Source organism: Phallusia mammillata, chromosome 5, assembly GCF_965637545.1.
Source record: "Phallusia mammillata chromosome 5, kaPhaMamm4.hap1.1, whole genome shotgun sequence".
NCBI lineage: Eukaryota > Metazoa > Chordata > Ascidiacea > Phlebobranchia > Ascidiidae > Phallusia > Phallusia mammillata.
Window position 1 is genome coordinate 13,546,222 of NC_137256.1, and position 259,507 is coordinate 13,805,728.

Genomic DNA, 259,507 nt, shown 5'->3' on the forward strand with positions numbered 1-259,507 from the left:
CAGTCAAACAATAAATTTAATGATAGCAAAATAATTATTTAACTGCACTCACTGTCGAACTTAAAAACACAGTACACGGGTTTGGCTTTGGAGCTCACTGACGCGAAGCAGACAACACAACCAGCGCTACGTCAAGGGAGGGGCTGCGCGAGCCACAGCCCCCTCTCGCCTATTTCGCCCGGCATGTAGCTTTTCCAAGTGCGCATGCGCACAACTGAAAACGTCACGAAACTGGAGCTGCAGCTCCGCCATAGATAACTTATTATTATTATTATTATTTTTTTTTTAAATTTCTTTTAAATAATACAAAATTTTTATTAATTTTATTTTAATAAAAGGCCGATTAATGCCATAAAAGTTATTCTTAGTATACACTGATCAAACATAAAAACTATATGTAAAGATTGTTTTGTATAACAACTTGGAATAGGAATGTCAAGTAAAAATACTGGGGGTGCTGCAGCTCCGCAGCCCCCTCGCACGAGCCGCCCCTGCTTTTGACTATACGTTTTCGCTGCCAACAAAGATTCGTTGTTTTGCTGCTTACGAACAATGCGCGCAGTGTTCTTTGTTACGTCAAATATAAACTAGTTACAACCTTCCAATGTTTTGCCATCGAGCAAATAAAAACTGCTATTTTAAGCGACTATGTACCTCTATGGTTTGATTGAAACGTTTACCGAGTATTTGTACTTCAAAAGACCTTCGTCGAACTCCTGATTCAGCGTTGTCGAACCCCTGGGGTTCGTTCGAATCCAGGTTAATGACCACTGTTCTAGCCACATGATAAGATGCTTATTACACCGTTTGTTTGAATGTATGCAATCGCTGGTACCAGAACCACAGTCTGGTCCGCAGGTGTTGCTGCAGGCCAATACATGTGTTGCAATCCCCTAATAAACACAAAAACCACCGAAGTCTTACACTGTCGTGTACGTGACTTCTGATATAATCCGTATTGTTACGTTCTAGCGACATGATAAGATGCTTATTGCAAAATGTTTTTGCTTGCCAGCACCCGTTCGTTAAATACCAACCCGTTTAAACCTCCAAATGTAGCTCGAACCTTACATACCCAAATTTGCATAACCAATCCATAAACTCATTGAGAAAAAATATCACTTACTTGTTAAAAAGTAAAAAATATTACTTCCTTAAAAAAACCTAATTACCCCCCAAAAATAAAAAAAATGTGAAATTTGGCCTGTAATAAATATATGGACGTTCACAAAGCATCGATTAACTTTATAGAAACGTCCAAATTAGCCATCATTAGTTGGTTAACAGCATTGATAAAATACAACTACTGCAGAAATTATCATCATACAAAATGTAATAATTATAGATGTCCAAAATAATTTAAATATGCACGTTGTCTATCAATCCCCCTAACCGCTGCCTATATTATACTTCGACTATGTGTGAAATGCTTCGACTAGCATTGTCTTTTTTCTTACATGGACTGCTGCAGACATTTAAAATTAGCACGTTTTTGTAATGGCGACTTAAACGTTATTAATCATGTATCGTTAGGAAGTACAACAAGAGACAAACTAAAAATAAGGCTAATACCCGCAAATGCGTACAACATTTAACAGTACAGAGATAGCATTTGGATAAAAGCAGAAATGGTTTCCCGGATCTTGCCAATAGCGTTAGTAAATCCAAAATTGAATGATCACAAATCACATATTGACGGACTGTCGACGTTTATACCCGGCACTTTACCAACAACACAAAATACATTTTTGACTTTCAATTACGCATTGTTCGCAAACAAGATTTTCACATGTTCCGATGACGAAAAACAAGTTTCTTTTCAAGCTTCAAAACAAAATCTCTAGGTTTTGATCAAAGTTTATCAAGTAATATTCCTTTGTTAGCATTATATCATCCTTTATAACCTGCAATTTCCTTCCGCTTATCTTTAGACTAAAATTATCTTCGCTTAATATCGGATTATCCAACTTGATTACCAATATCCTCGACACTTTTTTCCGCTTTTACTCGTATATATACTGGGCCTGTCGTACAGTACTTCACTCACAACATTTGTTGTATCATCGATCGATTGTCTTCTGATTACTTTGCTTTGTCTTTCGTTATACCAGCACCACTGTGAAGAATGGAATTCTCTACATGTGACAACCTTCAACAATGCGGTGTTCCTTGCATTGAAAGTTTGTTTGCTAACGATCCCCAACTGCGAAGTTACGAAAAGGATATTCGACTGAGGTTGGTACGAAGATGATATTTGAATGTCACTTATTGCTTTTCAGCAACCTTAAAAAATGAGTTAACTGAGTTGTGATATTAGTATCTCTACCCTAATAAATACACTCGTTACAAGCTCTGTTTGCTTGATATTGATGTCCTATTAATTAAAGGTATGGTTTGTTCGAAAAAACTTTGATGGCAATTGAACGCGAGGAAGGGTTTGATCGATTCAGTCGCAGTTACGAAAATTACGGTGTTGTACTTACCCATGATGAAGGGGTGAAGTGCAGGGAATGGATTCCAAATGCACGGGCTGTCTACCTCAAAGGAGATTTTAGTGAGTTTTTGTACAGCTTGTTAGTACAGCTGAAACACAAACGTTGAAATTCACTCCATGATATATTCAGGCAATTGGGAGAGAGTGAATTACAAAGAAGTTGGATACGGACAATGGGAGATTTACATTCCACCAAATCACGATGGAAGTTGTCCAATCCCACATCTTTCCGAGCTTAAAGTAATATTACTGTTGTTAATCGTTTCATGACATATGTTGTATTTTTGTACATTCGTTTTACTTAGATCCAAACACATGACAAGTATTTGCAAATATTTATTTTTGTTCAGATTGAGATCGAGGCAAGAGACAACCAAGTGTTGGAGAGAATTTCTCCTTGGGCAAATTACGTCACACAATGGGAATCGTCATTTAAGTGGATTTTCTGGAATCCACAATCGAACGAGATTTGCAAACGAGTGAGTTAAATTCGTTTTAATCAGATTGGTTTGGATCCAATTGATACACAACGATCATAACTTTGTACGAAATGATTTATTTCGCAGTTTGTCGCAAATCGACTTCCCAAACCAGATCGTCTGCGTATTTATGAAGCTCACATCGGGATCAGCTCCGATCGATGTCAGGTTTCTTCTTATCGCCATTTTTCGTCTGAGGTTCTTCCACGAATCAGAGACTTAGGATACAACTGCGTCCTATTGATGGCAATTATGGAACATCCTTGTTACTCAAGCGTTGGTTGCCAAGTTACCAATTTCTTTGCCCCATCCAGGTGAATATATCTTCCATTGCAATAAACAAACAAACAAAAACATCAAGTTATGGCCATTTTTTGTGTTTGCAGTCGGTACGGGACACCAGAAGACCTCAGAGAGTTGATCAGCGTTGCGCATGAAATGGGCATTTACGTCATAATGGATGTCATGCACAGTGAAGCATCGAGAAATTCTTCGGAAGGTTTAAACCGATTCGATGGCACCGATGATTGCTTCTTTCGATCTGATAGACGTGATTGTCATGCAACTGATACAAGAAAGTTTGATTTTACAAAGTATATCTTGTTTTGGTTTCATGTTTGACTCTCAACAGAAAACTAGCAACATTTTTTAATTTTTAGATGGGAAGTGCTTCGGTTTCTTCTTTCCAATTTACGTCATTATGTGGACAACTTTGATTTCGATGGCTTTCGCTTCAGAGATGTGACGTCGATGATCTACCACGATCAAAGTTCGGGTTGGTATTAAAGCAATCTACCACATCAGAAACTTATGATATAATTTATTCCTAACTTTTATAGATCGTCGATATGCCTCCGACTACCAACAATATTTCGGAATGCACATGGACATTGAAGCGATAGCTTATTTGATGCTTGCCAATAAGATGCTGCATCAGTTCTATCCACAAATCATCACAATAGCCGAGGTCAGTTAACAACAATTATTTATAAAACTTGTAAGGACCATACTTGAAGAATGTTGAAATAAAACAAATCAATTAATAACATTGTAATATCATACATAGGAACATTCTGAATATCCTGGTTTGACACAATTGGTGCGTGAGGGTGGTTTTGGTTTCGACTACAGACTATCAATGCACATTCCAAGCAAATGGATGCAGGTGATTCATGAGTCAATGTTAGGGTGATATTTTGATTTTGATTTGTGTGAAGTTTATTATGTATGATTAGTTGCTAAACGAGCGGAGAGACGAAGATTGGAATATGAACGATATTTGTGAAATGTTTTTGGAATGTCGAAGAGGTGAAAAATACATCACTTATCCCGAAAATTATGAGCAGGTAAGTTTTTTATCTTTTATTTAATCGTGTTTTTGTATTTAACAAGCATTTTTTTGTTGCAGAACACTGATGACCAGTGGACGATAGCAAGACAACTGATGGGTGACGAATGTATGCTGGATGGACAAGAAATGTCTCTGAAGTTGGATAGAGGAATAAGTCTTTATAAAATGGTCAGATTGTTCACCAGTGCTTTCAGTGGACAAGCTTTTCTAAACTTTATGGGTAAGAAGTCAAACAGTAAGTAATGGTATTGGACATTGTGTATATTTAATGCTATAATATTTTTGCAAGCAGGTAATGAATTCGGTCATCCTGATTTGGTGGAGTTTCCATCAATGCAAAATTTTGACAACTATCATTTGGCGAGACGACAATTTCAGCTGGCAGACAACCCACAACTGAGATACAAATTTCTCAATAACTTCGATATGGAAATGAATCGGTTGGAAGAACGGTTCGCGTGGCTCAACTCATCAACAGTATGTGTTTTACCGACAACGCTTTCCAAGAGTTTGAAAAAGAAAACACAACATTTATTTCATAAAATAAAAACTGTCAAAAAGGGAAACGACTTTAATCAGTGTAATACGTAGCGAGGATGGATTTAGAGTTTAGACAAACAAAAACATTACATGTGTTTTGATAAGAAATAAAACATATTTTTTTGTTTAAAGGCTTTTCTTACTCGCCAACATAACGATGACAAAGTAATCATCTTCGAACGTGCTGGTCTTCTTTTCATGTTCAACTTTCATCCAACAAGAAGCTATCCCGATTATCGAATCGGTGTGCGAACGCCAGGGAAGTAAGTAGAGTCCTAGAATGGTAATGGAAATATAACTATATTTGTTTACATTTTTTATAATTAAGGTACAACATCGTGCTGGACAGTGACGACAAAATGTTTGGAGGTCATGGAAGGAATCAAGCTTCAACTGATTTTTACACCCAACAACAAGCTTGTGACAACATGAAATGCTCTCTGATGGTAAATTATAAGTTATATTATAAATTAAATTAGAAAAGGCATTATTTTATAAATTAGAAAGGCTTATGTTTTCATACAACGCATTAATTGCATTCTGATTTAGGTTTACTTACCATCGCGATGCGTTGTCGTCATGGCAAACGAAACTATTTATTCCAAACAAAACTGGATAAACGCCAACCGCGTTTATAACGAGTATGGGAATTGTGGCGAGCGTGGTCGAAACTTTAATGATGTCAGACGTGGATCGGAATGGCGTCGACTCCGAAGTCACAGTCGAGGTCGTCAAGGTTTTCGACAAACTTCTCCTGGATTTGAAACACGTTTTAGTGGAATGTGTGTCACTGAACCGAGTTACCGAAGAGAAGCAAGTCCTTATCAAGGCAGAAGTATCAACCGAAGTCAAAACCGTAGTGATTGCCGTGATGGTCCGGATTACAACAGTCGTATGTATCGTGGTGAAAATATGAGCAAGCAGATGAAAAGTGATGTTGGACGCAGCAGCCGAAGTCCTGTTCGAAGCAGATCTATTGGCTTTAAAAAATCAGTCAGTCCGACCCGATATTAGAATTAGATAATATTGTTGTGAATTTATGTGTTTCGTTGTTTGTTAAATATGTTATGTGCTGAATGTATTTACATACAACATTTTTTAGCTGTCGTATATTATTGGTGTTGTGAGTATATTCCAATGTGAATAAAATCTATGTATTTAAAACATACATCGTGTGTGATAAGTAGCTAAAAACAAAACTTGCAAATTGTTTGTAATTGTAAACATCATGTTATTTTAATGTATGTAATCACGAATGTTAAAAAGTTTTGAAAAAGATTGAACACATATGGTAAGCTTATAACGGCCCGAGAACGCGCACTGGTTATAAGCCCGGAACGTCATAAGAGAGGAAATTGAAACGCGCTTCAACAAACTGTGCACACAGATTGGTGTAATGTAGATTTCGCTGAGTGAACACATCAATTGCGGAATAAAAGGAGACAGGTTCTAAGCAAAAGCATTGCGTTGCATACTCCGCTGATATTAGGCCTACCATACGTCCTCTTTTTGGAGGACATGTCCTCCTTTTTAACAGAAACCAAGTTGTCCGCCGAGGATAACTTAAAGTGCCCAAATGTCCTCCTTATTAAAGAATTTCTGATTTATCAAATACATCTGTGACAATTACGCTTTTGAAACCAACCAAATAAACATGTTCAGCTTTTTTTTGCAGAATGCACGTGAATATTACATTTTTGAAATACAACCTTATTTTAGTGTTGTGATGTGATAAACGTTAAACATTATCCAAACTATTCTATACTGTCTAATTTCGTAGGCTTTTATTTTTTTGGGGCCCTTCACGTATTTTTTCTTGTTCGTTTCAAAAATGTGTCCTCCATTTTGGGAATGGAAATATGCTAGGCCTAGCTTATATGAAGAAATAGAACACAAATCTTACCAACCGTTGTGGTAACCGGAAGAAATAAACAACACAGGTACTCGACTCGCATGTAATTACTGACACACACCCTAGCATACAATAAAGTATAAGACAACAAAACGACAGTTCAAGAATATAATTAAGTCACGATTCATGTGAAGGTGTATTCGACACAGGAACACTGCGTGAACAAAGAAATAAAAAAAAATAGACACGACTTTCCCATACAACCAACGTAAGCGTTGTGCTGCACGAAAGTCAGTAACGAAATAACTTACCCAAGTTGCGTTATCACACAAAACTGGCAGTTAATTGTATTAGATTACAACACAAGTTGTTGTGAGAGAGAGCGGGAATCAATAGAATCAGCGATCACTGGCAAATACAGCGTAACACATGGAAAACAGCAGTTTAGTCATTATTATTTCTAACCTAATTTTTCGTGTGGGGAGAACTGGTGTTTGATGTGAAAACAAGGTAAAATCACATATTGCACATTTGGATTCTCGTCACCAAACAAATGTTTCAACACGTGTTCGTTTTCTAATGCATATTTTTTTCTTGATTACATGCGTGGTTCGCAGAAGTACAAATACCTATTTTTATGTGATCACTAGTACAATTATTTTTTGACCTAAAAACGAAAAATTTTGACCTAAAAATTGAAAATTTTGACAAACTTTGACATTAAAAAACTTTTTTGACAAAATTTTGACGTATGAAGAACTCAAGTACTTAAATTACGCATTACTGTACAAAAAGTTAAAATATGGCTGTAGGCTAATCTAACTAAAGCGAAAGAATGTGCAAAAGTTTAACAGCCAAAACTGCAGCTAAAATACAACAAAAATTGTTCCATGCATTTGTTTAAAGTAAACGAAAGATACATGAAGAATCTAAAGCAAAACTCAAGCAAGAGCTGCACCTAACCTACAGCTGCCGTAAAATGACTTGGACCTTCCAAAATTGTACACGTTTGGCGTATGTTGAGAATCACATCTTATCAACCTAATTATTTCACTTAATGGTTTATGATTCACAATAAGTAGACTATGGCTATTTACAACTGTATAAAGTATGCTACAAGGTGTAAAATGAAAAGGGCACTGACAGTCCAAACTTTACAACACCACGCAATGCAGTTTGTAAAAAAAATTGACTTTGTAAAAAATGTTGACAATTTTTGACCTATTATAAAAAAATTGAAATTTTTTGACTTTTTTGACAAGTTTGCTCTAGTGATCACTGAATTAGTTACTATTAAAGTTTAATAATTAAACAACCTGTGAAAAAATGCTTTCATTACGTCTGCTACCAGATACAACCCTTACCGTTATGCAAAAGTTGGATATTGTCTAAGTCTAAAATTAATTATCACGCCAAGTTGTCTTGAAATTATTTTGGGACAACGATTTGAAGCACTTTGTTACATCATAGACAAAATAATATTACGATTATGAGCAAACAATACTCTTCTTTTGTTGAAATAAATGGTGGAGGAGAATCCTATACATTCAACATCAAATTACACTACATTTACCAAATTAAATGATACAAATACTTGGCAGTATGGAGAGCGCTTATAGGCCTATAGGAAGTGTGAAAGCGAAACAAGTTTAAGGGAAAGCTCGTTACCGTTGTATTAAAAAAGTATGGCCGTTGAAGAAACCCTGATTTAAAGCTTTGGGGAAAATAACGCTAAGAAACAAAGCCAACGAGTTAATCCTCTTATTGCTACAAAAACAGGCAACAGAATTTTCAGGCGACCTATAGGTAGGGAAACACAGCGTTCGATTATATCCGATATCAAATTAGGTTATTGGTATTTAATTGGCGATTAAGCCTCAGTACATTGCTCATTACAATATATTCATTCTAATCATAACGACCAACACATTCGGCGAGCAATAAAGGTATTATAACAATCAAATAAAATAATTTCGTTATCCTTTTTGCATGAGAAAAATATTTAGAATTGTTCGACTTAACAATCAACCAAAAATAAATTAGTATTTAAGAAAAAAAACATTTATTTTTTTAATCTAAATATTACTTCTAAAATCTAGATGCTTTCTCTACATCTCCTGCTATTCAATTTCTTTTAACATTCAAACTTTGTAAATGAATTAAACAAAACTGCTGTGATGTTCAAAAATAAACTTATTTCCATGATCTAAATTATATCAAGTAAAATTCAATTTGATCATATTAATACGCTCTGTAACCTGCAATTTCCTTCCGCTCATCTTTCAACCGAAATAATCTTCAACTTATAACGGATAATCCGTTTTGATTACCAATATTCTCGACACTTTTTTCCGCTTTTACTCGTATATATACTGGGCGTGTAATACAGTACTTTACTCAAAACATTTGTTGTATCATCGATCGATTGTCTTCTGATTACTTTGCTTTGTATTTCGTTATACCAGCACCACTGTGAGAATGGATTTCTCTACATGTGACAACCTTCAACAATGCGATGTTACTTGCATTGAAAGTTTGTTTGCTAACGATCCCCAACTGAGAAGTTACGAAAAGGATATTCGACTGAGGTTGGTACGACATAAATGGTATTTAAATATTTTGCTTTGTACCTATTTGAAAGGATATTTCTGTATGAATGATGGCGCTTTTATTTGATCAACAAGTAAATTAATAAGTGAGCTATTTGCGTCACCTATCGGTAAAAAGCAAATTCATGCCTGAATTGAGTTGTGATATTAGCAGCCCCAACCTACATTAATAAATACGCTCGTTGCGAACTATGTTTACTTGATATTGATGTCCTATTAATTAAAGGTATGGTTTGTTCGAAAAAACTTTGATGGCAATTGAACGCGAGGAAGGGTTTGATCGATTCAGTCGCAGTTACGAAAATTACGGTGTTGTACTTACCCATGATGGAGGGGTGAAGTGCAGGGAATGGATTCCAAATGCACGGGCTGTCTACCTCAAAGGAGATTTTAGTGAGTTTTTGCACAGCTGGTTAGTACAGCTGAAACACAAACGTTGAAATTCACTCCATGATATATTCAGGCAATTGGGAGAGAGTGAATTACAAAGAAGTTGGATACGGACAATGGGAGATTTACATTCCACCAAATCACGATGGAAGTTGTCCAATCCCACATCTTTCCGAGCTTAAAGTAATATTATTAATCTTAATCGTTCAAAGACATATGTTGTATTTTTGTACATTCGTTTCACTTAGATCCAAACACATGACAAGTATTGCAGATATTTATTTTTATTTAGATTGAGATCGAGACAAGAGACAACCAAGTGTTGGAGAGAATTTCTCCTTGGGCAAATTACGTCACACAATGGGAATCGTCATTTAAGTGGATTTTCTGGAATCCACAATCAAACGAGATTTGCAAACGAGTAAGTTAGATGGTTTCAAATAGTTTGCTTTGGATTCAATTGCTACACAACGATCATAACATTGTGATACGAAAATGATTTCTTTCACAGTTTGTCGCAAATCGACTTCCCAAACCAGATCGTCTGCGTATTTATGAAGCTCACATCGGGATCAGCTCCGATCGATGTCAGGTTTCTTCTTATCGCCATTTTACGTCTGAGGTTCTTCCACGAATCAGAGACTTAGGATACAACTGCGTCCTATTGATGGCAATTATGGAACATCCTTGTTACTCAAGCGTTGGTTGCCAAGTTACCAATTTCTTTGCTCCATCCAGGTGAATATATCTTCCCTTGCAATAAACAAAAAAGAGACAAAGATCAAGTTATGGCCATTTTTTGTGTTTGCAGTCGGTACGGGACACCAGAAGACTTCAGAGAGTTGATCAGCGTTGCGCATGAAATGGGCATTTACGTCATGATGGATGTCATGCACAGTGAAGCATCGAGAAATTCTTCGGAAGGTTTAAACCGATTCGATGGCACCGATGATTGCTTCTTTCGATCTGATAGACGTGATTGTCATGCAACTGATACAAGAAAGTTTGATTTTACAAAGTATATCTTGTTTTGGTTTTCATGTTTGACTCTCAACAGAAAACTAGCAACATTTTTTTAATTTTTAGATGGGAAGTGCTTCGGTTTCTTCTTTCCAATTTACGTCATTATGTGGACAACTTTGATTTCGATGGCTTTCGCTTCAGAGATGTGACGTCGATGATCTACCACGATCAAAGTTCGGGTTGGTATTAAAGCAATCTACCACATCAGAAACTTATGATATAATTTATTCCTAACTTTTATAGATCGTCGATATGCCTCCGACTACCAACAATATTTCGGAATGCACATGGACATTGAAGCGATAGCTTATTTGATGCTTGCCAATAAGATGCTGCATCAGTTCTATCCACAAATCATCACAATAGCCGAGGTTAGTTAACAACAATTATTTATAAAACTTGTAAGGACCATACTTGAAGAATGTTGAAATAAAACAAATCAATTAATAACATTGTAATATCATACATAGGAACATTCTGAATATCCTGGTTTGACACATTTGGTGCGTGAGGGTGGTTTTGGTTTCGACTACAGACTATCAATGCACATTCCAAGCAAATGGATGCAGGTGATTCATGAATCAACGTTAGGCTGATATATTGATTTGGCTTTGTGCGAAGTATTTTGTTTGTGATTAGTTGCTAAACGAGCGGAGAGATGAAGATTGGAATATGAACGATATTTGTGAAATGTTTTTGGAATGTCGAAGAGGTGAAAAATACATCACCTTTCCGGAAAATTATGAGCAGGTAAGTTTTGTTATCTTTTATTTAATCGTGTTTGTATTTAACAAGCATTTTTTGTTGTAGAACACTGATGACCAGTGGACGATAGCAAGACAACTGATGGGTGACGAATGTATGTTGGATGGACAAGAAATGTCTCTGAAGTTGGATAGAGGAATAAGTCTTTATAAAATGGTCAGATTGTTCACCAGTGCTTTCAGTGGACAAGCTTTTCTAAACTTTATGGGTAAGAAGTCAAACAGTAAAGTTTTGCATACGATGAAAATTTAATACATTGATATTTTGCAAGCAGGTAATGAATTTGGTCATCCTGATTGGGTGGAGTTTCCATCAGTGCAAAACTTTGACAACTATCAATTGGCCAGACGACAATGTCAGCTGGCCGACAACCCACAACTGAGATACAAATTTCTCAATAACTTCGAGATGGAAATGAATCGGTTGGAAGAACGGTTCGCGTGGCTCAACTCATCACCAGTATGTGTTTTACCAATAATGCTTTCCAAGATCTTGGAAAAAAACAGTTATTTGATGAAATAAAATAAAAACTGTCTCAAGAGGGAAACGACTTTAATCAGTGTAATATGTAGCGGATGAATTTAGCGCTTAGACAAACAAAATTATTACATGTGTTTTGATAACAAATATTTTTTCTTTTGTTTAAAGGCTTTTCTTACTCGCCAACATAATGATGACAAAGTAATCATCTTCGAACGTGCTGGTCTTCTTTTCATGTTCAACTTTCATCCAACAAGAAGCTATCCCGACTATCGAATCGGTGTGCGAACGCCAGGGAAGTAAGTAGAGTCCTAGAATGGTAGTGAAAATATAACTATTGTTGTTTACATTTTTTAAAATTCATTAAAGGTACAACATCGTGCTGTGACGACAAAATGTTTGGAGGTCATGGAAGGAATCAAGCTTCAACTGATTTTTGTACCCAACAACAAGCTTGTGACAATATGAAATGCTCTCTGATGGTAAATTATAAGTTATATTATAAATTAAATTAGAAAAGGCGTTATTTTATAAATTAGAAAGTGATTATTTGTTTAAACAACGCATTAATTGTATTTTGTTTTAGGTCTACTTGCCATCTCGATGTGTTATCGTCATGGCAAACGAAACGATTTATTCCAAACAAAACTGGATAAACGCCAACCGCGTTTATAACGAGTATGGGAATTGTGGCGAGCGTGGTCGAAACTTTAATGACGTCAGACGTGGATCGGAATGGCATCGACACCGAAGTCACAGTCGAGGTCGTCAAGGTTTTCGACAAACTTCTCCTGGATTTGAAGCACGTTTTAGTGGAATGTGTGTCACTGAACCGAGTTACCGAAGAGAAACAAGTCCTTATAAAGGCAGAAGTTTAAATCGAAGTCAAAACCGTAGTGATTGCCGTGATGGTTCGGATTACAGCAGTCGTATGTATCGTGGTGAAAATATGGGCAAGCAGATGAAAAGTGATTTTGGACGCAGCAGCCGAAGTCCTGTTCGAAGCAGATCTATTGGCTTTAAAAAATCAGTCAGCCCGACCCGGTATTAAATATTGTTGGTGTGAATTGATGTGTTTCGTTGTTTGAGAAATATGTTATGTGCTGAATGTATTTACATACAACATTTTTAGCTGTCGTGTATTATTTTAGCAGGTGTTGTAAATGTATTCCAGTGTAAATAAAATATATGTATTTGAAACATACATCGTGTGTGATAAGTAGCCAGAAACAGAACTTGCAAATTAGTTGTAATTGTAAACACCATGACATTTTAAAATGTAATCACGATTGTTAAAAGTTTTGAACAAATATGGTATGTTCAAAAAATTGAACAAATATGGCAAGCTTATAACGACCCGTGAACGCTCACTGGTTATAAGTCCGGAACGTCACAAGAGAGGAGATTGAAACGCGCTTCCTAAAGACCTGCAATAAACTGTCCACGCAGAAATGCGTTTTGTAGATTTTGTTGAGTGAAAACATCAATTGCGGTGGGAAAGGAGACGGTTTCTACGCAAAGGCATTGCGTTACTTATTCTGCTTTATATGAAGAAATACAACACAAATCTTACCAACTGTTGTGGTAACCGGAAAAAATAAACAACACGGGTATTCGTAATTACTGACACACACCCTCACATTCAATGAAGTATAAGACCACAATGCGACGTCAAACACAGTCCAGCTATTTTAGGCGACAGAGTAGAATTAAGTTACGATTCATGTGAAGATGTATTCGGCACCGGAACAAACACATATTTGCAAATCGATTCATTAATAATAACAATCTTTTACAGTACACGATAAAAACACGACCTTCCAATACAACATCGTGCTGCACGAAAGTCAGTGACGAACAAACTTATCCAAGTTGCGTTATCATACAAAACTGGCAGTTAATGGTACGTCACACAACTCAATAGATTACAACACAAGTTGTTGTGAGAGAGAGCGGGAATCAATAGAATCAGAAATTACTGGCAAACAAAGTGTAACACCTGGAAAACGCAGTTTAATCATTATTATTTCCAACCTTATTTTTCGTGTTGGGAAATCTGGTGTTTGATGTGCAAGCAAGATAAAATCACATTTTGCGCATTTGGATTCTTCTCACCAAACAAATGGTTTAACACGCCTTTGATTTGTTCGTTTTCTAATGCATATTTTGTCTTGATTACATGCGTTGTTGACAGAAGTACAAATGCCTATTCTTATGTGATCACTGAATTACTTACTATTAAACAACCTGTGAATAAATGCCTTTGTAACGTATGCTACTAGATACAACCATTCGTCATTGAACCAATATGAAATCAACAACAAAAGCTCAAAATTTCGCCATACAAAAGGTGGATATACTCCTACAACTCCCACTATAAAGTGCTTAGTTTATATCATGTCAAAAAAGTTGGTCTAAATGGCACTCAAAGAGAAAAATCTGTATTGTTGGATAAAGCAAAGCATTTTCATTATCTGATTGTACCAAATCGTTATCAAGTCTTGAATGTAGTGCTAAGAAAGAAACTATATTAATTAAGTTACATATAAGTCAACATCTAAGACTCTAAAGCTGGATGAAACAAGTTGTCCACATAGATTCTGTCATCACAAATGACAGTAAAATAACTTGTCTCTTTTCTATGATTACAACTGCAAAAGACCTGACCGCGTGCCGGCAGTCGACTGCTGACGTAACGATCCATGTACCCTTACAACAGTTGAGTCGCACTGCAATACACACAAATATAATACGCAACGACAAGTGAAAATCTATAAAGACACATTTACATTGCAGCAACGACGCCATTCCGGTCGGATTGTGTGATTTTCAACCCTACTCATCCAATTTTTGGTATTGTCATTCCCAAAATTTCTCCGATAAAACCTTTATTTTTCAACCTTTGAGAAGCTCTCATTTTACTCGAAAATCGATTGAAAGAAATTGTGATTCAGAAGTCAAGCCCTTCATTCATACAAAGTTTATTGCAAATTGAGAAATCGGGTTTTGTGATCTGTTAAAACATAAGCAAGACAAAACATTTGAAACATGATGAACAATTTTACTTTAATGGTGGTTGTTAGAAAATGATTGAAAAAACAGTGTGGTGATTCCATTCGGGTAAAAGAGGAAATAATGTCTCGGTTTGAAGCAATTACGTTAGATTATATAATTATATAAAAATTATATAAAAAAGATTGTATAATTAGATTATAAACAGATAATTATCTGATATCAAATTAGGGTTATTGGTATTTGGACATTAAGCCTAAGTATATTGCTCATTACAATACATTACATTCTAATCATAACGATCAACACATTTTGGCGAGCACTCTAAGTATTACAACAATTAAATCAAATAATCTCGTTACCGTTTTTGCATCAGAAAAAATATTCAAAATTGTTCGACTTAAATTATTATTTAGGAAAGAAAAACTTTTATTTCCAAATAGTATTTCTAGATACTTTCTCTACATCTTTTACTACTTAAGTTTAATGGTGAAAATAACGGCCCAAATAGACGTAAAAAGCGACATGCTTTATTGTTCAAACGTTTCGGCAAATGCTCATGCCATCATCAGTGATATGAAGGCCACATCAGTTACACCCGTTTACATACACTTTAGTCGCATGAAGGAATGATAAAAAGGTGCGAAACAAGCGTCGCATAAAAACGATAGATAAAAAGGTGCGCAGAAGCGAGGTGTAAGCTACCTGCGAGTATGCGTCTGACGAAACAGGTGCAGAGCAACTACGACATACAATATATTTACAAGCAAAGAAACAATAGTAGGACAGCACGTCACATTAAAAATACGCAATAAGTTAATTAGGTATTAAGCAAATACAAAGGAACCGACTTAGAATCAACGTTTAATTCCGGTTTATAGCGTTGAATGAAAATTGATTCCAGTAACATTAGTCGATAGCGGTCCCTTGCTGTTCCAAGCACTTCCGGGTTTTTAAAGTCCACTACATGGTCTTTGTTGGCCTGAAAGTGTTGACACACCTCGGACGTTTCGCTTCGTTGGTGTTCATAAACTCGCGTTCCAAGGTTTCGCCTGGTTTCCCCAATGTAGGTTTTTCCACAAGAACATTTCAGTCTGTAAACAACCGAAGATCGGTTGAGCAATCCCTGCATGTCTTTATGCCCAAACGCCTTTACAAGCCTCTGTGCTTGGTGGAAAAGACGTACACGGACCTTTCCGTATGTGGCTTTTGAGGATAAAACTGAAGAGTTCTTTCTGTATGCGGTGGTTGATGTCGCCAAGGTATGGCAGTCTGATACAACTGAATTTGGTGCTGGAATCCAAATCTGTGGACTTAGTTACATGGAGGTAGCGTCTGTTTAACACCGACCTAATACACCTGGATACGAACTTGGCCGGATACCCGTTTTGAAGTAAAAATCCTTTGATGCGCATAAATTCCCTATGCATGTTATTATAGTTACCCTCAATCTTGTATGCTCTATTCAGCAGCGAACAGGCAAGGTTGACGGCCTGTGCACGTTATTTTCACGATTAAACTTATGAACAGATCCGTATATAGTGTTCCAAATTTTACTACTTAATTTTAGGCTTAATTTTTTTAACATTGAAACTTTGTAAATGAATTAAACAAAACTGCTGTTAGGTTTAAAAATAAGCTTATTTCGTGATGTAAATTATATCGAGTAAAATTCAATTCGATCATATTAATACGCTCTGTAACCTGCAATTTCCTTGCTCATCTTTCAACCGAAATAATCTTCAACTTATAACGGATAATCCGTTTTGATTACCAATATCCTCGACACTTTTTCCGCTTTTACTCGTATATATACTGTGCGTGCAATACAGTACTTCACTCACAACATTTGTTGTATCATCGATCGATTGTCTTCTGATTACTTTGCTTTGTATTTCTTTATACCAGCACCACTGTGAAGAATGGATTTCTCTACATGTGACAACCTTCAACACTGCGATGTTCCTTGCATTGAAAGTTTGTTTGCTAACGATCCCCAACTGAGAAGTTACGAAAAGGATATTCGACTGAGGTTGGTACGACCTAAATGGTATTTAAATATTTTGCTTTGTACCTATTTGAAAGGACATTTCTGTATGAATGATGGCGCTTTTATTTGGTTCACAAGGTAAATTAATAAGTGAGCTATTTGCGTCACCTATGGTAAAAAGCAAATTCATGCCTCAATTGAGTTGTGATATTAGCAGCCCCAACATACATTAATAAATACGCTCGTTACAAACTGTGTTTACTTGATATTGATGTCCAATTAAAGGTATGGTTTGTTCGAAAAAACTTTGATGGCAATTGAACGCGAGGAAGGGTTTGATCGATTCAGTCGCAGTTACGAAAATTACGGTGTTGTACTTACCCATGATGGAGGGGTGAAGTGCAGGGAATGGATTCCAAATGCACGGGCTGTCTACCTCAAGGGGGATTTTAGTGAGTTTTATGTACAGCTGGTTACTTTAGCTGAAACACAAACGTTGTAATTCACTCCATGATATATTCAGATAATTGGGAGAGAGTGAATTACAAAGAAGTTGGATACGGACAATGGGAGATTTACATTCCACCAAATCACGATGGAAGTTGTCCAATCCCACATCTTTCCGAGCTTAAAGTAATATTACTGCTGATAATCGTTTAATGACATGTGTTGTATTTTTGTACATTCGTTTCACTTTTAAAGTAGACCAAACACATAACAAATATTTTGCATTTTTATTTACGTTTAGATTGAGATCGAAACAAGAGACAACCAAGTGTTGGAGAGAATTTCTCCTTGGGCAAATTACGTCACACAATGGGAATCTTTATTTAAGTGGCTTTTCTGGAATCCACAATCGAACGAGATTTGCAAACGAGTAAGTTAGATGGTTTCAAATAGTTTGGTTTGGTCCCAATTGATACACAACGATCATAACATTGTGATACGAAAATGATTTCGTTCGCAGTTTGTCGCAAATCGACTTCCCAAACCAGATCGTCTGCGTATCTATGAAGCTCACATCGGGATCAGCTCCGATCGATGTCAAGTTTCTTCTTTTCGCCATTTTACGTCTGAGGTTCTTCCACGAATCAGAGACTTAGGATACAACTGCGTCCTATTGATGGCAATTATGGAACATCCTTGTTACCCAAGCGTTGGTTGCCAAGTTACCAATTTCTTTGCTCCATCCAGGTGATTATATCTTCCATTGCAATAAACAAAAAAAGATAAACAACAAGTTATGGCCATTTTTTGTGTTTGCAGTCGGTACGGGACACCAGAAGACCTCAGAGAGTTGATCAGCGTTGCGCATGAAATGGGCATTTACGTCATGATGGACGTCATGCACAGTGAAGCATCGAGAAATTCTTCGGAAGGTTTAAACCGATTCGATGGCACAGATGAATGCTTCTTTCGATCTGATAGGGGTGATTGTCATGCTCATGCAAATGATACAAGAAAGTTTGATTTTACAAAGTATATCTTGTTTTGTTTTCATGTTTGACTCTCAACAGAAAACTAGCAACATTTTTTTAATTTTTAGATGGGAAGTGCTTCGGTTTCTTCTTTCCAATTTACGTCATTATGTGGACAACTTTGATTTCGATGGCTTTCGCTTTAGAGATGTGACGTCGATGATCTACCACGATCAAAGTTCGGGTTGGTATTAAAGCATCTGCCACATCAGAAACATATAATATAATTTATTTCTAACTTTTATAGATCGTCGATATGCCTCCGGCTACAAACAATATTTCGGAATGCACATGGACATTGAGGCGATGGCTTATTTGATGCTTGCCAATAAGATGCTGCATCAGTTCTATCCACAAATCATCACAATAGCCGAGGTCAGTTAACTTCGTGAGGACCATACTTGAAGAATGTTGAAATAAAACAAATCAATTAATAACATTATAATATCATACATAGGAACATTCTGAATATCCTGGTTTGACACATTTGGTGCGTGAGGGTGGTTTTGGTTTCGACTACAGACTATCAATGCACATTCCAAGCAAATGGATGCAGGTGATTCATGAATCAATGTTGGGCTGATATATTGATTTGGCTTTGTGCGAAGTATTTTGTTTGTGATTAGTTGCTAAACGAGCGGAGAGACGAAGATTGGAATATGAACGATATTTGTGAAATGTTTTTGGAATGTCGAAGAGGAGAAAAATACATCACTTTTTCGGAAAATTATGAGCAAGTAAGTTTTGTTATCTTTTATTTAATCGTGTTTGTATTTAACAAGCATTTTTTTTTGCAGAACACTGATGACCAGTGGACAATAGCAAGACAACTGATGGGTGACGAAAGTATGTTGGATGGACAAGAAATGTCTCTGAAGTTGGATAGAGGAATAAGTCTTTATAAAATGATCAGATTGTTCACCAGTGCTTTCAGTGGACAAGCTTTTCTAAACTTTATGGGTAAGAAGTCAAACAGTAAAAGTTTTGCATACGATGAAAATTTAATGCATTGATATTTTGCAAGCAGCTAATGAATTTGGTCATCCTGATTGGGTGGAGTTTCCATCAGTGCAAAATTTTGACAACTATCATTTGGCCCGACGACAATTTCAGCTGGCCGACAACCCACAACTGAGATTCAAATTTCTCAATAACTTCGATATGGAAATGAATCGGTTGGAAGAACGGTTCGCGTGGCTCAACTCATCACCAGTATGTGTTTTACCGATAATGCTTTCCAAGATCTTGGAAAAAACAGTTATTTGATGAAATAAAATAAAAACTGTCTCAAGAGGGAAACGACTTTAACCAGAGTAATATGTAGCGGATGGATTTAGCGTTTAGACAAACAAAATTATTACATGTGTTTTGGTAACAAATGTTTTTTCTTTTGTTTAAAGGCTTTTCTTACTCGCCAACATAATGATGACAAAGTAATCATCTTCGAACGTGCTGGTCTTCTTTTCATGTTCAACTTTCATCCAACAAGAAGCTATCCCGACTATCGAATCGGTGTGCGAACGCCAGGGAAGTAAGTAGAGTCCTAGAATGGTAGTGAAAATATAACTATTGTTGTTTACATTTTTTAAAATTCATTAAAGGTACAACATCGTGCTGGACAGTGACGACAAAATGTTTGGAGGTCATGGAAGGAATCAAGCTTCAACTGATTTTTGTACCCAACAACAAGCTTGTGACAACATGAAATGCTCTCTGATGGTAAATTATAAGTTATATTATAAATTAAATTAGAAAAGGCGTTATTTTATAAATTAGAAAGTGATTATTTGTTTAAACAACGCATTAATTGCATTTTGTTTTAGGTCTACTTACCATCTCGATGTGTTGTCGTCATGGCAAACGAAACGATTTATTCCAAACAAAACTGGTTAAACGCCAACCGCGTTTATAACGAATATGGGAATTGTGGCGAGCGTGGTCGAAACTTTAATGATGCCAGACGTGGATCGGAATGGCATCGACACCGAAGTCACAGTCGAGGTCGTCAAGGTTTTCGACAAACTTCTCCTGGATTTGAAGCACGTTTTAGTGGAATGTGTGTCACTGAACCGAGTTACCGAAGAGAAACAAGTCCTTATAAAGGCAGAAGTATCAACCGAAGTCAAAATCGTAGTGATTACCGTGATGGTCCGGATTACAACAGTCGTATGTATCGTGATGAAAATATGGGCAAGGAGATGAAAAGTGATTTTGGACGCAGCAGCCGAAGTCCTGTTCGAAGCAGATCTATTGGCTTTAAAAAATCAGTCAGCCCGACCCGGTATTAGATAATGTTGGTGTGAATTGATGTGTTTCGTTGTTTGAGAAATATGTTATGTGCTGAATGTATTTACATACAACATTTTTAGCTGTCGTGTATTATTTTAGCAGGTGTTGTAAATGTATTACAATGTGAATAAAATATATGTATTTGAAACATACATCGTGTGTGATAAGTAGCCAGAAACAGAACTTGCAAATTAGTTGTAATTGTAAACACCATGACATTTTAAAATGTAATCACGATTGTTAAAAGTTTTGAACAAAAATGGTATGTTCAAAAAATTGAACAGATATGGTAAGCTTATAACGACCCGTGAACGCTCACTGGTTATAAGTCCGGAACGTCACAAGAGAAGAGATTGAAGCGACCTCCAACAAACTGTCCACGCAGAAATGTGTTTTGTAGATTTTGTTGAGTGAACACATCAATTGCAGTGGGAAAGGAGATGGTTTCTACGGAAAGGCATTGCGTTACTTATTCTGCTTTTTATGAAGAAATACAACACAAATCTTACCAACTGTTGTGGTAACCGGAAAAAATAAACAACACGCAGTAATTACTGTCACACACCCTCACATTCAATGAAGTATAAGACCACAATGCGACGTCAAACACAGTCCAGCTATTTTAGGCGACAGTTCTAGAGTAGAATTAAGTCACGATTCATGTGAAGACGTATTCGGCACCGGAACAAACACATATTTGCAAATCGACTCATTAATAATAACAATCTTTTACAGTACACGATAAAAACACGACCTTCCAATACAACATCGTGCTGCACAAAAGTCAGTGACGAAAAAACTTATCCAAGTTGCGTTATCACACAAAACTGGCAGTTAATGGTACGTCACACAACTCAATAGATTACAACACAAGTTGTTGTGAGAGAGAGCGGGAATCAATAGAATCAGAAATTACTGGCAAACAAAGTGTAACACCTGGAAAACGCAGTTTAATCATTATTATTTCCAACCTTATTTTTCGTGTTGGGAAAACTGGTGTTTGATGTGCAAGCAAGATAAAATCACATTTTGCACATTTGGATTCTTCTCACCAAACAAATGGTTTAACACGCCTTTGATTTGTTCGTTTTCTTATGCATATTTTGTCTTGATTACATGCGTTGTTGACAGAAGTACAAATGCCTATTCTTATGTGATCACTGAATTACTTACTATTAAACAACCTGTGAATAAATGCCTTTGTAACGTATGCTACTAGATACAACCATTCGTCATTGAACTAATATGAAACCAACAACTAAAGCTCAAAATTTCGTCATACAAAAGGTAGATATACTCCTACAACTCCCACTGTAAAGTGCTTAGTTTATATCTTGTCAATAAAATTTGTCTAAATGGCACTCAATTTGAAAAGCATTTTCATTGTCTGATTGTACCAAATCGTTATCAAGTCTTGAATGTAGTGCTAAGAAAGAAACTATATTAACTAAGTTACATATAAGTCAACATCTAGGACTCTAAAGCTGGATGAAACATGTTGTCCACATAGATTCTGGCATCAAAAATGAAAGTAAAATAACTTGTCTCTTCTCTATGATTACAACTGCAAAAAAGACCTGACCGCGTGCCGGCAGTCGACTGCTGACGTACCGATCCATGTACCCTTATCACAGTCGAGTCGCACTGCAATACACACAAATAAGTTATAATACGCAACGACAAGTGAAAATCTATAAAGACACACTTACATTGCGCATCAACGACGCCATTCCGGTCGAAATGTGTGACTTTCAACCCTACTTATCCAATTTTTGGTATTGTCATTCCCAAAATTTCTCAAAAAAACCTTTATTTTTCAGCCTTTGAGAAGCTCTCATTTTACTCGACAATCGATTGAAAGAAATTGTAATTCAGAAGCCAACTCCTTCATTCATACAAAGTTTATTGCAAATTGAGAAATCGGGTTTTGTGATCTGTTAAAACATATAAGCAAGACAAAACATTCAAAAAGTGATGAACAATATTACTTTAATGATGGTTGTTAGAAACTGATTGACAAAACAGTGAGGTGATTCCATTCGGGTAAAAGAGGAAATAATGTCTCGGTTTGAAGCAATTACGTTAGATCAGGGGTCACCAAACTACGGCCCGCGGGCCGGATCCGGCCCTCGAGGTCATTTCATCCGGCCCGCGACCACATTTTTTGGTTTGCCAAATCGTGTTGATAACTTTGTAACATTCAAAAATTAATCCACTCCTTACGAAAGTTTTCCTGTCGCGATATGTAGAATTGATATTACCTAGTTTCATAGGATTACAACGCTCAAGATTGATCCAAAGCCGGTTTGTTACGTCACAAATTGGACTACAAGTGTTAATTGTGTGCAAACAATTGCCTTATTTTGTTAGTTGTGACGTAATATACAAGCATTGCTCGTATGATGAGACCAGCTGTGCAGTTTAACAGTCGCATTACCAGATTTTGAATGGGATTGTGGAAAGACCATCTCTTGGCGCCCCTATAAAAATCGCTGGGGCATGTAAACTATGCGGCCCGTGCGAATCATTTTTAAACTTATCCGGCCCGCAGTGTAAAAAGTTTGGTGACCCCTGCGTTAGATTATCTGATATAAAATTAGGGTTATTGGTATTTGGACATTAGGCCTAAGTATATTGCTCATTACAATACATTACATTCTAATCATAACGATCAACACACTTTGGCGAGCAATAAAAGTATCATAACAATCAAATCAAATAATCTCGTCATCCCTTTTGCATAGGAAGAAATATTCAAAATTGTTCGACCTAACAATCAACCAAAAATAAATTATTATTTAAGAAAGAAAAACATTTATTTCCAAATAGTATTTCTAGATACTTTCTCTACATCTCCTACTCATAGGCGCCGATTTTTACAAAAATGCAAGGTGGCGGACGTAAATTAGACGTCACATAAAGTGACATCACCAATGTGTACAACCACACGAACTCCAACTGGAAAATAGAATGCAACGTTGGTCAATTTTTTTGAAATAATATTCATTTGAATCAACGTTATTATTGGTTTAGCAACGTTTAGAAACGTTTCGTCAAGTTGTTGCTCTCGTATCACCAAAATAACTATTTATTACAGTACAATCGCATTGTACACAATAATAGCCCTACATTCAATGCCAACAATTGTGTGTCTCACGTCATAAACAAGACACTGACCAAAACAGGTTGCAGTTTCGGCACGTTTTGTTGCTATTTCGCCACCACGCTTGTTTAAAAGCAAAATGTTCCCAGATTTTACGATGTTTCGTACGATACCGCAACAAACAAATCAAAACATCCACGGTGGCCGGCACCGCGCTTTACAAACCCAAGGTGGCGGCGCCATCCCGCCACCGCCCACTCGGCGCCTATGTCCTACTATTTAATTTTAAGCTTAATTTTTTTAATATTGAAACTTTGCAAATGAATTAAACAAAACTGCTGTTAGGTTCAAAAATAAACTTATTTCGTGATGCAAATTATATCGAGAAAAATTCAATTCGATCATGTTAATACGCTCGGTAACCTGCAATTTCCTTCCGCTTATCTTTCAACCGAAATAATCTTCAACTTATAACGGATAATCCGTTTTGATTACCAATATCCTCGACACTTTTTTCCGCTTTTACTCGTATATATACTGGGTCTGTCATGCAGTACTTCACTCACAACATTTGTTGTATCATCGATCGATTGTCTTCTGATTACTTTGCTTTGTATTTCGTTATACCAGCACCACTGTGAACAATGGATTTCTCTACATGTGACAACCTTCAACAATGCGATGTTCCTTGCATTGAAAGTTTGTTTGCTAACGATCCCCAACTGCGAAGTTACGAAAAGGATATTCGACTGAGGTTGGTACGACCTAAATGGTATTTGAATATATTGCTTTGTACCTATTTGAAAGGATATATCTGTATGAATAATGACGGTTTTATTTGGTCCACAAGGTAAATTAATAAGTGAGCTATTTGCGTCACCTATCGGTAAAAAGCAAATTCATGGCTTAGTTGAGTTGTGATATTAGCAGCCCCAACATACATTAATAAATACGCTCGTTACAAACTGTGTTTACTTGATATTGATGTCCAATTAAAGGTATGGTTTGTTCGAAAAAACTTTGATGGCAATTGAACGCGAGGAAGGGTTTGATCGATTCAGTCGCAGTTACGAAGATTACGGTGTTGTACTTACCCATGATGGAGGGGTGAAGTGCAGGGAATGGATTCCAAATGCACGGGCTGTCTACCTCAAGGGGGATTTTAGTGAGTTTTATGTACAGCTGGTTACTTTAGCTGAAACACAAACGTTGTAATTCACTCCATGATATATTCAGGTAATTGGGAGAGAGTGAATTACAAAGAAGTTGGATACGGACAATGGGAGATTTACATTCCACCAAATCACGATGGAAGTTGTCCAATCCCACATCTTTCCGAGCTTAAAGTAATATTACTGTTGTTAATCATTGAATGACATGTGTTGTATTTTTGTACATTCGTTTCACTTTTAAAGTAGACCAAACACATAACAAATATTTTGCATTTTTATTTACGTTTAGATTGAGATCGAAACAAGAGACAACCAAGTGTTGGAGAGAATTTCTCCTTGGGCAAATTACGTCACACAATGGGAATTTTCATTTAAGTGGCTTTTCTGGAATCCACAATCGAACGAGATTTGCAAACGAGTAAGTTAGATGGTTTCAAATAGTTTGGTTTGGTCCCAATTGATACACAACGATCATAACATTGTGATACGAAAATGATTTCGTTCGCAGTTTGTCGCAAATCGACTTCCCAAACCAGATCGTCTGCGTATCTATGAAGCTCACATCGGGATCAGCTCCGATCGATGTCAAGTTTCTTCTTTTCGCCATTTTACGTCTGAGGTTCTTCCACGAATCAGAGACTTAGGATACAACTGCGTCCTATTGATGGCAATTATGGAACATCCTTGTTACTCAAGCGTTGGTTGCCAAGTTACCAATTTCTTTGCTCCATCCAGGTGATTATATCTTCCATTGCAATAAACAAAAAAAGATAAACAACAAGTTATGGCCATTTTTTGTGTTTGCAGTCGGTACGGGACACCAGAAGACCTCAGAGAGTTGATCAGCGTTGCGCATGAAATGGGCATTTACGTCATGATGGACGTCATGCACAGTGAAGCATCGAGAAATTCTTCGGAAGGTTTAAACCGATTCGATGGCACCGATGATTGCTTCTTTCGATCTGATAGGAGTGATTGTCATGCAAATGATACAAGAAAGTTTGATTTTACAAAGTATATCTTGTTTTGTTTTCATGTTTGACCCTCAACAGAAAACTAGCAACATTTTTTTAATTTTTAGATGGGAAGTGCTTCGGTTTCTTCTTTCCAATTTACGTCATTATGTGGACAACTTTGATTTCGATGGCTTTCGCTTTAGAGATGTGACGTCGATGATCTACCACGATCAAAGTTCGGGTTGGTATTAAAGCATCTGCCACATCAGAAACATATAATATAATTTATTTCTAACTTTTATAGATCGTCGATATGCCTCCGGCTACAAACAATATTTCGGAATGCACATGGACATTGAGGCGATGGCTTATTTGATGCTTGCCAATAAGATGCTGCATCAGTTCTATCCACAAATCATCACAATAGCCGAGGTCAGTTAACTTCGTGAGGACCATACTTGAAGAATGCTGAAATAGAACAAATCAATTAATAACATTATAATATCATACATAGGAACATTCTGAATATCCTGGTTTGACACATTTGGTGCGTGAGGGTGGTTTTGGTTTCGACTACAGACTATCAATGCACATTCCAAGCAAATGGATGCAGGTGATTCATGAATCAATGTTGGGCTGATATTTTGATTTGGCTTTGTGCGAAGTTTTTTGTTTGTGATTAGTTGCTAAACGAGCGGAGAGACGAAGATTGGAATATGAACGATATTTGTGAAATGTTTTTGGAATGTCGAAGAGGAGAAAAATACATCACTTTTTCGGAAAATTATGAGCAAGTAAGTTTTGTTATCTTTTATTTAATCGTGTTTGTATTTGACAAGCATTTTTTGTTGCAGAACACTGATGACCAGTGGACAATAGCAAGACAACTGATGGGTGACGAATGTATGTTGGATGGACAAGAAATGTCTCTGAAGTTGGATAGAGGAATAAGTCTTTATAAAATGGTCAGATTGTTCACCAGTGCTTTCAGTGGACAAGCTTTTCTAAACTTTATGGGTAAGAAGTCAAACAGTAAAAGTTTTGCATACGATGAAAATTTAATGCATTGATATTTTGCAAGCAGGTAATGAATTTGGTCATCCTGATTGGGTGGAGTTTCCATCAGTGCAAAATTTTGACAACTATCATTTGGCCAGACGACAATTTCAGCTGGCCGACAACCCACAACTGAGATTCAAATTTCTCAATAACTTCGATATGGAAATGAATCGGTTGGAAGAACGGTTCGCGTGGCTCAACTCATCACCAGTATGTGTTTTACCGATAATGCTTTCCAAGATCTTGGAAAAAACAGTTATTTGATGAAATAAAATAAAAACTGTCTCAAGAGGGAAACGACTTTAACCAGAGTAATATGTAGCGGATGGATTTAGCGTTTAGACAAACAAAATTATTACATGTGTTTTGATAACAAATATTTTTTCTTTTGTTTAAAGGCTTTTCTTACTCGCCAACATAATGATGACAAAGTAATCATCTTCGAACGTGCTGGTCTTCTTTTCATGTTCAACTTTCATCCAACAAGAAGCTATCCCGACTATCGAATCGGTGTGCGAACGCCAGGGAAGTAAGTAGAGTCCTAGAATGGTAGTGAAAATATAACTATTGTTGTTTACATTTTTTAAAATTCATTAAAGGTACAACATCGTGCTGGACAGTGACGACAAAATGTTTGGAGGTCATGGAAGGAATCAAGCTTCAACTGATTTTTGTACCCAACAACAAGCTTGTGACAACATGAAATGTTCTCTGATGGTAAATTATAAGTTATATTATAAATTAAATTAGAAAAGGCGTTATTTTATAAATTAGAAAGTGATTATTTGTTTAAACAACGCATTAATTGCATTTTGTTTTAGGTCTACTTGCCATCTCGATGTGTTGTCGTCATGGCAAACGAAACGATTTATTCCAAACAAAACTGGTTAAACGCCAACCGCGTTTATAACGAATATGGGAATTGTGGCGAGCGTGGTCGAAACTTTAATGATGCCAGACGTGGATCGGAATGGCATCGACACCGAAGTCACAGTCGAGGTCGTCAAGGTTTTCGACAAACTTCTCCTGGATTTGAAGCACGTTTTAGTGGAATGTGTGTCACTGAACCGAGTTACCGAAGAGAAACAAGTCCTTATAAAGGCAGAAGTTTAAATCGAAGTCAAAATCGTAGTGATTACCGTGATGGTTCGGATTACAGCAGTCGTATGTATCGTGGTGAAAATATGGGCAAGCAGATGAAAAGTGATTTTGGACGCAGCAGCCGAAGTCCTGTTCGAAGCAGATCTATTGGCTTTAAAAAATCAGTCAGCCCGACCCGGTATTAGATAATGTTGGTGTGAATTGATGTGTTTCGTTGTTTGAGAAATATGTTATGTGCTGAATGTATTTACATACAACATTTTTAGCTGTCGTGTATTATTTTAGCAGGTGTTGTAAATGTATTACAATGTGAATAAAATATATGTATTTGAAACATACATCGTGTGTGATAAGTAGCCAGAAACAAAACTTGCAAATTAGTTGTAATTGTAAACACCATGACATTTTAAAATGTAATCACGATTGTTAAAAGTTTTGAACAAAAATGGTATGTTCAAAAAATTGAACAGATATGGTAAGCTTATAACGACCCGTGAACGCTCACTGGTTATAAGTCCGGAACGTCACAAGAGAAGAGATTGAAGCGACCTCCAACAAACTGTCCACGCAGAAATGTGTTTTGTAGATTTTGTTGAGTGAACACATCAATTGCAGTGGGAAAGGAGATGGTTTCTACGGAAAGGCATTGCGTTACTTATTCTGCTTTTTATGAAGAAATACAACACAAATCTTACCAACTGTTGTGGTAACCGGAAAAAATAAACAACACGCAGTAATTACTGTCACACACCCCAACATTCAATGAAGTATAAGACCACAATGCGACGTCAAACACAGTCCAGCTATTTTAGGCGACAGTTCTAGAGTAGAATTAAGTCACGATTCATGTGAAGACGTATTCGGCACCGGAACAAACACATATTTGCAAATCGACTCATTAATAATAACAATCTTTTACAGTACACGATAAAAACACGACCTTCCAATACAACGACCTTCCAATCGTGCTGCACAAAAGTCAGTGACGAAAAAACTTATCCAAGTTGCGTTATCACACAAAACTGGCAGTTAATGGTACGTCACACAACTCAATAGATTACAACACAAGTTGTTGTGAGAGAGAGCGGGAATCAATAGAATCAGAAATTACTGGCAAACAAAGTGTAACACATGGAAAACGCAGTTTAATCATTATTATTTCCAACCTTATTTTTCGTGTTGGGAAAACTGGTGTTTGATGTGCAAGCAAGATAAAATCACATTTTGCACATTTGGATTCTTCTCACCAAACAAATGGTTTAACACGCCTTTGATTTGTTCGTTTTCTAATGCATATTTTGTCTTGATTACATGCGTTGTTGACAGAAGTACAAATGCCTATTCTTATGTGATCACTGAATTACTTACTATTAAACAACCTGTGAATAAATGCCTTTGTAACGTATGCTACTAGATACAACCATTCGTCATTGAACTAATATGAAACCAACAACTAAAGCTCAAAATTTCGTCATACAAAAGGTAGATATACTCCTACAACTCCCACTGTAAAGTGCTTAGTTTATATCTTGTCAATAAAATTTGTCTAAATGGCACTCAATTTGAAAAGCATTTTCATTGTCTGATTGTACCAAATCGTTATCAAGTCTTGAATGTAGTGCTAAGAAAGAAACTATATTAACTAAGTTACATATAAGTCAACATCTAGGACTCTAAAGCTGGATGAAACATGTTGTCCACATAGATTCTGGCATCAAAAATGAAAGTAAAATAACTTGTCTCTTCTCTATGATTACAACTGCAAAAAAGACCTGACCGCGTGCCGGCAGTCGACTGCTGACGTACCGATCCATGTACCCTTATCACAGTCGAGTCGCACTGCAATACACACAAATAAGTTATAATACGCAACGACAAGTGAAAATCTATGAAGACACACTTACATTGCGCATCAACGACGCCATTCCGGTCGAAATGTGTGACTTTCAACCCTACTTATCCAATTTTTGGTATTGTCATTCCCAAAATTTCTCAAAAAAACCTTTATTTTTCAGCCTTTGAGAAGCTCTCATTTTACTCGACAATCGATTGAAAGAAATTGTAATTCAGAAGCCAACTCCTTCATTCATACAAAGTTTATTGCAAATTGAGAAATCGGGTTTTGTGATCTGTTAAAACATATAAGCAAGACAAAACATTCAAAAAGTGATGAACAATATTACTTTAATGATGGTTGTTAGAAACTGATTGACAAAACAGTGAGGTGATTCCATTCGGGTAAAAGAGGAAATAATGTCTCGGTTTGAAGCAATTACGTTAGATCAGGGGTCACCAAACTACGGCCCGCGGGCCGGATCCGGCCCTCGAGGTCATTTCATCCGGCCCGCGACCACATTTTTTGGTTTGCCAAATCGTGTTGATAACTTTGTAACATTCAAAAATTAATCCACTCCTTACGAAAGTTTTCCTGTCGCGATATGTAGAATTGATATTACCTAGTTTCATAGGATTACAACGCTCAAGATTGATCCAAAGCCGGTTTGTTACGTCACAAATTGGACTACAAGTGTTAATTGTGTGCAAACAATTGCCTTATTTTGTTAGTTGTGACGTAATATACAAGCATTGCTCGTATGATGAGACCAGCTGTACAGTTTAACAGTCGCATTACCAGATTTTGAATGGGATTGTGGAAAGACCATCTCTTGGCGCCCCTATAAAAATCGCTGGGGCATGTAAACTATGCGGCCCGTGCGAATCATTTTTAAACTTATCCGGCCCGCAGTGTAAAAAGTTTGGTGACGCCTGCGTTAGATTATCTGATATAAAATTAGGGTTATTGGTATTTGGACATTAGGCCTAAGTATATTGCTCATTACAATACATTACATTCTAATCATAACGATCAACACACTTTGGCGAGCAATAAAAGTATTATAACAATCAAATCAAATAATCTCGTCATCCCTTTTGCATAGGAAGAAATATTCAAAATTGTTCGACCTAACAATCAACCAAAAATAAATTATTATTTAAGAAAGAAAAACATTTATTTCCAAATAGTATTTCTAGATACTTTCTCTACATCTCCTACTCATAGGCGCCGATTTTTACAAAAATGCAAGGTGGCGGACGTAAATTATGACGTCACATAAAGTGACATCACCAATGTGTACAACCACACGAACTCCAACTGGAAAATAGAATGCAACGTTGGTCAATTTTTTTGAAATAATATTCATTTGAATCAACGTTATTATTGGTTTAGCAACGTTTAGAAACGTTTCGTCAAGTTGTTGCTCTCGTATCACCAAAATAACTATTTATTACAGTACAATCGCATTGTACACAATAATAGCCCTACATTCAATGCCAACAATTGTGTGTCTCACGTCATAAACAAGACACTGACCAAAACAGGTTGCAGTTTCGGCACGTTTTGTTGCTATTTCGCCACCACGCTTGTTTAAAAGCAAAATGTTCCCAGATTTTACGATGTTTCGTACGATACCGCAACAAACAAATCAAAACATCCACGGTGGCCGGCACCGCGCTTTACAAACCCAAGGTGGCGGCGCCATCCCGCCACCGCCCACTCGGCGCCTATGTCCTACTATTTAATTTTAAGCTTAATTTTTTTAATATTGAAACTTTGCAAATGAATTAAACAAAACTGCTGTTAGGTTCAAAAATAAACTTATTTCGTGATGCAAATTATATCGAGAAAAATTCAATTCGATCATGTTAATACGCTCGGTAACCTGCAATTTCCTTCCGCTTATCTTTCAACCGAAATAATCTTCAACTTATAACGGATAATCCGTTTTGATTACCAATATCCTCGACACTTTTTTCCGCTTTTACTCGTATATATACTGGGTCTGTCATGCAGTACTTCACTCACAACATTTGTTGTATCATCGATCGATTGTCTTCTGATTACTTTGCTTTGTATTTCGTTATACCAGCACCACTGTGAAGAATGGAATTCTCTACATGTGACAACCTTCAACAATGCGATGTTCCTTGCATTGAAAGTTTGTTTGCTAACGATCCCCAACTGCGAAGTTACGAAAAGGATATTCGACTGAGGTTGGTACGACCTAAATAGTATTTGAATATATTGCTTTGTACCTATTTGAAAGGATATATCTGTATGAATAATGACGGTTTTATTTGGTCCACAAGGTAAATTAATAAGTGAGCTATTTGCGTCACCTATCGGTAAAAAGCAAATTCATGGCTTAGTTGAGTTGTGATATTAGCAGCCCCAACATACATTAATAAATACGCTCGTTACAAACTGCTGTGTTTACTTGATATTGATGTCCAATTAAAGGTATGGTTTGTTCGAAAAAACTTTGATGGCAATTGAACGCGAGGAAGGGTTTGATCGATTCAGTCGCAGTTACGAAAATTACGGTGTTGTACTTACCCATGATGGAGGGGTGAAGTGCAGGGAATGGATTCCAAATGCACGGGCTGTCTACCTCAAGGGGGATTTTAGTGAGTTTTATGTACAGCTGGTTACTTTAGCTGAAACACAAACGTTGTAATTCACTCCATGATATATTCAGGTAATTGGGAGAGAGTGAATTACAAAGAAGTTGGATACGGACAATGGGAGATTTACATTCCACCAAATCACGATGGAAGTTGTCCAATCCCACATCTTTCCGAGCTTAAAGTAATATTACTGCTGATAATCGTTTAATGGCATATGTTGTATTTTTGTACATTCGTTTCACTTTTAAAGTAGACCAAACACATAACAAATATTTTGCATTTTTATTTACGTTTAGATTGAGATCGAAACAAGAGACAACCAAGTGTTGGAGAGAATTTCTCCTTGGGCAAATTACGTCACACAATGGGAATCTTCATTTAAGTGGCTTTTCTGGAATCCACAATCGAACGAGATTTGCAAACGAGTAAGTTAGATGGTTTCAAATAGTTTGGTTTGGTCCCAATTGATACACAACGATCATAACATTGTGATACGAAAATGATTTCGTTCGCAGTTTGTCGCAAATCGACTTCCCAAACCAGATCGTCTGCGTATCTATGAAGCTCACATCGGGATCAGCTCCGATCGATGTCAAGTTTCTTCTTTTCGCCATTTTACGTCTGAGGTTCTTCCACGAATCAGAGACTTAGGATACAACTGCGTCCTATTGATGGCAATTATGGAACATCCTTGTTACTCAAGCGTTGGTTGCCAAGTTACCAATTTCTTTGCTCCATCCAGGTGATTATATCTTCCATTGCAATAAACAAAAAAAGATAAACAACAAGTTATGGCCATTTTTTGTGTTTGCAGTCGGTACGGGACACCAGAAGACCTCAGAGAGTTGATCAGCGTTGCGCATGAAATGGGCATTTACGTCATGATGGACGTCATGCACAGTGAAGCATCGAGAAATTCTTCGGAAGGTTTAAACCGATTCGATGGCACCGATGATTGCTTCTTTCGATCTGATAGGAGTGATTGTCATGCTCATGCAAATGATACAAGAAAGTTTGATTTTACAAAGTATATCTTGTTTTGTTTTCATGTTTGACCCTCAACAGAAAACTAGCAACATTTTTTTAATTTTTAGATGGGAAGTGCTTCGGTTTCTTCTTTCCAATTTACGTCATTATGTGGACAACTTTGATTTCGATGGCTTTCGCTTTAGAGATGTGACGTCGATGATCTACCACGATCAAAGTTCGGGTTGGTATTAAAGCATCTGCCACATCAGAAACATATAATATAATTTATTTCTAACTTTTATAGATCGTCGATATGCCTCCGGCTACAAACAATATTTCGGAATGCACATGGACATTGAGGCGATGGCTTATTTGATGCTTGCCAATAAGATGCTGCATCAGTTCTATCCACAAATCATCACAATAGCCGAGGTCAGTTAACTTCGTGAGGACCATACTTGAAGAATGCTGAAATAGAACAAATCAATTAATAACATTATAATATCATACATAGGAACATTCTGAATATCCTGGTTTGACACATTTGGTGCGTGAGGGTGGTTTTGGTTTCGACTACAGACTATCAATGCACATTCCAAGCAAATGGATGCAGGTGATTCATGAATCAATGTTGGGCTGATATTTTGATTTGGCTTTGTGCGAAGTTTTTTGTTTGTGATTAGTTGCTAAACGAGCGTAGAGACGAAGATTGGAATATGAACGATATTTGTGAAATGTTTTTGGAATGTCGAAGAGGAGAAAAATACATCACTTTTTCGGAAAATTATGAGCAGGTAAGTTTTGTTATCTTTTATTTAATCGTGTTTGTATTTGACAAGCATTTTTTGTTGCAGAACACTGATGACCAGTGGACAATAGCAAGACAACTGATGGGTGACGAATGTATGTTGGATGGACAAGAAATGTCTCTGAAGTTGGATAGAGGAATAAGTCTTTATAAAATGGTCAGATTGTTCACCAGTGCTTTCAGTGGACAAGCTTTTCTAAACTTTATGGGTAAGAAGTCAAACAGTAAAAGTTTTGCATACGATGAAAATTTAATGCATTGATATTTTGCAAGCAGGTAATGAATTTGGTCATCCTGATTGGGTGGAGTTTCCATCAGTGCAAAATTTTGACAACTATCATTTGGCCCGACGACAATTTCAGCTGGCCGACAACCCACAACTGAGATACAAATTTCTCAATAACTTCGATATGGAAATGAATCGGTTGGAAGAACGGTTCGCGTGGCTCAACTCATCACCAGTATGTGTTTTACCGATAATGCTTTCCAAGATCTTGGAAAAAACAGTTATTTGATGAAATAAAATAAAAACTGTCTCAAGAGGGAAACGACTTTAATCAGTGTAATATGTAGCGGATGAATTTAGCGTTTAGACAAACAAAATTATTACATGTGTTTTGATAACAAATATTTTTTCTTTTGTTTAAAGGCTTTTCTTACTCGCCAACATAATGATGACAAAGTAATCATCTTCGAACGTGCTGGTCTTCTTTTCATGTTCAACTTTCATCCAACAAGAAGCTATCCCGATTATCGAATCGGTGTGCGAACGCCAGGGAAGTAAGTAGAGTCCTAGAATGGTAGTGAAAATATAACTATTGTTGTTTGCATTTTTTAAAATTCATTAAAGGTACAACATCGTGCTGGACAGTGACGACAAAATGTTTGGAGGTCATGGAAGGAATCAAGCTTCAACTGATTTTTGTACCCAACAACAAGCTTGTGACAACATGAAATGCTCTCTGATGGTAAATTATAAGTTATATTATGAATTAAATTAGAAAAGGCGTTATTTTATAAATTAGAAAGTGATTATTTGTTTAAACAACGCATTAATTGCATTTTGTTTTAGGTCTACTTGCCATCTCGATGTGTTGTCGTCATGGCAAACGAAACGATTTATTCCAAACAAAACTGGTTAAACGCCAACCGCGTTTATAACGAATATGGGAATTGTGGCGAGCGTGGTCGAAACTTTAATGATGCCAGACGTGGATCGGAATGGCATCGACACCGAAGTCACAGTCGAGGTCGTCAAGGTTTTCGACAAACTTCTCCTGGATTTGAAGCACGTTTTAGTGGAATGTGTGTCACTGAACCGAGTTACCGAAGAGAAACAAGTCCTTATAAAGGCAGAAGTATCAACCGAAGTCAAAATCGTAGTGATTACCGTGATGGTCCGGATTACAACAGTCGTATGTATCGTGATGAAAATATGGGCAAGGAGATGAAAAGTGATTTTGGACGCAGCAGCCGAAGTCCTGTTCGAAGCAGATCTATTGGCTTTGAAAAATCAGTCAGCCCGACCCGGTATTAGATAATGTTGTTGTGAATTTATGTGGTTCGTTGTTTGTTAAATATGTTATGTGCCGAATGTATTTACATACAACATTTTTAGCTGTCATGTATTATTTTAGCAGGTGTTGTAAATATATTCCAATGTGAATAAAATATATGTATTTGAAACATACATCGTGTGTGATAAGTAGCCAGAAACAGAACTTGCAAATTAGTTGTAATTGTAAACACCATGATATTTTAAAACGTAATCACGATTGTTAATAGTTTTGAACATGGTATGTTCAAAAAATTGAGCAAATATGGTAAGCTTATAACGACCCGTGAACGCTCACTGGTTATAAGTCCGGAACGTCACAAGAGAGGGGATTGAAACGCGCTTCCTAAAGACCTCCAACAAACTGTCCACGCAGAAATGTGTTTTGTAGATTTTGTTGAGTGAACACATCAATTGCGGTGGGAAAGGAGACGGTTTCTACGCAAAGGCATTGCGTTACTTATTCTGCTTTATATGAAGAAATACAACACAAATCTTACCAACTGTTGAGGTAACCGGAAAAAATAAACAACACGCAGTAATTACTGTCACACACCCCAACATTCAATGAAGTATAAGACCACAATGCGACGTCAAGCACAGTCCAGCTATTTTAGGCGACAGTTCTAGAGTAGAATTAAGTCACGACAAACACATATTTGCAAATCGACTCATTAATAAAAAATACCTTTTACAGTTTACACGGTAAAAACACGACTTTCCAATACAACATCGTGCTGCACGAAAGTCAGTGACGAAAAAACTTATCCAAGTTGCGTTATCACACAAAACTGGCAGTTAGTTGTACGTCACACAACTCAATAGATTACAACACAAGTTGTTGTGAGAGAGAGCGAGAATCAATAGAATCAGCAATTACTGGCAAACAAAGTGTAACACATGGAAAACAGCAGTTTAATCATTATTATTTCAAACCTTATTTTTCGTGTTGGGAAAACTGGTGTTTGATGTGCAAACAAGATAAAATAACATTTTGCACATTTGGATTCTTCTCACCAAACAAATGTTTTAACACCGTCAAGTTGGCCGAGTGGTTAGCGCAACCGCTTAGTGATTACACGGTCAGTGGTTCTAATACTATCTCGGTCGCTTGTGTTTCCTTGAGCAAGAAACTTATGCGGCATTGCTCCAAACCAGTGGTTCCCTATGGGTTGAACTAAATTGAAGTCACCAACGGCCAAAAACCGAAAAAATCAAATAAAAAATGATCAACGGACAATAAAACAGGCAGCTCGACGGCGGACTCATTGTGAGCATAACGCATTCAGGCGTTGCCCGCCCACCGAGGATAAAAATGAAACAAAATGAAAAAATAAAAATGAAAAAAAAACGCTTTTGATTTGTTCGTTTTCTAATGAATATTTTGTCTTGATTACATGCGTTGTTGACAGAAGTACAAATACCTATTCTTATGTGATCACTGAATTACTTGCTATTAAACAACCTGCGAATAAATGCCTTTGTAACGTATGCTACTAGATACAACCATTCGTCATTAAACCAATATAAAACCAACAACATAAGGTCAAAATTTCGTCATACAAAAGGTGGATATACACCTACAACTCTTACGATGAAGTGCTTAATTTATATCATGTCAAAAAAGTTTTGCTAAATGGCACTCAATGTAAACAATCCGTATTGTTGGATAAAGCAAAGTATTTTCGTTGTATGATTGTAGCAAATCTTGTCCAGTCTTGAATATAGTGCTAAGAAAGAAACTATATTAACTAAGTTACATATAAGTCAACATCTAGGACTCTAAAGCTGGATGAAACATGTTGTCCACATAGATTCTGGCAAATGAAAGTAAAATAACTTGTATCTTTTCTATGATTACAACTGCAAAAGACCTGACCGCGTGCCGGCAGTCGACTGCTGATGTCCGATCCATGTACCCTTACAACAGTTGAGTCGCACTGCAATACACACTAAATATCAATTATATGCAAAGACAAGTGAAAATCTATAAAGTCTCACTTACATTGCAGTAACGACGCCATTCCGGTGTGTTTGTGTGATTTTTAAAACCCCACTCATCTTATTTTTGGTATTGTCATTCCCAAAATTTCTCCGATAAAACCTTTATTTTTCAGCCATTGAGAAGCTCTCATTTTACTCGACAATCGATTGAAAGAAATTGTAATTGTAATTCAGAAGCCAAGTCCTTCATTCATACAAAGTTTATTGCAAATTGAGAAATCGGGTTTTGTGATCTGTTAAAACAGTGGTCGGCAACCGCCGGTCCACGGCCCGGTACCGGTCCGCGAGGAGTTCGTTACCGGGCCGTATAACTTTTCCTGTGGAACGGTTTAAAAAACATTTTGCCCATGTATCCCGGGAATGATAAACTAATTTAGGTGTTTTTATTGCTAAATATTTGTAGTTTTTTGAAGACCGGTCCGCGATAAAATTTCACTTTCAAAAACGGTCCGCGGTGCAATAAAGGTTGCCGACCCCTGCGTTAAAACATAAGCAAGACAAAACATTCACAAAAATAATGAACAATATTCTACTTTAATGGTGCTTGTTAAGTGTTAGAAACTGATTGAAAAAACAGTGAGATGATTCCATTCGGGTAAAAGATGAAATTATGTCTCGGTTTGAAGCAATTACGTTAGTTAGATTATCTGATATCAAATTGGGGTCATTTGGTATTTCGCGATTAAGCCTAAGTATATTGCTCATTACAATACATTACATTCTAACCATAACGATCAACACACTTTGGCGAGCAATAAAAGTATTATAACAATCAAATCAAATAATCTCGTTATCCCTTTTGCATAGGAAAAAATATTCAAAATTGTTCGACTTAACGATCAACCAAAAATAAATTATTATTTAAGAAAGGAAAACACATCTCCCAATATTTAATTTTAAGCTTAATTTTTTTAACATTGAAACTTTGTAAATGAATCGCACAAAGCCAAATCAATATATCAGCCTATCATGTTAATACGCTCGGTAACCTGCAATTTCCTTCCGCTTATCTTTCAACCGAAATAATCTTATACTTATAACGGATAATCCGTTTTGATTACCAATATCCTCGACACTTTTTTCCGCTTTTACTCGTATATATACTGGGTCTGTCATGCAGTACTTCACTCACAACATTTGTTGTATCATCGATCGATTGTCTTCTGATTACTTTGCTTTGTATTTCGTTATACCAGCACTACTGTGAAGAATGGATTTCTCTACATGTGACAACCTTCAACAATGCGATGTTCCTTGCATTGAAAGTTTGTTTGCTAACGATCCCCAACTGCGAAGTTACGAAAAGGATATTCGACTTAGGTTGGTACGGCCTAAATGGTATTTGAATATATTGCTTTGTACCTATTTGAAAGGATATTTCTGTATAAATAATGACGGTTTTATTTGGTCCACAAGGAAAATTAATAAGTGAGCTATTTGCGTCACCTATCGGTAAAAAGCAAATTCATGGCTGAGTTGAGTTGTGATATTAGCAGCTCCAACATACATTAATAAATACACTCGTTACAAACTGTGTTTACTTGATATTGATGTCCAATTAATTAAAGGTATGGTTTGTTCGAAAAAACTTTGATGGCAATTGAACGCGAGGAAGGGTTTGATCGATTCAGTCGCAGTTACGAAAATTACGGTGTTGTACTTACCCATGATGGAGGAGTGAAGTGCAGGGAATGGATTCCAAATGCACGGACTGTCTACCTCAAGGGGGATTTTAGTGAGTTTTATGTACAGCTTGTTAGTACAGCTGAAACACAAACGTTGTAATTCACTCAATGATATATTCAGGCAATTGGGAGAGAGTGAATTACAAAGAAGTTGGATACGGACAATGGGAGATTTACATTCCACCAAATCACGATGGAAGTTGTCCAATCCCACATCTTTCCGAGCTTAAAGTAATATTACTGCTGATAATCGTTTAATGACATATGTTGTATTATTGTACAATCGTTTCACTTTTAAAGTGTACCAAACATATAACAAGTATTTGCAAAGATATTTATTTTTATTTAGATTGAGATCGAGACAAGAGACAACCAAGTGTTGGAGAGAATTTCTCCTTGGGCAAATTACGTCACACAATGGGAATCGTCATTTAAGTGGCTTTTCTGGAATCCAAAATCGAACGAGATTTCCAAACGAGTAAGTTAGATGGTTTCAAATAGTTTGGTTTGGACCCAATTGCTATACAACGATCATAACATTATAATAGGAAAATGATTTCTTTCGCAGTTTGTCGCAAATCGACTTCCCAAACCAGATCGTCTGCGTATTTATGAAGCTCACATCGGGATCAGCTCCGATCGATGTCAGGTTTCTTCTTTTCGCCATTTTACGTCTGAGGTTCTTCCACGAATCAGAGGCTTAGGATACAACTGTGTCCTATTGATGGCAATTATGGAACATCCTTGTTACTCAAGCGTTGATTGCCAAGTTACCAATTTCTTTGCTCCATCCAGGTGATTATATCTTCCCTTGCAATAAACAAAAAAGAGACAAAGATCAAGTTATGGCCATTTTTTGTGTTTGCAGTCGGTACGGGACACCAGAAGACCTCAGAGAGTTGATCAGCGTTGCGCATGAAATGGGCATTTACGTCATGATGGACGTCATGCACAGTGAAGCATCGAGAAATTCTTCGGAAGGTTTAAACCGATTCGATGGCACCGATGATTGCTTCTTTCGATCTGATAGACGTGATCGTCATGCAACTGATACAAGAAAGTTTGATTTTACAAAGTATATCTTGTTTTGTTTTCATGTTTGACTCCTAACTGAAAATTAGCAACATTTTTTAAATTTTTAGATGGGAAGTGCTTCGGTTTCTTCTTTCCAATTTACGTCATTATGTGGACAACTTTGATTTCGATGGTTTTCGCTTTAGAGATGTGACGTCGATGATCTACCACGATCAAAGTTCGGGTTGGTATTAAAGCAATCTGCCACATTAGAAACTTATATAATTTATTCCTAACTTTATAGATCGTCGATATGCCTCCGACTACCAACAATATTTCGGAATGCACATGGACATTGAAGCGATAGCTTATTTGATGCTTGCCAATAAGATGCTGCATCAGTTCTATCCACAAATCATCACAATAGCCGAGGTCAGTTAACAACAATTATTTATAAAACTCGTAAGGACCATACTTGAAGAATGTTGAAATAAAACAAATCAATTAATAACATTATAATATCATACATAGGAACATTCTGAATATCCTGGTTTGACACATTTGGTGCGTGAGGGTGGTTTTGGTTTCGACTACAGACTATCAATGCACATTCCAAGCAAATGGATGCAGGTGATTCATGAATCGATGTTAGGCCGATATATTGATTTGGCTTTGTGTGAAGTTTATTGTTTGTGATTAGTTGCTAAACGAGCGTAGAGATGAAGATTGGAATATGAACGATATTTGTGAAATGTTTTTGGAATGTCGAAGAGGAGAAAAATACATCACCTTTCCGGAAAATTATGAGCAGGTAAGTTTTGTTATCTTTTATTTAATCGTGTTTGTATTTAACAAGCATTTTTTGTTGTAGAACACTGATGACCAGTGGACGATAGCAAGACAACTGATGGGTGACGAATGTATGTTGGATGGACAAGAAATGTCTCTGAAGTTGGATAGAGGAATAAGTCTTTATAAAATGATCAGATTGTTTACCAGTGCTTTCAGTGGACAAGCTTTTCTAAACTTTATGGGTAAGAAGTCAAACAGTAAAGTTTTGCATATGGTAAAAATTTAATACATTGATATTTTGCAAGCAGGTAATGAATTTGGTCAACCTGATTGGGTGGAGTTTCCATCAGTGCAAAACTTTGACAACTATCATTTGGCCAGACGACAATTTCAGCTGGCCGACAACCCACAACTGAGATACAAATTTCTCAATAACTTCGATATGGAAATGAATCGGTTGGAAGAACGGTTCGCGTGGCTCAACTCATCACCAGTACGTGTTTTACCGACAATGCTTTCCAAGATCTTAAAAAAACAGTTATTTGATGAAATGAAATAAAAACTGTCACAGAAGGGAAACGACTTTAATCAGTGTAATATGTAGCGAGGATGGATTTAGAGTTTAGACAAACAAAATTATTACATGTGTTTTGATAACAAATATTTTTTCTTTTGTTTCAAGGCTTTTCTTACTCGCCAACATAATGATGACAAAGTAATCATCTTCGAACGTGCTGGTCTTCTTTTCATGTTCAACTTTCATCCAACAAGAAGCTATCCCGACTATCGAATCGGTGTGCGAACGCCAGGGAAGTAAGTAGAGTCCTAGAATGGTAGTGAAAATATAACTATTGTTGTTTACATTTTTCAAAATTCATTAAAGGTACAACATCGTGCTGGACAGTGACGACAAAATGTTTGGAGGTCATGGAAGGAATCAAGCTTCAACTGATTTTTATACCCAACAACAAGCTTGTGACAACATGAAATGTTCTCTGATGGTAAGAGTTTCAGTATGGAAGGTTTTCTTTATTTTTTAGCGGCATAAGTTCAAATTATTTATAAATTATATCATAAATTAAATTAGAAAAGGCATTATTTTATGAATTAAAAAGGGATTAAGTTTTCAAACAACGCATTAATTGCATTTTGTTTTAGGTCTACTTACCATCACGAAGTGTTGTCGTCATGGCAAACGAAACGATTTATTCCAAACAAAACTGGATAAACGCCAACCGCGTTTATAACGAGTATGGGAATTGTGGCGAGCGTGGTCGAAACTTTAATGATGCCAGACGTGGATCGGAATGGCATCGACACCGAAGTCACAGTCGAGGTCGTCAAGGTTTTCGACAAACTTCTCCTGGATTTGAAACACGTTTTAGTGGAATGTGTGTCACTGAACCGAGTTACCAAAGAGAAACAAGTCCTTATAAAGGCAGAAGTTTCAATCGAAGTCAAAATCGTATTGATTACCGTGATGGTCCGGATTACAACAGTCGTATGTATCGTGGTGAAAATATGGGCAAGGAGATGAAAAGTGATTTTGGACGCAGCAGCCGAAGTCCTGTTCGAAGCAGATCTATTGGCTTTAAAAAATCACATAGCCCGACCCGATATTAGATGTTGTATTGTTGTAATAATTGTTGTCTGTTGTTGCTTGTTTGATGTTATTTGTGTTGGTATGTTTAAGTAAAGTATCATTTCCTTGCAAACAATGTATTCCTATTGTCTTTGAAATTTATTTCTAATGTAAACAAACATATGTGTTTGGTGGTTGTAACAGTAATGTCGAATGTAAATACAAAAATTGAACTAAATCTCTAGTGTACTTATTTGCTCTGAAAAGAAAAGTATAGGTGTGTGTTCTTATCTTTCACACTCTTTGGGCATGGTGAAGACCTGCAGTCATGAGTAGTTATACAGTTATAACCTTTGATAAAAGGTATAAAGCATTACAACCCAAAATCGAAGCCTCGTCTAACCGTCACTACCACAACACGGGACTACCACGACAAACAATTTGGTGATTTACCAATGTTATTAATTCGTTTGCTACATGTCCAAACAATTACACGTATGGTTGGTTCAACGTTAAATTAAAGTTTTTATTTGCATATTGCAACGGAAAGCTGGAGTCAATTGCTAGGATCCAACATGCAAAAAAGGACAAAAAGGATCATGCAGGAATTCACGCCTTGTCAGTGGCGGTATTAAAAATCGTCTCTGCGCTGAGCAGTTTGATTTGTGAAAACAGAGTAAATACAACTATGAGGTTTTGTCCTGAGCAGTCATCTGAAACTCGAGTTAATTAGTAACAAGCCAGTTCTTAACACTAGAAAGTGGGGTTCGACTTCGTCAAGACTTTTTTGCAAGGGTCAACGCAGTTTAACCAAAACAAACAATCAGGAATTCAGACAAAAGGAAATATTCTATACTCGTTTGTTGAAAAAAATAATCTTTTTCGTTACTTTGAATTCTCATGCTCGCGATGTGAGAAAACCCAAATATTACCAAAACAATAACAATACGCCGGACCAAATAGAGGCGTCATATCGAATTAAGCTAAACACACTGAATGTGAGAAAACGCAAACACTACCAAGGTTTAATTGAAATAAAACGTAATAGTCACACTGCCACAGCATTTGGAACAGGATATAGGGACACGGCAAATTTTGTTAATCGTCCAACGTAAGCAATTGGGTAACATTTTTTGTACATTGATAATAAAATCCGAAGTTTGCAACCGGATTAGTCTCTGAGCCTGAAACTTAATCGATTTTTTCTGATAAGGGAGGTTGAAATCAACAAGTTGCTCAGGAGACGGGACAAAAAAAGTTTGAAAAACACTAATGTAGAAGTGTTATCAACTATACGTCACTTCACTTTGTGCTTAATGACATAAATTTCAGGGTGATTATTAAAGTGTTCCTTGCTGATGGAATGTCATTTGCGTCACTGATTTGTATCTGCAAATCTTTATCAAATAACTTTTAGTTACAACGCCCACATCCTGAGGCAAATCGAACTTTGTACTGTGAATCGATGAATGAATTGAGTGACTGTGTATCCAGGAATATTTCGGAAATGGAGGTGACGAACCAACAAGAAAACGTGACCAGAAGAAGTTGAACAGGAACAAAGTTTCTATTTTCACTACAGGCATTGAACGGCGCGTGTCGGGAAAGAGGCGTTGACTATTTGACAATAAGGTTACTGCAAACACACCTGCACTCATATATTAATGAAAAAGATTGAAAATCAGTATCGCACTTTATTAACGTGATTGACGCATGAACACGTTTGCTATTAAGGACATCAACACAAGGTTGCACATTTGCAGTTGTATCACAGACGACTTAGGAAAGGGATTTGCGAATATGAAGTTTTTCTTCGCAACATTATCGCTTTTAGCTATAATAATTTCTGTTGATTGCAAAAGGTTGTATGAAGACTCTGAGTTTTTTGGAGATGATACGACATGGAAAACATCTTTGAAACATTCGGTTCGTATGTTAAAAACGTATTTTTAAAGTGTGCATTAATCTTAAATAAGATGTTTCCCAAACCTAAAAAGTTATCTCAGCCACAAAACAGATAGTCAAGCTAACCTCTCAATTCTCAACGGTGAAAAGGAACACGCTTTTTTACAGGTCAAGTTTACACCCGAGGCCCGACAACTCATTCGGCAAGCAAGTTGGGAAGCCATCAAATATCTTTGTCATAGGTTTGAGGTAGATCCCCAAATCAAACGCACAATTTGTAAAAAAGCTTCTCATTTTTGGGCTAATGTTCAACTACCAGGTGAAGTATTTAAGTTGTTTTGTCTGAAATTAAGATGAGGATTGACATACTTTGTTCAATTTTAGATCCACAACAAAAAGAACCTTGTATCGACTGCGGAATTGCTGACCCTGTCTGTTGGAATACTTGTCCGATATAGTAACAACGAAATTATTTTTGTTCTTGTAGTGACATGTAAATACAAGCTTTCATTGCGTAAATAAATTGTGACATAGCCAGCAAGTGCTGTGAATCCGTATAAAGTAGTAAATGTTGGAGTTTTAAACAGAGTTAGACAAACACTAGATTTGGACAAATTTTTGATTGCAACCGCTACAAAGAGTTTATGATCTTATTGGGCAAGGCTTATATAACACTGTAGACTACCGTACACTTTCTGTACGTAGGTATTTCTCCCTACGGACATGACTAGCAAGAGCTTGTTTTTGCAGTAATTTAGTTCGGCCAAATTTGGAGTTGTGATGAAGTAGCAAGTTAATTTGTGTTCAAATAAAGACACTGCCTCATAAGTTATTCAGTTGGCTAAATTTCTTCTAACCTGAGCTGAAAAACAATATTTAAATCATGTCTACACAACTGTTTCAATTAAAATCTAAAAGGTTGAATTGACATAAGACTGATATTAATATACACCGGTACGTATAACTATGACACAAAATTTATTTAATTTAGGTAAAGGAATTAATTTTTACAATTATAGAGAAAAACTAAAACACTCAGACAAAGACGGTGATTTGCAAAACAATGTTGACAGGCGAAATCAATCAAACAAAGCAAATAATTAAATACAAGTAAGGAGTGGTTCCCTCAAAGTGAAACTTCCGGTTTTACTTCTTAATTTTCACTTTATAGAGGGCAGGAATCCCAACATACAGGGTCCGCAATTGTGCAATCCAAACAGCTGTTAAGTGGTTCTTCTGTCGGAACATGCAAAAAATGTTTAAATGGATAATAAAAAAATCGATATACTCGGTGGTAAATGTCAAAAATGAATAATGAAGGATTTTTGTGAAAACGTACTTTCATTATAAGTGACAGGTTGCACACGGTACATTTGGCTCAGTGCCCGACTGCAAATACTGCTTTTGATTTCCGGCAGGGTTTTATCGTCCAAGCAGAGGTAGGAAATCGCCCGAAAACTTGCCTCACGAATCTGCATTTTTGCCTCATCCGAAAACAAAGCTGCCTGTAGAGAAAAGGTAGTCAAAGGTTTCAACTGCAGAAAAGCGTATATTTTAGTATCGGTCTATAAGTTAAATCACGCACATGTAAATAGTTTTTTAAGCGCTAGGTTTTGAACTACCTTTCTTTCCTGATCATTTGCTTGGTCTGTGGGCAAATTTGCAGCAAGGGTTATAGTCACAAAACACATGAAGATTATACTGGTTACAGTCTTCATCTTGGTCTCTTACGATGATGTTTCCGAGTAGTATGGCGATTTTTGTGGACCAACAAGCCACAAGAACTCTTATATATACAAATATTGGCGAGATAAGACTTATCGGTCAACACTACGTGACCAAATACCCGAAAAGTGACAGATTGTCGCTCAAGTCGCGCTGTCGTTAAAATCTATTTAATTACTGATTCTGGACCTTCCGGACGTCACAGCACTACAGTTATTGCAGTCATGAATTTTGGATGTCAAAATTTTAATGACTAGATGTTTACCTGCAAATGATCAAGCTGGGATACTTTTGTAAGCGTCAAACGGTTAAAAATACCTCACGAACTGAGTGGAACAGATGGGACATTATTAATATGTCGCGTGTCGTCGGTGATGTGCGCAATGAAAGGGAAATTTAATGTAACACCGTTTTAGGTCGATTCGGACTACAAAGGTTTTGTTGCCAAGCAACAACTGTTTTAAGGTTTGTCGCTCCATTTTTGCAACAGATGCAACTAATGATGTATACAGTATGTTCTGGCTCACGGAAAATGTGTCATATTTTTCCCATTCTCTAAAAAGTGTACAACTTTTGTACAACTTCTGTCATTATTTTCATACTTGTCAGTCTAACTTGTGTTCAAATACAACACAAAGCGTACCACCCAGTTGATCAAATACTTGTAGACACCCGAAACGACCCTTTGCTAAACAAACTACATCATATTGTCGTGATACCACTCAGCAAAGGGCGTAATTTTTCTTATCGTAGCTCGCATTTTTGTTTGCATACGAAAAGAATGTGAAAACCGTTCTGACCTCCCGTCCTATTCGTTCTCTATCGCCGTTTAGTGATAAGACTTTCTGACCTTCGATCAAATGTATATGGGATTCAGATAAAATTGCATGACGATAAATAGCAAACTTCCAAGACATACTAGTATTGTAGCGTCTCATTCACGCTTTTCGGGATTAAACCAGATTTATTAATGTTGCTGTCCAATACGCAACACACCATCAGAACACGCTAGGTTCATGCAACAGACGACACGAGATGGTAACCGGTACATTATAAAACACTTCAAGTATGATTTTAAAACGCATAGAAAAAGCACATGTTTGTGTAGCCCACTAATAAGTCGCAAACGGCACAAATATCCATTAAAAACGGAATATCTCTAAAAATGCGGACAATTAGGGATATTTAAGTTGGGGTAAGGTCACGTATCGCAATTTGCGCCTCGTTTCGAAATTTAGATAGATGTGGGTCTGCTTCATGGTATGGCGTTAGTAGCTCTACCCATTTGTTTTCGTTTTCGTTTTCCCAACAGCTTGGATATTTTTTATCGATTACAGACAAAGGTATTTTTTTTTTAAAATATTAAATTTTAGTGTTTAATTTTACTACTAGCTTTAAACTTCTTAATAAATCGAAAGTACAAATGTGTGATTCGTAAGTGAGGCCGCTTGTACCTAAAAACGAACAGAATTCTGTTGTATAGCATTATTCAGCACATTAATGCAACAAATAAAGGCAGTACTACATCCACAAGGGCAGATTACAAACCAAACATGAGAGCAGCTGCCAAGTTATTACTTTCGTGGCCACAAACTAATTTATTTGAATTTCATGTACATTCTAACACTATTATAAAGAATGAGGTGTTTAGGATCCAGCCCTAAAGCTAAACATACAGTTTTTGCACCGACGACGCCTGTTTCTAGTATTTAGATATGCGTTACAATTTCCACTCGTTGAATGTTTCAAAAACTATAAGCGGTCAGTGTTTAGGCCTAATATACCTATTACTTTTTCCCAGTAACTGTACATAGCACTATATGTCAATAGCAGATGTTGCCGTTCAGAAAACGTCAACGTTCCAATATTTATCATTTGCGACAACGGATTTCGGTAACAATTGCAAATAATGTGCCATTGTTAGGATAATGAGAACCGCGTATAGTTTAATAAAGAATTGTTATTTATTACCTATATTAAGTCTCAAAACCATTATTGTTTTTTAAACTCCATCATATGCTTATCTTGAAGAGTAATCATTAACCGTTACGAGCGCCAACAAATATTATTTGACATCTGTTTTTTGAGTGTCAATTTCCACCTACTCTTGTCGAGCAAAAGTGCGTTTTAATAATTGAAAATTTTTTAAAGAATTATAAAAGACTGACACGTAACATGATCCACATTTTCTTTGTTTCTGTGATACGAGTTGAATCGCATATTAAACCAGAATGAAGCTGATTGTGTTGATTGCATGCGTTTGCGCAGCGTCTGCAAGTTCTCTTTCCATTTCTCCTGGAGATCAACAAACGATGGAATTGGAAGCACCGGTAAATTTTATTTGCTTATAATCAGCATCACTGAGTGGTGGTTGCTTTTAAAAAATAACTATGATCAATGAAACCGGTTTTCGGTGCCAGCGACAATTACCTGTGACTGCAGGTTTTACGGATATTTAATCATCTATTTGCTGCTTTTAGGTCAACAGAATTAAATTTTCGGAACATTCAAAAACACAACTGAGAGAAGCTGCAATTTTGGCAATTAAGGAGCTTTGTCTTAACGAGAATTGTGACCCTCTCATCCTCACCACTATTTGTCAAAAAGCACTTACCCGACAATTTAAAGAAACAACAAGTAAAAAATGCTTTCTTGCTACTTCTAGATTTAAATGTGTTAAATGTGTTATTCGCCATATTACTTTAATTAGTTAACACTTAAAATTACAATCAGCGATAGAAGAAACACAGTTTAGTTTCTTTATCGATCGTCTTCATTATTTTCAAGATTATAACTTTAAATTGCCTTACACAACGATATTTTTGCAGGTGGATATTCTACAGCATCTCTTTACGCGTGCATGGACTGCGAAGTAGCGGACCCAGTCTGCTACGATTCCTGCCCACAGTAATCGACCAACTTCGATTTTTCCCCCGACTTGTAATTTCGTTTGTTGAATAATAAAAATGATGTCATCGTGAATCGGACTTGTGTGGTATGAAAATTTATTTCAAAACAAACGCAGTAAACACACCAATTACCGCTAGATGTCACTATACGACAAAAACAGACATCAAAAGCAAAATTCTAATTTCTACCACAGAAACCTAAACAAACCTGTCTATATGCACCGACAATAGTGAATCATGGCTCCATAAACCAATGCTATCACATAAAATGTATTGACACAATTCAAAACAGCGTCGTTTCTTTAAGACAAACGACACACACGAGCTTTTTATTCTTTAGCACAGGGGTCACCAAACTTTTTTCACTGCGGGCCGGATAAGTTTAATAATGATTCGCGCGGGCCGCATAACTATAGTTTTTGCCGTCTTTCCTTGGGACGCCAAGATATGGTCTTTCTACAATCCGATTTGCGCACAATTAACGCTTTCAGTCTTGTCTGTGACGTAGTTAATATTGATTATACATGTCGTCGCAGAAAAAAATATTTAGGTGTAGATTACTTTTTAAACGTCACAAAGTTATCGATACGATTCGGCAAAGCAAAAAGTGTGGTCGCGGGCCGGATGAAATGACCTCGAGGCCTGGATCCGGCCCGCGGGCCGTAGTTTGGTGACGCCTGCTTTAGCACCTTGTCTGGTAACGGTTCGAAAACTATGAAAAAGTTTGACAAAGATCAACCATATCGGTGAAAATGTGTTTTTTTCTGAATGGTAACTTGATGCAAATGTTTTATGATATAATAAACATTTATTGACTGTTCCGAGCAGACTTCAAGTTTGACACTAACCAGATTAATCGCTAAATCATAGCAACAACAGTGTAGTATTACAATACAACATGTATAAAGTACGTAATAAAGTACGCTGTAACTTGCTGGAAAATATAATTACGGCAAACAATTGAACACAAACATAACCGCAGAACGTTGTCATAAAGTACATTTGAGCATAAACATGGTAGAGTTAAACAACAGAAGGATACTTTGCGGCTTAGGACGATTAACGAAATGACACCAAAGCCGCCAATCAGATCCAACGGGAATATAAAACCACTTTAAGGGTTTGAAATAATGATAAGCCAAACCAACCTTTTATCATTTACGCCAAACGGACTACTTTCGCAAAAAAGACATTCCTAAACCCCTCGTATAAGATGCACAAATCACAAACCGTTGTCGGCAACCGCCGGTCCGCGGCCCGGTACCGGTCCGCGAGGAGTTCGTTACCGGGCCGTATACTTTTTCATGTTAAATGCTATAAAACTTTTTGCCCATGTATCCCAGGCATAATAAACTAATTTAAGCGTTTTTATAGCTATATATTTGTAGTTTTTTGAAGACCGGTCCGCGATGAAATTTTAGTTTCAAAACCGGTCCGCAGTGCAAAAAAGGTTGCCGACCCCTGGTTTAACAGACGTGACTGGTGTCTAGTAGGGAAAATGATACATGGCATTTAGTTGGTCGGTTGTTATTCTTAATCAAGTAAGTTAATTGACCATGTACAATTAAAACGTTCAATTTCAAATCGAATCGGAAAAGTTCAGGCCAAAACCAAAACTATTTATTTGGCTAAAATGTTTCGGCCAAACGAAACTTCGGTGCATTACTAGACTCAAAATATTTACTTTACAGCAAGCACACTACGAATAGTAGTACAGAGAAACCAATTTTCCAGTTCCAATATTTTGTAGTGGATTTGGGGTTATTTAATTGGTGCAACGGGAAAAACGATTTGCAGCAGATCAATTCCGAAAACAATGTTATTTCCAATAAAGCACAAGTGGATATAATACTTATGAGTTCTATATATGCGGTATTGCGGTACATGTTGATAAAGTTCAACAGATAATAACTAATTACATTAATTTATGGGGTGATCTGATGTTTGTTATCTCAGCAGCAGCACTAAAATATGGCAAAAATGCATTTACGATATACACACAACATTTATCTGTTTCATAATGTTATACACATACAAAAATTGACATGTCACAACATTGCGCAAACATTTATCGACACTTGCCAATTGTTATTCAAAATAATAATGATAACAATTCTTATGCATACAGACCTGAGAAACCACTTTTTAATTTAGCTTATAATTGAACATTATTGATTTCGTACAAGCATGACGACACAGCTTCATAAAAGTAAATACAAAATTGCCACATTGCGTGATAGAAGTAAGATTAGTTCGTTCCAAACAAATATATATTGCGTACACTGTACATGTATTACCCGCTTTCTATTTGAACGGCCTAATTCAATAAGTTTGATTCACATCTTGTTTGCTATTTGTTATCCGTAATATGAGTGGATTAGTAATATCCACCTTATCTACGACTCACAACGTAAGCGGACTTAATAAATTTGTTGTTTACCATCAGAATTTTAGCACTGTATATATATATGCTTAAACATTTAGTTCTTTCAAACGATATTTTCTAGCATAAAAAGGGTTTCATTGTTCGATACTGCGTAATAACCTTAAAAATGTACAGTTCAACAAAAATCGCTTTTGTGTTTGCGCTCTGTGCAATTGTGGTGAGCGGATATTCGATTCCTGATGATTACTACGAACAACTGCAGGCGTTAAAAGAAAGTTCGAAGGTAAGTTTCAAATCTTTACAAAATTAAGTTTCAAAAGTGCCACTATATGACATGTTCGATGAAACAAAGGCCACTTTCTGTCGCTAGACACAAACTCTACAAGATATCGCATCGAATCAGTTTTTCTTCTCTTCCTAGAACATTACGAAATTCGTCACGTTTATGCTTATAGTTAGCGTGAAATGTTGAGAAAGCCTAGCTCTTTTCTCGTTTGTACCGTAGTTTTCAGGAGTGGAGTTTTCTGAAGCTGCCAAGATACAACTGCGTGAAGCGGCGAAGAAGGCCATTTCTTACGTATGTTTGCTGGACGATGTAGATCAACAGATTGTCGACACTGTGTGTGCAAGAGCCCTTCTCACTGGTGTTGGGGAACGTACTACCTGTAAGTTGCATGTAACATGTGTCACAACGAAAAATATTCAATGTCAATAGGAATAGTTGCAGTCACAATAGACAATTCCGCAAAATCGGACCTATCGAAAAACTATAGCTTCATCAACTTATCTAAATTTGAACTTACATGTTAAATCAATTTTGGTTATCCAATTTCATTGATTTGAAATGCAGTTTGTTGAAGAAATAATGGAACGATCATGTGGTTTTGAACAAATTTTTGAAACGACTTATTTTAATGATTGCAGATGCGACTCCGAAAACATGCTTTGATTGCGAAGTGGCAGACCCCGTGTGTTACAACGGTTGTCCACAGTAAATGCACAACACAACTTTACCAATAACGACGGACCTATTTTTCCTTTTTATTTGATTTTTTAACATTTAATTGAAAATAAAAGTTTGGGGGAATTATATAAAATGAAAAATAGTGTTATTGTATGATGTCAGAGAATAAAAAGAAAAACAACAAATTACATCAAACGAACTCTAAATGGTTAAAAAAGCTTCCAATATACTTATATTCCATACCACTTTGATAAAGTGACATCAAACACAAACATAATCAAAATACTTGCCAAAAGCAGGCAACACCAAATTACATTATTGTCTTAATCACTTAAAACAATCATCACCTTATTTTGGTTGTTCCGTATTCTACCCTTTACAGCTCAAAGCGACATGCAAAGGTTGCTTAAAAATCACAAATCATTTAATTGTTTGACACATAAGCACTTTTGAGGACAGTGACTCACAGGCGTTGCTTTTTGCTGCATTTGGTAACAGCAGTCAGGGAACCTATACTGTAACTTACTGGACCTATACTGTATTCCTGTAGTTTGCTATCATTTCCTTTTTATTCCGCCGGTATGTCATAATAAGTTAATACCCTATAAGTTCTGCAATCAAACGGTTTACCGTTTTTTAATTTAAAAGCTTATTACTTTGGAGCAGCTTCGCACAAACGTATATCAAATAAGGGACAGCTGGACTGCAAAACATTGCAAAGTTCGACAGCATGTACTCAGACTTTACAACCATATTTACAATCAGCCTACTATTGATTTAAATGCTAATCCCTAATCGGTCATGTCACCTATAATGACGTTGTCCTTCCGAAGGTATAATTTATTCATTTGTGTATTTGGCACAATTTTGAACACAACTGCGTAATTCACAATAATGCCTAAAAGCCCACTAAAGTGACGTGCGTATACGAAAGCCCCGAAAAAGGCGCCCATCTGCCAACAAAAAGTGATATTTAAAAGGGTTTGAAATTGCAACTCCGGTATAGTATACAGTTGTATTGTTCAACTCGGACACGCGCGTTCTATCGCGTACTGCGGGATACGGTGAAATCAATTGACTACCAAATACACGACTAATCTTAAAAGTAAGAGTAAATACAGGAAGTCAAATAAATTATCTCAGTTTTGCAGTGTTTGCTGCTAATGTATAAGGATTGAAAAATGACCATAGTACAAGCGTTTAGATAAAGATGAAGCATAATTTTAGACAGTTGAGTTCTCAGGATGCTCAGAATAACGATTTATCGATGGAGTTTGGTTTCTACAACATGGTAGTAAACAAGGGAAACGTTTTTTATTCGCCTCCACAGTTTGTCAAGTCGCGATAAAATTTATTGTGAACCTCCGTTGTTAGGCCAACAACCTTGCGACGGTACATACTGGATGACGTATTTACGAGTTAGTGCAGGAAGTGTAGGGAGGAGCCCCCGCTATTTACAGCAGGGTCGCAACTTTTAATCTGTAATTTAAAGTTTAATTGGGTCTTGGGGAATTTGGAGGTAACGGCAGGTGTTGATCATCCGGTAAAAAATAGGAAATCACGTGCCGGAAAAGCATTTTGTGGCTGTGAAAGTCCGTTGTGTGTGATCGCGATTTATTGTCTAGGCAAACAATTGGGCGTAGTCGCGGCATTATAATAGACACCGACGTAGAGAGCAACCAACACAACTTTTCCAACGAGCAACGAATCGAAAAACGGGAAGAAGCAAAAGATGCTGAAGCAAATCATTCTTCTGTTTTGTGCCTGTGCACTTGTAAGCGCTGCTTACGTCAACAAGAAAGAGGAAGAATTTGGCGAATGGGAGGTAATACCTAAATTAAAATTAATTTTACTGATACGTGCACGTTTTAACAGATGATTTATGCAATTTATGTGTTTCACGCATCAAAATATTTTCTTTGTATATATCTGTTGCCAAATCAACCTCCAGAACCTCGTTCAAAACTTTTTGTCAAGAGCAAGTCAATTTGGAAATAATAAGTTTTTCAACAGCAAGTAATAGATATGTCAAAAAACAACCGTTTTTATCACGTTTAGAATTGCGGTTAAAATATGTACACCTGCTCTATAGTGCAAAAAGGCACCCATTTGGGTTTCATGTTGGAAAGGTATATGTCACTGTCCGAATTAATCCCTGAACAAATTGCAGTAATGTTTGCTGATCGATAAAAAATGTCTGAAGCTACTGACTAAAATGTTCGACCTCCCCATTTTTAAAACAACCTATTTATTACGAGTCCCCAGGTTTGGTTTTGTTCTATATTTTTCCAATTATGTCGAAGTGCTGGTAGATAAGACTCTATTTGTTACAATACCTAATTTTGTAAACGTATGTTTATAGCCAGCTCCGTACCAATACTCTGAGGCGGCAAAGGCCCGACTGCGAGAGGCAGCCGTGAAGGCCGTCTCCCATCTATGTTTGGGAGAAGACCTTGACGAACAAATAATGAACAGGATTTGTCGCCGAGCAATTATGACCGAGATGGGACAAAGATCTGGCCCAGGTGAGATCTACACATTTACTACTATTCCTGACTGTCACAAAACGCAATTTGTCTTCTTATCACTTATGTTGGGCACAGTTACTCCATTAGGATTTAATCTTATTTTGATTCAAATAGTTTATCGATTGACGGCCAGCATCGCCAAAGTTGGTATTTTCACACAGCCTACAGCCTTAATTGAATTATCCCCACTTTACAATGCCGTTTTTCTGTGTTGTATTCATCAATATGTGCACAAACAAGAGATAAATTATTCATAGATAAATATATCCATAAGAACACTGATAGAAAACTGTCGAACGACATTTAATATTCCAACATGTTTTGTCACTAGTCCAAAGAAGAAGCTGTTTCGATTGCTCAATTAGTGATCCAATTTGTTTCAACATCTGCCCACAACGTTGACGGTTGAAAATCTGAAACCAACCATGCTTCCGAACGCAACATAGCAATTTGCTTTATATTCGAATGTAACTGATAATAATTGCTGTACTTCTTTATCTTCTTCACAGTTCATTGTGTGCAGTATGTTTTACGTTGTTTGGATATAATTGTGTTCATTATCGTCATTAAAATATCGAACCTAATATATTCGAGATCAGTAACTGACGCCCAATATTGTTACCATGGCAATATGTCAGTCGTAACTATAAACCAGTAGCACCTGTGCGTTATGGATGCGCTTGGGTCCATTATTTCGGACACGCTCAAGCGACAGGCTCATTGACAAAAGATGTGTCCAAATCACGTTCAGTCAATACAGGATGGCTTAACCGGGCAGTGTAGTTCACAACAGTAGTGAAAGAGAATTTAAGCATCCCCAAATATCACGGTAAAATGCATTTGGGATACGCCCTTATGCCTCGTTAACCGTCGACTAAGACTTTGGTCAAACATAGCGGTTTTTTCTTCAATTCCACCTTTGTTGCCGGGTAACGTTTTACGACTGTCTGACAAGAAATATATTGCTCATTGTACAAGATTCATAAAAGTTTCAATGTCAAGAAAAGTTTGAAGGTGGCAATAAAATGGGTTGTAACTCTTGTTTAACCACAGTACTTCGCAGTACATCTTTCTCTTGTTAACACTAATATTTCATAACGTTAGTTTGTTCCCGTGGTCTAAACTCTAACAGAGTTAATATGATGCAACAGGGGATAATTTGATTATACTTTAATTTATGCAATAAGCAAATAAAAATTGATTGATAAATGTTACCCTTTGCCCAATGGTACAGCAAGAACAAGTTTATTATATATTTCCAATACACCGACCGGTTACACTTTAAATGGCAAAGAGGTTAATACGTCGACCAACGGCATCGTAAAATTTAATCGTTTTATAATGTATTGACATAATACCGGGATCTAAAGATTTTTTGAAGTACATTCTCCTACTGACGTTACAAAACACACAGATTTTATCAATATTTTATTGGTTTACATGGTGTATTGGATGTTTATCTTGTAGGAAACCAAAACCCATCCTCCATGCTGAGATTTTCCTCCAGTTGGCTGAACTAATGGTAAACCCTGAGTTTGAGAGTTTTTACAGCAGAACCCATCATGTTTCTAGCGTAGCACTTGTAAAAGCCATTATCAGAGGTCTTTGCTCTGTTTATCACCAATGTTCCAGAATCCAGAAGAACAACTTTCGGTTTTGAATGGTGGCTGCTCAGCATAGCCTGAACAAAAGAACACGAAAACTTAACTGGAAAAATTGTTTGGCAAGACGGGTAAATTTAATGTTTCAAGACAAACATATTTCAAAACCAAGTTATTTTCATTTCGTTTTTTTATACTACTTTTGATGTGTTATTTTAACAGTTTTGCTCAAAGATCTGCGGGAATTTTGGCGTAATAAAGTATTGAACAAAAAGTAAACCAAACCTTGTTTTGGATCATCTTCATGCCATTTGGCAAAATCCAATAAAAAGATGCTTTTGGTACAGCGAGAGCACTACATTCCATTCGAGCAGTATGGCCAACCTTTGCATATCGCATTCTAGAACGACTGCGTTTAATTCTTGGGGCAAACGGTGGCACCTAAATTGAATGGGAATTTATTTATTTCTGTTTATTAAAATGTAAACTATACAAACTAATTGTAAGTTAAGTATGAAATAATCGGTCATATCAATGCAAACTCGCACTGTGTGTACTGTACCTTGAAGTTAACAATCCGTGTAGCGTTGCCTGCAACGTTGGATGCCACACACCGCCACCTACCGGCAAATGAGAGAGCCATGCTTCGGATAACGAGCCTTCCATTTGGTTTTACGTAAAACCTGCAATTGTGTGAACCTTTACTGAATAGTTTCTAGGAGTAAAAATTTATAAATTCAAGAGCCTGTATATCTCAAGTAACTTTATGACCTAACAGAGTCTCTTACAGTTCGAACCAAGATTCGTGTTTTCGTAATAAACTTTTATTATAAAATGAAACTAACAAACAAATTACCCGTTTCCCCACGAGCCAGACGAGTAAGCCCGACCGCTAGGTGTCTCCCAATGAACCCGTGGCTTCGGTTTTCCAGCCCTCGTTGAACAATCTGCCCCAGTCAATCTGTTCCGGGAGACCGTCAATGACTGTGATAGCCGTTGCCTAATCATAGGAGCTTCAACTTTCACAGATAAAGTCACCACTGTGCGCACAAGTCTGAAAAGGTAGTCAATAGTAAGAAAAATTTTCTACACGTTAATTGATGCATACATTTACAACTAATTTCTAGCAGTTAAGAAAATATAAGAAAAATAGTTCTGACCCGTTTTTGTTGCTGGCCACGCACAAATAAGTTCCATTGTCATCGATCTGCAATTTTCGAATTCTTAAGGTTCCGTTGTAAAGCGGATTGTGTCTCCAACTTGGAATTGGAAGAGGGAACGCAGCTCTTTCTCCATCTGGAAGGCGCCATTCCAAAGACCCGGAGAAGCGCGACCATTTGTTTCGCGATTTTTGCGCATCTGGTGGAGTTCGACAATTAAGGATCGCTGTTTCACCCACTTTACCCCGCACGGTATACCTGCTCGAAAAAAACAAACAGATGGTCTGTTTTAAATGAAATAAAATATGATTGCAAACGAATATATGATTCCGTTTTCAACAGACATTTTTAAAGCCCAACGTGCATTTTTAAGCAACCATTAGTTAAAATCATGACATGTTATAAACAAAATGTCACTTACCTTTATCAGAGACCGAATAAATTAAAAAAAAACTGTTCTGATGCGTTTGTAACTTATCGTAAAAATTATCCATACCTATAAATATCCTCATTCAGAAAAATCGTCTTAGAACCAGAACTTGATGTCACTACAGCTGGAGATCTGGTCGTCTTCGCTATTGCTACGTGCATAAGAAATACAAGCATTACTATGCAGACAATTTTCATCAAATATTTTTCCATTGAAAGCATCGCTCTCGATCAATCGTAATCAAATAAGGACGTTTGACGCAAGCTATCGATTCTACTAAGTGTCATGAAAATGTTTCGGCTTTTACGTACAATCCAGAAAGGTTGAGACAGAAGAATATTCGAGAAAAAATACATTTAGATAAAGCTGCATTGTCGTGTTGGGACCGTTTTGTAGTAACCCAATATGCTAGTGCAGATAACAAATGTCAAGCATAAGCTAGTTCCCAACACGACGAGATACAAAGCCGAAAAAATGCGTTTAAGTATAGGTTTAAGATGGGTAACACTGCAATGTTGTAAAACATAAATATTTTGCGGATTGAGGAAAGCTGAACCAATATGATCAAACGAAAAATAGTACGTACAACCTCCTTCGTCGTCTGGATCTTTTGCTCTCACTCTTAACCTAATTTGTGTCGTACTTTCACCAGCAACGTTTCTGCCTACACAGAGGTAGCGACCTAAAAACCCAAAAACCCAAAGTAATCCACGATGTCTTAATGCAAACCAAGGATCAATTGCATACCGTTAGATCTTCGAGAGATGTTCTGAAACACGAGACTGTCATTTTGAAGGATCAAGATTCCCTCATCCCCGTAATAGTTTCTCGTGAGCTGACGATCATCAGGCAAAATCCATAACATTCTTTAAAAATTAAAAGTATTTATTGGTTATCAACAGTCTAAATTTTGCGTCGGAAAAATGACTACATCACAAAGTTCTTTGGCCAACCAACTTTTACGTCATCATTTGTGGCTTAACATTGAAACCTAAAGTTTGAAACTTACAACAGAACCCAATTAAGTTGCAAATTTTACTACGTTTTAGCAATATGCGTTACATAAGCGTGTAAACTGCTTGCAAATTTTACCTGGGAGGTGGGACGCCTGAAGCTGCGCAGTTCAACATTAAGTCCTCATTTTCATAGACAGTAATAACTCTGTGAGATTTGGCCGATTGTACCGGTTGCGTCGTCCGAACGTCTACATGTAATTCGTGTAGTGTGTGACCCACAGCATTGGAGGCACCGCACAAAAACATAACACCAACGTTCTGAGTTGCCTGCAATAGTATAACAATGCTAAACCGGTCTTTGGTAATTTATCTAAGCAGCCGTTTCGACAACTTTACGAGTTAAAACTTGATCTGCTTGTAACCGTAAGAATAGGAAATGTAAAATAGAATAGGTACTACTGTGTTGCAAGTGAATTAAACAGTTGAATGACTTGAAAAAAAAAACACTTTTGAACTTTATAATGATACTCTTCCGCAACAAAATTTTTATATAGTGTTATTTTTAGTAATCCTCAGAATTTTTTTGATGTTTGCCGGTGCAGTTTAAGTTTACAAAATATTTACTTGTTTACATTTTCTATGTGCAGAACATTGTCAGGTCTTGTGTATACATTTGCGGTTGCCGTTTTAACGCTTGCTTCAGCTTCAGTCTTTGTCGCAACACTTTCTGGCCAAGACCATCTCACTTCGGGCTTCGGTATGCCTGGATGGGTAAAATTCACGATTGAAATCAAACAAAACTTATTAAGACGCCCCCTAGGGAGCAAATTAAGATACATATAGGATGGAGTTACATTAAAAAAGTTTTTTTGCATTAAATTATTTTCTTAAGGTTTGGTTAAATATGCCCAGGGAGAATGAATATCACACGCTTCCAACGTTTGACCTAAAATTTGGTATCTGAAGTGATATAGAATATAGTTTAAACATATAGTTTTGCACAGAGCAAAGATCTCTTAATGCAGGAAATCTAACACCACCACTATGCTGATGTTGACGATAACCCGACTTAAGTGAGACGTAGAAAACAGATACAGTGTAGAACTACCGCATACCTTCCGCCTCGCAAGTGATTTTTACTGAAGCCCCGAAGTCGACTGACAATCTTCGAACTGTTGGGTTGATAATAATTGGGGGTTCGGTGTGGATCAAGATTTTTGTCTGGTGGACGAAATTCCGGGACCGATTGTTAAACTGACAAGAAAATGTTCCGTTGTGCATCATACCAACTCTGAAACGCACAAACACATCGAAATAACTTTTAGACCACCTTGTTTTAGTTGACGTTCTCATTTATTTGACTTAAACAGATATATTTTTTAGAGGAAACGTTTATTGATTGCAATAAAGGCAAACACGTGTAAAAACAAATTAGTTTTAGGAACAGGGGAATGTTACAAAACCTATCTACTTTAATACCTTTAAGTATTGAAAATGTATTTACGTAAACAGTGAAAACTTTGTACTTTGAAATGAAAAGACTTGAAGTGTCCCGTTTCACTGTTGCGATCGAAGCAATGTCGTCTTTAAAGATACCGTCGTTTGTCACGTGATGTTCGAAAGACCACGTCACTACCCTTTCGCCGTCGCCGGAAAATGGACATTGGATTTCCAAGGAATCTCCATAGTTTACAGTCAACTCATCTGGATGGTATTGTACAGTCTCTTTGCGGCTTTAAAATTTTGCGTGTTTGACTGTTATGAATTAAAACGAAAGTAAACACTTACCTTTGATGCTCGATTTTGTTTTCGAAATCTTTGGTATATTTCTGTGTACCGTCTATCAAAATTTACAAATTTTGGTTTGTATTTGTGTGGCAATGTGACTCAATAGACGAGGGTGTTTAAACAAAGTAAAAGAAGTTGGATTACGTACCCTTATTATTGCCGCTAGAAGTATTTTTTTCTTCAACTGCGTTGATCTTCCTGCATAGTTCGAGGACGTAAAACATAAAATAATTATGTTTAAAAACATTTTAGATATAACAAGAAGCAATTTACCCAATTCCTTTTACAGCTTTTATTTCTTCATAGATATTATGATTCGGTAGTTGAGGTTCTGGTGCTTCGCGAACGATTTTGCTGATGTTTTTGCTAGGAGCAACGATTGGTGGGCGGACGAAGTCGGGGGAGTAATCCGAATCCAGCTCGTGTGAGAAAACGCCTTCCGTCCCAGAATCGTGATTGCTTGTGATGTTGCCGGAGTCACGTTCAATTTCGGTCTCCCCGTTTAAAGCCGACGCGCTTTGTTCAATTATCCCTGGCTTGATAAATATTTCATCAGCGCCATCATGCTGCCTCTCGCTCGGCATCTGAGGCGAACCTGCGCCCGACGCTTGAGAGCTAGAAAGTCCCGAAGCTTGTGTTGCGTTTTCCTCCCTGTCGGACCTTATCGAATTTAATTGCGTTTTTGGGCGGGATGTCGAGGGTCGTTCGGTTCCAAGAAATCCATCCAGCAATGGAATTTCACCGCTATGTGCTCCTTCAGCGGTGTTATATTCAGTCACGTTTTCCACGGATATGCTGGGAGAACTTCTGCTTGGTACTGTTATCGCAATGGGCATTTTTATTGACTGAGTGCTTTGATCCAACAAAATGTTATTTGATTGGTTTGTTTCGTTTGAAATTAAAAGAACTTTCCCAATATCAAACATGTCTGTTGTAGATGTTACATTTATACGCGACCCCAGATTTGAATTTGAGGTTGGTTCTACATTTGAAACAACGCTGAAGGTCATTTCACTAACCATGGTTAAGTTTGCCTTTTTAGCCGTTACCATACTCGTGGTTTCGTATGAAGCTGATGTAGGTTTGAGATTACGAACTTGTGGATGCATAATAACTGATAGATCTGAAGAAGGAGCAGGATCGATTGTAGCGTGTTTGATGTCCGATATTTTGTCGGATATTTGAGCAGGTAACTCGATGGCTTTAGTAAAATTAGTATAGGTAGTGGGTAGGGAATAATCGACCACACTGGGTTTTATTGAAGCGTTTGCAGGTGCATTGCTGATCGACGGAAACATAGGTAGTGTTACTGGCACCGATGGTGTCATCGTCGTGGTTTTGGTTTCTGTCATTTCTTCTGACGTCGTTGTGGGACTTGTTAAAACCAATTTATTAGTTTGTTCTTTTAAACCGATTGTTTTGATTTTTGAAACGTCGGGATGCTCTTCGTTTAATGGATTCTTCGTTTGATCGTTAGTTGTTGTGAGATCGATCGTTTCTGTTGTTGATGCCGTAATTGTCGTGGAAATGTTTCTTACGGTTGCCATCGCAAAAATGGTAGTTTTGTGTGGTGAAGCTGTGACCATGTTTGAAATTCCAACAGTTACTGGCAATATCTGTGATGTCGATGGAAAAATATCACTTTCTGTAACTGACTTTAAAACTGTAGTGTTTGTATGTGTTGTTTTTAGATGTTTAGAAGTTGTTGTAGAAACTGGGGTTGTGGTAGTAGTGGCAGTTTTTATTGAAATCAATGTTGATGTAGATAGGGCGGAATTTACGGTTTCCGGTTGCTGAGTTGGTTCCACCACTTTTGCTGTCGACGTGTCCATCACTTCGTCTGTTGTTGATTTTGGTAATAGAGCTCTTGAAGAAGCAGAAATTGTATTTTTAGTTGTTGGAGTTGTAAATATCGGTTGAGTCGATTTGCTGGCTGGGACAACATCGACCATATCTGGTGTCACCACAAAATCTAGTTGAAGATCGTCGAAAACGTAATAATCGTCGTCATCGTCTGAGCACAGAAAACATACGAAATTATAACTGTAAATATCTTGCACGAACGAACTTACCGATTGTATTTTCTTCAATCACTTGGTTTTCCATGGCATCAAGATAGATCGGTAAGGTTACGGCACCCATCCGGTTCGCTGCAATGCAACTGTGAAAAAGAACAAACAATAGTTTCGTTTCTATGAAAAATCAGATGTCTTAAATGGGGCTTAATGCGCTTTTGACAGACCATGAAGTTTGCTCCAAATTGTATATTTGGCGAAAAAGTAGAATCTGAACAACTTTAACGAAATAAAAATTCAACCTGTACATTCCAATATGGTTTGTTTTAATCTCCCTGATCATAATTGAGTTGTTTTCAACAATTGTGTCGCCATTGGGGCTCGACGAATTGTTGATCAAGAGACGCTCCGTTGGTGTTTTCCATGCTATCGTGGCATCTGGCACCGCCTGTAACATGACAGTGATATTTACGCAACAAGCAACTTGAAAGCAACCACAAATTCAATCAGCGACAACCATCTCCCCGAACTGAAGTCAGCCCACGTTCTAAATGACATTTACATGCATGAAAGGAGGTAGTGTAAGCGTTTGAAACGCCCAACGTGGCTTTCGAAATGCGTGACACTTTTGACTCTAAACATATTTTGCGGCTGAAAGTCAGGTTTTCCACCTGGTCTGGTTTGCTCTGCAATGTTACCGAGCGACGTGTTTACATCATATGTATCCTAATGGTTTTCTAGAAGAGACCTTTACGTGCACTGAATACTTATGTCCTTTTACACAGGCCCTGACACCGTAATGGAATACAAAATGCAAAGTATACCGCAATTCTTTCAACCCGATGCTAAAATATTTAAAAACAGGTCAATGTATTTATGCACTTCGAAAAAAGTTAATAAAACTGACTTTAAAAATTTAAAGAATGATCGATTTGCCGCAATTGCACACTTGGTCCCAAATAATACTCAACCGAGTTTAATTGTACGGAAGAAAACTCCCTATGCCATCAACCTAAGAGTCTTGCAAATTCACTTACATTAACCACGCAGTCTGCTTTCCAGCTTTTCCCGATAACCGCACTGTCCTGGCGGGATCGTTCGATCGAAGTGTCAGATGCTGGGACGACGAACAGTCTGACAGGGGCTATGTCCTCTGCCACTTCAGACTTTGTGGCCGATTGCGACATGCAATAATAAACTCCGGCGTCATCCAACTTAGTTCTCCTAACAACTAAACGACCACCACCAGTTACACGAAACCGCCCAGTCCTCTGTCCCGCACGGATAACTCGTTCATTCGGCATCACCTTCGTCAATTAAAGCAAAACATTTACCTTAGGCTGCGAATTTGAAAGTACAATACGTATTGATACGTGTGGTATAATAATGAAACGAGCGGTTCGTTTTCTACAAAACTTCTATAAGGATTTTAAGGCATCTGTGTTTCATACACTCCGAAGGCAGGTTGTTGCAGCAATATTGAATTATATGTCAAAACAAATGAGAGTGTTTAAAAATTGGTGACAAAATTACATCGCAACAAAGCCCAAACTAAGTTGTTTATTTGTTTCGTGGTTCATCGATAAGTTCACAATTAAGTGCATGGTAGGTGGTCCTGTGGAATTTAGTAAAAAAACAAGAAGAACAAGCTTACCCAGGATAACGTGGGTCTTGGGGAGCCCATAGCTCGACATCTCAACACAACCGTACGTCTTTCCATCGCTATTCGTGTTTCTTGTTGAGATGGATAAGGATCTATAAGCATCGTCCATGGATGACCTTTGGAGTTTTCGATTTTGCTGGGTAAAATGTTGACCCGATTGCGAAACAAAAGAACAAGTTTTCTGTTCTGAAAACAAAGCGGTTTAATATAAAAAACAAGTTTTCTATTCCAATTCACTACTTTACATTTTTTTAACACAATATTTTTAGATATAAAATACTAAGAAACACATCAAAAACTGTAAGCCACCTCGGGACGAAACCTGTTTGAAGCAATGGTGATGGTGAAGGATGATGATTTAATAGTTTCCGAGGCTTCCAAGACCGAAGCAGCAATGATCCGGAGGCCGGAACCACGAGGATTTAATGCTGCCGTTGGATCACCTTGTATCTGTTTTTGCGATATAGACCATTACAGTTGCCAAATTTATTATAATTGGGGTCCCTAATCATTGCATGGTGTCAAATATTTAGATACAAAGGTTAAACCTTTTAGGTCTTTCACACAAACTTGAACTTTTTAAAGAAAAGTTATTTGACAAATGAATGACAGAGCGTAAAAACCGGAAAGCTGTCGATTAGTCGACCGCCTTACTTTGACTTTATAATCAGTGTGCTCTCCGAAGCTAGTGCTGCTTGGCGAACGAGAGGAAAAATTTAGTGCTGCGTTGAGATATGGCCGCAAAATGTCATCAAGACGAGTTGCATCGACAGGATAATCTATGGAACATGTCATCATCAGCTCAATCTCGGCAAGGTAGGTGAGGTTGGCGGTTGTCTCGATGTTGGTGTCCGTCTCAGGCTCGCGTGACGCGTTGCAATGCATCAGTAGCAGGGAGCTGATCGGGCTGTCTAACCGCATTGTCATGCTTTCCTTTGACCTGGCCCCGTGTCTGAAAAGCGTGGCCTCTGCACCGAAAATAAAAGTACATTTTCCAGCTGTGTAGACGCTGATTGAAGACTCAATTTGCTATGGGGATTGGGTTTCTCGTTGACGACGTACAACTAGCACGCTGTGGTTAATCGTGGGTGTTAACTTAAAAGTTCGTTTTTGGTATGGAGTCAAGCACTAAAAAATGGCCCTTTGTTTATTCATAAAAGAGATGAACGGATCAGTCAACATTTGCTGAAACCCAGTTGATAAAATCTAACCGGCGCAAAGTCAACCATATCATGAAAAAAAATCATACGACTCAATCGCACATATTCCAACATATCAAGTCGAACACGAAGAGATAAAAGATGAATGACAGTTAGCTGCTACACCGAATTCGGTTCCTAAAACAATAATGTTATAAATATCCAACCAGCATTTTTAATCTGTAAATATGCATGTGGGATTAGGTTCATAAGCGCTACTATAGTGGCACATCACAACATTCTGTCATCATGTGTTAAAACTTGAAAGAATTTCACCTATCGCAAGGTTGGGTACAATGCTCTCACCATTTTGAAGTTCCATGTGTGAAGGGTCATCTGGGAACGTTTCAGTAACTGCCCCTTTTTGATGTTTGTCGCTTTTAGGAGGAGTGCAAGTGATATTGTCAAAAGGAACTTGCAAAATTTTTCTTCCTTGCAGATGAACAGGCGAAGCGCATATTGCACATTCAGGTTCAGTATCATGTCGAAAAATACTTCGTTTGCATCTGCAGCATAATTTTGTAGTTATAATCATAGAAATCGGTTTTATGTTTGCTTGTTATTGCTTCTAGCAAATAATAGCGTTTTATCAGGGCATTGACTACAGATTACAAACATTGAAGGCAAAATCATTGTTGTTATTTTTTCTGAAATATTGTCACTTGCACAACTTGTATGTTGATTCTGGTCAAATGGGCCTGGATTCTTCCTGAACACTTCTTTCTGTGCGTGCATGTTGCCAAGCAACACGTATTGAGAAATCGCAAACAGGTTTAACGGAAGGTTGCAAACTACAATGATTCACCATTGACCTTTAAAATTACCAAGTATTGTTTGCCTTGAACGGACTCTGGTAATTTATTGCAATTCCCGATAGGGTTTAGTCATAAACACGGTTGTGGTGCAACCGAGGGCAGTGTCGATAATATTCTAGGCTTATATTCAGACCTAATTGAATTGTACAGGGATTGGTGGCACAACCGCAGCGATTCTTACCTATACTTGTTGCTCTCACGCATCCATTGATGTAACCACTGCAGTTGGCACGAGCATTCCCATGGGTTTCCATGCAAATAAACTTGCTGCAAACTTGTTATGCCTGGCAGGAGCGCTTGCGGCAAAACCTCCAAATCGTTGTGCGACAAATAAAGGTATTGGATGTGCGAGAAACTGTGCAACAAAACCAAAGGGTAAATGTAACGCAATAAAAACCAACACCTAACAATTAACAGTTTAACATCAGTTCAGTCACGTTTTGAACGTTGTTATAACAACGGTGCATACACCACGTTACGAAACAGGTGTAAACACTTAAACTTTGCAATTCTGATACTATATTTTTTGAGTTGTAAATGGGACGAAAATGACAGCCCGTCTAAGTCACAAACAAATGACAGATGTAGTCGACCTGATATTAAGGATAAGTCGGATTTGGCACACACCTAAAATAGTTGTTAAAACGGACAGTGGCAAAGTTGTCTGCGTGAAGTTTAGACAACTTGTTCCCCTCCAATTGCACCAAGTTAAGATTGGTCAAGCCGATGAAGGCCTCCGGGTGGATAAAGGTTATTTTGTTGTGGTCGAGGTGTAAGCGTGACAGGGATGTCAGGTTGTCGAAAGATAACTTGAAAACGCCGGAAATCTCGTTCCAACTTAGTCGAAGCACTTCGAGTTCCCTCAAAGAACCGAACTCACCACCGTGAATTGATCGGATTTCATTGCTTTGCAAAAACAGAAAACGTAGAGTAGAACCTGCTTCAGCGAGCGCCGTCGTGGGAATGCGTTTGATCTTGTTGTAGGCCAGGTTGATTTTCACAACTTTCAGCGGCAATTCTGCAGGGATTTCCGTCAGGAGACGAAACGTGCAGTGAATCTCGCGATTTCCGTAGCACTTACACCCATTTGCACAGCGTTCGTTGTTCAGGCGCTGTGAGCCGCTCGGTGGAAAAACTCTACCAACAGAACCAAGAGTTTGACGCCTGTGTCGTTTTTCCCAATGTTCGATGTTTCTTGTGTTAACGTAAGTGACGAAACATATACAGGCTAACAAAATCACTGCGGTGTTCAGTTTGTTTGACATAGCGGAACTTTGAACACGGAATGCTTGTATTCTTTCGTAACAAAACTTACTTCGGCGTTGGTTGACACATTATGTTAAAACGCACGTAATAATGTTAGTAGCCTTTAGCGCACAGCTTTACATACCATATGTTAGTTACTGAGTCACGAAACCTGCAAGTATGTTACTTAAATTTTATTTTCAAAAACCACTCTCTCTTAATGCACTTTCTGTAGAAATTTTAATTAAAACTTAATAAACCAATGTTTAGTTTGTTCCATTATTAAGTTGCCCGGTAACTCTAGGTGCTCCCAATATTTACATTGAGATTACCGACATACGCTCTGGCTCAGCAATCAATACAACACTTGACACAACTGACAGCGGGCGCGGGACAAAACTCCAAGTGGATAGCGGCACTTGCCTCTGTGTGCCCATCACAGAAAGAATTTAACAAGCTCTAATGAAGTGGAATGCCCAAGGAATCGAAATACTTTCCTTACCCGGGCGAAAAAGGCAGCTGTGGTTGTCACGCGGTATATGCACTCCAAGTAAACGTTATTTAGTGCTAAACCGCCATGATAAATCGGTCTTTTCAATTTCAAGACCACCGCGGTGGATCAGCAATATGTGACATTCCTTTCTCATCTGGCCTAGATAAATAATTTCCTGCCTATAGGACACGTTTATCTTGTACAATAAAGCAATATAAAGCTGTCTATAGGCATTGATCTTGTCTGTCAACTTTCGCCCTTTATCTGAAAGGGGAATAATGGGAAAATAATTTTACTGCATTTCAGTTTAACAAGACACGGCCCATTTCGCCTCCCGCTCTTGCTTTGGCGATGTGTGTGGCGCAAATAGAAGCGTCAGATTACTTTACATACAACTTTTAACCTGTCTAAACACCAAACAATGCGGCACCTTTCGAAACTACTCATGCAGAAGTTAGATGCAATAGAATCCGCAACTCTACAATTTGCACCTGCTTTAAAATCCCGCTACTTTGACCATAGCACTCCATTTCAAAGTTAGTTTGCAAATTTCACTCAAAGTTAAGTCAAGTTCTAGTTCGACAGTTGCAGCCATACTACATTTAGCTATAATCCTTAATGGCTTTAACACCTGTTGGTGAAATACTCGTCCTTTTTAAGGAACGCTGGAGTTCACCTGTTCCGACAGTTTGATTTATTGCTTCGTACCGCAAGCGAGCAATTCGGTCATGAGTTTCTCCATTGCTTTGTTGCTATCTATAATCCTCCTGCTGATGCCGTCAATGTCCTCAAATATTTGCACTATGTCTCGAAATGTTCGACACAATGCCCAAATTATAACAGTGAATAAGCTTCGTTTTTGGAATGTAACTTGCTATTTGCTTTCACGCATTGTTAAAATGGTGATAAAAGCGCATAGGGTACGTCACGTTACAGCTCACTTTTACTGTCTTAACCACTAATGGCTTTCCTAAATCTAAACAAGACCTGTAGAAAGACCACGTCCATTAGAAACTGCACCGCAAAGCTCCTATTACTGCATTAAATGTCTTTACAAAAATGACAAGTTAATGAGAGACTGAGTGAACATCTTGTGAGACCTAATTTTAAACCGGCAAAACATTTTAAGGCATAGAACAGACTGCACCAATGCGGTTCATTATCAGATAAGCAATTCACCAATGTAGCCTTACGTCATACCACCGATTGGCAGACAAACAAAGTCAAGAGCGACTTACAAGGCCTTACTCAAATGTTGTGTACACCGAAACGACCTTGCTGCGTGACGTAGACGCCCGTACTATTATGATATCACATGGAAATCAGAACGGGACAATTGTGTTGTTTACAGGTGCGATCTCGCTAGTACGCCAAAATCGGTGGTCAACAAATTTGAAAGTGACTTCTTCGGGCGCCCACCACTTGGAAGTGCTACAGTTCATGAATATAGCCATTGTTGTTTATCGACGGCTCAGGTGAACCGCAAACACCCTTTGTGCGCATAAACCGAACTCCGGAACCATCCACTTAAAAGCATGAAAGATGACAGCTGGAACATCCTAAACTTGAACAAATTTTAAAGATTCTTATAAAGCGTTTTTGCCTAATTATTTCTAAAATCCAATTACGTTTCGAAAATGAATTGAACAAACACTGGCAATCCTTCCCTCAGCATTGACCGCGCCATGGAATTTTACAAGATACCAGGTATTATTGAGTACTTTATATGATTCTGTAATACTGTCATTATAGTCAAAAATGCAGATTGCGCCGAATTGTGTCCGCACCATAAACTATACTTTGAACGTCCGCTTCCAGACAGGCAGCTAATAGTAGGGGCAAGAAACAAGCCACACGCAGAAATGGAATCGACTCGCGAACTGAGGAGTTTACGTATTGGGAGGATCGTCTGTTAAGCATGTTTGCACTGTCAAGAACATAAGTCATTGGTAACGACCGCAATTTTTTACTTTCCTTGCAACATTGCGTTAGTCGCCAACGGCCAGCTGGCAAACATGGGGGGGGGATAAACTGACATGTTGAAAGCATTTTTTTCATGGTTGAACTTTGATTGAACTATTACGACATAAAATTAAGCTCTACCTCGCTAGGACGTCAGCATGCAGCAACATTATTATCATCAGACCTCCCTTAGCATATTGCTTTCCTGTAAATAAAAAACTTTTGGCATACTTTGACAAACTTTTCCATCAAATTTTTACTTCCAGGGGTTATTTTGTACTAGCTAACGCATTTTCCAAATTCTAAAATTTGCATACAGAGTAAACTATCATGCGATTTAAGATATTGATTAGAGTTATTGACCTGCCGGTTTAGACGCGAAAAACCACAGCAAAGTAGCTTGTCAAAGCTCGTTCTGCTTCCCTTTTTATGATGGCAGCCTCAACAAGAGGCGAGCGGTCTTACATCAACATGATTTGCTCGGCACCTTTGTGACCAAAATCAACACCACTTCAAAATATCCCTATTCTTTTGCGGTGAATAATAGTTCGGTATAGATCTTTTTATGTGGTAAGTTTTTGTGAAACTTCTGTGCCCACGGAGGCAACTCCTATTATATAATTATAGACGAGTGTATAAAGCAGTGGTTCCCAGCCTTGGGTTCGCGGACCCCCAAGGGGCCCGTGAGATGGTTTCAGGGGGTCCGTGGAGGCAAACACTTGTAGTAGCATTAACAACAGTACAATATTTTTAAGTTCCCAAACCGTTTTTACAATCCTGTATATAACTGCAAACTGTTTATCAAACCCTTGGATTAGGAAGTGATTGTTACCTCCATTGTGACATCACAACACACATTAACAATAGAATTCTTAGTGCTTTGTTTTAAGTATTGTACACTAGAAAATTTATCCCTTTTAGTGCATTGACTGCTACACTACAGTAACTTTATTGAGATTAAAGGACTTTGAAGGTTGAATAAAATTCTGCCCCCAAAAAACGTATAATAACGTAAAATGCAGGAAACCAAAATAGACTAAATTACGTTGGGGGTCCGCGGACCGATAAAGTTTATAAAAGGGGTCCGTGACTACGAAAAGGTCGGGAACCACTGGTATAAAGCGTATAATTTCACCCAAAACCAAGGTTGAAACATAAATGTATATGAAAGATTTGGCAAAATAGCAGAATGCAGTTGAACAAACTATTGGATTATGAAGGCGCCGGATTTTAACCTATCCATTGTCGCACTATTTGTGGAGCAACGTATTATCCAAAGATTTGTCACGTAATCGGACAACACAATTCCGCGGTATATATAATACTTGCACTTTGAAGTGCGAGCATCGCCACGACCCACTGGGGCAAGTGCCAAAAATGTAAGCACAAAACGAGGAAATTGGAGATGATTAAGGGTTTTACGACAAACTTCTCCCATAAATCCGTCTTTTATGTGACGCAGTAAACTGGTTTGTCGCGTGCGAATAACAATGTCGTTGTTTCACTCCTGTAACCATTTTTTCATATGCTCTAGTTTGTTTAATATAAATCTTACTAAAGTACATAGCCTACTTACTTTTGATAAAAGTGGAATTGTGTTATTACCAGTAAGGTAAGAACAACAAACTTACTTTTTTACACCCTATGCAAAAGACTGTGTACAATAGGTTATTACTGCGGGATCAAGACATGGCAAAACGTTTGTTGCAAAAGTCAAATGGTGCCAATTTTGGTAAAATCCCATCACAAATTAAAAATTTCTGATTTGCAGTTTTGAGAGTCTGAAACATTACTTGGACCTAAAGAAAAGAAAAGTCAGCAAAAATGTAAATAGTTGCACGACGTTAATCGTTTATTGTTTCCGGGTGAGATTTCAGACATAAATTTCCTGACCTTTTTATTGACATTGCAAATGGTTTCTGTATGCAGGCAAATATCACTGACTCCACCTGCAAGACAGGAATTCTTTAGTGAAGTTGATTGGCAGATGAATTACTACAGGACCTTAAATCAAAAACTCATAAGTTTTTAAAAGTCCCACTTATTACGCTAATTCAAATTGTTCTCTTGCTGTACGAGTATATATGAGGAAAAAGTCAAATGTGGCACGTTTCCGACGTTGAAAGGTGATGGTAATGTTAATGAATTCCAAATGTTTAATATTCAAACAATAAACAATATTAAAATAATCGGCTACGTATAGGCGTGCTGACGCCTTGGCGATTTAAGTTTTTTAAATAAATTATTTCGGGCAAAATGTGAAACTATCATTAAAAATGTCCGGACTTCTTTTAACAAGTAAAATACGCAAACAAATTCCTAATAGGTTAGCCTACAAAAAGCGGTGTTTATATTTGTGAAGAAAAACAAAACAACAGTCAAAATTAAAAAAGTTTGGCGGTTGAGATGTTGTTATTTTGAGTGGCATGGTTTGTCGATAGAGCAATTGAATTAAGTAAGTTATTAGTGCTATTTGGTTTGTCCAACAGTGTTTGGTTAGCGCAACCTATCTGTTTTAGAGTTAGACCACTTTTGTTCCATGCAGCATGTGGCAAATGCCAAACCTGGAGCTGCAGATGGTCATATTTAGCACTTGTTGTAGTAGTTTAGGATAGATGGGCCCAGCCAGGGCCCGACCCGAAAAACACCAGCATGTAGCGGCCTCTCTCACTACCGTTATCGTGTGCTTTCATACTACAGCGAACCGGACAGATTGCCTTCTTTCTTTGGCTCTCGTCTTATGCGGCGTATTCGCACATTGTGTTATCCAGATGTGGCCAACACGTCGATCGCGATCGACTGGTCGATCGTCTGCTTTTGACTGGTCGATCGCACTAAATTCTCCATTACTAATCAAAAGCTTATTAATTGAAAAACAAATTTAATAATGTAAAACAGCACTTCTGACATTTTGACACAACGCACAAATGTGCAATGAGACAATAATAATGTACATGTCACTTTCTTTGTTGCATAACAATTTTGGCAACAAATTATGTCGTAACAACTACAATGTTTGTCGTCACAACTTGAGTGTTTGCGTTAACGAAGTAGTTGCAATTGATTGGGGATATTTAAAAGTTTGAAAAATATGAACATATACGACGTTTTATTGTAGTAAGAACTAGGTGATGCTTGACAACAAAACTCATGACTATAAATATGTTGTAATTGTCGAACAAATCCCATGCGGAAATTTGCGTTATTGCTTTGTGTCAGTGGCAAATTATTACTGATCAGTCGATAGTGTACAATTAAGAAAATTTTCGTCGATCTTAACGACTAACAAGTTGGCCACCCCTGGTTATTCTTTTAAGATGTACCTCGAATAAACACCTCGCTACAGTACTTGGTTCAAGTTAAAAATATATGTTTTTGCGACCCAACAAAGTACCATGAAGCTTTGGTTCGATGACTTGTAATTAATATCGTGTGCACTGTACACTGTATAAATTGATTTAATTCCACTAAGATAGCAGAACATAAACAAACAAACTTGTTAGCAACAAGAAAATTTTAAATTTTAAAATGATCTAAACTAGGCCATTTAAAAAAAAGTGGGAAACACTCAAGGTACATCCCCCAAAACGTCAGTAAAGGCAAAGTGTCGTTCTGTAATCTGCCAGTAACAACACTCAACAGGCGGTTCGTATTCAACTACAAAGCGAGGTAAATAGTTTATAATTTTAAAAAATGCATTAAATATATTTGATTTAACTATTTCATAAATGTTTAAAATGTTTGTAACAAAGCACATAGGGACAAGGGCGAAAGGGTTCAGCTGGCCAATAAATTGTTTTAGATGCTTCTGATTCTACGTGTGTACTGAAAATGAACAGAAGGTATAAAAAGCTTTAATTTACTGGAATGTTATCAGAAATGAAGGTTGGGTAAGTGCTTGCCTTTCGCTTTTGTTTCCATATATTACATCTTCATTTAATAAAAAAATGCTTCATATGTATTTGCTATTTATGTGTAATATTTCAGCTATCCAGTTATCATACTTGAGTACGTACATTGTGTACCAATTTTAAAGAGCTCTTCTGGCAAATGTAATTTTATTCCGACGTTACATTGTGTACAACTAATAACAGCCTTAATACTCTTGATATTTGGTAATTTGTGGCTGCTTTACAATAGATATATTATAATATTCTTTGACTTAAATTTGCAATTTGTAAAGATCTAAAATGAATTTGTCACACAATGTTTATTTCACTAATAACTTGAATATATATACTGTAGCAATGAAGTCATAAAATTTTTGTTTTATTTGTCTGTTTCATGTTTTTTTGGTTATTTGTAGGTTTGCAGGAAAATAAACAAATGTGTCTGCCATCACCACAAGATTAATACAATGTTGAACAAAATTGCCCTTTTTTCCCTGATGTTATTGTTAATTCAGGCTGCAACCTGTCATGTAATCAAAGATATGCCTGGAAGGCAGATAAATAAAAAACAGGTATGTGTCAGTTAGGGATTGTTTCAAAACCCCTAGACATGTCCTAAGGTATTTTTAGAAAAAGCAGAAAGTAGGTCGTATATAATTTGTTTCTAGTGTCATGCTTTATTAGGTTAAGGGCAAGCTGAATACAACTCATTTTGTGTAAACCAGTGGTTCTTAACCAGGGGGGCGCCAGACATTTCCAAGGGGGGGCATGAGCGAAAAGTTAAATAAACAAATTTATTTACCTTTGGACTCACCTCCACCTAAAATTAATTTTGCAAGTGTAGTGTATTGTTTGCGAGCACAATCATTTTTCAAAAAAGAAATGAATGTTATGATGCAAAACACAATTTTTGAATAACGACATACGGGGCCCTGTGACGCAGCCTTTCCCAAACTGGCACTCACGAGGCGAATTTGACAAGACAGCCGAGGGTTCCTTACCAAGATCTTGTTTGTATTCAGATTGTGCCGCTGTTTAATTGTAAAATTATGAAAAATATAAAAGTGTCGCATACCACTAATGCTTGTTTATTCTACCACAAAGAACTAAAAAAAGGCAATTGTTTGCACACAATTACTATTCTTTGCTTTTGTCTGTGACGTAACAAACTGCTTTTGGATGATACTTATGCCTTATAATCCTGTTAGACCAGATAAAGTTATTACTAAAATTCATTATGCATGTTTGCACAATCTTTAACACCGTAATTAGGTGATCCTTGGTTTACAACATAGGCAACGGAAACTTCTGGTAGTTCCATTGCTGCATGTGTTAAGTCGTTTTTTGCCTGTTTCAGGGGGAGGGAGGGGGGGCGTGATGTGCCCGACAAACACCTTAGGGGGGCGTGGACAAAAAAAGGGTTAAGAACCGCTGGTGTAAACTAAGTAAGCTTTGTAAAAGTATCAAGCCAAAAAATGATAAGCTGCAGACAGTGTTCCAATGTATAAGGTCTCATCATTGCAATTTGTGACCGAAAATAGGCCATATTGACTACGGATGCAGCCATGAGACAACATAAGTTGAAACAATGTGCACTGTCTGCAGCTTAATTAAGCTTTGATCAAAACTTTGGAATGGTTTAATGCCTAGATCAGAAACAATAGATCTCTGCTGCTGATGAAGTATATCATAAATAAACCTATCTATAAAGGCAAAAATCCTGAAAAATGTTACATAATACATGGTACTCAGCCCAATAGCATATTAGCACCAACTTTATTTACAATCAGTCATTTGAAATAGCAAGGGCTCAAACACTCAGCCACAACCTAATTGAGATCCAAATTTTTTGTGTGGAAAAACTTGAAATATCATTTAGTTTGAGCATTTTAAAAGTGTTGTAGGTAATTAGTGAGGCTCTCATGTTACTTTGAAGATTGTTTCTGGTCCGTAAAAAATTAAGTTGGGGACAATTAATGTATCTTGTACATTTAATATTATTAACTTGTACATTTAATATTATTAACACAATCGTTGTATTTTGCTCAGAATAATCAGAATGTGAAGCAAAATGTTCAAGAGATTATCAGAAATTTGCCACAGGATTCAAGCAAATCCAAACAAAGTATGTTGCAGAAAAATCTTTTTTGAATTGCCATCTTTTTTGCCCTCCGCTACTCCTATTTAGTTTCTGTTTACTTTGTTTTTCCAGATTATTTAATTGCTTATTAGTTTCCGTTCACTTTATTTTTCCACTTTGTTTACTTGGATTACTCCGTTTTTGGACATTTGTAGCCTGCCATCTTTTTTGCCATTGTCACCTTCTCGTGTAAGGGGTGGCTGACAGGATGACCATGAGGTTTTTTCCCAGCATGCACAATCTTTGTGTTACAACCTATTTTTGTTTAATTTAAGTGCAAATAAACTAAACTTGAACTTAAATATTGCTATAATATGTCGCATAATTTATGTAAAGTTTTTTTATTTTTAAAGAAGATTTAGGTAGTCTCCCTCTTCGTGGTTTATCAAACATGAAAGTCAGAATGGAAGACAAAGTGAAACAAGCGCAGGCCAAGGTAAGAATGTTGTGGTGTTTACCATATGTTTTGCTATGCAGTGGTGTTATTTGTCCCAAGGTAAACCAAACCAAACACCTATCCGAAAATGAGAAAATTCTCAAACTGCATGTTTTGGAAATGTACATGGAGGAGTTGCAAGAAAATGAAAGAGATATGATAGAAGCAGAACAAGGTGTTTGGGCAGTTATATTGTATCTAAACATTTATTGAAGAATAAAAATTGATTAAGAAACAAACAAACCTTTTCGTTCAATTTTTAGCTTTACGGAAATCATTGGCAATGGATTTTAGAAATTCAACCACATTAAAAGCAAATCGAAAAAAGAGACTTGATGCTTTAAGAATGGCAACTTTAAAAGAAGAGAGAAGCTTAAACAGGTTTTGTATAAATCTTTCAAAGTTTTTGTTTGTTGAAATATTTAAGGCATCTGCAGTATTCAAAAAAAATTGTGTCACTTTTTCAGGATGAATGAATTTGAGATTGAAATGAAAAAGTATATGGATGTGACAAATGATAGTTCTTGGATGAGTGAACTTCTCAAGGAAATTTCTCATGCTGCAGATCAGCTGCAAGACAGTGTTGCAGAAGATATGATGTCTGATAATGAAATGCAGGTGAGCAAAAGCACTGATGTATAAAACATGTGTATGATGGTATGTTTTCACCATCAAAGAACAAAAAAAGTTAAAAACTGTAAAAATGTCTTTATGTTGAATCGATAATATCATTGTTAACCCACGATATTTCAATGGAAAAAAACACAAGTTCAAGTTGACATTTTAAAAACTTTTGTAATGCTTTCATGGTATTTAATAAAAGCAACACCAAAAAAGTGTTAGAAATTTGACTTTTTAATGTGACCAAACTGTTGTACCATTTCTTACTGACATACACAATTTTTAGCGAAATGGGGCACACATTGAAGCTGTCGTACATGTGATGGAGAAAAATGAAGACAACCTTTATCCAGAATTTGAAGATGCTAACATGGCTGAAAGTGAGGATGAAAGATTGGATATGTTGATTGATTCAAAAAACAACAAGTATATTTTAACCAGGTACAATGATACACACAGCGATGTATGAAACATCTGTTTCTCATGTGAAAAAGTGTAGTTTTAATGTCTGATGCTGCTTTGAATCCATTATTTTTAACCACTGAAAACCTTGTCATATGTTTATAATTATGGGTCCCCTTCCCTGAAGGGGACACATATTGATTTTACTCGAATTGTTTTTCTTTTTTTTTCTTCCTATTTTTTTTCTTCCCAAAGTTTGTCCGACTCGTTTTTCCATCAAATGTTTGATGGATTTGGCTGAAATTTACACAGATGGTAGATATAGTTATGTAGATGTGCATCCCACTTTGTTTTTGTTGATAACCACAGTATTTACCCCGCTAGCCCCCTAAAATGGGTATTTTTCCCCAAAAGTTTGTCCGACTCGTTTTTCCATCAAATGTTTGATGGATTTAGCTGAAATTTACACAGATGGTAGATATATTCATGTAGATGTGCATCCCACTTTGTTTTTGTTGATAACCCCAGTATTTACCCCGCTCGCCCCCTAAAATGGGTGTGTTTACCCAAAGTTTGTCCGACTCGTTTTTCCATTAAATGTTTGATGGATTTAGCTGAAATGTACACAGATGGTAGATATATTCATGTAAATGTGCATCCCACTTTGTTTTTGTTAATAACCCCAGTATTTACCCCGCTAGCCCCCTAAAATGGGTGAGTTTTCAAACAGTGTCAGAATTGGCTGAAATTTGGATTTCTTGTATAGTATGCCATTTATAGGTGTCGATTGTTGTGTTCAACCCTGTAGTCCTAACATTTACCCCACAAGCCCCTAAAGTGTAAAACGTATTTGTATGTTACTGGGCACCACAAACGAAAGATTTCTTTGGAGCAATAGTGTTACAAGGGCAACCAGTTGTATGTTGCTCGTTGGTGGGTTGCTTGGTGGTCGTTTTTGCGCCATGGCAGTTAGTGGCTTGTTGACAGCCCTATGACGTCAGAAACAATAACGGTTGTTGCTCAAAACACCTCTAGTGGTCGAAATTTTAAACATTGGCGGATTGGGCTGAAATTTTGCAGTACTATTGATTGAGTCATTGTGGTTTTTATATATTTTTTTGTTTGTGTGTCGAACCCAATTAGTTGCCCTACTAGCCCCCTAAAATGGGTCAGTTTTTTGAAACATTAAATAGGACATACTTCAAACAATATCTGGGGTGAATCTAATTTTATACTTTGTATTCTACATAGTATTATTATTTGAGCCCAGTGCCGATCACTGTGTTTTACCTTACAACACCCGACTTTCTCATGGTTATCTCTTGAATTGCATTATTTTCAACTTTGCATGTGTGGGGACCCATGAGTTTTTGCCTGCAGAAACGACTAAAGTTATAAAAGAGCATGGCTAATATGGGACCCAATACAAAATAAGCATAGGAAATATATTTATGTTTTAAAATAGGTTATAGTGTATATGCAAGGGCAATATGTGCTAAGCCACCCTTCTAGTTGCCTTTCTCAGTTTTGGACACTTTTTTATTCTGTGATATTTAAGCAGAAGAATGTCAAGCTGTGCAACTACGCTGTACACAGAAGTCCATTTTGCAGTGCCATTAAACCACATTCCTTTTAAGAGATTTACCTCCTTATGCAAATGGGTTTTGTCCTACCTACTACATGACATCCGTAACCTGTTTACAGACAGAAAGATGCCACATCACCGTTTATCGACCACGTTCTAGTCGTCGAAATTATCTTACTGCTGCTTTTGTCAGTTCCTTTGGGCTTCATGTGTCAACTTATCGGCGTTCCTTCCCTATTCGGATACATTCTCACCGGAGTTATATTGGGACCATCGGGACTGAATGTCATTCAAGAAATGGTTTGTAATTTACTGCTTTCAATTACGTTCCGATGGGCGTTGTCACCTGTTAAATAAACATTCCTCTCTTTATTTTATGGTCTGCTGATGCACTAACCAATATACAAAAAAATGTTGTAACGATTAATAACTGTTACTCAACCTTGATAAAAACGGAGATACTTACCTATTTTTAAGTATAATTTGAAAAAGACGACGCGTATTATTCGCCGAAAGATGCAAAATCTTTCGCATGACGAAAACATCGCCCTGGGATTCCAGTCTTTTTGAAATTTAGGTTTTGTTAAAATCCCTAAATCGTCTCTCTGTGTGACAGATGAAGTATAGTAAGCTAAATGATTTTTTACTACATGACTTAAGTACTAATAATTAATCGACGCAAAACTTCATCTCACCTTGCTGTTGTAAATATACGCAGTTATTATGAAACACAATTTTTCATGTTTTTTCTGTAGATTCAAATTGAAACTATAGGGGAGTTGGGAGTTTTCATGATTATGTTTTGCGCTGGAATGGAATTTTCATATGAGCGTGTAGCAAAAGTATGGAAAGTTGCCGTCCAAGTTCCGCTGCTCACAACCTTGTTTATGATACTTGCAGGTACGAAATATATTTAACTTCACAAGGTGAAAACAGATCGTTGAGTTATAAAGTGTTTAAGCAACGTGGTTTTATTTCGGAAATGAGTTCAACATAAAATTAGTCCTAAAGCCATAAAACATTTTAAACAAACGTGTCGCCTAGGCCAAAGATACTTATATTGTAAGAATGAATACCATTGCAAGAAATACCAAACCTGAAAACATTGTGGAAGTTTCTCGCAAAAGACATAATTAAAGTTAGCATTTCTTAGCTCTATTGTTGACTTTATAGTATTGGTTTGAAACCGTTTCATCAAAAAACCTGTGTGACAAGCTAAATACGAGTTTAAAGTGCGAGATTGAAATGTCTCACAACCTCTTAATTTAACACGTTGTTTTTGACAGGAATCGTGATAGGATCGGTTATCATGCAAAACACTCCGATGAGAGAAAGCGCGTTTGTATCTGCCTGCCTTTCTCTCTCCAGTACCCCACTTGTAACAAGATTTCTGCAGAGTAAGCAAATCTTATCGTACCTGACTAAACTAAAGTGCTTTATATTGCTGTTTGCTTATACTTTTTGCCTTGGACGATACTGGATAATGCAAGTCATAAACATGTTTTAAATAACTATGTTGTAGTTAAAATGTTTGTGGATATGCTGTAATTATATTTTTGTACGTATTTAACACAGCTAGATTCCAGACACTTGCCAATTTGGAGAGTCGAAGCTAGACTTCATAATGCTCTTTGTCATTTTGTAAAACGTCTTGTATTTTTTGCAACGCTGCTTTAAAGTTAAAAAATATTTGCAGGCAGCAGTAAGGACACTTTTGGCAACGAATATTCGGCTCTACTTCTCGGAATGTTGGTTGTACAAGACGTACAGTTGGGTTTTATTATCGCTATCCTTCCGGGTTTTGCTTCAACAAAGCAACTGGGCAGGTAAAAAATTTCTTATTATGCCTCCATCTATCTCCATGACCAAAACTTTTTCCAAAACGATAAATATTCAGTTTTGTGATGTGACTAGCAAAGGATGAACATGTTGCATTTTCAAAGTCGCCTTGATTCTAATTGACAATGTAATCACAAAAAACATTTCATTGGTATTTGGTATGAAGTTACCGTTGCTTGGTTGTGTTTCGCGTTGCTTGTTTTGTGTCCCATAACATTTATTTTTTGCGTGTTCAACTGTTTTGACTGAATAGGATAATATTTTTGCAGCTTTGGTGACGTGTTTCTTCATGTTTCCTTTATCGTCGTCAAAACACTCTGCTCACTAGGTGTCGTTGTAGTTGCGATGTTCGTCATCATCAGATACGTTATGCCTCACTACTCACGCCTTATTGTTCAGCAGACGCGCGAACTTCAACTACTTGGAGCAGTAAGTCGTTTGGATAAAGTGTTGAACAGTAATATATGTTGGGGAAACTAAACTAACTACAGATTGTGGGAAACTGTAAAAGTGAGCGGTCGTTCAGTTAAAAACATGCTGTGATAAAAAAAATGTTTTCAAACTTTTTTGGCGGTTTATCATACATCCTAAGCAGAACATGCAAATTACAGCCTGCTTTCAAAATGTGATTAATCTTAACATAATATGGGGCGATTAAGTCATCAGCAAACAGCAAACTGCTGGCACGAAATATTGTGATCACATAACTTTACTTTATGTTTCAGCTCTTTGTCATGTACCTTAGTCAAATAACAACCAGCTTTATTGGTATTTCGATGGAACTGGGTTGTTTTGTTGCTGGAACCATAATTGCTCACTCGTCCCACCTAGCGGTAAGTATTCTTCATTTTCGCAAAGTAGTATGTTCAGTGGTTTTGAAGTGGCCACGAAGATGCCTCAAACCCTCAAATATTCAATGGCTTGCAATGTCGTAATCCAAGTAGTGTGTCACTTACCCTATTACTGTACCACTACGTTTGCGTTTTACACCTAACATATTAGTCAACTTGTCGGAAGCTAAAACACAATGTCACGATTTGATCCTTCATTATATTCTGGTACATGTTCATATCGACAGCTAAATCGTTGGCCCATTTCATGAGTCTCGACCAATTGTTCCTTGTTCCTTGTTTTGTGAACAATCCCACAATCATCTGCGTGGCATCTCTATTGTGACTCAACATGACTCGATTGAGTTTATGATAAACTGTCAGTTTCTTATTTACTTGCAGCAAATTGATCTGTGATAGTAACTGAAAGGCCTTAAGCTCATCGGGTGGAGGTCGCAGTACGCCTGTTTACATAAACTTTTGCCCTTGTAGACATGTTTGATTTTGTTTACTTTGCCAAATTGATTCGTCGCAACTGTTAAGAAAACAAACACATCGGAGCAAATATGTTTATGTTGTTTTGACATCCAAAAATTTTTTTTTGCTCTGATTGCATTTTGTCCCTAACGTGTGTTTGAAATGCAAAGTTTAATATGTGTTACAACTATGACGATATTTTCATCATTATTCGAGTTAAAGTAACTTGAGCAGTTAGTTAAGAAACTAGTTAAGTAAGGTAGACCTAAATTCCATAATGCCAATCATATCACCAATGATGGCATGAGCATTTGCCGAATCGTTTGAACAATAAAGCGTGTCGCTTTTTATGTCTATTTGGGCCGTTATTTTCATTATTAAATTTATGAACAGATTATAGTTTTTCAATAGAACTAAATAACCATTTTTAGACCTTTGTGTATGTAACCATATTGTAATTATTACCTTGCACAGGTGATCGAGCAAAAAGTCTTGGCAGTTCACGATCTTCTCAGCGTCATATTCTTCGCCACCATCGGCTTCCACGTCTTTCCAACCTTCGTGTTTCTCGAGTTGACTCTGCTCCTCTCTCTCACTCTTATCATCGTGGCAGGTATTTTCTCCCCTCCTGTTAGATTCCTGTGCGGCCAGCTCCAGTTTCGTCGTTCTTCGGTGTTCCCTTTATCATCCCGTTCCGTACCACCGCCAACCTTTTCTTGGCGAGCAGTTGTCAGCGTTGACCTTTATTTTACACGCACACGCAAGTTATGAACTTTGCCTCAGCTATTTTGGGCTTAGATAACGTTAGGCTTTAGAACACCACATATCCATAATCGGGCGTATTATACTCGTTACCTAAGTAACATATTTAATCGATGTTATGTATTTTACAGCACTTTAAAAGGACAAGGTAGTTTAACAATTTATCGAACCTTTAAAAGCAATATAATCAGGTATTCCCTTTGAAACCTAATTACGGCCGAAATGTGAACACAACCCGTGGTATATTGTATAATGGCGCTACCCTGACTACATGGTCGCCATTAGTTGCAACTTAGTGAGCCGGTGCATTTGTTTTAGTTTGTAACGTATTGGATAACATACTTGATCTGCGCAACGACTAGATGGATCCAGCTTTTATATGTCGGATATAAAGCATTGCCAAATGAATGCAAACAAACTTCCGGTAAAAATCGTGGGTAGTTTAAAAAACAAAATAACTTGGCATAGGTTGCACCAGAAACTCAAACAGCCGTCTTTTGCAGGGAAGTATTTCATCTGCTTGTTGGTTCTTCGTTTTGTCCTGCCGGTTCAAAACCGTAAGTTGAAGTGGATTGTGTCATCGGGACTCGCGCAAGTCTCCGAATTCTCGTTTGTTCTCGGAAGTCGAGCTCGTCACCTGAAAATTATCTCCAGAGAGGTTTGTTGTAGACAAGAAAAATATATTCTGGTTTCGGCAACTAATCCCAGATTACGGGCGACTTCAGTGGCAGGGATCCACGAATTTTCCTCTTGTTTTATTGTACAAACAGTTCGATGATTCATACGCTTAAACCAGGGTAACGAGGCGTACAGAAACCTGAAGGCCTTTTACTGTTTTAGCATACTAGTAGTGTTTTTTTGTTAACATTTTTGTGTTTTCCAGTAAGGGACATAAATTATACATTTTCCAATGTATAAATAATATTTTATTGCTCACCACCTACTAATGCTTGTACATCAATTACCACCTACTAAGCTCATCCTACTTGTTGTATAAACACCCTATACGAGTAACACAAAAAATGCAAATTTATCAACCTTTTTCTGTCACCAAAAGTGTTGTCAAAACTTATGGAATACTGATTCCAATGTGGGTTTTGTATTCTTTTGAGTAAACTATTTATCCACAATACGCTTTACGCAACATAGTTTTACTGCGGGATTTCCAATTTCGTTGTCAGCATGTATAGTGTATTTATGTTTACTGTCTCCAAGCGTGAAAGATCCGCTCAAATTTGGTGCATTCCAAAACCACCGATTCTCTTTTGTAGCTCAACACTTTCTTTTCGCCTTATTAGATCGTGTTGTTGCTAGGGCGGCTGTTTATGCCTTCTTTGGGCGTTCCTGTCGACTGCCTGATCTCCCAAAAATGTGTACACTGTAAACAATATACTAAGCTTTCAGTCGCCGTATATGTATGAATTAGTGAAGTCGTTGTACTAATATTATCAGTCGTGTGTGTGCCCAGAATTGTTAGCGTTAACACTTTAAGGCTTTGAAAACTGATGACATCATCCATGTCACACCGTCTATGGTTAAACATTGGCGGTTAAAAACATTTATTACATTGACATTGAAAGCTTTTTTGCTTTAATATATGCAAAGAAAACACATTAGTGCTTATTTACTACTTCAAAGGTTTGTTTTGTTCATATCCAGGTTTTTCTGCTTATCCTCAGTGTGACCACCTTGAGCTTGTTGTTGGCTCCCGTCATTTGGAAGTTGTCCCTCTGGAGCTACAGAGCTCATCACGCTTCGATGCACATCAGATGACTGGCGCGCGAGCCAAAGATTGCTTAGCGGGTTTTACTGGTACTAATTTTCTATTTATTTCTAATACGCTCATCACAAGCATATACGCTGAGATGAGCATATATGGCTACGGACTGCACTGAAAAATATACTAAGGTATGTTTGTTGAAGTCTGCTTTCAAATCGACATCACTTTTTGGATAAATTTCATGCAAACTTGCCGAAAACAAGCTTATGCTACACAGCAAAAATAATGTTTACAACTCCGTTTTACTATGTAGCCATTTCAGCAGTAATATTTATGTTTATGTGCACAAAACAGCAGTGTTTTTATGCCTAGTTTTTTTCTGATCAACAATCCCCATGTAATGCAGTTTAAATGTCTAGGGTTTGTCCGCTTTGGAAACTTTACACTACTTAACATGTAGAAAATGCAGTTCAAGTCTTTTTTATGTAGCATGTTTTATCGTTTTCACAGAGTCTATACTTTGTCAAACTGTGACATATTTCGTCGTCATTGCGTGCCGTGAGGTTTCGCTTCATTACTTTAGTTCGTGCTCCGTCAACATTCTGTAGCACTCAATTAATCCCCTGTACAACTCTGAAAATATTTGTTTTTGCACTTCATAGCTGTTTGTCCCCGGGCACGTAGGAAACTTAACAAACTGTATTGCTAGCACTTTATCTGCCACAGACACCTAATTCACACTTGTTATACTCGCACTATTTAACACAAATTCCTTATTGTTGCTGCTGATAGTATTGCATTGTAAACATTTTTTGTTGAATTTATAAAGTATTGTCGTTAAATATCAGTTTTTACTAGCAAATTATTTTAACTTTTTGTTTTGTAATGCCACAAACTCAATAACCTAGAAAATTGGTCAATTGAGTATCGCACTTTTGCTTTGCTGATTTTTACGTTTAAAAAAGTTCCAAACTGATCCGTTTAAACTGAGTAACAATCTATACATACCACTATACCAACTGTCTGATTCGGTGCTTTTGGAAATTTTGTTAATGATTATTTTAAATTTACTGTGAATTTACATTATTATTTGTAATTTCGTACTAAGCTTAGGTGTACACTGTCGTCGTACGGGAACTGTACAAGATCTGTAACAGTTTTGCAATTGTTTCTGTTTTCCGCAGTTTTTTGTGTAAACCGTCACTTTATCTTTTAAACTCAGTATTTTATATCAGATATTTAATAAAAAATAAACGTGTTTTCGAGTGATTTTTCGGGACACTGTTTGGACCTTCAGGCAGTTTCGGTACAACTTTAATTGACCAATCTTTACTTAACTATATTCTGGCTTTTTTGCACATATTTGCCCTAAGGGCAAGATGTCTGGATTTTTGAAAGTGCAGTTTACACTGTGGTAAACACTATTTTTAAGTAGACCTGTAGGTAGATAAACAGACCTATGTCCGTAAACAGTTGGTGTTATGTTAAATAACTCAGTCAAAATTTTTCTGATAATATTTTTCTTTCCAGTCAACTCTCTCTAGAACAGGGGTGCGAGAACTGTTCCTAGGGGGTGCGGGGATGCTGAATCACATATAAATACAAAAAGAGGTGCAGCAAGGAAAAAGGTTAAGAACCACTGCTCTAGAATCTTTGGTAGTTACGATTTTGCTGATTCAACCAACATTTTCCCCTGGACTTTCCTGTTAAAAGGAAAACAAATTTAGTAAAACAGCTTTAGTAGAGTTTATTATTTTGAACATTTCATTACAATGTGAAAAATGTGTTTACCTAAAACAAATCCCTAAACCTCCGCTATTTAGTATAAAATATACTTGGAAGTTGCAGAACGGGATGCAGATGTTTCTCTGGCGCCACCAGCTGAGATGTAAAAGTTTGGCGAACCTTGGCCATGAACCGTGACAAGTCGTTCCACTTGAGCACGCAACAACAGATGGAGCTGACTGGGTTTACTTAGCGCGTGCCGCGCAGGACGAGACGGCTGGCTGTGATCTGGTCATAACCATGTCTCTCAGACGGCCAACTGCTGTACTTATACAGTAGCTAAAATTCAGTGGTCAACTGGTTAAAGTTTAGGTGTGTTTTGTGGTGCATAGGTCAGTACTAGAGAGAGGCTTTGGAATTAATCATGCAGTTCATATTGTTTGACTTACTTTACGTTCATTGTTGGCAAAGAGGTTTACATCTTGCAAGGTGCACACTGCACATATCGCACGTGCTATGTTTACTTTGGATGTCTACTAGTAGAAACTACTTAAAAAAGAACCTTTAAAGTTACAGTATATTAAAAAAATACCTAATGGCTTCACATCATAAAGTGAAGTTTAATATTGTTTGTCTAATGCTTCAAAAACTAAAATTTCATTTAATATTTCTATCAGAAGTTATTTGCATTCCAATTTTGTTTGCAAGTTGATTTCTAGATGTACTTTTTGAATCATTTATTGGCTCTATATGCTTTTACTTTTTGAATGTTTTTAAACTTGCTTTCGTGTATTGACACTGCCAGGCTTCTCATGTTACCTAAGTATTGTTCAAGCTTTACCTGAAATTCGATACCCTAGTGACAGGCCCTTGGAATAAGAAAGCTGTTGGCCGAAATAATTACATGATTTAGAAAAAAAAGTATAATCTATCAATCAATACACTTTATTGGATTGGTTTGTTTGTTTGTTTGTTTGTTGTTGTTTTCAGGAAATTGACTTTCAACTGTAAAATCACTTTTCCTACTCACAAGTATTAAAGTCTATGAACTGTTACCAACCCCTTTTGTCATGTTTGTTTTATGTTTATTTTAAATGGTTTGTAATGTGAAGTTTTTATAAGTGGTTGTTCAAAACTCAAAGTTTCAATTCGGAAGCTAATTTTCTTTTTTGTTTGCAATGAAGAATAAATATTTAATAAGGTTAGGCCTAGTAATATTGGCTCAATATCTTCTCTATGGAACTCATTACCTGTGGGACTGCAGAAAATTGGCATTTTTCATGTTTAAACAAACACAATCAATAAATAGTCATTTTTTCAAAAAAGTGTTTATCCTAGGAACATGTGCCATGTGATGTTTACTAAAAGAAGTTCAAAGCAACTTGAATAAATGTGTCTGTGGATTAGGCAATGTTTTAAACCGATTTATGATTAGTGCCTGGTACTATTTTGCTCTTACGGGATAGATTTTGATATGAGGTTTGCGTAGTTATGACGAGTGAAGAAATTTCCCTTTTTCTGTTAAATTTGCGCTAAAACGGGTTCAGGCGATTTTTGCCGAATTCTCGAAACGGATGCATAAGCTGCCTCGTTTATCTGTCGATGTGTATCAAGTCGCTTTCAAGCTGCACATATATTGTTATAGCTTGCGCAGCGATCGTGTATTGTGCAGTTTGCCGTAACGCCACACGCGGACATGGAGACTTCTGCACCATTTCAAGAGTATCTAATCGACTCCAGCGCTTTGCAACACTACGGTAAGCTAAGTGTGCTAGGCTGTACTTGACAACTGTCTCTTTCGTTTTGGAAAGGTATGTTTATTCTTTATGTGAGAGTTGTAACGGCTGTTTTTTCGCCAAAACATCGACGAAACAACAGGGCTGAGAATAAGTATCAGTGCATGGTGATTAGTTTGTTTATTTGTTAAACAACTAGCACCCCAAAACTGTTTTTTCAATGTTACTTCTTATACAAGCAACTTGCGAAATAAAGGAGAACAGGTGGTCTTTGTTTTGTTTGAACCTTTACGATTATTTTTAAGTAAAATCAGCCAACGTTTTTCTTTTTTACTTAAACTGCACCAATGTCCGCCATTTTGTTGTTTGCAAATTTAAAAATATTAAGTCTAAATTCAGCAATTTGATAAGAAATTAAAATTTACTGGTAGTATCATGTCATGTAATATACACAAAACTAAAACCGACGCGCCTCTGTGTTTTATTTGCGGAAATCGTTCATTTTTAGAGCGGATGAATTTAGCATGTGACGGAAACGACGATGCGTTCAGCCCCTCGTTAAAACAATTTAATGTTTTTATTGCAAGAAACTTGTTTTGTGGAATTTCATTTGACGAACTGTGTTTTAACACTACATTATGATACAGTTCTGCTTAAAAATTACGTGTGTATGGTGTAATGTATACGTTTGAAGATATGAGATGAAGATCAGGACAAGTGTGTTATGAATCACTTGTGTTTTTTTTGCAATACTTATAGTGACATCCTAACACCCATGTTTATCACTTGCCAAACCCTACCATGGTTTCAGCAAAAGCATGCAGAAATTCTTTTGTGCGCTGGTAAAAACGAAATCATTATAACCAAGTATATATTATTTAACATTTTTAAATATTCTTTGGTTGTCGATTTTAATAGGTTTCGGTTCGGTGGCTCTGTTCGCGACCTTACGCAACTGCTATGCCTTCCCAGTTCGTTCTGTACATAACAGACTTTATTGCAAAGCGCGCAAATGGGGGCAAGAAATGTAGAAACCCCAAATAAGATTGACATAAATAAATATATGAAGTAAATTTTCGGATAATAGTTGGCAAATTATCTCCTAGCAACGGTATTTTCTTTTCATTTCGTGTGCCAGTAATGCGGTTTGCCCGTGCGTGAAGCGCGTTGATTAGCAGCTCAAAGCGATTCATATCGTCTACCTTTAGAACAAACTTCTTTACGATTGACTGCCTTTAAATCAGCTTACGAAATTTGTGCACGAGCACAAGCCACAAACCGGACAAAAACCTGCGTGGATTAGCCACGAATTGAGAAGGTGATTTCGAAAAACAGTGTCAGGCAACTTGCGGATACCTGCCAGGCTTTATATGGTACGGAGTCGGATGTTTAAGGCTGGACTCATTGCGGCGTGTTGACTGTTGCAACGAGAATTCGTTTTTTTTTTTTCTGACTAACACCATTAATAGAGTAGAATCTTTGCCAGTGTAGGTTGTTCGTATTTTCTACAAGTTATTAAACCTGACGTTCAGATTACCGCACATGCAAAGTAAAGTCGAGAATAGCATATCGTGTTAATGTGTGGCTCGAGATCGATGTTCGCAATTAAGCATAAAAAATTAGTAAGGTGAAACAGTAAATATAAAATGATTTGCGACGTGTCACCAGTAAAAGTGAGCAAACAGTATCTAGTACATCGTAATATTTGTACAGTACAGACTGTTCACATTTGTCGTCCCGTACAGTTAAAGCTTTTTCTGGTCACAGCTACAATAGACAGTCAAAATATAATGTGGAGGTTTTTGGGTGTTGCTGAAAATGTTTGTATTGTCGTTTTTAAGACTTTCGTGTACCTTGATTCGATGGGAACACTGTTATAATACACAGAAAATACTACTTTGTTTTTTTATATTGGGAGCAAAAAAGGTGTAAAGGTTCAAACGTTTATTAAATAGATTGTTGCCTGGTGACACCTGACCAAAGGCGGCAACCACACGAGCTGTTGTTGTTATTGGCAACGGAAATTCTGAGGTGTCTACTTTTTCAGTGGTGTATCTCTTATTAATGCTTGAAAGTTCTTGCCAATATCTTATGTGAATTAATGCTATTGTGTAATATTAAGTGTACTAAATACGAAATTTAAAACAGAGATAACGAGCAAGATTACGAGGTCAAAAGCAACTATGTTCGAATCCAGACAGTACAAAACACATTCGCCGAGCTGCTACATATAGCGCAGCGTGGTAGTTTGTTGTCACCTGCATATCATGGTCAACTGATACGAGACAGACCCTTTAACTGGAGAAAGTGCATCTCATTCTCGTAGTCACGTGAGAAGCGCGAAGAGGCACGTTTCTATAGCGCTTGAAATTTCGTAGACGCTTGACATCATCGGCCCGCTCTTAGCTTTTTAGCGTCGCCCCCTTTTTCCCGGTTGACCGCAGAGTCACGTCTGTCCTGTCATTCTTCTGATACGCGGAACCGCTTGATGCCGCTTGCCTGCCTTGGTTCCTGGGACCTTTCAGGCCATGTAAAATTGCGCGAACTTGTCCCTCCACCGATTTGGGCCACGTTCAACATGGCGCGAATTTGCGTTTGCTTTTGTCCTATTCCATTCTACAGCAAGCTTTTGTCGCAGACGCGAGGTTAAGTAAAGCCCTGAACAAACAGTGATGTCATTATAGCATGTACTTCGTAACCGTCAAGTGGCCGTGATTTGCCAGTTGATCAACACGGTTTGTCGAACTGGCTAGGCCGCCGTGTCACAATACCAATTCTTAGGGAGAAAAATCGCAATTGTTGTACTTTATGGGTTTTTTGTGCTCTAGCCCCCTTAAAATTTATATTAGTTTGTGTGTGTATTCAGTAGGCAGAAAGGACAGTATACGTTTGTTTGTTTTTTTGTCACGCCACGTTTAAAGTGCGACAAATTGTCAACAGTTGCTGAAACAAAGTTTTTGTATCGTGGTTGAAGGCATTGACACCATTATAAAGACAACTAGAATTGGCCGAAAGGAGCAAGGTTTTGGTTAAAGTCTACCTAGTATGAGAACATGGACCGCATGGTTCATATTACCCACCCATTCTTGTGCAAACACCGGGCAGACTTGACTCTCCTCCAGACTTTCGTCTCTTCGGTATTGGTCTGTTTTATGATGGGGCGGTTCAGGCTGGTACACGTTTGTTAGCGCTTTGTTCTCGAACCCCAATACGTTGAAGCTAAAGCTGGCATTAGAAACCCGCCAACGCGTGAGTGGCAAATTTAGTAGAGTGGCAAGCACAAAAGACCTGCGATGCGGATTGCTTTGTTTACTTTTGCTTGGCTAGACGAGGACGCGCGTCGACATTGTAGCTCGCTTTCACGCTTCGTTGCGCAAAACAGAAGGTATTTTTAGTTGTGGTGATTAGACTTTAATGGATGTACAAACTTTTGAGATGATCTGTAATATACTGTTGTTTGTTTCATCCTGGTTATATGGTTGGCATTGGCGTAGGGGTGACATTGCACCGTGACTAAAGCAATTTTTTCTTATTTGCCCACCGCCTGCGTTGTACTGATGTTTGCTATTCTACTTAAATTACTTAATTTTTTGTGTTATTTGGTGTCATAGAAAACTTAGTCGAAGTCACTTGATTTTATAGCAAGCAAGTTACACGGTGTGTCTATTTTTTGTGTGCAAAGACCGAGGATCCTGAAATTTTTTGAATATATACTTGTTTTTTTGCGAAAGTCTCTCAAATATAGAAGCGATAACGCCTCTAAACTTTAAATAACTGATACTGGTATGTGAAACTTGTTGATGGTAAATGATTCTTACTTATAAACTTTGTTATTTCGTCATTTCAATTTTTTCGCATACCTTGACTTGCGCTATTAAAACTAAAATTACAAAAAAATTCAGCAAAACGTAGATACCAGTGGACATAACATTCGTTGTATTGAAATCATCCAATTCAATTACCATTTTGTGGCCGTTTATTTAAAACAAAGTAACCTTACAAACTGGCTTAACCTGATTCTTTTGATTCGTGGAAAGAACAAAAGGTAAATAAGGTGTTCGATTACGGAGCGGCTGTAAAGCACCCGGCAACGCCACCTTGTTTGTGTTGAGGATTACTGACCGTTGCTTGTTACATTCCCAGCATAACGTAAAAGCAAATATATAATACAGAAGAGCCATACCTCGTTTTGCAGTGTCTGTTTCGTGAACACCCTGATCGATAGCAGTTCTTCCATATCACCAAATTCTGCACCTATGAGATACCGTTTTGCTGCAAATTCTGCGCAAATACAATTGCGGTTTTTAAATGTTTTAGTTTTACCAGTGTATAAATTTGCAATGTTGGCTGTTTTACATATTTTGCTGTGCACGTTTTATCAAATTTCATTTTTGTAACCAGTTTTTTCCACGTTGTCGAACGCGGACAGTCACGGTTTAAATAAACCAGAAATAATTCATTTGCAATACATTCACCGAAAACAAAGTGACTGTTGGGTTTAACGTGAATTTCAAAAATTTAACGATTTTTTTACGTTTTAGAAATTGTAATCCTAATGGCGCTTTAACATTTTTGCAATGCCCATCTAACTTGTATGTCATAAGACACGGGAGTCTAAGTAAAATAGCTGTTGAGACATAACTTCACTTGTGTGTATAGTGTATAGTGTTTAAAAAACATATGTGGACGAGTAAGTTGTACGCCCGCGGTATCTCGCGGATAGTTTATGCCTCTAAGCGCTGCCTAAAACTTTAATTGATCGCCTTTTTATCTGATCTATGAAACCAATCGTCCGTCTGCAGAAAACCTCCTGACAAATTTTCGCGTTACCACGGTAAATGGCAATACACACTGTTCGCGTTCTGTATGGTTTATCTACTTAAAAGTGATCACATCAGACAGATTTAAGGCAAGCGCAGTCGGTTGAGTGTTTTGTTTAATAACAGCGCAATGCAGCCGATGTTAATCGTGCCCTTGGGCAGTGAAAGGCAAAGGTCCCAGACTGGCTTGTTTAGGATTTAACACGCAATGTGGTTTAGCGAACTGCTTCTGGGAGCGTGAATTTAAAAAAATAAGTCTCGCTGGAAAACGGATTAGGCGGCAGCTGCCACAGGTCGCAACTGTGTTACCATGTGGAACGGCAAGTTCAGCTAAGCGGGTTTCGACACATTGCTTTGCGTTTTGAAGTTTTGGGCATTGTTATTTTTAGCCCAGAAAGGTGGCCAACATTGTTAAAGTGCAGTGAAAACGCCAGTTCGGCTTCATCATTTGTGAAACCATGCACTTGACATGAAAAGAAAGGAAACGTGTTTGAAAATCGAATTGTGATGGATCGCTTTTATTGACGTGAAGCTGTCCGCTTGTCGTCGGCACTTGCCCCTTGTCAATTGCTTGCTTATTTTAAAGGTTAAGTTACAACTAGGCACAAGAAATGATGTATGTGTTTTTCTGCTTTAAACTTTAATCGTTGCCAAAAATCATTTGATTTTGACATTTATTTGACGTGAGGTGTTTGCTTGGGCCCAGGCACAAACCGATGTAGCTATAAATATCATGTGCACCTTTATGTTGTTCACATGTCAGAACTCCAACAACCGTCTTTGTTACAAGGTCATAACAGCTGTGTAGTTGCGGTAAGAAGTGGCCGGATAGCTTTCAAGCAAGAGTATAGCTTAGTTGTAGCTGCCTCAAGTAGTGACAGCGTTTGTTTGTATTCCCACGACGATCAAGAGAGTAGCCATCGAGGAACATTTAACGTTACATTTGCCTCTTGAAACAGAGTTGCCGCTGTAGTTGGTCGCCGCCTAGTCGTGATTTAACTTGCTATAGGGCTGTGTGGGTGAACCACCATCGATCGACGACGGGTCAGCTTCGCACACGTGGCCATTGCTTTGGAATGACGTAAAACCGTTGGAGCAGCTATAAACCAATATCGCATGTGGTGACGACAACTATCTGATTGGGGCACCCCGGCAAGCAGGCTGTGTATTGATCCCCGTCTGATTTCAGTCGTTCAAAAACGCATCTTGTCTTAACTTGAATCTCAACATAAGTTGCTGTTAAAGTAAACAACACCTCCAAGTGATATTGCAAGGACTCCATTAACTGCCACCAGGAACACCAAGTCGTTGCAGTGGCGTTTCTTGGCCTTGTGGGTGACTCTTGCGGTGAACCTTGGACCCCGTCACAACTTACTGTTGCCCAAGAACGTAAGCGTGCGCCAGTGGCTGCTTCGCAAACGTGCTAACCTGTCTTTTACCCCTCTTACACCTCGCCCTTGACACCTACACACACACATACCTGTACACACTGCCCTATTTCCAGAGACCCAAACATACACAAGCTTTTACCTTGGAACTTTTCATACTGCTCTTTACTCTGGTTTCTTCGCCTTGCTACTTCTTTATTCCAAAACAAGGCAACTTGAAACAAGTACATTTGTCATTGCCCCTGCAACCATTGATCACTTGGCCGTGTTCCCTGTGACTGCTGCTGCGTTTCAACCTTGCACTGCTGCGCTTTGCCTTCATAAATGGAGTGTATGTATTTGTCATTGTACTTAATGTACAGTTTTTGTGCTTTTGTGCCAATTTTTTTGAGGTTTGTCAAGTGTGTTTAATGTCGTGTGTGTAGTAATACCTTGTTGTAATACCTATATGCCACTGTTACGACACCCTAATTCTATAAAGTCATAAGCATATTTAAACATCATATAGTTTTGGAGGCATTTGCACCTATAAAACAATATAGATTTGAAGCACATTCAGAAAAACATAAAAATGCAGAATAAGGTTACATAGAAAATGTGACTTATACACCTTCAGGTTGCTCTTGTTATATTTGCAGCTCACGGCGTCGGTTGCGTCACCCCGGTATCAGCCAATGTTCCCTCACTCTCATCTGCGCAATTGGCGGTTGGCCAGTTACCCAGCATGCAACAGTTGCCGCAGATTCGAGATCCCGAGTGGTTAAAAGTTGAGGTAAGTGCTGGATTGACATCACCATCCATCTTTGTCTTTTAACATCTGTAAAGAGCTTCAAGGTATGACAGCAACGTGGTTTCTTGGTCCACGATTTGCTGCAAATTTCTGTAGTTTCCAAACTGTGTTACCCACATTTAGCTTTCTAACAGTCGCAGTGGGCTTATCAGTTTAACTTCGTCGAGGTTTGACATCAAAACCAACCCAGACAGATGAAAGCAACCAAAAAGTGCGATTTGCAACTTTGCACACCGCAATACACAGACTTGATTGCACAGACCTCCCGCGTAGTTGGTCGATAAGTTGAGTCTTACACACGTGGCAATCGGAAACACCTCGCTACTGTCGTGTGAATGCAATTCAGTGCGAGATTGAACTTACATAGCTTCTCTTACCCACTTGAGCATGACGCTAATCAACAGTTATTCGCGCCGATCCGGTAAGAAGGCAAAACGAAAATCGGGCCCTCGTGCGCTGAATGAAAGGCCGTGGGTAGTGTTTAATTCCTTTGTGTGGAATGCGGTGAGGCGGCAACCTGATGACTTGTGCGTTGAACTTGCATTGCGCCCGACTGTGGTTTATACCACTGTGAATATTTGACTCTTCCGAGAAAACGTTTTTTAACTTCGAAATTGCGTGTATTATACTTAAGTTATACTGAGAAAATAACGTAATTGTTTGCGTACGTGAACTGTACTTGGTAAAATGCTGTCCTTGAAGTTTTTTTTGAAATTTCGAATCTCAAAACAGATTTTTTTGTTAATGGTTTTGGGTACCACTATCATTCATAAAAAACCTCACTTTTTAGCATTTTAGATTTTGACAGTAAACATGTGTGCTGTTTAACAGGTTTGTCGGGAGTTCCAAAGAGGCGCATGCAAGAGGTCAGCAGACGAATGCAGATATGCCCATCCAGGTAAAAACATCCAGATTGCTCCAGACGGGAAAGTTATCGCCTGCTTCGATGCACTTAAGGTATTTATAAAGTTAAGGAAAATAAAAAAAGTAAAGTTTCATATTTTCCACTACTTAATTCATGATTTGCTTAAACTACGTTGGATGTAAAGTATTATGCTTTTTGTGACCCATATTCATCTTCGAGTTTATTTGAGAAACCGGTTTAAACAACACCAGGTGTTTTTTAATTAATCGTCTTAATACGTTTTTTTGCCAGTCACTATTAATAATTTATTGTTCGTTGCTGTAACCATGGTGACTTGTTCACGACGTGCATGCAGCAAATTTGTCGGCTACCAATTTGTAGTTTAATATCCGCGGCTTATCCGAATTTTAGACCATCAACCTAGCCATTATGTAAAGGTAAGTCGGCCAAATGAACGTCAAAAGGTACTTGATGACTAGATGCGCTGTACACACGTCAGCCGTATATTAAGGTTGGCTGATTTTCCTCGAACAGACACGCTTTACCTGAAAATATTCATCCAAAGAACTAGCGATAAAACTTAAACGGTTACATTTGTTGGTAGTTTTGACAAATGTTTTACGGATCGGGTTACCACTAAGCTTTTATTATATTTCCCAACTAATACTTACAGTGAATGGAAATTTTCACAAGCTGAAAATAACGTGCAATTTGTAACTACTTCGATACACATAGTTGTGGTTGCAACGCGTGACAAGTCAAGCGTGAAACAACGCTGCAGGCGCCACGTGACTGACCATGAAAGGTTGACGTCGGTACAGCGGACGAAAAGTTTCGAGCGATGGTTACCTGAACTCTACTCAGTGACGTACATGGCCTACCCGTGCCACGTCGGTATAAAGCGACCTAGACTAAACAAAACTATTCAGGCGTGACCAGTCTGCTCGGCACAAAAGCGGCGTTGGCAAAAACCTGTCCCGTCTTTGTAATTTTAATTCGACGGAACCTGAGCTCGTTAATCTCGCTAACTGATGACCTCGTGTTCAAATATTTGTCCGATTTGGCCGTAAGGCGGCGGACCTTGCTTGTTGGCGAAAAGAGTCTCGTGGGTTCCTCAGCCACCTCAACGTAAATCGCATGTATCAAGATACTTTAAGTTGTCTTGTTTTAAAACTCGCGACAAGTGTCCTGTATTTTTTTCTTGCCAGCATGGCATGTGTGTCTGAACAAGACCGTTTATGTGGAACTAAAACAACTATAGCAAGCTAGCAACCTTATGTGCAATAAAACAAGCGATACGACTATTATGCGGTTGGTAATACGCTCGATTACCTACTTTGAAGTTTACTACTTGACCTAGTGAAACACGTGGTGTGATTTTAACCAATCGCTACTGACCGTTCGCGTGAGTCGAGGTCCATGGCTTTTCCCAGCATTTCTTATCGCGGTAGCTCTCTGTCAAGATTACTTTATCTGCGACAAAATTGCCTCGTCTAAAAGGCAACAACCCGCGTGATTTTTCCTCAGCAAATTTGTTTTCTTAAACTGTTTTTTGATTTCAAAAAGCGGCCTTTTCCATGTTCTACATCTAACAACTTTTTTGAAACTATTTTCCCTTTATTTATTTACACGTGTTGAACGACACCTATGTGATGTACGTTGCTATGTTCATACACCATTGCGAATTCAGCAGTGTGTTAGAAGAAATATTGTTCACCTTGCTGTTCACTCACGTGTACCCTCGTTCATTTTTCGTTTCTAATAATTAAATTACATGATCTAAAAACACATGGCATTTGTTCACAAATATTTTCCATATCACATTGCGTTTTGTCACAGGAAGATTTCTTGTGTTATCTGTTGGTTGAAGATGGTTACGTGACGCTCACAAGCTCAAAATAGAAACTGTTAAGGCTACATCCGGATGCCGTTGTTTTATCAATCGCATATAAATTTTACGGCTCCTGTCCACATACGATAATCCCAAAATAGAACGAGTGTAAAGGCTTTTGTGAAACACTTTAGTCTCAAATCTATTAACTTTAAACTCTTTTAAGCGAAATGTAGGTGACAATGTGCAAGAAACTTGTTGTCATGTCGAAATTTCCAAAACTCGTAGGTCTTTATGGTTTTCGAAAGTTTCGTGCTCCCCGGCCCCACGCAAACAACGTGTCGGAATTATGCTATGACACAAACCAACCAGAACTGTCCAAAAACTTAGACGGGAATTTCCGTGAAGTAAAAAAGAACTCGAGCACAATGACGTGTCTAGGTAAACTTAAGAGTTTTCAACTTTGTTCTCCGCTTGAGCACGTCTCGACCACACAGCTTTCGACTACTTGGGCTAAAGTTCCCTGTTAATATTTTAAAACTACTAACACATGTATGCCTCTATTTAATTATCCTTGACTATCGTTGAGGCTTTTTTGTGGCAGTATTCGAAGTTTGCTGTGTAGATCAATTCCGAGGAAGTCGTTTGCACTTAACTATTACCTATTCAGGAAGTAATTTGGACAAAGTAATTTCCCTATTTGTTCGTTTGATGGCGTCTTTGACTGACGTCTTAAAAAACTTGCTTTCATTTTGTGGCTGTTGGTAAAACTATGCACAACACCCAATTTCGACAAAATCAACGATCTTGACTCAAATGTTCGCATTTTTTATTTCGTTAATCAGTTTTCAGTTTTACAAATTCAAAAAACTTTATTCAAATTTTCAAGAACAAACTTCCGTCATGTTTTCTCCGCAAACCCAACAGGTGTTTGTGAGTGAGAATGGATCCAGCTGTCCGTCATTAATCTCCAATTACATCTCACTGTGACACTTGGATGTCATGTACAAGCGGTTAGCCCATTTTGCCGTGTCCGTTCAGGTTAAACATAATGTTGGAGAAATTCTAAAAAGGGTGATATGTTTATGACTGCAGTGATATAAAAGTGTTGGTCATTAGATGCAAAGTTTTGTGTCAATAATCGCAATAGCAAATGACTTGATATGTTTGTTGAGTTGCTGGATTTTGCCTGGTTTTGCGGAATAACAAATCCTTTGGCTTGTTTACACTTTGTATTTCAACATATCAAATACATAAAGTGGAATGCATCACGTTTACAAGGGGCGCTTAATATGGACACATGCTTCTGATTTTGTTGAGTGGAGAATGTGGTCAAGCATCTGTCTTGTGACATTTCCGAAATATTGATTCCATTTGCACTTCCATTCAAATTTGAGAGGCAGCGTATAAGTTGCTGATGGGTCGAAGGGCGACATTGCCAATCGCCGAAGTTGGCACGACATGATTCTCTTTGTGTCGCTTTTAACAAGCAATTTGCCGCGATCATAAGGGCACTCGGCGCCGACAGATGTTTTTGCAAGAGGACTCCAGTTAAAACTAGGTTTGGAGCTGCACCGTAGGATTGCGTAAGTCCGTGTATCGTCCGCCATATACGTAACACGAGTCTGCCATTCCCTGATCTGACTTCTGCCCGTTTACTTTCTTCTGGGAACGAATTCCCCCATGGCCTGGTGAAGTTGGGATGTGCTTCGGTGCTTTGATATCCACTGTATGTTAACCTGGTGGCCTGGGCCTACGTCATGTCACGTAATTCGCCGTGTCGTCTGGTTGGAGCGAGCCAGGCTTATTTCAAGGACCTTTTGAGAACATTTAACTAGTCCTAAATCTCTTTTTGGGTTTTGCTCCAGGGTGACCTATCGCCAACTTTACATCAAACTTTCATTCTTAATATTACATAAAACTTGTTGAAAACGCACTGTTCCATATTGTAATCATTTTTTGATGAGACCTTATAGGTCGAAACAGTGTGCACTGTCTGCAGGTAATCATTTTAGATTTTGAATTTGCTTTTTTAAAAGGTTTTGAATTCTTTTTTTGTTCTTGATCAAGTTTTTTTGGTAATACATTAGAGGTTGCGAAACTAAGGCTGCCGTTCAGTAAGGGTAGTTTATTCGATTTCAACCACAATTTGAAAACAACAACATATTAAAGAAATTTTTAAGAATTATTTAAAAATTTGACAATGCTGACATCAACATGTTCTCGGTTTGGTATTTTTTGGTTCGCCAATACAATGCGCAGAGAGCAGACCAGTTAATGCATAAGCAGGCTGGTTACAGGTAGAGTGTATTGAACTACCCTCGTATACCAGCTAAGAAAAAATATGTTTGTTGGATTTAATTGTTTGCAATAGCACTGTAATAAATCTTCGGCACACAATTGTAATTCCTCACAATTTTCTGCGTTTAGAAGAAACGGTTGGTGACCCTAGTATCGTATATTACATACTGGTATCGACATTTGTTGCATAACCTCCCTAACACGGCATTTAAAGCAGTTTTTGGGCGGCGAATTCACAAACAGCCTAGGTTCATTTCAAAGGCCAAATTGCTATTCCCAGTAGATTTGAATTTAAAATCCGCAGCGATTGCCAGGCTTAACCGAAAAATTTGAATCCTGTTACGCGACTGGATTTCGTAAACAAAAGTCGCCTTTGTACATTTTAAGGTGAAGTGCAAGCTTAAAGTCGCTGTTTCAAAAAGCTGTCTGATATCTTACACATTATGTTAAATGAAAAGCGGTCTTGTGAAAAACAATAATTTACCAAACTGTCACTGCAAAATTTGAAACTATTTTCACAGCTTTTCCTTTAAAAATATGACTAAACATTGATTAAAAACGAAAAGTTTCACATAGTTATATCTCTGTGGGTCGACAAAAATGGCTCAGTCAACCATCGTTGGCAGTTTTAAAACTGAAACCAGTTCATTGTAATTCGACTTTTCATTTGAGGTTATTCAGTCATTGTTGTTTTGGAACAATTCAAATCAGAGTTGAGTGCTATTTTTTGTTTTTAAACTTGGCGTCTAGACACCCAGGGTAGGTTGTGTCACTCCGACTGAAATAACCCGCATTTTCAAACATTATCCGGTCATAACAAGGGCTTAAGTGTCCCCCCAGGCATTTGGCGTGCTTGGACCCGCTCTTTATAGACGACAATAGACCATAGAACTTTGCTGCTGACCCAATCTATCTGTTGCCTATAGCAGGATTAGATTTTTCCCTGTTGTTGTATAAAATATTAAACGTGTTTATCTTGGAGGTAATATTTAAATTAGCTGCACATTTTCCTTCGTCTTTGTTCGTGTTGCGCTGTTTACACCAAAGCTCGTAGATTTGCATGATAAGCTTCAAGTTGTTTAGACAGAAATGCAACATGTTCTTGTAAATAATTGAATTGTAGCATTTCACCTTCCAATTATGTCCAGCCTGCCTTTATTCAAATGTAACTATCGTCATAGCAAGAATGCAAAATAATTTACCATAACCGGACTAAAAGAGATACATGTATGCATAAATATTGTAAAAAATGATACTAAATACCAGTTAATGTCGTTGGGGTTTTTCATTTCCGCTTTCCTCCTAATTGGCTTTTGTAGAAACTTTCTTTTTGTTTTCGGTATTACACGAAAAAAGGTTTACTTTTGTTCTATTTCGTGTGCCTACCAGGTCGTATCTTTCCATTATATTGTTGAAAGTCATTTCGTTGGTTGCAACCCACACAATCACGTGTTCGAACTTGCCTGTTATTGGGTTTCACTCAATGTTTACCAGGCACGGAATTTACTGACACCTCGCATCCGGCCTTGTTTAACCGATGGAAAGATTAGAAGTTAACTGCTTCTATTTTGACAGCTGCCACAATAACGTATTTGCTGCATGGTCACTCAAGTAATGCACATTCGCATTCTGAAACTGTGTTTGCCCAGACAGCATCATCTTGCTGTTAATTTTTTTAGCAGTCTTAAGGTTTAATGGCACCTCCCTCCGGCTTGTATGAGCCAATAACACGTCAGTTGGCATTGTTAAGGACAATGTACCGAGTCGAGGCAGTAGAACGGCGCGCCCAACAGCAAACTTTCGGCACGTACGACCTTCAAACAATTGTCGAAGCGAGATATACGCAGGCAGGTGGCAACTGTGGATTACGCGCCATGTGCTCTGTTCTACCCCAAACCGGTCGTTATGTAGTTGTCATCGTGTGAGGGCCCGGCTGCGATTCTGTACTGAAGCTATTGTGGGGACTTAGTCGGTCGCTTTTCGTCATTCCTCTAATCTAGGATGAAACAGTGAACAAAGCTATTTTTCTCATGTTCGATTTTCGTTTGCATTTGTAAAGAATCAATGCCATCAAAATTTAGTGTCTAATCAACTACAAAAAAAAACTTAAAAAAGCACCCCATTAAATCAATTAGTGTCATCGTTGTATCCTACAATCTTTGCAATACTGATTGAAATTCAAAATGCATACAGCTTTTATCCACTCATCCGGTATTGACAACCAGGATTTCCCGTCTTCAAATATAGTTTTATTTAAAAAGTCGTTGCAAATGAAATAGAGTAATAGTATTACTGCAAGTTTTACTTATTTGTTGCATTGCTGTTTTTGACGCTAAACTTGTTCTTTTCTGCTTTCTGTCGAAAATGCACCGGGGAATTATTGTCCGTTAGGTGTCACTGAAGGGTAGTTTTACTGATTTATTGGCTGGCTTTGGTAGTTCCGAATTTGGTGATCAATTTCTGTTCAAAAACTTTGGGTTTGGCGAAAAAATGCCTTATGGGAGAAGCAACCTTCTTTAATGAAGCAGTTAACCACCGGATTATATGACCTTTGCGCTTATCTCTTTGATAAAAAGATAAAATATCGTGTTTCAGGTGTGGCAAAACAACAACCTGGTATTGTTAAAATAATCGATTCTTGTATTTTCTCAAATGGCTGCGAACAGTCTGTTAATTGTCTCCCTCGATCGGCTTTCAGCAAACAGACGCAAACGATGAAATCATGATCTTGGCAATACATCCAAACAACCCTGTTATTTGTTTGCTTGGAGAGCTTTTATGAACCCCGCATACCGCAGAACGTCAAGACCGAACTTTTACCCGTTTTACAAAAGCACTTCTGTTAAAAAAATTCGTCTATAATATGGAACCTAAATGCATCAAGTGGAGGCCATTGTGTCCATAAACAGGCTTTTGTGACGCAGTGTACCCACTGTGGTTTTAGCTAACCTTGAAGTTTGAGTTAATGTGTGTCGGGACTGGCGGATAAAAGCGCCGTGTCAGCCAGGATACAGAGAATTCCTTTGCCGGATACAACCCTACTGTTGTTCCTGAATTGAACTATTTGTGGTTTTATAAATACTTCATTGAATATTCGGGCGTGTCTGCATTCTACTGGTATTTTACCTTCAGGATTGCTTTTGAACATTCAAATATTTCTTTAGGTTGTATTTGACAAATTATTATCATTTTTTTTATCATTTTCATTTTATTTTTCTCGTATGGGACCAATTCTCGTATGCAGTCATGATATTGTGTAGCCCTTTGCGTTTGGTGGTCAATGGCGCAGCCCAACTACCAACAAACACGATTTAACCCTACGGCTATCTTTTCATACCGCAAATATCAAGACGTGATGGGCGAATATATTTTTAAATGCACCAACTAACGAATGTATTTCCAAAAAATATTTGTGTCACCTTTTATGGTTTAAGTCTATGGTATTTTCAACGCTGTAGTTATAAGTTGATACAATACAATCACCCATCGATAAATGGTGATGTAATGTTATAAACTATTTATGTAATGATGTCAAATTGGGTAGAAAAGAGCTCCGATCTTTCAAATTTGTTCAAACAAAAGTTTTGTGTATATTCATTTTTTCATTGAGCCTATACTTGCGCAATCTGAAAGAATACAAAATTTGGCAAAAAACGGAATATCTGAACGTTACCAAATTTGCATTCAACACCTGCTTTATTGGAATACACAGGTACAACTTGTTCGCGGTGCAGTACTCGGGGTCTATTTATTTGTATGCGGTGTTGTCGCGCCGCTCAATGCGCAACAGACGCGTCATCGCAGGTTAAACAAGCTCTCGATGCCTGTTGGCCCGTGCTATGCCTGATCGTTCATCCGCCAATTCAGGCTAATGCGCTAAACGTAGGAATTACGTCTAATGGCTGCAGCTCACCGCAGCAGGAAACACCAATAACGGGAATTTATTCAATGGAGTCAGGCTCTTTGAATGTACACAGGCGCCTTCCCTATTGAATTGCGCTGCAACATCCGACATGTGAACAAGACATGTTGACGTGAATCGGTTGCTAAGTTTGTTGAAAGAAATGGAGTTCGGCTATTGAATTGCTTGTCGCGCAAATTCAATATAACAGTTGTAGCGACATTTCAAGAGAAAAGTTACAGAATAATTTGTGATTCAGCTGTGCTATCTAGTCGTCGTTAAGTCCGATAGTCCTGTACTTTTCACGCTTAAAAGTTTAGCAATGCGTGCTAAAAATTTTAAATAGGTCTTCTATGTTTTGCAAAGTGCAGTGTTTCAGTATTTTGACGTGTGTGTGTGTTTCCTGTTAGCTGGATATCAAATTCGTTTGTGCGAATATGCCAACTTAGCCAATATCACTCGAATAGTTTCGCCTCCTTGTCGACAGCGAAACTTTCGTTCGGGACCAACACAGTGGGAGCGAGTCAGACAGGTCTTGACGTTAATCAGTAGAGGTCGAACCTTGCGAGTCGGTCACGTCTGACGAGAGAGGCCTTTCCTTCGTCTTTCGTTAAGCGATCGCTTTTAGCGGCGCTATAAACGTTTTTTGCTGCCCAGGATCGCGGCGCGAGTATCGTCATGCGCATATTTGGCAAAGCTTAGGCTCGGCACACGTCATGGTCGACTAGCTACCGACGTCGCTCTTCAACTGCAAACTACCGCACTTTTTTGACTTGTTTTTTCGTTCAACCCTTGTTGCGGTCTTGGCTGTAGGTATAAGCTTGGAGGATTTTAAAGGTTGCGTTTTTTCGCCGCGGCTACCGTGTGTCATAATGGTTTGTCCGCCGACTGATGCGCTGGCAAAATTAATAAATAACAGTCCGACCACTTCGGCTGGCCAGCAGTATGTGTCAACGCTGACACAACTATTGTTCAGTGTATTGTAGCTTGAGAACCACATCCGGTTCATAGCGAATATTGGACGTTGACTCTGCGATTCGTTTTCCGCGTTGACCGCGGTTTTAGCGATTCGTAACCATTGTTGAACATGTGAACAGTTTTGTTGAGTTGCAAGCATATGGTGGTAGTCAGTAGTCACACAAACGTATGATTGATAAAAGATGTAGATTGAGTTAAGAAAGAGCAACCGACATATTTGCGTACAGACGATCTGCTTTCATTGCAATATGCAAACTGTAGGTTGTAGCAAGATGGATTAGTCAGGCCAATTTTGGTGGATTCTTCGAGTTATATTTCAATCAGTATACATTTAGGGTCAAAGCGCTATTATGTTATAGCTAAAAATAATTAACAAATTTGGGCGAATGAATTCTTCTAATTTAAACGCCTGGACTTGTTGTGCGTTACATGTTAATCGAGCTCGGTTTTATATTCACGTCTTAGTAAATCGAAAACGAATATAAAACGTTTTTAAATTGTTCGTTTGCTATTTGGTGAATGTTTAAAAGTTGTGTGAGTGAAATCACGAAAACCTTGCGGTGACTTGCGGTTGCGGGATTAGACATCGCGTCAGCAGTCCGCGCTTCGTTGTTTTACTGCGAGGTAACAATCTGCATTTTGTTTAGTCGACGTGAGGTGACCCCCATTCGCGCCACGTCATTTTATGTACCGACATCACGTCACCATCGTATATCTTGTCTAATGTCTGCACAAACACCATCACAACGTCACATCGTGTTTTCAAATTTTATCATTTTAGAAATTACACTAAATTTCATGCACGGTAAATTGGGCTTGCCAACATGTTTTGTGTAGCCCATCATAACAAAATGGGGTTACTACTGTTTGTAAGTCCTAAATCGCCTTTGAAGGTAAACTAAAAGATTTGCACCTGTTTTGTCGACAGTTACTATACCGTGATCCTGTCGATAATGTCTTACGGCTTGCAGTATGTTGCAACAACCCGGTTATTACCACAAGTCAACACTAAAGCTGGCACTTGAGTTACGTTGTTCATAAATTCAGCGCTAAGTTTGCAATTTCGCTGGGCCACGATGTTTGCTTTAAACTTCCAATTAAGGCAAGTTAGTTCGACATCCACGTTATGTGTACACGCTCGTTTATGGCTCCTCACACCGGTATCGCCCTATGTTTGCTGTCGGCCACTGTGGCAGTCTGTGCTCGCTTGTAAATCATTGTTTGATAAATGGTTGCAACCCTTCTGTATTGTCTGGAACTGCGTTTGGTGCACTTTATTTAAGCTGAACGCAAACCGTGTTTGTTGGGTCCGCAAGTAACCCCGATTTGCATTTACCACAGCAAAGCGTGCGTGACCAATTTAACAAGATGTAAAATGTTAATGGGGCATGTACTTTATTTTAATTCATAAAATAAATATATTCCACCCGTAAACATGTTTCAGTTATAGTTGCCAACATCGCCATCAAATGCCTTGTTTGGAGACGAGCCACATAAAAAGCCCTACTTGCAATTACGTGATCATTACGCCATTCATTTAGCTTCAAGGAAGTAATTATTGAATTTATAACCCTTAATGCTCTAAAGGTGTTCGCCCGTTTTGCGCCATCAACTTCCCCATCTGTCCTCGTGCTTTAACTCATCGCTCTATCAGTGCAACAATCGGTTCAGTCAGCACATATCATGTGCGAGGCTTTACTCGTCGTTATATCTCATCCATTGATTGTTGTTCGGGAATTTATCATAGCGCAGGAGGTAGGACCCGGTAGTCGATAGAAGGTCGCCTGTCGTGGGTGGTCCTTCTGGTCATTTCCACATTCTCACACCGATCCCTGGTGCGATCGATCATCATTTCGACCCCTTCGTCTGGATTTTATGCCTTTGACCTATCGGGCCCAAAAAGCGCCACGGAGGCACGTCGCCTGTCTGCGCTTGTTTAAGCTCACGGTTTCGCATAATCGGCCAGACAACATAAAAGCTGGTGCAGCTTGTTCAACTAAGGCTAGCTCGATGCTGTTGGTCTATCCGGGCGAACTTTGCACCTCGGTATTACATCATTTTCAGACAGAAGTGTTTGTTCAACATAGTGCAGTACAGCCTAAAGCTGCATGCATACAGTTTCCCAGCAGTGTGATCGCCAAATTCGGTAGTTTGGTAATCTCTACCTCCTTCATTACTGGTTGCCTTTAGTAGATACTTGCCATGTTGATTTAGTTCAGTTTTGCAGTACGCAGTCCGACAAGGCGCAGTTGTACAGTATGATCTATTGTTCTAAGCAAGGGTAATTAGATAGCCAACCCACGTCACACGGATAAGCTGGGGTTTAACGTTTGTTGTGAGAAAAGGAACTTCTTCCTGCATGAACTACTGCGCTTTCTATTTAAAGGAACTTATGTTTATAGCCTTTCTGCTGCTTTCGCGTAACTTAATACGTACTGGGCATTTAGGCAATACAGGTCTCTCCCTCAGTTTATTCAGCTGCCAGACTTTCGTGTTTGTTATAAGATTATAGTTAATTTAATAATTTATCAACCACTACGGCTTGATTATGTTGTTGCTACCAAACTTCGCGTTGTATACTTCCACATTCAGATCCTTCTTCCGTAACTAGCTTCAGACTTTGACAAAGAAGCGAGCTGAGGAAGAAGCTACTGATTGCAGTTTCAATGCTTTTCCAACACTAAAAACTCACGAACTGTCTTATCGGTATACAGCGGTGCTTAAAGCTGTTTGGGGCCTAATGCCCTGCACAAAACCTGTGTTGTACATGTTGCTCTTTCTTGATTTGTCGCGACTTGTCGTTAATGAGCTAGTATTATTTTAACGTCTTACTTCAAGTGATTTATATCCATTGTTGTATTGCCATTGATTGAAAAATCTTTTAGCACCGACCTGCCACATTCTGGATTCGCCGCCTAAAAGTCCAAATGAGTTTTGTGAAACAAGTTGCCAAACTAGACCTTTGTAACATCTTGTTGAAAGGCCGTTATTCGTTGGAAGTTTGATTTAACGATACCGCGTTTTTATGTTTGCATATTTGATCTTACAAGGAACCTGAACCTAAAAGCTGTGGCCTCCCTGTCAAAGTCAATAGTAACTGCTTACGTGTCATCTTGACTTTCTTGGTTTGGTAACAGCACAGGTACTTAACCGTACACCGTACATTTTGGAAAACTGCACCTAAACACCACACAAGAAAATGGCCTTAACTCTGTTTCTGGCTTCTCCTAATGCATCTCGCTAACAACTATTTTAAACTGGCGCTTAGAACTGTACAAGGCAATGTGAATATAAAAGCAACGGATCATTGAATTCGCTTCGTTCGTTGTTGGGTTAGGGAATCTCGCTGGGTTTTTGTTTGAACGGACAATTTGACTCTCACTGCGCAGTGAGGACTCTTGAACGCGCTTCTTCGACGCCACTTTCACTGGGAGTGCACTGAAACCCGAACTACTCCAAACGTGATGAGCTCACAAGCGATCCACTGCTCATCGCTTTTCTATTAAGTTACCATGGTGACAAACTTGACAAATGCCATTTTACTGACAATTAATAAAAGGTGACATCTTTGGTCATTTCAAAGTTGGATGTTTGCTGAAATCTTGCTAGGTAATTTTATTGTAATCTTTCTGTTACTAAACGAACTCAGGTACCAATGGTTTTTAAACGTCGTGCTAATTATAAATTCTTGACCAAGTAAAGCGGCATCGCAGACACAAGTGAAAATAAATGAACCTTGAAGGTTGGAAAAAAGTTATGTTTAAGTGATAATCCGTAGACAACAACATTTTCCTATATTTTGAGATGCCAATCGAAAGTCGTTTTAGCCAGTTTAAACAAACGGTTCCGTTTGCACGCCCTCTTGGGGTTCACTGGTCTGAGGTATGGTAATTGCTTGGTCACACCTAACGCTAATGGTTTTTGCACAGACCCATTACAAGTCAACACCACAGTGCAAATTAGTTAAAGCACGCCTGCTCTAAAGCTCTTACATCGTGTTTCCACTCTATTTGGAACCAAATTTTATTGCATACCGAAATGTAGTTTGGTGGTCTCAAATTTATATCAGAGGTTGACATGATTTTGTTTTTTGAGTACCACGTCTTTCAATCTGAGGTTATACTGTCACAGACAGGGTTGTTTATTGTTTTGTCATTTTGGTAAATGTGTTTAAGAGATCAAAAGTTATTTGGTGTGATTGTTACTTGCGAAGGACAATGCTTGCTCTAGGAATTTGTGCAGAAAAGTGATTTGAAGTTAATCCGGAGTAAATTGATCGTTTAGCTATTTTTAGTCTGGCCATTTTGTATGCATCAAACTTGTTTCAATACGAACAGTACATGGCCTTTCTGCAAAATTTATTGGTATTTGAATATTTCTTAAAGCAGCAACATTTCATTTATTTGTTTTCAGTTGACACCCAACTGCTAGACATAGGCTTTCGCTCACATCGCGCAATAATATAATCTCGCTGATCGTATCATTAATTGACCGCTCTCCAAAGCTCGATTTTGCGACTCAATCTTGGATTGGTGCTGTTCATACAGGGTCGCTGCAACCGCGAGTCCTGCAAGTATCTGCATCCCACCTATCAACTGAAACAACAGCTCGAGATCACCGGGCGTCAAACTCTTCTGCAGAACCGAGCCATGCTCCAGCAAATGTTGCCTTTACAACCCAGCGTTATGCCTGCTATTCCCCAAGGAGGACTTATCGGATACGAGGTAAGACTACTTTTTATAAATTTGATTATGCGTGGTTGATATTGTGCATAAAAGTGTAGTTCGGCTAAGTATCCATGAGCAATAAAATGGACTTGGTTGTATTGTAAGTCAACTATCTTCAAGAATATAACTTAGTTCGTTTTTTACATAACATGGTGCTTGATCTAATTTGTTTTGTATTTTATGTTTTCCCCGTACATATATGCAATTCAAATTGTAATTTTGATTAAGAAGCTGGCAAAAATCCACGTAAAAAAACGTTAGGATCCTTACGCTTAATCCAATGCTTTGTTGCACCCGGCAAATTAATAAGCTGTATACTGGTAATTGACATAATCATCAGTATTACGTGACTTTCGACTTTCCATGCGCTAGGCGATGACGTCAATAGCCGACCATAAATTTTACGTTCAAACATGGGCGTTTCTACAGTTCACTGTCAAGCCATTGTTTGCCGCTAATTTTGTTGACTTACAATCAACGGTTTTCGCTCCCAACTTACCCATTCTGTTTGCTACATTCCCTTGTGGCTCAGACTTAGTCATTAGTTAATTTTTAACCTGATATGTGAGTTTTGAGTAGGGTTCTACCACCTTTTAATGCGCTCATTATATGTGTTTCGTTAATTGCAAAAATTAAAATTTATGAGCGATATATAAAAGTTGGCTGCACGCAGTCGACCATGTTTTTTTTACAACAACCAAAAAAACTATAAATATTTTTCTTGGAGTTTTTGACCAAAAAGGTTAGTTTTTGGTACTTCTTTTGGTCTGTAAAAGTATCTGTTGTTTAAAATGATAAAAAATGTGTGCGCAGTTGTTTGTATGAAGCGGTATAAAACTAATTCGTAACATGTGATTTTTTATTTGCGAAGCAATATCGCATTTTAACCGCCACTGATATATTGCGCAGACAATATAATTACATCAGAAATACAATTTGCATCCCACGCTTGCTTAAAATCTTTGAAGTCGCTCCTAAAACAGCGGAGAAGTGATTTATCGAAGCTTCATGATTTCGCTGCTGTTGACATATGGTGCATATAAATACGTCAGACCGTATCGCACTTAGCTGCCAACAAACGCATTTTCCATGCGCTGGAAAACCGCAGGCTTTATGTTCCATTATATAGGCCTCAGCCAACCAGCTCATACGCTTTGCTGTGTGCAGCTGCTCAACACCAACAGCGGGATACGAAATTAATTTGCTCCAGTTTCTTTCGTTTGTACTGATCTGCGCCTAACCGACATTTTGTTGATTTTGCTGTCGGAGAAATATGTGTGTGTTTGTGTGACAAAACATCATGTTTTTACGCACCATCCGAAATCCTAACCCACTCCTTGTGTCCGCTCGCTAACCTGCCTTGCTTAACGACTTTCACCCCTCAGCCCTAATTTGACCCCGTGTTTATTGATGTGCGCAGCAACTTACCGGCGGCAACGCTCAGCAAATGGTCAGCAGCCTGCATACGAATCCGTTGTATAGCCCTAACGTCGCTGCATCCGCTGGCACAGCTGCTTACAGTGTGTTGCCTTCAGGTATTGTGTTTATCATCTGCTGCAAACAGCTACACTTAATTTTGTTTGTTGTGCTTTAAACGGTAAATGTGTAAAAAATACTCTGATAAAGGTGCTAAATTTACACGTTCCTTTGTAAACGTTTCATGAGTTTCAGTAGTTTAGAAATTCCCCCGTTTTAAAGGCATATTTTGCACGTTCATCCAATAAGTTGTATTGCTTTATAATTGTTTTTTCCGACACTGATGCGTCGAAACTGTCTTCATCCAACTATAAAAACATTATTTACCAGACTTGGCGTCCATCAACCAGCATTACATGACGTATTATCCCATCGCAGCATCACCTGGCCACCAGTTGGCCCTCGCGCAGCACCCTGTATCGCCTCAAGTGGCCGCTATGATTCCAGCCTCTGGAGCTTTACGTGCTGACAAACTTGAGGTAAGAAACAGCGGAGTAATATTTGAGATTAGGTGATCTTATGTCTTGTTCATTGATAATAAAATTAAACACATTTATATACGGGTCAATCTTTGAAATATACTATTTGCCAAAACAACAAATTATTTCCAGTTGTGGTAACTGTGTTTATGGCCTTAGAACTAAGATTTGCCCTAAATTTCTGATGGGGGTGAAGGGTGTATTGCTGTCTTTATTTGAGTTTTCGTTATGGTGGAAATGAGTCGAACGTGATAATAACCTTAGCGCATGACTCAACCAAAACAATTCAGTTTGAATCCATCAGCTTGACAGTGCAAAGCGTGATTGGGTTTCCTGTTGTCTACCACTCTGTGAAGTACTCTCCCTAGTCGGTTAGTTTTGGCCGCGGCGATTTCGGGCGCAAACCCAACCTCAAGGTGATTTGCTTTCGCCAGCCGCCGCATTCCTAAACACCATGATGTTTTCGCTTCACCTCCCGTCGCCTTTTAAAGCGTCTCTAGTTTCCAGTTCCTCGGTAGTTTCTCGTTAAGGGCGGTGGTGGGTTTAGACCCGGTCTGTTGCGCTTACCTCGACTAACGTGCCAACATCGGTCATCACGCTGCACGCCCTAATGCTTGTGACAAGCGAGATTCTTGCCCCGAGTTGGCGGCAACACCTGAACTATCTCACCCCGTCACGGCAAGTTTCCGTTGTACAGGCGACACCCAACTTGTTCCATTTTCGACGCACGTTTATCAATAAAAACTGTGCGCAATTTTTATTGATTTCACAGCGCTTACCGCCTCATTTTAATATTACCTCAAAACATAACTTTTATTTTCAACGCAGGAGGTACGTAATCTTGGGGAACGCTTGTACACTGAAAAACACCATAGATTGCAGTTTTAGCAAAGTATATCGCATGATATTTAAATACAACTGCTAATAAAAAAATACAATCAATCTAATTGACAAATAAGCCTTGTCCATATATTGCGTTGAGATCTATTGTCCTATAATTCACAGACAAATGTGATGAGGTTGCTATCAGTTCTTATTCGTAGTTTAAAAAGTTAGGGGATGTAGTGTGTAATAAGTAGGACATTGAATTTTTTGCCCCACTTGATATTGTCGTGTATTTAATGCATCAAACAATTGCTTGCTTAAAAAGACAATGTTTATTATTTCTCAGGTTTGTCGCGACTTCCAGCGTGGTAACTGCACTCGTGGCGAATTTGAGTGTCGCTACTGCCACCCACCGGACAGATCGATGATTGACGTCACAGACAATACAGTGACGGTTTGTATGGATTACATAAAGGGGCGTTGTACCAGAGAGAAGTGCAAGTACTTTCACCCACCAGCTCACTTACAGGTTTGTAGTGTAAAATCGTTTTGAAAAATGCGTTTGTTTTGGTTTGAAAAATAACCGGTTGTGGCACGTTTTCATGTTTGTTGAAACTGCTTTTAGCCAAAACACATAAAACGCTTTTGTTTGACTGTATTCTCACGAAAATTTTGCACCGAAAGGCAGTTGGTTTATTGGCACAATGTTGCCAAACAAAGGCAAATAAGAAAAAAACGGTAAACAGTATTACAGTCTTGATTTAATCGGTCATGCATTTACGATTTGCCTTGATCCAGTTGTTTCATATTCTCAATACCTTTTCAGGCGCTAATTTCAAATATCTTTATCATCACTTTTGTATGTAATTTTTGCGACAATTTTAACACGGTGGACGTAAAATCATGTTTAGCGATCACCTACGATTTTTCTCAAAATCAACAATGAACTCGTAAGGTTAAGTTGTAAATCTGCAATCAATTTAACAATTACTTATATCACCTGGATTAATCAGTACACCCCTTGATTGGCCGACCAGTCGATTTATTCCTGCTCTAATTACTTGCAGGCCAAAATCCGGGCAGCACAGAATCCGGCAGCAGCGTTTCTGCCACCGCTTTCACACGGCACTCTCGCTACTTCTGCTCAACCCGCTGTCATGGTAGGTTTCGCCCACCCTGCCACACCTGCCACCATTACTGCACAATTGTATATTGCATGTTCTGTATCATGATATCGAAAAATGAGTCGTGTGAACTATTAATTTGAAGTTTTTGCATTCTACTACATTACTAACATAGACGTGTAAATCATTTAGTCTTTGCTTGAACATGTAAAATGTCATAATTTATACACCTGTAATTTGGTGAATGTCTAAGCAACGGTGGTAGGAGAATTTTTAACATGCATGGTGTTTTTAAAGTTGTGGGTTTGTGGCATGGTGTCCAGGTTGACATGAAGAAATAAGCTATGTCCAAATCGCCGTTTATTTAATTGTCCAATGATGTTTTTCAATTCCATGAAGTTTGAGAATCGGTATCAAAAACCATTTCTTTACTACCATGCCCAGTAACGAGTGTTTGGTTAAAACGAACACATTAGATGTCACCTTGCATTTTTTGTAATTTCTTAACATGAAATTAGTTTCTGTTGGTTGCATTGCTTGAATGAATGGTGTTTTGCTTTCCAGCCTATACACGCTTTACTAGCTTCCCACCCTAGTGCAAGATTGTGTGAGCAATCGTAACCTGAACCCTATCTGTAATCTATTTTTGTGAAGTTTTATGTTTAGTTTTTCTGGCGATTAATTGCGATTTTTTGTGTTATTTCCCTTTCCCCTCTGTTTTGCCCCAATTCTTTGTACTTTCTCTTGCTCCCTTTGACCCTACACCCAACCCTGCTTGCTGATTGCCTGCCCCGCTATGCGATCCCCATCCGCAATGACCACAGGCCCCAAAAAGAGTTTTAACCTTGGAAGACGTGGTAATCTTCTTTTTTTCATCGAATAAAACGTTTTTTATTAATTAATAAACATATTGTTATAGGTCATAGACAAAATGTTAGTTATCGCCATATATATTAGGGCTTTTCTTTCGGCTTGATTTTTTGCTCGATTTCCCCCCATTTGCATGGCTCCTCGTACTTGTTCCTCTAACAATGCATGGCCAAATACTATTCGGATGAATGATTTCATCACATCACGTGGTGATCGTGGTAGCATGCTCAGACATTAGAAAGTGACTAACTGCCCCGCGTCGCTGCCTGGTGGTTTAGCGAAATCTAAATATTGTGTATTGTCGATTGATCGTTGTTGGGAGGGTTGGTTCGTAAAACAAATGAAGTTTTCGGATGACCGGTAGGACGGGGCTTTGTACAAGTCATCCACCCACCTTGTACCTTTTTTCCGAAATATCCCATTCCCGCTTGCAGATGACCAATGGATCAGCTCTGGGTCAGCCTCCGTTGAAGAGACATGCGCTCGAGTCATCCATTATCACTTCGTCGGCATCGGGACTTGGCTCATCTCCTGGTTTGGCTCCGTCTCCGAGCGGTTCACAGAGTGCCGCAACTCTTGCCGCGCTTTACAGCTACAATAACGCTGCCTTGCAGGGTCTTGTCACTCTTCCACATCAAACCCTGCCCGCTGCGAACCCGACTGCATATTACCAACAGGGTACGTATATATTTGCTAAATAGCGTATAAATTTATGTATGTCAGTCTATGGGGCGTATATTTCATAACTAACTGTTTAAGCTAAATATGGGTCCCCTTCCGTGAAGGGGGCACATATTGTTTTTGTCCGTATTTCTTTTTTCTGTCCAACCCTGGTTTGTAACGCTCGTTTGGTCAAGAAAGAGTGCTTCAAATTTGGACAGATGTTAGTTATTAATCGGAATTTGATCCTCCTGAAGTTTAACCCCGATTGACCCAGCGGTTCACCCACAGGCCCCCAAAACATATTTTTTTAAACACTGGATTGTAACGCTCGTTTGGTCCAGAAAGAGTGCTATAAATTTACACAAATGTTAGCAATTGATCCAAATTTAATCCTCCTGAAGTTTGACTCCAAATGACCCAGTGGTTCACCCACAGCCTCCCAAAACGTAAATTTTTAAATCGGCTTTACTGAGTAAAGTACATAATCTAGGGGTTTCATGCTGTGTTGGTTGGGGCAGTGTAAGGTATTCTAAAGAATTTTCCAACTTTTTATTGGATTCACCCCTAAAACCCCAAAATGATCGGTTTTAGTTTTAGGCCAGAAATACAAGCCCTAGTGTGCTGAAATGTTTAACATTGGGTTACTCGTTTGTTATTTAAAATATCAGCCAAATCTATCAAGTGGTTATCCGTAGGTCTACACCCCCAAATTTGTGTTAAAACGTTCACTAAATCTTCTGATGGAGTTTAACACTATATCACTCTGGTCCCAGTGGAGTTATTCACTGATTTGCGGGTAATACGCACAGCGATAGCTTCGCTTTTGTTTCGCCCCATGTTTACAATGGAGATAGTGATTACGCTGACGGAAACGAAACCGTGAAATTGCGGAATTTTTTTTGTGTGTTTTGCGCTTTGTTTTCACCCGATAAAGATTTTGTCGTTTATAACCTGCGATGGGATACGGTGTAGTCGATTGATACATTTTATACACAAGCTTGCTTGAGTAGTTGATATGCAATGGCAAAAAATAGCAAAAAGTGCAGATTTTCTTAGAATCTAAGCATAACCGGAACATTTGTTTACCGTTTGTGGGGACCCATTCGTTTTTGCTTGCACAAACAATCATATGTGTAGATCAAATTATGTGTATAGTAAATTGGTAAATATGATATACGTAAAATATATATTATGGAAGTATATTAGAAAGCCACTTTCTAGTTTTTTTCATAGCTTGCAATAAAGTTTTCGACAAAAAAAAGAAAAATTGTGACAGTGGGAATTACAGAGTGTAGTTGTGCCATACCACTACAATCAGTTTTCTAATTTGCTAAGTTCGATTTTTAGCTGCCGGCGTTCCCATGCTTCAGCTTTATGGCAATACAGGAGGAACACTTGGTCCAGGAAGTGCAGCAGCCGCCGCGCAAAGCGCCCAGCTCGCCGCTTTTAACCTTCCTTCCACAAGTGCAAGCACCCCCAGCGCCTCCGCAACTTCTTATGCTTTCCTTAATGGACAGAGCAGCCAGGTATATTAATTTTTATTTTTAATTAAAATAATGGTTTCTGTACTGTGTTTGTGTTGTTTTTTGTGGTTGTGTCTTGTTTTATCAATGCTTGTTTGTTTTTTTCGTTGTTGAATTAAATCATGTTTCTTGTTTGTACATGTTACTCAAACAGTGCAGTTTGTACAATCCGAAACATTTAAAACATTGTTTCTTTTCACCTTCAATGATAATATCTGCGCCCAACTTGACGTTTTTTCGTATGATAGACATGGTTTGTTTTTCTCTCCGTCTCGTTGAAATATCGTCATGTATAAGGGATTGCAGTCTAAATCGTAAAAGCTGCACTGTTTGCTGTATTCTTGATTCCAACTTTTGCTTGCCGGCACTTGACCGACTAACCCAACACTCACGCTTCAACGCTTTCCATGTTTTGCCCGCATCCGTATAGTTTTGCTCCGAATTCTCGGTGAAAACAGCCTCGTCGTCCCAGCAACCATCTCAACAACAGCAACAACACCAGACTTCCAGTGGCCTCACCACGATGACTGTTTGCAGAGATTTTCAATCGGGGAAATGCGTGCGGCCGTACTGCCGCTTCGTGCATGTGCGGGAAGGTACAGCTGCCATCGAATGCAAGCGGCCAACTGTGTGCGACATAAACCACCGGCGGCATTGGCACATACAGTGTTTTCTAATTGCGCATTTCTTAATTAGGCGAGTGGTTGTGGTGTGACGTACGCGTGTTGTGCGCATGATCAGCGCAATAAGCAATCTCAGCAGTGGCGTATGTTTTTTGACAATTCATGGTGCAGAATTGTCCACCAGGTGGCTACTATTTAACATAAAGCATCAAAAATCATAAAGCAAACATACCCTGCTGGTCTGTTTATGTATGTTATTGTGAAATTCATGCACTCATAATTTGCGTCTGTCATTGCGATCATCTGTGTTAAAACATTTACTACATTCTATCATTGCAGGTTTTACTATCGTTCTTCAGTAATTCGTGTGCTCTTTGTAATTCTATGCACGGCGCGAATGCGAATTGCGTTTGCGAGCAATGTTTGAAATTGGTGATTTTAAAAAAACAATCACAAAACTTTCCTCCACAGGTTGAAATACGACAACGCACATTTTGCTCCACATTTTTTATAGCGCTGATTTTTGGCTGAAACAAAGCCATTGACATACGAAACTGCCGATTGTTAATTGTTTCCACGTTTTTCAGATTATGTTGAAATAAAAGACGACAAAGTAACGGTGTGCCGCAACGCTTTGCAAGGTGAGTTATATTGACAAAATGTTTTTCCTGTGAAACTATTACTTTGTATACAGCTGTGTTAAACGTGTAATATTCAATTATGCCCCGCAGGTCGCTGTGCACGACTCCAATGCAAGTTTTATCACTTGCCAGGCTCACCTTCTTCCCCGTCTGACGGTTCACTTCTCGACGCTCAACCCTTAGCTGCATTTGCCCCGCTTGACACCAGCGCGTCATCTATCAACGGTCTCGGGCATCCCGGTCTGATGCTTTCTGGTGGAATTCTTCCAACGATTCAACACTCCTATCCTTCAACACTCACCGACGCTCAAGGCGTCTGAAATGACCGACCTGATACGAGTTCCAAGTTGTTTTTGTTTGATTTTCCGCGCATGATTGAAGCCGTGTTTAAGTTCCTTTCTCATCTGGCGATTTAGCCACTGTTTGTTGCACTATGTAGCTGAATATATCAAACACAGGCCTTCTAAGTATCTTCTGTGTTGTGTGTTTTTGATTCATGTGAAAGCATTGGAAGTGCAAAGCGACCGCAAATTTTCTGACCTTCACCGGGTGCCCATTTTCGTGTCCAGTTTCTATTCCAAACAATCCAGTGTGCTATTTTTGGTTTTGTGATAACGACACTGTCTGCATCAGATAAAGCGACGGTTAAGGTTACATTCATTCAGCCGCTCCTTGTGGCGAATTCAAACCTTTAGCCCCAGCGGGCATGTTTAGCATTTTGCTGTATCTGCATTTCTGAGGTCCATGAGGCCAAAAACGCACAGTTTGCTGCGTTTTTCTAGGTTACCTATACACATCGTGTTTTACCGAGTTTATGTCCACGCTATTTTAACGAAAAACATTTTATCGTGTTAGCGTTGAGGTATAACCACTTTCTTTATCTTCGCTTATACTCTTTGTACTGTGACCCCTATTCTGTTGTGTACAGCGGCCTTGTGTAGTTAGTATCGGCCTGTGTGCAGTTCCATAACTTGTATATATCCTGATTTGTTTCGTGTGACCGCTTATATGCGATCGTGATGTTCCACCGCCTTACTGATACGTAATCCAACAGCTCTTCAATGGCGGCTCGGAAGACCGAACGTCAACTCGCAAAGTTCCATGATTTTAAAATGTTCATTGATCAAGTCCTTGTTTTTGGCGCTTTTGGTTCCATGACTTCATGTTTTCTTTTTTTTTTCTTTTCGGCAAGGCGTTACGACATCCTGAATTTGCATTGTGCCTGCAAGGTTATGTGCTCCTGTTTATTTGAACGTAGTGAACAACCTACGTTTAATCTGGTTAATATTTCAGACCTATATAATAATGTACAATCTTACGGCTCTAATAGTACCTTGTGCGATGGTTTCTTTTATTATGGTGTATATGACAGTATCTTGTGTTTTCGTTACTTTTCGCATTGTTTGCAGGATTTTAAATTTTGCAGCCCTAGCGTTTGGGGCATGGACTTAGTGCATTATATCACAATAGTTGCGTTGACATTTTCCGCGTTCCCCGTGGCAACAAACAAACCAGTCTTGTCGAATATTTGTTCGCCAGTGTTATATCGCCAGCACATAGCGCCCTAGGCAGCAGCTGCAGCAGCAATACTCGCGGAATCCTTATTTATTTTCGCTTGATTCCATTGTGGAAGTAACCATACCGTTTTTTTTCCACGCTAACAAATCCAGTAAAAGTGCAACACTAAATCTAATTTTCAACGTTTGGTGCGCCTACGACGTGCTGGTCCAACGTCTGTTGTCGCATGATACTGTAAAATATGAAAAAAACTTGTCCCAGTTTAGTGCCCGTTTCATGGTTTTTAGTCGGATGCCCCCGCATACGGTCATTCGCTTTTCGCTCGAGATACCAAGTATCTCCGCACGCTGCTGCCCGAAAGCTTACCCCGTCGTGCCTTACATGTAGGCTCGTTTAATATCAAAAACAACCAGCGTATATTCCTAATCACCGCCATGTTGCTCTCACGCCTTTGCCCGTTTTAACGGCTCGGCTCATTTGTACATAAATGCAGAATTGGTGTTTGTATTTTCCTAACCCGCGTACAATGTTTTGTCGCTACCGGCGAAGTTTCTTCTTTCCCCTGTTTGGATACCAGTAGCAAAATTCGTTTATTAGGTTTGTCCAACCCTACAGCAGGACCATCTTCAGCGACGAAATACCGAACCACTAAACGTATTTTTTCGGAAAAAATAAGTCTTGTTAATACCTTCGTCAAAGGTTTTTTCGTTTTTAATTAAACTTTAAGATGGTCCTGTAATTTACGCACCGAATCAATGTAGTTGAGTAACTCTGCACTCCCATCATTTCTGCGCGCTACAAAATCATGCTTAAACACGGCCTAGTCGTGTAGCACGATAACGTAGAGCTCCGCAAAACTTAGTTGAAGCACGTCCGTGTTTCCTATTGCTTCGCGCGATCCCCCACACTGAGGGTCTGAAAGACGACAAACTTAGCTAATTGTTGCAAACTTGTGATTGCACCCTTGTACAGTAGCAATATCTGGACATAAATCGTTCAACGATGTGAGTCTAGAATTTAAGTCATTTGTTCTTCTTCGATTTTAAGGGCTTTTAACGTTTTAAGGCAGGATTTTTAATCTTTACCCGGTTTTAACTTCCTGTTTCCATTGTGTACGTTACTGTTTAAAGTTTTACAAGTTTATCTCTGTCGGATGTTTTATGAGAAGACGTTTGGTTCTAATTTTTCCATGCTAGCTTGTAATTTCTAATTTGTGAACAATTAACACTTTTAAAGTTAAACATTATTCTATTCTTTTTATTGGACACGTTTTGAATCATTGTAATTGTGTTGGGTAATTCTTGTTTTGTTTCGCACATACCAATACTGTTACCATTACATTACTATTACAAGAAATGATTAACTTCCGTGATTTGTACAGATAGCTAATACTAAAGTACCATGGCCATTTTGACAGTTCGTTTCATGAAACAGATCAATGTTTGATTATATGTAAACTTTTTAGCAGGAAAAGGAAACAAAAACACAAATGCCTATTATCAGTTTCTTATTACTTTCTAAGACCGTTGTTAATATTCCATCACTTGACAGAAGTTTATTATAATATCGAAAACAAAATAGTGACTGTGTGTCATGGTCATGCCAGGTTACAAAATAAACAACACAATAAATATGCTGATGTTTCTAAGGAAATTGTATAATGGACTCTGATCCGTTTCTTCGATCTGCAAACACAGGAAGTATGTGCGCAAAGTAATTTGAACTTTCCTCAACATCTGATATTTTCCAGTACGGTACGGCCTAAAAAATCGTATAGGTGGTTGCTTTAGAACAATTTGGTTAGAACGGATTTTGACAATAATTTATGTGGCCGAAGTTATTTGCAAAAACTTATCAAACTCTTCACCGTTCACTAAATTTAGTGATGCACCTGATATTTATTATCCCTGTTTAAAATACGTCTTACGGGTACGGGTAGTTTTTTTGGGGGGGAGGTTCTAACGCTTAAATCCTCATCAGTTTTGTTCTGATTGTCAAAACAAAAATGCCAGAGAAAAAAATTTCCTTGTTTAAATAACAGCAACACATTCTTACTTTGACGGGAATAGTTGTCCAAGTAATGTTTGTTTCCTTTTTTCCTACGGTGTAATAAACAAAATACCCCAGTAGTTGTTGATTAGTAGCAATCTCGGCAAACTCGGGATTCTTCCAACTTAATAAAGTTGACGATGAGGACTTGAGTTGAGTTTGTCCAACTTTCCGAGGTTTGCTTGAAACTTTTCCTGGAGCAAAAGAATAGTATTAAGTTTTGCAACCACAAATATAGTATGTTATAAAACTGGCCATAATTCATTTACTTCATTGTCCGGTTGAAAGTAACATGACGCACACGTTAAAAAGTACACTAGGCCTGTAAGAAGCGTGATACCAAATTAAGCTGGTCTCCCGAGCATCTTCATGCGGCATTACGTAAGTTAGAAAAAGCCGTATATTTAGCAAACCTTTGAGAGGTGTAGGTGGCGCAAACAGCACGAACTCCTATTTAAAACGAAATATGTCTAAAATGCTGACGGGTAGGGCTATTTGGGTTGGAGTAAGGTAAAATTATTAAAAGTTAATAAAACTTGAAAACTTTGTTTCTAATGCACTTTTTTTAAAAACTTACTTTTCAACCTATTTTAGCTGCTCAAGTGATAATGATATTTAGCTCTTTGCGCCTTTGTCAAAATTTAGCTAAAGGTGCGGCTGACAGTAGCTCTACCAAGAATTTTCTTTCAAACAAAAAGATTGCACACGACATATCATTTACCCACCTATTTGACACGAGTCATTTTGTGTTATAGCGAGTATTGGCTCGAGTACGCCACAAGTTGGAGTAGCAAATGACACAACAGATCTTCCAGACCATTGGTTGCGCAGTGAACCATACCAGGCTTCCACCGATATTTTATATCTACATCCCATTTGCAGATCACTTAACAAAAATCGAACATTCTGTGGACAAAAGGTGCGTTACGAAACAAATATAATACATATAGCGAACCTGTTTCACATAAGTTACGAAAACCATGAATACATTTTGCTCTGTGTGTTCTGTACAATCATAAGATATATTATATTGAAAAACGTTTGACCATGATATCACTGGTTTATGACTATTTGGAAAGAAAGTTTATCACACCAATCACTTAACAGCTCATCTTTTAACACATATAATAAGCTTGAATGCCATGGACAACGAAGGGTTGAACTACATTGAGGTCAAGTCAGACTTATTGTGAGCATTACGCTTTCAGACGTTACCTGTCCATTTGAGACAAAAATTAAACAAACCTAACAAATACAAATTTGAAATGAAAAACAAACACGAGCGTAATGGGATTGTCGCTTGTAACTACGTTAAAAAGCTTGCGCGAGATTAATTGCTTTATACCGTGATATATTGGGTATTTCAGTGGGTATTTCTAAGTAAATTCACTTACACTTGTGAGGTCTTGCTCTGTGGTCTTAGCAACTGAGCCATCCAGACACGACCGACGCTCCCACTCGACCATAAATCGGACTATGCTCTCTGGCGCCTCTACACAAGTAAGTTGTATGACTTTCAGCGTTCAGTTGAGTTACAGGGGCAATTCCATAATATGGTTGCACCTTTTTTCAAATATCACTGCTGAAATAAACCTTGTCAATATAAAAAGGTTACCTGTGAATCTGAAATGCCAGGAAACATTTACATCAACCACGTTTTCGCGAATAACAAACGGCGTTTCTATTTTCAAGTTGATAATTTCTTCACTTGGTCTTAAATGTGGAAATGTCACTAAAACAGATCATTTTTATTTTTGCTTTGTTCCCATACTTAATAAACGTTCGTACCTGTTATGACTGTTGCAGTGCTAAACAAGGTACCATTATTCCAGCCGCTAGATGCCACTACAGAGACGCTGTAACGGGCAAAAAGTCGCAATTTCTTAATCCACAAAGTCCATTGAGTGCTCTTGTATATTCGCATTTTTGGAGCAATTTTGTAGAAACTTCTCTTTACTGAGTGACGAATGTGGTTTCCGTTTTTGCCAATCTGATGCCATGTCACATGAAATCCTGTAAAAATTTCACAACAGCTTGTTTATCTAAGCTTGTAGAATGATGGTATGCTTGGATTTCAATCCGTGACAAACGTCGAATAGCACGAACGCTCAACAAAATTTGCTGAACTGTTATTTCCCGCATATATTAAAATAAATCTCCATTAGCTTAAAAAGCTCTGCTGGATTAGAAATTTCTCAGCTTAAAAACTTTTGCAACTTGAAAGAAGCCGAGTTTTTTAATGAATAATAAATGCATATCGAATGTGTACGACTGTCATTTTTTTCTAACTTAAAGTTTAAATGATGCTGAGCAACCCCTGCTGTGTGGGCTGAATGAAGAAAATCACTCAGACAGGTAATCGTTAAGTGTTGGACATTGACTTCCTGCTTGGCGGCGATCACGGCGCATCTGCTGCCTTACAAGCAGCGAAAATGAATAGAATAACTTGCGTCGACGGATCATGCAGGAATTTCTGAGCGTCACGGTTGACATTTACGAATGAATGAGGTTAGTGATAGATCGTTGTTGAAACTGGTGCAACGCCAATCAAGCAAATACTTCCACTGAAATATGTGTCCAAGGGCGAAGTTTAACCCACTTTTACGTCACCTGCGACTGACTTTTGAAAAAGTCTTCATGTAATGATATGAAAACACAAGCCTTGGCGAATGTATAATCGTCTATCACCGGAACTACATACATATAAAAGCTATAACTTTGCACATATTACCTCTGATAGGCAAATCGCTGTCCGCGTAATTAGGTAGTTTCCATCGAAGTTGCAGATTATATTTTGCACCACTTAAAATCCGAATGCTTACTTGTTCAAGATCACTGGGCCCAGGAGGTCGACGAGGTGCTGGAAGGCACAATAAATTTTATTACATGCAGTTGTAATAAAGCATTTAAAAAGAGTGTCCAACTTATTTTTGTCAAACAAATGTTCTGCTATCTGTAATGATCCAATGTTACCGTACAGCGTTACAAAGAAGGACGCCGTCAAAACTTTTGTAGCTAATTTTTCTTGACCCTCTTAGTTTTTAAATCAAACCGCGCTTTGATTCCAACCGTTTGAAAGCAAAGTGCACGATTCGTCGGTGTAACTGTAATTGAATGCAGCACTTGCCCGCTGACAGTTTGAATGGTTGTTGGAGGACCGAAAAGCCTTTGGTGCCGTTAACGTTGACTGCTGCGACACGAAATTTGTACCAATACCCACGACGTAGATGGACAAGAGTCAACCTCTTGTCTGCAGTCTGCAAAATAGAAATAAAACTTCGGGCCACGAGTATTTTAGTTAGTGCATGAGTAGAAATTATCAGCATGTATACACAAGTTATATTAGTGCCAACAGTTGTACCGACCGGATTGTACCTACCGGGTTTCTATTGCTAGAGGTGTTGTAATTTGTAATCAAAAACAAACACAAGAAAAACATGATTTTCTATATGTACCTGAATAATTGTTTGCCATTTTCTAAACCGTTCAGGGATTCCTTTCGACAACTGCGATTGTTGTTGAACCAAAAACATTGTCCATGGTGGATAAATCTGTCATTATTTTACAACTATTTTATTTTTATTTTTAGCGCATGTTAACACTGCAAACAGATCGTACGTGTGCATTTTTCTGATGCCAATACAAAACAGCTGTCTGCTGGTCGGGGCGTTCTCGTATTCGAACGCAGTCTCGTTCCAATCTCTTTGGGAGCCACGATTTTCTTACCATTGGTCGTTGACAGGTTTGCTGACAGTCCATCACACAACACTTAAAAAACAAAAATACATATATTCGGACGACATATGGCAAATAACATAAGTTACTAACTTTTCTATTGCTTTTGCAATCGTAATCCCCTCCACATGATGAAGTGCACGAGGATTGACCAATCGACGTATTTTCGTGTCCAAACGATTGTGACACCAAAGTATCTGCTGGCATTATCACAGCAGGAGCAGAACAGTAACCCATTTTCATCCCGCTTATGTCATTAAAATATGCGCAACTGAAAGGGAAAAGTCTTATAATGTGGCAACTGAAAAATATTCAATTTTATCGATGCGTTATATTTTTTTGTTCAGTACTTGACGATAAAACTATTTTAAAGCCAATTGCTGCCCAGAAAATCTTTTTTTAAATCGTATTGTTTGTCACCTGTACATACACTCTAAGTTCCCATCACAATACTGCATGCACATCGGTAGTGTTCCGAAATGGCGCGTACAGGGTTGTATACAGGAAGCACACTTAGACGAAGATGCAAAAACGCAAGATCTGTACGAGTTCAACTGCACACAAAAAATATGATTAGGATTGACACAAAAACAAACGTAGCCTATGTTCTTTTACCTTAGTTGAGTTGTTAGAATGCAAACTTACTGCAGATATTTCGTCAGCGTAGTTTTGCAGACAACTAGAGAAAAAACTAATTATTATTCTGTTCATTAAACTGAATCAATTTCAAATATATTTTTACAAATAAATTTACCGAGAAATACATCTGGTTCCTTGCAAAATGAGATGATCCGCGTTTTTCATACAGTTGGAAACTACAAGTGTTGCAAATCCAATTGCAATAAATAAGAACCATCTACCGATAAACATATTTCCAAAGTTTTTATTCGGCTCACAGGTTTTGAATTCACTAAAGACTACTGATTTTAAAGCTGCCAAGTGTGTTAGAAGCTTCGAAATAAAAACATGAAAGTTTTACGATCGAACGATCGATTGCCTTTATGGAATCCTCAAAGGAATAAGTTAATCTCGTTATCCATGGCGCTTGTCTCTTATGGAGGGCAATTAGGCAGATCAATTAATGAAAGCGGGACCCAATAATCAAAAGAGTTGTAAATCAATGCCACCCAGATAGAGGCAAGGAAAAGAAGTTCTGTACATAAATTTGTCTTCAGTATTAGTTGCTTTCATACACTTAACTTTCGTGAAAAACAGTTTGTGATTGTTTGTAAAATATATTATCCTAAATTTCCTCTTATTATCCTAAAAATATCGTAGCTCTTCTCTCAAATCACCACTTACTAGACATTGGAATCCATTACTCAAACTGTAAAATTTATTTACGAAACTCCGATGCTGCATCGTGTAGTAGTGGTAGAGTTCAAGGCGACATTTAAACACACCAAACTGTTGGCCACAGACAAAACAAAAGCAAGCAAGACTGATGCAAAGCGAAAAACACATATGCTGCAGAAGATATTTCATTAACTACAAAAAATCGCAACTACTACTTCAATGAAAAGCAGCCGGGCCGGGTTAGTAGGGGAATATACGTAGAATAATAATAATGTGGAATTTGTACAGAGGGCTACCACATAGAGGCTTTGATCGCTGCACTCGCGTGGCGTAATAATACTGCAAAGTCCGTAATGATGAAAACGGCTGGTCAGATGTGTTTACTGTATCATGACAACAGCCCCGAATGGTTGTTAGTCGCGTGAGGCGTTAGTGTGGTGAGAATACATGCATGCATGCGGATTGGTTATAGAGGGGGTGGACGATTGCATAAAAGGCAACACTGCTTCTTGAAAACAAAGGGACCAAGAACTTTAAGTCTGCGCAAATGTTGGGACACGGAGTTAAGGAAGCTGAAGCAAGGTTATTGGTTAGTTCTATTTTCTACAAAAATGTTAGGGGGTAAAGCGGATCGCACTATGGTGATGTGAAATTATAAACTGGTGTGAAAGGCAAAAATTATTCATTTATTGTTTGAAACGGTGTGACGTTAACAGAAACAAATGCTAACACCGTAACCCTGGTACTTCTGCATCAACCAACCAGTCTATTTTATCGAAATCGCAAACCTTACACGGGTTAATTTAGTGTTAGCAACAAAAAACGTAATTCTAAACAGAAAAGCGAAAGAGAGAAGAGGGTAACACACAAAGGAAGGTGCCAAAAGAGAAGCATGTAGATGTACCAACTAAATGCTTTAAAATACAAAAAGTGCGCCAGATGGTATAAGTTCTAGTGCGTAGCATAGAATTTTTCTCCTGTGCATTTAGCTCGTTACCCAAAAAAGTTTGCAGAAACGTTATTCGTTATGCTGATGCACAAAACAAAAGGCTTGGTGAGGGACGCAAGAAAGCAAATGACACAAACCACACATAACAAATATAATGCACTGCTAACAAACTGCAATTGGCATTCATTATAGTAATACACGCGTAACGGATAAAGACCCTTAAAACGAACGAACAACATCAAAACAATGGTTAATGGCAGGTCATCTCGCTTCGCCACATAAAACACTTTAAATAACAAACAAACATAGACAAAAGGTAGCAACCCGATCCTGGGCAGGTTTCTAGGAGCCACTTAACGTTTAAAAGCACTGTAAGGGTAAAATGAAAGCGCAGTGTCGGCGAAATTTAATCGTCCTAAGCTTGTCACACATTGCTGTCAGTTGTGCGGCCCCACAGACGTGACTTTATGCTGGAAGATAAGTTCAACCCTGACTTGCGACGTCAGCCCGTGCGTGGTGCCGACGAGAAGAGCGACTGTGATGACGTGCATCCGCCGATCGGCGCCGGTTCAGTGAGTTTGTGTCAAAGCTCCCTGTTGCGTCATCATCGTTACGCATGCATACCTGGCATCTACTGATGCGTTGCCGTAAAGTTCCAGCCTTCAGTGTCTCTGAAAGTGGTTGGCTGCAACGAAAAAGTTGCCAGTTACAGAGAGAGATTTAAGTTTTATCAAATTAACTGTGCTTATTTAGCATTTACACATTTTTTTTATTTCATGTCGAATTTCTGCAATATATTCTAAACGAAATACTGCTATGTTAATTAGTGTTATTTCAACACTTTTTGCAATGTTGTTGTTTTTTCTGCCCCTTTACAGCCCACATAATCGTACAAAATCATCAATTGAAAACTTACGCAAACTGATTGTCGACGCCAATAGTGGCGAGCCAGAAACTGTATCCATTGGCATACTGGTTGCATGTTCCACGACCGTGACACTCAAGGAAGGGACCAGCACGGAAATCTTCCAAGCAAGAACCTGGCGACTGCAATGACTGTCCACTGCCCTCGGCACCGGCACCAGTGTGCTGTAGAAAATGAAGACATTGTTAAAAGATGTCGTGACTGAGTGAAATAACCGTAATAGCTTTTCTATGGATTAGCAAACGACTTGAAGAAAAAAAACTCGAAAATGATGCCATGCTTGTGAATATTTAAGGGTTTAGGCACTTTGTAGGAAGCCAAATGACTGCAATCACATAAAAAGAAACACACCTTTTCATAATCCCATATTTTTCTACATTTACGTTAAGCGCAATTACTTGATGCTCTTTCACCCATCCAAATTTTGCGTTTTTTATTACCTATCTCTTATCAAGCGAAGCTATAAATTCAGAAGGTGGACAAACGTTTCTTACCATGACAAAACTGTATCCTATCCAAAGGCTGACCCAACTGTCAGGGCAGTTGGGAATGATGTCAGATTGTGAATGGACAGCGATTGTGAGGGAAGGAGTTTCACAAACAGAACAACGGCTGATGTATGGTTCAATGTCGCTACCTGCAGCAAACATAAACATTGATTGTTGACATGGTCGCGTTGTCGAAGTTCATAAGTTCACACAGCTGCGTGGGTACGTTGCTCGTATTTACAGGTTCAAAGTGTTCAATCTATTTTAAATCTTTACAGACTTGGTGTAAACGATATTCTACTAACTGGGTTACGTAAATTTGCCAGCCACTTCAGACAGATCAAGTACCCGCTGATTATTTTATCAACCAGTAAGTTCTGTTGACAGCATCACAACTTACCAGTAACAGCTTCCATTGACATTGGGAAGGGCTTGGGAGTGGCAAGCCAGTAAGAATAATCGTTTCTCGATGCGACCCGACAGTTGTTGTTCACATTGCAGAAGAGGAAAGGCATTGTGCTGAAGCGTCGCAGACACGAACCAGCCGTTCCTGAGCCAAAGTGCGGTTTTATGGTTTCGAACAGGTCTCTTAAGTGCATATTTTACCTCCGGCTAAATTAAAGCTCATATTGGTTTGCTATAAGTTTTTTTTTGCTTTATAATCAATGCAACTTGCTATTTGTAAGTTTGCAGCAAACTGTTGGCTTACCACCAGCGTTTTTATAGACTAGATAGAAAACAAGTGAAAAGCCAGATACTGTTTTCTATCATACTATTTAACAAAATAACACATAATTATTCCCATACCCAAATCCTGGCCGTGTCCCCGTTCGTTTCCTTGCATAAACAACAACGAGTAACCGTTCCACAACCGTCTCATTCCGAAAGGACATTCAGGTACATCGGCCGTTTGACTGTGGCGGGTGACGAAATATCCGTGAAAGAGGGCAGACACGCCAGGTTCACCAGGTGAACCGTCACGTCCAGGGCGACCGTCATTACCAGCCGGACCACGGTTACCTGTATAGACACAGGTGAACAATCGAAGTCAGACACAATGGACAAGTTAGACACAAACTTTGCTTGGATTTTCAAAAGCTGTTACTCGTAACGTTGGATTTACTCCACAAAACGTTTGTGTGTTTTCAAACTTTAAAATAAAACCGAACATATACTTCTTATTTTTTGTCAAATTACAACCGCTCATTTGAAAGAAATGTATTTACTAAACGTTTTACTAACGCTATTGTCCATCATCCCGTTTACAATACGGTTGCCTACAGAGTTTTTTTTTTAAATAACAGTTACTTTTGTCACCAATAGGTGCTAAGTAACCAGTAATTGGTGCAATACACTCGTTAACAAACTACCACCCACCCAAAGGTCCTTGTGGCCCAGGTGATCCAACATCGCCTGACAGACCGGGAAGTCCAGGAATACCGTTCTGTCCAGGCTCGCCAGATTCACCGACTTGTCCTACAAATCCTTGTGGTCCAGGTTGTCCGGGTCTGCCGCGGGGTCCCTGTGGTCCGGTGTCACCCCTTCCCCCCTTTTGTCCTTGGGTTACAATCGGAAGTGCATCAGCACCAGCAATACCAGTAGCACCTATAAATAACGCAGGTTACACATGAAGAATATTGAGAAAATGCTTTGTTAGAAATTTGTCAAACACGAATTCCTTAACAACACGATTTTCGTTGTTGTAATGGACAACAGAGGTGGCTTATCGAGAAAATGTAAATGAACCTTTTTGTCCTTTGGATCCAACCAATCCATCTTCACCAGGTCTTCCAATATCTCCAGGTGGACCGATCGGGCCTGGTAAACCTGTCAAACCAGCTTCACCAACATCGCCAGGTTCGCCAGGAAGACCGTCAAACCCATCTCTTCCCTGCAATTATACAAAGTTGGGGATTACAGTGGACATTGCCTTCCAAGGTGACCAACAACTGTTAAAATGCATACCGCGTTGCCGGGATTTCCCTTCAGACCGTTAAATCCGTCACGACCCGGAGAACCTTGTTCGCCTTTTTCGCCATCCTCGCCCTGTATACCAGTCAGTCCAGGTGGGCCGGCAAGCCCGGGTAATCCAATAGAACCTAAATGTGACACAAATAGGTGAGGTTGTGCAAATAACCACTCTTGTCTGTTACGTAAACAGCTTATAATGTACGTCCATCAACAATATGTTACCAATCGTCTGCTAAAAAGTAACATTCCTTGCTTTTACAAAGCAAACTTTCAAGGCGGTAAGCAAATGTTTGATGCCAAAAAAGCAACCGATTAAACAGCAATGTATTGTGAACACATACCTGTTTCGCCAGACAGACCCGGTAAACCACGTTCACCCTTCATTCCCTTCACTGAGAGTCCTCGCGGCCCGGGTGAGCCCTTTTGTCCAGGTTCGCCCTGTAAGCCTTGTGGACCAGTTTCTCCCGTTTCTCCGATTAGACCAGGAAGTCCCTGGTAATGCGTAAAAAAACAATTGGCGTTTGTATGAAGTGAAAAATTGTTTAAATTGAAAGACAAACCTCTTGTCCTGGTGGACCAGGTTCTCCAGGTTCGCCAGTAAATCCCAAACTTCCAGGACGACCTGGGGGTCCAGCAACAGACTCACCAGAAAATCCTCTAGGTCCTGGTTGACCAGGAAGACCATCAACACCAGCTTCACCCTGTCTGCCAGATGTCCCGGTTTCTCCAGGTAAACCATTCAGACCTAAAATAAATTCTGCCTGTTAGGGAAATTCAATGACTTTTACCCGACCCGCCAGGAATTAAAAAATCTTACCTGACTCGCCAGGAGGTCCGGCTGCTCCAGGCGATCCAGCGTCTCCGCGCTCACCGGTTGCACCTTTCATTCCACGAAGTCCGAAAGCACCTGTTGGCCCCGGGCTTCCTTTGTCACCTTTAACACCTGGCTCTCCGTTAAAACCCGGTTGCCCTGGAAGTCCGTCATCACCCTGTAAGCCTGGCTGACCATCTAAGCCATCTCGACCCTGTTGGAAAGAAACACGTATTTATTTATTTTTTGGCTTTAGAAAACCCAGCGCTTATGAGTTATGCGCATTTTTCGCACTGACCGCATCAAAATATAACCAAGTTTTTTGTGCATAAATGGTCACAGAAAAAAACATGTTTTAAAACTGAAAAGAAAAAAGCTAGTAAACTTACAGATAGTCCCGGTCGCCCAGGTTGACCTGGAACTTGACTTGCTTCTCCCTTTTCACCGATAGGACCAATTGGTCCAAGTCCACCAGGTCGACCGCTGGTTCCCCTCTCACCCCGTGCACCATCCCTTCCAGCAACACCAGGCATCCCAATTTCTCCTTTTACTCCCTTTTCACCTAAACAAATAAAGGATACATAATGTGCAAGTACTTTATATGGAATTACTGCCAGACAGTTGTACTTCACTAACCTGAGAATCCATCATTGCCCTGCAATCCATCAAGTCCAGGTTGTCCAGGAACACCTTGAACCCCTTTCTCTCCACTCAAACCCCTGGCTCCTTTTAATCCAGGAAGACCCTCCAAACCGTCGTCACCAGAAAAACCAGGCAATCCAGGCTCACCTTTAACAAGTTAAAGTTTAAGCTTATCAAATCACTTGAACATGTTTCCAAATCAACTGTACCTTTTTGTCCCTTTGTTCCGTTGGAAACCAAGTTAGCAGCAATCTCTGCCGGCTCACCCTTCTGTCCAAGCGCACCTGGGAACCCGATCAAACCTCTTGTACCTGGAAGCCCTTGAGGTCCCGGAAGTCCATCTTTACCATGATTACCTGGCGCCCCCGTTTCGCCATTCAACCCGGGAAGACCTTAAAAACAGAAACCGGATTTTAAGACTTCTTAGGAACAAAAATCTTCTAGGATGGTTTGCAATCGAACATACCATTTCGGCCGCGGATTCCAGGGGTTCCCTTGTCCCCTGTCATGCCCTTTTCACCAGGCAAACCATCGTTGCCGTCAACCCCATCTACACCAGGAAATCCCGGAGCACCCATTTCACCCCTGATTCCGACAGGTCCTTCTCTACCAGTCTCACCTTGTTCACCTTTCATTCCCTGAATGTCATCACCGGGAGGTCCAGGTTCGCCCTGGAAGCCAGGCTGACCAGGTTTACCTGAGAAAAAAGATATCTGAAAGCTTGATCTTGGCTAGCAGATAAAACTACTCTATGTTGAAGGAAAGTAAAATAAATTAATACCGATCTCTCCAATGAAACCTCTTGGTCCTGGAGTTCCTTGTGGTCCAAGCAACGCATCGCCGGGTTCTCCCTTCTGTCCAGTTATACCAGTACGTCCGATGGGTCCATCGTCGCCTACATATTTTATATTATTTAAATAACTTTTTGTTTTTTTTTCAAAAAAAAACAATGAAATAGCTAACAAATAGACATACCGTCTTGTCCAGATTTGCCAGGTGGTCCAATGGGTCCTTGTGGTCCTTGTCGTCCGGTTCGGCCGCGTTCTCCTTGTTGCCCTACAGGGCCCGGTTCTCCATTTTCTCCGATGCGTCCGTTGGCCCCAGGATAACCAACTCCAGTGTCGCCCTAAAACATGCAATCAAACATATTTTATGCAACAACATTGCAAACATATTTCAATCAAAGGTTACGAATATTGTACCTTTTCGCCCGGCAATCCATCCATACCATTTATACCATCCTGGCCAGGTGGTCCTTGATCACCCGGAAAACCAGGACTGCCTTGTGGACCCGGAAGTCCCTTAGCACCAGTCATGCCACGGACACTTCGGCCCATCGGACCAGGGAGACCGGGAACACCCTTTTCACCAGCAAAGCCAGATTCTCCAGGATAGCCAATAGCACCTGCAGCATTATCAGAAATATACCATTAACTTACGCAAATAGAGCTACTGTTTTTGTTGAAAGTACATACCGTCGTCACCGCGCTCTCCAGGGGTCCCAGGGAGACCAATATTACCCTGAGCACCTTTTTCGCCCTTGTCCCCGGCGATCGTGATAGCCAAAGTGGGCTCTCCCTTTTGCCCTGCACAAAACCAAAACTTTTTAGACAAATTAGTTTGTGCGGCAATTGTTTTACAAGCCTTGCAGTGTAATACCAAAACCTAGTGAAAACAAAAGTTAAAACCAGACAAATTACCTCGCTGTCCAGGAAATCCAATATCACCGGCTTCTCCTGGTTCGCCACGAATTCCCGGCTCTCCCGTTTCGCCAGGTAAGTCTCGACCATTCAGACCGGGAGCTCCACTTGGACCAGTGTTACCAGTTTCACCAGGAGGACCTTGTAAACCGGGCCCACCGATTTCTCCTTTCTGTCCTTTCTGGCCAAATTCCCCATCAATTCCACTTCTAAAATCGAGGTTTAGAAAAGAAAATGTAAATAAGAACTTATCACAACAAGTGCAACATTAAGCAGCCAAAACACAGTCCAAAAAACGAATGTTATACCTTCCAGGAGGACCATTGAAACCGGGGCTCCCAGGTGGACCAGTAGGACCAGTTAGACCTCGTGCACCTTTGCTCCTAATGATTGTTAGTTCTCCCACTTCTCCTTTAGGTCCAGGAGCGCCAATCATGCCTTGCAGTCCAGGTCGTCCCTAAGCACAGTATTAAACAAAAATATTTACTTTTACCACCAAAGTTAACTTTTGTAGCATCATTGCCATCACTTCACCCAGTAATTTGTTACAGTATATTCGCCGTTACTTCTTTGTTCTGTTTACCTGTTCGCCAGTAAGTCCAGCAAAACCGGCAAATCCCTTTTGACCCTTTTCGCCTGGAGTTCCTTGTATACCCATTTCACCATGTCTTCCAGGCTCTCCTGTCTGCCCGATTTCGCCCCGTTCGCCCGGTGGTCCCTGTTCACAAAGTCCGCATTCTTCACCTTTTATACCCTTTAGTCCTTGCTCGCCTAAAAAGTAGAAAAGGTTAACATTTTATTACTTCCTTTTTGTAATATTAACACAAAGCTAAGACGCCATGTGGCCAACTTAAACATACCGATCGTTCCAGGTTGCCCTGGTGAACCTGGCGTTCCTCGGGGTCCAGGTAAACCGGTATCTCCTGGAGTGACCATTTCCTTCATGTCGTCACTTGTGATAAAGGCATCAAGTCCTGGTTCTCCTTTTGGTCCTTCTGGGCCTGGTTCACCAGGCCGTCCATTTTGTCCAGATCGGCCGTCTTCTCCTGGTGGACCTGTGACAGTTGCTCCTTGACTACCCTTTTCTCCGGCTGGTCCCGGTGGACCTTGAAAGCCATGACGACCAGGCAAGCCTAAAACGCGAATATTTAGGTGTGGAAAATACAATTTCTTTCGTTTAATGTTTACCTGGCTTTCCAGATGGTCCAGGCTCCCCAGGCTGGCCGTCAAGCCCAAAGCCTGGCTGACCTGGTGGTCCTTGTTCACCCTGGGGACCTGGCAAACCAGCTTCACCCTTGATTCCATTGAGACCATTCATACCAGGAAAGCCCATCCCACCCTTAGGGCCAGGGCGGCCACGTTCACCAGGAGGACCTGTTTCACCAGAGCGCCCATTTTCACCCTGCAACAAAACAGATTTAAGTGGTTAAATCCTATTTTTGCAATGGCATAGGATATAGTCAAACAACAAGCTACCGTCAACCCTGGTGGTCCAGGAGGTCCACTAATTCCTAACTCTCCTTTGGTTCCCTTTCCACCATTTGATCCTGGATAGCCTTGAAAACCTCTGGAACCTTTTTCACCCTAAAAAGTATTGTAAAGTGGCATTACATTACAATCACAAATTTTTCTACAAAAAAAACACAGACTAACAGGCAATCCATTGGTTCCTGGAGTACCCGGTTTTCCGACTTTTGTACTCTGCAAAAATTGACAGTTTTAACAAAATGATTGTGTGTTTTTCAGCTTTAGTTTTATATGGTAACAAACCTGAGGCCCAACAGGCCCACGCTCTCCTTTGCCACCTTTTTGCCCCTTAATGCCGGTTGCACCCTTTACAAAAGTAAGTGGTTACATACTTTCAGGTGGTAAATATTATTTCAAGAGAAACCAAAAATGTAGATTACTTACAGGGTCGCCAGTTTCTCCTCGGTAACCCTTTTCGCCAACTTCTCCCTTTTCACCCTTCAAAAGCATTAATTTAGATATCACCAAATTTAACTCCAAGTTATGGTTTAAGAATCACTTACGGGTCGGCCATCTGGACCTGGTGGACCCTGAAAATGAATCACATAAAGTTAGAGCAATTATAATTTCTGCTTTAAAACACAGCTCTTGTCTCTGTTTAATCTTAAAGAGTACTTTATTTTAGTTTTATGGATTTTTTTATTGATTTAATCTTTTATACTACAAACAAAATCAAAACATGATACAAACAAACCCCAAAGTTTGCCAAGAAAAATTAGAAAAAAAAGTTTTATTGTTCTTTTGAAACAACTAGTTGACTAGTTGTTCCCTTCCTCATATTTACCTGTCATGAAATTCATTTTTGCCCACTTACTTGTGGTTGGGTAATTTCACCCTGTGGAGGTCCACTACTTTCTTCAATACCTCCTGGGGGTCCAGGAATACCAGAATCTCCCTATTTGTTCGCACATAACATCAATGACCAAAGCAAATGTGCAAACAACAGAAACACAATTACTGACACTCTTGCCACAAAACATTTGTGGTACATTTTGCATGTAAATATTTGTAATTCAAAAATTTCTTTCAGACAGACAGAAAAAAATAATAATAATAATTTGTAAGAAAAAATTAGAGTGTCAGCATAGAAAGGTGTGTTTCTGTATGTTTTTACCCACAGCAGAAACTGATCAATTTGGAATGAATAAGCCATCAAAATGAACCAATTACTGCTGTGGTTTAAAAAATACAAACCAGGTTGTCATTTCATCTTTTCCATCTATTAGGTCTGTTTATAAGTTTGTCTTTGGGGTTTGTTTGCACATGCATATTAAGCTAGCATACAAAAGCCAGTTCACAGTTCACCCACAATGAAATTTTCAATCCGGCCAGTTTGTGCATCTAGTTCTCCTGATCCTCCAGAGCTGCCTGCCAGACCTTGTTCGCCCTTCATTTTAAGCCATGCACAGAAGCAGCAGTATTTGCAGAAGCACAGGCAAACAAGGAAAGAAAACAACAACAAAGCCAATTAAACATGTTTTACTGTAAACTTACTGAATAATAAAAAGATATTTCATTTAAATCATAAACAGTAATGGCGGAAAAGAACCAACAGACAAATTAAACAAAATGATTTTCATTTGCATAAAATTGTTTTGCAATACAAAGCAATAAATCAGATGAATTAAAGCATTGCTGTGAATGAAAGAATGTAGTGTATTATTGCCCATGATTAAGGAAAATATTTTTCACAGTATTGTTATTTATTAGGCACCATTTAACACATGCAATAACATTCAATAAAATTTATTTAAGATGCATCTCTATACAATGAGGATAATGTGAAAATAGTTCAGCCAAAACAAACCCCAAATACCATACATCTTAAGAAAAGTAATGACAATCTGTTTTGTTCACATCATATGTACAAAAATTAAAAAATGGGCTATTGGTAATAGATGTATATTATTAATAATAAAAAAAACATACCTTTTCTCCTTTTGCTCCTTGATATCCAACACCCATTTGACCCTGAAGGAACATATTTTATGAGGGATGTTCTCAATAAAATTAGGAACATTAATAGTATATTTTCTATTTTATTTAAGATTAAAGCCAATAATTAGATTTCTATGGCATTAATGCCATATTTCTGCAGGCAGACAAACATACCCACTAAGAAATTTTGTTTTATTAAACATACCCAAAGCCAAAAAAATGTTATATTTCACAATAATTCTAGAACTTGACAACTTATATAGTGACATATAGTGAGCAATCATTATGGCTGATGCATTTACTACTTTTATAAACAAACAATGTAATACTTTGGTCAAGTTGTGGAAAAAAATAAAAATAAAACAATCCCCCCAGAAAATTGATCAAAACTAATAAAAAGAATGTTGTCAAAAATAAACTTACCTTTTCTCCAGACATGCCACGGGGACCAGGTTGACCCTAAAAACAAAGCATTTTTTAGCAAAAAATGTACAGAATTTAATCAAAAGTAATCAAGAATACATACAGGTGGTCCAGGTCTTCCATAGGGACCTTGTGGCCCAGGCAGCCCCATTTCACCCTGCAGACCCTACCAAAAACAATAAAAAAACATGAAAGCTTCTCTGTCTACTAAAACGAAAAAAATAAAATACAGGAAAACTATACCTGTGGACCAGGCTTTCCGTCTTGGCCTGGTTCGCCTTTCTTGCCAGGCACGAGATTAATAACCTCACCAGGCTCACCCTGTCAACAAACAAGCCCAAAACATTTAACTCAAAAATACATATTAAAAAAATTACTTACCTTCATTCCTCGACCACCAGCTTTTCCAGGTCGACCACCAGCACCTTCGATTCCTGCAGGCCCAATTGGTCCCTTTTCACCCTGCAAACACAAAAGTTTAATTCACCCCTTTAGTTGTAAACATTATATGATAAAGTATTTTACCTTTGTACCGTTACATCCAGGGATACCTTGTTCTCCAGGTGGTCCCATTTGACCAGGTATACCCTAAAAGGTACAATAGATTATTTTACTGTCCAACAGATAATTATGTTGTTGCTTTTTATTTAACATATTTACAAAAATATTTAACAAAAAAAAGAAAACAAATGCAAATTAACTTACTGGGATTCCAGGTGTTCCAGGATAGCCATGGGAGCCTTGAGAACCCTAAAGTAAAGTTATTTTAAGCAGGCTAAATGTGAAAAAAGTGTTTCTAATATCACTACTTACCCTTTCTCCTTTCATGCCTTGTTCCCCATCTTGACCAGTTTCACCCTAAAAGAAACATAAATATAAAATGAAACAACACTGACAGTAATTGTTTATCATAAAACTGCTTACCACTGGCCCTCTGGGTCCAGGTGGACCCTCGGGTCCAGGAAATCCAGGAAGACCAGGTGGTCCATCCATTCCAGGATGTCCTCTAACTCCCTAAAATATACACTGGCTTTAGATAAGAGATTTTGTTTTCAGGCAAAAGGAACATACCCTATCTCCTTTGGAAGCATTGCAATATACTTTAGGTCCACCACAACCTCCATAACCTCCATACTTCGCAGACTAAAAAATAATAATGTTAAAAATTAAACTAAAAAAATGAATCTTATCAAAAGCAATAAGTTGTTTCAAAAGACCTTTCAAACAGACTTCCGACACAGGGAAATACCCTAATGTGTAAAACAATCTGTAAACAAAGATTTATTTCTGAACAAGTCACCTGCTTAACATAAAAATCATTAAAATGTTTTATCTTCTTGAAAGTTTAACTGAATTAATTTGTCTTGAGTTTTGTTATCGATTACTTTACAATATAAAAAAAAACTTCGATGTTTTTTAATTGGTTTTAAATATATTTTTAGTGCCATTGCAATGATAAGTGTGCCCACTTTTGCTAAACATATTCTAACAGGTGACGCAATTGCCATTTATACATCTTTGAATGGTTTGTGACTTTTACGGTGCAGGCATCCGCATGTAACTACAAATTACCCTCAACTAGACCCAGATTTTACAAGCATCCTCAAACGTCACGACTAAAGTAGCCATTATTTATCGATAATCATGTTTAATTGACCGGGTGTGGTGCTTATTCACACATGTAAATGTCAGCTAATCAACAACTTGTTTCCTGGCTATCTGTCGAACAGTCGCGTCTGGCGATTGCAACACAAAGGAGACATTGAACTTTCTCCTTCGGATTCGCACGAATCTATCTAACCGCCGACGTCTGGTTGGGCGTCCACCCAAATTAAACAAACGACAACCTACAATCAAAGTGTGGGTAAGGCCAACGTAGCTATTTCCTGATGATATGAGAAATACAATATGGCGATAACCAAGCTGTCGCCAAATGTAGCGCATAAAAATGGAAAACTAATAACAGCATTGGTGAACTATAATTGTGGAACAATTTCCACCATTTAAAGTGTAATTAATGACATTAGTGTTGTCGCACAAATAGATGCGAATCCGAGTTTCCTGCAACAATCATGTCAACTCGTGGGAGGTCATCGGTGCAACGGTGGAAAAAAAGTAGACGAAGTGCCCTTCGGCGCAACACATTCTATGCGCCTACCATGGAATAAATTGTACATAGGAATGTCATTAAAATCGGTCAACAAATCAGTTTGATAAGGAGAAGTCAGATTTTGAAAAAAGTTCAAACCAATGGCACAGAAAACATAAAGCAGCAAAAATTACACCAAACTGCTACCGTTTAATTACCACCCTTTAAATTCGACACCCAACCGTTAGACGGGCGTAAGATAACAGCTAACAATTAAGTGACTTATAACTTTGTTATGGTTAAGAGGAGCCACGTTTTTGTAATCTTTGGTTAAGTGGCGAGTTAACAATTTTAAAAGAGCTTAACCGACAGGACATGTTTTATGTACACATATATATACACTTAGACAGGACTGTCTTTACCAACAAAAGCTTTTTTTCTTCAAAAGGCTAACGTTAAATCGTAAACCAATTGTGTCCATTTGCTAAATCTATCCCCAGTAAAAGTCGGTGTGGGTCAATAACTTCTACTCGCTACTCGTTATTCACTAAGGCCATAAACCTATTATTGGGTCGTTGACATTTCTATGATAACTTTACGATGGACCTTTCACAGGTCAATCCATACGAAAACGGCGATTAGTGACTGTCGTGGTCGCGAAGTGTTAACTGCAACCTCGATTACATACCTGACACCAATGCAGATCGTATAAGCGCTCGTAACTCAGCTGTCCGAGGCACGCGCAACAACGTAGGGCCATAAATCGAGGGGATGCAATCGCACCACGACACATATAACGTCATAAATAAATAAATCGCATTCCGAGGAGCTGTAAAGTCGTGAAAAGATTGGGTGCGATGCTAATAAGGGGAAATTGACAATACAGGGGATTACGTGTTGACGACATGAGAACATTTGTTCCGCTTCCCACTGTGCGTAGCACCGTACTCGCGCATGTTAGAAGGCTGGTTAATACTTCGCGTACAGTGTGTCGACTCCTTCTGGTAGTAGGCAGACATGTGTGTTGGTGCGAAATTTCGATTCATTTTAAAAACATGCAATGTGGGTATGGCCCAAACAAGTCACTATTTGTCCCAATTTCGTCGCTGAAAATGAGGCTGTAAAGCTTACTGATATCAACACACTTTTCGCTCTGAGCAACGCTGTTTTTAGCACTAACACATACGTATTTTTGTAAACATGTCTATTGTGTTTATACTCAATCGCGCCATAAATGTGGAAGTTGTCGCATATGAACTGACATAGATTTTACTGCCTATAAATTGCTCAAACACATATGTTATGTTAAAAACTGTACTGAATATTTATACTAGCATTAAACAAGTTCGTTAGGAGCATCTGCAACTTAAAAAATAACACAACCCAATTACTTACTTTTGCTGTTGTTGTACTTGACATGCAGATCAAAAGACATACCGTCACAACAGCCAAGGTTGCCAGACCGCCTTTTCCTGCCTCCATGGCGAAAGATGTTTAACCACGCCAAAATTCAATCACACTGTCAATTCCTAACTTTGCCAATCTGACGCTTATCCAGTTAAAATTACTAAAACCAGATAAATTGAAGAATCCACAAGATGTCCGGTCAAGACTTGCAAATTCGCCCGACAAGATCGAGGCAACTGAATCGTATTCGCGGCAGCACGCTAACTCCGCACTCGCCAAGGCAGATACAATATTGGTCGTGCCGATCAGCTATCTCGCTCTGTCTCAGCGAAAGAAAGCGAAGGAGCAGAGGCGAAAAGCGAAGGTCACGGCTCGTTGAGCAGAGAGAGAGGAGTGGAAAACGCTTTTTCTCAATAAAAAGAGAATAAAAATAGCGCTGCTGGCAAATATGCAACCTCTCCCATCTCTCTTAATGAATTACAGCGAAGTGGTGACAAAAAACGAATGGTATTTATTAAAGAGAGAAAACACGGTCATAATACTCGTGATCTGATTTAATACGTTGTATCGGCGTCTTGGTGAAGTAATAAACAAAAAGTCAATTTATTTATTGCACTTGAACGTTACAACTCGCACCTTTTAAAACCTGCGTGGTATTCTCAGCTGTATAACAAAACCGTCTAAAACAAACATAAATCTTTGCAAACAGATAACCTACACAAAAATGCCACGGTATTTTATTGCTTGCATTTTCATGAGTCCTACAAATCAGAATGGCAGCTGCCATAAATAAGAAATGAGCAAACTTATGCCCTAGTTTCCAATTTTGGTAGTGGTCTGTGTCAACACCCAACTTTATGATGTTTGATAAGAAGCGTGCCCGCCTGGCATATTGAAAGAAACCGGAGGACAAGAACGGTGAGAGGAAAGGTACGAAACCATCCATGATATTTAGATTTCAAGCCGGCGCACTAAGCCGGAAACCAACCCAGGCTGGTTACTTTGGCTTTTACGCTGAAACTTGCTGCTCAATCAATTGCAAGAAGCTTTAACTAGACTTGGCAACCAGCAGGTTGATGCATCGTTTCGTGATTCGGCGTTCATGTGCCAGATGAAGTTTTTTTTTTACACACCGTGGGCTGTAAATCATTTTCAAACCATTTTAGGCGCGATACACGGAAACGTAGAGTCTGTGAACAGCTGCATCAGCGAATAAGTTTAATAAAATAAAGACTCTCGTGTGACGTCACCTGTGACTGGTGGTGTGCGAGAACATGTCAAACAATTCTTGTTGGAGCATAAAACAAGATTCGGGTACTAGAGCGTTGTTCCATGGCTTGTTCGCCAACCTGTCTTGTCTGCTAAAACCAAGGTCGTCGCCCCCGCACCCACCAATTACGTCACCGCAAAACGGCGTGTATTATCGGGCAACAAGCGTCCCGAGCGCAAGAAGCCAAGGATGTTGGTTAGACGAGTTTCCTGGCGGCGATCTACGTTCTTTGTGGCCGGAGTTGCGCCTCATGACTCAAGTACACCAGGTGAAAATAGTTCCAGACGGTTGAAAACAACAAAAAACACAGCAAGCAAACAAGTTACATCCCAACACCTTAACTGAGGCAATGGCGTCAACCAGCCCTAAAAATATTGCCCCTAAACGCCCCAATAGCCTTTAGTTTTGAGCTACGAGACTTAAATATTGACAAAATATCTCTTTGCGGAAAGTAGGCTTACGTGGGATGATGGAGAGTTCGTTTCTCACACGATCAGTATTTAAATGTTTCGTAGGTCAAGTATGATCGACCTTCGTCGCCAGACCAGAAACGGAAAAACGTCACAACTCCGTGTATAACTACGTCACAGAAATAAGACCGTAATTTCCTGGGACCTTACATAATTTGTCACAGTCGCACAACTTGCATTCATACCCAGGCTTTACAATTTAACTGATTTTGAAAAGAGTTTACTATTCATCCACAATTTTCGTGGCGCGACCAGATCTTTTCTAAATGGAGCAGAGTTGCAGACGCCTGGCCACAACGTCGCAATGGTTTAACGTTTCAGACAGAAATTGCGGCAATATGTGGTATTGTGCCTAGTCCGGAGGTAAATGTTGTCTTATCGGCGTAAAAGACACGCACAAAGCAAACACTACAAACTGGTTGGTCGTTGAGAAGTAATGATCCCACAAACTATGAAGCAATGAAATGTTTGCACTTAGATTTTCATATACACAGGTGTAGCAAGGTTTCTTTGCATTGCTTTCTGTTGAAAGAGTGCGCCGCAGTCACGAGCTCACTCTGAAACCTCTTCCGCCAAAAAATATTTCTCTGCGACGCACGACACGCCGGCACCGGAAACCGTGCTCCAGCTCCTTGCCGTTCGGTTACATCAAAACCGATTTTACATGCCCAGGTACAGCAGGACCGAAAAGCGACAGAAAGCAATTACAAAGGGCGCGTTACACGTCTACACGTAAAGTCGGTTAGTGATAAATCAAAACCAGGAGCGGCTAAATTCCGTGTAAGACATTGGCGCCCAACTGTTTACGCCCACCGACGGCCTTAAACTGTGTTTCCCACCTTGCATTTACATAATGGTCTATTTTTGGCGAGTTTGCAGCAACGCGCCTTATCGCAACCAAGAACGCGCGAAATGCGCTTGGCTGTTGCGCCTAGAGAACTGTTTAGCTTGATTTGGGAGTTGAGTGTGGTCGTGTCGACATTTCACGGAAGTATTGATACTTAAACTCGGTCGGCCAAGTTACCACTCACTCAGCTTTGACCGCGTACCAACGTTGTACCAATGCCCTCCCTGGTGTATCAATGACATCTGAATCATTTCCCCAATCCCATGTGAACATTTTGCGCGTAATTAAACCGCTCTTTTTGAATTTTGCAACTTTTGATTTTAGCGCTTTGGTGGCCTATTTTAGTTTGTCAACACATCAACCGAAAATCGTGGTTTACCAAAAAACTGGGGCAACAAGGTGTTCTTACCACAGTGGTAATATGTGATGGGCACAAAAGCAGTGACAGTGGATTACAGCTTTTCAACACCTCTTCTGCCTGTAGACCAGGTGGTAACCATCGAAGAGAACAACCGGTCGCTTACTTCTGAGCAATTTGTCACGTTCGTTGGAAAAGATGTTTTATTGTTGTGATGCAAACCACTTCACGCGACAATTGCTGTCAGACAACTTGTGACTGTGTTATCGATTTGCGATGGAAGGGAAACGTGCGTGAACAGAGTTTTGTGATGACAGACCCAGGTGATCAATTGGGTCAATTGAAAAACCGGTTTCAAAAACGATTGACCTTCATTCGGTCTGATGTTAACGAGGGTCGACGTTAAATTCACACGATAGGGCTGCAATATTACGTGTGTGCTCAAGCGGGTTTGGGAATAAATTTGCAGAGCGGGAGTCAATTGTTGACCACGTGACACAGTTCTACGTAAGCGTCTCTTTTCGTTGCGTTACAAATTCGCCGAACATCACAGGGTTTCCGATTCATTCAACTAAGGAATAATAGGAAAAGCGCCAATTGCTTTCTTACGAGCGTCGTACTTTCAATAGATGGAATAATGGGCATCATCAAAGTAGTATCCCGTCCGGCTTGCAGGGAAAACCGGCGCTGGCCAAATGATGGAGGCTACAAAATTATATCATGACTATTAAAGGTGAATCAAGTTACAGCGGTGGGCTTTAATCTGGAATAAAACTAGAAGAGTGGCTTTCTGATATACTTCCATTTTATATATTCTATACGATATTTACCAATTTACTATACACATCATTTGATATACACATATGATTGTTTTTGTAAACAAAAACAAATGGGTCCCCACACGCGCGTTTGTGCGGATTTACAGTAAACAAATGTTGCGGTGAATTTTAGATTCTTAAGGACAAATTTTTAGAAAGCATTAACCCAACAATAAAAAAAATTTTCGTATTCTTTTGCACTATTATTGTCATATAATTACAAAAACATTAAAAAACGTAACAAATACTTTAATTTAATCTCTTGCTTTGACCCAGATATTGTCGGCCAAGGTCGGGTTTTGAACACATTATTTTTTGGAAAGCTGTAACAGTTGTGTTACAGACACTTTAAATTAAAAAACAATTTGCTACAAGTGTATACATAACAAATTGTTTTTCATTTAACTTTGTTTCGCAAAATGAGTACCATTGACCTGTAGTAACCTCTCAGGGTGCACACGCCAAACGACTGTTTGACCTTTTGACACCGTTTTCAATAGCACGCCGTCATTCGTGTTCAACAATACTGTTAAGCCTAATTTATACATGCCTTGAGTATTGACTCCTAAATTGATTGTTAAAAAAACGCTACGTTATGAAGAAAGTTCTGAGCTGTGTTTGTAATACCGACAAGTTGACCTTAAGTAACCCGTGATCATGCGGCGGCCAACCTGACAGCGAGCATTTAAAAAAACATTTATTTGGCAAAAAAGTCAAGTTAATTTTTTCATCTTAACTTTTATTAACAAAGTTTTTCTTGACATATACAAAACCGAAGCACGGTTATTAGGCTTAAATCACGTCATAGGTGTAAAACCTTCGCCAAAACTAAAAATGTGAGTGATAACTTAATAAAACGACATAGCATTGCTGTGCAAAACAGCTGATTTCTAATCACTGAAACGATGTCTCGTAAAACGTCTGTCCGACGTCAAGCTGAGCCCTCCCGCTATCGTAAACCAGTGAGTTACTCTCTTGGTACTTCTGCCTACAGTGTCTTTCTTGACCAAACGAGCGTTAGACACATTTACGTTTCGGGGGCCTGTGGGTGAATCTCTGGGTCATACGGGGTCAAAATTCACATGGACCATCTTTAGACCAATATCTGTAATGTGTGCAAAATTGAAAAAGTTTGAACCATTCTTTCTTGACCAAAACGTGGGAACAATAGCCGCGCTAAAAATTTCACGTTTTGGGGTGCTATGGGTGAACCGAGGGATCAAACGGGGTCAAAATTCACATGGACCATCTTTAGACCAATACCTATTATGTGTGTCAATTTGAAAAACTTTGAACCATTCTTTCTTGACCAAAACGTGGGAACAAATCCGCGCTAAAAATTTCACGTTTTGGGGGGCTGTGGGTGAACCGAGGGATCAAACGGGGTCAAAATTCACATGGACCATCTTTAGACCAATATCTGTAATGTGTGTAAATTTGAAAAAGTTTGAACCATTCTTTGTTGACCAAAACGTGGGAACAAATCTGCGTTAGAAAGAAAAAAAGAAAAAAAGAAAAAAGAAAAAAGAAAAAAGAAAAAAAGAAAAAAAGAAAAAAAAAATATAGACAAAAACAATATGTGTCCCCTTCATGGAAGGGGACCCATAATAAACCGGATTGTGATACAATTTTACCAGGTACTCCAATTGTAGTTTTCGATATCGCGTGTTTTTAATATTTGCCTTCACAAATCGTTTGTCGATGTACGGGACTTCCATCAGCTAGCGTTGGTCTAAAACTACTTCGCCAATCTATTGGGGGTCAACTTTGATCTTCTATTGAAAGAAAGCGAAAAACGAATCGAAGGGCCCTTTCTAGGTTTCCTCTCGTTGGTGCTCATCGCAGCGTGATGTCTTTGTTGCCATAACCTGGAAGCATGAGACTCTCCAACTGCTCGCGCTATTTATCAGTTGGGTGTGACACTTTGAAATAACATTCGAGATGCTTCGCTGGGGCCACCGAGAAGTCACACTGCTTGTTTCGAAAAGCAAACCAAACTAATTTTCATTAGATTGAGGGTCCGATAGGGTCATTATGGTGGTCTCACGCAATGTAATCAACCAATAAAACGGCGTTGTCTGACCTATTCAAGCAGCGAATTTCGATGAAAAACATCCCGTAATTTACCTAGGAAATTGCTATTAGCTACATCCTACGGCGACTAGTGAGTCAGAATATTTTTTGACAATTAATCTTGACAATTAGAAATGGGAACATCAGGAAGCGCTTCAACACCTCAACAAAGAGTTCTATAAAACGTGAAAGAGTTTGTGGCGGTAAATACAAAGAGATCATAGGATAAAATCGTTTAAATAGCACGTAACGATCAGCAAACAATTCCACCGAAATATGTTTGCGTACTTTCGTGCTATCAATAACTCGGAAGATCTAAATATAGAATATGCAAACAGCGCGCCAATCAAAATTTCTCTCGACTAATACACGAAGTAAAAAGGTATTTTTTGAAAAAAATCTAACGACTTAAAACTTTTATGTAGTCATACATTATTTTGACAAGGCATGTTTAAGATGCACAACTACTGTTTTTGAAAAGACAGGCTTTTAATAGGTTGGTTTGTGTCATCCACTGGTGTCGGTATTTAATTTTGCATGCAGAAACTTGCAGGAGAAGAAAGGAGCAGAAATGCGAGGCGACACGCAACAGTAACCGAGCCCCAGGCGTTGACTCTCTCGCGGTGATCGTCAGCGAATCAGCAACCAAAGAACGCGTTCACGGGTGAGAGCGTCCACTTGGATAAAGAAACAAACAGCAGCGCCGTGTAGGTCGGGAGAGAGAAAGCAGCCAAACTTTTTCCGATTCAGGAGAGCGGAGAGCGATGGTTGGTCGCTGAACGAGTTTGGCGCTTCAAGGCAGCAAGCTCTTGTTCGAGTCTTTTGCCTGTGATTCTAGCTAATTTTTTTGGTGTTTTATGCAGGGGCAAATTGAAGTTTACGGGCCCTGCTAGTTAACAATCGGGCCCAGGTACATGTTGAAGTTTAGATTAAAGGAATAAGGTTAACATTGAACGCAATTAGTTATTTAACGCTGGTCGAAGGTTGCGGAATAGGAGGCCGGAAAAAATTGACGAGCTTTGCCGGATCGGCGGTGTCTAGTTGCGGCCAAAGTAAGTCGGATTTTGTCACCTATAAAAAGTTCAATGATATATTCAACTGTAATTAATATTGTGACATGAGTTATATTTATAAGTGAAATAAAATGTTGCATACATAGTGTTTTAGGAGCCTGTGTGTATATTTACCAACAGGGTGGTTGTGTTTGATGATCATGACTCGGAAGAACACGATATCCTGGCACTGCATGTGAGTATAATTATATCTTTAAAATGAGATCTTTTGAATATAATATTGAACGTAGATTGACTAGTATAGCGCAGAGATATACTTTGCGCGACTTGCGTTTTATCTGTTGTACGTCCCTGTTTTTTCTAGTCACACAGAACAGACAATGTTATTTCAGCTCCAGGGCAATCTTTAACATTGATTTTACCATATTCTTCTTTAATAGAAATTTAATTTTTTTATCTTATTTGGCACGTTAACTATGCTTTTTAAATGACAAACAAACATTAGATTATTAAAACTTTCGATTAACGGATTTTTGATCTAATTAATCATGCTTTCAGCTGTCTTCAAATATTCTTTGTTTAAATCACGTCAAATTATGTGACGTCAAGGTATACCGTCACGCTATGGTTAAATAATGCACGATTAACAACAATTCATTTCGTTCCTTTACAATGCCGCGTGTTGTCTCCCAAGTTTGCTTGTTATCGCACAACATGTTTGCTGTAGTAAAGCTGCAAAACAAATTGGTTTATATTTATGTTCAAATCGTCATGCAGAGTTTATCAAACTGTAATAACGTTAATTTATATGTTACAAGTATGAGTCGGTTGTGAAATAATGATATTCGTTCAGATATATAGGCAGTGTTACCAACTTACCATGTTCTCGCTGTAGTAATTGCATTTGGCCTCCTCTGTAGCGCTGTACGGTGCTTTGAGCCTGGAATTGACAGTTGTAAATTATGTCAAGCGTTTTACTCCCGACTTGTCGGTCACTCTAACCCACATCTTTTGTGTCGTACAGATGCGTTCTAATCCTGTGTTCCACATACTTGCTGCAAGTTGAAGCGGACGTAAGTTGACGGCTGCTTTGTTATTAGTTTCATGAAACAAGCTTTTACAAAACAAAATGCGTTCTGATTAAACTTTAACGCTAAGACTAAGACCTAAGACCTTCTCAAAGATATTTTGGACCGCTGACAACTGTTTGCGTAGGTTAGTGGATAAAACGCACTGCTAATTAACAGATTGAGACCACAATTACAACGCTTATATAAGTTTAATTGTCGACACATTCGGTTATGGCTTAGAATGTTTTACTGCTGGAACATTTTCGGCGAGGGTCTGGCTATTGGTTTTGTATGCTAATTTCAATGTTTACGCAGGATTTTGAGGAGAAACTTATGTTATATTTGACGTACACATATTTAAACCTTTTCACGTTAAAAAGGGCCATCCAATCTAGATTGGTTTCTTTATTATTGGAAATTTCACTTAGAAATTAAACCGAGAATATTTTTTTTACAAACATAAGCTTTTACAGTGTCGCCAACTTCAATTGTGCCGCTACTTTATACGTTCTGATAGTTTAGTTTCTGCTACTCACCATTCAAAACCTGTTTAAATTGCACGGTTTCCTGTTGGTAATAAAAACACACAAAAATCAAAGAACCGCGCCAAATCTGACCCCATAAAATTGGAGCTAAGCGAAAGCGGAGCCCTGAAACCGAAATTATTTACGACGACTTTCTGTCAAGCAGTGACCCCTTGACAGGATGAGGAACGTGGCTCGCCGGGGTCACGCAAAATTGTCGCAACTGACCACCGTGCTTATCTGTTGCTCTTTCAACGTAACCTAACACTTGCGTTAAATTTGACCTCTAATTTAGTCACTAAATAATAATGTTTGACTGTTTTACTCACTTTGCTAAACAACAATGTCGCATCAAGTGATTTTGCCTGGCGTTAGGAAGAAATTTATTCATGATTTTGTTCTTTGCAGGGAAAGAAATCAAAGGGACCATGTGGTGGGCGTGATTGCTCCGATTTGGGTCCTTGTGCATTCTGCATTTCCGAAAAGGGTCGTCGGGTAAGTTGAGCAAATCTCCAATAATTGATGCCGTTTCATGTTTGTTTGGATACGTATCCTCAAGACTCTTGAGTCAAGAGGACTGTCTCATGCGCTATGAAAAAATAGTGGACATTATATTCCTATTAACGTATGCTAACAAGATTCTCTGTTAACCATTAAACCAGTGGATCTTTGTAGCAATGTGGGTCATGTTTACATAGACGTGGTTTGTATTACGCGTCGCTTATTAAATAATCCGTAAATCATTTCGAGATTAACAGTCAACATAAATCAATTGATGAACGAAAACCGCTGATGTGTAAAAACTTTACCGTCACTAAATTTTTCTTCTAGGGTTTCCCAGGTAAACTTGGAAATGAGGGTCCTCAAGGTGAGACTGGATTTCCTGGACCGGAAGGTCTGATGGGACCTAAAGGCTACCCTGGATCGGATGGTTTTCCAGGAAGAAAGGGAGATAAAGGAGACAGGGCAAGTTGACAACGAAAGCTGTTACTGTAGTTCATTTTGGTAAAAAAAAATGTTTGGACACCACAGGGTCCGACTGGAGTTCCCGGTTTTTCTGGAATCAATGGCGTTCCTGGACACCCTGGGGATCAAGGTCCTCGTGGATTTCCTGGAGAAAACGGATGCAACGGAACAAAGGGAGATTTGGGCGAGGAGGGTCCTCCTGGTTTAGATGGATTGGATGGAGAAGATGTAAGTTCATAAAACGTTGTTGTTAATTACCTCCTAAATCTCGAAGCCGGACAAAAGTTCGCAAAGCTGTAATAAATGGTGACAACTTTGTGAAATGGAGCTGCGGCAGATCGCAACCAAACGAATCTGTTTTGACATGATTTTCGCTAAGGCTGGTGTTTTATGTTTGTATCATTTGATGTCCAACGCTAAACTATCTTTTCTTAGGGAGAATTCGGCTCCAAAGGTCTAAAAGGAGAGCCAGCGATCATAAAAGACGAAAATATGATTAAAGGTGAACCTGGAAATGAAGGACCTGCGGGACCAGTTGGTTTTCAAGGACCGCCCGGAAGGAGGGGTCCTATCGGTCCCAGAGGTTTTGATGGTCCCCCTGGTCCACCGGTAAGCACAATAGTTCAGTAAGTCTACAGTACATAAAATGATGTGGATTAACCACGTTTTTAGAGCAATACGATTGTCCAAAGCACATATATTGTGTGATAATGATGTTTTTTTGTTTTAGGGCAATCCCGGCCCAAAGGGTCTTAAAGGAGAGGACGGTCTGGAAGGAATTGGCTTCCAGGGCAAGAAAGGAACGAAAGTGAGTTTAAATTGCCTGTGTTCCGGTTACAATGTGAGTCAACTTTATAGTAAGACAAGGGTACAATATTATTCCAGTATTCTTTTATTCTTACTAATGGTAAAATACTTTTACAGGGAGAATCTGGACTTCCAGGCACCCCGGGGGGTCCGGGATTTGTGTCTGGTAAGGAACCAACCGAGATCTTTCCTATCCCAGGGCCTCCTGGAAATGATGGACAAAAAGTACACACATTGTATAACAAAACGTTTCAATATTTAACCATATTTTGTTTTAGGGACGAAAAGGTGAACGTGGAATGACTGGAGACGTCGGATTTCCGGGACCAACGGTTAATATTTGTTTTGTTTCTGGAGATGTAGATCATTACTTTATACTTTTTTGCCTGTTTAGGGTTTCAAAGGAATGAGCGGCGGAAAGGGAGAAAAGGGTGTGAGAGGTTTAGCTGGACCTCGGGGCAGACCCGGTATACCTGGCGTATCTGGCTACAACGGAGACAAAGTAAGTCATTACATATGTCCAATCTGTTTTGACATATTTTTCTCAAACGTTGATATTTCATTACATGTATTAATCAGAAACAGGAAGATCGTTTTATCGCTAAAAACGTATCAGTTAATACCATATCAAGACCCAGAAAATCCCGTTGTATGCCTGACGTACACTGTTAGAAAAGTTATGTAATGGGTAATGGCCGTGGGTAAAGACTGATTTTGCCTTAATCAAGCAAAATCAGTTACTACCCACCAATATTGGGCATCCACAACCCAACGCAATTTTCGGGGTTTCTGCATATTAAACAGTGAATGTTAATTCAGGGAGAACGAGGTGAAGATGGTCAGAAGGGAACGGCCGGTGTGCAAGGAATGAAGGGGGAACGTGGGATGCAAGGACCAGAAGGACCGTTGGGACAACCTGGTTTAATGGTGTGTTGGAAAACTGTTTGATTTTTGGGGTCCTTGCCACAGACGTAAGCAACTGTACATAATTTCTTTAGGGTCTGCAAGGACCACTTGGACCTCCCGGTTTACCCGGGGAAACTGGTTTCCAGGGAGAATCTGGCTCCCCTGGAGAGTCTGGTATTGAAGGTTTGCCTGGTGACAAAGGTGAAGACGGACTACAGGGACCACCTGGGCTGCCTGGCAGTCCAGGTCTACCTGGCGTTGGTGAAAAGGGCAAAGCTGGTGCAAAAGGTACGTGAATCCTACTGGACCATCGAGTTCCAGCAGTTCGTGCTCTAGCTCCGAAAACGGGCAAATTTGTAAACGATGTCGGAACTTAAACCTTAAATAGGTCAAAATAATTTATTTTTTTTGTTGCATGACATGATACATAAACATCGTCCTAATAGCATAGAGATTAGAATATTGAACACGGCATGTTTAATACAACGGTGTATTGATTGCTGTGTATAGACGTAGGCCACCCATCTGCTTTCAATTGTCAGTGTGGCAAAATTTTACAACTTAAATTTGTGGCCATTTGTGGTTTTCCTGCTGAAACAAACTAGCTGCAAGCATAATTGAAGAATATGGGATCTAGTGTTAATAACATATCTAATAAACTGCAAACAATTATAACATATTAGTAAAACCTTTCAATTAAATTGGATTATGTCGCTCCTCGAGCTACACAGCGAATTGTGTTTTTATAACCCACTTTGATTTATTTGCATGTCTATAAACGAAGTATTATAAATTTTTCAAATGTTTCTATGTTATAAATTGTTTTTAAGATGTTGTTCGAGGACTTTATGTAGTAAATTATAGGTTGACTCCCGGGCCTCTACTCTGTACAATTGTTGTTAATTGAGTAAATGACCTAGGACTTTCGTACCTTAATGGCTAATGCTACTAAATAAACTAATGTTACAAAAGGGCCACCAAAACCAATGACAAAAGAGCCACCCAAAATCTTGGGGGCCTAAATTTTAATAACATAATGAATGCCTAATTGATGTATGCATAAGGAAATTACCTCATCTGTAAAATCAATGTAATTTATCATTGCTATTGTTGTTGATTTTTGGTTAATCAATAGGTGTAATGCAAACTGTGTAATTCAACACCAGGATTGCCTGGTGCCAATGGACAAGACGGACCAATAGGACTACCTGGTCTTGCTGGGCGTAAAGGAGAAAGGGGACCTCCGGGAGAAACCATTCCTGGCACAAACGGACGCGACGGCACACCTGGTCCTGACGGCGAACCAGGGAAAGTTGGTAGTCGAGGTCCGCCCGGAGAACCAGGAAGAATTATTTCACCATCAATGGATGGGCCAATGATTGGGCCACCTGGGCCAGCTGGTCTGAGAGGGCCTGTGGGCGAAGCTGGTTTGAAAGGTGAGACAAAATCTGAAGTTTTGCCACTTTTGAATTTGAGGCCATGTAATAAATTTTACTAAATAAATTTTACTCGCAAAGGTGTGAAAGGCGTGTATGGATACCCTGGACCTAAAGGAGACAAGGGTGGCGAATGTGACTGCCAAGATGCCGTCGGAGAGAAGGGAGAGCGTGGTCCAGGCGGTCAGAATGGATTGGATGGCTTATCAGGATTGCCTGGACTTCCAGGTCAACGCGGCGACCAGGGTGAACCTGGAGAGTTTGGACAAAAGGGAGAAGTTGGATTTGCCGTAAATTTTAATGGACTACTTGTGTAAAATGTGCTCTTGATTGTTGCAACAACATCAACGTTTTGATTTCAGGGACCACGAGGAAAACTCGGACCAATTGGGGCGAAAGGCATGAAGGGTGAACCAGTTACTGTTAAAGGTGAAATCTTTACAGAAAAGGGTGAACCTGGCTTGCCTGGTGGACAAGGTCCTCCAGGCGAAATGGGTTTACAAGGAAGAGATGGGCCTAATGGCCGTAATGGTGTCAAGGGAGAAAAGGTAACGTAATCTGTAATCTTACTTACTTTTTGGTTTATTGCTCGAGTTTCTTTAGGGTGAAGTGGGACCAACTGGCTTACCGGGAATTGAAGGCATAAAAGGATTTGATGGCGCTCAAGGACCGGATGGACTTCCCGGCAGAGATGGGTTTGGGTTTCCTGGTCGTATTGGCGATAAAGGAGAGAAGGGAGATGTTGGATCAACAGGGCTGCAGGGTTACAAGGGAGCAAAAGGCAAGGTTTTGCGTATGGCTGTTAGGGGGGCCTTATTATGAGGACAGGAGCATGAACTGTTACTCAAAACGCCTCTAGTGGTCAAAATTAAACATTGGTCGACAAAATGGGACAAAATATAACAGGACTGAATATGTCATCGTGGTTTCAGATTTTACTAGTTTGAGTGTAGAACCCAATCAGTTACCCCACTAGCCCCTTTAAATGGGTGAGTTTTGTTAAACAGTCTCGAAATTGGCTAAAATTTGGATAGCTTGTAGAATATGCTATTTATAGATATCTATTTTTGTGTTCAACTCTGTAGCCCCAACATTTACTCCACTAGCCCCTTAAATGTGTATGACTTAAATTAAATTTGGACAGCTTGTAGAGTTTGCCTTTATGGCTGTCGATTGTTGTGTTGTACTCTATTTTGCCTATATTTACCCGTTTTCCTTTGAAAGAGAATATAGGACAAACTCCACACAGTGTCTGAATTGAATCAGATTTGTCTAGTTTGTACTTTTAATAGCATGACCATTTAAGCCCTGTACCGATCACTGTGTTTCACCTTAAACACAAAACTTTATCATGGTTATCTCTTAAAATGCATAATTTTTAACTGTTCATGTGTTGGGACCTATAAGTTTCTGCCTGCAGAAACAACAAAGGTTATAAAAGATGTACTAAGACACCCTTAGTTTTATGTGACTATGAACGTGAATATTATCCAGTACATTGGCATTTTAGGATCACCGGGTGAGATAATAGTCAACGAATCACCGAAAGGCGAGAAAGGAAGCAATGGAGGAAGAGGTTCGCGTGGCAGACAGGGACTTAAGGGGGAAAAGGGTACGAGGGGGCCGGATGGAATATTTGGACAAAATGGCGAAAATGGTGCACCTGGTGAAACTGGTCCACCAGGACCACCAGGTCTTCCAGGAGAAAAAGGTAATGTTTAGTTATCCTACGTCTAGTCTTTGTAAACTCGAATTTGACCTGTTGACAAAAAAAAGTTTTCTTCTTTGAAAAATATTTTTGTTTCAGGTTTAACCGGCCCCCGCGGTAACAAGGGTGAAGTTGGAGTTCCGGGTCCCTTAGGAGAACGTGGTCTTACGGGACGAGACGGATTTGATGGTTTTAACGGTGAAAAAGGGGAGCGCGGCATGTCACTCCAAGGTCTACCAGGGAAAAAAGGCGAAAAAGGAAACCCAGGGGCGGTTGGCCCCATTGGAGAACCAGGAATCATAGGATTAACTGGTCCAGAGGGAATTCCGGGACCTCAAGGTCTCCCTGGATTGGATGGAGAACCTGGACTACCTGGAATACAGGGTCTTGAAGGGTTGCAAGGTGGGAGTGTTTCCTTTATTCTAAAAATACTCTATATACTAAATAAATTGCGCCCGACTTTTTTGGCACATCACGTTAAAACTAAAAATAAAAGACGAATACCTAGTCCTAGAGTCTTCTTTTGTAAAGGCGAAAAGGGAGAGTCAGCTCTTATTGGTCGACAAGGTCCTCCCGGGGAAGCAGGCCCCCCGGGCTACGAGGGTCGTCAAGGGCCCAGAGGCGAAAAAGGTGCAATCGGTCCACCTGGACCAGCAGCAAGCGGAATTTTGAAGGGCGTCGAAGGTGCCATGGGTCTACCTGGAATTCAAGGTCAGTTTTGGATGAACCACAAAGTTTGAAATGTGTTGGTTTGTATTTTTACAAGTATAGTATACCCATATTAGGTCAGCCCGGTTTACCGGGTCGGGAAGGTCCAGCCGGAACCAACGGGCGTGATGGCCAAGATGGTCTAGATGGAGTTACAGGTCCTAAAGGCTCAAAAGGGCCACCAGGTAAGCCCTTTGGAAAAATATTTTTGTGATATAAGAGTATGTACAAATTTCGATTGCAGGATCACAAGGATCTCCTGGTGAACCAGGAAACGATGGTATTGATGGCACAGCTGGATTAAGAGGTTTGGATGGAATGAATGGTAATGCGGGTTCCAAAGGAGAAAGGGGTTAGTTGCAAATTTGGTTCACATTTTGTCATAATAAAACAAATTCAACTCACTTTTTTGTTGATCAGGACCACGAGGGTTCGAAGGATTAAAAGGTGCTAAGGGGGCAAAGGGCACGATGGGTCCAGCTGATATTCAAGCTTTACGAGGATATCCTGGGGCACAAGGAGACCGCGGAGAGCCAGGGCTAGATGGAATAAACGGTGTGTTTAATAATTCGACCAAGTAGTCTCTGCTTATTTGTGTTCATTGCAGTATGTTTGTGTGTTTTTAATCTGAATTAAAACAGTCTGTCGTTTAAATGCACAAAATCGACTTAAAACTCTGTGCGTACAGGAAATCCTGGACCTGCTGGTGCTACAGGCGAAACTGGTGAACCTGGTGTTCCTGGGCCTTCTGGTGAACCCGGAATACCCGGAGAAAACGGCCGAAATGGATTCTCTGGTAGAAAGGGCGAGAAAGGACAAAGAGGGGAAAGAGGTGCTGTCGGATTCCCAGGTGTTTTCGGCAATAAAGGACAAAAAGGTTATTCAGGCTCTGATGGAGCAAGAGGTTTGCCTGGACCAAAGGGCTCCAAAGGTAAGACTCTACATAAATCAATAATAATCTACACCAACTTTAAAATAATCGAACAAAAATCCCAAAGGTTATTTTACTATGCAATGAAACATAAGCAAATGTATAACACGGGGTTTAAATCAATATTAAGTCCACTACATAATGTGCCACACCCTGCACGAATCATATGTGGATAATTGAATACCCATAGTCCTCAGAATGTGTATTAACTGTGAATGCCTCAATTTTGATCTTAACTATCGCATCGCGAAAAGTTTAAAGGTCTGGAACGCAGGTATAACACCGCTATATAATCTACAAAACATTCGTTTACTGGGGGAGTGTAGATTGCATAATTCGTGTGGTACATTCGTCCAATACATCAACGAATGCGTTGCAGTAAATCGGTGCACACCTTCTCAGGTCCCAAAACATAGATTTAGACTAAGTGTGGAAAAACATAAATTCGGTTAGTGACCCTTGTAATATGTATGTACAGGCGAAGTTGGAGAACCAGGATCAAAAGGCCGGGACGGTTATCCGGGATTAAACGGAGAGGACGGAAAACCGGGAAGACAAGGTTTGCCCGGAAGAGAAGGAACGCCTGGAATGGATGGACTTCATGGAACACAGGGTTTAAAAGGAGAAAGAGGATACGTTGGCCAGCCCGGACTTATGGGTTAGTCAGGCAATTTCGAATATAACATATTTTGTGATAAATTGCGTGTTTTGTTTTACAAGGTGTGCAAGGTTTCCCAGGAAATAAAGGCTCTCCGGGTCCACCCGGTTTTGATGGTTTGCCGGGAGACTTTGGGGCACCTGGATTTAAAGGAGCGAAAGGAGAGAAAGGTAGTAAAACTGTGCATAGAGTATATGATGCAGTTGGAAATTATGTACAATCATTCCGACTAATAGCATTTTGATGCCAGTAGGCAAAACTTATATGCCTTATCTTTCTAGAACCAACTTTCCAAGTAAAGTTGTCTATTTTTCAGAAACTACCCATAAACCTACCAGTTGTTTTTATCACGCGTTTTTTGTGTAAAAAATTTAAACTGCTTAATTTTAAAGGAACAACTGGATTACCTGGACCAAATGGATTTGACGGCTTAAACGGAGAAACTGGTCCGAAAGGATATCCGGGAAAATCAACAGTTCCAGGACCAAAGGGAACACGTGGTCCACGAGGTAAATTGTGGTATCCGTTTGTTGGGTGTGATAAAGCTATCGACGTTTTGATTGAATGAGCATCGAGCCAATAACGTTTATAATCGGAAGTTAACCACAGTATGCTCGGGTTATATAACATCACTTGTATTGCACAAAATATTAAGTTATTCATGATGTTTCTCATTCTTTCAAACTGAAAATTTAGTAACTTTAGACAAGGTTGATCTGCATCAAAGCTTAGTAGTCATAATACAAAAGTGTTGAATAATTTTTCTGTTGTAACCCATTTTATCATTTTACGATTTCTCACTATAGAATTGTTCGTATTCATGTATTGGCTTGGGCTGATCTGTCCCCAAAAAATTGTGTAAGTTAAAGTTATTGAAAAGATATTACTCGTTTCAGGATTTAAAGGTGAAGTCGGAGAAGAAGGAATTCAAGGTAGAGATGGACCACAAGGATTACAAGGTTTTACAGGACAGTCAGGTAATTGGGAAATATATTCAAGAAACAAAACAACTTTTGCGTCTATCTAAAGTCTAGGCATTGTTAGAAATGTTAAGCGTCTTCACACTCAGATTATATCAATGCGTATAGGTTGTTATTCACCGACTGCTTTATTTCAACGTTTTAAAGCACATTATTACCTAAAGGTGTACAAGGAGTGCCCGGTCCTAGAGGTGCACCAGGAGGTATTGGCCAACCAGGATTTCCAGGTGTCAAAGGTAGTCGCGGAGATACGGGAATAGATGGTTTTCCAGGAGATCAAGGTGAGAAATCCAATGCAACCAATAAAGCGTTAAAATTGTAACTCGTCTGTTTTTAGGTCGTCCTGGTTTACAAGGACAGCCAGGTCACATCGGACGCAGGGGTCAAAAGGGCACCAAGGGAATGTCCGGCGAACAGGGTCTCAACGGTATTGATGGGCTTCCCGGTCCTGTGGGAGAAGACGGAATTCCGGGCCGAATCGGAATCCCAGGGACAAAAGGTATTGCAAAATTACCCATGAATGACTCAATTTCGTCTGGAGTTGCTCTGATTAACAGTGTGGTAATGCATTTAATTTTAGGAAGCAAAGGAAACAAAGGTGTTCAAGGATTTGTTGGATCAGTTGGTGAAAAGGGCGTCATAGGCTTTCCTGGTGCTTCTGGTCTACCTGGTCACCCAGGTCCAACAGGTGAACGTGGTGCACAGGGACCTCCAGGTGTATCCATACAACCGAGTCAATTGATACCGGGAGACAAAGGAGAAACGGGGCTTCAGGGACTCCAGGGTTTCCCTGGTTCAAAAGGACGACCAGGTCTTCCAGGTCCGAGAGGTTTTAAGGTAAGAAATTCGCATTTCGAAACTTTTGACGCAATGCTAATTACGCCTAAATACCACCCTACATTATATAACAAACGACTGGTTTTAACGACATTTTTTCGTCTTCATGCAATGATATTGAAAAATGCCATCGGCAGGGAGAGTCTGGTGAAAGAGGTTTGGATGGAAGAGATGGAATTCCTGGAACGCACGGGCAAAGAGGAAACCAAGGGCCTCAGGGCTTCACTGGTCCAAAGGGTTTTCCTGGAAGTGATGGAACACCAGGACTGCAGGGTACAGCAGGAACAGCTGGCCGAGTAAGGCCACCAGGTCACATTATAGTTAAACACAGCCAAACTGTCGATGTGCCGGAATGTCCTGTTGGCATGAACAAGTTATGGGACGGTTTCAGTTTACTCTACCTTGAAGGCAGCGAGAAGGCACATGGACAGGATTTAGGTAAAATATAAGCACATGTCTAAACTGCGAGACTGATACCAACCTAATGTGGCTGGTTTTGTAATAGGTCAATCGGGTTCCTGTATGCGTCGCTTTAGTACGATGCCGTTCTTGTATTGCAACAATAACAACGTGTGCAAGTATGGAAGCCGAAACGACAAATCATATTGGTTGTCAACCACAGCACCAATTCCTATGATGCCCGTGGCTGTGGACATGGTTGGTAAACTTAACTAAAGTCTAAACCCAATAGAGTTGAACAAACCCGATTTTTCTTTTTTCTTCAGGTTCAAGAACACATTAGCCGATGTTCAGTGTGTGAATCTCGATCGGTTGCCATGGCTGTGCACAGCCAAGACATGGTCGTGCCTCCATGCCCATCTGGTTGGAAGGGACTGTGGTTTGGATACAGTTTTGCTATGGTGAGTTTTAGTTTGTGACCAATGTTTATTAATGTCTTTAGGCTAATCCTAATAAAAAAAAACTATTTACTTTAAGCACACCGCTGCTGGCGCAGAAGGAAGTGGCCAATCGTTGTCAAGTCCAGGTTCGTGTTTGCAAGATTTCAGAGCAACGCCGTTCATCGAATGTAATGGTGCCAGGGGACATTGCTTTTACTATAACAATCAGTACAGCTTTTGGCTTTCGACAATAACACCCGATGAACAATTCGACACGCCGCCAATGGAGACTTTGAAGGCAGGCAACCTTAGAATGAGGATAAGCAGATGTCAAGTCTGTACGAGAATAAATGCATAATCTAGTTTTAAACATCATCAGACGTTCCGAACACAGAAGTTGCGCGGTTATTTATCTCGTCCTACAAGCGTGCCAATTAGCCAATACAGGCGTGGTGTTCATGGCGGATTGCAATTAGTTGACACCACGTTTCTGTTCTGCTCAATACCTATGATTCAGCATATATCTACTTGTATATTGTCTTGTTTGACCGGAAAGTTTATTGTGGTGAAAAGTTTTTTGTCTGCGTTTCGTTTTGAAGCAATTGTTGCGAGTGCCTTTACCCAATGCCTACACAGTCCTTAGAAGCACGGTTTTGGCCACGGGGTCGTTTTAAATGCGTTGTACTGTTTTGTTACAATAGGGGTTTGAATTGCATTTTCTCTGCTTTTTTCGAAGTTTTTTGTTGCATGCTTCCAGCTTAAATACCGATTTCTTTCGACACATTTTTCTTTTATGATGCAAACTAAGATTACGCGTTTCTGCTTTTCAGCATTTAGCCACAGCATATTTTCAGTGTTTTGCATTGTGTCTTGTATATGATTGTTTCGCTTCTTTTCTATTTGCAAGGATTTTTTCTTTTAACTCAGTACTGTTCAACACTTTGATTTCACACTCACTGCAAGGTTTTATTTAAATTGTAACCCTACATAATTGAACACTTACGGACATAAATAAACGTGGTAATGGACAGGTGTTCATTGCCACATCACAATCAGTACAGATTTTATGAATGAAAACACGTTTAGGTTATTAAAGGTGTGTATGTGTGCTGTTTGACGTACAACGCGAACTGCCACGTAACGTTTATAGCAAAAGGGACCTGGAATAACGAAATAAAAGTAAGCTCTTGAAGATGGTAAAAAATAAAGTTGTAGACTTGGATCTCGGACAAAACGTTTAGAGTTAGATAAACTTGAAGAACGTCTAAATATGGCCCGCTGAGCAATTTCACACATCGGAATCGTTGTTGATCTAAATAAGAGATTTTTATCAACTGACACTACGCACACCCATTCTGTTATAAATGCGTTTCTGTAATCACTCGAACGATAAAGGTCGCTATTCCCAGGTTTAGAGAAACTGTGATTATTGTTTCCAGTCCGTAAATTTTTTCCAAATATTTTGAATGTTGCTGGTAAAACAGAAATACTGCCTTCAACGCACAGGTACCAAGGATTGGTAATAAATAATAAAGGGTTCAAGATAATTCCGATTTTTATTGATAAACGGTGTGGTGGCAAAAAGCCGAAAAAATGTGATGGAAATTCCAAAAAGGGGAATTTTCCAAGCACTTTGTCGGACATGATACTGCCAACTATAGAAATGTGCTGCTGGACAAAAACTACGTAACCCAAAAATATAGTTAGTTCTTAGTAGCTTTTCTATAAAATTTTCCGGGTTTGATCAAACATTTGCAATTTCAAGATGACTGAAAAAAAACGAAAGGGTTTTTAAGCACTGTAATAAATAAAATAAACTTTGCAGCAACTTGGCTATCAAAAAGTGGCAAAAAGGTGCCAAAAATGTAGCAGCAAAATCAGTTTCAAGGCAGTAAAGAGCAAAAATATGCAGAGACAGTGATAAAAATGGCACTGTTGCCTAAAAAGTAAAACACTTCAATGAACCATCAATCGGTTAAACATACAGAAGAAAATAAATCGTATACGTTTTCCGACGTCAGTTATGCTTTCAGCAAGAAAAAAAGCATGTAACATTTGAAGCAAAAAAGTCATGCCGACAACCACACGTTTCAGTTTCTGAAAAGAAATTGAATCCTATGCACTGTACACTTTTTATCATTAAATTACAACTATTCACATTCTACTTCCAAAATACGAGGGTTTCGACGTCATATACAATATAAATGTGTCAGAACATGTTACACAGCTGGGATGCACAACCTTTTTGCCATTGCAGGCAGCAGACCAGGCTCTGATTTCACTAACAGTGACTAGTGTGCACAGATTTACATTTTGCTAAGCAAAGGGAAATTATTTCACAATATCCCATCTCCTTATGCATATCATGTCCTGCTTGCCCTTGCAAATATTTTATGCATATGTGCAGTGGCATCAAGTTGTGCATACCTGTGCTGCGCCAAAAAGGTAAATTTAGAAGGAAAGAAACAAAACTGAACACAAAAACACCGAAGGATGGCACGCAAAATCAAAAATAACACAAAAACTTGTGTTCATACTTGTCATAAACCAGTATCATGCAGCCACATCAAAAATTAAATTGCTCAAAGCCAGATGTACAGGCTGAGGTAGCATCGACAAACTGCTAACCCAAACATCATTGGCAGAAACCTAAAAAAGGTAATGAAGAAAGTTTATGAGCTACTAGTCTGTTTCTAAAACAATCCATGTTGATTATACAGATGCTGTGTGGATATTTCAAAACTTTAATCAGTACACCATGGAAAAATGTCACTTGAGTTTACAGCAAACTGAGTCATCTGTATAGTCATTGATGATAAAAAATGTGCTGCTGGTAAATATGCAAGACTTACTTGAATTCGCTTGCAAATAGATATTACTTTGTCTGTTAGATCTTTAGACTCTATTAAAGCTTCTCCATACACAGCATCAGCAAGCAAGGAAATTACTGCTGGCAGATTGCAGTTGCTCTCCCCAAGCAAAACTGGATTGTTACTAACAAAAACAAATCACATAATTTAGACAAGGCATATAAGAAACAAAATAAATATTACGCTAAGAACACATTCTCCAATAATACAACTCACTTTTCAATAAGATCACATACATATCCATACACATGTACAGCCTCCTCCTTATCCTCTGTCACAGGGAGCCATGACAACCAGGTTTGTAACAGTGCAGACACTTCAGCTTGTGAACCAACAAGATTTGGCTGATGTTGAAGTATTTTTCCAACAGCTGAAATGCAATTTTCGAGAGGAGCAATGTCATCGTGAGCCAATTGTCCCTGCACACCTCTACCCCTGGGACCTTCAATGGTTCGCCGAAGTCTTGGAATTGCATCTAAATCCAATACATAGTTTAATTTCACAAACAATTGTATTAAATGAATTAATTTACAGGCATTACTAATAACAAAAGTTATGTTTCGGTATTTAACCGGTCAAAAGTATCTGGTCAATTTACCATTTAAAACTAAGCACAATATTACAATGCAACGTCAGCAAGAAATTAAAAGGTAATCTTGTAATAATCATGTAATAGCATAAGAAGGTTTCAGCTCATAAATTGGTTTAACACTGGCCATTCATTCCGTTTTATTTTCTTTAACAAAGACATACCATGACTACAAAAACATGTTCATCCCATCAGCAAATACCTAATGCCTCCTCATCCATCCCCCAATTGGCCAATTAGACTCCCAAACAAAATCCAAACAAATTTTCAGTTGCATTCTTATACCCATTTCAATCACTATAGTCATTTAGAAAACCAAACTATTCTATTAATGAACAAGTTGCACAAGAGTGGTCCAAACCCTAATGAGCGAGCTGCATACAATCATGGGAGTAGCACTGCATAAATGAATGGCATTAGACACAGCTCTAACTATGTTGTACATCTATTAAAAAGTCAAAGCATGCAACTATTATGGGGTAATGATATCTTAAATGATGCCTTTGCACACTAAAGGCAACATAAACATTATATTTTTGCTGTTTGTTGCAGCACACACTGTTAAGACTCTATTTCAGTTGTAAGTAATTGAATTTACATAAGTTATATTTTTTTAAGAATCAAAGGCTGGTACTGTTGGGTCAAGCACACCAACAAATATACAGAATCATGTAAAACTCTAAATATTATATAATTTTGACATTGTTTAAAGTTTCACCAATTTTAGGACTGAATGGAGGCACCATTTAGGCAAAATCAAACATTGCCATTGCAGTGGGACCCATATAAAAGTTTCATATCTGCATCATTTGGTACCTTTTATGGCTTCAGCAAAAGTTTCACCAGCTGATTTTGCCATCACACCAATTCCATATGATGCTGCTTGTCTCACTTCACCTGACGCATCCTCTATGTATGTCAGCATTGGCCTGAACCGGACAAAGTTATTTTCCAATGAACATTTAGTATGTGTGTGTTTACAACTACCTTAAGAAAATCTCTTGGTATTTAAGTGCCTCTTGTCCAGTATATTCAATGACATCATCAAAAACACAGAGAGCCCACTGTCGGTCAGCATAAGGCCTTTGTGGTTCCTAAAAAGCAGTCATCATTCAGGACAAAGAATGCAAGTTTGCTATCTGGTGTAATAAAACAACTTTTACCAGCAGCTTGGCATAGTGGGGCAGCAGGGAATCAAAAAGAGGAAATATTTCAGGGCCATGACTACCAAATAAGGCATGGAGAATATCAGCAATTTTTGACAAAATGTAGAAGTCATCCTGGTCTTCATCTTGCAAAGCCTCCTCAACCTTAATGTAAAAATCAGTACTACCAAGTGAACACAGCAAATCCAAAAATGCAAAAAGAAAAAATCTAAGAGTGTTGTTTCATTCACAATGGCACAGTCTTAACCTGTTCATCATAATCTTCATCCTGTCTTTTTGCAAGTCTCTCATTGGCTCTTTCAAAATGCTGTTCCAGCATTTTGTGCAACAGTTTTGTCAATTCTTGATACTGTTCCATTGAAAAACAACCTTGTCCACGAAGTTCAATGCACTGTGCAAAACATAACACAAAACTGGTTAGATACACTTTAAGTGCTACAAAGTACACTACTACATTTTTGAGAATCATGCATTACCTTAAAAATGGCAACAGAATAAGTTTGGCAAGCTTTTGTAAATTTCACCAGATTTTGGCCTACTGTATTTAGTTGTTCAGTCAAAGCTATTTTGCAAGCACAACAACCTTTCTACTTACTCTTGCTAGTGATTCCATTGTGATTGACAAAACATCTTTATCAGGTTCATCATTGACTGCAGCAAGAATGTGTGGTGAAATGAAACCCCAGATTTGTCCCACATATTCTGGTCCTCGAAGTTGTGCACATTCCATTAGTAGAGGAATCGATTCTGCCGCTGATGACCTCACCCGTATTGATGGGTTAAGAAAGTTTACTATATATATTAGATAAGCCATACCTGCATAAAACCTTACTTGCCAACAGTATTTATTTTACAAAGTATTTATTAAAGTGCTATGATTAGGAGGCATTAAGTGCCATAGAAAAAAGTAGACCAGAAACGCATTAAAATAGAATATATTTTACTCTGTTTACAAATTGTACAGTTTAAACACAACTTTAATTATATTAATATTTCAAAGGATATCATCATGAAAGTAAAACTTAAGGAGAGGAACCATAAGTTTGACAACCTCCTCAACATATTCAACAAATCCTTCTTTCAGCTCACGTGCATAACAAACCAACATTTGACAAGCAGTGGATTTCTCCTCTAAACCAGCTGTTTTAATTCCAAAACTTTGCTGCAAAAACAGGTTTGCATTTCTTTGTTTAGAGTTTATTTCAACGGTAAATTGCAGCCATTCGTTTAACAAGGATGAGACTTATACTCAGACTTTAAAGTAACTGAGTATTTTTGAATGAAGATGAATACAGTATTTCTAAGCATTTACAAATATTACATTCATAATGTAAATACTGAAACTAAGTATTTTCCCCAAAAGTCTGAATAGTGAACATCCAACTTACTTGGTCACCAAGTTTAATGAATTCCCACCCCTCATCCTCTTCAATACTTTCCAAATCTTGTGAATCCAACATAGTGACTTCAGGTTTGATTGATGCTGCTTTCATTAATGGTCCCATCACCACAGGCAAGTATGACACAAATTTCTGGCCAAGCAGTTTGCACATTCTGTTTTTGAATCAATTGCATAAGTAATAAATTATTATACCTTAGAGAATATTTATTTCTAGATTAGAAACAAACCGGAATGTTTTGGGACAAATACTATTTATTTGCCTTCAATGGCAGTTTGGACCGAAAAAAGTTAACATGATAAAGACTTACGAAAAACTTTACCTTGCCCAGGCACTTATCATGTATGAAATTTGTGGATCATCATCTTCCCAAGATTCAATGTCAGCTTGTGTTTTTAGAAGTTGCTCCATAATAGCCTGAAAAAATATTTTATTAAGTTGCCAATTTCACTGCTGTTTTTATCCATCATGAAAATGTTGTGTTGGGAAACATTTTGCAATTTTACAAAACTGGAATTAAAATAACTACATATACCAACTTACACACATTTAGGTTTCAATATATGTTTTCAGGATTGTGCATTTGACATTTACACACAGCTTGTCAAAGAATCAAATGTAGCCCAACATAAGATTTAAAAAAATCTTATTTTGAAAAAACAGTATCTCACCTGTGCATCGGGCATGAACTTTTCAGAGCCAACAGCCAAACCAATCAAACTTATGCACTCAATTGTTTTTCCTCTGAGCATTCGAAGTTCCCCGCTATGAGCATTCTAGGTAAACAATTTAAGAATCAATGAAAAAAAATATAGAATTCACAGAAAACTAAATAATGACTAGAAAATAGGGTTTTGCAACATGGCCATTCCATCCCACTCCATTATTCTTTCTTAACAAAAAAACAGCATTAAACAGAATGAAAAAAAACTGGAAAAGGTCAGTATTACACTATTTGTATAAAAGGGGTATATCAATATACTAATGAATTCAGGTAATCTCACATCTGCTTGGTTGCATATGGTCACTGCACAAAGCCTATTCCTTTGGACAGTTCATCACCAATAGAATTTCAAAAAATCTAATGAGATAATCACTGGGACTATCAGGGTCAAATAAAACAACAAACAAATGTAACAACCATATAAATATATCTACTAGATGTGAAAGTTCAAATTAATCCATTTCCCAATTTTACATGCTTTTTGAACATAGACCCATAGTTACCTCCATGATGTACTTGAGCGAAGGCATAAATCTGTCGTACATCGAAGTAAATTGTTCCTCAGCAGTATCAGCAACAGCAGCAATTGTGGTTGTTACTTGTTCCAACACAAGTTTTGTCCCTTTTTGCACCAACTAGTGACAAATGTAACATGAAAAAAATACAAAATAATACAAAACACTGCTACCTGAAATCAAAATGCAGTTTCACCTCAGATTAAAAACTGTGTTACTAATTGGCAGAGTTATATTTGGCCACAAACTAAATTAGACATTTAAATTGGCAGAGTTATATTTGTATTACAACTAGTGATGTACCGAATCGGCTAAATTTCGATTCGGCCGAAACCGAATATTCGGCGGTTTTGCCGAATAAATTCGGCCGAATCAACCGAATCATTTATGACGTCACGCGAAGTCGTTATACGCTACGCGTTTGATGTGATAAAATGTTTATCTACCAGGCAGCCAGTGCAAAATAGTTGTGTTTCGTCCTTATTTCAGTTCTGTGGGGTTTAAAATTGCCTCAAGCATGATTGGCAACCTGCCAATGAATTACTAATTTTTTTGACTACAGTGGGAAAAACGATAATGTGTTGAAAAAGATAAACATTGACGCAATTTTCGTTATGTTTGGGCTTTTGAAAGATTGCGTGGACCTTAACAAGCAGAAAAGACACGTTTAACGCTTTAAATTTGTGTTCGTAAAAGATTCGGTTTCGGCCGAATCACAACAAATTATTCGGCCGAAACCGAATCTTTGCAAAAATGATCGATTCGGCCGAATAAATTCGGCAAACCGAATATTCGGTACATCTCTAATTACAACGAGCAATAACATAAACAAACAAACAAACCTCTTGTATTTTAGTGGATAGAACTACTTCCAGTTTAGAGCAAAGTGGCTCAAGATAAGGTACCAAAACAGGTTTAGGGCAGTCTTCTACAAAGTTGACAAGAGCAGCCCCTGCATGAGCCTTTAAACATACCATTCATTCATTATTTACAATTTATATCAAGGTATTTGGTTTATCAGGATATAAATATTTTACCTGGACCCTTGGGTTATTTTGATCTTCAAGAACTGAGCAGAGTGCTGGGACAATCTTGGCATGAAACTGTTTTTGCATTGTTGTTGCGAAATCTGTGCACATTTGTCCAACAGCATTGCAGGCAGCATAGCGAACTCTTGGATGCTAAAAATGAGAATCATGAATTGGTTCAAATAACAAGCTACACTTTTGACATTCAAAAACTGGTGCCCTGGAGGTTTAATAGAGAATGGACTCACTTGGTCATGCAGAAATGGCAGAACAGCATCCACAACCTGTTGCAGGATTTCTTCCATGAATTTGTGACAACCTTCACCAACAGCTGATAATGCCATCAAACCAGCATGGCGATATCTCCAATCCGCTGCACATAATAAAGTTTGTTAAGCAACACCCAAAATAAAAGTAAACCTATATTTAGTATGAGGAACAAAAGGACTTCACAACTCTCTTAAACCTTTTAAAGTCTCTTAAAAGTGATAAATCGACTAAATTAGGATCCAACTGAAATTGTATGTTTGACAGTTTTAGTACAGAGGAAGAAGACTCAGTTTGCACTTAAAATTATGTGCGCAAAAGATTTGGATTTGGTCGAATCACAACAAATTGTTCAATCAAAAACGAATCGTTATGAAATACTATGATTTTGCTAAATAAATTGGCAAACCAAAGCTTCTACACATCACTAGGTAAATTGTCCCATAAATTGTGCTCATAAGCTACACTTACGATTTTGCAGCATGGGTGGCACAGTAGCCATAATATGGGGCAACATGGTTTTTCCACCCACAGCACAAGCAAATCTGTCAAGCGCATTTTCCCCAGCTACTGTATTTGCATCACAATCATCTTCCTCTGCCTCATCTGTTACTGACCACTCCGCAAGTGATGCTTCATCATCATCAAGGTCAATCATTAGAGCTAACATCTGAGGAACTGGTGGAAGTACACAACAGGCATATTAAGTTTAGATTTGGGAGCACAAGTTTCTTTTGTTATAAAATCTTCTTACCAATCAGTGGAATTAGTTGTTTCTGTTTACGAACCAAACCAGGAGCAGTTTCAGCAAGGGTAACTATGGTTTCCAATGTCAGTTGTCTAATATTATCCATAAGGTCACAATCAGAGACAATCTAGCAAACATACAACACATAATTAAAGTAGACGATGTAACATTCTTAAGCATTGTACATTAAAAATCACATAATAAAGCAAACTGCAAACTTATAAAAAAAGAAAGACTTGCAATATGGAATTTACACTTTCGACCCAACATTAACAAATTCCAAACAAGTAAGGCTTACTTTTAAACAAATTGTCAGAAGATTCTCCACATGTGGTCTTATTACTTTTGGTGCTTCCTCACATAATTCAACAAGACTTTTGAAAACGCTGTCCTGGTCATCAGATGCACTTGCATGTGCAGCCTGTGATAATAAAGCAGGGGTCACCAAACTACGGCCATTTCATCCGGCCTGCGAACACATTTTGGTTTGTCAAATCGTATTGATAACTTTGTAACATTCAAAAATTAATCTACTCCTTACGAAAGATTTCCTGTCGCGATATGTAGAATTAATATTACCTATAGTTTCATAGAATTACAACGCCCAAGATTGATCCAAACCGGTTTGTTACGTCACAAACTACTACTCTACTAGTGTTAATTGTGCGCAAATAATTGCCTTATTTTGTTATTTGTGACGCAACATACAAGCATTGCTCATAAGATGAGACCTGTACAATTTAACAGTCGCATTACCAGATTTTAAATAGGATTGTGATAAGACCATCTCTTGCCCCCCTACAAAAATCGCCTCAAGGGCTAAGTTTGGAAAGACGGCGCTGGGGCGTGCAAACTATGCGGCCCGCGCGAATCATTATTAAACTTATCCGGCCCGCAGTGAAAAAAGTTTGGTACCCCTGTAATAAAGGATAAAATGTTACACACAAAATAAGTTTTAAAATAATGTTGGTAACCTAATGGGTTTTGAACATATGCCCAACCCCAAGCATGAAGGTCAGAGATTCACAATTGCAGCTCTCTGAGCACAGACACTGTAACTAAAAGAAAGTGTAAATACTGACATGGTAACTACAATTCGTTTTGCATTTGCAGCATCCTGATGTTTGTTGTTGGGAAGTAACACAGCTCTATACAAACTTTACATTTTTAACTTAGCTGTGAAAATGTCAGAAACTTGAAGGGTTAGTTTTCTATTTTGCTGTTTACTTACACTACATGCTACATACTGATTTTAGCACATATGTCAAACCTACAACATATATATTTGTTATCTACATTCAATTAGGTTCCTATTTTTATCTTGGCCATTGATAAAATCACAAACAATTTTGCTGGTTGTTAGGTCACTGGGTTAACTTCTGTTGTTGTACATTAGTGATTTCATTGTGATATGCATGTACCGCCATGCATTTTTCCACAGTAATGTTTTTGTTGGGCGATAGTTTTTTTAGACATTTATTGTTGTTTCACAAACATTGGCAAATGTCAAATATTTGTGAAAACAAAGATGCATATTACATTTTACCCATGCTTTTCCACAACCCTGGCCAAACAGTTCATAAGGATGTAAAATTAGTTGAGATTTGGTTAGCTAACAACCCTCACTGACACAATCAAAGTCTACCAGCCTCACTAACTAACAACTGTATTTAAATTTTATGACATTTCACGTAGTTTATTATATTGAGTGCTTCATGGTGATCATTAAAGCACCATTTGGCTTGAGATTCACCTACATTTAAAAGGTCACATGCACAAAAAACTTTTAGTTCTGGCCGATGTGATTTTTTTGCGTTTTTTGAGCAACAGCAAGAGATCCAGAAAAGCACAAACAAATGAAAAGCACTACAAAGTCATATGTTACTAGAAAGGTGGCTTTCTAATATACTTCCATTCACTGGCGTAGAGTACGGGGGTGCGGGGGTGCCGCGCACCCCCGGCCTTGACCTTTGTATAACGTCAAAATCGATCCTTGTTCAAGTTACGTCGGTTTTAGAACGTGTTTCCAGCTAAACAAATGCGTACGCACTCATGCCATTGATCGAACAGACGTCGGTCGAAACGTAACAATTGTAATTGTTTCGCAATAAACGGGCATTTTAATGCAGCATAAACATGACATAGAAGCTAACGTTTTAGTATTATTTGTCGCAATAACTTTCTGCAATAAAAAATAACTGGTAAAATAGTCAATGAATTGATTCCAAGCGTGTTTATGTCCGTTTGCAAAGCACTGCAACGGGCTAAACTTGATCCAAGGTGACCTAAGTTTAGGCGTCAGCAATACATAGTCAGTATATTTAAAACGTGAATTGCTTTTACTTTTATTTTTCGCCGTAACTAAATCGTTGTTACAATAGTTGATTCGGCAAATCGCCCTTTCGTTCCATCAGACGTTATCAGACGCACAGCAAACGTTCCAATCGAACACAAACAAATTGTGTCAAGTGACTATTTGCAAATTAATTTGATAGAAACTACCGGCTAAAGCACATAAAAGGTGGTATTTGGTCCTATACGGGTACAAATACTGCACATGGCTTAGGCATCGGCGTCAATTATCAAAAGTCGCACCCCCGGTATTTTTTAAAACTCTACGCCTATGCTTCCATTTTATATAATCTATATCCTATTTGCCAATTTATTATACACATCATTTGATCTACGCATATGATTGTTTTTGCAAACAAAAACGAATGGGTCCCCACACTCGTGTTTGTGCGGATTTTCAGAAAAACAAATGTTGCAGTTATTTTTAGATTCTTAAGGACAAATTATTAGAAAGCATTAACCCAACTTTAAAAAAGTTCTTTCGGCATTCTTTTTGCATCATTATTGTCATATAATTACAAAAACAGTAAAAACTAAAAAGGTGGCTTTCTAATATACTTCCATTCTACATATTCTGTACGCAAAAACAGCTGATTTCTAATCACCGACATGACTGTCTCGTAAAACGTCTGTCTGAATGTCAAGCTGAGCACTCCTCTGCATTCACCCGCCTTAATCCTAAAGCAGTGAATTACTCGCTTGAGAGTTGAGACGTTTATCTTACTGACAGTGTACACATATTATGGGCGGTAAAGGTAACTATTTGGGCGATTAAGGCAAAATTTTAAATACTAAACAAGTAACCTACTGCAAACAATTGTTTACATTTTCAGCACATTAGGGCTTGTATTTCTGGCCTAAACTAAAACCGATTATGTCAGAGTTTAAGGGGTGAAAAAAGGGTGAATCCAATAAAAAGTTCAAAAATTCTTTAAAATACTTTACATTGCACCAACGCATAAAACTCCTAGATTATGTACCTTAGTCAGTACAGCCGCTTTAAAAAATTTACATTTTGGGGAACTTCAGGAGGATCAAATTTTGATGAATAACTAACAACTAATTGAACTAGAAGGGTGGCTTTCTGATATACTTCCATTTTATATATTCTATACGATATTTACCAATTTACTATACACATCATTTGATCTACACATATGATTGTTTTTGTAAACAAAAACTAATGGGTCCCCACACGCGTGTTTGTGCGGATTTACGGTAAACAAATGTTGCGGTGACTTTTAGATTTTTAAGGACAAATTTTTAGAAAGCATTAACCCAACAATAAACATTTTTTGTTCGTATTCTTTTTGCACTATTATTGTCATTTAATTACAAAAACATTAAAAAAGAACGAAACAAATACTTCAATTTAATCTCTTGCTTTGACCCAGATATTGTCGTCCAAGGTCGGGTTTTAAACACATTTTTTTCAAGAAACAGTTGTGTTACAGACACTTTAAATTAAAAAGCAATTTGCTACAAGTGTACACATAATAATTCGTTTTTCATTTAACTTTGTTTCGCAAAACCATTGACCTGTAGTAACCTCTCAGGGTGCAACGACTGTTTGACCTATTGACACCGTTTTCAATAGCACGCCGTCCTTACTGTTCAACAACACCGTTTAACCTAATTTATACATGCCTTGAGTGTTGATTCCTAAATTTATTGCCAAAAAAACGCTACGTTATGACGAAAGAAAGTTCTGAACTGTGTTAGTAATACCCACTAGTTGACCTTAAGTAACCCGTGGTCATGCGGCGGCCGACCTGACAACGAGCATTTAAAAAAAAACATTTATCTTGCAAAAATGTCAAGTTTATTTTTTCAACTTTATTTTGATTAACAAGTTTTGCTTGACATATACGAAACCGAAGCACACTTATTAGGTTTAAATCACGTCATAGGTGTGAAACCTTTGCCAAAACTAAAAATGTGAGTGATAACTTAATAAAACGAAATATCATTGCTGTGCAAAACAGCTGATTTCTGATCACCAAAACGACGTCTCGTAAAACGTCTGTCCGACGTCAAGCTGAGCCCTCCTGCTATCGTAAACCAGTGAGTTACTCTCTTGGGACTTCTGCCTACAGTGTCTTTCTTGACCAAACGAGCGTTAGACACATTTACATTTCGGGGGCCTGTGGGTGAACCGCTGGGTAATTTGGGGTCAAACTTCTGGAGGATCAAGTTTGGATTAATAACTAACATATGTCCAAATTTGCATAAATCTGAAGCACTCTTTCTTTACCAAACCAGCGTTACAAACCAGCGTTAAAAATTTTACGTTTCGGGGGCCTGTGGGTGAACCCCTGGGTCATTCAGGGTCAAACTTCAGGAGGATCAAATTTTGGTTAATAACTAACATCTGACAAAATTTAAACAAATTTGAAGCACACTTTCTTGACCAAACGCATATAACAAACCATGTTTTAAAAATTTTGCATTTTGGGGGCCTGTGGGTGAACCGCTGGGTCAATCGGGGTCAAACTTCAGGAGGATCAAATTTAGATTAATAACTAACATCTGTGCAAATTTGAATAAATTTGAAGCACTCTTTCTTAACCAAACGCGTCTAACAAGCCAGCGTTAGACAGAAAAAAGAAAAAAAAAATACGGACAAAAACAATATGTGTCCCCTTCAGGGAAGGGGACCCATAATAAACTTAAAGCACTCTTTCTTGACCAAACGCAGATAACAAACCAGTGTTAGACAAAAAAAGAAAAAAATACGGACAAAAACAATATGCGCCCCCTTCATGGAAGGGGACCCATAACTAACAGTGATTAGGGTCATGAAACATCCCAGAAGATGGCACTAGGTGCCAAAAAAGGAAATGATTTTTTTGCCATTTATAACAAATTTACCTGTAGGACACCAGGAATTAAATCACTAAACTGTCGGATAAGTTGGTTGTCACCAGTATTGTCCAAAAGAAAAGCAATTGTAGCCTTTGCAGCAGGAAATCTAACCTAAAAAAGCATAGTTTTGTTGATCACACAGTTGTGTTAAATACTTTCAGCAAAAATTTGGTAAAGAATGAATATATAACACCTGTTCAGGCTCCTGAATCTGTAAACACTGTCCCAACATTTGTCGAATCACTTCTCGATAATGATCTTGTTGGTTGCCAAATATACCTGGAAACTGACTGAAATACAATCCAAATAAAAATTTGTTTGTTACCGATTACTGTAAGGCATTGCTGCAGAATTTATATTACCAAAACACATGCAAGGGAACAGCTTTCAGTCCTGGAGAGTTTGAGCTAACACAGCCAAACATGAACTGCAACACTTGTGGCCAGGAATTGTTTCCATTGGCATCTAAACATCATTAAAAAGTGTAAGAAGAGTGTTTCATTTGGATATAGTATTGATAACACTGATCAGTCAAGAAATCATTTGCATCAGACTGCTTGTAGGCATTTTGTGTGCAAACAATGTGTAATAAATAAGCAATACAGAGCAAAACAATACAAATGGTAAGCTGCAGAATGCAGATGCTTTACATTAAAATTTGATGGTGATGTCAGAAACAACCATCGACAAAATATTTGTTTGAACTAATGTAAAAAAATCGAAAATCAATCTGGACTTGCACCCAAGTAGAAGGAATATTGCAAAATGAACACTAATTCTTTACAGCTGTAACTTACAAACAAAACAAAAAGAAACACTAGCAGCTGTTAGCGAAAAAACAACCGGTCAATCACATTTGTGCAACCCTGATTTACAGAAATGTTTTTACTTTGACTTGTGGTGGAACAGACAAGATGTTGAATGTCATTTTGCAATGCTGTCAATATCATTAATTGCGGTAAACGTGCCTAACAAAATAAAACTGTCTTGGAAAATTTGGATGTTTCTTTGAACTTTAAGTCAATAAACGTAAAACAAGGCATTGATAAAAACAAGACAATACCAACTAGTTTTCTTGACAGCTCTGCAACACAGTCGGATTTTTTTCTGCGAACAGACTCATTTTGCTCTTCCTGCACAGTTTGAATCAAACAGCTTTTTACTTCTTCCTTATCTGCATCATCTGTTAAAAAGTGTAAAATGCCTACTTTAGTTTGGTAGAACTACATTTTCGAACTACAGCAATTAGTTACAAACACATTTTTACCAAGGACGGAAAAACTGTCGTCAAAGTTTGAAGTGATCATTCTTCTCAATAAAACAGCAGCAAGCTGTTGCAGCTCCACTTGGGTTTGTTGACTTGCCACAACTAAAACCAACATCCTGAAGCGATCAACAATGGGCATCTTCTCATAGTTTTCCTGAATGCAAACAGGTAGAAATGTTTTTTACGGACACGCAGTTTACAAAAAAACAAAGTTCAACATAAGACTTCCATTTTAATAAGATTTAGACCATTGGTTCCCAACCTTTCTGGTGCTGTGACACCTTGATAACTTTTGCCAAGTGGTGGTGACCCCAATTAAAATTAACTTCTAAATATCCGAATACTTATTGACACAATGCCGTTTATTTACAAATTTTCAATAATTAAATCATAATAATTTATCAATACAACAATTTGTTATATTTAAACTCCAAAAAAGTTAGGTACTGACTTGGTGATTATGTAATATAAGTCAATAATCAGCCTTTTTCTCAGAACAATTAGGTCTTCAAAAATTAAAGATCCACCCCTGCTGCAGTTACTATATATAGTTTAGATTAGGATTCACCTATTTATCGACTTTTTCGTTTCTTGAGAAACGTAAATTAAAAATTCATTTCTCGAGAATCTCAAGAGTCTCGAAATTTTTATTTAAGCCGATTTTCTAACAAAAACAAACAAAGAAATTTCCGATTGTATGCTTTTTCGCTTCTAGTAGCAATCCCAAGTAGTGATTCTCTAGCAAACCAGCAAAAAAAAAGAAATCTAATGCAACCAAGCATGAGGAAAGGCCTGGGAAAGTTGAAAGTTTAGTGGCAACGCACGTTAAAAATCTCTGTTTTGGGAGCAAAAGAAAAAAGTAATGTGCCCAGTGTGTTCTAGGGGCAAGTTAAAACGAAGAATACACAAAATAAGAGGTGTCGCATGTACTTTTTGTTGATGAAACGTGACATAATTTTTCTTGAGAATTTTTTATTTCTTGAGAATCGAGACTCGTTTTTTTCAAGATTTCTCGACGCAAATTTCTCGAAAAGGAACTCTAGTTTAGATACTTATTAACAAACAATGGCAGGAAGGAATGCTGAGCACTGTTCTTTTGTATTCTATTTGTTAAATACATTTTAGACCAAAATGCTTGTGTTTGCAAAGTGTTTCCTTTTTTTCTTAAAAAATAAGTGGTTTATGAGTTAATTTTGTATGGGCTAGTGGTCATTGGCCCAAAATTATTTGGGATTGTGCAAAAGTCAGTCATTAACTTTAATGACCATATCATACACTAGCTTTTTGGTTATAGGCACACTGCTTAATTCGAGAACCATTGCACTACTCTATTGAGACATTAATATGAAGGGTTAATCATGAATTTCTCCGAGACTCAGTGTTCTAAGAATTATCATGGAGATTTTTAATAATGCTCTTTTGTTACCTCAGCTTGACTTCGAACAGCATTGTCTGAAGAACTAATGCCCAGCAAAAGCTGGTGAAAATCAGCTGGACTCATGGTATTCAAGACTATATAACAGTCCAAACTAGCTAATTCTGCAAAAAAATAAAAAAATCGATTACAAAAGATATACAGAACGATAATCTGGGGTTCAATTAATGGAATAGCGAACAGCAAAGTATCGTGACTTGATTTTGTTCAATTGTTGCGATAAACCAGCCAAACCAACAACCCCATACTTCTCTTCTTCTCCCGCCACTTGGTTCGCGATACGTGACGTACCGAACCAAGTCCAACACGCTGTCATTACACCAGATCACTATGATATCTATGTTAAAATGTCATCTCAATCAATAACAAACACCAAAGCTGACACCTAATCCAGTGGTCGGCAACCGCCGGTCAGCGGCCCGGTACCGGTCCGCGACGAGTTCGTTACTGGGCCGTATACTTTTTCAGGTTAAAAGCTTTAAAAAATTTTGCCCCTGTATTCCAGGGATGATAAACTAATTTAGACGTTTCTGTTGCTAAATATTGGTGGTTTTTTGAAGGCCGGTCCGCGATAAAATTTCAGTTTAAAAAGCGGTCCGCAGTGCAAAAAAGGTTGCCGACCCCTGACCTAATCTACACTACACAGCCTCAAGCCTCAACCATCCTATTTTTTTAGATTTGATGAGGCTGGTGTATTTTTACATTTTACTTGTGCTAGTGCTTTACAAATTACGGTAGTAAATCATAGAAATCCACATACAAATCAGCCAAAAAAATGTTATTTTTCTGTAAGCAATGCACTTAAAAAGATATTTTCACAAACATTTTTAAATCCAATCTAACGTATAAAATTTAGCCGGAGATCAAAAGCTATCAACTTTTTGAGATGCTGTAAAGTAGCCTACAATCCTACATGGTCCTGAAAACCCAGATTCTAAGTAGTCAGAATTCATATCAATTTCAACTCTTAAAGCGCTGTCTTTTGTTTATGTACTGCACTGCACTTGCACGACACTACAATTAGTGACCGCCAAGATAGCCGAGTGGTTACCGTAGTTCAACCGCCCAGTTTTCACATTGTTGGTACGTAGTTCGAATAAAGTGTGTCTTGATCACTTGTGTTTCCGATGCAAAAAACTTGCTGAGCGGCGTTGTTTTCAAACAAAGTCGAACAAACCCAATTAATGGCATAAATAAAATCGATTTTAAGCACATATCAATTTTAAGCGTCTTGTATTGTAAACCATTCAATCAAAAAAAAATATTTCATCTGCTATTTCCGGCCTGGTGAATATTTTCGCGCAATTGTACTGCTACGATTTTGCCCGGCGAAATAAACGCAACTCAACTCAAAATCTGTTTGTTTAGTTTGCAGGTACATGCAACAGGAGCAAATGTTTGTCAAGTCAACAACTACCAATAAATCGAGTTCAGTTTGTTGGGATTCCATTTGCTGCGACGCAGTGTAGGAAAAAAGATGATCAACTTTGATACTTTATTGGAAAAAGTGGGTGCAATAGGTTTTTGTCAAATTCTGGTTTGTTTGCTGCTGAGTTATGACAACATTGTTGGAGGTTTTAATTCTCTCATCACAGTCTTTATAGCGTATGAACCCGATTACAGGTAAATACAAACGTGCTGTTAGCCTGCGCAGTCACAAACGTGCAATAGGAGGTGGGACGCCTGTGCTGAAGAATGGCAATGCCACAGTCTATAATGTTGTACAAACGCCCGGTTCGTTAAAACTTGGTAGATATATTTTTTAGGGGCGTATAATAAGTTATGATGAAGATTGAATAGACAGACAAGGAGGGACTAAGATGATTTTGAATCTCATAAAATGGGACAAAGTTTTTTTAATTTCTTCAAGAATTGTATATATAAGCAGTGTATATATATATGCATACATACTGATCCTTATAAATTAAACATGTTAGAGATCTACACTCATGCTTATCACGCCAATGTATAAAGCAACTTGGATGTGGGGTTCAGCAAATTTATGTGAAAACAGTTGTTTGTGTTGAAAAGTATAAATTAATACAGGTGCCGGGCTCCCCCTTTGGACAACGCGACAGTGTATCCGAATCTCACCGAATCTGACATACTTAACCTCACAACGCCATACGATAAAACGTCTGGAACTTACGATTATTGCAGGAAGTGAGATAGTGTGTTAAACTTTTAACGTTTACTTAGGGAAAAATTTTCTGCGTGGTTTGCAGATATGGATACAATTACACCAATTGCGATGGAACGCTTTCATGCGTTAACAAATCGGCTAATCAAATCCAATGCGACAAAGGTTATTGGTACGACAGAAGCATGTTTACGGAGACTGTGGTAACGCAGGTTGGTTTTTATTCGGGTGTAGTGTGTTGTATACTCCAGGAGCATTAATTGTTGTAACAGCAGTCGTTACAATGGTTAACTTTGTTAATCATCCACCGCCTGCACAAAAACTGACCTTTTCTGTGACTTTTCAGTACAACCTTGTTTGTCAACGAAGTTTTCTCGCACCCTTTTCAACATCAATGTTTTATGTCGGTATGTTAATCGGTTCTGTTCTCTTCGGCAATGTTGCTGACAGGTGTGTAAACGTTTTTATGCATTTTGTACAACAACATGCAACCATGTATACTTGTTTGCTCAACATCTGACGTTAATCACTGTAGGTACGGACGGAAACCAACGTTCATTATCTCAGCTATTTTTGAATTATGTAGCATGGTTGGATGTACCTTTAGTACATCAGTTGAAATGTATACCGTTTTCCGAACGCTTGTTGCTGGCTTTCATTACGGGACGACCATCGCAACATTTGTGTACAGTAAGTCGAAATGTCAGTGCATTTTAACTTCATATCGGGCAACAGTAGTCTGGAATAACCATTGGGTGCAGTATAAGCACATGCTCAAGGGAATTTGCGGTATAATTACGTCGTAAAGGTTTTTATCAAGCATTGTGACGTCACCTTTAAACTAGCGTTTATTTCCAAAAAAATCGCACAACGTTTTAAATTGATTTTCGCAAAGATACTATACAAATACAAATAGTTTCAGTGACCATGCTCGCTTCGATCGCCACCTTTTCCACACTTTTACCACTAAAGTACAGCCACTACGGAGTACCAAAAGTCTAAGGTCATCTGCGTGCAACTAATAAACCCCATGCTTAAAACGCATTTTGCGTTTCTTGACCTTTATACATTATCTCTGCTTGCTTAGTGCAAAATATAACTCGGCGCTAATGTGTACAGTTATGGAGATTGTTGGTTCAAAATACAGAACATTGTTCGGAATAATTTATCAAATTGCTTTCACTCTGGGATTTATGATCGTTGGAGGTCTGGCATACAATTGGAGAAATTGGCACAAAACTATGGTAAGGAATGATTTCTATTGACTTGGTAACAGTGCAACAGTAAATTAGGATAAATGAACTATTGAAGGAAATAGATTGCTATTAATGTGAAATAAACAAATCTTTAAACAAAGATCATGATTGTAATATTTATTGCCATCATTATTTTTTCATTTACCCATTTTCCGAAAATATCTGCTTCGATTTGCCTTAAGTTTTATTTAGTTCATGGTAACAATCTTGTCAACTCCGCTTGTCGCAATTGCTGTCCTCATCCCAGAATCGCCCAGGTGGCTTTTCGCCATGGAGAAAGATAAGAAAGGAATGGAGGTGAGATACCAATGAAAAATTATCTTTTAAACGATTTTAAATTTAGCCTATAAACGGCAATAATCTAAAGGCATATGTTATTATCTTTATTATCCTGTTTTAGGTGACTAAGAGAATGGCAAGGTTAAACAAAGTAATCCTGACTGATGAAGATTGGGATGAAGCAGGAGAAAAGAAACTGGTAACAGATGTTAATTGGGTAACCGTCAATTTAAAACGCCAAATAAAATGTTTTCACAGAGCAATCAGTTACCGGGAGAATCTGCGATCAAATATTCGGTACTTGACCTGTTCAAAAATCGAGGAATACGTTTCACAACATTCAATGTCATGTTTAACTGGTAAAGAATCAAATTTTTGAATTTTTTTAGGTTTTACTTAAATAATAAGACTTGTTTCACATTTTAGGTTTGTAAACAGTTTTGTTTACTACGGAATCTCATTAAACGCCGGTTCCTTAGCCGGAGATATTTTCGTTAACAATACGCTGAGTACGTTAAAGTTGTTCTCACACCAAAGTAAAGTAATAAACTAAATTTATCCGATAGATGGCGTATTTGAGCTTGCTTCTTATGTTGCGTTGTTATTGGTAATGAACCGTTTGGGAAGACGACTGCTTCTCTCTGTGATGTTGGTTATATCTGGACTTGGTCTTCTTGCAAGTGTAGTGGTCAACGAATACGCCGGTGACAATCACAGTAAGGCTTGTTTTGTGAATTCGGCAGCATGTATATGGTTTCTGTTGGGCTATAACTTTTTTAAATAAATTCGATAAAAATTAAAATGATACGTTGAAGGTAACAACAACACGTTAGTTCTTGCTTATTTTCTTTTTAGCACTCGTGACACTAGGTGTCGTATTTGCATTTATTGCTAAATTTGGAATTTCTGGGTCATTCGCCATCATATACATTTACACCACTGAACTCTACCCGACAGTGGTCAGGTAAATATGTTTTTCGTATTGGTGCCCAACACAAAAAATATATTTGTTTGTTTAGGAGCAATGGATTGGGAACAGGATCTGTGGCTTCTCGTATCGGGGGAATTACCGCTCCTTACGTTATATCGCTGCAGACTTTGTATCGATGGTTGCCAAATGTCATATTTGGGGTTTTTGGTGAGAATGTATAAGTCTCACAGCGCAATTAAACTTTTTGTCACAATAGCAAAATCATTAATACTATGACAGTATCCATAAAGTTTACATTGTTTCTTGTAAACCTCCTGCAGGGGGTGGTAACTGCTTTTGGACGGAATATAATTGTTTATTAGGGCAAAAATTTAGAATTTTTATTTTATTTCAAACAATAGTGTCACTCTCTGCTAACTGACTCTTTATAGCAGCCCAATAATGTACAAACACAATTAAATCGTTCTATGGGATATATTTAAACAAACAACAACAAAAACATATGAACATAAAAATCAACGTAGGCTACTTTAGCCGAATTTTACCCATATAACATGAGTTTTATGTAACTGCCTTTGAGTAAGCGGAAAGAGTTAAACACAAGGGACCAAACTAACTTAGATTAAAATCGATTGGGCACAAGCGAAATTGATTCTTCTGAAAAAAACTTTGGTTAGCGAGTTGGGTTAAAATGAACCACGAAAAAAAGTTTCAATTGCGAAAACGTAAAAACGCCACACGTAATCACAAAAACAAACATTCGATGCACATTCATATCGAAATTTAGTAGCCTACACCGACATAGATTGTTGAAAGACAATTTTAATTTTCAACCTGAATATATAACATACATAAATTTCTTTAAGCATTGGTAGCTGGTGCATTGTCCCTGACTTTTCAAGAAACTAACGGAAAACCAATGATGGAAACCATCGAGCAAGCGGAAGTGTTTTACAAGACGGGAATAGTCGTCGATTTGAACCAAATTCTCGACAAAAATTCAATGTACGGTTTATGCTAATATGTTTAATGGAAGTTATAGACCCCTAAAAGCAGCCTATTTTACCAAAATAAGCAAAAGTAAAACAACTCGTAGAGCACAATAGAAACGAAAATAACCCCATTAAAAGTTTCAGCGTTGCACTTGCAAACTTGCAAGTAATCAATATTGAAAGTAAATTTACAGTGTAATTCTACTTTTTTACGTTTCAGCAGAAACGATGGCGATTTCAGGTCCGAAACTGAAGGATGTGACAACCTGGGTTTCCAACAACAAAAGAATGTTTATCCGGAAATTAATACCGTTGCTCAAAATTTAGGAAGCAGCAGTGAATGCTGATTACATTGACTAATGTCTTTGAAAAAAATATACTCAGGTTTAAAAATTAAATTTGACTAATGTCTTTGAAAAAAATATATCTCAGGTTTAAAAATTAAATTTGGACTATATGCGTGTCAAATATAGCCTACATCATTTATGGATTCCAAACACCCAAAGCACTGGAAAACCTTGAACAACGAATTGACGCCTATTCCTGCATTTACTTTTTATCTTGCAGACATTTAAATATATTGTGCAAGTGTTTTTCGGCCGCGATTGTATATTTTTTAACTGGTTGCTGGGAATTGTCAACATTTTAAATGTTAGAACAGTAACCTCTCGATTTTAAAGCTCTATAGCCTCTAATATTCATCTCAGCTCATATATGGCAAATGCAACAATAACACATAGCATAGACAACCAGTAATATTGTGACACAAATTACATAATTCCCCCCTAGTGGGGAATTCCCCTTGGTTGGAAACCACTGCGTTAACCAGTAGCGATTTTCATGTCAGCTATTAAAGTATTGTTACTATCGTTTTATAATTTATAGGCTTTTTTAATTCAATATCAGCCTATTATTTCGCAACAAATTGTTCATTATCAATATATTGTGATTGTATACCTAAGGACACCATACTGACCCAAACACAGACAGTATGATCTTCAGACTGCTGCAACGGTAATTTAAATCTTAACAATTTAAAATTGTTGGATTGAGAAATAATAAGTTTCTGTAGTTGTGGTTACAATGCTGAGATTAATACAATCTTTTTGAAAAAAATGGCCCTTACAATGGATTGGTCACTAAGCACATGGTAGTCCAGCAATCAACAATATTTTACAATGAAAATTAGACCACCAGTGAAATAATTACCACTAATGAGTCATGGACTGCTAAATAATGAGAATGTTTAAAAAACTTGACTTTGGAAAACAATTTTATATTGCAAAATATAGCAGCCAACATCACACACACATAGAAAATAATAGAAAAAGAAACTCTTTGAGATGTGAAAATCCCATGTTTAAAATAGGAAAAAGCTTTTATTCTATAAAGATAAACAACATGAAGCATTTAATATGTATGAATCACATACAAAAATGTTTTTGGTCCAACTCTCAATTCTGTCTTGGTTCTTAGCATTTGCTGAATTTCATTGATCTTGTCCAGACAGTAATTCATGTATCTCCAGTCATAATGGAAATAAAATCCTCCAAATTTACTGAAATATATTAGTTGTAGGATTATTGCAATGTTGCATTGTGGTTTATAGGTCAAAGTTTGCAGAAACATAAATTACTTTCACCATCACCATCGGTGTCAAACTCATCAATCATTGCATGCAATTCCTCTTCAGACATATTTTCACCCAGTTCCCTTGCAACTCGACGCAAGTTTCTCAACTGTAAAAATGGATTGCTGTCAACTGCAATTTCAACAGCAACAATAATCATATTTTAAGTTATATGCTTTACAGAAATCTTTCCAGTTTCATCATCATCAAACAATTTAAAAGCTTTTGAGAATTCTTCTTGAGGGTCACGTTCCAACATCCATTCAGTCACTGCAAACATTGAAATAAAAAATATTATTATAAGCCTTCAACGGGCCTGGCGTACTGTGATTTATACATGGATCAAGATATATATTTTATAAATTTTACTCACTGACGTCGTTGTAGTCCTCAAATCCAATACTTCCTGTACCTTCCCTATCATAATCTCTTAAAACTTTTAAAACATCCGCCTTCTTTACTTCAAATCCCAAAGCTCTCATAGCAACCTGTAATATATTGTAAATTAATGTGTAAGAGTAACTATATGTATATCCCTGAAAACACCAGGATCTTTACCTTTAGTTCATGGTAATCAATTCTCTGATCCTTGTCTGTATCAAACAATTCAAAAGCTTCCTTTATTTCTTGTTTTTGCTCAGTTGTAAGTTCTCTTCGCTTTCTTCGTTTTGTTTTTTCCATTCCAAGCTCGTTGCTGCAATTCAAAAACTGAAAGTCATTTCTTCACTTAAAACGAGCTAATAAGTATTGAGTTAAGTATTAAAAAGGAAAAGACTAATCAATACTGATTACTGATACAACACTAAGAAAACTGCTCACCGTAAAGACAAACTCATTTTTGCTAAAAGTTAAATAGAACAAAAATAAGCAATGTTCTCCACGCGTTGATTCCACAAAGAAAATGTTTTTGTTTTAATGTATTTTCAAAACTAACAGGGATCTGCCGTTCGATGTGAAGTCAAGCGTAACAAACGACATGACCGAAAGAAGACCAACTAATATTTTAAATCCAACAATGACATTGCGCAAAGTAAATAACTGACTATTAAATCATCTGCATGAATAAAATTGTCCATTGGTATTTACTGCAAGAGTATCAAGTCGATTTTATAGCTGCTTTTTTTTAAAAAATACGGCTTCGGTAAAAATAACAAGTCTTTTAATGTACCTTTAGTTGTACCAAACTATTTTGTGATTGTTTTGCGAATTTAAGAGTTTTGTGTAATAGTACATAAAGGTTTTCCAAATGTTGTCCTTTTCTGCTGGTTAGCATTCAACACGTTATATTAAACACTTTCAGTATTGGCACCTGTTTAAGTATAACTACACCATAGCAGGACAAAACTAGAAGAGATTAATATTGTTTTTTGTTACTTTGTGATGTGTAAGAAATGTCAGAATCAGAACTTAAAACTACAGGGCTAAAACAGTACCAATATATTACATTTTGATAGTACACCTAACACCTGGATCTGTATTATCATACACAATTCCAACCATGGATAAGGCAATCATCGATAGATTAAAACACATTGAGACTTTGTAAGTTTACTATTTGCAACACAAATTTGCAGGCAACAAAATTGTGATCATAATCCATAATGTGATTAATTTGACAATGACAATTATGTATATCTGTTTTGTGGTTTTGTATTTTCATTTATAACTTGTATACTTGCTCTATGTTATTTTTGACTTAAAATGGGCAAAATCTTAATAGAGGGCTATGTTTGTTTTAGTTATGAACAAGCACCACCTGGAATGGTAAAAGAACAGGTTGAACAACCAGAGGAATGCATTCCAGATACAGAACAAAATAAGGCTGCTCGAGAATTTTTGTCAAAAGCCCCAAAGAAAGGTTTATGGATGCCACTTGGAAAAGAAGTAAAAGTAATGCAATGTATGTACTACCTCTAGGTGCTTTGGTTTCAACCTAAGTTGTAACAAATACAAGGCAATTGAGATTCTAAAAAAGATATAGGAAGTAACATGTGCTAAAGTGAACTATTTGGCAATTAATCATGCCTTAATTAGTGCAAGATTTTTGTTACATTTTTTGAAATCCAATCACATTATTTCATGTTTATTATTTCAGCAGAACACAGTTTTAAACTTGGTTATGTCTTTTTTTAACCCCTAACAGATTTATTTTAGTTATACTGTAGTAGTGAGCACAGATGCAGGTCAATATACTTTAACACATGCTTTTTTTGCAATGAGCAGCGTTCACCAAACTTGTTTCACACCAGACCGGATAACATTAAAAAATGATCACATAAAACTATGTACAAATTTATCTTACATACTTTTGCAATAAATTAACTTTCAACAGTTAACTCAGATTTTTTGACGATATATGTTAGGGCCAAATACCTTATCCACTAGTTAAATAGTGTCAAGGGCTGTTGTTTGGTGCCCCCTGGTATAGTTTATACAGGCACATGTACAACTAGAAGAGTGGCTTTCTGATATACTTCCATTTTATACATTCTATATGATATTTATCAATTTACTATACACATTATTTGATCTACACATATGATTGTTTTTGTAAACAAAAACAAATGGGTCCCCACACGCGCGTTTGTGCGGATTTACAGTAAACAAATGTTGCGGTGAATTTTAGATTCTTAAGGACAAATTTTTAGAAAGCATTAACCCAACAATAAAAAATTTTTTCGTATTCTTTTGCACTATTATTGTCATATAATTACAAAAACATTAAAAGACATAACAAATACTTTAATTTAATCTCTTGCTTTGACCCAGATATTGTCGGCCAAGGTCGGGTTTTGAACACATTATTTTTTGGAAAGCTGTAACAGTTGTGTTACAGACACTTTAAATTAAAAAACAATTTGCTACAAGTGTATACATAACAAATTGTTTTTCATTTAACTTTGTTTCGCAAAACGAGTTCCATTGACCTGTAGTAACCTCTCAGGGTGCACACGCCAAACGACTGTTTAACCTTTTGACACCGTTTTCAATAGCACGCCGTCCTTAGTGTTCAACAATACCGTTAAGCCTAATTTATGCCTTAAGTATTAACTCCTAAATTGATTGTCAAAAAAAAACGCTATGTTATGACGAAAGAAAGTTCTGAACTGTGTTTGTAATACCTACTAGTTGACCTTAAGTAACCCGTGATCATGCGGCGGCCAACCTGACAACGAGTATTTAAAAAACATTTATTTTGCAAAAAAGTCAAGTTCATTTTTTCATTTACTTTGATTAACAAAGTTTTGCTTGACATATACAAAACCGAAGCACGGTTATTAGGTTTAAATCACGTCATAGGTGTAAAACCTTCGCCAAAACCAAAAATTTGAGTGATAACTTAATAAAACGACATAGCATTGCTGTGCAAAACAGCTGATTTTTAATCACTGAAACGACGTCTCGTAAAACGTCTGTCCGACGTCAAGCTAAGCCCTCCTGCTATCGTAAACCAGTGAGTTATTCTCTTGGTACTTCTGCCTACAGTGTCTTTCTTGACCAAACGAGCGTTAGACACATTTACGTTTCGGGGGCCTGTGGGTGAACTGCTGGGTCATTCGGGGTCAAACTTCTAGAGCAGTGGTTCTCAACCAGTGGGCCATGGCCCACTAGTGGGCCATGGAAGCATTTTGATTGGGCCACAGATCAACGAAAAAGAAAGCTTTTTTTAAGAATTTACTTTCATTTGTGTCACTACACTCAATTTTCCAAGAATAATGGCTTAGGGAGGAATTGAGAAGGAATGTAAATTAATTTGTGATATGTTCTGCAGTTTTTTGTTTTGTTCTGAACCTATTTTATAGTTGTTTTCTTTCTATCATAAGAATTTACTGGGCCACAGAATTTTTGTGCAACAAAAGTGGGCCACGAAAGAAAAAAGGTTGAGAACCACTGTTCTAGAGGATCAAGTTCAGTTTGATAACTAACATATGTCCAAATTTGAATAAATTTGAAGCACTCCTTCTTTACCACACGAGCAATAAAAACCAGCGTTAAAAATTTTACGTTTCGGGGGCCTGTGGGTGAACCGCTGGGTTTATTCGGGGTTAAACTTCTGGAGGATCAAGTTTGGATTAATAACTAACATATGTCCAAATTTGAATAAATTTAAAGCACTTTTTCTTTACCACACGAGCATTACAAACCAGCGTTAAAAATTTTACGTTTCGGGGGCCTGTGGGTGAACCGCTGGGTCAATCGGGGTCAAACTTCAGGAGGATTAAATTTGGATTATTAACTAACATCTCTGTAAATTTGAATAAATTTAAAGCACTCTTTCTTGACCAAACATGTCTCACAAACCAGCGTTAGACAGAAAAAAGAAAAAAAGAATAAAAGAAAAAAAAAATACGGACAAAAACAATATGTGTCCCCTTCGTGGAAGGGGACCCATAACTACTACACAATTTGTTTTCATGCAACTTCCGACATAAGATTGTAACTATGATAGAAAAATAGTTGTTTCATCTGTCAAATATTGATGTTTAAAACATTTTGTGATGCAGGTTGGAGATGTAAAAACTATGGACATAGAACGGGTGACAGGGAGTGTCCACTTTTTAATTCAGGCAATGAAGCATTGGAAAAATTTAGAGAGGTTTGTTATAAATCTAAGGCTTATTGCCAAGTATTTAAAATTCGGTATAGCTTAAAAGCACCATTAACAAAATCCCCCTGCAATGATGTAGTCGAGAACTTAAAAGAAAACATTTGTAAGGGTCTATGCAAGCTGTTTTAAAACACTGATTTTTGACACACAAAAAAATCAATTTTAAAATTTTATGCCCCCTTGGTCTCCCACCGTGCTGCACTATATGACCCCTTCTGTATTTAGTTTTGTTTTTTGTTGTATATTTAGAGTATATATATATATTAGAGTGTATTCTATATTTAGAGGCAATTACTATTCTAGCAAACAAATACTTGTTAATTTAGGTTTTTGAAGATCCAATGCATGAAGTCATGAGCACAAAAAAGAAAAAAGATCAGGAATCAAAACTAAATTTTTTGCAACAAGTTCTGGACCAAGCCTCAACAGGTGAAAGTGATGACGGAAGTGACTTAGATAACAGCAAACGCAAAAGAAAAAAGAGAAAAAACAAAAAACAACAGTGGGTCGAAAAGACATCCCAACAGGAGACAGATTGTACAAAGCAAAAGAAACACAAAACTAAGTCAAAGAAACATAAATCAAAACATTCCGAAGAAGTTTTTAGTTCAAAATCGAACTGTACAAAACCTGCCAAAGGAATGAAACACAAGCGCAGCCATGATCCTGATAGTGAAGAAGAAGAAATACACAAACACAAGAAAATGCATAAACACAGAAGATAAAAATATACAGTTTTATTTTCCTGAAAAAGTAAAAACTGAGGTGAAAGAAAAATTACAACAAAAATGACAGAATATTGTAGGCTGGTTAAGTAATATGTTTTGATCCACCTTATTAGGTTAAGTTTGCGTTGTACAGCAAATTTGATTGTTTTGGTTACTAAACTTCTGTAACTGTACAATATTATAAGGTTTCCCACCAGGAGGTGCAAAAGCATTGTATTTAGCTATGTTGTTTGTGTAAATTACTGTACAAAAATTGAAATAAGGCGACAGATAAAGTGTACTCTTGATAACCTTTGACTATTCAAACGACACCGAATTTGATTTTTTTGTCGTTTAACTTTTAATTTTTTGCAAAATCGATGTTTTTGTATTTCGCAGTGACACAAATCGATTAAAAACTTGAAGGGGTATCTTTTTAACCCTTTTATTTGTAACTCGCTGTTTTGCTGACGTCCTTTTATGAAAAAATGATATGCACGTCACAATAAACTTTATTGACTGCTTAAGGATGTAGCAATTTGAAAACAAATTTGCAGTTGGATCGATAAACTCCCCATGTTTTGAGTTTTAACGAGTTATGGGGCCAAAATCTATTAAAAATAAAAAAAGGTTTCGATTAAAAAAAGCAAAAACTCATCTCAGAGAAAGGTTTGAATCTTTTTGGGTAAAACGTGAATAAAAATAGACTGTCCAAAGATCGCAACCTTACAGGTGCAAACATCGACATTTAAAAGTAGAAAATTCTATGACAGACCATGTGCAAGTGAGCAGGATATAGAAACAGGTTTTTGCATCACAGACCGACTGTCTGTTGTGTGTTTTGCTTCCGCCCATTTACCTTACCGCAACTTTAATGCTCCGGTTTGCATCGTGCCCAGATAATCATCGCTCCGTTAGCAGCCTTTCTCGGGCAAGAGAAAATGGTGACAGGGTAAAAAAATGGTCGGAATTTTAATTAGGCCGCGCCAAAGATGGTGAAGCATTATTTCAACACATTCCGGGTAAAGTTTTCTTGGAAGCTTTACGTAATCACCCGCAAGCTGCCCTTTTTCTTGCGTTTATCGCTGTCGTGCTTCCGTCAAACACCTGATATGCGATGTGATAACAAACATTGGGCTGTTGCTGCCTACTTTTTACGATTCAGTGTAGATTGTAAATTGGTCAGCAGTTTAACTACTTGACCACACAACGTAAACATAAATTTGTTTTGCTTGGTTTATTGGTACGAGAACTTAAGCGGGTAAAACAAAGAAAACAACAAACAAGGGAGGAAGATTACGACAAGTCAGAAATACCTGTCACGAGTTAAAGTAACACTTGAGTTTTGTGTCACACCGCCGGCATGTGTAGATGATACTAGCAATAGTCACAAAGTTTCGTGATAACGTGGGCACTAAAAAGTCGCAAGACGACGTTAAGGCGGATAATCTCCTTGCGAATGCGAGAGAAATGCATTTGGACAAACCATTCACACAAAATTTGGCCGGCCAAATTTCTGTCGCAATGTGAAGCACCGACGTTTGTCTGGGTTGTTAAACATTTAAGACTGCAATACCAATAAAAAGAAAAGTATGCAGTGGTACAACTAACATATCGTCATAATACAGCACCACATACGGCTATATATGTAATACACCTGTGATCGTTTTGAACAAAAAAAGCTAATCTTGAGGTCTTGAAAACAGCGACCTATAAGCGAAGTCTGTTGGCAAGAACCGCGTACGAAAATGATATAAAACAAAGAAAAGTACCGCGCGACAACAAAGCAAATCACGGAGCGCAAGCCGTGGCAAGCAAGTCGAAAGCCGTTTCGTAAATTAGCGGGTAAAAGAAGCAAAAATAAAACAAAGAGTGAACTGCAAACGGTAAACGGTATCCAAACGCGTTGACGGCAACTGGTTATAGTTGCTTGGCGCACGACAATGCATTGCACATAACAAGCCCCATGGTAAACAACAAACAAGAAAGACGGTTCTATAGAATATGAGGTACGTTTGCGGCTAACACTTTCGAACTCGTGTGTGTTTGTGTGTGTGGTCGCCAGACCGTTGCGTTACCAAAAAGCAAGGTGACTTAGTTTCGCTCAAGGTCAATCAGCGAAGAAGCGAGTGATATGGTGCGCGTTTAAAGTAAAAAAAATCAACAATTTCTAGTTTCTGCGCACGAGTGGTTGCTGGCGATCGTTAGTGAATGTGTCAAATAGAAAATAAAAAATGTCAACATACAGTTACGCAATTGTAATGGGGTTTTAAACGTTTAAAGATTGAAGAACATCCGCCGAGCGATTTCGTCTTATGACGCCAGTGGATATTTCCCGCATAGGGGTTGTGTTTGCTGATCCACTGTAGTCGCCAGGTGTTGGGAAATGTACTGATGACTTTTCAGTGTTGGGCGTCGGCGAACCTGATGACTGTTGTGAATGGTAACCTTCCGATGGCTCGGTTTCAATCATACTGTTTCTTCCAGTCCCGGATCGTCCAGCACTGCACTGCGAACTGCCTGCATCCCCTGCAACTGGCGCTCCTTTTCCTAACGCCCAATCCCCATCGGGAGTTTGACATGCGCAGTCAATTCGATCAGTAGAATGTTTGGCAGTTTCGCGGTGGCACGACGTTTCCTTTTCGGCGGCATTTGACAAATCCGAAGCGGAGTTATTTTTGACTGGCGTCGCTTTGGTATCGGTTTGTGGAATTTTTCGTTGACGTTGTGTCAAGCTGTTAGGCGTGGACGGAAATGAACACTGGACGATGCTGATCTTGTCAAAGCCCGGGTCCGAGATAGTGTGTCGATGGTTGCGCAAAGCTTTGTAGATCTTAGTGCGACTGCCCATCACTTGTGCATTGCCACTGGTCTGCACGTGCTGCAACAAACCTTGCTCCAAGTACATGTGCTGCCACTGTACAAATATTACAGAACTGCATTAGATTATTACGTGATGGAATTTGTTGCAAAATGTATGAAATTTAATGAGTTGGGTGCACATTAAAATTTCAATATTTTTTCCACCCTTAAATAGCTCGTTTTCGACAGGACATACTTCAAAAAGAAAAAAAGGGCACGTAAAATTTCCAAGCACAGGAGTTTTACATTCCAATATCCCAGCGAGAAAGTTAATAAGTAAGTCCAGATGCGTACTTAACTTTACGACGCATAGTCAATTTGCTAGTTAACTGGTACCTTTAGCATTTCGGCTTTGACGCCCAACATCTGACTCTCCCGATTGTTAAACAAGTCCACAAAACCGGAACCCGGTGCGTCGGCGGTGGCATCCATTTCGCTTATTCCCTCGTCGTTAGAAGATGTGGATCGAAGAGGTCGCTGCAAGACAAATGGTTTCTGTTAAGTGGCTGGCAACGGTTCAGATCAATTAATGTCGTTAATGTATGGATGATTGCGCGAACAAATTTTAGACTTATGAATTCCCATAATCGAATCCAGATTGCTTTTTAACTAAGTGATTATGTTCGAAAAACCAAACGTCTGGAGATATCCTTTTAGCCACAAACAACACATTGCACGTTGCGTGTATTATTTTACAGTAATTCTTGGAGCAATGTTACTCACATGCTATAAGTGAATCAACAGAAAACACGTTTCATAAAAATACGCTAATAATATTTTTGTGTTAAGAATTTCTTTTAGGGTTCTAAATTGTTGGAATTGAAAGGTAATGATTTGAATCAGCACTATTTGGATTATTTTGAACAGCTTGTTAAACACCATTAATTCACCGGCATTGATCCGTAAACATTCCCGCAATTTTTACCTGAAGCAACTGTCGTTTTAGTCGGTCTCGTAATTCGCTCTCAACGTCCTGTCTTTCTTCCACGATCTTTTGCAGGGTGGTTAGCCGCTCGGAAAGCTGCTCGGTGTGAGTATCCACTTCGGTCGACTGTAGGAACTTCTCCTATGAGCAAAAATTATGTTCAGTTAGTTGTAAATTCCTGATGAATGATTCACCTCAAGCTATGATCGACAATTTGATGATTTCAATTGATAGAATTTAAATGGAGTACGTACTTTTGTTTTGTACAAAACACAATCGCTACATCTCCATATTTGGAGCAACAATCAAGTTAAGTGTATATAGTATAATGTTTGAATCGTACGAGTATATCGGGGCGAATTGTTCGAAGACATATTCACCAGTTCTTGATATAAGAGTTTTATTATTTAAATGAAAACACACACCTTGAAACAGGTAATGGTAGCTTCTGCTTTTGACAGGGACGACGATAAGAGGTCAATTTCATCGTTCTGTTCAGAAAGCCGTTCCCTGCATTCCTCCAATTCCTCTTGAAGCTGCCGCTCCTTTTCCGCAAACTTTCGATCTGCGTCGAAAAACAAAACGTTTTTTTTCTCATGGAAACGCACAAACACACACGTCACGTCTTTTAGCACAGAATAGGTGAGTGAATTTACTGCCTTTATAATGTACAAGAAATAAAAAGCGGGGTATCATATTATTTGACGTAACACCTTTTATTGGCTATACGCTGTTGGGGAAATTCCGTCCAAATTTTCACCTGCCTATGATTTCTCTCTTGTGTCTAGACGTCGCGTTTCGTCGAACAACATATACCCATGGGGAATTGAATGACAACGCGCTTAGCTGTGGCTGCGACAACGCAAAATTTTTCCGACTGGAAATTCTCTCTTGACCGTGAACTATTTACGAATGACGTGTTGCTGTGACGCATCCCCACACTAAAAAAACGGGACGAGGAGTGATTTTTAAAACAAGGCGACCAATAATATTTTCATTGAAATGTAAACATACTGAAGTGGCGAAGTAGCGCTTAATGTGCACTACACACATTGTGTAGTGCGGCTAATCCCTCATACACAGAAAAAGAAAATGGCCTGAAATCGTGAAAGAATTTCAAAAACGCCAAAGCTAGTCGCCACATCATCGCACGAAAATTAAGGAGAAACAAACATCGGAGTTTCGTGCGGTACAATCACCTAGGTAAAAAACGAAAAAAAACTTGGACCTCAAAATAGCGTTGGATGGGAACACAGTTTAGAGTAAGTTTGTGAGTTAACCATGTTGTGGCAATGACTTCTTTATCAACTACGGATGCTGCCGCTCTCATGCCCTTCATTACGACTGAAGCAAAGCAGAACAGGAAGACAAAATTGAGGTGGTACTTGGGCAAGAGACGGGCAAACACGTTTTAATGACACACATACTGTCCAGCATACATATCCCAATTCGAATCCGTACAGGTTATATTGGTGGCTTGGGCTTATAATTATACTTCGTCTCACTTGTAATACAACGCAGGTGCCTGTTTTTAATTTTTTGCGCCACTGGACAGATTGTTCGATCGATGAACACGACTCACGCCGATTGTTGAAACGCCTTAAATTGTCTTGCAAGGTGCAATTAAAATTCCACGAGAATTTTCGTATTTTGACAACGTTGGTTTTTGTTATCCAATTTCGACCGATATCGACTACTAGACAACAACATTCCTGCGTGGCGAATGTTTGCTAATAACATGTTGCAGTGAATGACAAACCCACATACTTTGCGAATCGAAGAGTTGCATTATATTCCGTTCTTTGGCTTCATCGTCTTTTGAGGAAAGGTTGATGGCTTTCAAATCGCCGGTCATGACAAGGATTTTACCTAAACAACATTTCGTATGTTATTTTTATTTTTTAACACTGACACAATTTAAGGTATGGCAGTTTTGCTTATAGAAAAACACAATTGGCCCTTTTACAGTAAATCACCGTTCTGTTTTTAAACTTTCATGTTTGAATCAATACCTGGCCAATCAGCCATTACAACGGTTTTAGCTCTTGTTTTCGACAGTCACACTAGCCACAAAAACAACAATAGGCAAATTCCTTTCGTGTTTGTTCGCGTGGTCTTGTGTTGTTAAACTTTACTACTTTTCTCTGAGGAATCGAGGGAGCCCCACATTACAACAGACAGCTACGAAAAGAATGTGCGCAAACAGGCACTATTAGGGGTATGGAAAGACAAATATTTGTAACTGTGGTTCTGTTTGTTACGATTTGTGTGTTAACTCATGACTCATGGCTGACAAAGAAACACTGATATTAAACGATGACCGATTAGTTAAATTTAAACCACAAGTTATTTTGACATTTCAAGCCTTATGATCATGCGTATTATTACGCGGTATTATTAGCACTATTGCTTTTAATCTATACTGCATTTGAAGCAATATCCAACAGTTGGCTCCAAGATCGCAGTGTCAGGAATGTCAAGTATGCAGCAATATTTTGGACTTTGTTGCGTCACAACACACACACCACTTCGCTGCAACCGCTGACGATAACGAACAACTGCAAGGCGGGTACATTTATAGAAGAGCCACTAGCGTTCTGTGATAACCGTCCGCAAGCAAACGCTGCCCAAGTCATGACGCACAAACAGAACAAAGAAGCACCTTAAACGTTATGTGTGGAGTTTGCTTTACTGATTGCACAAATTTACTTTAATCTAATATTACTCGCTGCATAATGAATTTATACCACTTGAAAACAATCGAATGTGTTATGGTGTCGTCTCGGATTTACGTTTAAGCCTTCCTTGCGTTGGCAAAAGTTGGAAGAAAAGCAGAACTTAAGGGTTTGTCACGTACGGTTAATCACCTTAGTACTAGTAAGGGTAAATTATTAGTTTAAGATCAATTAGAAGCTAGTTGTGGTCAATAATTGGTGTGTAATTTTCCATGTCACGCCTTAACAAGATGTTTAAACGCACAAACTTTGACACTATTTAATACCAGTATTTTTGATAGCTACTGTTAATACGGATGTATGGTGTTTTACTGACCCCGTGTTTAATTACTAACTATTTTTCGAACAGTCATGCCCAAAAAATGTCGGCTAGGTATTGTTTCACACTTGACTGGCTTCGGCGTTTGCTGAATTTGAGCACTCGTCGAGGTATGCGCGAGGTTAAGACTCCTTGTTGAACCGACAAATTTATCCTGGCATTAGGTTTCACTGCTCTTACATTGTCCCCGGACTAATGGAAGCAAAAAGTCCTGATGTAATCACTAACGTCAAATGTGACCAAAGGGCACAAAATAACTCTATTTTGCTTCGTTAGAGATATTTATATTTCTTTGTACTGTAAGTAGTTGATGTTTGAAGTTTTTGGATCCGCTACTGCAGTTTAATCTCGGATTCGTTGAACCGTACGCGCCTTGTACACAGTATGCATACTTTCTAATGTCTGCTTTTCCTGTTCCAGTCGGTTGACTTTGGCCGTGAGTTTATTCTTCAATTCATTCTCGAGAGCTTCACGCTTGTTCGCTGAAAGGTAAAGGGCGTGATGCTCTTCAGTTATTCTCTGAAGCTCCGCTTGAATCTAAAATACAACTTACAGTAAATATCAAGCTATTTGCACAAAGCCAATTTGTGGTCATATTTTGCACAAAAAATAAATAGACAATTAAATTTATACGTTTCTATGCTAATTTGGCTTTAGTTGGTTCGTTGTTACCCTTTGGGCTTTTATTTTATACATCAAAATTATTTTTGGTTTCCGTCTCATTTCCAAAAAAACGTTTGTACCAGAAAATTTCGGTTAACCTCAACTTCCGTGTAGATAAAATTACTATATTTGCTTCTAAACAGAACACGTACCGTTTCAAACCTCTTTAGCTTCATTTGATAAGTTTGAAGTTGCACGGATAAGTTCTCGTTTTCCACCAACAGTCGATCGGTGAGATCAGCATTGCTGTTTGGTCGACTTCCACCATTGCTACTACTCCCACTGCTGCTTGTATTTGTTTGGTAATTATTTCCCTTGGAACTACTATTCCGTTTTCGACGCCTGGCTATTCTACTAGCCCCGCTGCTCGTGGTGCTAGTGCCGCTGTTCATGCTATCACTCTTACTTACACCGACGCCATTTGTGACCGGCACAAACGCGTCCTGTAGATAGTTTGAATTGGACGGGTTTTGCATCGCGTACGTGTTGGTACTAGGTTGGACAGGACTACGTTGCGGCACCTCAGGAAAACTTGGCATTTCTTGATAGTTGGGTGTGCTCACAGCAGTTGCAGTTGAAGATGACGATGACGACGAGGTTCCTTGCATTAGCACGTTACGGCCGCTATTGGTTCTAGTCAAATATTGGCCGTTTCCGTTTCCGTTGCTGGTTTGTCGTTGATGAGGCAGATTGTTGGTTGTGGTATTTGCTGGTGCTTGATAATGCTGCTGGAAGCCGGGTGTAGCATAAGGTGATTCCTTGTTGGTGCTGTAGAAAGGCGTTCCACGCATCGGGGTACCGGGAAACGAGTTGGGAATTGACGTTGGAGAAGTGACCGTGGGACTATTAAGCGCACTTCCGCAACTAAAACAACGACACAACAGCAAATCAGCGAAAAAATTCTCTAAGAACAAAAAATAGTTACTTACGAATTGCCCTTCTTCTTGCATGGCTGCCCAAGTGCCAACGAGTTTGGCCTTTGAGGTTGCCAAGTGGAGGCGTCTTCCTGCTGCTGAACCGCTACTTGTTCCAAACCCATCATTCCAGCAGGGTAGGGAGGTGGCGGCCTTCTTGGTGGTGACTGGGTATTTATCAGTTGTACATGAGCAGGTGCCGCTGTCTGATTCTGTCCCATCATGCCAACTGGCTGGTAATAATGCCCGTGCATGGTTGGCGTAGCCACTTGGTTTCGCACAAATGTCGTATTTGGGTTGGCTGTGGGAGTTTGTGGCATGTTGCTGGAGACACCGTTAGGGTGGACTGCTTCCGAAGTTGACGAATCGCTGTTCTGATTTGTTCCAACCTACGGCAAATTTACACACAATTGTTCAAAATAAATGCTAATTTACAATATAGCACTGCAACCAAATATGGAAAATAAATATCACATAAATATGTTGATAATACTGACTTTCAAAACACGTTGTCAACTAATTTAACCAAGCAAACTACGTCTGCGCACAATAATGTTTTATTGTTGCCTTAACAAAATACGATTGTATTAATTTGAAAAAGCTTCGAAGCACCGTCTATCTGCTGAGTTGCATTTTTCTAAACCTAATCTTCGTCCTCTAGTCAGCGCGTAAGCTTATTACACAGTGAGATCGTGAGACCAAGGCAAAAAGCCAATATCGCTTACGGCGTTGGCGAAACCACGCGAGTCTCAACAACTGCTGCCCTTCGCCGTGTAAGGTGTGACAATAATCTCACTTCGAAGGTCCTAATCAGATAACTTCCAAAAAATTATCACCGGCTTGATGACACGCTGAGTTATGAAAACTGGCACGTTTGAGGTTGCGCAGGGCTAACTGCCTTACATTGTACAACGGACTACTTTAGCGCAAGTAGTTATCTAATTCCAAATGAAAAACGTTCCCAGGCTAACTTACAGTGACTTGAGCACACGGCTTTATATCACAGGCGCAACCCGCATGTTGCCATACTTAACGCACAGTCTCTAACAGTTGACATCGACAATACAGGAAGACAGACAATTTAGAGACAAACATTCGTATTAATGCTAATTCTACAGGGAATAGCTTTAACAATTCCTGACCGACTTAAATCTTTTTACTACGTCACAAAGCTTTCATCTGCGGGACATTTGTTTTGCGGTAAAACAAGCGCCTGCAATTAAGAGCTACAATCAGTTTATTGTCAGCTCGCTCGCTGAACTGTGTCAGTAAGTATCCAAGCCAAGTGCACGGTATTGGCAAACGCGAACAGCACTTAAGATTATGTGCGAGTCGGTCGGTCAGTGGTTTGGTTTACGTTCGGACTACGCCTTTTCTTTCATTGCTCTGCCTCTTCGTGTTGCACGTTCCACAGAGGTTTGTGACCTGCGCAGAGCCCTCAAACGACCAGACTTAATGGATAACTGTTTGTTGTCAACCTGAACGATGCCTCGGAGGGACGTAAACGCCAATCAACAATCAACAAAAAATGTGTCTACAAGCAACTTTGTTAACAAACCTATACGAGCTAGATTGTGAATAAACTGATACTATGGCAAAACAACAAACACAACAACAATTCTAGTCGCGTTACGCAGGAAAACATAGCAGTCTGGCGCCGTCGTTGAACTGAGGCACTGACACGGCACGCTTGAGTTAATTTCACAAAGCCCGCTCATTCAGGCGTGCCAGGAATGAACCACGCGATCTCACATTCCGCTCTAAACCCCACGGCACATTGGCCTAGTTTTCCGCTATCCGCCCACGTTTCCTCAAGTCCGTACCTTCTCAGGTCACGCACTAATTGTGGTTTGTTGGTTTTGGAAGAGCTCCTTTGATTTTTGTTACGTCATAACCGGGTTAGCGAATAGTGAAGGGATATGTTGATGTTTGGTAAGGAAACCCATCGGGCGACTGTCCAAATACATAACCGTTTCCGAAAAGGCCGAACTAAAAGCATCTTCGAAGTCTTCAATCTCACAACTTGACATTATCGACGTTACAGATCCAACAAACTATTATTTAGCAAAACTTACAGTTTTGTCACCGCATCAACAAGCCGCAAAATACACGAATTTCTAATTTTTTTCTTATGTCATTGCTGTTTCAAGGACGTGAGCTAAGCGCACAAAAATGCGGCGCGCCGTCGTTACGCTCAGTTGCCCGAGGCTGTTGTTCTAACTGATCAACCCATCTTTAACCTGTAGTTCAGTTTATTTTGCTATCGCATGCAGGGTTTAAGTTGACGATGCGAAGACTGTGTCGGCGCGAGAGCCGTATTTTCAATATGCGGGTTTAATTCCGGAGCAAATTTGGACAACATATCACGAACATTTGAATCATCTCAAATATTTTACCGGTCTTGGATAATATTCAAACACAACATAGCGGCATTAGTGTTTTAACTAAACTACCAATTTGTCTTTGTCTCGTAGCATAGATAAATGGTCTTCCTAAAAATTTTTAAATTGTAAACGTTTTAACCAAATATGTATGTTCATTGTGAAATCTCACCTGTGCGTATGTTGGAGTTTGTGCCGTTGCGATTGCGTCTTCGGAAGATCTCGGACTTTGCGTTTGGAAGGGGCTGGAATGTGCTGAGTATCTTCGCTGTTCCTTATGGCCTGGTTTGCGGCCTGTATTTGTAGTGTTCGACAAGCTAGTGGTGTGCTTGCTTTTTGGCGGCTCTTGGTTGGTTTTTGGCGAGTTATGGATGGCGTTAAGTTTTTCGTTTGAAAGCGGTAAGAACCTTTGTTCCTCCAATGATACGCGATGAAAATGTGTCTTGTCCTCCTGGTTTTGATGTAAAGAGCTGGAACGAGTTACCGACGAGTTCTTTCGACCACGTATACCACGCAACTGAACTTTTCGACACGAATCTGAACTTCGCAAACTGTCTGTGTACAAGTATTCATCGCCACCGCTGTTCGACTTTGGGTGTCCATTTAACTTTATTCGTTCTTTCACAGCATCCGCCGACTTGGATGATTCTTGCATTCGCTTGTTACTGGGATGCTTGTAATGTTTGTTGTCGGCGGATGTGGATGGCGACTTGTGATAACGTGGTGTCATCATTTGCGGGACAGTCGATGAAAAAGTGCGGTCGGGTGTTTCAGCGGGAGTGTGGGTGATTTCCAATCTTGCTTCGGCGTAGGAAGGCGGTGGACGGCGAGATGGTGCAGAGGAGGATTGTGTCTGTGGACAACTTTCATCACCGGATCGTTGTAAAGTTGAACGACACAAAGCATCCAGGCGAGCTTCGGGATCACTTTCAGTTGTTTGAGAAGGATCACTATTGTACTGGTTACTCGAAATATCTCCTACTCCTGGGTTGGTTGTTAGTTGACTGGGAGAACATATAGAATTGAAAACTCCTTGTCCAGAAGAAGCGAACGGGTCGTCGTTTTTAAACTTTTCTGCAAGTAACCTGTGAAGCACTGTCCCACCGTTTCGTTCCGTCATGGCTTTATGTAGCGATTATCCTTACTCAATTTATCGTTCAATTTTCGGAAGAGCGATTTGCACACCAAGCAAAGACAAGCATTTTTACAAACTTTAAACCTAGTAAACCATCCTATAGACAGGAGGCCGTTGTCCTACTTTCTGGCAAATAAACATAGACATATTTATTATCCTTCTTAGAACTGTCAACATTCTTGAAAAGACAGGAAAAGAAAACATGGCATTTCGATCTACGTCTTACTGACGTAAATCCCAGCCAGAAAAAGGAAAAACTGGAGTACAATAACATTGTCGTTTTTAATATAAATTCACTGGATGCGACAATCAAGTTTCGGTCATTGACATTTCACATTCGGTCATTGCGCCACACCTATACCGAAATAACTAATGAAAAATAAAAGATAACATATGTTAACAGTCTAAAACTTTTGGATGAAAGCGGACCGAAAACTTATTCCATATTTTATTTTTATTGAGTCTATTATAGTCTATTATATTTTCTTTTTATTGAGTCTATTGTGTAGAAATATTTTTAACCCAACCCATTATGTTTCGTAATGCAAGTTTGACGCTTTGTTTTCTCGAAATGAATTAAGTTTCAGTCACGGCGACATTCCTTTTGGTCGATATGTAGGTCGATCTTTGACAAGCAAACTCTCATCCAAGCCAGCTCGCTCAGCACATCGCGGCAAAGTGAAATATTTGTACTCCGTCTATTATACGCGTGTGTATGCACGCGTCGTGTTTGTGTGTGCGCACGGCGCATCTGACATTCCAACCTTTCTGTCATCGGTCACCACGAAAGGTGATGTTGACTCAAAGAAGAAGGTAGGTTTTCTATCTTCTTTGCTACGTACAGGCGAAGAATCGCATCGCGCACCATTGAATCATCGTTGAACTACTCGACAAACCCGATCGCGCAAAAAAACGAGAGTAATAATTCTAAGGTTATTTAGTTATTGTTTATGTATCGATGGTTTGGGTATTACTGTCCCATTTATTCAAATATTTTGACCAAAATTTATGTGCTCTTTGCTTTTCGCACTGCATTCCGTTTTCAATATGTTCAAACAAACGCCAATCTGCATGAACAGTACAAATTATAAACCGAACGGTTAAGGTGAGAAAACCAACTTTTAGTTGTTGCATCAAAACAATATATCACGTTGCAGTTTGACTGTTTTGTCATGTAGTCTAACGGCAATCCACACCAACTAGAAGTATCAAATAACAGTTGTTTTATTAGTTGATGCTTAGTGCTGCCACATTCACAAAGACTTAGTCACCACTTTAAACACAACAATAAAATAAATAACCAAGCGAAAGTAGACGTCTAAGTCATACACCACAAACCCGTAGAACGTTTAAAATATTGCTTTCTACATACCACAAATTGTTTCGCGTCGTGCAATTCCATTCATTTTCCAAATGTTTCTCGTGTTACAAAGATCTTTTATTCCCGAACAATAATTCGAGTTTCCTGCACAATCTCACAGTTTATTTGCTCCCGATTTTGGGCTACATAAAAGCATGCTAAGAAAATGTTGCCAGTCCTCGAAAACCGGCAAGAAGAGACAAAGCAAAAAAGTATAAACTCAAAAATGTTGGTGTTTATAACTTCAAGCCAATATCTTGTGACACATGCGGACTTCAACGGACATACTGTACCTGCTGCATAAAAAAACACAAGCGCATTTCATCTTCAACATTGCAGATCGCACCACGCTTAATAATAAAAACAAGTAGGAAAGCAGGAATGCATAAACAAATGTCTTGAAAAATGCGGTTACAATGCTGTAAGCCACCGCAATGCCACATTAACACCATTGGCACGAACCAAAGTAAACTTCTTTAACTATTCTAGTTTACTAAAGCACTGTCAAACATATTTGTGCAGGTGGACCGACCACACGTCACTCAACACTGTTCCTAATTGACAAGCTCGGTCATCATAAAGGAAATCAATACACTGATACGGTACACTCGCGGCGCACATTGTGACTTAAATTGCCGTGAAGGGTCTGGGTATCTGCTTTAAATTGCGACTGTACAAAAACGTCATTTTGTGGCAAAGTCCGTGACTAACCTCCCCTCAATTCTGTTAGGTCTCAAAACTTATTCGGTCCCGTTACTTCGCTATCAAACCACTAATTTCGAAACAAACCAAAGCTGTTAGAGCGCTGGTCATCCAATTACCGATCCGATGACGGCTTCTTTTCGCCTTTCGCTGCGCGCGAACACGCACACACACAGAGGATAGACATTCCTCAAGCTCGCGGCGGACTTGTTTGTACAAAAACCCGATCGGTCGCGGCGGGCGAATGCCTCGCATACCAGTCACGCATAGCCCGGAGCGCACAATCATAATAGCAACCCAGCATTAATACTGCCCTGGATGGGATGGCATCCTGTAAAAAATGTGCAGTCATCAATTGTGACCCAGAACAAAGCCCTGAAATCGTGTGGAGCAGCTCTGTCGGCATTGTGATATGATTTGCATCATCTGGTTCTACCAACAACGAAGTTGTTCTCAAAAAAATATTCGATTGCTCCTGCAGATCGTATTGATGTATGGATCAAGTACAATGAATTAATGCAAACAACGAAATCTAATCTTATGTAGAATGTTTTACCACTGTGGTTAAAGTTGCCCCAACGCATATATGTTAATATGAGTGCTTTTATGACTTTTTATGAATACCAGTAGATCATAAAACAAGACAGTGTGCACTTGCAGTAGCCAATTTTAATTCAGCGTATTTTTTTACTTTCCAGATTTACCGTAACGGGGCGCTAGAGAACAAAGTGCGAAACGATCCTGGTTAAAAAATTTATTTGGGTTAAGAGAACACAGCTCGAGGCTCCGCGGACCGACATTATTTGCTTTGCCAAATTATAATATTTCTGTAGATGGTTGTTGTCATTTGAAGTTCAACGTTTTTTGGGATTGAGTATACGAATAAAAAATATCATACTTTTTTGTCTCTCCGACAAAAAAAAATTACTTGGCTATGTAGCCTAGGTTTATCAGCTGACTTTTTCGATGATTTTACCATATATCATTTTTGGAAACATACTATTTAGGCTACAAAACACAAAAACTAAAAAGATTCTTTTTTAATGTTTTTAAACTGATATTGATTTTTTAACCTTATTTGGTCTGAACCCCGTTCACATTGGGGTCAGTATAAAGCAATTTTGCGGGGACCGCCAAGAGATTAAAATCTTTCTCCGGTTGGCTATATATATACCTATTTGATGTCAGAATGACAGAGCGTGATACTGAATGATCGTAGACATAGTAAACTTCCGGCTGTTTTTTTTAGTATTAAATCTTGTAATTTCAGACAAAACTGTGAATAGCAATGTGCGCTATTTCGTTTAATGTGCGTAACGCATTGATGCTCGTCACACATCTCAATAAAGTAATAAACAATGAATGCCAATCCAGGCCACTTGGCGTCCAACTGCGCGTATGACGTTACAATGGATTTTATAATAACTTTGTTACGTCACACTCATACACGTGAAGATAATTCACAATATGATTAAGAGGCAACCACTGTTAGAAACAACTGTGCCGAGTGTTAAAAAGTGTTACATGAACACGATCGAATCGTGACTATAACGTTCGTTACTTACAGCAAGAGTAAGGGCTTCACAGGGCCTTAGGCTAACCAGCATTTAGTTGATATTGCGAGTTTAATAGGCACAACAGGTGCTAACAGAGAGGTCTACACAGTCTACCGCAAGGTGGCGCACTTGTCACCGCAAGGTGGCGCAATCTATTTTATGCTGTTGCCCCCCCCCCCCCCCCCCCCCCCCCCCTAAAACCGATCCTAGATACGCCACTGACCGCGAGTCTTCGACATAATGACACGAGGGCTGTGCTGTTATAAAAAATGCTAAATGTTGAGTTCGAAATGTTTAAGACGCTTTACAAAATCCGCACCTGTTCTAATGATCGATCACGCCATGATTGTCGTTTGATCTTGGCAATCAGCCTGGCTGTGCCTTTTTTGCACTATTACAACAAAATACAATTACCGGTATTGCCGTTTATTGAAACTGTTGCCCACGTTCAGAAAGGATAACCCTGATTAAAAAAAAACTACGGGTAGTTAGATTATGTGGGCGTGATATGGATACCGGTACCAGCAAAAAGCAATGCATTTGAAATGAGTGGTCCAGGTCATTTTTTTCATGAATTTAATGCGTATATTTCTTATTGTGGTGATGCTCTTTAAATTTACGCCTAGATTATTTCACATCACGTGACCATGTAAACCCGCGAATCGACAATCTTAAAGGAAATTCTACTAAATATAAAATTTCAGCAACTTTGTTTCTACTAGTACACAAAATATACAACTAGTTACTTTATATTTAAACTTTCTGTTTTAAATTTGTTTTAATATCTTACTTGTTTGTTTATGAGTTTATTTAACAGCAAAATTTGGTTTCGTTCTTTAATTACCGCTTGCGATTTCCCGCCATTCATGTTTTGGTTCAAAGGAAAAGCCGAATTCACACGAGTTTTGATCTGCCTGTCAGCGGCGTTATGTTTTCTGGTGTTTGTAATGTTCATTCCTAAAGAAAGCAAAACAATTTTGAATGGGGAAAACAATAGTTTGTTACTGTACTATCGTTTAAAATTCAAGTCTCGGAGTGAAACAAACAACGAATGCAGCTTTCAAAAATTGAAAAAGTATAGTGGAGAAGTGGGCTAGTGGAGTTATCAAGATTGGGCTTGTGTTCTGTGTTATATATATTATATTACGGTACTTTTGAATTGAGTAATAGTGTGATCTTACAAGAGATTGTTTGTAAGATCTTATTATATTAGCTCAGTTCGCAACCATATTTTATCTAATTGTACAATTTAATTGTGGTTGTCAACAAAACCTTGCCTTCTTACTGTTCTCAGCCTAGCCTAGGTTTATGTATCCATACACATTAGCATTTTAGACATTTGTATATTTATGTTGTGTTTAAGGTCTTTTGTGGTATGATTTTCAAACCAGGTGGTTAAAGCATTTATGCAAATATCTGAATTTTTTCAGGAAAATATCCCAGCCTATAACAAATCATTAATGCCAGTATTTAATTTGTGTCAATTTATCTAATATAGGTGTTGCGCTAATGCTGTATGAAACCTTCAAATTGGCACAAGAAAAAATAGTTTAAGAATCATTGCACTAAACTAAAGCAATAATACTGGGGTTACTAAGATCGATGGTCTATTTACAAGTGGTACAAAATACTGCATAATATCACATAGTACCGTATTTACTCAATTGTAAGCCGCTGCTTATATTGTTTTTTACCTGCCGTTTGTGTGGCTTACAATCAAAGGCGGCTTATATTTCATTTTAATTATATACCGATATAATTTCTATACTTCAAATTTTTAACTTATTTGGGGGTTCAAAACTTGTATGCATCTACAGATTATACTCTATATATGTTCTGTTGGGTACAATTATCAACGTAACCAACAGATAAGGGCAAATAATTATACTCTGTAACAACAGAAAAGTGTTATATGAAATAATAGTACCTAAAATTCCAGCAAGCAGCTTACATTATTTTTTTAACACCTCAACATGCAGCTTATAATCGAGGGTGGCTTATAAACCCGAACGGCTTACAATCGAGTAAATACGGTATGCTGCATGGTTTGTGGAATGTAGGAATATAATCCCCAACAATGGTAAATATGACCACATTGTAGTGTTATTTCAATTACAAACCCTTTGTTACAAACTGAAATAGCTTTAATCATCAGAGATCTCAAAAGTCAAAAATTTATAATTGTTGCATAATACTTATGTCCATTAAAACTGCTTATCATATGGTAATATGCGGTATTTGGTACCACCAGTTTATTCACTGCAGATATTTTTTTGATAAAATAGATTCATAACAGAGAGTTGTTTTAAAGTTTATCACAGAAGTGTTTGTTAAAGGAAACACTTTTCCTTAAGTTTCTTTTTTTGCGGGAAAGCGTAAGTTTTTTTTTATTTGGTAAAGTATAGTTTCATGCAAATTACATTTTGGCTCAAGGCAAATAAAGTAATAAATGTTCATGTATTTTTTTGTTTTTTTACTACATTTAACCATGTTAAGTCCAGATGTTTGTTGCAACTTTACTGCTTAGTTTGTTCAAACTGCAGAATGCCAGAGCTTTTAGGGTGGTACATGAGTAGCTTTCTGCAATACCTAATTCCAGTCAGATCATAAAATGCAACTTAACTGGCTCAACTGATCAGCCCTGGTTTAGGCCAAAACTTGTGTCCTGGACATTCTTTTAGAATTGCTAACCTTGCTGACTTCGAAATATCCCGCCCTAGTGTCAAGAAGAATAGGCCTATCTCTTGTTCAACCCTTAGTTCAGTGCAGTGGTTCCCAACCGGGGAGGAATTCCCCCCTAGGGAGGAATTTTATGATTTCAGGGGAGGAATTCATAAAAACAGTAAAAAAGATTACATTGAAAATGTTACAGAATATTTGTAAAGGATTCTAAAATGGACATCCCTTATTATAAGGTCTATTTCAAATTGCTACATTTTTTTATGTTATATTTGTTTTTCGTCTTATGGGGAGGAATGAATAGTTCGAAAATGGGCAAAGGGAGGAATGTAACAAAAAAGGTTGGGAACCACTGGTTCAGTGGTTCTTAACCGGGGTTCGATCGAACCCCAGGGGTTCGGCAAAGCTGAATCAGGGGTTCGACGAAGGTCTTTTTGAAGTACAATACAAATACTTGTTTTGGTCAAACTATGGGGTCTATAGTCGCTAAAAAATGGCATTTCTATTTGCCAAATATCAAAACGCTGGAAGCTTACACTAAGGCAGGGGTGCACACCCTACGGTCGTATGTCGCCGTAGAGTCGAGTTGGTGCGGCCGTGAACATGCTTACTAAAATATATGTACAGGCGGCGGTGACATAAATAAAACTCTTTTGCTAAATATTTTAATTTTTAAACTGCTCTAACAGTTTTTGTGGTACTAAAAAGAGTATTACCAGCCTAATAACCATATGCGTCAGCCTTTTTGTACGCCTATTGTGTGCAAACAATGCGAACAAAACAGGTACCACAAGCATCACAATATAGATTATGACATCATAAACACTTAAGACCGATCTCCACGTTGTGCAGCTCAATCTGTGCACCAAGCTAGAAATTAATCTGGGCTTATTGGACTCTATTAATTTATTGTGTTTATATGATATAAACCAAGTATTTTAAAACAAAAGAGCAGGTAAATGGCCGCCGTTGGTGAAACAAGAATCTGCGATGCGGCCGTCCTAGCAAAAAGGTTGTGCACCCCTGAACTGTAGTTTTATTTTATTTTTAGACGTAACAAAGAGCACTGTGCGCGTTGTTCTCAAGCACAAAAACAACGAAATTTTGTTGGCAGCAAAAACTTATTACTTCATCTTTTTCATGTTTGTGTACAGATGTTAAAATACAATGCTTCATTTTGGTAAAAACTAAAAATTGCCGGAATTAAAGCAATCTGGAAACAAGATGCTTGTATTATTATGTCAGAATTTAACAAAAGGACAAACAATAACTGTTGACACTAGGTTTGAACAAAATCTAATTACGACCCAGCAAACAAAATGGTTTAAAAACCTAGGATGTAACTTTGGGGTTCGACCAAAGGCTGAACAATGTCGTAGGGGTTCGGCAGTTATAAAAAGGTTAAGAACCACTAAGGCTTAGTTGGTATGCAGCGAACAGATCAGTATAGGGCTGAGAACCACCGGTTCAAAATCAAGAAGCAAGTTTTGAGTGAAGTAACAGGCGGCTAAAAAACTTTTTGAGCTGCCTGAAGTAATTTTAAGTTGTTCTTTTTGTATTTGTTATCAGAACTACAGACTCACTGACCTTACTAGAATGCTTGATAGGTATTAAAATTCTTAGTTGGGCAATCCCAATGTCTTTTTTGCGCTGTTAGGCAGCATTACGATCATTTAACCAATAATAAAATAAAATATTTTTTGTGTGGTACCTTCTATTTTGTTAACAGGACAATCTGTCTCTGCTTTTTTTGTTGACATGAAAATATAGTGTGCAAATTTTAACAACAGATTTGTTTCTTTAACAGTATTTATTTTAAACCTCTCATTTTTGATAACAAGGAGATTTTTAAATACATAAACTTTTTTTGTGTTTTTATTTTGTAGTTTGATAAACTGAAATCAAGTAACCATTTTGTACAAGCTGTCTTGCCAATCAAACAATGGAAAAGAAACGAGATTATGCTGCTGAAAAGGGTATTTGGTGTTTATAAATAAATACATATATATTTATTTATATAAATTGTGCTTATTTTATTTTTTTTGCATAACGTTTGTTATATGTAATCTATTGGACTAAGAAACATCATGGCCATCAAAAATATATAGTTTTCCAAAAATTGGTTGTTTTTTGTTAGTTCTGATTTTAAAAATGTTCTTTATGCATCACTTTGGTAAACCTTAAATAATAGGAAGCTGGCTACAGATGATGATTGATGGCCACAAATGTGTATACTATGCCACTTCAAAAGAACTTTAATTTTCACAAAAAAAAACAGTTGGAAAAATATTTTGTGAGACTAATTTATACTTCAGCCACACTCAATTTGCTTTCAGTCTTGACTTTAAAGATTTATTAAAATCTTCAATTTTGGTAAATTAAAAAGATTTATAAATTGTTTAAATAAATGGTTAAACTCTCAAAAAGTTTTTTTTTTGAAATTAGCAACTTTGTGACAATACTTTTGGATTGATTTATCAAATTCTTTCTGGCCCCATTTGATTGCATAAAGTTGGTGAAAGGGGTGATTACTATTCACTATGGAATGTATGAGGATTGCTCGCATGAATAATTCCCACCCGACGGTTGTCTTGTATTTTTATTACTGTTGTCAACGTTCTTCCAGCCACCACCTTTTGAAACGAAGTCGTTGGGTGCAACGTTGCGGAACGAACGTTTGAAAACCTTTGTGTGTAAGTCGCCGACTCTCGCGTTGAAAGAGGCTATTTCACGTGAAGGAGTGTGCTAAGTTTTAGTTTAGAAAAGTTAACGTTATCCGTATGAAGTAACGTTACTATCATTTTGTTTATACGGGAAAACGAGAAATAACATGTTCATGCGATAAGGGCACCTAGTCAAAATGCAAAAAGTGAAACTTATGCCATTAGTTGTGAACTACCGGTGGCGTTTGCTTGGTCAGGTTGGGCAACAACTGGTTGCTACACGACGCTCTCTCAGAGGAGCATTCGCAATAGAAGAAACAAGCGCGAGAAATCGGCAAGTACAAACTAAGATGCGCACATGCGTTGGCGTTTGAATGTGCGCGTGCCCAGATAACGGCGGCGGCGTCGTCGCTTCGCGAGCTCAATGGCTCTTTCTCCGTTTTGCGTCTTTCTAATCGCCCTACCATGAAGGCACTTTGGCAGAGATAGTCGCCTAGCTGATGTCCGCGCCTTCGTCACGATCTGTTCCAACTCAAACGAACGAACACTTTGGGGACCTGCAAAAATGGCGGCATGTGTAAATTTTTAGCCATGTATTGGTCCACTAGGCGTGTCGAGGACACCGAGATTGAGTGCTGATTACTTTGCGTTTGCGCGCTTTTTGTTGGCCACCCTTACCTTTCTTGCCGCGCTTGCCTTGTTTACTTATGTAATCGAGCCGCTCTATTCAGGAGTATTTGTGAAACGGACAGGGCATTAGTTTGAACTGTTACGAGACGTTGGACAATAGATTGCGCAGAGTGAAGGTATACCCGCGTTTCGGACACTTTTGTGGAAAACCTCGCCCCGCATTTTAACTGGGATCTAAGAGGTTGTGTGGTGTCAGATTTAGCGAATCTTTAGTAAAGCTCTTCACTGCTAAGGGGTGACTAACAAGCACAGTTGCACAGTTATAAACTGTGAGCCCACCGATATAGACGAGATGTATGTTTGGGCATTATTATGTGTAATATTTTGAGTATTATCCACTCATTTATGCATATATCGTTGCAGAACGTTGCAAGACATTTCTGAGTGAATTCTGTCAAAGTGATGAATCTGGAAATGGAAAGTCCTTTAAGTATGGACAAATCTTAGTAAGTGATTGTCTTTTTTAATTTTACAATATATATTTGCTTTAAAAAAGTCAAAAGTACCAATATCAACTAATAATACTAAAGTGTCAATATCATAGTGTTATCTCTTGCTGTTGGTCTTGCCTCTAGGCATCTACAAACGACCGGTACGTGTCATTTGCTTTGCCAGAACGCTTTTACTACGAAGAGTAAATGTGTTCCCAACGGGTAAAAGTTTGTGCAGAAAGCAGTCGTCATTCAGTAGAACACACAAGTCAAGTGTCAAGCGTTAGTTTAGGCAGCAGTGAAGCTTACCAACATGGCGACAAGTTGTACATAAAGTTTCAACGTTGACGTTAACGCAATACCTGCTCTTTACGAAGAACATATCTATTTCTGTTTAAATGATGTGTTTTGTTTCTTAATTTGTCAGACGTTTGGTTTTGTTATATAGTAGATCGTGTGGTTTCTTTAATTCGTTTATCGCCGCGAACAGCTGCATTAGCAGCATGGCATTTCTCGCCATGAACTTGTGGCGAATTTGACGCCTGCCCTTTCCCCTTTGTCGCATTTTCGACCATTTACCGATACCACGTGGTGTTAGTCGCGCCCTTTATCTCACAAGTGAACAAAATGTGATGGCGCCAGCCCTGAATCAGTCAGTTGAATTTGGTCTCCTGTGAATCAGGGTTTACTCTCGCAAAGATTTCGTTGTTAGATGAACTGTTAAGTTTCGATGTGTTACCAATTTGCCGGAAAAGTTTTTATCTCAGTCGGAGCTAATCAGCCACTGATATACCCGTGCGATGCGACCGTTGACAAAAGCTTTGTATTTCTTACTACTCTTGGGTCTATTGTCTTCTTTTCGTTCGTAAAAGACATTCTGCTAAAGCAACTTTTATTGGCGGCCGTGCTATTCAACCGCCGATCAGAGAGCGAAATGGGAGCGCAGCCCATTCATCGTAGTTGGCTTTTGTATGGAAGCTTGCTTGGATAAGCTAGCGCAAGCTGATAGATACAGGGAGGGACACGATTTAATTTAAACTTTTCGCTGGATGTGCCTCACGTGTTTTTTAAAACAATTTATTTTTGGATGGCAATCGCATCATGAAGCAAGTTGCAAGCGCATGTTTCATTGCGTATTAAATTTCAATTCGCGTAGTTACGGTCGCGCCGGGAAGAGCACAGTTGTTTTTATCTTTTAATGCTCCCCAAGCGCTTAAAGTGGCTGCCAGTAACTTCAGATCAGTTCAATGAATGAATGAATGAACGCGCGCGCTTTTTGAGACGTTTACCAAGCAGTTGTACCCCCCTCCATTTGAAACATCAACGCTATGTTCTGTTTAGACCTTCTCTGACTGCAGTGTTTGTAGCCCATTTATTAACTAAACTTTTAGCGCTTGCTTTCAGCGCATGTGTAAACACAAAATGTTGCGTTAGGTTTTGCAAGGTTATGCGCTGTAACTTTTGAGTCCATGTGCAGAAAATCGCACCATGTGATGTAAAGGGATGACCATACCTGGATAGTTGCTTCACACATGAACAGGCATGCTGCTAGGCACTCATCACTGGTTAGAACTAATTTCATTGCTTAGTAACCTAAGTAAGTTAGCTGAGAAAGGAAAAAGTGTTATATGAGTGGTTTACAAAACAAATCGTCTGCTTCACTGCATCACATCTTTGCTGCAAGGGTGATTTTGGTGAATAAAGTCATGTTTTGTTTGACTCAAGAGGCCTCCCCAGCTCCCAAAATGTTTTTTTCATACATTTGCATGTTTTCAGTCACCACATGAAACATTTCTGTCTTAGTATAACAGTTGTAAGGTTGGTTGTTAGGCTCAGTTGACTTGTAATTTTGTGATGGATGACATTTGTTAAATAGTTAATGCTTTAAGCACCTCTGGTTATAAAAAATTTAAACAATGTCCAAGTTAGATAAAATGTGGATCTATTTTATTGTAGTATGTTACCCTGTATCGCCACCATTTACCCAACTACACTTTTTTTTGTTAAGGTATAAAAACAAATTCCAATTGCATGTAGGGTGATTGTGGTTTAAATTTAGGTATGGTCATTTAACTTGTTTAATATGTTTATGTGATGAAGAAAAAGTAATGATAATGTTGCAATATGTTACACACTGCTACCATTGTTAAGATTCCATGTGTTATGAAAAAACGTACAATGATCATAGTGCATGGCGAATGGAATGTTCCCTACACTTTTTAGGTGGTACAGAGCAGCATAGTTATTAGTCAGTGTCTGAATTATTGATAGGTTAGGTTTGTTTCTTTTTGTAAATGTAGTGGCATTGGCAATTGTAAACAAACTAGCTTGTTTGGGTGAGTGTATTGAGGCCAAACTGGTTCTTATCTCTGCTCCATGCCTCTTACTTTTGTTTGTCCAGTGCACTTAAACTGATCTTAACAAAAAATAGGACAAGATTTATGTCAACACACAGGAATGTTTGTACAGTGCCCATAGACTTACCTTTACCACTCCATCAACCTTCTTCCTCAAACTAACTATTTCTCTTGCATGCAGACAAAACTTGCACATAGGGAACAAGTTTCTCTTACTGTTGATCTTGATGATCTTCAAGAGTTTGATGCAGATTTGGCTGAAAATGTTGTCCAAAACACATTGCGATACCAGCGTCTCTTTGCTGATGTTATTGAAGAGTTGCTTCCTGACTACAAAGAGAGAGAGGTACATAGGGTAAACTACCCAATTTTTAAACTCAGTAAACATATTTTATTTGAGATTAGAAGACTGTTCATTTCCAATCATTCACTAATTTGCTAATATGTTTGATCAAGAAAAAGGAATTCTTTAAATATACTTTAGTGAAATACCTTAATTATGTTATTGTCAATTAGGTGTGGAATGAAATTGTATGTTTGACAAGGAACCAAATTGTTGTTTTTGAAACATTGGCTGCCTTGTTTTAAATACACCTGTGAAAAGCCTGTTAGATGTTATTATTAGATGTCTACTTCTTGTACAAGCGCAACTACTGTTGATCAACCTATAGGTGTTATTTTTAAAGATTAAAAGAGACAATTTAAAATTTCAACTGCAATTGGTTAAAGCTACCTTTTTTCAGTTGCCATTAGCTGACCACTTAATTTTGTCACAAGGTTACTTACAAAGATGCTTTGGATGTATACATCGAGCATCGGATGGTGATGGAACAACGCAACCACCAGGATCCATCTGAGCAGAGAAATTGGAGAAACAAATATCCATCAGAGTTGATGAGAAGATTTGAGGTAATGCACCATAGCGTTTTACTAAAATATTGAAATCTAAAAATAAACAAAAAAATGTGTTTGTAGGTGTCATTTAAAGCCAACTCTGCACAGAAGGCCTATCCAATAAGGGAGGTTAAAGCCTCACACATTGGGAAGCTAACTGTTGTAAGGGGGATTGTGATTCGAGCTACAGAAGTTAAACCGATGATGTCTGTTGCAACATATACATGTGATCGTTGTGGTGGAGAGACATACCAGCCTGTAAGTAAAATATTGCAGCAATAAGTTGTGTAAAATTTCTTTTTGCTTTTGAATTCATTCATATCTTTAAATTATATTTCACATATATTTGTGTTCTGTGGCTATCGTTACATTTACAAAACTTTTATTCTATTATTTTTTTAAAAAGGGGTGTTTAATTAATTTTTATTTTTAGATCACATCGCCTACATTTATGCCTCTGGAAATGTGTCCTAGTGAGGAATGCCAGACTAACCGTAGTGGTGGTCGTTTATTTCTTCAAAATCGTGGATCCAAATTCACCAAATTTCAAGAAATTAAGATTCAGGAGCATGTAAGTTCAAAATATATTGACTGTTTGTTTTCAGACTTAAAGTACATGAAAACCGTAACCGGTCTTGTTATAAAACGGTTTGTACCTTATACAGAGTGACATGGTTCCAGTCGGCAACATTCCTCGAAGTTTGACGATATTTTGTCGTGGTGAAACTACTCGAGCTGCTTTTCCTGGTGACCACATCAGTGTTACTGGAGTTTTTCTTCCAATGCTTAGAGTTGGATTTCGCCAAATGCAGCAAGGATTGCTCACTGACTCCTACATGGAAGCACATGTAAGCATGCAATTTTTTTTAAAGTAGATGGTTGTTTGTATGTTTCATGGGATTGCTTGTGCAGAGAGTAATCAAGATGAATAAGACCCAGGAAGATGAACAGGATCAGGGGGAAATGACAGAAGATGAAATTGAACAAATAACACGTATGATATTAGTACATCAAAATATATTTAAACACCTAACCAATTCTTGTGATGGACTAATTTTGTTTTTAGAGGAGGATTTTTATGACAAATTAGCAAATTCAATTGCCCCTGAAATTTATGGACATGAGGACATAAAAAAGGCTTTGCTTCTGTTACTAGTGGGAGGAGTTGACCGAAATTCAAATGGTAGGTTATTTGCCAAAAAACAGAAAAAAAGTGTAGTCAGGGTTTTTTATACCACCTGGAAAGTTTGTGTTTATGCCACTAAACATTACTGTTTTGTTTATGCAGGAATGAAAATTCGGGGAAACATCAACATTTGCCTAATGGGTGACCCTGGTGTTGCCAAGTCTCAACTTCTGTCATATATTGATAGACTTGCACCTCGAAGTCAATATACAACTGGAAGAGGATCTTCTGGAGTTGGCTTAACAGCTGCTGTAATGAAGGTATGTTACAAATTAAAGCAAGAAAGATTAATGCATGTCCTCTATTATGTCTTATTTCTGTGGAAATATTTCAGGATCAAGTAACTGGAGAAATGGTACTGGAAGGTGGAGCACTGGTTCTTGCGGATCAAGGAGTTTGTTGTATTGATGAGTTTGATAAAATGATGGATTCTGATCGAACCGCTATTCATGAAGTAATGGAACAGCAAACAATATCTATTGCTAAGGTAAAACTATTTAAAGTTGACAATTTCAAATCCAGATTCGCCCAAACGAAAAGACATAGTATTTATTGACCATAAGCTGCTTAAAATGCACGAACATAAATTTTGGTTGAATAATGTTAAATTTTAATGTGGTATATTTTGTAGGCAGGCATTATGACTTCATTGAATGCAAGAGTTTCAATTTTGGCTGCTGCAAATCCAGCTTATGGTCGATACAACCCCAAAAAATCAATTGAACATAATATTCAACTGCCTGCTGCATTGTTGTCAAGATTTGATCTTTTGTGGTTGATCCAAGACAAACCAGATCGGGAGAATGATCTAAGGTGGATAAAATTGTGATCACTCCTTTAGCTCTAGACCAGTGGTTCTCAACCTTTTTTCTTTAGTGGCCTATTTTTGTTGCACAGACATTCTGTGGCCCAGTAATTTTTTATGAAAAAAAATACAATTATAAAATAGGTTCAGAACAACAAAAAATACTGCAGAACATATTTCAAACATTTCCAAATTTTTCGTTCAACTGGTGTAATGCCGAACAAAATACTAGTTGTTGTTTCAAGAACTTGTATTTTGCACAAGTTCATAATAACCCAATGCAAAAAAAAAAAAAACTTTCCCCTCTTTTAATCAAGCACCCTCAGTTATGACCAAGTAATTGGACAATGGATATGCTGCTATTATCTGGCTTTGTTGTTATCACAAAGTAGTTTATTACATCATAAACAAAAATTGTTGCTAAAACGCAAAGTAACTTTATACCGTAAATAGATTAATTCAAATAAATTTACATTCCTTCTCAATCCCTCCCCAAGCCATTATTCTTGTAAAATTGAATGTAGTGACACAAATAAAAGTAAATTCTTAAAACAAGATTTTTTTTAATTGTTCTGTGGCCCACCTCCAAATGCTTCCATGGCCCACTGGTTGAGAGCCGCTGCTCTAGACCCATGTTTACCATTTGTTATCGAGTTGGTGCAAAGACCTGTTGATTGTTTTTAATTTATGTGACCCAAATATGATTTATGTGACAATTTTTACTGGTAAACATCAATATTATTATGTCAAACCTTATAATTACTTTAAAAACCTACTTTGTTACTTAAGTGGTAAAGTCTTGGTTTGTAGGCCCTGGGTACAAAAATCTCTCTTCCATATTTTTCATGTTGTGATCTTACAATTATAATTATTGATCTAGCCAGAAAAACTGCATCATACTTTTTTCAGCCATGCTAAATTTTTACCTGTGAAATATGGACGACAAAAAAAACACAATAAAGAATAAAAAATAACGTTGCTTTAAAATCAGTATGTGCCAAAAATACTAAAAACACCCTTTTTACAGACTGGCTCAGCATATCACGTATGTACACATGAATTCAGTTCATCCACCCTTGCAGTTTGAACCCATAGACATGCGCTTAATGAGGTGAGCAATTTTAGTTTGTATAACTTATCCAGAGTGACTGTTTGAAGTTGTCTAAATACTTTAGTATTTTGTGCCATTACTCTCATCACCATACAATTTTGTTTTCAGGCGTTACATATCGTTGTGCAAGAAAAAACAACCGGTCGTGCCCCGCGAGCTCACCGATTACATCACAGCCGCATATGTAGAACTCCGCAAGGAGGCGCGCGCGAGCAATGACGCAACTTTTACATCAGCACGGACACTATTGTCCATTTTACGACTTGCGACAGCGTTGGTAAGTGTATTGTGGATGACAGAATACCAGTTGTTACTTACGCAGTTCAGTTACAAACTACAAAATTTAACACCTAATCCAACATTAAAACATTATATATGTGCCCATAATATTATTCAGAAGAAGCTTGAAAGAAATAAATCAGTTTGAGGGAACATTATCATGATGACTTGTCGGGCAGGTCAAGTGCATTTACATTTAGCCGCTTGATTGTATTGCACTTGTCCCGGCCTTCAAGACCGCATGCCTTTCGGTAGTTTAAACCTTACTACATAGTACACACTGCGTATCAAAGCAGAATACCATGAAAAAAACTGTTTGCGACTCGGTGTTGGGTTGTGCAGTAATAGCTCTATTTTAATTATTGCACTTCCCTAGACTGGTTTACGCTCAGATCTATCTTCTTGCTTTCCACCAAAATATTTTCACCAGGACCCTTGTTTTCGGTCAATACTAGATGCAAAACATACCTTGCATGCATTGCACTGTTATTGATCTGGAAACAGGGCGTCTCAATTCATCACTCCACAGTGGTTTTGTATTCGTCGGAAGCAGCAGTCGCTCATGCAGAACAGGCCGGAAAAATGGTGTCCCTCTGTTCACAATTAAAATCTGAATGTGTTTGATTTCTAGGCCCGACTTCGTCTTGCGGATGTAGTGGAGAAAGATGACGTAAATGAGGCGATGCGAATGATGGAAATGTCGAAGGACACTTTGAATCCGGCTGCTGAGCATTTGCACAGGTTTATAATCTTTTGAGCTTAAAACAGGACAAAAGAGATGTGTAAATGACAGAGACGAATGTAGCGGTAAAAAAACTGTGTTAGTAAAATCAAGCCGAAAGAATCGATGTTTGTTTGATGTCTAATACTTGATTATTTACAAGTTGCCAGCGAACAATTTTAAAATAAAACAGAATGCCAACGAAAGGGCAGATTGGAAGATGTACCAATGAATTAACGATTTTTTGTATGTTTGTTTATCCTCAGGCAACAACGACCAACCGACGCGATCTTCCAGGTCATAAGAGACATGGTTTCAGTGGACGGGGGTTCGGTCACTAGCGTACAGATTACTGATGCTCGACAACGTTGTGTTGCTAAGGGTTACACACCGGATCAGTTCGACCAAGCGATTGAAGAATACGAATCTCTTAACGTATGGCTGTTAAATGCAGCTAAAACACGACTTACATTTATATAAGAGTCTCACACTTGACCATTTTTGTAGTAGTATTTCCAAATGTAAAGCAACATCGACCGGGTATTTTTGCGTCTGATATTTGTGCCCACTGCCAATATCGCATTTTATGTGTTGTGTTCGTATCTCGTATGTTCGGAAATAAAAAAAATTTTCGTAAACCAGTGTTTTGGATAACTTGCTTGTTAACCGCTTGTGCGGTTATCATCGCGAAGGATGTAGAAAATAGAAAAGGTTAAGTTACGAGTCTGGTCTAAATTTCGGATTAATTATTACCAAAAAGGTAGTTTTATCACAACACAATCTTTACGTGGGCACGTTACGCGGCGATAAATTGATTTGGTCTGAAGTTGAGTACGTGACTTAACTCCACGACTTGGGATTAGACAATAAAATTTGTTGCTAACATGCTCCTAACATTTGTCCCGACACAGTTAGTCACCAGCCGCCTATATTTGTTGACCCAAAACCGTTTCCTATCTTTCTACTGTCGGTAAGGTAAAAGGAGTTTTAGTTTTATTGCATTAACCTCATTAAACAGTTGAGTAGCGCATTGGATAGTTACTTGATAGTTACTATCTGCTGCTAATATTTGTAATAGTCTTGTAAAAAGGTGAACTAATGAGACAAAAGGGTACAACGACCTTGCTTAACTTCCAACTAACTCAAGGGTATTTCACTGTTGCCAATATTGATTTCTTCTTAGAGACAATGCGAACTTCGATAATTGGGTCGCTTCCACCCAATCGATCCCACTCAGGCGTTTTTCGCGTGCACTCCGCCACCAGTCAAATTAATATAACCTGGGACAAGCGATTTTGACAGTAAGATGGGTCAGCTTTTTGGGGAATCAATTCAATAGCAAGAAACTTCAAGCCAAACAAAGCTTTGCTTGTTGCAATGTAAGACGTGCAAAACATTTTGTTCCCTTGAAGATTAGCTGGTAGAGCAAAGCGATAGAAAATCGTTGAATTATTGATGAGACTATTTTTTGGCGAAACTGAGTATTTTCAGATAAATGCAACAGCTTGGTAACCAATTTAAACTGACCAAGATTCGCCCGAAATCAGGAAGGTTACAACAGATTCGCAACAGAAATGGGCATCAAAACTACATCGTACTGCAGTGCAAAAGACGGCAGTTAATTATTGCCAATATCCTGGCAAATTAAAGTTGGCAGGTAGACAATGTTTGAAAAGATCCGGCTTAAGTAAAATCGGATAAAGTCACGACTTCCCGAGCAAGGTCAAAGTGTCTTTGTCTGGATTGAGGGTGTTGTTAAGGGTAATGTATCCTTGTTCAGCGTCTTAATAAAAAAGTGCTGCCAGAAGACGCACTTAACCTCCATTACTGTAAAAAAACCTGTCGCTAATTGTCATTGGAAGTGCATGGAACTAACTGCCAATCTGCAGTCAAATTTGTCAGATGCGGTCAAAGGGTTGCTTGTGACGTAACACTAACGCGCCTCGCACTCCAGTTCGAGTGATCTGGCAAAGGCCAGCCGATTTTTTCTCTTTTCCGCTGGTTTCGCTTTGAGGGCCTCAGACAGTCTCGCAACAAGCCGCGATGTACAGGTGTAAGGAACCGTTAGCACAACTGGTGCATGTCATAACAAACAGTATGTTATCAGCTAACGCTTGAAGCATTATGGCTTTTATGTTTACAGACGTTTGCTGTTTTCTCCCTTCCTGTTCATAAGGCGTTCATCTGTGCTTGACAGTCAAGACCAACAAATACCCGGCAACCAATTTTAGCTGATGTGACATTGTGAGAACAGTTTTAGGTGCATTTTGAGTTTATGCGCGAGTAATATTTCCAACCGGAATCCGACGTAAGAACAGTTTCATTGAAAGATCAGAAAAGTTTGGTGATGACGACGTAGTTTAATCTGTTTTTAACTCCGCAACTAGCTGTGTGCCATACATTCGCTGGTCTTTGACATTTCAAGTCCGCAGAGGAATATTTGACAAGCGAACAATCATGTATGTGCGCATACTCACTTTGATGTGTGTGACGATTCTGTGTGTCTCGGGAATTTGCAAAGCATTTGGCGAGACATCGTGTGGCGATGTACGAAGGTCCTTCATGGCCAAAAAACTGGGCGCACTAAAAATGGTTCCACACATGCCGAAAAAAGGTAAGTTTAAATTTTTGGTTTGTGCTTGCTGTTTACTTTTACGCTTTCGCATTTACTGTTTTTGCCTTAAATACGAATACCAAGAACAACCATATCAGTGTATAACATTCGCAGTCAGATTTAGTCGATGTTGGATTGTAGTAACTTCAGATTTTTGATCACAACCTGTTTTGTTTATTTTAACAATCGCAACAGTAAACACCAGAATATCACCGCAAGCTACATGTCGTCATAGAAATATTGCCGCAGCGAAAAGTTGTGGAAGTGAAGTGCATAAAATTCGTCATCCTCGAGCGTGAAAGTGATAATTTGCCCCGTGACGGGTTGCCTTTGTTCGTCACAATGTCACGGCACTGCATAAAACAAATGATGATTTATATGTTAATCCTTCACTGCTTCTCAGTAATCTGTAAATTTGATTTTTGTGTTTGCCAACAGCGTCTGTCAGTTATTTAAACTTAATTGCCGCCATTGACGAACTTAGCAGAGCAGATTTCCATTTCGTGGTAGTTTAAGTTTGCTGCAAAATAGTTTGTGTGTAATGCCAGTACATGATCGATGACGCCTTTGGTGTACATGATCTGACAGTTAATTTTATCAAACCTAGACCCTAAAGTTCTAAACCTAAAGCAATTTATGGTATACAACACATTACAGTTCCTATATATTCTGTTTTAGCCAAGGATTTAAGAATATGTTCAATCGATCACGTGACTTGCTGCACGGCAGGCATGGAGCGAAAGTACCTGCAAGCATCGCAACGGGATCTTAGAAATGCAATTAAAACCAAACTCGCCACTACCAAGTACCTGTTGACATCGTTTATACGCGAATTCGAAGGTATGTATGAAAGAAGACGAAATATACAATGAAAAATTGGACAACGTGACAGGTTGTCACCTGAATACTAAAATTTTCTGACGCCTGTTGAAGCTTGACTCAGCAGAGAGGCGTTTAACGACGATGTGAGATGTAACGAAACAATCCGTAATTTGGTATGGTGCTCCCCACACACGCTTCATGACCGTGAATGGCTGGTTTACCTTGCCACATGAAACCAAATCTACTCAAGGGCTTAAAGCTGCTTGAAGTGTTTTTGTGGCGTGAAGTGGCACTATTAACTGACAAGGCATCCAAGCAATCGTCTTTATTAGAACATTTTCACTTGCAAGTAGTCGTTTGGATCAAACATTTGACGCAAATGTGATTCTCGTTGGATTGATGCATCAACATTTACGCACCATTTTGTTGGGCGTGTGCCAGTATGTTTTGATTCGGACGATTGGATTTGTCGTGCTTGCACACTTAACCTACGACATTGTGCACAAACAAATGCGATTGGATCCAATAAGCTTGGTACTAAGAGTTCGATTCCTAAGCCTGAAACATATTCCATTAACAGGCGGGAGATGAACCCAAGGTTTTCGACAAACACAGGCTAAAGTTCGCAGTTGCTCTTCTCGCTAGTTTCGAGGTTTTACACTCGAAAGATTTTAAGCGCCAGTCTCTTTGTGCATGCGATCGATTGGAGTACACTATTGTCTCTTCTGGAAGCAGTTGCGGCATTTAACGCGACTAGATGGATTTCGCCTGGCGCCACAAGTTCTTCTCACGGGCGGAAGGTTTTTGCACGCAGCCACTACTCACTTCGCGCTGTAAGGTCATTCCTGCTGATTTTGGACGCAAAAAGCGCCGCCCGCAAAAAGCCACCAGTTTTCAGTTACCGAAAGCCGGATCGGCTTACTGCGAACACAGCAGTGGGGTTATTACACACGCCTTAGCTGAAACGCCCGCATCGGCATGCGCCTGGTAACGTTAAACATTAATATGAGCTTGCTTTAGGGAAGCATTTTTTAAGTGTGTTTGTTCAATCAATAAGGTCTTCCGCGCGCGTGCTTTCGACCATGCTGAGTTTTGGTAGCTTTGTTTGGGGTCAACCCGCAAGGAACTTCACGAAGCTCCGTAAAATCTATGTAACTCAACATTTCGCACTGACTAACGAGAGTCGAAAATAAACCGTAAATAACGTTCCTGTTGTCTGTGCAAACGAAGGCAGCAAACATTCGTTACCATTTCTGTGGACTTATCCAAACAGCGGTTGTTGCGTAGAAGTTCTAAGTCCGCTTTTACATTTTTAATCTGGTCGATCTGGTCTTTTTGATTAAAGTTGCGATGAGTACAAATCATAATCTTCTTTTTTACAAATATTAAAATTCTGTTTAAACATAGCATTTTGGGATAGATGTGGGATAAATTCCGTCGTTGAATTTTAATTTGTATTCGATTTCTCGCCCCTGAGTGTGAGATGTGGCGATCGTTTTGTATAACTTGTCAAACTGTTGTTGTGAAGAATTGAAAGGAATTCCGTGCTTCGACACTTGTTTGTTTTCTTTTAACCAGCTATCAGCAGCAAGTTGTTCGTTAATCGTTTGAGGTCGACCTGACGTAATTGGTCCTGGCGCGAATAATGACAAGTTTGTAGCACACCTGGCTTCGAGGGATTTAAAGGCGTTCGAGCATACAGAGCCGCAAATGCCCAAACGGACCGTCGCTGACATTTAGAAGATCTAAAAAATCCGATAATTACTCAAATAAAATCCCCGGTGTCAATGTGGTGCTTTCGTTCCCTTGTAACGGCCCCACTACCCTCATCAATAGCGAACCTCCTATTGTTAGATTTTCGCTGAGCATGTTATTATCGGTTGCGACTTAAAATGTTTGTTTCTTTCGTCAAATGCTTTGATGTGTTTGCGATTGATGTCTCGAAAATTATTGGCAAAAGTTTGTGCCCTTAGAAGTTTTTAAGGTTATTATTTGCAAAGCGTAAATTTGTGTACTGCCATGATCTGTTTTTACGTGTTGGAGAGAAGGGTCTGACCGGGTGTTTGAATTAAATCAGTATTTAACTGTTAAATTTTAACAACACTTTAAAAGAGTGAAAGTTTGACCAAGTTTGGTCTAAAACCATCGTAATGTAAAGCTTGCTTGTTATAATTGAAGTTTGTTATGGACGACACCAACAAGCGTCCAGAATGCTATAGGTTTATGTAGGCATTATGATGAACTTGTTGTTTTCTTGCATGTTTAGGTGATGTTGAGAACCTAAACTCACGAAAGTACAACGAAACAAAGGCACATTTGCTCAAAGCCTTTCCTGAGGAGTCGTCCAGGGATGCAGTGGAAATATTATCCAAATCGCTTTTCGGCAGTCTTAATCTTGCTCGCTATCAGACGAATCGGCTTAACATGGCTTCCGAAATTCAAGCAGCGCTGAGCCGGTAATGTTTGTGCCTTGCGTTCGAATTGTTTGTAAATCTGCTTTGATATCCGTTCGAAATCCTACGCATATGGGTTTCCGAAACCCTTCTTGTTCATGTAAGATCGTTGTCGCGATCGTCTTGCTGCGGTGACAAATTTCGCACATGTTGAAATCTTTACGCGAATGAGCACTGCGATAAAACAAAATTACCCCGATCACGTTAAGTTCACTCAAGGCGTTTTGGTCTTAAGCAAGCCAAAAAACGACGGTTTATTTGCAAACATCATCTTCCTTGTGTTTCCCGCTCACAATCGATCACGAAACATTTCATGCATTAGCGTCTTAAATGTTTACCCCGTAACCATCGCCAACCATTGTTCCTCGCTTAAAGGGTGACCATGCGTTTAACAAGCCACCAGCCACCTATTATGTCGATAATAGTGTTTACAGGGATTAGAGTTACCACCTTTATCGGGCGTTACATGCGAGATAGGCTTTGATTACAAGACTGGGCGCGAATGCTCACCGATAAGGCAAAATGAGCTTTGCGCGTTCGCACGTGTTCTCCAGTCAGATGGCCAAACCGACCATGCTTGTGATGGATCACCTGCCGACTTCATTCGTGCACGGTAATATTAAGTCGAGATTACCAAGCCATCTGCCACAACGAACAGCTCATATCGAATTGTGATCTTGCTGTGTGGTATATGCCGATAGCGTCATGCTACGAAGCTGCCAAACACACACGTGGTTTGCATTACTTAAGCCAAGGTCAGCCAATTGACATGCACCTGCAGTATACGTTGTTCGTACAATACCGTTACATGATATTTATCCCTCATTGTACCACACGAAGGCCGGTGCAGCTCACCTGCGGTCATTTGTCAATCTTGGACAAGAGGTCGTGGGCTATCGGTCGCTAAGCCATAACCTCACAACCTTAGGAAGACGTCTTCGGCTTTGCATCGACCTTTTAGTGTCATGTGATATGCCAGATTCTGTACCATTACTTCGTCAATTAGAATTTTTCCATAACTTTCAGCGTCATCGTGCCATAGTTTCGTTCCGTGTTGATTCATGACTTAAGATTTTGCATTACCTATTAGGAATTATTGCTATCCAATCAAGTAATCAATTCTTACAATGTTTATACATATATTTATACATGTTATTTTTTTAGGACATTCAAAAGCATCTTTATACTCAACATAAAAAGAAATCTCTCTCAAAGTTTTTTGAATGACTACACCTGCGTTTTCAATGAGTATCAGGAAAACATTTATTTTGGAAATCTTCCTAAACGATTAAGTCAGCATTTATTTGCCACCTTCAACAACTCACTTGCATTTTACGAGGTATTTTGAACACCCTTTAAAATTGGACACGTCCATGAGCCGAATTAGCACATATGTTTTGTTGTGTTCAGGCTGTAAAGTCCGGAGAAGATTCTTTGAAGTTGATTGAAAATTCAATTAAGAATCGACAGTGCAAGAAAGCAGTGGTGAAAATGGAATACTGCTCTCATTGCTACGGACTTACATTGATAAAGCCCTGTCTTGGTTTGTGCAAGAACGTTATTAGAGGGTGAGTATTTGTTATGGGTCAGGCATTTTTCCACCGGAAATATAGTCAAATGAGAACTTTTTTGGCTTCCGTGTAAACAAAATTCAACATAAGTTCTACTAAACTTTATGACTCCGGCACGTTTATGTTGTTTTACAGTTTCTAATCAAATTCCCGAGCTTTCCAATTTCAGATTCAGGTTGTTTGTGGACATAGGTGTAGTTTTTAATCGCATCAATAGGGGACAAAAGCTATCGCAAAGTATAAGATTTTAGTTATTTGTAATTTTGTAGATAAAAAAACGAGGGCATGTAAAGTAGTATGTATAGTTGGTCTTTCGTGAAGCAGCAACATGAAGACTATTGCTAGGTGTCTTGTCGGTATGTCCGAGATCGATCCATACTGGAAACATTATCTTGGCGCACTAACGTTTTCTGCAAAAATCATGAACGACAGAAGAAGCGATATCGAGTCAGGAATCAACGTCTTGGTCGACGAAATTGCCAATGCAAGTTTAAATCAAACGGCCTGGTCCAGGATTCTAAAGGTAAACGCATTCATATTATTTTGTTGACACAAAGCACTGTGTCCCTTACAAACAATCTGAAAAATGCGCAAATATAATTTTGTGCTGTGCTATGATTTCAACAATCTGAACATACTTGCGCCTGCCGGTTTTTGATTTATTTGCTATCACCGGATGAACCGGACGAGTACATATGTCAGTGGTGTTTGTGGGATATGAAGATGTTGTCGATACTTCCTGTCATAAATTGGGTGTTATACATGTATAGCAGTGTTAAACAAGTACTATGCGAGCATGTCGGTGCTTCTAATGATATTTTTGCATGTTAATTTTGTTTGGATTTGTTTTTGACGCGTTCACTTCCAACAAATTCTATAGTGATCATGTTTTGAAGTAGCTATTACTGACATAGTAAATAGGTACGTTTTGTTGTTTTCCGGTCGGTTACCATCGAAGGAAACGCAACTGTTTGATGGAAATGCTCGTTCCGGTTCATTGCTTACTGAGCGGCGTTTCCACGCGCGACTTCTGATGTTGCCATTTGTGACATCACGCGCAAGGCGTTTCAAGCCATTTGGCTTTTGAAGTGTTTCCAACAACATATTTATTGTGAAAACGGCTAGATAGTATCCGATCGGTATATACACACACTTTTGTGTACAATGCCGATGTGATTGTTTTGTACACACGTCCTGTCCCCATAGTTGCTTATTTATAAAAATTAAACTGCTTCTTTGCTTACAATTTGCCAAATTTGTTTTTAGGCAAGCAGCGATCTTGGTTGCAACTCAAGAAATAAACGTTCATCAGGTCAGTTTTCTTAACATTAACGTAAAGATGTAAACTTACGTCATATTTGTGTAATTGCAGGTCACTCTCGAAAACAAACCACAAACTTTTCGAAGCGCAAACGTACTCGTCGGGGAAAGCGTGGTCGTCAGAATCGGAATGTGGAATCTGCGATCCACGGAACTGTCCCTACAACTTTCGGTATTAGGCCTCGTATTCGCCCCCCTCACGAAGTTTTGCAGCTTGCTCAGCCAAAGCGCGTATCAGTGACAAAAGTTTCGAGTCAAGTGGAGAATGAAGATGAAATCAAGATAGACGAAGTTTCGCGTTCACACCGGATACCTGATCGCCGGCTTCGGACCAAGATGTTACAGTAAGTGATGGTCAGCGCATGTGTTATGCGTTTGATCTCTGCTGAAAAAAAACTGTGCACGTAAAATGCCCATCCTTGGTTGTAAGACAATAAGCAGAACAGAAAACTTAACAATGCAAACGTGAAATAAACCTTGCACAACGAAAAGCAACTTTTACAACATATGCTTAAAATTATAGACTATGTATCACACAGTATTTAGTAAAACGGGTTCTGAATAATTTGGTTTTTAATACTTTTTGGGGTTTTAAAATAAAGTTTTACCCCAACATCACTGTCAGGCTGTGACCCACTTGTCAATTATTTTACAATGAGGACAGGCAAATCGAGTTCGTCGTTATCATGATACGGGTTAGTTGCCAAGCATGAAATTGATAAAGTCCAACTTTTTTGTGTTTGTGTTGTCCATGCTCGCTCAACGTCAAGCAAGACAATCAGCCTGCAGACTTCAATGTTGACCAGTCGGTCATGCGAAATGGTAGCATCAAATTTTTCGTGTGCGCCTGCGCGACGGATATAAATCAGAAAATTAAATTAGGAGTGCGGAAATGAAATGCCTGGATGCAAAAGAAACGTCTAAAAGAGTTTTCTTTTGATTTCACAGCTTTTGTTCAAACAGGCTTTCTATCTTTTAAAAGTCATACTTAGCTCACCAATGTTAACCGATAAAGTAATTTCGCGTGCCCTTTATTTCGGTGTTGACGCTTTTGTGAGGCCACAAAGAGCAGTACATGGGCTAGGTAAATAAGCCAGCGCGACTAAGAATGGCCGCGCGAGTCGCCGTCTGAAGTGGTCTTTTTATTTACCGCTGAAGAGGTCTTTGTGACAGCCAATTAACGCTTTATACCCGATAAAACCTTTTATTAAGTCATTAATTCCCTTGTTGTACAAAATAGATTTGACACTTTAGCATTACAAATAAGCCTTTTTCCTTTTGTACCTTTTGTTGCAGCAACGATTGACGCAACATATAAAATTCCGAGTTGAGTGTAATGTCTCAAAAACGTTTAGATTTGGCAAGTTCACAACACTTTGGGAAATCTGCTGGGACACCCGTGGTAATTCACTGGATAATTCACACCGTTTAGTGGAGATGTTTCGCGTGATACCCATCGGGACACACAATGTATGCATCGCACAATAATGACTCAACTCCTACATCGCGTCATTTAAAATAAGTGCGAAGTCGACACCTTCTCAACTGCCTGCTTTGTGGCCCGTGTTACATCTTTAGTTTCGTGTGAGAACAAAACTGGTCGTCGTTGGCAAAACATTTGCGCGAATGTTGCCGCTCCAAACCGCACGTTATCTTAACCATATTTTGGGGTCATTGCAATTATCTCGTGTTACTTCGCACTTTGGTAACAATAGATAACGACCCATTCCCACCAGGAAAGTAGTTGCGCAGATCTCGTAAATGTTTGATTCTCGCCAGGAAGTAACTGCACAGATCGTAAGTGTCAAGTGGCTGTGCCAACATCGTGTAACAGTAGAAGCTCATCCACATCCCACTTAACAACTGTTTTTTTGAAACGTTCGTTTATGCTTACTATCACTGCCAATCAAATTTTTTGACGTTGAAATGAGAAACGTACATTATGCATAAACATCAAATGAAACAAACTTTACCACGAAAAGGTTGCCTTTTACTTGGGTCATTGCAGTCGTGGGATATTTAATTTCGTGGGACAGACAGTAGTCTAATTACTAGCTATCGGTATCAAGTGCTACTTTGAAGCGGAAACGCTGGTTTAATCATAATCAAACGCCCTGTTTGAAATTTTATAGCCTCACACCCTTAACTGATAGCCATCACATTCTTTTGGTAACAAATATTTCTTTACAAAATATATATTCTACCACAAACACCAGGAGTGATTAAAAGACAGTTTACAAAAGGCCTATAGATTTGTGGTAATGGGGGCTAAGGCCAATTTTACTCAAATCAATTTTTGCATGCAGGTTTGCCAACCAGCTTAATCTTTCAATCAACTTTTTCTTGACACTTCCGGACAAGCTTTGTGATAACATCGATCCTTACGCATTTCAAGTTGCAAAGCATGAGTCTTGCTGGGACGGAAACAACATAGCTGATAGGTGAGTGTGACTAGCCGATAGAACAAAGCGCGATTGGCCGGGACTTGTGCATTAGATTGATGGGCTTTGGTTATGGTTATTTGAGTTGTGTTTACTGCAAAAGATCAGAAGATTATGTGTAACGCTTTCAGCCCCCGCTGACTTACTGGCTCAGCGCAAATTATACTTACTGTTGAGATTTTTTGCATTCCACGAATGGTAATTACAACTAAACATGCACATATATGGAATCCGATTTTTGCATGCCACTGCAAGAAATGGATGTCGCTTGTTTATCAAGTACGATTAATTGGTTAATAACGAGAGTATGGAGTATGCGTGTTTTTGTTGTCTGTCCTTTGGTAACCTTGTTTGACAATATTTACTCGTTTGCGCCGAAACAAATTGCAGGATTTTTTTGTTTATTAGCAATTATTTTCGAGAGAGTGGTTTAGCATAAGGTTGTAAGTTTCTTTTTAATCGTTGATTAGTTTTGGTTGTTATTTATTATGTATGGCGACACTGACATTGTTGTAAACTTTACAATGGAAATCGTCTTTGCAAGGCGAAGTGCCTATTTAAAAGGATGGCGGTTAGCGCAATCTACACCAGTGTAACAAATCGATATAGGCGGTGTTTCATAAGAACGGCAAAACTATTGAGAAATAAAACAAATATTCAAAAAGATTTGAAAAAAAACTAATCGGATGACCCCATGCCAGGGCACACGCTGACGCAACGATCATTTCGCGTCCGAATGGACATCAAAGTATCTGGCCCCCGAGTTCCGAGCAAATCACGCAGGGGAATTAACCCCAGCTTTACTAAGCAAACACCCCACGTCAACCGCTTTGCCCATGTCATCCCGTTGTACAATTGTAAATACGCTTTACGTTAAAAAATGCACCTGGTTCGATTTATTGTCACGAAAAAAGATTGTGTAGGGTTTCGGCATAGTTCGGTGAAGAATACTGATAACAATACTCAGTTTCGAAGATCGACAATCAAACCATTTTCTCCTTAGATACAACGAAAGAGTTGCGTCAAAAGGTTTAGAAGGTCAGCAGAACAACCCAGAGATGAGAGTGACTGGTTTGCATCCCAGAATGCAGAAAGCTGTAGAAAATCTTCGTCTAAGCTCCAAGGTGGGGAAAACTTAGTATGCCACGTGAAAGTCACTGTCTGATTGCCGACAGTGCTGGATAGGTTTTGTTATTTTCTTGTTTGGAAACCTTTCCTTCATAACAACGTTGTTTTTCGTTTCTAGGCTTTGCTTTTGCCGCACGGGGAGGACTCGATTCCACCAGCCCTTCGCGAGATTCCGTATTTTGTAACACGGTCAAATTTTCGAGGTTCTTTATCGCCACCTTGTGATGATGAAGACGAATGCGACGACGAAAATTCGGGCGAAAGCAGTGGCGAAGACAATAATTCCGATGACGACAAAACTGACAGCGTAAAAGGTAACAAAATATTGCAACTCACCCCAGTTAAAGAAAATTTGTTAAAATGTTAAAACCAATAGCATGTTATAAATTACCATATGTGTTGAACATTTTCATAAAGTTTAAGTTTGCTTTGTTGTATTAGGTACAGGCACCTCTAAACGAAAAAAAACACATCGAGAGATACTTCCTGTTACCACATCCACCGTCTTTGTTGTAAAATCGGCTGAGCCTGGATTTCACGTAGGAAAGGATACAGTCATACAAATATTTAATACTTCGAGCATAAACACGAAGAAAATTGAAACGCTTCCTATCACCGTCGATGTCGAAACGCAAGGCCAAGGCGATACAGGTTCTGCCCATGAAATCCACCAACGAAATTCCTGGTTGCGGACGTTTAAGCTGACTGCTGCTATCTGTTTTACTTTGTTTTGTTATACGTTGTAATTTCGTGCGAGTTGTGTTTTTTCTGCAGGCAGTGCACCGTTTGCGCATTTTTTTCTTTTCGTTTGTGCTGTTGTGTTCGTTTCCGTAAAGCAAATTGAGTACTGTCCAGCAGATACATTCCTAGAACAGTTCCAAACCTGGAATTTCTCAAAAAGGGTTTGCATATGTACGCGGAGGTTTAAAGAATTGATGACTAAAAAGGGGGTTTCTTACTACAAAAAGACTGTAAACCGCTGTTCCACAATTATAATGAGTCATGTCCATCCACTGCTACTTTACTTGGATCAGTTGCTTAACTTATTCACTTCGGTTTTACAATTCTGTTTTGTCAATTTTGTGTGTAGATATCCCAATCTTTATCGCTCTAAACATCAAATAAAAACCCACTCATTTTAATATTGGAAAATAAAATATTTGTCAAATCATAAGAACAAAGATATTTTTCGAAGTTTATAGTCGGAATGAAAGGGGACATCCATGTAAAATATCATAAACATTTCGAAACACAAAAGCCGTCAAACTGCTGTTAATGGGTCATCACAAGAATTACCTATGAACAACTTTTGTTTCACTAAAACTAGACTAGGTGACATATGTTGATTTACATAAAACGCTTTACATAAACAGGATTCATGTGTTACATTTTATTTATTTATACCAATTACCAAACCTTTGCGGTTGTAAATAAGGTTACCCCACATAATTAGTTTCAAATTTCACAAAAATGCCATTGTTTAGATATTTGTGACGTTTTATCTGGTTTGTGACGCCACTGTTACACTTTTTATTCATTAAATGTTATTTAAAACACTATTAAATAAAACACTAAATTAGATGCAAATGTTGCATCTACTTTGTCCGTAATTTTTTCAATTTTAAACATGGAAAGACAAAAAAGGGGTTTCGACGGGGAAAACATTGGTATCAGAAGAAACTTCGAAGTTGTATTTAATATTTTTTTGGATTTGGCGGTAAGGGTTTACTTTTTTGCAGTATTTTAGAAATGTACCACACGGTATCATTTATATTTTTAATAGTTGGCTATAGAGTTTTAAATTGTATGTTCAGAATGTTTGTTGTGCAGTAACCGAAACTATAGGCATTTAACAAATTTGAAAGCATTTTTCATACAAATGATCTCGGGGGCAGGTTGCCGGTGATTAGTTCGCAGGCAAATTAATAAAAGGGAACATGTATTTTACGTCAAAGATTTTAGGTTGTCTTGTGCAATGCTGTACAGAAGCTTGGTACTCGCTACAAGAAAACAGAGTTTATCATCTCATCACTCAACTTGGAATTGCATCTTTATGCTACAAAGCTCTCTTCAATTTTCTTTCGTCGTCAAGCGAGGGATCTGGTAGCTGACATTCCTTTGGCAACGAGTGTCGTACCATGACATTAAAACAAAATATGTTTCCCTGACGCAGTGGTTTATACAGTACATTGTTACCGAACGCTTTTAAACAGAAATATTTATGTAAAGAAATGGAAATTACATTAGTGAAAACAGAAAAAACTTTTGGGTTTGAAACCATGCACTCCTTGTCAGCGCACTGCAAAAACGTAATTATTTACTATTTTATAAACTAATATACGACAAGAAAACAAAAAAATACTGCAAAAAAGGAAAAAAAATATATCGTTAACCAACTTTTAGGTTACTTTTATGCCTTTTTTTAGAAAATAATTCACTATACTTACTGCAATGAAAAATCATCATATATTTGTTTTTCGTTGTTTTAACCGTCGAAATAATGATCAACGCCAGAAATAAGAAACAATGTCTACGGTCGTAATACTTCTTTTTTGACATTGCCTGTCTTATTTTACCTTTATTGCATCATTTAAAAAAATATTTTTTTCGCAAGAGGTCGTGACAGGAATAGAACCTCTAGCTATTCTAACACAAAGTTGTTGCGCTAACCCGCATGAACGTTCAAAAGTTTGTGGGATGATCTTATGTCCATAAAGGTTGCGTTCCTATATGTTGTATTGATATCAAAGCACACCGAAATGATCAACCATGCCACACAGCGTTTACATATATATGCATGACGTAATTAATGTTGTTCGATAAATTTTGGACTTAAAAAGACAAGGCACGAAAAACATTTAGCGATTTACGATTTTATTCGCACAAACCTAATGACAGGTAAACCAATCAACACCTTTGGTACTTGATTCCTCACAGCTGAATACCAACTGTTGTTGCCACCTTTTGTTAACACTTGGTTGTTGACAGCTGTGTACGTTAACTATGTTGTTGCGAACGATATCCAACGCACCATAACACTATTTAACTTGGCAAGGAATCAGAGTTAGCAAGCTTGGAGGACGGCACTATAGAGACCACCAGACATTTTTCGAAGCCGCAAGACCTTGTAATGCTTAGCAGTGACGTGATCTTTAGCAGAAAAATCGTCTTCCATGGAGTCAGAAAACAAGGAAAAGAAAGTTGACAAAGCAGAATAGAGAACACTTTTTGTTGAAAAAAATGCCAGAAGTTAAGTTTTGTTATTGATGCAAGTTTTATCACCATGAGCTATGCCTAACTTTCTGTTCTGTTACATTTATTTACACTCGTACGATCTAACGCAGTAGTTCTCAAACTGGGGCCGCTATAGCTTGAAGTAATTCCAAAGTCGTATTTAATATGAGATCGTGCTACTGGAAAAACATAAATCGAAGTAAGAATTTAAGATGGAAGGTCTATCTCGAACAATGCAATTGTTCGCGCACAATCCGATCTTTTTTGTCTTGTTGGGATGTTACATACTGCCGTGGATGATTGTTATGCGTAATTTTGCAACACTAACTAAAATTCTGTTTTATTCTATGGGAAGTGAGAAAGTTAGCTATTGTTTGTTAACCTAAGTTTTAGTTTTGTGAGATACGGGGGAAAAACAATGTACTTTATGTGCTGTTTATGAGCAATTTAACGTATAAACTGAGCGACGAATGAAAGTTGTCGGCAAGGCAACTTTAGAAACCCTCGATCAGAGAGGTTGCGATTATGCGGGAAATCGTATTGAGCAGGGTTCCAAGGCTGCCATATTGCATTGCTATCGTTTTTACAATGTTTATTCGTACAAACCCAATTACCAAGTGAACCAATCAACACCTCTAGCATTTAATTACTCACAAGTGTATACCAAATGTTGTTGACACCTTTTGTTGACTCTTTGTCGACGACAGCTACATGTAACTACGTTGTTGCGAACGATACACACCATCACGCAATTCTAACCAACTTAATGATTACGGTAATACCAGTTGTTACGAACGTAATCGTGAGTAATTGAATGCCAAATGTGTTGATTGGTTCAATTGGTTAGTACGAATAAAATCCATAATCCCAACTTAGACGTAGGTTTAACTTAAAAGTTGTAAAGTGTCGGACAAACCAAAAAAATGGAGGCAATTAAGAAAAAGATGACAATGCTCAAGTTGGACAAAGAAAATGCCTTTGATCGTGCTGAACAAGCTGAAATAGACAAGAAGTCGGCCGAGGGAAAAGTAACTTCATTCGAAGAAGAACTCCAGGCCTTGCAAAAACGTTTTAAGTGTACGGAGGATGAGCTTGATACGTCACAAGAAAAACTACGCTGTGCTAACGAAGATCTGGAATCGGCCGAGAAAAAGGCTGCCGACGCGGAACAAGAAGTGACTGCATTAAACCGACGTATCACACTGGTAGAGGAAGAATTGGACCGTGCCCAAGAGCGGCTCACCATTTCTCTACAGAAGTTAGAAGAGGCCGAAAAAGCTGCGGATGAAAGTGAACGAGGAAGAAAAGTAATTGAAAACCGGTCTCTCAAAGATGAAGAAAAACTGGAAATGCAAGAGGTTCATCTGAACGAAGCAAAAACTGTTGCTGAAGATGCGGATAAAAAGTATGAAGAAGTAGCGAGAAAACTTGTAATGGTTGAAACAGAACTGGAACGTGGGGAGGAAAGAGCAGAACTAGCAGAGAGCAAATCAACCGAATTGGAAGAGGAACTCAAGACGGCTGCAAACAATCTGAAGTCTCTAGAAGCTGCTGCCGAAAAGTATTCCACTAAAGAACGTAGCTACGAAGAGGAGATCAAAACTCTGACAGACAAATTGAAGGACTCAGAAACAAGGGCGGAGTTTGCTGAAAAATCTGTCGTGAAGCTTGAGACCAACATTGACGAGCTGGAAGACGAGCTCTATAAGCAAAAAATGCGAATGCGGAATTTCAATGAAGACATTTCGACATATTAACCCAGCACATCATCCTCCCACCCACTAAACGACTGCGTGTTGCATGTTTTTATTGTTAGTCAACAGCATGTGTATATTCGTACATGTTAACGACAAACAAGTTTGTACGAATAAAATCATATCCCTTAATTTGTTGTTTTTAGTCAAAACTGTGAAACCCCTACGTTAAAACCTTTAGCAAGTTTACATTAAGTTGTAAAGAACATAAAAATACACCGTATTAGCCCAACCAATTCACCTCTAGCTTTGAAATAACTTTTGCGCCCAGAGCCTTTTGTCAAAACAGCTTTTGCAACACACTGAGAAAAACGCAGAACAAACTGTTCTCAACTGTATTTAGCGATAAGTATATGTTTCCCTGCAGTTAACTATTGCAGTACAGAGATCAAGGCCACAATAAACGTATAATGACGTTCTAAGTTTCAACCGCGCTTGGGTCTCACTTAAGTATATCCATTGCGTCCGGTAACAACGTTTTAAGGTCCGTTGCATAGTTTTATTTCGATTTTTCTAAAGAATTTGTGAATTTAGTTTAACACCAGGTTCCTCTGGGTTGGAGCAGTTCCACTTAAGTTTCTTGTTCAGAGGTACACGAGTGGTTGAGATAGATAGAATTAAAATCCACCACCTTGTAAGCAGAAGGCGGTTGCGTTGGGGCTGACATGATATCAACAACTTTAGCACAATTAGCATATTATTCACCAAAAAAAAATTGTAAACATATAAACTTTCAAGAGTGAAAACGTGAAATGAGTAAATTCAAGTAAAAGGTACAAAATGATTCAAAACACTTTGGGATGAAAAAACACACAATTGTGTAAAGTTTTGGGGTTATTTCTGGGTACTTGAAGTGAGTTTATTTCACTTGGTGAAAGAATATATAGCCACATAATTGCACTAAAACAATCACCAAGCTCACCAAATAACTGTGCAACGAACATTCCATGTTGTGGATGGTTTTGGCTGAACCCACTACAGCCCAGTGTCAAAATTTGCATGAAACAACACTGGATGTCTACAATAATGTGCGTAGATTTAAAAATAAGTGAATTATTTCTTTACTCAGTAGCAGGAAATGTTGTACATAAAAAAGATGAAAACAAAATGTTTTCTTTAAATACTACAAATCAGAAGACTTTGTGCTTCTTCCATGAACAGACTTCAACAAAGCATTTCGGTTTGCTTGTCCTCCCCAAACTAAAGACAAAAATTGTATTTCTGATTTATAAGAATCCTCAAGATTTGACATGTTTCTACACTTTATTACATCTAATTTGATTGACTGTGCCAGTTTACAATCAAGTTGATACAGCTGAAACATTGATTCTGCCCATATTAGAGCTGGAGATTCGTGTTTTGTTGCATTTGGTGTGACTTCATTTTCATGTATATCAAGGATGTCATCGACCAAGTTTAACTCGAAAGCTCTTTGTGCATTCAACTTCTCTGCAGAAAGTAACAGTTTCAGTGTAGTCTGCCTTCCAACAAGTTGTAGAAGTCGACTTACACCACCCCATCCTGGAACCAAACCCATTTTTTTCTGAACAAATTGGCATTGGGCATCACTTGACATAAGTCTGCAAAAACTATAAGTTTACAAAGTGGAAATGTTTCACATTGACTTGACTCATTGACTGATTCCAAATTTATAAAAAAAAGTTCTAAAAAACAAGTTGACCAATACTATCACATGTAACTTTTCAAACACATCAGAAAGTTTCACAAAAATACGAGTGATTTGACTAACTTACCTAAAATCACAAGCAGTCATTAATTCCGCACCTCCACCCATAGCATTTCCTTCCACATGTGCTAAAGTAATTTGTGGCAAATGTTGTAAAGCATGCATTGTGTTGTGCATGTACATACAAAGCCTTTTTCCGTCCTGGTTTATTGATTAACAAATAATTTGTATCAAGAAATCAGATGCTTACAAACATTTTTCCAAACAAGTCAGTTTGTACCTCTGGTCTAGAAAATGCTCTAATTGCTGATATGTCTGATCCAGAGCAAAACATGTTTTCAGCTCCACATATAACAACTGCTTTTCCTTCATGCCAGGTTTTTAACTCATTTACTGCTCTTCGTAATTCCAGCATCATATTGCCTGAATATTGTAACCTTAAATGTAACCATTGTATGCAAATTTCAAAAAGTGCTAAGTACAGAATAATATAGCATGAAAAAAATATATTTTGGGGCGTCAAAAACTGAGCATTTGTTTGCATTTTCCTTTAATAAGTGTGGTAAAGTAATGTTTTGCAAAGAAATTAGCAGAAACAAAGATAGGTAAAACAGGGACATGTAGAAAAAACACTTTACCAGTAAAAGCATTTCGCTTTGAAACATTTGAAATTTGTAGGACTGCTGTTGCATCGGAGTGGTTTAAATCCAATAAAATTTCTCCACCTTGTAATGTAAAGTAATATCATGTAAGTTATAACAAATAAATACAAGTTTAAACTTATTTATGTAAAATATACATATCTGCTTTAGGTAATAAACATCAAACATGTACCTGGCAAATATTTTAGTGTCTCTTCAACTTTTGCTTCACTATAACCACCCTCGCCATCAACATGAACTTGTTTGAATGATCTGGAATGATGTTGACAACTTAATGAACTAGAAAGTGTTTTTGTGAACCTTCTCAACATTGTATTTCTCCACAAAACCTCACAAAAGTAGAAGAACGGTTTCACTGTTTTTTAGGTTTTGTTGGTCAACTAAAATAAAGGGAAAACCCCATGACATTTTTGATGTTAATGGGGAAAACCCCATAACAGCGATAGTGCATTCACCTCATTGTAGGCCTACCATACGTCCTCTTTTTGGAGGACATGTCCTCCTTTTTATCAAAAACCAAGTTGCCCTCCGACGACAAGAAAAAGTACTCAAATGTCCACCTTTTCAAAGAATTTCTGATTAACCCACTACATAAGTGTCAATTATGCCTTTAAAAACAGCCAAATATTAATCTTCAGGTTATTTTTTGAAGAATACAGGTGGATTTTACATTTTTTGGAAAAAAATAAGGTTATTATAGTGTGGTGATGTGATAAACGTTAACCTTTATCCGAATTATAATTCAATACCGTCTAATTTCTAAGGCTTTTATTTTTGGGGGCCCTTAATGTTCTTTTTAACAATGTGTCCTCCTTTTCGCTGATGGAAATATGGTAGCCCTACCTCATTGGACATTATGGGAGGCAAAAGTTTAACTATCTTTTGTATGAATTCTGCTTTTGAATGTGTTTGTTTTATCCACAGAGTCGAATCGTTTGTCATTTGTGTCCAGGTTGATTTAAGATGCGTTTATTTTGCCTCGTGAAAAAAAAACATTGCGACACAACTAGGTTAGAGCTGTCGACAAGCTGGAAATAGCTGCTCAACGAAACGTTTGTGGAAATCACATGATCAAAACGCGCTGCAGCTACACGGTCATTACGAGGCGACTGGGGCTCATAAAAGTGGGGTTCGAAGAAAAACATATCACTAAAAATAAACCTGTCGAAAAGTTTCAACTTCATGCACTGGAGAAAATTAAACTGAAAAATTCTTTTAGTCACCAAATAATTATTTTTCTTTGAACTAATATGCTATTGTCATTCATACATGAAAGCATTATTAGTTGTGATCAAGTCGTTTAGGCTATGTTATTGAGGATAGCTAGTATCACAAGGCAGTGGTTTCCAACTCGTTTTAGGCCATGGACCACTTTATTTTTGTGAAAAAAAACGTTTTGGTCTAAAATTTATAACTACAACAGGGGTGAAATCTTAATTTTTTTGAAGACTTAATTATTCTCGCAAAATGCTGATTATTGCCTTGTATCACGTAATAATACTGCATTTACAATACACAACCACTGTGTCAGTAGCCTACCTGCCAACTTTTATTGCATTCTCGCGGAAATATCACTATGATTTAATTCTTGAAAATTTTTGAATAAAAATCCTTGTGCCAATAAATTTTCGGATATTCAGAAGTTAATTTTAATATATAGCCTATACAGTTTTATCCTTGGGGTCACCGCAACTTGGCAAATGTTATCAAGGGATCACGGAACCAGAAAGGTTGTGAACCGCTGCTGTAACGTTTGTCATTGGTGTTGCAAGTTGCAACGTACCGTACCACCGTACCGTACCACCGTACCGTACCAAATGTCAATAATCAAAACGTACCGTACCACGGTACCGTACTTGAGGTACGGTACGCAAAATCGTTCCGTACCTTCAAATAAACCAATCGGGATTATTTTGGATACATTTTATGACATGCTCTTAAAGGAGAGGTTTCTAAACTCTAAACAAGCTGCCCCACTACAACCAGCTTATTCGAAATGAAAGGTTGATGTGTTTTCTGCGATGGGCTCGTGCAGCGACAGTGTGTAATTTTTAGCAGCATGTTTCTTAAAATCATTGCTGCGGAAGAGACAACAACACTAGCTAGCTTTTTTAACTAACTTGAGATTCAATTACAAATGCCGAGTTAATCTCTGTTCTTGTCATGTGCGCGTTTTAGTAATACGCCTACAGTACGTTTTTGCATAGCGATCAGTCCGTAAGCACAAAATATTAAGCAGTGACGTCATCAACCTTTTGGAGCACTATTTTGGTACAGGGACATTGTGATGAAATCATGTCAGAAACAATCTAAATTCAAGTTTCAGAAAATTTTGATATTATCTGCAAATGGTAACGATTCAAAAATGACCGTTTAATCAACATTTATTATGCGTACCAGTGTGGTGGTACGGTACGCTTTTGGTACGGTGGTACGCTCTAGTGAAGGACCGTACCACGTACCGTACCCGTACCTCAGCTTTCTTTGCGTACCGTACCTACGTACCGTACTTTTTGATGAAATTTGCTGCGTACAAGTGTGAAATCTCAGTTTTAAGTATGCTGCTTTGTCAGTACTAGCACCAAAATCATAGTTAGTAAGGGATCGCCGACAAGGCAAAGCTAGCCTGCATTGAAGTTGGAAAAGAACTTCGCTAAATGCTGATTGTCACGTTGCCTCACAATGTGTTTCATTGCCCGCAAACTCCATGCGGGTTGAGCATATCACAAGTGGTGAACCACTACGACATATGCAACCTAACAGCACTGATACACAATCGAGCTTTACTTTTGGCAACCATGTCTCTCTTTCATTGAGGAAAACTTTTTTTGGTTGCTCTTGGTAAAATGTAAAATGAGTAGCAGACTGTCAAAGGCAGTACATTGCTTCTGTCAAAGTTACTTTAATCCAGAACTAGCTGTTTTGTTGAGTTGCTGTGATCTAAAATACTTGTAGAATGATTTTTGGTACAATACTTCAGCTTGTGGCCAGTTTTTTAACAATAACGTCAATATTTACATAAAAGCAAGTGTTTGAATTACTATCCTTGTGTGCAAATTGAGTTCCACCTATAGTGCTTGCTAGATTTAGTGAAGTTGGCGGATTTTATTTTTATTTTAAAAATCCATTTGAGTTTAATCCGAAATAAATTGCACGGCATTGTTGTGATGGTGCCCTGTGCATTGTTTCAAACTTTTGTGTAAAAGGCAAACAAACCCAACAGTGTTCAGGAAGTTGTTGTCTTGACAAGCTTCGTAGCCGAGAACAAAACGATATGCAATGTTGATGACTTAAGGTAAACTGGTAGAACCAAACATTGCAGATGTATATTCAAATGTTAAGAAAATGGAAATATGTCACCGTTGGAGTGTTTATTTTAGTTACATTAACAGTGTTTCAGTTTGTATGGGATTACAAAAACGGTTATTTGTTTTCAAACAAGTTAAAGCATGGCGGCAACGGACTCACTACTTTGGATCGTGCTGTGGTTTATGCAAGCAAATCCACGAAGGTAAATTCAAAAATGTTATAAGCAGTGCCATGTCACACTAACTTTGACGCCTAACACCTGTTAAAAGTTATAGTTTGATGGACCGTCAAAGACTCTGCTTTTACTAAACTTTGCTCATAGATACATACGAATTCAATTTTATCAGCATTAAAGGTGCGCATATGTGCGAGTCCACCAGCAATTATTCAACTTAACTGATCACCGTACTGTGTCATGTTTTGGTGAAGAAGAAAATTCACATCGATAGTATTTTTTTGTTTACAGTACATAGTGGATTGGTGTCCATATATTCACAATGAAAACAAAAAATTCCAAAAAGTTTGTGGAAGATGTATCATCACTTCGAATCGTTCAATGGTCAGTTTAAGCATTTTTGCTGTATTCACCACACTGACTTGGGTAAAAAGCATGCATTTAAAGAAACTTGCCTGTTATAGTGCTTCACATGCTGCGTGGCCGGGTCAATAGTTTTGTGGTTATTTCAGATAACACACTCAAATAGGGTTACATATCAATAAAAAACTTGTGTAAAGAGACCGAGAATCGGTCACCGAACTACCGACAAACAATTGTGTTAATATGACAGGATTGTTGTATTAAATTGCGATCTCACTTCAGTGGGTTTTAAGGTATGACAGTTAAAAGTTCTGAATGGGCCGTGCTACAAAGAGCTTGGCAACTGCTGCTGTAGGGGTAGATGTTAAGCCATTTCTTATGACAAAATTACAACAGAATGTACATCATAGATCAAGCATCCTGATACCGGTGCCGTTATTTTCAATAATAAGTGTATGCAACGCCGCAGCATGCCAGCAGAAAAATATAGGTAAGTTACAATTAAGCCAGTGCTTTTGGGGTAACAAGCAATTGATTACCTAACGACTCTTTTCTATTGCAGGCGACCAGAAATGTTATACATTTGGTTTAACCTCGAATCCCCGGGATCGACAAGACGACTTGAATACGTGAAGTTGTTAGAGTTTGAAAAAAAATATTTCAATGCAACTATGACGTACAGGTTGAAATCTTTTGATTTGTCTTGTTATTCTCTCTCCTTTTCCCTGTCTAACTCTGGCTTGTTCCACCTATTTGAACAGAAAAAAATGCTTAATCTTTTTCAAATTAACACCTGGAAGTTTACACATACATGGCCCAGGAGTTTCAAACTTTGTTGGTTTTGGTGCATTGCAAATAGTCTTGAAGCATTTTGTAACTTTAAATAACCCCTTTATCCACAAATATTTGTTTTTAGGTTAACAGGCTTTTAGTCGTGAAGAATAATTTGGTTAGGTATAATTACTGCGTGCTATCGCAAACCTTGCCAAAAGGTCATTAAACGGTGGTTCAGCTACTGCACGACAAAGGCTACTGCAGGTTAACGTACATGGGTATTCAGAAAAGTTAAGATGAATTTGTTCCTTTGCCACAACATGCTTTCCTACTTTATCCCTGTCTGTAATACTATCTTGGGGGTTTTCCGAGACGTTTTACCTGCTCTAAAGTAGACTTGGATATAAATAGCTCTGTTACAGCTATTGAGATTAATTTCCCAGATTATAGGAAATTTTTCTGCTCTTTTTTCTCATTTATAAAAAAATGTATAAAATTGCACAGATGTGAGAAGAATGTAGACAGGAAGTTTTAAAGTTAAGGTTGATGTTCTAACTGTCCTTCGATATCTGAAAATAATCGCACCATATTAATACTGTTACCTAATCACATATACACGTATGTGGGGACCCATTTGTTTTTGCAAGCAAAAACAATTATGTTAGCACATCAAATGGTACAAATAGTAAATTGTTAAATAGGATACAGAATACATATAAACATATAATATGGCAACATGTGGAAAATCATTTTCTAGCTTTACTGATTTTGCAAACTAAAGCTCGGATACTAAAAAGCTTCTGCTCTCACAGTTTTTCGACTTTTATATCCAAATTTTTGCCAATACAAAAGCTTATTGAACGATCGGAATGGATCTTACATATTTCTGTGTTAATAAGTGACGACGTTTTTCGGACATTTGGTATATTAATAACATGGTAAAATAAATGCGAATCGAAGGAATAAGAACGGTTTGGCACCAAAGGGTGTATACTATGACAGTACAGCATGGCTGTTTGTAGTCGACAATGTACGGATCGAATTTTGTGTAAGTTACGACACAATGATCCTTCCTAATGTCGAATTTGTTATTCGCAGAAGAGATTCTTCATTTGTCAAGCCATATCACTATGTAAGTTTTCTGCATAAAAAGTTATTGGAAAACAAAAAAACTTTAACTACCAAAAAATATCGGATGGCAGTTTGGATTGTAAGCAACTGTCACGGCACCAACGGAGCTGTTCGGCGAATGAATGTGTTTCGCAAATTGTCGAGCGCTGGACTAAAGATAGACACGTTTGGAAGGTAAAAAAATCATTAACATAAACACTCATATATATATCTTTACAAGAAAACTATTTACTTTTCAGATGCTTCAAAAAGCGCCCTGGCGTTTCACGCGGAACACAACAATTTTATGCATTTATTGCAAAATATAAGTTTTATTTAGCCTTCGAAAATTCGTATCACTGTCGAGATTATATCACCGAAAAGTTTTTTGAGCACGGTCTTAGTGCTGGAGTAGTTCCTGTTGTTTGGGGTACAAAAAAGGAAGATTACGAAACGATTGCTCCTCCTAAATCGTTCATTCATGTTGATGACTTCAAGTCACCGAAAGATCTTGTAAAGTACTTAAAGTTCCTGGACAAAAATGACGAAGAATATCAGAGCTACTTTGCGTGGAGACATAACCTAACTCTTACCAAAAGATCAGGATTGCAAGCAAGACATTATCAATACGGATGGTGCAAAATGTGCCGCTCGCTTCATGGCATTGAGTCGAAGACACGTACTATTCCTCAATGTGAACATTACATGCCACTCAAGAAGGGATTTAACCAAACACTAGTAAAGTTACGCAAGACAGTAAAACGAAGAGTAATTCATTCACTATATGACTGGTGGTACGACAATGATGATTCTGATTGCACCATGCCAACGTCACATTAAACGCCAAACTTTTGTTTGCTATCTTGCTTACGTTGGTTATTTTGTTAACTGAAAAAAGTGCAAATTTTGTCCACATTTAGAATTAATCTAGATTTATACAATCATTGTCATGCATTGTCTATATTGCAGTGACAGATTTAATCCGGACGGATGATAGTTCACATTACAATTTAATACTTTAGTTAGAATAAAATCAAAGTAACATTTAAGGCAGATTGTAAAAAGTTTGGCATGCTTGCAGGCATATAACAACGCAGTATATTTAACTTAGAATTATGTTTGACATGTCTTTTGAGTCGTTATGTTAAATTCTTCCGCGCGTAAGCACTTGCTCAGGAGATCATGCCTTGGTGTGTTAATTTTGTAAATTTTGTAACAAAAAAATATATGTAAGCTAACATTTTTATTTAGGTTGCACATAACAAATAACGTTCGTGATCAACTGTTTCGTTGCTTGCACAGAACTAACTTTACAGGCATGAAAACTTTGATGCAACTTTTTGTGTGTGATATCATTAAAATGGGTCTAACCCACGAGTGCGGCCGCGGGTCAAATGCAGCCCCGGAGACATTTTAGATGGCCCGCGGCTGTTGTTTCAAATTCTGTTGCGGTCCCTCACAGTTTGGATTGGGATTTTGGATTAGTGGCGATTGGCGTATGCACGCAAACGCTTTCCACGAATTTTTATTTGCCGGTAAAAAGGAAGTATATCTTGTGCTGACGCAACAAAATCCCATAACACTGAGCACATTTATCTTTCAAACGTAGTAAAAATATACGTTATGACTTTGGAAAACAAAAGCATGTTTTTACATCCGTATGTTGGTGTTCTAATTCTCGAGGTAAAAACATCGCCAAAAAAACATTGGCCAAAGGGCGTCTTTACTAATAAAAATTGGCCCCCAATAAAAAAGTTTGGACACACCTGCTATAGGCAGTTCTGACTTTAAGAGGTTGTCCAGCCAAATATTGATTGATATTAATTAAGGACTATGATGCAAATAAGAACAAACTTCAACATGGCAGCAGAAAAATAACCGACGCCACAACAAGTATTTTTCATGTGCTAATGCAATAAAGTCCTGACTGCTCTTTCATTATTTGCTGATCACCGAAAAAAGTGGATTTACAATTGACGGCTCCAGCAGCAATGGACTAGGCTAGGGCTACTCAATTAGTTTTGTGAAAGGTTTAGATAGAAAAGGAAAAAAATACCAAAGGTCCGGACACATCTGTCAGAAATGCAAATGCAACATGTTTGAGCCTATTTTGGTAGCTAATGTCGAGAATCGCGGTCAAAAATGAAAGCTTGAACTAGGCGCTAAGCGTGATTTTACTCCTTGGGAGAGTATATATTGGTACAACGTCATCTACATTTTATCTGGTTTTGCATGATTACTTCCTAAGGTAATAATTTAAAATTCAGTTTATTAAATCACAGATATAATTGTGCGCAAACAATTGCCGCTTTGCTAATTGTATAGTGGAATAATCGTCCATTTTTTCGTCACAATTTGACAATCTAAACTCGCATAGGATTTTGGCAGGACTTTAGGTTTCTCGCAGCCCGCCGATCAATCGCTATGCGGACCCCAGTTTAAAACTACCTCTTCATAGCAATGTTCAAGTAATTAACACACAAATGATAGTATATATGTTGCCGTAATCGAAAGACCGTCTAAGTCCACATCCAACGACCTCAAAGGTCCGGATATGGACCGCGGTCCACCATTTGAGTAGCCCTGGCCTAGGCCCTGGTTAAAGCGAAACAAAAAATAATGCCTATATGATTACACTCCATAAGCAACTTTGCACGTTATCACAGACAGTGCACCCTAATGAAACGTTATAGTGTGCACTGTGTACCGCTTAACTGTTCCAATCATGCGAAGTCGTTAATCATTGACCAACCGGCTTGTTTGCAGCTGCGCTAAGACTTTACAGCTCCAAGGACACTTTTTGGACCGAGCACCATTCAGAAAATTTGTGATAAGTGAGTCAACGACCTTTGGCATTGCTGTAGGCTTTCCAGAAAAGAGACGTGGCTGCACTCTCAATACTGATAGCATTCCACACAGCGCAAAAAGCTCTTGTGTTTCCAAACCACTGCTCTGCCTTTTCGGAGCGGTTAGCTGTTGACAACGACATTATTGCAGATAAAGCAGCAATGGGAAAGACCTACTTCATTACTGGTGGAGGCGGAAACCTAGGAAACTGTTTGGTGAAGATCATTTGCGAAAATAACATAGAGAACGCAAACAAAATCAAGATTTATGATATTTCAATACCATCCGAAGTTCGAATTAGCCAAGCTGATGTATGCAGGGGTAAGTAATCTGACTGGAAAGTGCTGTATTTAGCGTTTATATGTAGTGAGAAATTAGAGTATTTAATAAGAAAAAGTTCCAAGCTGGTCAACGACCTTCTGTTAGCCTTAAATGTGGCCCAGGATAGAACCTAGTCACAGTTTGTAAAACGTTTACAGCGGAAGACTGAAACGTACCCTTAAGCTTTTTTTGTTTGTCATGAAAAACAGAAACTGGTAATGATACAGTTTAGGGCAGTGGTTCTCAAACTTTTTTATTGTCGGGGCCAAATGGTATTTTTTAAGTGTGCAGGGAGCCGCAAAAAAAACGAAACCTTAAGAAAATCACTAAAGATTATGACTTTGAAAGCTAAAATAGCAATGTTTGGTGGTTTTCTGAGGTCTGGTGAGAGCCGCAAAATAAGTAGTTGGGAGCCACATGCGGCCCCGAAAACCGAGTTTTAGAACCACTGGTTTAGGGTATAGCAACGGGATCGTCAATGCTCAATTACATGCCCACATAACAGGAAAATCTACTAACATCATAACTCACGTCAGGTTTTGGGCTATAGCATCTGCACCACGTATCGAAAATTAGCTAAATGGGTAGTAGCCCTTCCCATATAACATTATTCATCACAATTTAATTTTTGCAACGGTTTGGGTTCCCTTCTCTGAGAGGCCTGGAACATTTACCTCTACAGCTATAATTTATGTGAACGATTTTCGTAAAGTCATACTGCAAAATGTTTTACAAACGATTTTAAGGGCATGAATTTAAACACGTTAACAGTACTGCCGAAAATACTGTTTGTATTGGTTAATTGTATGTGTTATATTGAGGATTATATAGTTTAAAGGAAAGGGCGAAAATACAATCCCGTCATCCTGTGTAAATACGATGCAGTGTATTTCAAACTATTACTTGTTTGCATTAACTGAAAAGCTGACGCAATTATGATAAGCACCAATACGTTTGTTTGCTAGGGCAAATATTGCAAGCTATGTAATGCTTTTAGATTCAGGCATCGAAATTGAATGGATCGAAGAAAGTGTTACTGATCAAGAGCGACTTATTTCAGCAATGAAAAACGTTGATGTTGTTTTTCATATGGCCTGCCTAATGGACTTGTACAATCGAGTAGATCACCACATTGTTTGGAATTGCAATGTTTCTGGTAAGTTTTATTAAGTATTGAAGTTTACGAGGTCTAGATAGGGTTCCGTTTTGAATCTATTAATACCATATCTCACGTCAGCCGCACATTTATCGAAACTTTCGAGCTCATTCTGAACACCACGTTTTGTACCTTCTTTTTATACAAGGAACGATGAAGGTTATTGAAGCTTGCATTGAAAACAACGTAGGCTGTTTGATTTACACTAGTAGCGTGCACGTAATTGGACCGAATTCCAACCGGGATCCTTGGGTAAACTGTGATGAAGACACAAACTACCCATCATCAAGAACAGAGTCATACGAAATAACAAAGTACGAGGCGGAACAAACTGTAATCAAGGCAAACGGATCGAGGCGTTTTGGTGGTAAGGTAAGAATTGCTTTTCGATAAAATGCTCAGCGAATATGCAATCTTCTAAAACCTCTGTGCAAATCTCGTACAAAGAAAATCCTATGAATTGCGACACGTGACCTAAGGTAGCAGTTTTAAAATACTTAAGTTAGTTCCAAACGTTTTACGACCCAATAAACTCGTTGTTCTAAGTTCGTTTGAATCAACATCGCTGCCGTTAATCTGTCACTTTGCTACCAACTCAATAGTCAGCACATACTTCCCGTGGTGTGCACCTGTAACGCAACTGTGACCGAAGGTTTCAGAATTGTCAAATTCATAGCTTGGCATCAAACCAACATCAAGCAAAAAAGGATACTACAAACAATCACATTTTTTATTTTGTTCAGCCTCTTGTTGATTAAGCCATTTACATTCTTGTATGTTTACAAACCAGAAAACACGACAAAAATGTTTTACGCAACAAAACTATGTAATGCTGGGGGAATATATATGTGATTATTTTAAACATCTGAGCAATTTTCATGCGAAGAAAACCTTTATTATTTTGAATAAAAAACTTTATAGAATGTATCTAACACGTACAAATATATATTGTGTGCGACCCCAAGACCCAATATTAGGTGGCAATCGACCAGTTGCGGATCCTTGATTTAAAGGATTAATTTCTGCTTGTTTAGTAAATTCGTAGTGTTTTTTGTCGACCTAGCAGAGCCTTACAACATGTGCTTTGCGTGCTCCTGGATTTTACGGAGGCGATGACAAAGCATTGAAAGCTCTTCTTCCCTCTAACGGATCAAAAAATATGCGATCTTTTACTGATCCTTCCCATCTGCAGTCAAGGATGTACATTGACAATGTAGCTTGGAGTCATTTGGTGGCTGCTGCGAAATTACAAGTATATGTGTAGTGCGACTTTTTCGTTCACTTTTGTTCGTCTGACTAATAATTTAATTGTTGCACAGAACAACCCAGATCTTGGTGGTAAGGCGTATTTCATCGGAGACGATACGCCACAGCTGTCTTACACTCGCCTAAATGAACATTTTTTTAATCATCGTGGATTTAAAATTGTCGGACGGGAACCGTTCCTACCGTATTGGAGTTTTATTCTGCTGATCTATGCTATTAACTTTATGTCCAAATTTTTGGCGATTTTTGGAATTAGGTTTATGCAGGTAAAAGATGGTTGGGATAATGCGAGAACTTAAATTATAAATGTTTGCTAATTTCCAATACTTAGCAAAAAGAGCACATTTATTTAAATTAGCAGAAACTAAATGAAAGTTAGTATCTAAGTTTGTGCTACATTTTTAATTGCATATTTAACTGAAACCTTACGACAACCTTAACGGTCAGAATTTTCACACAATTTTGCTTTTCAACTTTTGTTAATGCCCTTTTCTCCCTCTTTCGTAATTAGCAACCTTTTGTGATTTAAGTTCTCACATGAGTAGCTTTACCGTAAAATATCGACCGACAGGTAATAGTCTCGCGCTTTTTATTTTTGGAATGCGATGTTATGAGTAAACAAGTCGCCCCCTATAGCAGCACCAGTGTGTCCAATTGTAAAACATGGACAATTAAATCAGCGGATTTTTAATTGCAGGATTAACCTTGTGAGTTCTCAACTTTCTGTTGTGGTAAAGAGCAAAAAATATATTTGCAGGAATTTCTGACGCCGTTCATGATGCAAAGCGCATGTAGTTGCTTCACTGTTTCTCATCGCAAATTCGAAGCCGATTTTCAATACAAACCTCTTCGTTCGTGGGAGGAATCTCGGGATGCTACGAGAAAATTTGTCGATACCATCATTGAAGAGTATTAGAAATGAACGAAAAAATGAATTTTAACAATTACATTATTGCTCCTTTTGTACGTGGATATTTTTTCGATGGATATTACACACACTAACCAGGCATCACTTATAACCTTTGGGGCCATGGCCCCTCCCAAATTTTAAAATTTGTAATTGAGAAACTTTAATTCTGTGTGATTTTGTATTGTATACATCTATACTAAATTATCAAGGGAATATATACATTGCCAAAAATGACTGTTGCCACCGAGCTGTAAGTCAAAGTTCACATATAAATTTCCATTCATTCAGATGTGAAATAAGAAAATAAAGCTTTTGATTGTTCCGTTGAATCCCAGTTTGGAAAACCACATGCTTTATACCAGGGGTGGCCAACTTGCCAGTCGTTAAGATCGACGAAAATTTTCTTAATTGTACGCGATCGACTGATCAGTCGTAATTTAGGCTGACACTAACACAAAGCAATAACGCAAATTTTTTCATGCGATTTGCTTGACAATTGCCACATATTTATGGTCATGAGTTTTGTTGGCAAGCATCACCTAGTTATTACAACAATAAAACGTCGCATATGCACACAATTTTTATCAAAGTAGTCAGTGGGAACTTTTAAATCTCCCCAATCAATAGCAACAGCTTCGTTAAAGCAAACACTCAAGTTGTGACGACAAACATTGTAGTTGTTACGACATAATTTGGTGCCAAAATAACAATTGTTACGCAACAAAGAAAGTGACAATTACTTAGGTATTGTCTTATTGCACATGTGTGCGTTGTTTCAAAATGACAGAAGTGCTGTTTTATAATATTTAATTTGTTTTTCAATTAATAAGCGTTTGATTAGTTGTGGAGAATTTAGTGGCGATCGACCAGTCAAAAGCAGGCGATCGACCAGTCGATCGCGATCGACGTGTTGGCCACACCTGCTTTATACAAACACCACTTGTCCAAAGGGTATTGGACTACAAAATATTTGGCAACTCCCAATTTTTTTGCGTACAGCTTTATGTTGCTCAATTTAGCGATTTAAAAAAAAATCGACTGGTCGAGTAACCTACGATGATATGTTTGTCGTAAAATGTTCTCATGTTATTTTTGCGATTCGGCGTCGAAACGAGGCTTTTATGCATACTAAAACGCAAAATACGCCTTTTCTGTGTAATGACTTACAACCGATCGAACCTTTTATTTAATGTGTGTAATTTAGTATTGCCACAACTGTTATAAATTCTAAAGCACCATTGTCCACTCATTACAAAAATCCAGTAATTTACGGCTATTTATGGAACGACGGCCGCCTACAGAACTACGATAATACAATGCAACACACATATCCTGAGCAAAAAAATCAGAGCAAATATTTGAGAGTAAAGCATGACTACGTTTCGACAATTTCTTTCGTCATTATCAGGTCGTCAGAAGTAAAACCAACCACAGGTAATTTGCGACTTTTAACAAGTTAAACAACATCCAACGAAAACAAAAAGCGACATAGTTGTGCCCACAAACATGAAAGCGAACAATTCACCCAGCAATTTATTTAAGGCAAATTACACACAAAAAGTTATCGTCATTGCTTCAGCTGCAAACAACGTCATGATTAAAAGTCTATTCTTCGCCTCTACTACCAGCCATATTTGTCACAATCCGCTTGTTCTTCTCGCTGATCCTTTCATGATGACAATGTAGCACACATATATCTGAAAGGCGATCGGAAGTCGTCGTTGAGCGCAACCATGTCTGGACCCGCCTCATACACGAAAAAGAACGTTCAGCTTCAACAGTTGTTGCCGGCAACGCCAATATGATCTGGACTAAGCTATACGTACGCTTGGATAGTCGTTTGCGCTCAGAAGAAGTTCATGAAAACATTCGGGTTTAAGTTGAGAGCTTAGAGAAGATCTCCACAGAATAACTTCGCTCTCAAGGTTATCTAAAGCAGTGGTTCCCAACCTTTTTTGTCGCGATACAAATACTTACCAAAATTTTGTTTTGTGGCTTATCGCGACCCAGGGACATGTCCATGCATTCTTACTATTTGGGTTGTATTTTTGTTTATAAATCAGGAAAGCTTTTCGAAAATTTCTACGCCAGTTTGAAAAATAAAAAACATCAAACAAAAATTATTCGTTTTTCCGCCAACTTTAGAGCTGGTTCAAAGCATTATGAGCCAGACAACGCTTAGCAGTGATCTCACATAAACACTATAACGTCATAAACAGAATAATTCACTGTCACGACAAATAGTCATTAAATTGTTATTGGGAAACAATTTATAGCCTTGGGAAATAACAAAATAACGCTAAGAAACGTAGATGCTCTTATTGTCACAAAAATTGGCGACCCAACAGAATTTACAGGCGACCCAACTTTGGTTCGCGACCCATAGGTTGGGAAACACTGATCTAAAGTCTAAACCAGGGGTGTCCAACTCGATTACACCGCCGTGCCAATTTTTGTTTTAAAATATACTCGCGTGCCAACGTTTGGTACTTTTTCCAAACCATGTCTAAAACGTCTTAACGGTACGGGCTCAATCCGAATATTTGGCCAATATGTAGAACCATATTAAATGGTTAGAAAAAAAACGTGTCGTCAAGTGCGAGTAAACTTGTTTATGATACTCCAGAAACCTTTTGTTCTGTTCATGCGACACAAGATACGAATAGTTTGCAGGGGCACTGGCGTAGAGTACTTTGTGTAACGTCGAAATCGCATCTTTGTTCAAGTTACTTCGGTTTTAAAACGTATTTCCAACTAACCACAAATGCGTTTGTAGTCACGTAATTAATTGAACTGACATCGATTGAAACGCAACAATTACAATTGTTTCGAAATAAACGGGCATTTTATTGCAACATAAGCATGGCTCGTACACTCACGTTTTAATATTGAAACGTGAATTGCTTTTAAAAATGCAATTTAATCAGTGGGTTGTATAACTTTACTAATGATCATCTTTACCAAAGTTAGACTAAAGGCCAAGAGGAATCAATAGAAGCAAATTTAATTGCGTAACAAATCCTAATGTTTACCATATGAATGTGCAAAAGCTCGCGTGCCATTTTCAAATGCTCTGCGTGCCACTTTTGGCACGCGTGCCACCATAGACTACTATAACGTGTTGGACACCCCTGTTGTGCCACGTGTTCGACACCCCTGAGTCTAAACAATACAAGCGCTCAATCACATCTAACTTGGTTAGTTTGTTGGGTGGAATGATCGATAGCAAATTAAAAAAATGAGGAATTGTCACTAAATCGTTCTTGAAGCAAATTACTCAGATCTTCTACGTAAGGAATATACACTGCACGATAAGAATATACTGCGGTCCAGATTCTGCGTTGACGTTATCGCGATAAACTTGTTTCTCCGCTATTCTGGGTGTTGTCAGCTGTTGTACATTTAATACTTCGCAAGCTTCTTTGTAAATATCCAACGCAGTGTCTGAGTTTATGAGGTTTTGCGATAGAACGTTCTGAAGAGAAATGATCAAGTTTTTCACATCTGATACACATACTCCGACAGCCTGAAGCTTCCGCTCCAACGGTTCAATGAATGCCGAAAATCGTCCAATCAAACACACGGCGTAAGTAACTCCAGACTTTTCCAGAGCACATTTTAACGAAAATGCTTTTGCTCTTGTATCACCGCTGGAATCACACTCCAAGGCGCCAAGTGATTCGAGTGTACGTTTAAAATTACATTTGAAGATTCGGATGCTTTTGTATTTTTCGGACCATCTGGTAGGGCAGAACAACGGGATGTTAAGTCCTAAACATGTGCGTCTTTTAGAACTTTCTCTAAAAAAACGGATAGTCTCTCTAATAATGTCGCAGGTGTTTCTGATGGTTGGAACTTTACTTTGATCATTTATAGCCAAGTTTAAACAGTGCGCAGCACAGTGAACAAATAATGCACGAGGGTACTTGTCGCAAATCCGCTTGCCATTTGACCTGCCATTGTTGACGCTCGATCATAGCCCTGTCCGAAAAGTTTCTGTCCAATCCTGTGCTGGTAAGGTGAGACAAAATACGCAGAACTAGATTCTGCTGAAACCGAGTTCATTTCAACAAAACCGATGAAACTCTCATACACTTCTGTAGCTTTCGTGTATCTCAAAACAATGCTTAGCTGTTCTTTTCCTGATATATCACAAGACTCATCGGCTATTACAGAACAAAAAACGATTGGTTGGCATCAGTGACTATGTCTTGAACAATCAGACCTTTTGCCAAACTCAGAATTTCATTTTGTATCGTCGGGCTAGTGTATTTAGCATTACCAGCCATGTGAGTAAAATGCCTTTTAAAGTTTCGTCCCCGCCGTCGATGCGAAATTTAAGAAGATTCATAAAGTTTCCGTTGTCTACCGAATGTTATTTGAAGCACAGAACATCACCGTTTTAACGATGGAAGACATTATGTTTCGATTTTCCTTTATTTGTCTGGAATATACTGAATCCAGGCTCACAGATACATTTTGGTTAGTTTCCATGCTTCTAAGAAAACTTTTTGCTTCTAAAGTTGCTTGTCGATGGTAACTAGCACCTCGATGAGCAACGGCCTTTTCGATGATTTTTTTGAAGTCAGTGCAAGGTTTGTTAACAAAAGCAGTGTTAGTGAGATTGCCATATTTTAAACGCGCTTGCATCAGAACACATATCTTGCACAAACCGCCTCCATCAGAGTATTGAGTGTAGACCAGTGGTTCCCAACAGGGGGTTCGCGGACCCCTAAGGGGTCCGTGAGATGGTTTCAGGGGGTCCGTGGAGGCAAACATTTGCAGTAGCATTAACAACAATCCAATATTTTTAAGTTACCAAACCGTTTTTACAATCCTGTATCTGAGTGCAAACTGTTTATCAAACCCTTGGATCAGGGAAACTTGTAATTGTTACCTCCATTGTGACATCACAACACACATTAACAACACAATTTTATTATTGTGCTTTGTTTCGAGTACTGTACACCAGAAAATTCATCTCTTCGTTGCGTTGACTGGTACAGTACAGAACTTTATTGAGATTGGAGGACTGTGAAGGTTGATTAAAATTGTGCCCAAATAAGCGAAAGTATAATAACGTTTATACTGCAGGAAACGAAAAACATAGCAAGACTAATTTACGTTGGGGGTCAGTGGACCTATAAAATTTATAAAGGGGTCCGTGACTACAAAAAGGTTGGGAACCACTGGTGTAGACCAACCAGTCCAAAAACCTATCAGCATCGAGCCAAACTTTCAGAAACTTGCCGCGACCTTGCCTAATAGTATCAAGAAGTGGGACGTTTTTTATACCATCAGATGTTAGAAGTCTATACCTCTCATCATCGGCTAATCGCGAATGGTGTTTTATAATAAATCCAAGATCGTCTGTGTTCTTATTTCCTGAGTAACTTTAACACTGCTAACACTGGGCGTAACAGGTGTTTCCTCTAAGGCAGGGGTGGGGAACCTACTTAGTACTGCGGGCCGCATGAATTACACAACATTTTCGGGCAGGCCAAATATTTTTTTTATTTTCAAATTCCGTGTAATGCCCTAAGCCAGGGGCGGGCCACCTTTGTTACTGTGGGGCCAATTACAAGTGTCAAAAATAGATCGGGGGCCGCACCTGTGTATAACACAAAGTGATTTTGCTTTGTTGCTTACCAAATATGCTTAACTATAAGTATAATTCGTATTTGATTCTAGCCACATTTTGCCAGGACGCAGAAAAAACTAAATTCGGCCGAATAAACCGAATCATTTATGACTTCCCGCGAAGTCCTACGCCACGCGTTTGACATGAAAACATAAATTTATCTACCAGGCAATTGGTGCAGAATAGTTGTGTTTCGTTCTCATTTCAGTTCTGTGGGGTTTAAAATTGCCTCAAGCATGATTGGCAACCTGCCAATAAATTACTAGTTTTTTTTTACTACAGTGGGAAAAACGATAATGTGTTGAAAAAGATAAAATTTTACGCGATTTTCGTTGTGTTTGGGCTTTTAGAAGATTTGAAAGATTGCGTGCTACTTTATAAGCAGAAAAGACACATTTACCGGCTTAAATTTGTGTTCGTAAAAAATTCGGTTTCGGCCGAATCGCAACAAATTATTCGGCCGAAACCGAATTTTTGCAAAAATGACCGATTCGGCCGAATAAATTCGTCAAACCGGATATTCGGTGCATCCCTGCTTTAAAGAAGGGCCGCAGGTTGCACACCCCTGCCCTAAGCACACAAGTGATTTTATATTTCATCGCTCCAAAATTTGATTTTTTCTTTGCTGATACTTGTTTGCAATAAACAAAGCATACAGGTTTATCACTTAATTCGACTAAAATCTGTCCATTCTTTCTGGAACACCCTACCTCCATTATACCGAATATATTTTATGTAACAATATAAGGATCCACGCTAATAGCTCTAAAGTCAATTTGAAACTAACACTACGTGGCAAATGATTTGTTACTGCGAGGAGAGACAATCGAGTGACTGTTACGTCACAAATACAGCAAGTGGTTAAATGTGTGGCAATTTTAATAAGTTTGGCGTCAAATGTGGAAATGACGAAGTCTTTTCAAGTACATATTTGTACATAAACATTTTATTGTTTATGTTTTTTGAAACTATGTTTTATGCTGTACTTTAACAAAATTGTGACGCGGGCCACAATAAAAGGGCAGGTTCGCCACCCCTGCTCTAAGGACTGCTGATCTTTATTTTTTGAAGAAAAAAATGCATCCAATCTTGCTTGTTTTTGTTTAGACATCGTAATAAACTATAATATTTGGTATTTACTATACTATCTTGCTATTTCTCCTATGTTTTATTATAACTCTCCTCTTTACGTTACAAGAGAAACGCAGATATTTTACTTCAACAAGACTATCACCAACACAGGGGCGGCTCGTGCTAGGGTGCTGCGGAGCTGCAGCACCCCCTAGATATTTGTACTTAATGGTCCTACCACAATAATACAGATAACTTTCATTATACTTATTTTTTTATTCTTAAGTATAATTTTTACAAGT

General features: G+C 38.4%; 24 protein-coding genes and 2 pseudogenes across 37 annotated transcripts; 17 read left to right on the forward strand and 9 right to left on the reverse strand.

The window, feature by feature from the left end:
* The first annotated feature begins 2,030 nt into the window (after window positions 1–2,030).
* On the forward strand, window positions 2,031–6,064 carry LOC145229905 (1,4-alpha-glucan-branching enzyme-like). The gene is made up of 15 exons (XM_080095247.1): window positions 2,031–2,235; window positions 2,388–2,554; window positions 2,625–2,734; window positions 2,845–2,973; window positions 3,061–3,287; window positions 3,360–3,566; window positions 3,633–3,748; window positions 3,813–3,940; window positions 4,040–4,138; window positions 4,209–4,319; window positions 4,382–4,544; window positions 4,617–4,801; window positions 4,997–5,127; window positions 5,193–5,310; window positions 5,414–6,064. Exons 1-15 carry the CDS (start codon window positions 2,126–2,128, stop codon window positions 5,876–5,878), a joined length of 2,466 nt encoding a protein of 821 aa, XP_079951373.1. The 5' UTR covers window positions 2,031–2,125; the 3' UTR covers window positions 5,879–6,064.
* Window positions 6,065–9,129: 3,065 nt separating this feature from the next.
* Window positions 9,130–13,181, forward strand: LOC145229906 (1,4-alpha-glucan-branching enzyme-like; annotated as a pseudogene). Its single transcript, XR_013860508.1, has 15 exons — window positions 9,130–9,304; window positions 9,552–9,718; window positions 9,789–9,898; window positions 10,008–10,136; window positions 10,227–10,453; window positions 10,527–10,733; window positions 10,802–10,917; window positions 10,982–11,109; window positions 11,209–11,307; window positions 11,378–11,488; window positions 11,549–11,711; window positions 11,778–11,962; window positions 12,152–12,282; window positions 12,353–12,465; window positions 12,570–13,181. The product of XR_013860508.1 is annotated as a 1,4-alpha-glucan-branching enzyme-like (transcript).
* Window positions 13,182–15,815: 2,634 nt separating this feature from the next.
* On the reverse strand, window positions 15,816–16,718 carry LOC145229574 (uncharacterized; annotated as a pseudogene).
* LOC145230427 (1,4-alpha-glucan-branching enzyme-like) lies at window positions 16,200–20,904 on the forward strand. Its single transcript, XM_080095852.1, has 16 exons — window positions 16,200–16,257; window positions 16,904–17,027; window positions 17,271–17,437; window positions 17,509–17,618; window positions 17,734–17,862; window positions 17,953–18,179; window positions 18,252–18,464; window positions 18,532–18,647; window positions 18,711–18,838; window positions 18,921–19,019; window positions 19,090–19,200; window positions 19,261–19,423; window positions 19,491–19,675; window positions 19,864–19,994; window positions 20,065–20,182; window positions 20,287–20,904. Exons 2-16 carry the CDS (start codon window positions 16,918–16,920, stop codon window positions 20,749–20,751), a joined length of 2,472 nt encoding a protein of 823 aa, XP_079951978.1. The 5' UTR covers window positions 16,200–16,257; window positions 16,904–16,917; the 3' UTR covers window positions 20,752–20,904.
* Window positions 20,905–24,430: 3,526 nt separating this feature from the next.
* Window positions 24,431–28,481, forward strand: LOC145230442 (1,4-alpha-glucan-branching enzyme-like). Of its 2 annotated transcripts, none has more exons than XM_080095873.1 (15): window positions 24,431–24,609; window positions 24,854–25,020; window positions 25,092–25,201; window positions 25,317–25,445; window positions 25,536–25,762; window positions 25,835–26,041; window positions 26,109–26,224; window positions 26,288–26,415; window positions 26,498–26,596; window positions 26,667–26,777; window positions 26,838–27,000; window positions 27,065–27,252; window positions 27,441–27,571; window positions 27,642–27,759; window positions 27,864–28,481. In XM_080095873.1, the coding sequence occupies exons 1-15, from the start codon at window positions 24,500–24,502 to the stop codon at window positions 28,326–28,328; spliced, it is 2,469 nt and encodes an 822-aa protein (XP_079951999.1). In that variant the 5' UTR covers window positions 24,431–24,499; the 3' UTR covers window positions 28,329–28,481. The 2 variants fall into 2 exon arrangements, with proteins under 2 accessions (XP_079951999.1, XP_079952000.1); XM_080095874.1 differs by having other exon boundaries at window positions 27,068–27,252.
* A 3,536-nt stretch (window positions 28,482–32,017) lies between these two features.
* Window positions 32,018–36,077, forward strand: LOC145230443 (1,4-alpha-glucan-branching enzyme-like). 2 transcript variants are annotated; one of them, XM_080095875.1, is made up of 15 exons: window positions 32,018–32,196; window positions 32,444–32,610; window positions 32,682–32,791; window positions 32,907–33,035; window positions 33,126–33,352; window positions 33,425–33,637; window positions 33,705–33,820; window positions 33,884–34,011; window positions 34,094–34,192; window positions 34,263–34,373; window positions 34,434–34,596; window positions 34,661–34,848; window positions 35,037–35,167; window positions 35,238–35,355; window positions 35,460–36,077. In XM_080095875.1, exons 1-15 carry the CDS (start codon window positions 32,087–32,089, stop codon window positions 35,922–35,924), a joined length of 2,475 nt encoding a protein of 824 aa, XP_079952001.1. In that variant the 5' UTR covers window positions 32,018–32,086; the 3' UTR covers window positions 35,925–36,077. The 2 variants fall into 2 exon arrangements, with proteins under 2 accessions (XP_079952001.1, XP_079952002.1); XM_080095876.1 differs by having other exon boundaries at window positions 34,664–34,848.
* Window positions 36,078–39,087: 3,010 nt separating this feature from the next.
* LOC145230509 (1,4-alpha-glucan-branching enzyme-like) lies at window positions 39,088–43,247 on the forward strand. The gene is made up of 15 exons (XM_080095953.1): window positions 39,088–39,266; window positions 39,515–39,681; window positions 39,753–39,862; window positions 39,981–40,109; window positions 40,200–40,426; window positions 40,500–40,706; window positions 40,774–40,889; window positions 40,950–41,077; window positions 41,177–41,275; window positions 41,346–41,456; window positions 41,517–41,679; window positions 41,746–41,930; window positions 42,120–42,250; window positions 42,321–42,438; window positions 42,596–43,247. Exons 1-15 carry the CDS (start codon window positions 39,157–39,159, stop codon window positions 43,058–43,060), a joined length of 2,466 nt encoding a protein of 821 aa, XP_079952079.1. The 5' UTR covers window positions 39,088–39,156; the 3' UTR covers window positions 43,061–43,247.
* A 2,638-nt stretch (window positions 43,248–45,885) lies between these two features.
* On the reverse strand, window positions 45,886–46,710 carry LOC145230328 (uncharacterized). The gene is made up of 3 exons (XM_080095724.1): window positions 46,547–46,710; window positions 46,264–46,429; window positions 45,886–46,160 (listed from the first exon to the last, which is right to left on the reverse strand). The coding sequence occupies exons 1-3, from the start codon at window positions 46,640–46,642 to the stop codon at window positions 46,090–46,092; spliced, it is 333 nt and encodes a 110-aa protein (XP_079951850.1). The 5' UTR covers window positions 46,643–46,710; the 3' UTR covers window positions 45,886–46,089.
* Window positions 46,711–53,935: 7,225 nt separating this feature from the next.
* Window positions 53,936–56,014, forward strand: LOC145229953 (uncharacterized). The gene is made up of 3 exons (XM_080095295.1): window positions 53,936–54,733; window positions 55,271–55,433; window positions 55,768–56,014. Exons 1-3 carry the CDS (start codon window positions 54,641–54,643, stop codon window positions 55,836–55,838), a joined length of 327 nt encoding a protein of 108 aa, XP_079951421.1. The 5' UTR covers window positions 53,936–54,640; the 3' UTR covers window positions 55,839–56,014.
* Window positions 56,015–56,712: 698 nt separating this feature from the next.
* On the reverse strand, window positions 56,713–68,475 carry LOC145230396 (uncharacterized). 2 transcript variants are annotated; one of them, XM_080095821.1, is made up of 24 exons: window positions 67,691–68,475; window positions 67,245–67,418; window positions 66,555–66,754; window positions 65,704–66,017; window positions 65,359–65,499; window positions 65,041–65,235; window positions 64,424–64,693; window positions 63,689–63,834; window positions 63,444–63,532; window positions 61,645–63,385; window positions 61,520–61,569; window positions 61,372–61,423; window positions 61,110–61,316; window positions 60,699–60,874; window positions 60,216–60,346; window positions 59,720–59,910; window positions 59,375–59,493; window positions 59,217–59,309; window positions 58,694–58,778; window positions 58,198–58,455; window positions 57,894–58,091; window positions 57,600–57,720; window positions 57,323–57,478; window positions 56,713–57,117 (listed from the first exon to the last, which is right to left on the reverse strand). In XM_080095821.1, the coding sequence occupies exons 1-24, from the start codon at window positions 68,326–68,328 to the stop codon at window positions 56,953–56,955; spliced, it is 5,910 nt and encodes a 1,969-aa protein (XP_079951947.1). In that variant the 5' UTR covers window positions 68,329–68,475; the 3' UTR covers window positions 56,713–56,952. The 2 variants fall into 2 exon arrangements, with proteins under 2 accessions (XP_079951947.1, XP_079951946.1); XM_080095820.1 differs by having other exon boundaries at window positions 59,214–59,309.
* Window positions 68,476–74,346: 5,871 nt separating this feature from the next.
* Window positions 74,347–86,730, forward strand: LOC145229412 (solute carrier family 9 member D1-like). Of its 3 annotated transcripts, none has more exons than XM_080094751.1 (18): window positions 74,347–74,432; window positions 74,566–74,653; window positions 75,070–75,225; window positions 76,703–76,778; window positions 77,147–77,229; window positions 77,290–77,404; window positions 77,493–77,610; window positions 77,697–77,847; window positions 78,137–78,291; window positions 79,957–80,137; window positions 80,593–80,737; window positions 81,124–81,234; window positions 81,534–81,663; window positions 81,946–82,105; window positions 82,402–82,509; window positions 83,458–83,596; window positions 84,249–84,403; window positions 85,405–86,730. In XM_080094751.1, exons 3-18 carry the CDS (start codon window positions 75,121–75,123, stop codon window positions 85,516–85,518), a joined length of 2,046 nt encoding a protein of 681 aa, XP_079950877.1. In that variant the 5' UTR covers window positions 74,347–74,432; window positions 74,566–74,653; window positions 75,070–75,120; the 3' UTR covers window positions 85,519–86,730. The 3 variants fall into 3 exon arrangements, with proteins under 3 accessions (XP_079950877.1, XP_079950879.1, XP_079950878.1); XM_080094752.1 differs by having other exon boundaries at window positions 74,354–74,432; window positions 74,516–74,653; XM_080094753.1 differs by lacking the exon at window positions 74,566–74,653 and having other exon boundaries at window positions 74,353–74,432.
* A 1,644-nt stretch (window positions 86,731–88,374) lies between these two features.
* On the forward strand, window positions 88,375–121,636 carry LOC145228553 (muscleblind-like protein 1). Of its 3 annotated transcripts, none has more exons than XM_080093630.1 (13): window positions 88,375–88,947; window positions 95,773–95,906; window positions 96,756–96,881; window positions 110,348–110,524; window positions 111,948–112,062; window positions 112,334–112,482; window positions 113,654–113,836; window positions 114,375–114,467; window positions 115,256–115,288; window positions 115,736–115,979; window positions 117,312–117,490; window positions 118,698–118,751; window positions 118,842–118,905. In XM_080093630.1, the coding sequence occupies exons 1-12, from the start codon at window positions 88,887–88,889 to the stop codon at window positions 118,710–118,712; spliced, it is 1,509 nt and encodes a 502-aa protein (XP_079949756.1). In that variant the 5' UTR covers window positions 88,375–88,886; the 3' UTR covers window positions 118,713–118,751; window positions 118,842–118,905. The 3 variants fall into 3 exon arrangements, with proteins under 3 accessions (XP_079949756.1, XP_079949758.1, XP_079949759.1); XM_080093633.1 differs by lacking the exon at window positions 88,375–88,947 and adding an exon at window positions 94,454–95,465 and having other exon boundaries at window positions 118,842–121,636; XM_080093632.1 differs by lacking the exon at window positions 115,256–115,288 and having other exon boundaries at window positions 88,376–88,947.
* Window positions 121,637–121,809: 173 nt separating this feature from the next.
* LOC145228552 (anosmin-1-like) lies at window positions 121,810–127,303 on the reverse strand. Of its 2 annotated transcripts, XM_080093628.1 has the most exons (14): window positions 126,808–127,303; window positions 126,669–126,732; window positions 126,474–126,607; window positions 126,147–126,324; window positions 125,937–126,086; window positions 125,774–125,869; window positions 125,446–125,575; window positions 125,050–125,178; window positions 124,107–124,331; window positions 123,934–124,050; window positions 123,713–123,810; window positions 123,044–123,224; window positions 122,325–122,512; window positions 121,810–122,030 (listed from the first exon to the last, which is right to left on the reverse strand). In XM_080093628.1, exons 1-14 carry the CDS (start codon window positions 126,921–126,923, stop codon window positions 121,914–121,916), a joined length of 1,923 nt encoding a protein of 640 aa, XP_079949754.1. In that variant the 5' UTR covers window positions 126,924–127,303; the 3' UTR covers window positions 121,810–121,913. The 2 variants fall into 2 exon arrangements, with proteins under 2 accessions (XP_079949754.1, XP_079949755.1); XM_080093629.1 differs by lacking the exons at window positions 126,669–126,732; window positions 126,808–127,303 and having other exon boundaries at window positions 126,484–126,550.
* Window positions 127,304–127,375: 72 nt separating this feature from the next.
* LOC145228550 (uncharacterized) lies at window positions 127,376–142,558 on the reverse strand. 3 transcript variants are annotated; one of them, XM_080093625.1, is made up of 42 exons: window positions 142,208–142,558; window positions 139,795–139,866; window positions 139,648–139,737; window positions 139,537–139,581; window positions 139,429–139,473; window positions 139,249–139,311; window positions 139,105–139,185; window positions 138,967–139,044; window positions 138,827–138,889; window positions 138,724–138,759; window positions 138,292–138,333; window positions 137,672–137,749; window positions 137,177–137,257; window positions 136,866–136,892; window positions 136,747–136,800; window positions 136,606–136,668; window positions 136,489–136,536; window positions 136,312–136,419; window positions 136,024–136,237; window positions 135,696–135,968; window positions 135,419–135,606; window positions 135,144–135,292; window positions 134,836–135,044; window positions 134,611–134,721; window positions 134,338–134,540; window positions 134,111–134,261; window positions 133,917–134,030; window positions 133,602–133,832; window positions 133,345–133,527; window positions 133,130–133,282; window positions 132,883–133,055; window positions 132,500–132,707; window positions 132,243–132,427; window positions 132,024–132,174; window positions 131,677–131,810; window positions 131,458–131,602; window positions 131,089–131,316; window positions 130,519–130,731; window positions 130,112–130,261; window positions 129,718–129,860; window positions 129,215–129,387; window positions 127,376–128,983 (listed from the first exon to the last, which is right to left on the reverse strand). In XM_080093625.1, the coding sequence occupies exons 1-42, from the start codon at window positions 142,292–142,294 to the stop codon at window positions 128,782–128,784; spliced, it is 5,445 nt and encodes a 1,814-aa protein (XP_079949751.1). In that variant the 5' UTR covers window positions 142,295–142,558; the 3' UTR covers window positions 127,376–128,781. The 3 variants fall into 3 exon arrangements, with proteins under 3 accessions (XP_079949751.1, XP_079949752.1, XP_079949753.1); XM_080093626.1 differs by lacking the exon at window positions 137,672–137,749 and having other exon boundaries at window positions 142,208–142,556; XM_080093627.1 differs by lacking the exon at window positions 137,177–137,257 and having other exon boundaries at window positions 142,208–142,556.
* A 6,327-nt stretch (window positions 142,559–148,885) lies between these two features.
* Window positions 148,886–162,496, forward strand: LOC145230195 (uncharacterized). The gene is made up of 35 exons (XM_080095582.1): window positions 148,886–149,107; window positions 149,249–149,303; window positions 150,093–150,141; window positions 151,071–151,157; window positions 151,494–151,628; window positions 151,695–151,856; window positions 152,064–152,237; window positions 152,359–152,436; window positions 152,553–152,660; window positions 152,714–152,767; window positions 152,830–152,937; window positions 153,255–153,362; window positions 153,434–153,629; window positions 154,508–154,777; window positions 154,859–155,067; window positions 155,140–155,325; window positions 155,381–155,558; window positions 156,288–156,488; window positions 156,585–156,887; window positions 157,017–157,196; window positions 157,271–157,378; window positions 157,438–157,545; window positions 157,614–157,748; window positions 157,882–158,124; window positions 158,603–158,782; window positions 158,845–158,952; window positions 159,175–159,291; window positions 159,679–159,759; window positions 159,927–160,043; window positions 160,100–160,261; window positions 160,343–160,599; window positions 160,737–161,037; window positions 161,105–161,256; window positions 161,325–161,459; window positions 161,536–162,496. Exons 2-35 carry the CDS (start codon window positions 149,263–149,265, stop codon window positions 161,794–161,796), a joined length of 5,292 nt encoding a protein of 1,763 aa, XP_079951708.1. The 5' UTR covers window positions 148,886–149,107; window positions 149,249–149,262; the 3' UTR covers window positions 161,797–162,496.
* A 479-nt stretch (window positions 162,497–162,975) lies between these two features.
* Window positions 162,976–178,796, reverse strand: LOC145230196 (importin-5-like). Its single transcript, XM_080095583.1, has 25 exons — window positions 178,656–178,796; window positions 177,230–177,383; window positions 177,026–177,145; window positions 176,325–176,427; window positions 176,156–176,252; window positions 175,969–176,073; window positions 171,044–171,166; window positions 170,752–170,872; window positions 170,469–170,675; window positions 169,979–170,103; window positions 169,740–169,883; window positions 169,545–169,664; window positions 168,691–168,822; window positions 168,135–168,239; window positions 167,786–167,880; window positions 167,452–167,617; window positions 167,069–167,225; window positions 166,659–166,831; window positions 166,311–166,454; window positions 166,061–166,207; window positions 165,885–165,991; window positions 165,714–165,826; window positions 164,525–164,783; window positions 164,291–164,432; window positions 162,976–164,087 (listed from the first exon to the last, which is right to left on the reverse strand). The coding sequence occupies exons 1-25, from the start codon at window positions 178,728–178,730 to the stop codon at window positions 163,992–163,994; spliced, it is 3,330 nt and encodes a 1,109-aa protein (XP_079951709.1). The 5' UTR covers window positions 178,731–178,796; the 3' UTR covers window positions 162,976–163,991.
* A 1,345-nt stretch (window positions 178,797–180,141) lies between these two features.
* Window positions 180,142–184,609, forward strand: LOC145229575 (organic cation transporter protein-like). The gene is made up of 15 exons (XM_080094924.1): window positions 180,142–180,287; window positions 180,711–180,827; window positions 180,890–181,016; window positions 181,151–181,254; window positions 181,340–181,494; window positions 181,924–182,048; window positions 182,253–182,357; window positions 182,461–182,538; window positions 182,607–182,698; window positions 182,766–182,848; window positions 182,906–183,055; window positions 183,195–183,303; window positions 183,359–183,477; window positions 184,137–184,275; window positions 184,483–184,609. Exons 1-15 carry the CDS (start codon window positions 180,142–180,144, stop codon window positions 184,607–184,609), a joined length of 1,776 nt encoding a protein of 591 aa, XP_079951050.1.
* Window positions 184,610–185,517: 908 nt separating this feature from the next.
* LOC145229160 (centrin-3-like) lies at window positions 185,518–186,834 on the reverse strand. The gene is made up of 6 exons (XM_080094449.1): window positions 186,712–186,834; window positions 186,451–186,586; window positions 186,266–186,380; window positions 186,074–186,162; window positions 185,899–186,001; window positions 185,518–185,820 (listed from the first exon to the last, which is right to left on the reverse strand). The coding sequence occupies exons 1-6, from the start codon at window positions 186,726–186,728 to the stop codon at window positions 185,777–185,779; spliced, it is 504 nt and encodes a 167-aa protein (XP_079950575.1). The 5' UTR covers window positions 186,729–186,834; the 3' UTR covers window positions 185,518–185,776.
* A 377-nt stretch (window positions 186,835–187,211) lies between these two features.
* On the forward strand, window positions 187,212–191,735 carry LOC145229159 (retinitis pigmentosa 9 protein homolog). Its single transcript, XM_080094448.1, has 4 exons — window positions 187,212–187,434; window positions 187,632–187,792; window positions 190,398–190,489; window positions 190,828–191,735. The coding sequence occupies exons 1-4, from the start codon at window positions 187,391–187,393 to the stop codon at window positions 191,224–191,226; spliced, it is 696 nt and encodes a 231-aa protein (XP_079950574.1). The 5' UTR covers window positions 187,212–187,390; the 3' UTR covers window positions 191,227–191,735.
* A 695-nt stretch (window positions 191,736–192,430) lies between these two features.
* On the reverse strand, window positions 192,431–203,272 carry LOC145228464 (uncharacterized). The gene is made up of 9 exons (XM_080093518.1): window positions 202,180–203,272; window positions 199,642–200,015; window positions 198,865–199,576; window positions 198,442–198,586; window positions 196,763–196,864; window positions 195,421–195,560; window positions 194,996–195,136; window positions 194,407–194,547; window positions 192,431–194,125 (listed from the first exon to the last, which is right to left on the reverse strand). Exons 1-9 carry the CDS (start codon window positions 203,125–203,127, stop codon window positions 193,478–193,480), a joined length of 3,351 nt encoding a protein of 1,116 aa, XP_079949644.1. The 5' UTR covers window positions 203,128–203,272; the 3' UTR covers window positions 192,431–193,477.
* Window positions 203,273–207,646: 4,374 nt separating this feature from the next.
* LOC145227586 (DNA replication licensing factor mcm7-B-like) lies at window positions 207,647–221,214 on the forward strand. Its single transcript, XM_080092449.1, has 17 exons — window positions 207,647–207,908; window positions 211,326–211,415; window positions 213,156–213,238; window positions 215,762–215,926; window positions 216,358–216,489; window positions 216,556–216,732; window positions 216,908–217,045; window positions 217,140–217,322; window positions 217,387–217,468; window positions 217,541–217,657; window positions 217,763–217,920; window positions 217,995–218,147; window positions 218,292–218,473; window positions 219,493–219,576; window positions 219,685–219,853; window positions 220,487–220,596; window positions 220,843–221,214. Exons 2-17 carry the CDS (start codon window positions 211,382–211,384, stop codon window positions 221,054–221,056), a joined length of 2,181 nt encoding a protein of 726 aa, XP_079948575.1. The 5' UTR covers window positions 207,647–207,908; window positions 211,326–211,381; the 3' UTR covers window positions 221,057–221,214.
* A 1,324-nt stretch (window positions 221,215–222,538) lies between these two features.
* Window positions 222,539–234,067, forward strand: LOC145227587 (glypican-5-like). Its single transcript, XM_080092450.1, has 12 exons — window positions 222,539–223,190; window positions 223,869–224,030; window positions 226,279–226,468; window positions 227,630–227,804; window positions 227,876–228,033; window positions 228,382–228,559; window positions 229,303–229,348; window positions 229,409–229,700; window positions 231,663–231,797; window positions 232,801–232,921; window positions 233,044–233,239; window positions 233,367–234,067. The coding sequence occupies exons 1-12, from the start codon at window positions 223,034–223,036 to the stop codon at window positions 233,669–233,671; spliced, it is 2,115 nt and encodes a 704-aa protein (XP_079948576.1). The 5' UTR covers window positions 222,539–223,033; the 3' UTR covers window positions 233,672–234,067.
* A 1,926-nt stretch (window positions 234,068–235,993) lies between these two features.
* On the forward strand, window positions 235,994–238,045 carry LOC145229282 (uncharacterized). Its single transcript, XM_080094591.1, has one exon. It carries the CDS (start codon window positions 237,083–237,085, stop codon window positions 237,914–237,916), a length of 834 nt encoding a protein of 277 aa, XP_079950717.1. The 5' UTR covers window positions 235,994–237,082; the 3' UTR covers window positions 237,917–238,045.
* A 187-nt stretch (window positions 238,046–238,232) lies between these two features.
* On the reverse strand, window positions 238,233–240,815 carry LOC145229280 (ethylmalonyl-CoA decarboxylase-like). 2 transcript variants are annotated; one of them, XM_080094590.1, is made up of 6 exons: window positions 240,435–240,814; window positions 240,239–240,325; window positions 239,881–240,023; window positions 239,668–239,801; window positions 239,184–239,493; window positions 238,233–239,113 (listed from the first exon to the last, which is right to left on the reverse strand). In XM_080094590.1, the coding sequence occupies exons 1-6, from the start codon at window positions 240,571–240,573 to the stop codon at window positions 239,078–239,080; spliced, it is 849 nt and encodes a 282-aa protein (XP_079950716.1). In that variant the 5' UTR covers window positions 240,574–240,814; the 3' UTR covers window positions 238,233–239,077. The 2 variants fall into 2 exon arrangements, with proteins under 2 accessions (XP_079950716.1, XP_079950715.1); XM_080094589.1 differs by having other exon boundaries at window positions 238,233–239,493; window positions 240,435–240,815.
* Window positions 240,816–245,984: 5,169 nt separating this feature from the next.
* Window positions 245,985–246,925, forward strand: LOC145229941 (glycoprotein 3-alpha-L-fucosyltransferase A-like). The gene is made up of 2 exons (XM_080095285.1): window positions 245,985–246,188; window positions 246,254–246,925. The coding sequence occupies exons 1-2, from the start codon at window positions 246,079–246,081 to the stop codon at window positions 246,831–246,833; spliced, it is 690 nt and encodes a 229-aa protein (XP_079951411.1). The 5' UTR covers window positions 245,985–246,078; the 3' UTR covers window positions 246,834–246,925.
* Window positions 246,926–248,851: 1,926 nt separating this feature from the next.
* Window positions 248,852–252,822, forward strand: LOC145230005 (3 beta-hydroxysteroid dehydrogenase type 7-like). Of its 2 annotated transcripts, none has more exons than XM_080095356.1 (6): window positions 248,852–249,161; window positions 250,159–250,317; window positions 250,466–250,689; window positions 251,384–251,569; window positions 251,637–251,849; window positions 252,341–252,822. In XM_080095356.1, the coding sequence occupies exons 1-6, from the start codon at window positions 249,002–249,004 to the stop codon at window positions 252,497–252,499; spliced, it is 1,101 nt and encodes a 366-aa protein (XP_079951482.1). In that variant the 5' UTR covers window positions 248,852–249,001; the 3' UTR covers window positions 252,500–252,822. The 2 variants fall into 2 exon arrangements, with proteins under 2 accessions (XP_079951482.1, XP_079951481.1); XM_080095355.1 differs by having other exon boundaries at window positions 248,890–249,161; window positions 251,381–251,569.
* The last annotated feature ends 6,685 nt before the right edge of the window (window positions 252,823–259,507 follow it).

What these genes read in the sequence shown, in the direction of transcription:
- LOC145229282 (XM_080094591.1), top strand. Translation starts at nt 237,083, where the DNA reads ATGGAGGCAATTAAGAAAAAGATGACAATGCTCAAGTTGGACAAAGAA.
- LOC145228552 (XM_080093628.1), bottom strand. Translation starts at nt 126,923, where the DNA reads ATGTTTATCGGTAGATGGTTCTTATTTATTGCAATTGGATTTGCAACA. An exon ending in ATTGCAAAAGCAATAGAAAA is followed by an intron (nt 126,087 to 126,146) that starts GTTAGTAACTTA and finishes TTGTTTTTTAAG; the next exon opens with TGTTGTGTGATGGACTGTCA. An exon ending in ACCATTCAAACTGTCAGCGG is followed by an intron (nt 125,179 to 125,445) that starts GCAAGTGCTGCA and finishes TGTGCCTTCCAG; the next exon opens with CACCTCGTCGACCTCCTGGG.
- LOC145228464 (XM_080093518.1), bottom strand. Translation starts at nt 203,127, where the DNA reads ATGACGGAACGAAACGGTGGGACAGTGCTTCACAGGTTACTTGCAGAA. An exon ending in AAACTCCAACATACGCACAG is followed by an intron (nt 200,016 to 202,179) that starts GTGAGATTTCAC and finishes AATTTGCCGTAG; the next exon opens with GTTGGAACAAATCAGAACAG. An exon ending in GCAACTCTTCGATTCGCAAA is followed by an intron (nt 195,561 to 196,762) that starts GTATGTGGGTTT and finishes TTTTCGACGCAG; the next exon opens with ATCGAAAGTTTGCGGAAAAG.
- LOC145230442 (XM_080095873.1), top strand. Translation starts at nt 24,500, where the DNA reads ATGGATTTCTCTACATGTGACAACCTTCAACAATGCGATGTTCCTTGC. An exon ending in TTTCGGAAAATTATGAGCAA is followed by an intron (nt 26,778 to 26,837) that starts GTAAGTTTTGTT and finishes TTTTTGTTGCAG; the next exon opens with AACACTGATGACCAGTGGAC. An exon ending in CGTGGCTCAACTCATCACCA is followed by an intron (nt 27,253 to 27,440) that starts GTATGTGTTTTA and finishes TTTTGTTTAAAG; the next exon opens with GCTTTTCTTACTCGCCAACA.
- LOC145229941 (XM_080095285.1), top strand. Translation starts at nt 246,079, where the DNA reads ATGGCAGTTTGGATTGTAAGCAACTGTCACGGCACCAACGGAGCTGTT. An exon ending in AAGATAGACACGTTTGGAAG is followed by an intron (nt 246,189 to 246,253) that starts GTAAAAAAATCA and finishes TTTACTTTTCAG; the next exon opens with ATGCTTCAAAAAGCGCCCTG.
- LOC145230509 (XM_080095953.1), top strand. Translation starts at nt 39,157, where the DNA reads ATGGATTTCTCTACATGTGACAACCTTCAACAATGCGATGTTCCTTGC. An exon ending in TTCCAAGCAAATGGATGCAG is followed by an intron (nt 41,276 to 41,345) that starts GTGATTCATGAA and finishes GTTTGTGATTAG; the next exon opens with TTGCTAAACGAGCGTAGAGA. An exon ending in ACATGAAATGTTCTCTGATG is followed by an intron (nt 42,439 to 42,595) that starts GTAAGAGTTTCA and finishes ATTTTGTTTTAG; the next exon opens with GTCTACTTACCATCACGAAG.
- LOC145230328 (XM_080095724.1), bottom strand. Translation starts at nt 46,642, where the DNA reads ATGAAGACTGTAACCAGTATAATCTTCATGTGTTTTGTGACTATAACC. An exon ending in CAAATGATCAGGAAAGAAAG is followed by an intron (nt 46,430 to 46,546) that starts GTAGTTCAAAAC and finishes TTTTCTCTACAG; the next exon opens with GCAGCTTTGTTTTCGGATGA. An exon ending in ACCTGTCACTTATAATGAAA is followed by an intron (nt 46,161 to 46,263) that starts GTACGTTTTCAC and finishes ATGTTCCGACAG; the next exon opens with AAGAACCACTTAACAGCTGT.
- LOC145229412 (XM_080094751.1), top strand. Translation starts at nt 75,121, where the DNA reads ATGTTGAACAAAATTGCCCTTTTTTCCCTGATGTTATTGTTAATTCAG. An exon ending in AACAAGTATATTTTAACCAG is followed by an intron (nt 78,292 to 79,956) that starts GTACAATGATAC and finishes ACCTGTTTACAG; the next exon opens with ACAGAAAGATGCCACATCAC. An exon ending in CTCACTCGTCCCACCTAGCG is followed by an intron (nt 82,510 to 83,457) that starts GTAAGTATTCTT and finishes TACCTTGCACAG; the next exon opens with GTGATCGAGCAAAAAGTCTT.
- LOC145228553 (XM_080093630.1), top strand. Translation starts at nt 88,887, where the DNA reads ATGGAGACTTCTGCACCATTTCAAGAGTATCTAATCGACTCCAGCGCT. An exon ending in GAGGACTTATCGGATACGAG is followed by an intron (nt 110,525 to 111,947) that starts GTAAGACTACTT and finishes TGATGTGCGCAG; the next exon opens with CAACTTACCGGCGGCAACGC. An exon ending in CTGCTCAACCCGCTGTCATG is followed by an intron (nt 114,468 to 115,255) that starts GTAGGTTTCGCC and finishes CAATGACCACAG; the next exon opens with GCCCCAAAAAGAGTTTTAAC.
- LOC145230196 (XM_080095583.1), bottom strand. Translation starts at nt 178,730, where the DNA reads ATGAGTCCAGCTGATTTTCACCAGCTTTTGCTGGGCATTAGTTCTTCA. An exon ending in AGATTCAGGAGCCTGAACAG is followed by an intron (nt 176,074 to 176,155) that starts GTGTTATATATT and finishes ATGCTTTTTTAG; the next exon opens with GTTAGATTTCCTGCTGCAAA. An exon ending in TACCAAGAGATTTTCTTAAG is followed by an intron (nt 165,827 to 165,884) that starts GTAGTTGTAAAC and finishes TGTCCGGTTCAG; the next exon opens with GCCAATGCTGACATACATAG.
- LOC145229575 (XM_080094924.1), top strand. Translation starts at nt 180,142, where the DNA reads ATGATCAACTTTGATACTTTATTGGAAAAAGTGGGTGCAATAGGTTTT. An exon ending in CATCGCAACATTTGTGTACA is followed by an intron (nt 181,495 to 181,923) that starts GTAAGTCGAAAT and finishes TAATGTGTACAG; the next exon opens with TTATGGAGATTGTTGGTTCA. An exon ending in GAAATTGGCACAAAACTATG is followed by an intron (nt 182,049 to 182,252) that starts GTAAGGAATGAT and finishes AGTTTTATTTAG; the next exon opens with TTCATGGTAACAATCTTGTC.
- LOC145230396 (XM_080095820.1), bottom strand. Translation starts at nt 68,328, where the DNA reads ATGTCAAACAAACTGAACACCGCAGTGATTTTGTTAGCCTGTATATGT. An exon ending in AATCACTTGCGAGGCGGAAG is followed by an intron (nt 60,347 to 60,698) that starts GTATGCGGTAGT and finishes TTACCCATCCAG; the next exon opens with GCATACCGAAGCCCGAAGTG. An exon ending in GTGGCCAGCAACAAAAACGG is followed by an intron (nt 58,092 to 58,197) that starts GTCAGAACTATT and finishes CTACCTTTTCAG; the next exon opens with ACTTGTGCGCACAGTGGTGA.
- LOC145229159 (XM_080094448.1), top strand. Translation starts at nt 187,391, where the DNA reads ATGGATAAGGCAATCATCGATAGATTAAAACACATTGAGACTTT. An exon ending in TTAAAACACATTGAGACTTT is followed by an intron (nt 187,435 to 187,631) that starts GTAAGTTTACTA and finishes TGTTTGTTTTAG; the next exon opens with TTATGAACAAGCACCACCTG. An exon ending in CATTGGAAAAATTTAGAGAG is followed by an intron (nt 190,490 to 190,827) that starts GTTTGTTATAAA and finishes TTGTTAATTTAG; the next exon opens with GTTTTTGAAGATCCAATGCA.
- LOC145230427 (XM_080095852.1), top strand. Translation starts at nt 16,918, where the DNA reads ATGGATTTCTCTACATGTGACAACCTTCAACACTGCGATGTTCCTTGC. An exon ending in CGAACGAGATTTGCAAACGA is followed by an intron (nt 17,863 to 17,952) that starts GTAAGTTAGATG and finishes TTTCGTTCGCAG; the next exon opens with TTTGTCGCAAATCGACTTCC. An exon ending in TTTCGGAAAATTATGAGCAA is followed by an intron (nt 19,201 to 19,260) that starts GTAAGTTTTGTT and finishes TTTTTTTTGCAG; the next exon opens with AACACTGATGACCAGTGGAC.
- LOC145227586 (XM_080092449.1), top strand. Translation starts at nt 211,382, where the DNA reads ATGGAAAAGAAACGAGATTATGCTGCTGAAAAGG. An exon ending in GATCGGGAGAATGATCTAAG is followed by an intron (nt 218,474 to 219,492) that starts GTGGATAAAATT and finishes CCCTTTTTACAG; the next exon opens with ACTGGCTCAGCATATCACGT. An exon ending in ATAGACATGCGCTTAATGAG is followed by an intron (nt 219,577 to 219,684) that starts GTGAGCAATTTT and finishes TTTTGTTTTCAG; the next exon opens with GCGTTACATATCGTTGTGCA.
- LOC145229905 (XM_080095247.1), top strand. Translation starts at nt 2,126, where the DNA reads ATGGAATTCTCTACATGTGACAACCTTCAACAATGCGGTGTTCCTTGC. An exon ending in GAAAAGGATATTCGACTGAG is followed by an intron (nt 2,236 to 2,387) that starts GTTGGTACGAAG and finishes TATTAATTAAAG; the next exon opens with GTATGGTTTGTTCGAAAAAA. An exon ending in AGCTTTTCTAAACTTTATGG is followed by an intron (nt 4,545 to 4,616) that starts GTAAGAAGTCAA and finishes TTTTGCAAGCAG; the next exon opens with GTAATGAATTCGGTCATCCT.
- LOC145229160 (XM_080094449.1), bottom strand. An exon ending in TTGATTACCATGAACTAAAG is followed by an intron (nt 186,381 to 186,450) that starts GTAAAGATCCTG and finishes AATATATTACAG; the next exon opens with GTTGCTATGAGAGCTTTGGG. An exon ending in CACCGATGGTGATGGTGAAA is followed by an intron (nt 185,821 to 185,898) that starts GTAATTTATGTT and finishes AATATATTTCAG; the next exon opens with TAAATTTGGAGGATTTTATT.
- LOC145229280 (XM_080094589.1), bottom strand. Translation starts at nt 240,573, where the DNA reads ATGTTGAGAAGGTTCACAAAAACACTTTCTAGTTCATTAAGTTGTCAA. An exon ending in GACACTAAAATATTTGCCAG is followed by an intron (nt 240,326 to 240,434) that starts GTACATGTTTGA and finishes TTACATTACAAG; the next exon opens with GTGGAGAAATTTTATTGGAT. An exon ending in ATGACTGCTTGTGATTTTAG is followed by an intron (nt 239,494 to 239,667) that starts GTAAGTTAGTCA and finishes TAGTTTTTGCAG; the next exon opens with ACTTATGTCAAGTGATGCCC.
- LOC145227587 (XM_080092450.1), top strand. Translation starts at nt 223,034, where the DNA reads ATGTATGTGCGCATACTCACTTTGATGTGTGTGACGATTCTGTGTGTC. An exon ending in GTTTATACGCGAATTCGAAG is followed by an intron (nt 224,031 to 226,278) that starts GTATGTATGAAA and finishes TTGCATGTTTAG; the next exon opens with GTGATGTTGAGAACCTAAAC. An exon ending in AAGAAATAAACGTTCATCAG is followed by an intron (nt 229,349 to 229,408) that starts GTCAGTTTTCTT and finishes GTGTAATTGCAG; the next exon opens with GTCACTCTCGAAAACAAACC.
- LOC145229953 (XM_080095295.1), top strand. Translation starts at nt 54,641, where the DNA reads ATGCTGAAGCAAATCATTCTTCTGTTTTGTGCCTGTGCACTTGTAAGC. An exon ending in AAGAATTTGGCGAATGGGAG is followed by an intron (nt 54,734 to 55,270) that starts GTAATACCTAAA and finishes GTATGTTTATAG; the next exon opens with CCAGCTCCGTACCAATACTC. An exon ending in GGGACAAAGATCTGGCCCAG is followed by an intron (nt 55,434 to 55,767) that starts GTGAGATCTACA and finishes TTTTGTCACTAG; the next exon opens with TCCAAAGAAGAAGCTGTTTC.
- LOC145230195 (XM_080095582.1), top strand. Translation starts at nt 149,263, where the DNA reads ATGATCATGACTCGGAAGAACACGATATCCTGGCACTGCAT. An exon ending in AGGGCTAGATGGAATAAACG is followed by an intron (nt 157,749 to 157,881) that starts GTGTGTTTAATA and finishes CTGTGCGTACAG; the next exon opens with GAAATCCTGGACCTGCTGGT. An exon ending in CGGAATCCCAGGGACAAAAG is followed by an intron (nt 160,262 to 160,342) that starts GTATTGCAAAAT and finishes ATTTAATTTTAG; the next exon opens with GAAGCAAAGGAAACAAAGGT.
- LOC145228550 (XM_080093625.1), bottom strand. Translation starts at nt 142,294, where the DNA reads ATGGAGGCAGGAAAAGGCGGTCTGGCAACCTTGGCTGTTGTGACGGTA. An exon ending in GTGAAATTACCCAACCACAA is followed by an intron (nt 136,893 to 137,176) that starts GTAAGTGGGCAA and finishes ATTCATTTTCAG; the next exon opens with GGTCCACCAGGTCCAGATGG. An exon ending in TAGGATACAGTTTTGTCATG is followed by an intron (nt 129,388 to 129,717) that starts GTAAGAAACGTT and finishes CATTTTCTACAG; the next exon opens with CACACTGGTGCCGGTGCCGA.
- LOC145230005 (XM_080095355.1), top strand. Translation starts at nt 249,002, where the DNA reads ATGGGAAAGACCTACTTCATTACTGGTGGAGGCGGAAACCTAGGAAAC. An exon ending in TTGGAATTGCAATGTTTCTG is followed by an intron (nt 250,318 to 250,465) that starts GTAAGTTTTATT and finishes TTTTTATACAAG; the next exon opens with GAACGATGAAGGTTATTGAA. An exon ending in CGAGGCGTTTTGGTGGTAAG is followed by an intron (nt 250,690 to 251,380) that starts GTAAGAATTGCT and finishes TTGTCGACCTAG; the next exon opens with CAGAGCCTTACAACATGTGC.
- LOC145230443 (XM_080095875.1), top strand. Translation starts at nt 32,087, where the DNA reads ATGGAATTCTCTACATGTGACAACCTTCAACAATGCGATGTTCCTTGC. An exon ending in AGAAAGTTTGATTTTACAAA is followed by an intron (nt 33,638 to 33,704) that starts GTATATCTTGTT and finishes TTTAATTTTTAG; the next exon opens with ATGGGAAGTGCTTCGGTTTC. An exon ending in CTACCACGATCAAAGTTCGG is followed by an intron (nt 33,821 to 33,883) that starts GTTGGTATTAAA and finishes TAACTTTTATAG; the next exon opens with ATCGTCGATATGCCTCCGGC.